This window comes from Lepidochelys kempii, chromosome 2 (assembly GCF_965140285.1).
Source record: "Lepidochelys kempii isolate rLepKem1 chromosome 2, rLepKem1.hap1, whole genome shotgun sequence".
NCBI lineage: Eukaryota > Metazoa > Chordata > Testudines > Cheloniidae > Lepidochelys > Lepidochelys kempii.
Window position 1 is genome coordinate 83,445,048 of NC_136381.1, and position 278,379 is coordinate 83,723,426.

General features: G+C 41.4%; 4 protein-coding genes across 7 annotated transcripts; 2 read left to right on the forward strand and 2 right to left on the reverse strand.

Moving 5' to 3' along the window:
• Nucleotides 1–314: 314 nt before the first annotated feature.
• Nucleotides 315–35,425, reverse strand: THOC1 (THO complex subunit 1). Of its 4 annotated transcripts, XM_073331435.2 has the most exons (21): nucleotides 35,261–35,424; nucleotides 34,313–34,386; nucleotides 34,153–34,213; nucleotides 32,712–32,778; nucleotides 31,166–31,284; nucleotides 29,842–29,890; nucleotides 29,174–29,269; nucleotides 28,779–28,861; nucleotides 27,291–27,364; nucleotides 21,568–21,676; nucleotides 19,625–19,756; nucleotides 18,103–18,203; nucleotides 16,471–16,537; nucleotides 16,084–16,134; nucleotides 15,514–15,584; nucleotides 13,904–13,999; nucleotides 12,847–12,912; nucleotides 7,207–7,290; nucleotides 6,467–6,614; nucleotides 5,147–5,225; nucleotides 315–992 (listed from the first exon to the last, which is right to left on the reverse strand). In XM_073331435.2, the coding sequence occupies exons 1-21, from the start codon at nucleotides 35,306–35,308 to the stop codon at nucleotides 697–699; spliced, it is 1,971 nt and encodes a 656-aa protein (XP_073187536.1). In that variant the 5' UTR covers nucleotides 35,309–35,424; the 3' UTR covers nucleotides 315–696. The 4 variants fall into 4 exon arrangements, with proteins under 4 accessions (XP_073187536.1, XP_073187537.1, XP_073187538.1 ...); XM_073331436.2 differs by lacking the exon at nucleotides 13,904–13,999 and having other exon boundaries at nucleotides 35,261–35,425; XM_073331437.2 differs by lacking the exons at nucleotides 21,568–21,676; nucleotides 27,291–27,364 and having other exon boundaries at nucleotides 35,261–35,425.
• A 98-nt stretch (nucleotides 35,426–35,523) lies between these two features.
• Nucleotides 35,524–55,099, forward strand: LOC144930203 (uncharacterized). The gene is made up of 4 exons (XM_078851542.1): nucleotides 35,524–35,768; nucleotides 40,545–40,585; nucleotides 43,357–43,438; nucleotides 52,513–55,099. Exons 2-4 carry the CDS (start codon nucleotides 40,583–40,585, stop codon nucleotides 52,941–52,943), a joined length of 516 nt encoding a protein of 171 aa, XP_078707668.1. The 5' UTR covers nucleotides 35,524–35,768; nucleotides 40,545–40,582; the 3' UTR covers nucleotides 52,944–55,099.
• An 11,034-nt stretch (nucleotides 55,100–66,133) lies between these two features.
• Nucleotides 66,134–195,162, reverse strand: COLEC12 (collectin subfamily member 12). Its single transcript, XM_073331434.1, has 10 exons — nucleotides 194,913–195,162; nucleotides 179,495–179,545; nucleotides 89,716–89,838; nucleotides 80,487–80,585; nucleotides 75,681–76,727; nucleotides 72,261–72,740; nucleotides 71,698–71,834; nucleotides 70,394–70,503; nucleotides 68,550–68,695; nucleotides 66,134–66,440 (listed from the first exon to the last, which is right to left on the reverse strand). Exons 1-10 carry the CDS (start codon nucleotides 194,917–194,919, stop codon nucleotides 66,436–66,438), a joined length of 2,205 nt encoding a protein of 734 aa, XP_073187535.1. The 5' UTR covers nucleotides 194,920–195,162; the 3' UTR covers nucleotides 66,134–66,435.
• A 43,862-nt stretch (nucleotides 195,163–239,024) lies between these two features.
• On the forward strand, nucleotides 239,025–272,491 carry CLUL1 (clusterin like 1). The gene is made up of 9 exons (XM_073329621.1): nucleotides 239,025–239,033; nucleotides 239,788–239,954; nucleotides 255,015–255,124; nucleotides 256,381–256,529; nucleotides 259,935–260,102; nucleotides 263,273–263,717; nucleotides 267,489–267,626; nucleotides 270,264–270,478; nucleotides 272,312–272,491. Exons 1-9 carry the CDS (start codon nucleotides 239,025–239,027, stop codon nucleotides 272,489–272,491), a joined length of 1,581 nt encoding a protein of 526 aa, XP_073185722.1.
• Nucleotides 272,492–278,379: the final 5,888 nt, after the last annotated feature.

Below are 278,379 nucleotides of genomic sequence, written 5' to 3' on the forward strand. Positions count from 1 at the left end.
TTCCTAAATATAAATAAATTTTAAGAAGTCACATGGGATTTTTTACTGGAATAGAGTTAATACCTCAAATATATGCCTAATCCAAAGAGCACTGGAAAAGAACAGGACACTGCTTCACTGCTGATTTAGCAGTTCAACCAACTTCCCTCAGCAGGGAGAATACCACCCACTGGAGTATTAGCAACACTTTTTTTCCCCCCCTAACTTGACTTCAGTCAACATTGACAGTCAAGTTTTCAAGAAGGGAAGCCAGAGGCCTGCATACAATTCCACCCCAACATTTGCATGTCCAACCAAATTAATTAGGAATCATGTCATTTTACACATATTTAACCTGAGTTACATGTAAGCAAGTACAAAGATAGTGCACATTACACACAGACCTTCGACACGCTTGTCAGCAAAACATGGTCTAAAAACAGCAAGCTGTTAAACTATTACCATGTGTGTGTCTCAGAAAACTCCACTGAACCTTGGCTCTCCCCTCTTACATTTTCATAATTTAAGGATGATGCCTGGGTTGCTATTTCTGGATCACTGTTACTAATCCTTCTCGGGAACTCTAGAAAACTACATATTATAGAAAGGTTTTATTTGTTTACTAAACATAAAGCTGGCCTATCAAAATGTTAGATCTGTTACCTGGCAACAATAATCACAAATTGTTTTAATAAAAAAGTTGCAATCTGAAATAAATTAACTACTGTTTTCAGTGTCATTAGTTAGGCTTTCTGCAAGGTCACTTAATCCAGCTTTGTTCACTGCAGTAATCAGATTCTCAGGTGTTGCATGTATCCCCTCTTGATCCTGCCAGGCAACCAGCAGCTGCTTCGCTCTCATCTTCACATCCTCACTATCTGACTCAATCTGTCTTATATCAGAGTCCTTCATTTCCAAGTAGGGGGCCAGAGTCTTCCACTGTTCTCCAAGCTTGTTAGCAAACGATTCAATTTGTTCCCCTGTCACGGGTTTGTCTCGTCGTACATCTGGACCTGAACACACACACAGAAAGAGTAAGGTTATACCCTCAGGATGATGCAGCACTCCACAATCCTTGTGATCTGCTAAGTTTTAAACCTATTACAGTAGAACCTCAGAGTTATGGATTTCAGCCACATGGGGGGCTAGGGGGTTCAGGCTCGGGGCAGTGTGTGCGCGTGTGGGGGAGAGAGTGGGGGGCGCAGGGCTTCTGACCCTCGGAGTGCCAGGGCTCTGGCAGGGGGCTCAGGCTTCTACTCCAGGGGATGACTGGGGCTCAGTGCTTTAGATTTGGCGGGAGGGAGTGCTCAGACTTCCGGTTTCAGCCTTGTGGGGGGTGCTGGGGCTGCTTTTGGCTTCAGCAGGTGGTGACCTCAGCTACAGAGGGAGCACTGAAACCAGTATTCCCCTCATAGCTAAAGCCCCAAGCCTTGGCACTGGGAACAGAGCTGTGGGGCTGAAGCCTCAAGCCCCAGCACCACACCACCTCCCCCCCACCCTTCTTGGTCTAAAGCCCTGAGTCCCAGTGCTCCCAAGGGTCAGAAGCCCCTAGCCCCTGTGGCAAATTGCCAGGACGATTATGATGGGTTCCGCGCTTCCTCTTCTTGTGGCAGGGATGGGTGAGTTTCAGGGTACAGTTTCCTGCCCCTGAACTAGGGTATCTACTGTCCCACTAGTAACCCAGAGAAAGGTAGTGGAGCAGGAGGGACCCGGGCCTGCCCTCTACTCCAGGTCCCAGCCCAGGGGCCCTAGGGATAGTGGTAAACCACTTTAACTAGTGTTTCCTTCCCCTCGGCTACTTCCCTCTCCTGTTCTTCAGCTTGTGGGGCTTCCTGCCCTCTCTCTCTGCATGAGCCGGGTGTCTCTTTACCTAGGTCTTGGTCTTCTAGCCTTCTCCAAACTCTCCTCTACTTCAACTACTCTAAACTGCTGGACCCTAGCCTTTTATCTGCTCTCTTTTCCCACCTAGACTTCTGGGGTTTCCCGGGGGATGAAAATAGCTCTGGGGCAAATTGAGCAAAAATTGGGATGAGGCTATCTGTAGGTGCCTCTGTCTCAGCCCCAGGGTTGCTACCCTCCCCTGGCTCTACTGGGGGGAGTAAGTTCTCAAACCCGGGGAAGTCCCTACCAATTAGGACCGGGTAGGGGAGCCTAGGGACCATTCCTGCAGTTACCCTGGTAGTGTTTCCCTAGATCTCAATCCGTACTGGGATTGTGTGGTAGAAATTTATGGTGCCATGAACACACGTTATCCCTATGGTTTTGGCCCAGGTTAGTTGGTCTTGCCCCACCAGCTTCCGAGACCAGTGTGACAGCACTCCCGGAATCTACTAATGCTAAGGTCGCAATACCATTCATCTTTACTGACCTTGTATACCCAAGTGAGGTCATTGCAACCCCTACCAGGCCGATTAGGCCACATTGTTCCCCAGGATCCCCCAGATTGCACTACATAGGCTCTTCCCTGTTGGGGCATTGGGCTGCTATATGCCCTAATTCCCCACACTCGTAACACCATCCCCTTATCCTGGTTGCCGCCCACTGCCTGGGGCTATTTGGTCCGCCCCCCCCCAGCCTTCCTGCCCTCTCTCTGCACAAGCCAGGTGTCTCTTTACCTAGGGTCTTGGTCTTCTAGCCAGCCATGGCACTTCTCCAAATTCTCCTCTACTTCAACTCCTCCAAACTGCACTCCTGCTCCAACTCCAAACCACTCTGCTCCCTGCTCCAACTCCTTCCCCTGGCTGATTGAAGTAGGTGGTTTTTATCAGATGACTAGCTTCAGATGCTCTAATTGGCTTCAGGTGCTTTTAATTAATCTACAGAAACCTTTCTTCCCTCTACAGGGAATAAGGCTTCTCCTCATCCTGGGACTTACATATCTCTCCTATATCACTACCCTGCTGCCTTCTGGCCATGCTGTCTCACACCCCCAACCCCCTGTGGCTAAAGCCATGAGGCAGGACAGAATTTGCCCCCCCCCTTCTTTTCTCAAAAAAAAAGAAGTCTGTACTGCTGCCTGATTGGTGTCCGGTTGACTGGTAAGTCCGTAACTCTGGTGTTCGTACCTTTGAGGTTTTACTGTATTTATAAACAGACTCTGGCTGTTTTACACATTTCAGCTAAGCATCTTATTTTGTATTTATGCTCTGAAACAGTCCTTTAAACTCTACTCAAAAAAACTGTCAGCCATCAATTTTACATAATCCGATCAATGCCTGAGTCTAAGATAAACTCCCCCCATAGGTGTATTATTGAAAGACTGTCCATTATGAGGCTTTCTAAACCACTAATCCAATCTGGTACAGCTACTATATTCTTAGATTCAGCAGAAGCAATTGTTTCCACTGCTGAGTGTAAGAAGTCTATTCTTGCAAGCCACTGCAATTTTCAATACCTAGGTCGATAGGTGTCTTAAAATCTAAAACCATAACTGGAATTTCACTACATCTGGAAAGGTTTAGGTTAGTTAAATCAAGCAGAGCTAGCCCAGTTTAACTTGTCTGAATTTGTGAAAAACAAAATTTGCTTCCCAGCAGGAATGAAAACTCTGGTTTTCCTGCTTACAGTGCAGCCTGCCCTGGATTATACAGCAGTTAGTTTTTAATTGTGTAAATTATCTTTTTTTCTTACTTAAACATTTGGCAACAAGATAAAAACACTTCGACCTTTGTGTCTTGCTGGGAAGACAAATGCTGTGTGCTTATGCAAGTGAGTTTACAAACTGGTAGTATATCACAGCTTGTCATCTATGTGCTCTGCTGACCATGTTTATAACGTTTCCAAAAAACATAGCAATGGATGAAGTTACCTATACAAGGAGTTGGATACTGTTCTGCATCAACGTGTCTCTCCTCACACAGCTTCGAGAGCCAATTGGCATGTTCTGAATGTTTTCTAACTTTCTCCACTGCTTATCAGTCACACTCATTTATAGGACATTTCACAAAAAACTAAAACCATTACATCAAGAGTTAGGAATTGAAGTCCATGAACAGCTTGGGACAAAAGCAAACAGAACACTTCCATTATTGCTCAGAGGCAGAGCATGCATATACTGCATCAGAGCACAGCCATCTCATCTTTACTTTAAGATGAGATTTAAAAGGAGAAGGAAAGTCAACAAAATGGAACTGTGAAGGCTGTTCCAGGTATTGTTAAACTGAAGAGGAGGAGAAAGCTCTTGCACCCAGAGTAACAAGATTGTTCTCTCTCTTCCCTTCTACAAGTGCTAGATGAAAAAAGGTAGTGGACTAGATACACACACAGAAAACCATGAAAGGTTTTAAAAACCAAGGAAAGATTGTTTTTAATTCGATCCTGAAGTGAATGGGCAGCCAGCAGGGGTGTCTGGGGATGGGAATGAAATCACATGCAACTCCCAGCAGCACACTCCACATGCTGGATACTAGAGAGCTCAGATAGTGAAATACCACACAGGGAAAAGCTGGAATGAGAGGACTGCAAGGATAAGGATGGAGATAGGCAGATTCACTCACATGGGGGAGGAGAGATCAGAGTAAGAATGCACCAGGATTATGGGCAAGAGGCAAATGAGAAAAGTCTGATTCATGGAAAGGAAAGGAATGGAATGTTATCAGGAAGAATGCTCCTTCGCTGTCACAGAGAAACTTCTGCATTTGAGAAAGATGAAGAAAGATCTCAGCGATCTTGGAGACAGGTTATATACTATTATTATTGGAAGCACTGCATAGGGTATTTAAGGGTCTATAAGTAAACACTATCCCAAGGCAATTTAACTTGTAGTTACAATAGAGGCCGAGAATTCAGAGAAAGCATTTCACATAGCTGTGCCATACTTTTGGCTTTCAATATCTAGTTACATAGTAAACACACACTCCTCAAGAGGAACATTGGGAGAGATTACTAATTATGTGTTCACAGTCCAAGTTGCACCCAACTCTGAGGAACGGAACACCTTTCAGTGATGCATGGGTTGAAGATATCCAAGAAACTGCTAGCTTTGTGGGACCGGATATGGTGCTGCTTGTTACTTTCAATATGAGCACTGGTGCCAAAATGTTGACAGAGCAGAAGCAGAAGGTGAAACAGGACAGATGACCTTGGGGAGAAAGTATGATAAAAAACCATCTTCTAAATATGGATATGAAGAGTGAAACTGAAAAAAACAGAAACATGTAAATCTTACTTTCATTGTTTTCCTTTAATAAAGCATCATTATCTTCCTCATCTTCATCCTCTCCTGTTTTTATTTCTTCAGAAGGAGGCTATAATGAGAGAATTGAATATCACTTGATGGCTTTTGTGTTTAAAAACAAAGGTTATAGCTGTGTGATGGTCCCTCACATCCCTGCTAAAATAGACAATTTGACAAGACATTTGTGTACCAAAAAACCCCACATTATCCTTCTGTAACCAAAACCCTAACAACAACAACAAAATACTACTGACCTGGGCACAGGAGACTCTCCTGCTTTTTTCAAGAAAACAAAAGCTTACATGGAACTTGCTCACTTTAGGGAAAACTAATCATTCCACTATGATCTGTGATACTACAGGATATTCAGTGCTTATTTTTTTTTCCAAACCCTGTTCCCCACTCCCCCACCCATTTTCCCGTTCATTAGCTGATGGTGGCATTCAACAGAAAAAATATTGAGCTTATGGCCTTCTTTGCTCCTTTATGATGGATAAAAAGCTTAAGAGGATTAAAAAAAGGTTCCTGTTTGTTCAGCATTTGAAATTCAGGTCTTCTCTACTACGTTTTTTTGCTGTAGGACCCGACAGATGACTAGACAACTAGTTGGATGACAGAGTAATTATGCCAAGTGAAACATGATTGAAAAGAATGTTTTACTGAGCATTAAAAAAACTGTAACAACTAGTTAAATCAAATGACTGAACATGCTGAAAAAAGCTTTTTATTAAGAATTGAGTTCCCTCTCTCCCCACATCTTCAGGTTAGGGATAAGAAAGCTCGCAAACACAAATATGGATCCTCCAAGACTGATGACGAACACCACAATCAAAAGAGACAGACAATCCTGATATTTCTAAGGGGTAAAAAACAGATTTAAAAACAAAAAATCCCACCCAACCTTTCAGGCCTTCTTCATATAAAAAGCACAAAACCCCAACATTTCTCTTGTTCCTTTTAAGGTCACCTTTAACAACACACTTAAGACAAAGTGACCCTAAAACACATGAAAGCTGAATGTTTCTGCAGATATTTTAGGAGTGTCACAATTAGTTGTTCTAACAAGCCAAAATTTTAAGCACATGATAGCAAATCAATTCTGTTCCGAAGTCTAGCATCAGCAGGGTCTTAATGGATAACACCAGTTTTATTTGCAGTTTTTATTTTAGCACACAACCATACGCATGAATATAAATTCTTTTGACATAAACCAAACATATATATGATCATAGTCTCTTATTCTGCAGAATGGTAAATTATCAGGAGGTCAGTTAGCATAATTTGATTTAAATACCAGGAAATATTACTTACAGGCAACTCCTTAGCTAATTTGATTACCATGTTTTCTAAGTATTCTGGTAAACTCTTAAATTGTTGATTGGTTGGCTGGAAGAAGTGGGGACTTCTGCGTGCTAGTAATCTTAATGCTCTCCATCCATAATTAGAGTTGTTCACAGCCCTATAAAGACAAGTAGTGTTAGTTACATGTTCATTTATACATAGGGTTTGGAAGGCAAAAGAAAGAAAAATACCACTAGAGAAATTATTAGTGTTTGATTTAAGGAGATTTACTTTGTATCTTTTGATATGCGATGTTGACAATGTGTTTTAATGGTTACAAAGCTTTTAATGTTTTGAATCTCAACATCTATTGTCATTGTATAATTATCTAATCCCCCAAATGCCTGACCTCCTCAATTTCCCACAATTGTGAAAGCTTAAATAATTTTTTTTAAAAAAAATGCTTAAAACCCATAATTTTGCACAAGTTTGAAAATTAAAATTGACAAAATTTTTAAAAATGCTTTAAAAACAAACTGATATGTCGAAACCATAAAAAAAATTCTATCAAGCCTATCTGTTCAAGACAGAAAAAAAGTCACTCATTTTGCAACTAATGTCATGCTGTCCAAGCTTTCTAGCCTTCTGGACAGAAGTTCAGACTTGTGGAGACAACAATAATCCAGAGAACAGATACTGTACTTCAATGACCCAAGCAAACGTTAAAAAGAGGGACACGAATTAAGTGGAATAAAATGAAATCTACTCACTTATACTCATTTTCAACCATGTTTTCAGGATCTGCCTGCTCAATAGCCTCTTCAAAGAACTCCTCCAGTGTCGGCATATATTCCCTATGACATAAATCAGAGTTTGATAGGTTTCAGAGTAACAGCCGTGTTAGTCTGTATTCACAAAAAGAAAAGGAGTACTTGTGGCACCTTAGAGACTAACCAATTTATTTGAGCATGAGCTTTCGTGAGCTACAGCTCACTTCATCGGATGCATACCGTGGAAACTGCAGCAGACTTTATATACACACAGAGAATATGAAACAATACCTCCTCCCACCCCACTGTCCTGCTGGTAATAGCTGATCTAAAGTGATCATCAGGTTGGGCCATTTCTAGCACAAATCCAGGTTCTCTCACCCTCCACCCCCCCACACACAAATTCACTCTCCTGCTGGTGATAGCCCATCCAAAGTGACAACTCTTTACACAATGTGCATGATAATCAAGTTGGGCCATTTCTTGCACAAATCCAGGTTCTCTCACCCCCTCACCCCCCTCCCAAAAACCACACACACAAACTCACTCTCCTGCTGGTAATAGCTCATCCAAACTGACCACTCTCCAAGTTTAAATCCAAGTTAAACCAGAACATCTGGGGGGGGGGGTAGGAAAAAACAAGGGGAAATAGGCTACCTTGCATAATGACTTAGCCGCTCCCAGTCTCTATTTAAGCCTAAATTAATAGTATCCAATTTGCAAATGAATTCCAATTCAGCAGTTTCTTGCTGGAGTCTGGATTTGAAGTTTTTTTGTTTTAAGATAGCGACCTTCATGTCTGTGATTGCGTGACCAGAGAGATTGAAGTGTTCTCCGACTGGTTTATGAATGTTATAATTCTTGACAACTGATTTGTGTCCATTTATTCTTTTACGTAGAGACTGTCCAGTTTGACCAATGTAAATGGCAGAGGGGCATTGCTGGCACATGATGGCATATATCACATTGGTGGATGTGCAGGTGAACGAGCCTCTGATAGTGTGGCTGATGTTATTAGGCCCTGTGATGGTGTCCCCTGAATAGATATGTTTGATACTCTTCACATTTTCATTCTGACTAATCTCTATTTATCCCTCCAATTAATTCATGCACACTTCAGTCTTCCTTATGAGGCAGCGATAGATATCCTGATTTGGACACTGCACTGAAGTGACAGATCTCAAGTTTACCTATGCATTGCTAATGTTGCTAAGACATGAACTACTGCTCCATCACTTAAATGCAACAGAGGTGTAACATGATCTATTATCAGTTCAGCACCATAGAAGACTATACAGACAGAATCCCTGCTCTGAAGAGCTTACAGTCTAAGGCACCGATTCAGCAAAGCACTGACTTCAAATAGGACTTGAGCACATGCTTAAATGCATTACTGTACAGGGATGCAATTACTCGTGTGGTTAAGTGTGCTGCTCAACCAAACTCGAAATTAACGTATAACATAAGGAGATATAGAACGTATTGGGTGGGAGGGTGAGAGTTACAGTAATACAGTGAGACAGTAATACAATTACATGGTCGCTTTGATTACTAATATGCACGAGTTTTGAGGATTTTGTAAAAATATTATTTAAGTTACCAGGATTACGAGGGTATGATTAGAATGCACAGATTTCATGGCAGAAGTGTGTTTTAAAAAGAGAGGCTTGAAGAAGAGAGAGAGTGGAAGCATGGCTGACCATATCAGGAAGGACCAGGCAGATGTAGGAGTCAACAAAGGTTGTTAGTTTTGTGCAACCTAGGTGAAACAGAGCAGGGAAAAGCACAGGTCCTTACCACCTCATCTGCCAATTCAGAACAAAGTGTTAGATATGGGCTGCATATATCCCTTCCATTCAGTTCATTTCTGGCCACTGATTTTAGAGGAAAAAATTGTAGATGTTTTTATACTATACTTAATTCGTTATTCCCATGCTGATGGATCCCACTCCTGGTTGAACATTTCAATAAGCATGGCTTTGCTTGTTTTTCTCCACTTGCAATGTGGCACATGAGATAATTACTGTATGTTTAAATTAAAAAGAAATCAACATACTCCTGAACATTTAGGGGATCACAAAATTACTTAGCTTTATTTAAGAGTCAATACTTGTAGTTATCATTCACCCTTTTGTTCGCTGCACTGTTATATGTTCTTGCAATAGTCAGCAGCTGCTTCTACTGGATATTCAAATCTGCACTTAATACTCCTGACAGAATATGGGCCACATTATTCTGTGCCCACCGTGCAGAAAAACGCCCCCCCCCCCCCCCCCAAAAAAATCTGCTGGGGGACACAAGCCTCTTCCCCAGCAGCACATCTGTTACAGCATGCTTGGAGCAGCCTCAGAGATGGGGGCTGGGCATGCATGCCTCACTGTCAGGAAAGTGGGGCTGGATGTACATGCATGCCAACGAGACAGACAGACAGACACAGACTCTGTCCCTCTTTCTTGGGAATGCAGCTCCCTGGCATGGAAGGGTAGGGTTTATCATCATGCGCGAGGCAGGCTCGAGGCAGAAATGTAGCAGCTTAACCGTGTAATAACACTGTTAATGTTCCTATTGTTAGTTAACTGTTCCCATTCTCAGTCAGTTCCCCCAGGAGCACAAAATCTGTGCAAGTTGTAAGGCCCCTACATTGTTAGAGTGATGTAAACGAGCCTTATTATGAAATGACAGTAAGGGAATCCTCAGATAAAAAAACCTATATGCTTTCTCACTTTTATCACAATGGGGTTAGATTACATCTCAGGATTTAATTTTACTTACCCATTTAAAATATTAAAAAAAAAAAAAGAGACTGAGGGCAAATAAAACATTTACCAAGCAGTCATTAAAATGTCAGGACAATCAGAAACAAAAAATCAATCAATCACTTCCCAAAGTACTCAGCCAGGTCCAGGACAATGATTTGCAAAACTGTATGACTTTCATTTGTGGAAATCTGTGCAATTTAAGATGACATTCTACTTTTAGGGGGTTTTTTTTGTGCTGTTTGGTGTCCTGTAATTTAAATGAAAATCCAGGATTATAACTGGAATTCAGGGTATTAGTTACCAAGTGTTTATAACTTAGCTTTCATGTGTTTAGGAAATGCTGAATAGTTATTGTGACTTTTTTCTTGTATTGTAGTTTAAATAAATTACCAAAATAATTGAAACCGGTGTGATTATATTGCGTTATTTTGACAAAATATGCAGAAATTCGCAGGATTATGAATTTTTTGGCACAGAAATTTTAAGTTGTTGGCGCAGAATCCCACCAGATTCTTAAGTACCTGATGCATCTAAGAATATGCAGAACCATCAAGATAGTTTAGTTCCTGTTTCAGAGACTGTCAGGGTTCCCTCCCCACTCTGAACTCTAGGGTACAGATGTAGGGACCCGCATGAAAGACCCCCTAAACTTATTTCTACCAGCTTAGGTTAAAACTTCCACAAGGCACAAATTCTTTGCCCTTGGAGGGTACGCTGCCACCACCAAGTGATTTAACAAAGAATCAGGGAAAGGACCACTTGGCATTCCTATTCCCCCAAAATATCTCCCCAAGCCCTTAATCCCACTTTCCTGGGGAGGTGTGAGAATAATATCCTAACCAATTGGTTAAAAAATGATCACAGACCCAAACCCTTGGGTCTTGGGACAATAGAGAAATCAGTCAGGTTCTTAAAAGAAGGATTTTATTTAAAAAAAAAAAAAAAGTAGAAAGGTAAATCTCACCTCTGTAAAATCAGGATGGAAAATAACTTTACAGAGTGACAAAAGATTCAAAAACACAGCAGAACTTCCTCTAGGTTTAGTTTCAAAGTTACTAAAAACAGGAATAAACCTCCCTCCAGCAAAGGAAAAATTAACAAGCAAAACAAAAGATAATCTAACACGCCTTGCCTGGCTTTTACTTACAATTTTTGTAATATGAGAGACTTTTAGGGTGGTTTATAGGAGAAAGTTTTCTGACCTGATGCTTCTCTGCTTCCCAAAAGAACACAAGCAACAAAGCCTCTCCCTTCCCCTCCCCCCCCCCAAGATTTGAAAGGATCTTCTTTCCCCATTGGTCCTTTTGGTCAGGCACCAACCAGGTTATTTGAGCTTCTGAACCCCTTACAGATAAGGAGGGATTCTAGGCTACCCTTAGCTGTATGGTTATGGTTACAGCTATAGGGTACTGTGATAAGTGCATTATCTTGCATCACAAATACAGCAGAAGACAGATTCATCAGGCATCAAGTCCTCATCTACATGTGCCTTATCTAAGGTCCATTCAAGAGAAATATCACCTTTGCCTGAAAAGGTGGCTATCATGGAGCAACAAGGAAGCAGGGAGGACACGCTGTAGTATAGGATCATGAAGACATCTAGATAAACTGACTGGTTTTGTTTTGAAAAGTGGGTTTTGTCCCAACTGAGACTGGGCCCTATTGTGCCAGGCACTGTACAGAGTCAAAGTTAGTCTCCACCCCACAGAGTTTACCAATATCTAGAGACAATACTGGTGAGAGAAAGGAGATATTATCCCATTGTACAGATGGGCATCTGAGGCACAGAGATGAAGTGACAGTCCAGTGCCTTAACCATTCAATCATCCTTCTTCTCAACCACTCCCCCATCATGATAAAATAAATGCTAAATGGCTTATCATTCCTCCATTGTTTCAGGTTTTTGGGTTGGGGCGGGGGGGAAGAGAAGGTCTCAACTCCATGTACTGATGCATGTGGAGTAAGAGGTTGGGTTTTTTAAGCACCCCTCTATCTGCAGCACTTTTCTGGTACACAGAGGGCTAACCTACTTCAGCCTCCCCAGCCAAGCAAGCATGGCAGAGATTCCGAGACTCCGTCTAGCACATATTAGAAGCCTCAGAGCTAAAGAAAGCACCTCTTGTGCAGAGCTCCTACAATCTGTGAAAGCAGAGACTCCGCAAAGTTCCAGTGGAGCAGCACAAGCATCTTTCCTTGTGTTTCTTTTGGCCTCCTCAGCTACTGCCTACCACTCAGCTGCCCCATCCAATCTCCATGCTCCCTGGCCAACCACTGATGCTGCACAAAAATGGATTAATGTAGCAATGTTAGCAAAGACAATTATGTGGTCAAGTGTAGAGCCTTATAATTGCACAGTACATGGGGCCTTGACAGGGGCACAATTGTAAGTAGTAACTGAAGAGTGCATTTTACGGTCATTGCCTTAGCACAGCGGGTGTGTTAAATGACAGAAATCACTGGCAACAGATCTATTCCTAGCACCAGAAATAGTCAGCTTCACCTCAAGTAATGCTACATACATACATGTTAACACATACCCACCATCTCATTTTATTTCCCTCAAGCATTACACTTTTAATACAGCTTAAACATTTCAAACCAGATTCTGCAACCCTCGCCTGCTATGAGTGGCGATCACTGTTCCCAGAATTATTAAGAGCAATGGGACTACTTGCATGAGCATGCACTATTCAGTGAGAGTGAGGGCTGCAGACTGTGGCCTTTAGTTAGAATTTTACTTTAAAAAAAAAAAAAGGTGAACAGAATTGTTGACCGTATAAATAATTTTATTAAACTGTTAGTTTCTTCGATTATTTTAAATCTTGTATAGTCACAGTGCAGGAAGTTAGCTTGTAGGTAATGAAGTACTTTTCCTGCTTACCTAGTCTCAGATTTACAAGCTTCCATGTTGTCCGGACATAAATTCCAAAGCCGAGTTAGCTCCTCACTGCAAACAGGAATACAAAATTGTGTGTTAAAACTGCACATCAATCATTCACTAAAAGAAAAGGTGCAAGAAAATTCCTACCATATTGCTCATCTAAAAGACCCTTATAACAAATCATGTCAGTTATGAGATGTGCATAGAATTGATATGTTCTGGGTTTATAATGTCAATGACTGATTGATTTTGTGGTCTGTGCTGGCCATTAGGCTAGTTACATTCTTAACATATGTGCAACATGCTGCCCTGGGGATTTGGGATCAGAAAGAATAAAAAGAATTTTACTTCCCAAGTTAGAAAAGCTTGACCCTGTCATGTTTGTGATAGAGCAAAGTACCACTTTCTAGCTCAGAGGGGACTTTCTGACAAATCAAATCAACAGGAGGGGTTTGGAGTTCAACAGAAGGTTGAACCTTGCCTCTCCCAGCTTGGAGGTTAGGTGAACAGCTACAATGGAAAGGAGAAGAAAAGAATTTCTCACTCCTCCACCCAAGAACAGTTAAATGTAATCAGTACATCACATAATAAAGTAAAGGCAGCAAGCAGAACATGACATCATCATGTTTAGGGATGCACTGACAAAGAGCCAGTGTCCCCAAAATGTTTATAATTTAGTCACATTAAAAACAGACATAACACACTGGTACATGACAGATACACAAGGGGCAGGAAGGATTCTTGGAGTGCTGCAAAGATCAGCGTGCATATGCTTTTGTAGAAAATGTATCTTAAGGGAAGATTTAAGGCAGAAGAGGGAAAGGTGATTCAACAAGTGGCCTAGAAAAATGGTCAAAGATGAGAGAGAGATACAAGTGGTGAACACGATCAGCTTCAGAAGGAGGTGATTAAAAGAAGGCATGAAATAAGGAATTAGAAGACACTGCTATACTCTGAAGAGATATTTCAGTAGTTTAGCTCATTCTCAAAATTTCATACTTTTACCACCAAGTCATCAATACAAACAACGAACTGGGGCAAAGAAAAATTAACGTACTTCCCCATGAGAATTTTTTTGTTTGGTCCTTTCCCTAGGAAATCCTCTGGAGCTGGCCTCTTTCTCACAAGTCTTGTTGGCTTGGAATCTGATGGTCTAAGTAAAACACACTTTTTTCAATGTCAAAATAGTATTTGGAGATCCAAAATGAAGACAATAGCTTCTAGCTGACTTTCAACACAAACTTTCCACAGGAAAGATTAGCTATTAGGATTTTTGGGGACCTATACCATATTACACCTCAGATTCATGAGATAACTGACGACATCTCAGAATTTGTCAATAGAAATAATTCCCATCTATTCCAGCAGTCCATATTATGTGTGATCTACCCTACTGTGTGTGTCATCTGCATGCAACCTCCAGGGGATGCAGATTCCCTCTCCACAATGCCCCTGAAGCCACGGAAGAAATTCCTCCCTTCCCTCACCTCTTCTGCTATCTCTGCAAATGGGTGGAATCAAAGAGAAGGCTCCACCAAATTCCCCCCTCAGCATATCAGGTGGTGACCCCGCTGTTTTTCACCACTGAAGATACCAGTCAGCCATGGGGGAAGGAGGGCTCCAGGATGAAAGCATAAGATGGTGGCCCACAGCCCCAAAGCCTAAGAGAGTACATTTTTTAGCCTGACATTTTATCACTTTTTAACATGGCCTATATCTAATGGTACGAGGACCTTTTACCGGCTGTATGCAACGAACTACGTTTTCTTTCAGGTCACTCACTGATCATCACTGAGCAGCTGCCAGAGGGAATTTGTCCATTCAAGCATGATTACATAAAATGCTCAGCCTCACTCCAACAAAGATGTACAGGTTTTATGTTCACTACAGCCAAACTGCCAGAGATCTTATTACTGGGAATCCACACCACAAGACGTGGTCATATGGGAAAGTATTTCAGCTTGAGCTATCTTACTTTTTCATTCTGAGCTCTGCTAAGTGCAGGAGGTGGGGAAGCACATGACACTCCATCAGTCTCCCACTCTCCAATCACAGAGTCCTTGGTAGCATCCAGAGGAAAAACACGCTGCCATGGAGGCAGCTGAGCCTCCTCCTCCTGCACAGGAGAGGAAAATCCACATGTGCAGAGCCCCCAATGTACTTGGGAGTACAGGGGCACGATGGGTTCCTAAGAGTTTTACACCAGAGACCTAACTGCCATCAACACACACGTGGTATGTCTATACTCGAACTGCAATCACACTTTCAGTTGAAGTGGGCACTCCCGCGCCAGCTTTAATATAGCTAACACGACTAAACATAGCAGAGAAGACACGAGCTTCAGCATGGGCCGCACAAGCCCGCACAGAACCCTGGGTATGTACTCTTACTGCTAGCCCGTGCCATGGTCTGTTCTGTCCCCATGTTCATGGCTACTTTTAGCTGTGCTAGCTACATTAAAACTAGCATAGGAGTGCCTACTTCAGCTGCAAATCACAACTCCAGATGCAGCATCAACATACTCTCAGGTGTGATACCCAACTATTCTGTTTAGCAAAATTACCTGCTAAGTCACTAAATGCATAAACGTAAGTACACATACTTGAGTGGAACGGTCATTTCAAGCTAATTATAAAAGGGAATTTACTATTTTACTAGTACACTTACCTTTCTTTCACAAAACTTGGGCAGCCTTCATTTTTCCAGGTGTTCCAGTTTTCTTCAGTGTTTAATATATGCTGAAAAATAAGTAAATAGACACCTAACACCATTAAAGGACACAGTCACCTTCCAAAACAGTACCTACATTTTTTAACTCACTACTATTAGAAACACCTGAGAATGCCAAGCAAAAGATCAGAGGGAAAAAAAGTCTTTTTTAGTAGGTTTGCCCACAAAGCGCTGTAAAATGCACTAAGGAATCAGTCACACCATTTCTCTTATACAAAATATAAAAAGGGAGCTTGGTTATACACGTGTATGTTCGTGCGTGCATATTTTCCCCCCACAGCAACAGGAGAGAGAGAGAAGCATTTTAAAGAAATATGAAAATGTGACTGCATAAAAAATATCGATGAGGGAATTGGTGCTGGTTATGGCACCTGAAACTTTTACTTCATACCTTAAAAACTGACTATATAGATATCAGATCAATGGCATTCTTTTAGAGCCTACTTTGATTCTGTTTATCTAAAGTTACAATTTAGTATAGGTCTTTTTTTTTTTTTAAATACTTACCTCTACCATTTTTGAGAATCTTTCCCCATCTGGGGGGTTTTCTGAAAGAAGCTGCAATTGGAAGAAATCATATGATTAGTATTAACCTTTGGCAATATAATTTGTAGCAGAACATTTGAAAGAAGGTAAACAACTAAAAACTGTGGTAAGCACTTCATGGATAAGAAACGCCATTTATCTGCCTTTCTGGCATTTTTCCAAGATTTCTAGTGTTTTTTCACATTTAGGAAGACAACATAGCTAAATTTCCACAGTACAGCTGTGTTCAATTATTAAAAACTGATCATACAAAAACAGCAAATGGAGTAAGGAAGCCAATTCAGAGAGTTCCTTGGAGTTACAAGAAAAGAGTTGGAGCATGCATTGTTTGTTCTCTACTGTACTGACCTGGTAAACCAGTTTTGTAGTATCTTCAATCCAGAGGGACTGTTCATCAGTTAGAACGTAGTTTGAACTGTGGGTGGGGGGAAAAAGCACAGAGTAAAAACAGGCTGGCACATGAGATGCTGTATATTCAAAATTTTCTATATGTGAGGAAGAGGTTTGCAGTTAGCCAGCAGTGTTTGAAAGGAACCAATGAATCTAGGAACAGTAAGCAATGAACTACAGTAGAAAATGCACATTCATCTCAAACAATAACTTCAGCCTATTCTGTAGACTTCATGAAACAAAGGACATTGCTTTCTTTATGCATCTAGAATCTCAACAAGAGTGGCAGGTAAGAGGGGAAGGGAGACGTGAACTATTAACAAGATCTGTGACTTGGTTCATTTACAAAAGATGAGTAATTTTTACAAACTGAAAATGAACTTTAAATTCTATTTTTGAGTTTTCACTGGTGAAAGAAAAAAGTCCATTTGTAAAGAGGATCCCTAGGAATATAAAGCCTGAATCAAACCCTTCAGTAGCAACATAGTATGTAAAAATACATCTTTTTTGTGAGGCACTAGCTATGTTCAAAAGTAAATATAAACATGGTTATGGCTAGTCAACTTATGGAAGAAAGATTTCTGCAAGGAGCCCTCTAGTTAGAGGAAATGTGAAATTTGTTAGCTCTTTTAGAAAATCAGTATTATCTTACAATAGCTATATGAAATTTTATGCTGTCACATTCCTATTTCATTCCAGGTTGGTCTACACTAGCCTAATGAATATTTATGTAGACAGGAGAATAAAGTTAGTATTTGTGCCCAAATTGGATTGTAGGGCAGTTTTGCCCAGTGGGTAGGACACTGGGGTGGGACTTGGGAGACCTGCATTCTATTCCTGCCTATGTCACTACCTGCTGGGAGAGCTTGGGCACATCACTTCCTCCTCTCTGTCAAATGGAGATAATAATACTGACCTCCTTTATAAAGTGCTCAGAGATGTGCTAACTAGAAGCACCATAATAAGAGGTAAGTATGATTAATTGTAATTAAGGATACGATTTGGTCACAAAGGTCATGGAGTCTGTGAATTCCATTTCAGCCCCCTGCAACCAGCGGGGCTCTGACTTCCATGATTTATTGCCCATGTTCTGCCCGTGAATTTTAATAAAAATCCTCATGCCAAAATCTTAACCTTAATTATAATAAACTCAGTAGACAAATCATATGTACACAGCACAAGAAATGAATGATCTAAATGTATTAGTGGGGTAAGTCTGGAAATTGCAAACATTGTTTTAAATTTAGAAAGTTGTACTCTAATACAAAATTAGAGTATTTAGCAACACAAGAAAACTCCGTCATGTCACTTTTTTTTTATAATCCTAAATGACCATAACCACTGCTGCTGGTATTTTGGACACACACACACACATAGCATAGCATACAAAGGGCCAGATCCTTCAACCAGATGTTCCTCACTGTCAGATCTCTCAGACAGCCCAAATCCCATTATCAGATCTCTTCCTAAGTTTTACAGAAGATTTTCCATTAAAAGGACAGCAAATTTGGTGTCTCTTTTAAAAATGCATTAGTCTGCTAGTACTTATAAACCCAAACTCCCGCAAAAAGACAAACATTCTCAACTTACCTTTTAAATTTGACTTGTCCCTTTAGATACTGAAATAGTATTAGATACTGTAGCAAGATGTGACGGCGGAAGTTACTGTCGCTCAGCTGTAAATCCATTAGCTAAAAAAACCCAAAAAAAGCTAGGTTAAAAAACCCCATACCAACTATACATGATTCATCTGATCCAATATATTTTCAGATCATCTTCAAGCTTTCAAATGGAAAGCCTGTATGTATTTGATAGGAGCAATCTCAACTTAGCCTACATAAATCTGAAGTTATTCAAATATAGTGAAATCCGTAGTTGAGATTGTCCATATGTGGCAATTCATCTTAATGATCTTCAAAATGTATTATGTATCATTCTGCCTCACTTTTATTAGAATGCCTTCTCTACTAAGACACCAACTTTGATGTCTTGGGCAATATATTAATGTGATATCTGTTAAGAAAAGATAAAAGCATGAAGAATGGTGTATATGGGCAACTCATGGTTCCTTGAATCCATTACAAAGGTTTTATACTGTTACACAGGCCAGTTTTACAGCATTCTACCCGAGGCATCATCCACTTCAAGCGTGCAAGGATTTGGACACCCACCACAAATGCGCTCACAGATGTAAAACTATTTTTCCCTTTACCAGCATACATTTGCAACCCTGAAAAGCTATTACCCTGCATAATTAAAAGTTTAAAATTAACTAAAAAAGGGCTCTGAACACTTTTCCTATGCAACATTTGTGTTGCAGCACAGATTTTACAAAACACATTTAGTTTTTACTACCAAATTCAATTTCTCCCAGCAAAACTTCCTACTGAGGTGGTCCAGTGCTTGGCTCCCAAGCAGTATTACTGCTACATGACAAGTTAAGTAAAAGAATAAACTTTGACAGTTCCCTTGACTGTGCAAAAGGGGCTATGATGTGTTAGACACTACGTATACTTGGGCTCTGTGAAAAGGTATTGGCAACACTAGTCTCTGCACCCACTTTTCATTGTCTAAAGTAATAGACATGGAACAGTTTTATGCTCCACTATACAAGATAGCTAAGGAAACTCAAGGGCGGGGGGACAGGGGGGTTGGGGGAGAAGAGAAGAAGAAGCAACAGCTCAAAACAAAAAAAGGTAACTTTGGTACCATATGAATTCTTTCGAAGTTAAATGATGTATATTATTTCAAAGGGTAGATATTTTAGTATTTATCAACTTAAAATCATGCAATTGCCATAAAGTACATAATTCTTTGCATTCTATGCACATTACTACAACAACACTAAAAGATTTGCGATAATTTCCTCAAATTATGATATAATAAAGCAGAAAGTGCAGGTAAAACAACTGTATGCTCATTTTAAGTGTTGAAAGTTCAGTTGTATGTGATAAGAAAAAAGCAGATTGTAAATATTTACTTTTGCTCGTTTTCCTTCTAAATTGTAACATTATGGAACAATATAGGTCAGATGGTACAATTGCAATTGTACCAACTTTTATTGGTATCCAAGCTTTTCCTTCTTTATACAAAAAGAGGTCAGATACAATACCTTTTCACTAGTTAAGAACTTTGCAAAGTAGACATGTTCTCCCCCTGTTTTTAGTTCTTCCAACTTTTTTCTGGAGGCCTGCGTGTCATCCAATTTGTAGCTTTTAAAAACAGCCAAAACTTCTTCGGAGTACTGTAAAGCAAATGGTACTTATGTGAAAATACCAGCTATGCATTTTTTAATTAGAAAAACAAGACCAATCCTAGAAGGTTTTGAGCTAGTAAATATCATTTATAAGTTTGCTATTCACAATCAGTAGGAACATCTGTGTGCAGTGTTAGCCAACACATAAAAGTTATCCACTTAAAAGTCTGATGAAGAATAAATTTTGCACAGGAAAACTTGACCGTTAGCTTCTTGAATAATTCAAGACAAAAGTATGAATATGTTGTCCTTCAAGCGTTAAGTGGAAATTACGGAAAACTTAAATAATTTACAGTGTGCGAAAAAGGAAGCTGACTGGTATTACTGAAACTATGGCTATGGCTCCCTACAGTTAAAGTTGCAAGACAAGTTCAGTTCTAAGTCCTATATTGTTCCTGTCTCCCTGCCCCATTTTTTAACGTTTCCTCTCTCACACACACAAAAAACTTTGGCCTGAACGGTCTTGCTCACAGTCATACCAAAGGAGAGGGTGTGTGAGCATGAAAATGTCAGGGAAACTGACAGACACTTAAATCTTGAAAAAAGCCACATGAAATTTTCACCATCCTATAATTTGTCTAGCCATTTTGGGCTACTCACTTCCCAGAAAGCACTTGTTTCAAAGCTTCAATACTTCTGAATCACTTAGTTTTTCAAAAGAAAAAATGCACAGAGTACATTTGACACAATTTAATCCATAAAGTGAAAGTGATTTGAACTCTATTTTTAAGATACACACACTGATTAAACAGGAAAGCACTAAATGTGTAAGAGCTTTCTCCATAATGGTTTTAGTGCTATATTCAGGCACCATCGCACTTCCATTTGCACATGCTAGAGCAGGTACTAATAGTTAAACTTAAGTTTCTACTTTTAGAAATTAATTTAAAATATACTTAAAAAAATTATGCTAATGACCATTCATTTTCATGGAGAACCTTTGTGAGAATTTCCAAATTTGGCTTGGTTAAGTCCTGTCATTCTTGGTACCCCAAAATAATTTTTTCTTCTTTTACAGAGATTTTAAAAAGTGAAGAATGTTTTAAAACCTTAACCAAGATGTAACTTTAAAAATAAAATCTGCTCATGAGATCAAGCATTTTACCAGTAGCACATATAGCAAGTGGTTTGAAATAAGAAAGTTTTCCTTCTACTGAGTAACAAAAGGTAGAATTTTAAGACAAATGATAAGCCATTGTCCATTACAGAAACAGTTTAGCAATTATATTTACTAATCATACTCATATCTACACAGCTGGCAAAACTGAAACATTGTTATTCACTATCCAACTGCTACAATGAGCTACTATGTGTATATGGCAGCTTCAAATCACAACATAAAGTCCTGACTCTACAGGGACTCTAAAAGGACCTGCCTAAGCAGAACATTATCTTGCACAAAATCCCACTGGCATCAACAGGACTCCAAAAAGGCACACTTCCCTGGATTCATTTGCAAAATTTAAGCCTAAAGCAAATGTTTTTTTCTTATCTAGGAAAAAAAAACAAGTTCTGTTTTTTTGCTATTAACAGAAGAAAAACGGCTTCTGATATTGTTGGAACACATCAGCATTTCTATAAATGCCAGGAAATCATATATACATGTAGCTTTGTTACCTGACCTACTGTGTGTACAAACAAATAACTGCATGTCTAACTCCACACAAAATGTATAATGCATGAACTCGTGCACTCCTACTTTCCAGTATCATGAATAGTTTAATCTTTGGAAACAATACTTTCACTTGTGGAACAAAAGGTGAATTGCTGAACAGGTTTAATATAGGAACACAAATTACCTTAAGAAATGTCTTCCACGAGATCTTCTCATAGCACTGCACAGGATTCCTAAAGTAATCCTGAAGCGACCAGAATTTTCTATACAGGTTGTAATCTATTGGAATGGAGCTAACAAAGCAAATCATTATTTTACTCTGGCTAGTTTGGGATAAATATGCTAAACAAATAAAGGTCCATTTTCATGAATACAGAATCACTGAAAACAAAACCACCACTATTCTTGTAAATCAAAAAAATGAAGAGCCAGTAGTAAGCCCTTCCTAGAGACAGTAACTCAGAATATCAGGCCAAAACAAGGGTTTCATTCAGCCTGTTCATTTTCAGCTGTTATTTCAGGATCAGAACACTTTTCTTGAACTCTTTCTCCAAGTTCAACACTTCCATAGGCAGAGAAGCAGTATAGCCTCCTCTCCTCAAAGCATGCAATAATGACTGATACTGTAGCCAGTCTACGGACGCTTGAAAACAGCGTATGTTGTCTTTCCTCTTTTAGGCAACCCACGTTAAAACATATTAAGACATACTGGGGCAGTGCCTTTACCTTGTAATGGCTAGAGAAACATGAGTCTAGAGACTGGATTTGAGATGGGTGTTGCAGGTAGCAATTTATTATGCAATTACCTGGGCTCCTGAACGGGCCCTTTAAATTAAACACCAATTTTAGGTTCAGATTCTGCATCTTCTAGGCACAAATTTTAGAATTGCTCTCACACACCACCTGAGACAGTGATTTCACATGCACCAATAGTAACCGTGCATGCAAATTAGCCAGTTTGATTTGTAATGGTCGTTCACACGATCACGGTAACTATGCCTACAGATTCTCTTTTAGCCTTTGGGGCCGATATCAGGTGGAAAACAAGGCAGAGGAGAAATAACTACAGGGAGGGACATGACTAAAGATCATCCATTTTAAATATGAGCCTGCTGCTATTAGCCATTTGAAAGCTGTCTGGCTTCTCTTCCCACTGACATAGTGGCTTCTAGGAGGAGCTGTTCCTGTGGCTAGCTACATAGTCATAGGCTGAAACAGTAGCTTGTTAATTACTCTTTTCCAATGGTATTCACATTAACCACGTCGGCGACCATACTATGTTCCACTCCTCCCACGAACATGAGAGTAGGAGAGGGTAAAGAAATTTACCCAATACAGGTATTTAAAAAAAATCAAGTTAAAAAAACAAAACCAGGGGAGCAAGTGGACAAAAAAGGAAAAACAGTACCAACTCAGACTTTAAGGTCAGATTGGACCATCATGATCATCTAGTCTGACCTCCTGCATATTGCAGGCCACAGAACCTCACCCACCCACTCCTGTAACAGCCCCATAATCTCCAAGTTATGGAAGTCCTCAAATCACGATTTAAAGACTTCAAGACAAGAGAATCCATTATTTACTGTAGTTCAAACCAGCTGTTCCCCTTGCTACAAAGGAAGGTGTAAACCCCACAGGGACTCTGACAATCTGACCTAGGGGAAAATTCCCTTGACCTCAAACATGGTGATCAGTTAGACCCTAAACATTTCGGTGAGACTCAAGAGCCAGACACCTGGGAAAGAATTCACTATAGTAATTCAGAGCCCTCCCCACCTAGTGTCCCATCTCCACGCATTGGAGATATTTGCTATCGGCCATGGATGGGTCACATGTCATTATAGGCAGTCAAACTTATCAAGCTTAGTCTTGAAACCAGTTAGGTTTTTTGTCCCCACTGCTCTCCTTGGGAAGCTGTTCCAGAATTCACTCCTCCAATGGTTAGAAACTTTTGCTCAATTTCAACCCTAAACTTGTTGATGGCCAGTTTATATCTACTTATTCTAGTGCCAACATTGGCCCTTACTGTAAATAAGTCTTCTCCCTCCCTGGTGTTTACCCCCGAATGTATTTATAGAAAGCAATCATATCTCCCCTGAGTCTTCATTTGGTTAAGCTACACAAGCCAAGCTCTAAGTCTCCTCTTGTAAAGTAGGTTCTCCATTCCTTTGATCATCCTAGTAGCCCTTCTCTGTACCTCGTCCAGTTTGAATTCACTTTTCTTAAACATGGGAGGCAAGAACTGCACACAGTATTCCAGATGAGATCACACCAGTGCCTTGTATAATGGTAGTAACACTTCTCTATCCCTACTGGAAAACCTTGCCTGATGCATTCTAGTATTGCATTAGGCTTTTTCAAAGCTGGAACATATTGGTGGCTCATAGTCGATGACCAGGTTTTTCCTCCTCCTCTGTCATTCCAACGGATGTGTTCCGCAGCTTATAGCAAAAATTCTTGTAGTCAGTCTCTAACTACATGACTTTGCACTATTAAATTTCATCTCATTTCTATTACTCCAGTTTTTAAGGTCATCCAGATCTTCTTGTATGATATGCCAGTCCTCCTCGGTATTGGCAATACCTCCCAACATTGGGTCATCCGCAAATTTTATTAGCTCACCCTCACTTTTTGTGCCAAAGTCATGAATAAAAAAAGTGTGAAATAAGATTGTCCCAAGACTGATCCCCGAGAAACTCCACCAGTAACCTCACCCCAGCCTGACGGTTCACCTTTCAGTAGAACCTGCTGAGGTCTCTCCTTCAATCAGTTCCTTAGCCACCTTTCAATTCTCAGATTATCTACAGCTTTTCCAATGTAACTAATAATTTCCCATGTGGAACTATATCAAATGCTTTACTGAAATCCAGGTAGATTAGATTTACTGAATTTCCTTTGTCTAAAAATATCAATTATCTTCTCAAAGAAAAAGATAAAGTTGGTCTGACACTATTTACCTTTTGTGAAACTATACTGAATTTTATCCCAATTACTTCTATGTCCTTAACTACTTTCTCTTTCAAAATTTGTTCCAAGGCCTTGCATAAAATTGAGATCAAATTAATAGGGTTGTAGTTTCCAAGATCATCCCCCCCCCACCCCTTTCTTAAAAAGAGGTTCTATATTAGCACTTCTCTTCTCATAGGGTATGCCCCCCTAGTTTACAGATTCTTGCTGCTGAGCTTGCAATTTCATCTGCCAGTTCCTTTAATATTCTTGGATGGAAATTATCCAATCACCCCGATTTGATCCCATTAAGCTGTTTGAGTTTGACTTCCACCTCAGATGTGGTAATTTCTACTTCCATATCCTTGTTTCTATTAGCCACCCTGCCACTACCCCTAAGCTCCTCCTTACCCTTATTAAAAGCTGAAGTACTTGTTTAGGTGCTGGGCTATGCCTAGATTATCTTTAACCTCCACCCCCACCCTCATTGCTTAGCAGTCCCCACTTCTTCTTTCCTTGTTTTCATTTATATGGCTAAAGAACTTTACTACTGGTTTTAGTTTCCTTTTCAATGTCAAACTCTGCTTGGCTTTTGGCAGTTCTCACTTTTCCCGTATGCCTTCTGACTTCCAAGTGGCAGCTTTCCTTGCTGACCATCCCATCTTCCATTCCTTATAGGCTTTCTGCTTTCATGTGCTCAACTGCTGTAGTCTCTCTCAGGTCATGATTTATGACAGGATATTTATATCAGTAAGGTCCCTTAATGGACCCACTTCAACAAACATTTCTGGCTTTAAGGGAGTGTGGTGTTAAGTATGCGTTGACTCATTCCTCAGAAGGGTATGTCAGTGGTAACACTTCCAAACTTTGAAACATCAAAGAGCGGCAAATCTATAAAGCTATATATTTCTCATTCCTTCAGTACAGGGGTGGCCAACCTAAGTCTGAGAAGGACCCAGAGTTTACCAATGTACATTGCCAAAGAGCCACAGTAAAATGTCAGCAGCCCCACATCAGCTCCCCTGCCCCAGCACCTCTGCGGATCAGCACCTCCCCCTCCCTCCCAATCAGCTGTTTTGTGGCATGCAAGAGGGGAGGGATGGGGGGGAGGGAGAGAGTGAGGGCATGGCAGTCACAGGAGAGGGGGCAGGAAGGGGTGGAGTGGGGGCAGGGCCTGTGGCAGAGCCAGGGGTTGAGCAGTGAGTACCCCCTGGCACACTGGAAAGTTGGCGACTATCGCTCCAGCCCCAGAGTCGATGCCTATACAAGGAGCTGCATATTAACGTCTGAAGAATGGCATGTGGCTCTGGAGCCACAGGTTGGCCACCCCTGCTTCAATACTACAATTTTTTTTAAAAAAGTGATCACGATATTGATATATCAATCCTGCTATAACTGTTTCAGTGCAATATTTTCTGATTATTTGCATGTACTTTACATCTGGCTCATCTGACCTGGAATCCATAGCAACAAAATCCTAGAGCACAGCAGCTCTCACACTAATGATTCAACCACTGTGAATGCAGCACTATTACAAGCTTACATTTACTGCTTCTGCCTCACTGTTTTACCACTCCTCTAATAATATAGCAAGATGGCAAAGGACACCAATTTGTGGCTTAGTATGGCAAAAAGAACAAACATGCTGTTTAGTACCTGTAAAACTAATTACACTAAGAATTCCATCAATACTCTGAGCAGAAGTTTATTCTATAAATGCTGACACAAAGTCCACTAAAAAAAAAAAAGCACCTTGTTGATTATGCCTTGCACCCCAGTGTCTCCAGCTCTCCCTCTGGGACAGGTGAAGCCACTTAAATGGAATGTGGATAATCAGAAAGAAGCTTCTTTAACATAAAAGCCACAGGGAACAAGTTTTTTCCTATTACATTGAGCATTTTCTTGATCGAGGACAATGGTAAACTGCTCAGCCACTTTACTGGAATGATTTTCAACCTCAGTGCCAATTACACTGTCAATTACAATTAAGGTGGTGATGTGAGTTAGAAGTCAAGTAGCTTGCAGTTTATCCTCTCTTCATGCACCCCCATGTTGCAAGCCAGAAAATAGAGAATTTCTTTTAACTGTTCATTTTGTATTTTGAAAATTAGTAATAAGTTAGAAGGTAATTAGTTTAATTAAATAAAAGGCTTAAACAAAAACTTAAGTCTTCAATTACATTAACTGAACTGAGGACATTCTATAAACCCATAGGCAATAACTGTCAGTTGTGGGTTATTGAAGTTAGGCACCAAATAAGTGGCTTGATTTTTCAGAGCCATCTATTTAAATGGCAAACTTTGTATACTCATATTTGAAAATTTTGGCCTAAGAACACTTTGGATAAATATTGTTTAAATGAGATAGGCTGGTATTTGGATCCATGAAGAAGTTTTATTATCCGAGGCCTTGTCTATACTATTGCAGTAGGTCAATCTAAGTTACACTACTCCAGCTATGTGAATAACAGTGAAGTTGATGGGTGATGCTCTCCCGCTGATTTACTTTACTCTTCTCAGGGAGCTGGAGTACCAGAGTCAAGGGAAAAGCACTCTGCCATTGACTTAGCAGGTCATCACCGGACTTGCTAAAATCGACACCTGCTGCATTGATCACAGCAGTGCTGATCTACTGGTAAGTGTAGGCACGGCCTGTCTTATACAGTATTCAGTTTTTAAGTTAAACACCACTATCAAATGCTTGTTACTGTATTTTTTGGTAACATCAAAAATGTGGCTTCTTTCATTATTTGAAGACAATATTGAATTAAAATTAATGTGAATACTTAGATTGGACTGGACTATTTTTTTGTTTACATTAGGTCATAACTGTTTAAAGAAAGGAATAATTCTGAATACAGCATACAAGAATATAGTTTCTAAACTAAAACTTCAGTTTTCAATCTACCACCGCATGCTTTCACTTCATAATTTTAAAAGCTAAACTAAACTTTAAGCTCACCAACTTGTAGGCGCTTCATCATCTCCCATTTCACCTTCTTCTACTTCCATTCCTTCATCTCTCTCCTCTATGTGCTGACAGAAAGGGGGGAAGAGAGTACACTCTAAGCGTAGAAACTACATATACACGTTTGAATCTGCAGGTCATTCTCATTATTCCAGTTTCCTAGACCTTCATTATTCATTGGAACCAAAACAAAACATCCTTTGAACAGTTTTTGGTTTGTTCATTCTTAAGCCAGGTCTTCAACTAGCAACTATTAGAACACTGACGTAGCGTTGCGATAGGTAAGGTAGTGAGTGCTGCAATTCGCATTTTAAGTAAACATGGAAGTTTAAACGGGTCTTGAAATGTGATGACTTGTAAAGGGAATTCCCCTTCACTTTAATCCTTTCCCCTCTACAGGCCTGATCCAGGACAGCCTCCGTATGAAGGAAGGGTGCATAAGCATGTGCTTAAGTGCTTTCCTGAATCGCAGCCTATATTATTTTTTCCCTTCTTCCTTCCCCATCTCTTGGGGAGTTACACTCAACATATGCTCCAAAAATGGAAAACTGAAAAAATTAGGAGCAGTCACCTAGTTTAACTTCTGGGACACAAAGAGAAATACAGGCAGATACAAAAGAGAACATCAAGGAGGAAAAAGCTCCGTCAATAGCATACACTACGGTTTTGGTCTCTTAATAAATTCCAGATTTTTCTAACTTCCTCTTTTTTTTAAAAAACTGCTTTAATTTTTGGTTCAGAAAATTTAGGACAACACTGAAAGAAAACCTCTAAGTTACTGTATCCTACACTACTAGGTCCCTCTCACAAATACATATATATTGTGTGTGTGTGTGTGTGTGAGAGAGTCAGAGAGTGTGTCTCTCTCTCATATTATATATATATATTCATTCTGTAATGGACCATTCAAGGGCGGACTCCCTGACTTCAATGGAGCTCTGAGAGGGCTTGTACAGGCCCTGAATCTGCAAGTCAGAGAGAGAGCATGCTAGCACTGCAGTTTCACAAGTAGTCAGGTAAAGCTTATTTGATTAAGATATTAACCCTCAAACCTCAAGTTAAAGGTTCAAAAATTCCCACATCCCATCCTACCTATGATTGCTGACAAAGTGGGTGAAATACATGTTAAGTTCCAGACCAGAATGATGTTTTATAGAAGTATATAATTCTAAATACTGGCTAAAAGTGGTTGTGATTATTTTGTGCCAGCTCTCCTATAGTTTTTACAGGTTTCAGAGTAACAGCCGTGTTAGTCTGTATTCGCAAAAAGAAAAGGAGTACTTGTGGCACCTTAGAGACTAACCAATTTATTTGAGCATGAGCTTTCGTGAGCTACAGCTCACTTCATCTGATGAAGTGAGCTGTAGCTCACGAAAGCTCATGCTCAAATAAATTGGTTAGTCTCTAAGGTGCCACAAGTACTCCTATAGTTTTTACACAAATTTTCTGCAGACACATGGAGCATAATGCATCAATTCTCACCTTCTGTCCTAGAGTGCTCTCTTGTTCATTAGTATTGAAAACTGTGACATTTTCCAGATTAAACTGACTTTGCAAATTGAGTCCTGCAGAAAAAATACCAACTTTTAAAAAGAGCAGATGTGTCAGTCTGGGAATTGATGAAGTTCATAAAGCCAGCTCATGATTATTACCCAACATACAATAGCCAATCTGTAGGAAACAAATCAAGTAACAATTTCTGTTTGTATTTATAAAAAGTGAATGATTTTTAAATTCTATGTTAGACACATATTAAAGTCAAAATTAAAAGCTGATTTCTGGTTAAAGTCAATTTTGTTTGAAGTAGGATTATTAGAGACTGGAGTATTTAATCTTTTAAGCTACTCTTCTTTCATGTGAAATACACAAAATCTCACCTGACTTCTCTGAAAGAGGAAATAATCTAGCCAGGAATAGCTGAATTCTTCCACAGAAGACTGTGTTCTGTGATTTAGATAATCTTCTTAGGAGATCTAAATAATGTAAAAACGAGAAAGCAGAGATAAGCATTAATGTTATCACATGTATTATCTCCCAACTTTTCATCCATTTTGTCTCTAGAACTCATTTTAAGAGTTCAGACAGGTGGGATCTCCATAACTAACAAAATAAATTTGAGACATCTTAAAATGACCCTTTCTCCCTCAGGCCTCAAATGTTTTATCTAATGTGTTCTAGTGGACCAAGTCTCTGAATTCCCACAAACCAAGAGTCCTAAAACTGTATTTAAAGATAATTGCAGGAAGAAGCCTATTGGACCACTCCTTCCAATACAGCCTCTGGCAATGATGAGGGCTTAAATGTTACTCAGAAACTTTCTTCTAGCGTCTCTCTCTCTCCTTCTCTGTGATAGAGAGAAATTTCCCCATAATCAAAATGAAGCTCATATTGAACAGCAAGGTCTTGAGTACCTACCAAGACAAACAGCTCATCATTTTAAAAACAATTACAGAAAACAGTCTAATGTGACTCAAATATTAAGACCCTAGCTTTGTTCAGTTGTTTTTGGACCTGCATTGCACTTCCCTGAAAAAGTGCTACTCACCGTTGCACATTCTCAGCAGGTAATTCTTCCCAGCTGAATAAAATGTATTCTGAAAAACAGAGCAAACGGATCAGTCTCATTCGGAGGATGCTGCAAATCTTCAATAGCTTTTGTCTTTTCAACTCAACAGTACAGATCACATTGATATTAGAAATAAATCCATCTGAGTCCTTCCTGTTCTTAAACCTCAACAGCGAATTTCCACTTATTTAAGGAAGACTCCACAAAAAAGTCCCAAAAATTCCAAGAAAATTTCTAGTTCATAAAGTAACCCAAGCTTAATGCCAACCTCCATACAAATACAAGAAATGCTGGTAATTCATGTGCTTTTTCTGAAAGGCTCTTTACACAGTGAGAAATACTGATTTGTAACCCATTTTTTCCCCTGTGTTTTATGTATAGATGTAAAGTTAAGAGAAGCACATAAACACAAGATTTAGAACAGCATCAGCTGACAGTAGAAACCTGCCAGTACAAGGAATGAAATGGATGATGTTTGGAATGACAGAAACCTGTCTTGAATGGCTAGGAGGTCACATTTAGATCAAGGAACAGAGATCAATTATTTGATAGTACTCGGAAGCTTTTTATGGATAAATCTGAAGAGCTGCCAACACTACAGATATTGTAAACGTTGAAATTTTGGGCTGATTTTGAGGGGTTCTCATGACCATGCAATAAAACTGGAAACTCAGACATATTGTTTGAAATGCCCAGTTTCCCCTTCAACTTCTGAAGGCTGCTGTTCTTGTGCTGCATGCAGTGCAGAGCACTGGAGCCTGCACATCCTTTGGCTTTGGCAGTGGCAGCAGCAGATTCACCCCCACCACCAACCACAATCTAGGAAGGGAGAGTTACTGAAGGAAGGAGCCCAAGGGAAGCCCCTTCTCCTGCAGGCTAGAGGGGAGGAAGCTGCTGAGGAAGGAAAGGGGGAGGAAGAAGCGGTGGGTGCACATGGCAGCTGAGGCCTGCATTTTGCGTGTGCACATTCTGTACACATTTTGAGTTGAATTTCCAATCTGTTATTGTCACAGACCATTTGGGATAGGCAGGGGATTTAATAAAAACAAGACAGACCAAAAAGATGATTTTTTTTTTTTTTTTAAGAAATCATGATTTTTTAACTCAAAGTTAACAGTTCTGAATCTGCTATACTTACAAGCCTACCTTCTGTGTTTCCTATAAGCAGGCAATACTGACAATATTTATTCTATTATTTCAACACAAAAATAAAAGACAAAATCCATCTTGTTAATTGGTCAATCATTTATACCTCCATATCATCTTCAGCATGAACGAAACACACTTTGGAAAAAATACTCACCGATTTCCATGTAGTGACATTTTTTTCGACAAAGGTAAAAATTTTGTCACACTGATCCAAAGGCAGGCAATCCAGAACATCTCCCAGAAGAACAAAAGGGGTTGATGCTGTACAGATACCTTTAGAGAAGGGTGGGAGTGCAAGGATCATTTTAGTCAGAAAGACTTGCACCTAATAACTGTATTAACAAAGATGGAACGAGGAAGTTGCAAAGTATCATGAGAAAGAAGTTACTAAGAAAAGTCAGAAAAGGTAGGGACTAAAATATAAATTCTTCTGTTTTCGTGTGTGTGTGAGAGAGCACAAGTATGTACAGTACCTAGCATTTCATAGGTACCACTGTACTAAAAATAAGATACAGTAATAGTTATCAAAACTTGGTAGGTCCCCAAATTAAGAGATGTTGGAATTTTTGTTTAAATTTTATTACAATTAAAAGGTATTGGGCTGCTTTTTTCAGAGGAAGAAAGTGAAACTATAGTAGGGCCTACTGCTGTAAGGCTTTTTGAAGTAGAATCTGCCCTCTACCAAGAAACAATTCAGAAACGTCAGTGTTTTCACCACTGAGTGACTAATTCTTCAGAATTGAAGAGGCAGAGCCTCATATTCCCTCCCCCCCCCATGCCCATCCTCCTTTTTCAGACTTCCAATTTAACCGTTCTACTTCAAAGATAAAGCTTTTGATGATTGTTATTATTGTCATTTAGTCAAGTGACTATTACAATGGTGCTCTGATAAATGGATGCAGAAATTACTGAGGTACACAGCATATGCAACCACAGCTAAATGGTCACACCTTACACTGATCATTTATGAAATACAAACATTTTGACAAAAGATGATTACTACCGTTCATATAAAATTTTACTCAACAAAACAAATATTTAACAGGAATACACTTAAGTGACTTATGTATTTCCATTCATAAACAAATGGAATTGATGACCAGGGGTTCTATGCAAGAGGGCTTCCACCATTGTCTCAATTCACATTCACAATTCTAAAAAGACATTGTAAAGACAAAGACTCAAACACTACAACACAGTTGTGTTGCAGCAGGTCAGTTACTGCTGGGGGACCAGCATGGAAAGCCAGGAGATAAGTTTCTGTTCCAATAAGATGTTATAGGACATTGGTCAATTAACCTCACTGTCTCTCTCTTCTCAACAGTAAAATCAGGATAACAAAACCCACATTTGTAAAGAGTTTAGAGATCCATGGATGAAAAGTGCTATGTAAGTGCTATTACAACCTGAGAGAAGAGTTCAGAAATGAACTCAGATTCCCACTATGCTTTTAAAAAAGGATCCATTCCAATATGTACAGCAGTTACAAGTTCAGTTAGCAGAAGTTAGGCAGCTGTCCTATGCAAGAACTCTACTACTGTTAGATCACCATAATATCTTAGCATCTGTGCAAACAGTTAAGCTAAGGACCATGCACTAGTGGAGTTGACGTTTGTAAATACTAATGAAAGAGAATGATATGGTAAGCACACTCAAACTTATACCTTGTATCAGGCTGTTTCATATAATTACTCACTCACCATCTGTAACTCCATTAATAGCAAGAGAAATAATAGCCAAGACATTTTCACATGAGGCTTGGTTTATCTAAACAAATGTAAGACAGATTTATTACAGAATTCAAGTAATTTGTACTATTTTGATCAGATGCATTTACTAAAGCCAGAGAAAGCTAACGTCTTGTTTTACTTAAGTATATTTTATATTACAAATGTTCAAAATCTCACTATGAGCACAAAGAAAAGTCAATGTTCATCTTCCCATGAATTTAACCACACTAGGAAGTAACATTCAGTAGCAAGCATTTCATATGAAACTAATACCAAGTTAAACTCATGCAGTTGAGTGACATTTCCTGATTACTTTTGGTCATTAAAGACTCTATAGCACATTATGCATGGCCAGTGCTATTTGGAATACCCTTATTCCAACATGTGTAGTTACAATCTCTCTAGATTTCCTCTGCAATTTCAATGACCTGATACCTTTCATAAACAGTGGAATGGTAAATTTTAGGTCCATATTGGTATGGCACTCCAGAGTGTGAAAAATCCACATCTCTGAGCACTGCAGCTATGCAGCTGTAACCCCAAGGGTAGATGTAGCCAGATTTACAGAATGCTTCTGTCAGCCTAGCTGTTGTCGCTCAGGAACATGGAGCTCCTACAGTGATGTAAAAACCCTTCCATCACTTTGGACTGTGTCTATACTACGGAGTTATGTCAACATAGCTACAACTATGCTGCTTAGTCCCCACAATGTAGACATGTTGGGTGCTATTAAACAGTTAACATTTTCCCTATCCCCCTCCCCCCGAAGCATCTGCATTTTGGCTGCTGGGTGAAATGATTTTCTATATATTTTGTATATTGCTTTGGAATGAACGGCAATACTATTCTAATCGAAGATTAAAAGGCCCTTATGAGCCTACACTACAAAATGTTAGGGAATGTGCAACTTTTTTTTTTTTAAAGTATTTCCTTTCAAAGGACAGAATGAAATCCTATAAGTCTACACTCTGCTAGGTATTCTTTCATGCAAGTTATTGTTTTCAGTTTTGTTTTACTCTTAGTGTATTCCTTCAAGGGCTAAATAATGAAGAAAGCAATCTCCTAGATCCTATATAAAAGCTGTTATCATAAATCATACAGATTTATAATTTGGAACTAAAGTACAGATTTTTAAAAACTACTGTAAACAATAAATACTTTGAGAGATTTTATAAACATCACTAGACTATGAGACATTTGTGAAAGCATCTTTTAACAGATAATTTTTAAAATATGGCAAAGTGATTCATGTTTCCAACAGATATCCTAATAATTTCTGAAAGTTTTTACTAATAGCCAACATAGTACACTCAAATGGTAAATAAATGTACACAAGTTGTACATTAATATACAATATACAATTTCAATTTGTATCAACAAATAGTTACAGTGATGTGAACGATATACTTACAATTTCCTCTTCTAGAACAACTCTGAAAGATTGATCCAGGGTGCATTTCTTTTCATTTTCACTACAAATAGTAAAGTTTTAGACAGTACTGATGAAACATTCAGGATAAATAATAATTAGTTGAAAAGACATTTTTAAAAATGAAATGATAACTCCTTACCTCCCAGGAATCTGGTTGAATGCATTCAATAAGGGTTTGATAGTTCTGTTGGTCAAAGCATCTCGAGTAGAATTCTAAAAACAAGTTACGTGATAAAATAAGTTGCAAGTAACTCCCAGTACGAAACCAGAAGGAAATCAAAAGTAATCCAGATAGAGGAGTCTTTTTTAATCTGACAGAAAAAGTTAAATACTAATGCTCTCTTAACCCGGGGGGATTACCACAGATCAATTTCCAATAACAACAACAAACGTACACAATTTGGTGGGTCATAATGCCACAGAAAGTAATAACCTTTAAAAGCACCAAAACGTACGTAAAATGAATTACGCCACACACTAACATGACTGACGCTACAAGTGATACAAAGGCCTGGTCTACTTACAAAAGTTGCACCGGTTTGACCAGAGGCACGGTTTTAAACTGATTGAGCTAAACTGGTTCAAGTTTGCCTGGGGACACTCGTACGGGCTTAGCTCGCAGCGGTAAACCGACATAAAGTTGCCCCCACAGAAATTTACACTGTGTGTTTTTTTTTTTTAATTGATTAAACTGAAACTGCTGCAGGTCCTACGTGCAGCCCCGAGACCCAGCACCATTTGGTGGCCCCCGTGGGAAAGCTACCTGCGCAGAGCCCTCTGTCCAGGCCCGGCCAGTCGGGAGAGCTGCTGGGTCTGCCGCTGGCTGGTCCACCCCCCGCAGCAGCCGAGTCACCTGCCCCGCGGGTGTCGGGGGGACACACCCCACGGGCGGGGCCCAGGAAGGCGGCGGCGGCGGCGGGCAGGGCCAGGGGACGCGCGAGGCGCGGCGAGGCGCGGCGAGGCGACCCCCCCCCCCCGGGCCGGAGGAAGCAGGAAATGCCTGCGCCGGGCTCCGCGCCGAGTACGCGGTGGCGTACACCGCGCGCCAGGCGAGCCCGCGCCTCGGCTCCGCGCCCGCGCTGCTCACCGTGAAGCGGAGCCGCGCCTCGGGGAGGCTGAAGAGCGGCGGCGACATCCTCCCTCCGGCAGCTCTGCGGCCCGCGCTTATGACGCCATCGCTCAGCGCCTCGGTGTCGAAACCATAGAGAGCGGAGCTAGAGCGCCCTCAGCCACCGGCCTGTCGCGCCCCGAGGGCCAGGGAGAGGTAGGGCCCCACCCACCAGGCCGGCTAGAGGGACTCCGGGGGCGGGGAACGGAGCGCGGGGTCACGCGGCTGTGAAAACGTCGCTTTGTTCCGCCTCCCTCCCGGCGCTGCCCTGTGCGAGGCGGGCGCCTCCCCACCTGCCCGCCCCCGCCCCCGCCCCGCCCCCAGGGCCGCGCCGCCTGCCTGCGCCTGGATGGTGTTGCCGGCACCCGGTGCCAGAGGCGAGCAGCAGCAGCAGCAGCAGCAGCAGGGGTTCGTTGCCCGGCGTGCGTCACCCCAGAAACACAGCGGGGTGGAGAAGCAGAAGAGTTTATCTGGAGCTCCAAAGAAGGTATGGGGGAGAAAAGAATCTCAAATCCTGCACACTGAGCAGGCAGAGTCGCATACCTTTATACTCCTTATCTCTATTGCATTACACATCAGCCTAGTAAAACTGCTTTATATGGGTTACAACACTGTTTTTTCCGGCAACCTTAACAAGAATTTTAGCAATTCAAAACAACAGCACAGCCCGCTTAGCCTTGCGATTAATGAGGCGAATAAGCGGTTATGGCCTTGTAGCTGATTCCTGCCGTTATCCTAACTTGGCGCCAGCAAAACCTCCACGAAACAGCTCTGTCTGCAGCTGCAGCGTTATTTTGGGAGTACAAGGGCTTTCTCAGGCCAGCCAGGACTGAATTGTGTGAAGGGGGGTTAAGAAGGGCACCTAGGTCTAGAGCAAAGAGACTTCCTCGACACTCATGGTCTTCCACCCCCTCGACTTAACTAGTGGCCATGCCCTGGGACCCCAACAATGGGAACGGCTGTGAGCGTGCCCCACCCATGGGGCCCTGGCTCCGGAGCCCAGGGTCAGCGGTCCCAGCTCTGCGTAGAGCGCTATGGCTCCTTGGAGCCGAAATGTCCAGCTAACACACTGGCTCCACACACTGCAGCATCCCGCCGTTGCATAGGTGTCCAAAGCCCCAGCTGCCTTCTGCTCAGCCCCCAGACCTCCCGCTTCCCCCCGACGCTCTGCCTGCAATTCAGTTATGGGCTGTCCAGGCAAAAAATTTTGGCATAGCAAGAACTGAAAATGTGGGGCGAACATGAATTTACTATCAAAATAGATAGCAGAGGGGCTGCTGTGCTGATCATATTATTCAATTCAATGGCTTATATGAAGATGCAACATGTTTCCAGTGTGCCACAGGGGAGTGCCCTGTAAGCCAAGAATTTTAAATTCAGCTGTTGGAGAGCTCAAAGGGCCTTGATCCTCCCAGAGAGCTTTTTTTTCTGTCTTGCCTTCACTGTAGAGCGTTGTTCCCGAAACTGTGAGGTGTGCCCCCTCCGGGGGCATGGAGGAACATTCAGGGGTGTGTGGTAGGGCCTTGGCCAGCCCCCATGGGAGGCAGGGAGAGAGTGCCACTCGGCCCTGCTCTACCCTCAGCCCAGCTCCGCTTCCGGCCACAGCCCCCAGCTCCTGGCCCCAACCATTGGCCAGCTCCTGGCGGTGGCCCCCAGCTCCCAGTCCCAACCGCAGTCCCACTCCTGGACCTGCCCCTCCCTGCCCACCCCCGACAACTCTGGTTTCGGTTCCCAACCGCAGCTCCTGGGGGGGCGCAGACCAGGTAAGGGGGGATGCAAGTGAAAAAGTGTGGGGATCACTGCTGTAGAGGCTCTAGAACCTTCCCCAGCTCCCCTCTTGTCTGGTTTTCTGCTACAGTTTTAAAGAGCATGCACATCCTCATAAAAAGATCTCTACCCCAATTTTGTGTATAAACAATATTTAACAATAATTAATATTTAACAACAAATCGTTAAACCTAAACAAATCTCCAGCTTTGCCACTCATCCAGATGTCATCATCTTTGTCAGGAGATCGGTTTTGTCTGTATTCCAGTGGTGAAAGACGAAAGCTTGAGATCTCTTAGGTCAGCATTTCTCAAACTATGAGGTGGGCCTCCCTAGGGGAGGCACAGGAATGTGTCAAGGGAGGTGTGAGCTATGTGGTTTGATTTTTTTAAGTGCTTTGGCTGTCAACTCTGGGTGGCTGGGACTTGGGCTGTGCTGTCCAAATTGATCTGGGGTAAGTGACTGCTCTCTTGGCACTGGGAGCAATCTGAATATTTTGTGATTTTTGGTGTGAGTGAACATTTATCACTAAGTCCAGTTTGCCTAGATGGCAAGACAGACTGGAGTGCCCAAGGGGACTGTCAGTGACTCCATGGAGAGACTGTTACAGTGATCCAGGAGTTCACATTTGTTTCTGGTGTGGCAAAATCTAATTATAGAACACATCACAGGGTGTCTGCCCTTTTTTTGACTGTCTGCCCCAAGGCAGGCATTCACTATTGTGCACCACTCCAGACAGTGTGACAGATGGATACAAAATTGTTCTTAGATCCTAGGGTTAATCACAACGAGCTAATATAATTTAAAGATGAGAATCCTCGTCTGCACAGACGGTTACCACTATTTTGACATTGTGTTAGATAACCCTTGTTATAACACTGCCATATTCCAATGCAGAGAAGTCCTAAGGCATTAGAATATGGACTTAAATATTTCTATTATTGTAGTGCCCAAAGGCCCTGATCCATCCCATCACATGGGGCACTGTACAAACATACCTTCTCAGTGTGAGGCTCTTACAGTAGGACTGGTGAAAAAATGTATTTTTTGTAAAATCAAAAATCAGATTTCATTGTGTTTGAAATAATTCACTATTTTGCTGGAGTTTTTTGACAAAAGGAAACAGAAAAATTTTGACAGGTTTCAGAGTAGCAGCTGTGTTAGTCTGTATTCGCAAAAAGAAAAGGAGTACTTGTGGCACCTTAGAGACTAATGCATTTATTTGAGCATAAGCTTTCGTGAAAGTACTCCTTTTCTTTTTAGAAAAATTTTGGTTTGTTTCAAATTGGAAAATTTTGGTTCAGCTTTTGGGGTTTGTATATTTTAATGTTTTTCCCACTTTGTCTCCCTTTTATTTATCTTCCCTAAAAAATTAAATAAAGTTTTCAGATTCAAAATGAAGGGGATTTTTTTGTGTATTATCATCATCATAGCCCCTAGTAACTAGGAGCCCCAGTCATGGGCCAGGACATCATTGTGGAAGATGCTGGTTTAGCTGAAAAAAACAGAAAATGTATAAATGAAATGAAAATTTTCTGTGATGATTTCTGCATCCGATGAAGTGAGCTGTAGCTCACGAAAGCTTATGCTCAAATAAATTGGTTAGTCTCTAAGGTGCCACAAGTACTCCTTTTCTTTTTGCGAATACAGACTAACACGGCTGTTACTCTGAAACCTGTTCCATTCAGTCATCCACTTTTCATCAAAAGCAATATCAATGAACTGTTCTAGCTTACACTCTAAGCCAGGGGTTGTCAAACTGGGGATAAGGACCCTTGAGGGGGTCATGAGGTTATTACGTGGGGGGTCATGAGCTGTCAGCCTCTACCCGAAACCCCGTTTTGTCTCCAGCATTTATAATAGCGTTAAATATATAAAAAAGTGTTCTCAATTTATAAGTGGAATCACACTCAGTGGCTTGCTATGTGAAAGGGGTCACCAGTACAAAAGTTTGAGAACCACTGCTCTAAGCTATATGTTTAATTACAATGCAGTGCAGAACATATGAGACGTACAGAAACAAGATGACAAATTATTCTCTTGCGGTGAGCTGTCACATTGCATAGATGCTACAGTGTTCAGTGCTACACAGAATACCTAAGAAAAGATAGATAATCAATTGTTTTCTTGCAGGAACTGCTGAATAGTCCTGTAGATGTTTTTATTTCCTTAGCTCCCTCCTCTGCTTATACTGCCAATTGAGTCTGAGACAGCACTGATTCAGCTACAAGTAAGCTCACTTCCATAGTGTTACTGGATAAATCCCATGGTATGCCCAGTTGTTAACTAAAAGAGCTATTTCTTCCTGATTGCTTTTATGGTCTACTGAGAAGGCTGGATGAAATGTTTCTTATTTCTGTTGACGTAATTTGTTCATGCACTGTTGAGGATGGCAAAGGCCTCAGTTCCATAACAAGTGTATTTTCTGCACATCTCCTACCACTCTAAAACCAGTAACAGTATGTTAGCTTGACATTAACGAAGAAGCACACCAATTCTCTGTGGAATGGGAACATTTTTTGTCTGAATTACATTCCTTGGGAAAGAGATTCAGTCCTTGGCTGTTCATGAACTTTTTAAAGTATCTGAATCAATCTGTGCAATGGAGTGAATTGATTTTTTTTTGTCTCCTTTTAGCTCTCTTTCTCTTTTAGTAAACATATATATATCGTTAAATAAGTTGGTAGTAAATTTGGTTGATTTCAGTTTGGCAGTGAAGCATTGTGTATTTTAGAGCATTTGTTTTACCCTCCTCCAGTGCTAGATCTTCTCAACCTCACATAACTGAGGCTGTATCCCCATTTAGTACAACCCTTCATATTCTTGTGGTTGGAATTTCCCCCTACAGAGCAAGCTGGTCAGATCATTAAAGCAGAGGTCTAAGAAGCAGGGGATCTAGGTTAAACATTCCTCTAATGTAGCCTCCTATGGTCTCTACACAGACCCCAGTTTTCTATGATCACTCATAGTTTGATTGAGTCTTCCTAAACTGAATCTGTATTTCAGTTAAAAATAGTCAAAATATTGACTTCTGGGCTTCTGTCTCTCAGTCTAGTGACCTGACACTCAACCATTTAGCATTACCCGAGGCAGCTGAATTAACAAACACATTTTAACTAACATTTAAACATGACCTTAGTTTAGACAGGGACAGTTGTTTAAAAAGGTCTAGAGCAGAGACAAGCAGGCAGTCTGTGTTGTTCCTCAAACAGCTCCCCTTCATGGCTTCCCGGTTTAAGTACAGGTATTGGCCAATCGGGACTGCTAGGACTGCCGCTCAGGTCCTCTGGGTGGTACTTCTTGCCAAGACCAGCCTCACATGAGAGCCCAGCCCAAGTCGTCTGTGGCACTGTGGAGACATCAGTAGCTCAGAACCTCCCAGGTTCCAGCCCTGCAGGTTTTAATACTAATTTTCTGAAATTGGCTGGAATTGCTGTAAGAACAAGGTCATTGTAGACTTTGACATCTTTCTCTAAAGCCTTTTCTTCTTCCATAGGTGGCCATTTAATTGGAGCTCTTGATACAGTGTCTGCTATGGTGAGTGTTTCCTCTGCTACGTGTTCAATGTTGAAAGAAAATTGCATCAGCCGAAGTCTAAATCTTTGAATCCTAAATGGAAGATTTTCCAGTGGTTTTACACCCAATAATACCACTAAGAGCTGGTGATCAGTTTCTGCATTATTTTGGCCAGCACAGGTTAATAGGGTTGCCAACTGTCTAACTGCACAAACCCAAACCCCCTTGCCATGCCCCCTGTCCAGCCCCTTTCCTGAGGCCCATCCTTCTCACTCCATCTTCCCTCCCTCTGTCGCTTGCTATCTTCCACCCTCACTCACTTTCACCGGTGGGGGGTTGGGGTGCAGGAGGGGGTGTGGGCTATGGGAGGGAGTTTAGGTGTGGGAGGGGGCTCAGGGTTGGGGCAGGGAGTTGGGGTGCGGGAGGGAGTGTGGGCTCTGGTTGGGTGGTGCTTAACTCAGGCGGCTCCCGGAAACGACTGGCATGTCCCTGCAGCTCCTAGGCTTGGGGGGGGCCAGGCGGCTCTGTGCACTGCCCCTGCCTGCAGGTACTGCCCCCGCAGCTCCCATTGGCCACAGTTCCCGACCAATGGGAGCTGTGGAGCTGGTGCTTGGGGCGGGGGCAGCGCATGGAGCCTCCCTGATTGACCCCACACTTAGGGGCTGCAGGGACATGCTGGCCGCTTCCAGGAGCTGCACTTCCAGGAGCTGCCCAGGAGCCAGGGAAGGTAGGGAGCCTGCCTTAGCCCTGCTGTACCACCAACTGGGCTTTTGGCCTATTAAAATGTCCCAGATTGCTTTCAATAGCAACCGGGAGATTGAGGCTGATTCCAGGAGATTCCCAGCCAATCCGGGAGGGATGGCAACCCTAGGTATAAATAACAGTGTAGATGGTAAGGCACTGTTTAGGTGAGTAAAGACACGCCAGAACCTTAGAGTATGTACTCTACATGGCTCTCCACACATGCAAGCAGTGTCTCCCGTAGCTACACTGCTATTTTTAGCAAAGTACTGTAGTGTCCTGTTTTGTCTCTGCTGCCAGAGACTTTCTCTGCCACAGGGAGTTGTTGAAGCCTTCCTCTGCCTTAGAGGAAGACTCTGGCTTTGGGGAAAGGCTCTGTCAAGGGGAGGCAGCAGGGAAGGGCTCCGGCAGCTCCCCTGCTGCCTTCCCCCTGCCGGAGCCTTTCACTGCCACATGTAGCTATACACTGCATTGTGGATGCAGCCTACTTTTCAGTGTGGCATATAGCTACATGTATCTTACACGCTGCTGCCAGCACAGACAAGGCCTCAGTGGGAAACCTAGGGTTAATGTGATGTGTTAAAATACAACTGGTCCTGTCTACATCAGAGTTTTAAAACATGTTAGTTAAAATCTATTTGTTGGTAAGTTTAAAAAACAAAACACCTTTTAGCCTAGTCTAGACAGAATTCAAGAAACGAGAGTGCTCAGCACATTGCAGTATTGGCTCCTTGTAATGCTGCTGAATACTCACAAGACCACTCTTGTATTTGAAAAAGTAGAAGAGCTCAGCAGCCAAGACAGTTCCTTCGAATAAAGAGCCTGACTCAGGAACAGCCTTCTGGCATTACTTTCTGGTGGTCATACTGGTCACTTGGGATGAATTCTACCCTTGATATGTTTTCCTTTTTTGTTTGTATTTGGTAATAAACAGTCATATGGACTTGGCTTGTGTTTTAGCTCAGAGGGCCTAAACAAACCCACTGGTTTAGCCCTGAAGTGGTTTCCCTAACTACCAGACATATTATTTTATGACAGGCTAACAAACCTAATTACTGAAAATTCCAGTTGGCTAGCTGGGAAACTGGTTTAATGGACCAACTTCTCTATAAAAAGAAAAGGAGTACTTGTGGCACCTTAGAGACTAACAAATTTATTTGAGCATAAGCTTTCGTGAGCTACAGCTCAGCTCACAAAAGCTTATGCTCAAATAAATTTGTTAGTCTCTAAGGTGCCACAAGTACTCCTTTTCTTTTTGCGGATACAGACTAACACGGCTGCTACTCTGAAACCTGTCAACTTCTCTATGGATCTGTACATCAAAGATGCTTTGATTTATTTATTTTACCACTTCTTTACAATAAGAAAAGAACATTGTTATTTTAAATTCTACTTCCTGTATTTTCTGATTGTGTGACTGTAGTTAGTTATTAAACCACTAGAGGACAGTATTTACATAGAAAAGCATATACTTACAAACATCTTGGTTAGTTACAAGAAAAGGAGTACTTGTGGCACCTTAGAGACTAACAAATTTATTAGAGCATAAGCTTTCGTGAGCTACAGCTCACTTCATCGGATGCATACAGTGGAAAATATAGTGGGGAGATTTTATATACACAGAATATATGAAACAATGGGTGTTACCATACAGACTGTAACAAGAGTGATCAGGAAAGGTGAGCTATTACCAGCAGGAGAGCGGGGTGGGGGCTGGGGGGACCTTTTGTAGTGATAATCAAGGTGGGCCATTTCCAGCACTTTACAAGAACAGTAGGAGGGGAAATAAACAAGGGAAAAGAGTTTTACTTTGTGTAATGACACATTCACTCCCAGTCTTTATTCAAGCCTAAGTTAATTGTATCCAGTTTGCAAATTAATTCCAATTCAGCAGTCTCTCGTTGGAGTCTGTTTTAGAAGTCTTTTTCTTGAAAAATTGCCACTTTTAGTTCTGTAATCGAGTGACCAAAGAGATTAAAGTGTTCTCCGACTGGTTTTTGAATGTTATAATTCTTGACGTCTGATTTATGTCCATTTATTCTTTTACGTAGAGACTGTCCAGTTTGGTCAAAGTACGTGGCAGAGGGGCATTGCTGGCACATGATGGAAGATATCACATTGGTAGATGTGCAGGTGAACGAGCCTCTGATAGTGTGGCTGATGTGATTAGGCCCTATGATGATGTCCCCTGAATAGATATGTGGACACAGTTGGGAACGGGCTTTGTTGCATGGTTAGGTTCCTGGGTTAGTGTTTTTGTTGTGTGGTGTGTGGCTGCTGGTGAATATTTGCTTCAGGTTGGGGGGCTGTCTGTAAGCAAGGACTGGCCTGTCTCCCAAGATCTGTGAGAGTGATGGGTCATCTTTCAGGATAGGTTGTAGATCCTAGATGATGTGATGGAGAGGTTTTAGTTGGGGGCTGAAGGTGATGGCTAGTGGAGTTCTGCTATTTTCTTTGTTGGGCCTGTCCTGTAGTAGGTAACTTCTGGGTACTCTTCTGGCTCTGTCAATCTGTTTCTTCACTTCAGCAGGTGAGTATTGTAGTTGTAAGAACGCTTGATAGAGATCTTGTAGGTGTTTGTCTATGTCTAAGGGGTTGGAGCAAATGCGGTTGTATCGTAGAGCTTGGCTGTAGACAATGGATCGTGTGGTGTGGTCTGGATGAAAGCTAGAGGCATGTAGGTAAGCATAGCAGTCAGTAGGTTTCCGGTATAGGGTGGTGTTTACGTGACCTATCCAGCTTCTCGTCCACTGTAACCCCTAGGTCCTTTTCTGCCGAACTGCTGCTGAGCCATTTGGTCCCTAGTCTGTAGCAGTGCGTGGGATTCTTCCGTCCTAAGTGCAGGACTCTGCACTTGTCCTTGTTGAACCTCATCAGATTTCTTTTGGCCCAATCCTCTAATTTGTCTAGGTCCCTCTGTATCCTATCTCTACCCTCCAGTGTGTCTACCACTCCTCCCCGTGTCATCTGCAAACTTGCTGAGAGTGCAGTCCACACCACCCTCCAGATCATTAATGAAGATATTGAACAAAACCGGCCCCAGGACTGACCCTTGGGGCACTCCGCTTGAGACAGGCTGCCAACTAGACATGGAGCCATTGATCGCTACCGGTTAAGCCTGACGATCTAGCCAGCTTTCTATCCACCTTATAGTCCATTCATCCAGCCCATACTTCTTAAACTTGCTGGCAAGAATACTGTGGGAGACAGTATCAAAAGCTTTGCTAAAGTCAAGGAATAGCACATCCACTGCTTTCCCCTCATCCACAGAGCCAGTTATCTCGTCATAGAAGGCAATTAGATTAGTCAGGCAAGACTTGCCCTTGATGAATCCATGCTGACTGTTCCTGATCACTTTCCTCTCCTCTAAGTGCTTCAGAATTGATTCCTTAATTGCTCCATGATTCTTCCAGGGCCTGAGGTGAAGCTGACTGGCCTGTAGTTCCCAGGATCATCCTTCTTCCCTTTTTTAAAGATGGGCACTACATTAGCCTTTTTCCAGTCGTCCGGGATCTCCCCCGATCGCCATGAGTTTTCAAAGATAATGGCCAATGGCTCTGCAATCACATCCGCCAACTCCTTTAGCATTCTCGGATGCAGCGTGTTCTGGGCCAAGGTGTTTGAAGCACCGCAGGCCGGCAGAGGTACTCTGAAAAACGAGACCCACATGCAGCTAAGCAGCGAGTTATTGGCTTTATTGAAGGTTAGTGTCACACCCGCAACGGGGACTCCAAGCGTTGCTGTCATGGAAGCGGAGAACCCAGCACACCGGAGCTTTGCCTGGGACGGAGTCGGACGAAGGGGTAAACAGGAAGCCCTAATAAGCAGTACACAAAAGCAGCTCATGAATATATAATAAGGTACTTCCCAACAGGGGCTTTCTGCTACCTGGCAACGGGCCATGCAAGGCAGACAAAACGGCCTAAAACCGGTTAGAGTTGGTTCTCCATGTCCTACAGTGACCGGGCGGCCTCAAGAAAGTGGAAGTTCCCTAGCTAGGCCGTAACAAAGTCTTCCGCAGTCCCTTACACAGCGCACCCAGCCCCAGGGACTTGTGCTTGTCCAGCTTTTCTAAATAGTCCTGAAGCACTTCTTTCTTCACAGAGGGCTGGTCACCTCCTCCCCATGCTGTGCTGCCCAGTGCAGTAGTCTGGGAGCTGACCTTGTTCGTGAAGACAGAGGCAAAAAAAAGCATTAAGTACATTAGCTTTTTCCACATCCTCTGTCACTAGGTTGCCTCCCTCATTCAGTAAGGGGCCCACACTTTCCTTGACTTTCTTCTTGTTGCTAACATACCTGAAGAAACCCTTCTTGTTACTCTTAACATCTCTGGACTCAGGCCTGCAACTGAGTGTGTAAACAGGCAATCTCATTAGCTACTCATGGATTGGATCTTGAAAGGTGATGAGCACTTTGGGCCTGAATGGTAGGGGCTGAGTACTAAGAGGAAGCGGTGGAAACACACAACACAGGTCAGGCAGGACATTTCAGGAGTAGGGAGCCAGCAGGAAAAAAGGCAGAAAGTGGAAGAAGGAAATGAGGGTGGCATGTAAATTAAGGTCTGATCCAAAGGCTGCTGAAATGAGAGTCTTTCAGTTGATCTCAGTGGGCTTTGGACCAGGCTCCTAATAGATAGTCCAAAATTTTATCAGATAGTTGATCAAAGCCAAAAAATCAAGTTGTTCTGAATGTGTTCTTCTAGGCAGCCAATTTGATACAGATTTAAAAGTTTAGCATTATTTTTGAGCAGATTCATTTTATTCAGGAATGTCTTATAATTCCTGGCTGGGGTATTAAAGAATGCTACATACACCAAGACATTTTTTAGACCACAGACCCCCTGGTTCCATAACATTAATTTTTGGGGTTATTTCCTTTACCTTTGTATCAGTTATTGCTATGAATTCCTAGATGCAGCCTTTGTGTTTGTGCTATAATTCTAAACCTCTGCCCAATGTGGATAGATTTTTTTCAGATTAGATTCTGAGCTATTGGAGCTGATTTATTGATATTATTCCATATTATTAATTTGAGCATGCATCGCACTTTATAAAAAAATAAGACACAGCCCTGCTCCAAAAAACTTACAATCTATTTCAAACACAAAAACTCTTCAAAGAGGAGTTGTTGATGTAAGAATCTGGCAGTATTCATTTTGTAAAAAAGCTTTGCAGAAAAAGTTTTCTTTGAGGAGGACTTTGAAGCAAGAGAATTAAGTTGTTTGGTATATGAGATGAGTGAGGATATTCAAAGGATGAGGGGCAGGCAGCATGGAAGAAGGAGGAGGCGGTGAGAGACAAAGGTGTCAGAGCCTTCCCAAAAGTGGGAGGGCCAGGAGCCAAGAGACCCTGCTTTCCTCCCAAGGGCCCGCCCCCAGCCAAGCCAGAAGCTGGAGTGGGGCCGGGGAGCCCGCCCCCCCGCCAGGGGCTTTGGGGCTCCGAAAGCAGCCCCCTGCCCATGTCCCCACTCCCTGGAGTCCCTGCCTTTGGCAAGTGGAGTATCCACAGCTCCTCACAGCTGCCCACGTGGGTCTTACCATGGCTGGGCTGTGGCTCCAAAGCCCACCCTCTCTGGTTGGAGCTGGGTCGGGGACAGAGGTATATGGGCATCTGTGGGGAGCTGGCATGGACTTGTAGATGGACCCTTCACCTGCCCTGGGCCTGGCAGGGTCAAGGGCCAGGGTGGGGCTGCTTTCGGATGCAGGCCCCCAAACTGCAGACAGGTGGAGGGTCCTCATGGCTCCCACAACTGCCCGAGCTCCACACTGGCCTTGCTGGGGGGTGATCCTGGGGGGAAGAGAAGGGGAAGGAGGCAGGGTCTGCCCCCATGAAAACTGGATGGGCCAAGCCCATGCACTTTCAAAAAGTGGGAGGGTTATGGCCCCCCTAATTCCCCCCAGTTCTGGTGCCACTGGTGAGAGAAGGACATAGAGAGGGTAGATAAGAGGGAATGGGGCTGGATTTAGGGGCAGCTGACCGAGGTGACCGCCTAGGGTGCCAGGCTTGGGGGGCACTGGGCTTGGGGTGCTCTTTTTATTGTTAACGACAAAAGGGAAAATAGAATGTTTGAAGTAAAATATTTCAGGTATTCCGTATGTGGATTCATTTTAAATAGCCTCCTAAAATGTTATGCACCTTTGTAGAATCTTGTGGAACCTTCCAGGCTTTCTGAGAACTACATTTTCCTTGAACCTCCTAGAATGTCCTTGTGAGTATATAAGGGGTGGGGCATCGCCCGCCAGTCAGTCAGTCAGATATAAGAACGAAGTGAAGCGAAGTGAGAGCCCAGCTGTGATATTGTGACCTTTAGTGTACTTGTGTTTTAAGACTCGAAGAGTGTGAGTAGTGACTAATAAAGAACGTATTTAATGATGTCATGTGTGAGCACTTACATCAATTAGTTTGTAAGGAAGCTATGGACTATTACTTCAGGAAAACAATTCAAAATGAATTGATTGACCTTATGTCACGGAAGGTGCTTGATAACATATTGATGCAGCCTGGCAAAGTGAAGTACTATGCTGTAATAATGGACTGCACTCCCGACATTAGTTACAGTGAAAAGATGTCATTTATAGTAAGATTTGTTGATGACAAAGATGGCTGTATCCAAGTAAAGGAACAGTTTTTCTGTTTCTAGTCTGTGGATGACTTTACTGAAGAAGGCCTGATTAGAACTGTTTATGAACCTTTTGAATGAGAATAAAATAAAGATTCAGGACTGTTGCAGCCAAGGCTACGACAATGGTGTGAACACAAAGGGAAGAAACGGTGGCATCTAGGCAAGGTTCCTTGCACTGAATCCAAGAGCTTTCTTCGTGCCCTGTGGCTGCCATTCCCTCAAACTGGTTGTGTCAGATGCAGCATCATCTTTAGATTCACTATCTCACTTTAGAGTACTGCAAAGGAGGTACGTCCTGTTTTCAGTATCAACTATCAGGTGGAAGATCCTCAGGACAAATCCTCACGGACAATGTTAGAAATCTGACGGTGAAGTTACTAAGAGAAACTCGCTGGGAGAGCCGCATTGATAGTGTAAGGCCAGTCAGGTACCAAGTGACTGAGGTTTATGATGCCCTGATGGAACTGGCACAGCCAAGTAAAGCCAAGGCTGGAATCTGACACGAGGTGCAAAGCCTGGCAAACCAGATCACAGACTTCAAATTTTTTGTCTCAGGTGTGGTTTGACACAAAATCCTGTTCCAAGTAAATGTTGTAAACAAGGCATTACAAACTTAGTTGATGGACATCACAACTGCTACTACTTTGATGAAAAGCTGCCTTGATTTTCTTGTGGCCTACAGAGACAACGGATTTGAAGATGCCATCACTGCTGCCAAGGAAATGGTGGAAAACTTCGGAGTTGAGCCTGTCTTCAAGGAAACTCATATTCATTGGAAGAAGAGACAATTTGGTTATGAGGGCAGAAATGAGGTGATGGGAAGCTTGGAATTAAAATTCAGGAAGGAGATTTTTCTCTCTCGTTGACACTGCTTGAGTGTCCATCAAAGAAAGGTTTGGACAAAGGAAGCACCACAAAAAGAAATGGAGTTTTTTTGTATTACCTTAGTAAGCTGCTGGTGGACAGGAAACACACTTGAACAATTGTACGAACCTTCACCGGATGCTGACACAAGAGGAAAGTTCAGACATCAAAGATAAAGACCTCGAATTGGACAACATCCATTCCATTTTGCAACATGGGAAGCACTTTCCACTCCAAGTTCTCCAATTCATTCGTGATGCAGAGCTGAAGGATATTTTTCCTAATGTGTGGATGCTTTGAGAATTATGCTCATGCTGCCAGTCACAGTTGCAAGTGTGAGCACAGCCTTTCAAAGCTCAGGCGCAAATGTATCTTTGATTGACAATGTATCTTTGATTGACAATATTTTGATAAAATGTATCTTTGATTGACAATGGCCGATGAGAGACCGACATCGCTTGCTATTTTATGGCTTGAAAATGCCATTGGCCAGTCTATGGATCTCTCTGATACTGTGATTCAGTTCATGAGGGAAAAGGCAAGAAAAGTGACCTTTTGAACTAAAGGACTAGAGTTAACATTCTCAGGCTGTCACCTACTGTAACACTTTTTAATACTGGTCCACCCATATTGGTGGACAGTTCAATTTCTTGATCTTAGCACACTCCACTCCATGCATCTGATGAAGTGAGTTTTAGCCCACGAAAGCTTATGCCCAATAAATTTGTTAGTCTCTAAGGTGTCACAAGGACTCCTTGTTGTTTTTTCTTAAAATTAAAAAGGTTTTATAAGCTTAGAGGAAACTATTTTTTTATTTGTTTATATATGGCATGCATAAATACAGATTTAACTAGGCCATGGTTAAATATATTAGGAAAAAATCTATGGCTAAATTTATATTAAAATAAAAATAAAGTTGGTTGAGGGGGAAGAGTAGGAAGGGGAGTGTGGAATTAACAAGCTCTGTGCCTATTGTCATCCTGACCACTTTACTGGTATGTTTTATCCCTTTCCTCCACCCTTCATCTGCTTTTTATTTGGCTCTCCAGGCCAAAGCTGGTGTATGTATAGCACATTGGGGTCATGCTCCCCATTTTAGTGCTGCTGCAATACCAGTAACAACAATAATGCTCATCATTTTGGGCTATTTGTGCACGGGGTCTCTTGTTTTCGTCTCACTGTGGTTGGAAATATCCATTTTATGGCAGCCGATGAGATTCCTTAAAAGTCAATTGAACACAAAAATGGAAAATCCAGCCGTGTCCGTGTGTAAATTATGACTAAAGCATGTGTCATCGATAAACTTTGCTATCGGGGCTTTCTGTTGCCTTTTATTTATATCAACTTCAAGCCTGAAAGAATGTTTTGGCTGCTTTTCAAAACATGAATGCCTAGCATATGTGGATTCACTGAAAGGGCAATTAGTCACTCCTATTAGCTCAGAATATCCAATCACTTTAAAATCCCTGCAACATCAATATGCCTCAGCATGAAACAAACTCTCTTGTGGCTTGCTTGTTTGCAACATGCTTTTAATACAATTGTCTCTCTATCTAGGGGAGTATAGATCGTCTACTGACGTATAAATAGCATATGGGTGCACTACTTGTCCTTTTGGAAGAGTTGGGATGATACCACAGCCTTGAAATTAACCCAAGGCTTGTGTTTTGTGTTGTCTCATACTGCTTATCCCTAATAGAATTACTCATATTGTCATAGCTTGAGGTGTCATGTGACCATGATAAAAGCCCACAGTCATTCTTTTCAAATTCTGAACAAGGAATCCAATCAGAATAAGGAAAATAGTATTAGTCCCAAAGCTATTGTGTTTCTCTCTCTGGCCTGGTCTACATTCCAGAGTTAGGTCGAAGAAAGCCACCTTAAGTCTACCTGTTAATGAATGTGTCTACACTACCGAGTCCTTTATGTTGACCTAAATTGCCTGTGATGTGGACGTCTGTAATCCACCTGTGCGAGATGCGTAGCGCATAGTTTGATTTTCATGGCCTGACTGCAAGGTAGTGCAGATGCAGCATTGTGTAATTTGATTTAGTTGGCCTCCAGGTGGTGTCCCACAATGCTCATCTGTGACCGCTCTGGAGATCATTCTCAACTCTGCTGCACTGCAGCCAGGTACACAGAAAACAGTCCCACCCCTGCTAAAGCCCTGGGAACTTTTGATTTCCCATTTCCTATTTGATCAGCATTGGGGGCATGCCAGTTTGAGCACAGCAGATAATGGAGACTACACACCCCAAACACACTCCAGCCTGGTCTACACAGGAGGTGGTGGATCTCACTGCTGTGTGGGGAGAAGAGTCTGTGCAGGCAGAGCTCCGATCCAGCAGAAGAAGCACGGACCTCTATGCAAAGATCGCTCGTGGAATGGGGGAGGAGGACAACATGAGGGACACACAGCAGTGCCATGTGAAAAGAAAATAATTTTTCCAGAAGGCAAGGGAGGCGAACAGTCGTTCTGGTGCTGAACCCCACACATGCTGGTTCTACAACGAGCTGCATGCAATTCTTGGGGGTGACCCTACCAGCACCCCCACAAGCAATGTGGACACCTCACAGGTGTGTGAGTCTAGGGACAACAAGGAGGATGATATGTGGATGAGGAAGAGGAGGAGAATGGGAGACAGGCAAGCGGGGGATCCAATTTCCCCGAGAGCCAGGAAATATTTTTAACCCTGGAGCACGGTGGGTTGCAGGACATCACGGTGGCTGACCATGATGGTGGGGAAGGCACCTCTGGTGAGTATACAGTTACAATAAAAGTCCAATTAAACTTTAGCAGGCACACACATTTCGTGGTATTGCATGTTTACTGTGAAGAAAAAACGAGGTGCTGTGATTCTCTGCATAGAAGAGGGCGCTCCAGCTACGCAGAGGGTGGTCCCTGGAAAAGACACTTTATGTGGACTGGGATAGCCCAGGATTGTCCATGGATATCTCTAGGAAATTTTCATGGAGGTACTGTGCAATCCTTTGTAGAAGGTTTCTGGGTAGGGCAGTTTTATTTCTTCCACCATGATAGGACACTTTCCCATGCAACTCCTGAATTAATTCTGCTGGCATCATTGTGGTACACAGCACAGCAGCGCAAGGACCGGGTCTATACCCAGACACTTGCAGCATCTCCTTCCTTTCCGCCACTGTTACCCTCAGGAGACTGATATCACATAGGGTCGCCTAGGGGAAACGGGGGAAGTTCTCATTAAAAGGGCTCTTTCACTGAAAAAAGGGCATGTAGACCCCCACCCCTTCCGGATCACCAAACCACACAGCCGCTAATGTGCCTTTATTGTGCTTGGAATGGGTTGGCAAGTAGTTTAATGTGGCTGATAGGGGACTGGGTCCCCCCATGAGAGATTCCGCAATTTGGGAGTGAAAAACGTTCCCCCTCCCACCTTCCCTCCCACATTCGTAAACAGCTTCCTGTGGTGCTATAGGGAAGGACCATTGTTCGACTAACTACCTGCTCTCCTGACATGAGCCTGCCATAAACTTCATTAAAAGTGTGGTCACCCGTGACCCAGGGGGGCCTACTGACCATGGCTGGAATAGCAAAATGGTGCAGTGAACAGTTACAGATTCTGATTATGTTATGGCTTGCACCTAGTGTAATAAGGGTGGGGTTTTTTATGAAAATGGCTTTGCTATGAAAACATTTTATTCATGTGCAGTGGCTTCTTTATTTTTTTTTCCCTGACTGACAGCTGGAAATGTGTCCTTTAGCTTGTCATCAACACCTGAAAGCAGACTCTCGGTGATTAGAAGGAGGAGAAAGAGAACGCAGGAGGACATGTTCACTGAGATAATGAACACCTCCGGGACAGCTGACACAGAGCTGAGAGCATGGAGGATTTCACTGTCCGAGAAGTTAGACATGGACATGGAGAGCAGGAAAGCTTCCAATGAGCGAGAGTGTGCGGCGCAGGATGAGATGCTTTGGATTATGAAGGACCAAGCAGACATGTTGCTGCGTCTGATTGAACTGCATGAACAGAAGCAGGAGGGTAGAGTCCTTCTGCAGACCCTGGTGGACATACAGCCAGCATCGCCTGGTGCAGAATCACCCTCCCCCAAGCATTCCATGAGGGGTGGGCGAAAAGTCCATTATCCTAGTGTAATAATGTTTAAGATTTAGACTGTGCGCTTAGCTTTTATTTTCTTTGGTAACTATCTCTGACCTTATATGCCTATCACTTATAATCAATCGTTCTATATTTTACCTAAAACAGTGTGCTTTGGTTGAAGTACCTGGGAAATCTCAGCTCAGGTTACAAAGGCTAGAGTATGTCCTCTCCAAACTGAGGGAGGGGCGGACTGTGTAATAAACTTACACTAGTCACGCTTCTGACCAGGGAAAGGTGGTGTAGCTCTGGAGTGCAAGCCTGGGGAGCTGGGGGGAATTGGCTGGTGCCTTTCTCTGTGTGATTCGTGAGTGGCTCTGGGAGCATTCATGCAATCTAGCTGGGTCTGGGGCTCCACATGTGGTTGTGCTGAGTGATAACAGCACCTGGAGGGGATTGCTGCTTGTCACTAGCAAAGCATTGTGAGAGACAGCCCAGGCTGGAGAGTTAAAGGCGCACAGCTGTACCCCAATTCCAAGTTGTACCCTGGGAACCCCATCACAAACATCTGTCTCCAGATGGTGTTCCCTAAGCCACAATGAAATGCTGTAAGGTCCTTTCAGATATGACAATGGTCTATTAGTTCAGTACATTGTTCCGTTTTTCCCTGTTTTAGCCAGAGTTGTTTTGCAGTAAGTTTGCAGAAAGTCAGAGAAATTATATTGCACAAGGCTATATAGGTTTATGTCAGCCTACCACTATCTTTTCCTCTCATCCATGTACGTCACTCCCATTAACTGCAGGGAAGATATGCTTGTGAAATTCTTATACATCTAAATCCTAAAATATGCAAATTAACCTTTCTTTTAACGTGTCAGTTCAGTGCTGGTGAAAGGTGCTGTGAGTTCACAGCTGAAAACCCTGGAGCCCTCTGTTTAGTCACAGCCTGGGTCCAACACAGGCTGTGGCCGTACAGACTTCTCCTCACAGTCTTGCTAAATTGTCTCATCCCTTATCTAGAGGAACCGGCTCTCGGCTGTTCAGTCCTCATGTCTGGTATATCCCTGACCTGTGCTGAGATTGACAAAACTGGGTCATTTTTCATTGCTGGTGTTTGTGATGTGGACACCTATCCATTGGGAAATGAACTGAAACCACTGACTCATTTCACTTGTATAGGCCATAAATAATGGACATTTATCATTTTTCAGTGAGTGCTGTGTCACTCCTCTGTGTAATATCTCTTTATGCAGAGCCAGACTCTGGCTAATCCTTATATGGCTGCACAGAGTGGGCAGGAAGGGAGTATGGGGACTCCACTTTCCACCTCCTTCTCTGTAATTATGGCCAGAATCACAGCCCCTGTGTTAGTGGAGTACAGGGTCTGCTAACAAGATGCAAGACCCCAGAAACAGCTCACCTTAATGGGGCAACAAAAGGTAGGGAATTGGTGCAGGTATGGCCCCATCCCCTTCTGCTGACCAGCTGCATAGTAGGGGAGGATACCCCACCTTTTGAAGGGATGTTACTGTCTGTACTTCCTGTATTGCTAGTAGTCCAGGTGCCAGCTCTTGCCAAGGCTATATGTGTCAGCTGAGCACTGACAAATTCATAGCTGGAAGCCAGGCCAGCTCACCTAAATGTAAATATTATTCAAGATAGGCGTTAGACTTGTAAAGAAGTGTTTAGACTCTATAAAATGCTGGTAAATTGCTGCATGCATTAATCTTACTTGTAATGTCTGTATCCCATGCTATAAGGTAATATGGAAGTTTTTCTTTATAACTGTAAAAATACCTGCTCTGAACTTGTGAACCCAGGCGTGAGGAGTGGTTTCCCTTCCCATCAAGAAGGATTATCGAAACTAAGTGGGCCATTTTGAAGCATCACACTACAAAGACTGGGCTAACAGACCTCTCTCACCCGTGAAGGTGCTATGTGCAAGGAAGCTCGTCCCATCAGCTTGAATTCTGAAAGAAGGAAATAAAGACAGCTGACATGAAATTCATCATCTCCCTCTCACAGGGCTGGATCTAGGAAACAAAAGCAGAGAGCCCCAGGGTCAACCTGGGTTAGCCCTAAGATAAATTGAGAGCTGATTGATTACTACAACTCTGTCACCTTTTGGAACCATAGATTGTAACTTATTTGTGTATATATGCTGCCTGCTGTAACCTGTAAAAAACTGTCTCATTTCTTTTTCCTCATTAATAAATCCTTCGTTAGTTTACTATTGGACTGGCTATAAGCATTGTTTTTGGTGAGATCTAATGTACAAATTCATCTGGGGTAAGTGACGGGTCTCTTGGGACTGGAAGCAACCTGAATATTTTGTGATCTTTGGTGTACTTGACCATTATCACTAAGTCCAGCTTCCCTGGGTAGCAAAATAGACTGGAGTGTCCAAGGGGACTGTCTGTGACTGTATGGCAAGACTATTATGGAGCTTGAGGAGTTCATATTGGTTACTGGGTTGGCGAAATCTAATGCTAGTACACACCAACAGTTTGGGATGTCTGCCCTGTTTTTGACATTCTGCCCTGAGGTTGGCACTCACGGTCATGGACCACTTCACACAGTGTGACACTTCCCATTCCACCACAGTTTAGGTCTGCACTCCCCCTTACCAGTAGTGCTTACCATTAGCACAAAATAGCCCACAACCAGGTTACTATATTGGTGCCAGACTAGTGACAAAACAATCACTTATCTAGCAAATGCTAGCATCACAGCCAGTTGTTACATGCATTGAACTGGTTTCATAAATGAGACAATCCTGTACTAAAGAGCTTTTGGTCTCCAGTTGATTCCTATACTAGTTTGGCATGCTACATTGACTGTGGAATTAGGAGCAGATTTGCCAGTCCTTTAAGTAAAGTTTTGTATATAGAACAACTAAAAACCACATTGATTTTTTAGAGTATAAACTATTCATGCCATTGTACTAGAGTCTGATCACTGTATAAATAAAACCAAAACAAAGACTCGACAGCAACTCCACCCTGTGGCTGATGTATTTTTTGTCTAGGTTTGTCTTCTCAGACTGTAATTACCTCAGAGCAGAGAGTGGCCTTGATTCTGCCTGCGCATCAGTTTGATGCCATTGTATCTCCTCCTACTTTCATGGAGTCACTTTAGATATGCACTGATGTGAGAGGAAAAAAATATCAGGCTCAGTATCTTACGTGGTATTCTGTACCGCACTGAGCACACTGTGAACACGCAATGATTAAATAACAGTATTGTGCTTTTGTTTAATGAATCCCATTGGCCACAAAGTCTGTGTTAGTCCTTAGTTAATAGTGAAAGAATTAGTTAAATCCATGGTTCAGGTCCTTCACTCATTTGCTTCATTCCTTTCTTAGCTAAATACACTTTAGTATTAGTTAGGGCCTGACCCTGCGAAGTGCTTTGTATGCAGCAGGCTCTTGGGAGCTGCTGATGTAACTCTCGCTGAGGTCAATGGGAATGGCGGGCACTCAGCATCCTCCCAGGAGCATTCAGCAGATTGCAAGTTGAAATTCATTCCTTTGCAGAAGGCCAGTGCAAGACCTTAGCTATTCAAGCTAAACACTCGCTATACTGTTTAAGTGGGACAGGAAGACTGATGAGAGGCGGGAAGGGGGAGACAATTGTACTGGGCCCCGAAACTGAACAGGGCCCCCAAAACATCTGTAACTATGGTGAAATGGGAGGAGGCGGGTCCCCAAGGAACATGATGTACTAGAGCCCCAAATTTCTCTCAGCCGGCCTGGGGACGTGAGTGTCCTTGTGCTGGCCCTCTGCATAGAATATCATTCCTCATGCCTATGGCACACACGCAGCAATTCTTGGAGGAACAGGAGCACTGGAAGAGATTTAGAAATTGCTAGACTGGTTTGTCCAGCCTGTTACACCGTGAACACTCATTTCCACTTGCTATTTATTTATACAGAGCACTAGAAATATTCCTGGCTTTTTGTCTTGTTTCACAAGCCATATATTGTTTCAGTGTTTATCTTGGTTAGCTTGATTACAGGGTAAGCAGTTCAGTAGCCCCAAAGTAGAAGGAAACCAGCAAATCAAAATACATATCAGTATCCTTGACCACGGTGCCAACTTTTGCATAGTTGTGGAAAATGCAATACACATGCTTTTGTTGCTTGTGATGGTAAATGAAGAAAGATATACTACTATATAATTTCAATATACTGGGCCTACAAAGTTGAAGCAACCACAAGTGGTGCTGTACAGATGGTTTTCTCTTGCCAGTTCGCTGAGTGCTCGGCCCAGTTTCTCTTAAGCTATTGTAACTATAATCTAAAATGTACAACTGCAATCAGACTTGAAGATTTAAATAGGTTTTCAATTGCAGTGTTTTCCTCACCATCATGGACTTCATTCAAGGTCTGGTGTGAATAAAACAGCTGTTCTGCTTGAATTGTTTTATTTTTAGCCTCTTCTCATATATGAAGTGCCAAATTCTGCATGTACTCTCTGAGACTCAGTAAAGATGTCTGCTAAATAAGTAAAGAACTTCTAATGACATTTTAGTGAAACGTTCTGCCTGGCATACTTTCTCCCTTATTCAAAATTGTTAACCCACACAGCAAGAGAGTAGATTTAAACTAATAAGACAAAACTGGGATTTTTATCCACTTACTCCCTTTCAAAACTTTGGGGGGTTGGATAAAATGGGATCTAGATTTGATCTACCTCAACTTTATTTTGGTTTTGGAAAACTAAATCCCCAACTGATGAAACTTGAAAGCCCCAAACCAACCCACAGTTTTATCCCTTTCTGTTTCATATAGAGTTGGGATTCCCTCCAAGACCTCTCCATTTGGCTTATCCAGAACACCTTGTCCAGTTCTGGGAGAACACTTCATCCAGTTCTCTGGGATCCATAAAATCTCAGTTCAACGTCAAATCATCACTCAGTTACTTTATTAGGCATGTAACAGCTCCTTGCTCATGCTGGCCAGGTCCAGGCTGATACCACAGTTTCAATTCACATCACACATTATGCAGTTTGTATACATCTTTCCTAGCTACTAATATCTATACTTCTTGCATGTAAGGGCCAATCACTTTGCAGGCAAATGTATCAGTTCAAGATGTTCCTGCCTATTTTGTTTACTATAAACATACCCACAATACCTGAGTTAGTTTCTGCCTCCCTTGTTTCAGCAGTTACTTGTTCAGGCTTGTCTTGTCTTGGTCTTGCTCATGTCGGCTAAATTAGCCTTACATCTCGATTTTGAATGAAACTGAGGCCACCTCTCTGCCCTAACTCTTATCCAAAAAGACCCCGTAGTGGATTGGACAAACTAGGCTCTGGAGCTGAACTCTTTCATAACCAAAAGTAGCTCTGGTTTTGTTTAAAGAATTCTTCTTTTGCATCTTCCTGGATGTTCTTAGTGGACTTCGAGATTCCTAAAAAGGTGACACTTTTTTCTCATTATACAAGTGACCAACTGTACACAGGTTTTTAACGCCATATGGAGGGCCTGCTATTTCCTTTTTCTGCAACCTGTCTTCAGAACTCTAGTTTAGTAAGAGGCATATTTAACACAACTGAAAAACTGGGACAGATATTTCAGAACTTGTGCAGGAGGAAAAGGATATGCATACAATAACTTAACCAAAAAAAACAACCAACCAGAGTTAGAACCACCAGGAATTTCTGCTTTTTCTGAGAAAGTCGTTTATGGCTTCAGGGCACCAACTAACGACTGCTTTCAAGTGCTGAGGTTCTATTCCTTTCACTTTTGATGAGAATGAGCATCATCATCATCATAAACACCCATGAGAATGCCTCACTGTGCTGTCTCTGAGAAGGGATCTACTCAGTGGGTGATCCTATTGGAGCTGTGAGAATAACCTATTTTTTCCATTTGCTACCCATTAAAAAAAAATGTTATTTTTCAGATCTACCCAAAACAAAATTTTTCAAATGTTTTGGTGATCCAAAAAGTCAGGAAAAAATTTCTCTTTAGGTTGAGTGAAGTGTTTTGTTCTACCTGAAACAAAACACTTTAATTTTCAAGCTTCTTTATATTTCTAACTTTTTGAAAATAAAATTTAAATAAATTTTGAAACAAAGTCATTTTGCCTAAAAAAAAAAAAAAATCAAAGTTGTGTTTCAAAAATGTCAAAATGAAGCTTTTCAGGGTCCCCGCCCCCGCAACTGAAACCATTTGGAGCATTTGACATGAATTGGTGAAATGTTTTGGTTGACCTGAATTTGCATTATTTGGCAAAAAAAAGTTTTGGACAACAAATTTTACCCAGTTTGGAAGGGTAAATTTTACCCAGTTTGGAAGGGACCATCATGATAACTTCAGGGCAATTCTCCCTCTGCAGTAATTCTCTACCCCTTTCTCGATTTCTCCCAATTCTTTTTCCAGTCCTCTCCTTGCTCTTTCCTATGTCCTTTCCTCCCTTATCCCCTCATCTTTGCCCTTTTTCCTTTCTCCTTCTCATCTTCTTAGAAAAAAACAAAAACAACTTTAAAAACATTTGAGGGACACTACATGCCTAGTGAGATTGCTAATGACCTCCCATCTTTGAGAGTGGGAAATCTGCTGTTGAGAGCTTAGACCACAATAAAGTTCTATGCTAATATCAGTAAAGCTTTAGCTATTTATTACTAAAACATACATCAGGGGTTATCAAACTTCATTGCACCGTGACCGCCTTCTGACAATAAAAATTAATACACGACCCCAGGAGGGGACACCAAAGCCTTGGTTAGGTGGGGGGCTAAAGCTGAAGCTCAAGAGCTTCAGCCCCAGGCAGGGGGCCTGTAACCTGAGCCCCGCCGCCCACAGCTGAAGCCCTCAGGCTTTGGCCCCAGGTGGTGGGGCTTTGGTTTTGGCCCCGGGCACCAGCAAGTCTAAGCCAACCCTGGCAACCCCATTGAAATGGGGTTGTGACCCACTTTGGGGTCCTGACCCACAGTTTGAAAACTGCTGACTTACATCAATTATGTTAGCAGGGTGTGGTAATGTCAGGAGTCAGGTCAGGAACATTTTGCCTGTTTTAACTGTTACAGTAAGAAGCTTCAAAGCTTGAGACCTTTTTCTCTCAATTGCTACTTCCACTGCCAGTTTTTACGCTGGCACTTGCAGAAAACAGACATACATTACACTTCTTTTACTATCAGTAAACAAAATATATCTCCTCTTTTAAGTGACTGTTGTCAAAGTGAGGCTGCAGAACTAAATAAATATTTTCTTTGCAGTCTGCCTGGACGTCCAAATGTCAGGGATGCGGAAACATCCTTCTTTTCAATTGTACATTCAAACTTTTGACACCCAACATAGCACCTATGGCTGTAGTTTGACTCAAAGTCCTGACAGTTTGGAAGCAGTCCTAAGTACCTGGAACTTTCCCAGCTGCCTGAGTCTCCAGCCAAAAGCCTTTGTTTTATCAACTAGGATAGTTCAGGCTGATGGAATCAGAAAATTAACCACTACAGGTCATGTGAGGATCTCAAAGTTCTTTTGAAGATCCAGACGCTGATTCTGAATTCATACTGATGAGAATCAGTATAAGTGAGATCAGACTCAGGCCCACAATGTCATTCATTAAACATTTAATAAACCCTATGTCAGCTGCTTTAAAAAAAAATCTAGAGAGCTACATTGGAACCAGAGGATCCATAGATCTCAGGGTTTAAATTAGTAGGGCATGAGCTGGGGAGTAAGGAGCCAATCAGCTCCCCTCTCCCTCTGGCTGGCTAATGGGAGTTAGAGAGCCCATGGGAAGGGTGGGGAGGCACCCCTGAATTCCCCCCATGTGTACTCCTGACTCCTCCCTTTTTCTCTGCCTCTGTCTCCCTTCCCGCTGGTCTTGTCAAATTTTCCACATCAGTTGATTCAGGCCTGGGGCATTGTTCTTAGGAGAGTTTGTTTGCTCACATCATTCCTTGGTTGTGTCTCAAGATGAATGAAACCTAACTGACCACTGCATTACATGACATAACACAGGATTAATAGCGGTTTTGGAGATGTAGTGTCGCTCATTAACCCTTTCATAGACACTGCACATAGTTCACTGGTTGTGCCTTTCTGCTGGGCCCATCCTGTTCTGCAGCACCAGCTGGGAGTTCTGCTCTGCAGAGTGATACATGAAGCAGTAGTAGCAGTGGCATTACTTAAGTTAGCCCTAGGAGGAAAATAGGGGAGCAAACAGCTTGGCGTGGGTCACACCAAAACATTATTTAAATCTGTTTTTCTGATCTAACAGAGAATTGATTCAACAGAACTATGGGCCTCTAAAAATCAGGCCCTCGCTGTCACAAAATGGGTACCCAAAATGGAGACACTCAAAATTAATAGAATTTAACCTCTCTTTGCCTCAGTTACTCCATCTGAAAAATGGGGATTAGAATATTTACCCACTTTAGGAAAGCACGCATAGACCCTGAGATCTTTGGATAAGAAAACCCTAAACATATGCAAAGCATTATCATCTAATAAGAGCAAACTGTGCATTATATTTCTGGAACAGCTTTCAAATAGCAGTACTGGGCGCAAATAACCTAACTAGTTTTAATATGGAACTTGATTAAATTTATGAGCAGGATTATATGACGGGTTTGCCTGTGAAGACTGGACTCAGTGACCCAGGCAGTCCCTTCCAGTCCTATATTCATATTACTTGACTAGTACTGTGGCTTTTATTGGTATTAGAATAAAGAAAATTCTCACACAAATTTTGGAGCATTGACCATAGTTTATTTTGAAAAACAAACAAACTTTTATCTTCATCAAGACAGAAAAATATTGGTTCCTAGAAAAAGAAAACAAATTAGAATTTATTTTTTTCCAAAACAGGGTTTCTTTGTTTTAGATGCCATCAAACAAGTGAGGGGGAACTTAAGTGAGGCTATGAATTGACAAGTGGACTGGTAGTTCCTAGGAAGTCCCTATGTCTGCTGCAGACAGCCTTAAACAATGAGACACAGTAAATGAGGAGCTGTTCTCTAGAAAGTTAGACCAAGACTTAGTCAATTCCAATTTTCTTCACATATTCTTCTGGTAATAATGTTCCAGCTGGGCCTTTACTGTCAGCTGGCTGTGACTTTCTTTTAATTAATGTATGTACATTACTTTGAAAGTGTCAAGTACTAGACAGAGTAAGTGATATCAGTATTACCATCACCAAAAGGCTCAGCCAGGAAATCAGAAAGGGGGGAAGATCAGTTTCCAAATCCATATTCTGATGTTAATGGGGGAAGAGTAACAACTTCTCCTCCAAGTGGGAATATAAACAAAGAGGAGAAAGAAAAAGAGAAGGAAATTTATGGACTAAGGATGGAGAAATTCCATTTCTTTTGTATTTTACATTCTGACTCTGGCTGAGACCTTTGTGATTTTCAACTAGGGTGCTTTAATAGGGCTGAACATTTTTGTTTAATCATATATTGTTAACAAACTGGATCTCCCAGATGGCTTTGCCTCCATTCTAGCTAAACAGATTCCTTTGCTTGGCACCATGCTCCCGTCAGCTTATCCTATTTCCATTAATAAAATCAATGACTAATTCTTACCACTTGTTAAAACCAAAAGAGGTATCTACTGAAAAGAAAAATTAGAATAGCTGAGCCATTTGATATCTAGGAAAATAGCGACGTTGGAACCAGCATATCTGTTTAAACAGTAGAGTGAAACTAGACTGAACTATAGCTAACTTGGGTTCTGGTCCTGTACCATTAAAGTCAACAGATATTTTACCCTAGATCCCTTTTCCCAGTTCTGAGTTCCCTTCTTTAAGGCTTTATGAAGATGAGTTATATGTTTTTTCTCTTAACCTTTTAAATGACACATATCTATTAGCTAGATACTGAAGGAACAGAGAATTAAAAATGCAAGTCACTAGATAAAACAGATAATTGCGTTCAGAGATACCATATGCCTGATTATGATCTACCTTACAGCAGTGTAAATCAGGAGTAACTGTACAGTGGTGTGAGAGGAGAATTTTTGTTTGAAAGAACTATTCTTTCGTTTAAGTTGGCTTTTAATACATATGCAAAGCTTTTGACAATCTGTATGCACCTATATGCACAACCGCCAACTTTGCTATATATGCATGCACAGAAAGCGCAATACTTACTTTATTGTCTTCCACTTAGTGCTTCGTTCATTGGAACAATTTCAGATGATATTTATGGAAAATTTAAGGGATGTGAATAGTTCTAATCAGCTGAAAATGATTCATAATGAATCAGTGATATCAGCAAAAGAGAGTTTTTAAAAGATCTAGCATTGGGTGATGTTGTAAGGCAGAACTTTTTTCCCCATAACATCTACAATGCCAGCTACTTAATTAGTAAGGGTAGTTATACTATCAGTGAAATAATATTTAGTTTTTATGTTAAATTAAAAAAAAAATCCAATGGAAATACACATTCAATATGCCAAGAGAATACAGCCAGTTCCGTTTTAGCTGGATGTAGCTTACCCAGACATTGCTGCAAGTGGACAAAATAATTTTCTCACACAAAAGTAACTTTTGCACAACTTGTGCTGTCATTCAAGCCATACAGAAGATAGATTTACATGAATATTTACCAGACCCCACATGGCAACTCTGACTTCCATGGCTATCTCTTGGCCTCTCATGGCATCCAGTCTGCACCCTTGCCAATTGCCCTCCTCATCATGGCAGTTTTCTGACCAGTACTGGCAACTTCTGCACTCCTTTTGAGATATCAGTCTTCTTATTCCACTTCACATTTCCCTTTCTCTCTTATATGAATGCTGGCTAAGATGGACAAATGGGCATTTGCTTGATGAATCTGTCTTAGCTAGCCTGCACTCTGCAGGCCAAGTTTTCAAAGATGGTTGTCTAAATTGTGCATGCAGAGGGCATCTACTTAAAGTCACCCACTGAATCCATCTCTGCTTCAAGCATAGGCACAGAGACCCAGATCCTCAAAGGTATTTAGGTACCTAATTCCCTTTGAAATCAATGCAAGTTAGGTGCTAAATATGTTTGAGGATGTGGGCCAGGGTAACTGAGAATTAGGCCTGTTGTGTTTCTGACTCAGGAGTGGGTAATGAGGAACACCACTGAAGGTAATCTCCATCTAAATTCTTCATACAATAGGTATTATTCAACAACATTTTACAGCCTTAAACTGGCTCACCTCACTATTCTAAGTGACTGGTAATCTGTGAATGAGAAACCTCCCTGAATGGAAGAAAATTGGTCTTGGGAGGATCACTTACTGAAATGTATTTTCATTTGAGGAGCATTGTAACACACGTGCCATGGGGAAAAATCCATCTTTTCAAAAAGAATGCCGTATGCAAATACCACAGGAGATGAAAGATGGTCTTGCAGCAAAGTCTCCCAGCCCAGTGCTAAGCGATTTGGATTCTATTCACAGCTCTGCCTTGGACTTGTACAGCTATGAGCCCAATTTGTGTCTCAGTCACAGCAGTGGAAAGCAGGAGCAACTCCACTTAAATCAGTAGAGATATACTGATGTGAGGTCAGAATGAAGTCTACCTGTTCCAGCCAGTATGATGGAGATATGAAAAAGATACTGTGTTAATGTTATCCGCATAGCTATTGTATAAATATATATTTAAACACAGCACTACTATATGTTTATACACATTTGTATATATAGGTACCGTATAATATTCATAGCTCATCTGATTGTTATTCAATACATGACAAAAAGAAAATTCCTCTGGTAATCTAACTTGTTCTAGGAAAACCACTGCCTCTGAAATTATTAACTGTGTTTGTGGTTTGTGCTGTTATGTTCATTTTTCATACTCATTATGTTCTCTATGGATTTCTGCATTTCACTTTCCAGGTAGTTTCTTGGAATAAATTATAATTGACATTAAGAAAGAAGAGGATGAACTTTTGAGAGAATATGGAATTTAGGCCCTGGGAGCTCTAAAGCCAGTAAGGCAAGGATCTTTAATTGGTTACACTTATAAGCAATGCCAGAAAATATGAAGTACAAAATCTTGTCTCCTTCCAGCAGAGCTGGAGTATTTCAGCAGGCTTATGCATACTCAACCAAGGTAAACTGGAGGTCACGAGGCAGTAAAAAAACAACTCTATTCCAAAAGGGTCCAAAAGGACATACACGATGGTGTAGCATGTGGCCTCACAGAGAATACACAAAATAGAAACCAAATCACATGGATTCTGCTAATAAACTTTAACTGTTTGTTTATTTTTTGTTGGATTAAGATAGGCAGTGCTGCTGCTGTCTAGGCAACAGCTCTTTAGGGATATGGAGGAAGTGGGTTGGACAGTGATATCATCCATTAACCATACTAAATTCTGGTGGTAGCATACTTAATTTTGCTAGGTTTTTTTGGCAGGGGAGGATTGGGCCAAGGAAGTCATAAGATTAATTTACATTAAAACATTTTAGAGAAATACAGGTTGACTTGACCTTTTAGAATACACAATGTTTTATTACCACATTTTGAAATCCAGTTTAAAAAACCCCACCACATTTCAGTATGCTTACATTTTTTGTTTCTGTTTTATAAATGTCTTTTAATGTCTTCTTAGTTTGACTTTCAGTAGTAAGCAGCACCTGTTATGGCTGAGCTCCTAAAAAACGCTTTTTAATAGAGGAATAATTAAAACATTTAAAAAAGCTAGTGACTTAATTCTGTGATATTTTTCTGTAGACAGGGAGGGAGGAAGGGAGTGAAGTAAGGCAGACATTAGTGTCTTGTGTTAACATGACCCATATAGTACAGCAGTGCATTGATGGTTCACTGGCTGTGATTACGGCTATCATGAATATCTAGTCCCTGATCTACTTAGCTGTTACTCACACAGAGTAGACTTGCATAAAAATACTGTCTAAAATCAGCTTCAAAGTTATTTAACCAGAGTGGTTCATCTGGGAAAAAACATTTTTTTTAAACTGGAAAATATTTTTTGATAGCTTAGCAGAGCTAAGTCTGACAACAGCCTGAATTATTATTAGTACCTTTACTGTTTTCTTTGGCCCGTGTACTATATTTGTTTAAAAAAAAAGACAATAAAAAAGAACAAATGTAAAAAGCAAATATTTTGTACAAAAATACAAAGTTTTAAAAGCTCTTAAAAGTATATTCCATATTATCGATAAGAACTTGACTATATATATATTTATATAAAATCTATATACTATATGTGTGTATCTGTGTAATTTTCCTATATTTGGGATTTTAGCAAATGAAATGTACTGTTTACACTGTAGCTTTATACGTACTTCCTATAGCTCAATGACCAAGAGTCTTACTCAGACTGCTAATTTCATGTTTTTGAAGACAAAACTTGTACACTTGTATGGTCACTGGTTGACAAAAATATGTAACTGATTCAGTCCAATTGCATTTCCAATAAATGCATTTTGCTATGGGTCCAGAATCCTTGAATAATCACAAGATGGCAAAGACGAGTTGCGGCTGAATTCTTTTTTTGCATTAAATCAGTTTTCAGTGCTTCCTTTTCAATTTTGTTAGGAGATGATGAAGTCCCATAGGATTTTTAAGTAATTTGTATTTGTGTCTCTAAATTCACAGCCTATTACAATCCAGGTGCCTAGGCTACAGTGAGAGAAAGAAAGAAAGAAAGAAAGAAAAAAAGAAGGAACATAGGTGAAAGGCTTGTAAAGGTAAAACAAATTATCCGCAAGGAGGTTTATTGAATTCAAGGAATCTTGGAAAATTCTATCATACGAGTCTAGGTTTCCAAGAAACATAACTTTTTAAAATATGACCCATAATCAGATATTGTACACCTCCAACAACTAATCTTTTCAAAACCTAAAGTTCTGCTAATATAATACATATTTATCTAGGAAGAAAAGAGAACTCTATGCACAAGCAATTCCTCAATCTACACAAACAGATGTGGATTATGCACATGAAGAGTGTACATATGTTTTTTGTGGACGCTACCTAAAAGCCAGTATCTGAAAGTTTGAATCCAGCTGGGAGTTTCTACCATATCCCATGAAATTCTACCTATGTTTTGGCAATCACAGCAGCCAGACATTCATATGACACGCACAAAAAATTCTGAAAAAAGCTTTTAAACAATTAATGTTTCTGGCACACTGTAAAATAGTTTCTTTAAACAAGGTAATCATCAGAACAAAAATATTATGGGCCAGATCTGAGCTCTAGCAATGATCATGGAGCAGAGCCCTAAGCAGCTCTGTGGCGCAACAGGGTCCAATTGTAAGTGCATCACTAGATCTAGAAGGAGACTCTAGTACCTATGTGTCTGCTCAGTAAAACAGGCAGTCTGTGATTCCACCCCGCCCTGCTGCCACAGAGCTGTCAGCTAGAGAACGTGGACAGGGTCCACACTCCCCTCCAGCAGTCAGAGTGGGTGGGTGGGAGTTTAAGGAGAGAGGCCCAGCAGTTGCCAAACCCTTCCCATCAGCAGGGACTCCTTATGCTTCTTGGGGCTAGATCAGTGTAGAGCTGTTACAGGCGACAGAGTTTTCATTTGCAAGAAGCTTGTCCTCCCCGAAAAGCAGCTACACAGCATCTGCCCATACGCAATCGGTATGGCTCTCCTCTCCCCCATGGTGTAATCATTACTCCTAAGGGCATTCTGCGCCAAAAATATAAAAATTCTGCAAATTTTATTTGTCAAATAAATGTGGAGGCTCCAGCATGTCACTGGGGAGCACAAGCCACTGGCTGCACAGAGGTAGGAGATCACTCTGCAGCTCCCCCATGGGACATGGCTCAGCAGTGAGCCTGCACCCAACTCTGACACAGCACAAGGACCGAACCTGCCCCAGAAACACCCCAGGGCTCTGCCCCTCCATGCCAGGTACACTAGGTGTGGGCAGGCAGGCTCACCCTGGCAGGATCCAAGTGTGAGGGGATCCAGGTGTGGATTCAGAGGGTTCTATGTGGGACAATCTGGGTGTGGAAGGTGATCTAGATACACGAGGGCTTGTTGGGGTGTTCTGGGTGCAATGGTAATGGGACTCTGCAGGGGGGTCCAGGTGAAGGTGGTTGAGGCTCAGCTGGGCAGGGTCTGGGTGCGTGTGTGGTTGATAGAGCTTGGCGGGGGGTCTGGATGTGAGAGGTTTAGTACGCAGTCCAGATGCTGGAGGTGTGGAGCTCAGTGGGGTGGGGATCCAGGTGCAGCTGGTTGTGCATGTCTGTTGGGGCTGGGGGGGGGTGAGGCTTGGCGGGAGGGTCTGGGCATGAGGGGGTCTGGATGCACAGGGGTTGGGCAGATGGGGGAGCAGCTCCCCGTGCATTGATCCCTCCCCCTGCAGCTAAGAAGGGATGGGTGGGGAGTTTGCAGAGCTTCCTGCACCCTGGGGAGAAATCTTGGGGTGGGTCTGACCCATCCCCGGATGCCATGCAGGGAAGAGGAAGTCCTGTCTTCCCCGGGACTAGCAACTGAGCCCAGCACAGGGTAGGAGCCACCAGCCCCACCCTCTGCCCCACAGTGATTTACCTCTCTGCCTGGGCATCCAAAATATACTGCAGGGGAGGGTCACATGACTGCTCTTGTGGCTTTCCTTTGCTTCCCCATCAGAAAGTCATTTTTTTGAGAGGAAGCAAAGAAATCTGTGGGAGACATGAATTCTGTACATGCGCAGTGGCGCAGAATTCCCCTAGGAGTAAATCATGGCTCTTTGTGACTATGATGAAACTCTTTTAATTGAACACTTAGCTTACCTTTGTCCATGTCTTTTTCACAAATAAAACTGTTAACATCTTCACATTGAAAGTCATTCCAGAGCCCAGCAGAGATTAATCCAGCACAATCTTCCCCTGGCCCTTGTCCAGTACTCCAGTTATCAGGCTGCCCACTTTTCCAGTTTCTTTCAACAAAATAAGAAGTAGATGTTAAGTGGCATCACATGATAGTTTTCCATGCACAACAAAAGAGATTAGCAAAAAGTATCATGAGATCTGCTCTGAACTGGAAATACACTCTTCAAAAAACATTACATGACTCTTCCTGAAAATGGAAAACAGAGACAGGAATCTACTCAGCCTTTGTCTGTCACGGCGTAAAGCTTAAAATTAGACCAGTGAGCTCTATTTTGGTTTGTGGATGTACATGCAAGTGTGATGAGAGTACATGCCATATGCACATGGCACCATTCCTCCACTGTATCCGTCTACTTCATTCTTACCAGTGGATGGTACAGAAACATCCAAGATTCTGCCTAATGGATTCTTGTGTATTTCAATACCTTGCCTGCTAAAAAGAACTCAAAAGGGACATAGAGGAGAAAGGTGGCAAATTATGTACCTATTATTGCAAAGAAACTGAGATCCTGTCTTGATTGTGATGGGCCTCTCCAGCTGCAAAGCAGGGATTTGTCTATCTTTCAGACCTCATTTTGGATGAAAAATTAATTTTCAAACTCAGAAGGAATTTTTAAAAGTTGGCTTTATTTTGAGGCCAGTAACCTTGATAGTGAAACTTGACCCAGTACTTAGTGCCTTTGCTTGGTGGAGCAAAACTCTTGATTCTGTTTTCATTTAATAAATGAGATATGCTTCCAGTCTCAAAACAAAAGCTCAGTTTTCTTAAAGAAACAGGTTGTTGAACAGAAGCTTGTGGTTGCTGGCTGAAATGGTGCCATAAGCAGTTAAATAACATGCCTGCCTGATACAGAGGGTCTGACCAAGCATCTGGGAAGAAACACAGACTTCCAGAAATAATGAATCACATTCAGTGACAGACAGTTCTGAGGTCACTAGAGGACACCTTTAAAGCGCAGCACAAGAGAAATCTTCAGTGACACAGGCCTTAGGTTTGCTGTAGCAATCTGAAGTTGAGATAGGTATAATGGTATAGGATTTACCAAAACCAGATCTTTTTTCCATGTTCCTCATGAAAGTGGCCACAAATTAGACACATGGAAAACATTAATAACAAATACAAATGATTTAGCCTATTTTTCTGGGGTGCTGCATGCTGAGATTTATAATCTCTGTGGTCTACTCCATTGTATTAAAAATTAAGGTGGCTGCAACCTGCTCCATTTAATACCAAATGGTGCATCCCTTGGATGCCTGGCTACCTGCTAATGCAGTCCTCAGCTTGCCAAAGTTTGGACATCCTTGCTTTATACCTTCTCCTTCTGTTTAATACCTTGTGTTTGGGTTTTATCTAATAGTTAGTCCTTTCATTTTTTTTAGTCAGAATGAGCTCTCTATTTATGGCCAGTTGTAATGTAAACAAGGAAAATTTAAACCAAGACCAAAGAGCTGTCTGGGCTCTCCACCCCCACTTTGTAAAAACACTGGCAAGCAGTATCAGGCTGTACGGTTGTGTGATTCTTTTATTTAATATTCCATTTTCCTTTTGGCAAGGAGATAAAGCCTTGTGCATGGAGAAAGGAGGGGGGGTAGGAAAAACAATATTCAGCAACACTTCCAGATAAAGTATTGCTTCACTGACATCCAGTAACTCATCTCTAGATACTGCAGATCTCTAGTAAAGTGGCGGCAAGAACAGTAGCACTCTGCAGAAAATAAACAACATGGTTCTTTTCAACACATACGTGTACTCTGGTAAGGTTCCATCCAGCCATCTCCACTCATTCTCTTGCTCTGAATCTGTGAGCCCAATCCAGAAGTTGCCTTTCCCAGCAATCTGCCTTTTTATCCATTGCTGTGAGTGAAAGAATTCTGTGATTGCATTTTTCTGTTTCTCAGACCATACAATTACTTGCTTTGTGTAGATTTTGCTTTTTCGAAAATAGAATAATAACAGTGTTCTTCTCCTTCCCATTCCCAATGCTCAACCACCTCGCTTCCTTGTGGGTTACCTCTTCCTTCTAATTTTGGGTCTTACTCTCCTTTGCTCTCACTCTGGGGATGCTGCTCGCACCTCTGGTAGTGACTGCAGTAATCAAAGGGCACTTTGGTAATTATTACTCCCTCTTGTCACCGAAGAATGCTCTCTCTCCTGAAAGGGTTCCTTACTGGCTGGAACTTCCTTTCCTCCCTCAAAGACAGACCTTAATTTGTAACAACATCCGAGATGGTTCTTATGGTTTGCTCCAGAGATAATCTGTACTATTCCTGCTTTACGAGGGATCACCATTGCTAATGTACAAATGATTATGGAAGGTTTATGCAGCTGTAGATGTATTTTAGGGCCTGATTCTGCAAACTTAACTGACAAAAAGGCACTATTTGTCTGTGAGTAAGACCAAAAAGGCACTAGACTCAATGGCACTATTTGTCTGTGGGTAAGAACTCCCCGCGAAAACTGGGTGGTTAGAAGGCCACCGCCCGTATTTTTTTTAACTAAGAAAAAGAATAAGCAGTTATACTTTATTGCACCACTCCTGCATGGCAGGGGTATGTCTGACTACCAAACAATTATACCACATAATAATGTAAGGTATGGTTTTTATTCATTATTGCTTCTCTGCCTATAAAAGACTTAATAGACTTTATTTAAGATCATAATAAAGGCTTAAGTTGTCTATCTTAAAGATTGAATTTAAAAATAACTATTTACAACATGGAAAAAATGTGTTTCAGATAATAGGCCACTAACAATGGGCCTGATTTTGAAAGGGGCTGAGCACCCACAACTCCCATTGAATTTACTGGAAGTGGCAGGTGTTCAGCAATTTCAGGATCAGGCCCATTGACTCCTATGTTGCTCCTTTTCACAGTACGTGCTGAGCAGACATGGGAGTACAATGTTCTGGAATGGGGTAAGTCGGTGTTTTCACTTCACCATATGAATCCATGATATTCTCAGCTTCCCTATTGCTATGTAGTTTCCAGACTCAAAATACTTTCAAACCTTATACCTCAAGCCTTCAGAACAGCAGGTGATGTTATTTACCTGCTCCTCTTTGTTGTTTATGATAACCAGATGTGAGGACTTCTCATCACAGAAAACTTTTGCATCTTCAAAAATTTCTCTTTCAGATGAAAAGTAGTAGCATTTTTCTGTAAAGTTCTTCCAGTGAGCAGAACAACCTGTGACAGGAAACCCTGCTGTTAAACTGGGGATTTCAAACTCTCCTACAGCATGGCGGCATCTGAAATACTTAGGGGCTGAGTCAGTGAATATGCACATATCAGAAATCTGCACCAGAACGCAGAATATAGCTGACTTAACCTGCATGCCCAGAGGACTGCTCATTCCTCATTGCATTGCTGCCATCTCTTTAGAGATGAGGCATTTTAATCAAACTCCAGAGCAGCTGACAGAAGACAGGCAGACACAGCTTTGCTAGGTAAGCTAGAGTTCCACGCTAAGAATCTTTGAGAACGAGTGTGTCTAAGCAAAAGATAATAGAAATTAACATTCGCCCACTATCATGATGGCAGGTGCACTAAAAACGGCTTCTTGGGCAGAGGGGCATACAAGTAGAAAAGTAGGTGGGTGAGTAGATAGCTTACCATTCGCCTCAGGTATTGATGTTGGCTCACTTTTCAGTGCCATAGGCATCCCTGGACCTGGTGGCCCAGGTGGCCCAGGCGGCCCAGGCATCCCTGGTATGCCAGGCAGACCAGGCAATCCTCGAGGTCCAGGTACCCCGGGCTCTCCAACAGTTCCTTGCAATCCTTGAAATCCAGGTGGACCTTGTGGACCTGGAGGACCATCTTTGCCAGGTGGTCCTGGTGGTCCAGGGTCTCCATTAGGTCCTGGCAGACCAGTCTTGCCAGTAGAACCTCTCTGACCTTTGGAGCCAGGTGATCCTCTTGAACCTTTCCCACCTTTTTCTCCTGGTAGCCCGATTGGCCCAACTGGGCCCTTTTCACCGGCAGGTCCTGGTGGCCCTGGCTCACCTTTTTCTCCTTTTTGCCCTTTTAGACCAGTGGGACCAAGAGGCCCTTGGGGTCCCCTCTCCCCTTTAGGTCCCCTTGGACCTGGAGGTCCTGAAACAATTTAAACATGCAGAGGAGGGAAACAAAAAACAGGAAGAGTGTTCAATATACCTGAGATTAACAACATTGGACATTCAATACACTGCAAGCCCAAGCTACTCAAGTAGCCAATGTAAAAATACAGTTGGTTTAGAAAAAGGAGGTGAATCTCTTCACAATCATTAGTTATATATTATTTCTTATTGAGCCTCCACAAGACACTTGATGCTGTAAAGAAAACCTGGGCCCTGCCAGACAGGACTTGTAATTTACGTTAAACAGACACATAGTACCCCAGATCAGATGAGCCTCAGTTCTCAAACAGATACGGTTATCATTTGCTTTCTAAAAGTTGTGTTATGTGGTTTTTTGTCTTTGGCGGATTGACACTGATGGGATTCATGGCAGCCTTAAGAAGGGATTTGAATGAAAAGAAAGAGCGATTGTTTGGGACACAAGAATAAAGGTTTTTTAATTTGAAGGAGCAGGATGAAAGAAGGGGTAAAGACAACAGTGGAAGGAGGTGGCAAAAAGGATGTTTAGGAGGGCAGTTTGGAGGAGGTTAGCAGTCTGTATGTGAGTGTGGGGGGATAGAGTAAGGAAGTGAGATATGAGGGTGGGGCAGAACTGTGCAGGGCTTAAAGGTGAAGATCTCTCTCAATTTTTAATAGGTGCCTCCCAAAGCAGCAGCCATTGTGAATCACTGGTCCCTGAAATATGAGGCTTACTGCAAACTATGATTTCCCCCAAATCTATCTTTTTTCCCATCTTATCCTTTCACTCTTCCTTCTGTTCTCTTTCCTCTTCTTCTCCCCCTTTGTTATGTTCTTTCTCCCTTTCTTCTATTCTCCCTGTTGCTTCCAACCACGCCTCTCCTTTCACTCTAATAGTAAGATGTAGTCAGTGACAGCAGCACTGTCTTGGTGTGGAACCTGCATGGGATTTAGCAGTGACATGCTGGGATAGTGGAACGAGGTCAAAAAAAGAGAGAGACCAAAAGCAGAATGCCCCACAATGTCAGGGAGGCTTGAGAGTTATTGCACCACATGTTTATTATGAAGCAAGAAGCAGACTGGGAGTGAACCATAGACCAGCTGAATGATAAAAGGGAGAAATAAAGGAGCTATGGTCTATTTGAGAATCATGGGATGGATGGGTAGTGAGAAATAAGCCAACTGGAGGGTTAATGGAAAGACTAACAGAATGCTACCTGCCTACTGGATATTTATAGAAGGACAGAGCACCAGTCATAGCAGGAGATGAGAAGACAGTGAGAAGGAGTGGTCTTCCATATTTTATCATTAAAGCAGGTTTGGATTCTGTTCATGGATAAGCACATCTCAGTAAATTTTTTCCCCAAAATCTATCCCATTTAATCTGCATCAAGGTTAAGCTCCTAACATGTCTCTGAAAATGGAGGCAGCTCCTTCTGTGTGAAATGAGACCAGGTAAGAAAGGTGCTCTGGACTCACATGCACCACGGACTGTGCTTTTATCTATTCCGAGGGAGGGTTTTATTTCTGTGACCAGTAGAGTTGCCAGTTTTGGTTGGACGTATTCCTGGAGGTTTCATCACATAAAGATTAATATTTAATTCCTGGAAACTCCAGGACAATCCTGGAGGATTGGCAGCCCAAGTAATCAGGGTTTAAGACCTGGTTCAAATCAGCAATATGGAATATTAACTTCATTCAGAAGAATACTTGGCTTAGAAGACAAAAAAAAAAAAGCTCAACAACTTTGTGTGTATATTTACTTCTGAAGAAAATAAAGTATCCTTTGATGAAAAGAAACAGGAGGTTTCCCGGCCTGTTCACAGCTGGCTTAAAACAAAATAGTTTTACTTTTTCACTAAGGGTGACCTCTCTGGGAATGATCCAGTTTTGTATTGTTCAGCTATTTCCTCCTTAGCAGGGATTGGTTTCTTGAGGTTTCCACCTCCTCCACAACTATTATGGATTACTTTAGACTAGTGGCTCTCAACCCACGTCCCAATCAGCACACAGCTGCAGCCTATGTGACATCCTGGGCCATACAGGTAGTATATATATTGTGTCAATGTGGCCCACATAACACAGAGAGAGCTGCATATGCAGTCCACAATGGCAAAGAGGTTGAGAACCACTGCTTTAGATGATAGTTCAAAAGCAGACCCAACAGTCAGAATAAAATTTAATCAACCTATAACTTTCTTTCACAACATTCCAATTTCAGGCCGGTAAAGGAGGGAAGGGAATATTGGGTTGAAAAATTTAAACCAAACTTACATCTCCCAGGTTTAGAATTAGATAATGGAACAGATAAGGTCTGTGTCCCAGTATAAATTGGAAAAAGGACTTTCATAAAATGAAAGACTAATTTTTTTTTATTAAAGATTAAACTAAGGATCCCTTTCTCTGACAACGATGCAGGGAGAAGCCAAAGTCCAGGACAGCACATTCCAAAGAGAGTAGGTAATCGATAACATCTGTGTTCTCCTGGTCAATGTTTCCTTTCTTAGGGCTAGATTTGACCAGAGGTACTGTCAGGCACATTAGAGGGGTTGCAAAAGGGTTATGCATCAGCCAAAGCCCTGGTCACAAGGCCGACAGGAAGCACTGGGCAGGCCAGGCCTGGTGTGTGGGAAGTGCAGGAATGGAAGATTTGCATTGTGCAAATCCTCTGGACCTTCACCTTGCAGAACAGGGCAGCAGGAGCTCTGAGAACTATAGCAATCTTATCGCAGTCACACAGTTGCTGTGCTGCTGCTCCTTGGACAACGTGGGGTGTGTTCTTTCTCCCCATGCCCTCACAAACTACCTCTCTTGCAACTCAGCTGTTCAGGCTTTGTTCAGGAGAAAATTTAACCCATAATAAAAAAAAAGTTGAAGTATTTTGATGTTATTTAAAGCAAGTAAAACCCATGTGTTGATAAGACGTACAACTTGAGGTATAGATTGAAATTCATCTTACCTTGCAGTATTGTGAAGTTCTTGATGAGCTGACCATGTTTGGAATCTACCAGCTTCATTTCTTCCATAATTAGTGATAAATTTGCAACTTCAATATCTAATCTTGATCTCATCACATCCTGTTGCATCCTGAGAGATGTAGAATCTAAACGAATATTGGCTAGCGTGTTGTTCATAAAAGTCAGGTCATCTGTGTGTTTACTTAAGGTGTCTGTACAAGTTGTCCTGACCTCATTGAGATTGCTAGTCAGTGTCCGCAGGTGATGCGCAGTATAGCTGATGTTGCTAATGATATTGACTATATCTGTCTCAAAGAGCTGAAAGCGCTCTTCTAGCTGGTTAAACTTGGCAGAAGTTCTGTTCTCATAATCTTTATGATGCTCCTGCAGATCCTTAAGATTTTGTTCATTGGCTTGTGCAACTGTAGTGATGTTCTCCATTTGCCCACTGAATGAGCTAAGTTGACTGTTCATGTCTTCAAGTGTATCATTATTAGCTTTGGCTAAGGCTGAGTTGTTGACTGCTAACATCTGTAAATTTTGCACTTTCTCCTTAAGCCAATCAGTGTCCTTTCGTGCTTGAAGGACAACCTGTTGCAGATTTTGAAAGTCATTCTTGATTCTTTGGATAGCCTGACTTGTATCATCCACAGACCTCTGCAAAACACTGATAAGATTTCTTTGCTGAACTTGTGTCAGATTTAAGTTGTTTAGATTCATGATGACCACATTATGAGAATGCATTTGGCTTTGCAAATTTGTTTGGATATTACTTGTGTCTTGTTGGAGATTGTTGATATAGCCAGTGTATGCTTGGAGAGTTTTATTGACACTGATGATCATGAAAGAGTTGCTATCCAAGACACCTTTCATTTGGCTCTGCCTGTCATCTAATACGTTTCCAGAATCTTGTAGCTTCTCCAGTGTATCCTTGTTTTTGGTGGTTTTCTCTGCAATCTCCTGAAGCTGCTGGCGAAGAGCCAGAATATCAGATCTGAAGCTAGAAAGTTCTTTGTTAGTGCTCATATCTTTTTGTCCAGTTTCATCATCTATTAAAGAGGGAAATTTTAAAAAGCATTAGCTTTGTTTGTTTGTTTTTTAAGCACAATATAAAAAGACTCTTTCCTGCCCTGTAAATGCTGTATCTAAGAGTGGTCAGGCAATTAAAGCGTTCACTTGGTGAAACATTCAATTGTCACTTTTCTAAAAACAGATGCTCTAGGGTCTAATTCTGCCCCCAGACACACGAAGTTAACTGCTGTTGAAGCCAATGGAATGCGACCCTTTGTCTTGCCCAGTGGAATAGAATGATGGTTCTATTGTCAATACTGTTTATATATGTTCATTTAAATATGATTGTTTTACTTTCTTTTAAAAATTAACTTTTAGAGAGAGTGGTGAATAGGTGAAATATAGTACTGCTACTGTACTGAAGAAAAAATTGGATGATTAAGTGGAATTCAATACATTGAAGCAGTATAAGTAAGGAGCTGATGGCCCTTTCTGGTGTAAAGCACAGCAGGCTCAATTCCATGCCTGCAGAGCTGCCAGGTAGTGGGCACCACCCCTATTGCTACCTAGCAACAGCTGTAGCTTGCTTATGCTCCAGCACCCATGACCTGCTGTGGATACAGACCAAGGATCCTGGATCCTTCCAGCTCAAGTGCCACTTCTTGCCTGTCACACATATCCCACATTCCTCACAGTGCTGCTCATGCCTGCCTCCTGCTATGCCCTAGGGTTACCACCTCTGAAAACAAAAAAAGAACCCCAAATGGCAATCCACCCGCCAACAAGTTAAGCCTGCCCAACTCCAAGCCCCAACCACAAGGAAAAAACTCCTCAATCCCCACCTCCCGACCCCGCGTCAACAACCTCTTATAGTATTTCGAGAGAGAACACATATAGATAGGATTGATAACATCATTTTCTTACTTAAACTGTGGAAGTGGGAACACTGCGAGCATCTTTAGCTGGACACAAAAATGTTTAACATTAGATATCCCAGTGTACTGAGATGATATTGGAAATCTTTAGACCCACGTAAAAAAACAAAACAAAAACCCCCCACGCCAGCAGATAAAATTATTTTTCTGGCAACTGGCAAATCCACTAAAAAACCATGCTCCTTCTATGCTCCCATACCAACCAGCTGTATGGGAGCATAGAAGGAGCATAATCCTTCTATGCTCCCATACAGCTCTACAATCCTATGACCTGTCCCACTGTGATAGAGTATTTACACCACACAAGGCCTAAGTAAGTAAAAAGGACCAATTAACCCTGTGATGGCTGTACCTGGAGGAGAGTCAGGACTGATAAGATCTAACTGATAAATCCCAGCTGGGCAGGGGCAGGCTGAGGTGGTATAAAACCAGGAAGTAGCAAGGAAGAAGGGAGTTGCAGGACGGAATACTGTAGTCACTTCCTCTAGAGGAGTTGATCTACGGGGAGAGTAAACCCTGGGATTCTGCCTCAGACTCCAGACTTTGGCAAGAGCCTGGGAAGGGTGAAATAGCATCAGGGAGCTCCAATGGTTACCCAGAGGGGGGCAGAGCTAGAGAAGAAAGGTAGGAAGGAGCCCAGGCAAACAGCAACATGCTCAGGGTTGGCTTAGGCTGTGGTTACTAGACATACAGTTCTTGGGCTGGAATCTGGAGTAGAGGGTTGGCCTGGGTTCCCCTACCAGCCACTGGGAAAGAAGGAGCAATTTGAATCCAGCAGGAGAGAGACTGGATGAGCAACAAAATAAGTCTGGTTGAGAGCTAATACCCAGCTGTGGCCACAAGGAGGTGCCACAGTGGTGAGTAGATACCATCTGACCCTCACATTTTCCCTGTGCCAGTCCCACCCCCCAACTCCCCTCCTAGAGCCCCCTTACTAATATGCCCCAGAGATATTGCCCCCATGTTTTTTTAAATGTTTAAACTTTTAGAACTTTTTAAATGGGAGTTGACTTACATAGGAATTGATGGGGCTAATCACTCCTTAGATCTGGCCATATGATACATACTACAGAGTACAAACAATGCTTAGAAATGAATTTGATCACAACAGTTCCAGACTATGATTGATTAATTTAAATCACAGAATAAGAGAAGGCTGTATGTGCTTTTAGCTGTAACATTCCCTTCCTATGAATTCACCACTGCAAACACAGGACTTTGAATAATTTCATTAACATACAGTTTATGGACATCTTTTATTGAGAAGCCATTAGAGTTTTTCTTATGACTGAACTGCAAACTAAAGAGCTTTCCTCACTTAATATATTGTAAATATCTATAAAACCTTTCCAGATCGATGGGTCCTACCCATGCCTATGGCAACATGTGTTGTACCTCATCCAGTGCATTAAATGCACCACTAACAACTACGTAGGTGAAACCAGACAATCACTACACTCGCAAATGAACTCACACAGGACAATGATAAAAGACAAAAACATCACATCAACTGTGGACGAACACTTTTCCCAAAACAAATACTCTATATCTGACCCCAGTCCTCATCCTCAGAGGAAACCTGCCCAACACTTTCAAAAGATGAGCCTGGGAGCTTAAATTCATAACTTTGATAGACAGTAAAAATCATGATCTTAATAAAGACAAAAAGAAAAGGAGTACTTGTGGCACCTTAGAGACTAATCAATTTATTTGAGCATAAGCTTTCATGAGCTACAGCTCACTTCATCAGATGCATCCGATGAAGTGAGCTGTAGCTCACGAAAACTTATGCTCAAATAAATTGGTTAGTCTCTGAGGTGCCACAAGTACTCCTTCTCTTTTTGCGAATACAGACTAACACGGCTGTTACTCTGAAACCTGTCATTAATAAAGACACTGTATTTATATCTTATTACAACAACCTGTAACCCACCAATCTCCCATTTTTGTCCTATGACTATAGGGGTGTTTATGGGCTACGTCACCTTGAATGGTCCCTTAGTTTAGCATAAGTAGACATATTTTATCTGTTCAACCTTGTATTTAGCTGTGACAATCTGAGTACCTTTCCCAGACGTGAAAGAGCCATCCTGTTGCTCGCAGAAGGGGAAGGGAGAAGAGGAAACAGAGCTACTCTCAGCTGCTTAACTCTTTCTGCTCTTCCCACTCCTTCTGGGAGAATGATGTTGGATTGCTGAGGGAGTGGGGGAGAGCTCTCCCTGCTTCAAGAAGCCAATCAGGGGTCCATCCCGTCCATCCGTCCCCCCGCAGACAGTATTAAAACTGTGCCCTTCAGCGACCCGGCTTGCTTTTTAGAAATCTTATTTCCTGGGTCTGTGACCTGTTTCCACCCAGCACACTTTAAGCACTAATGACCGATGAAGTGCATCTTCTACAAGTGATGTTTTTGCCTCTGAGGTGAGGGTTAAACATATGCCATTTTTTGAACATCTCTGGGCATGGACTCCAGATTTGGAATTTATCTACTAAACATCAGCTCAAAGATTACTGGGTGGGTGAAGACTTTCATTCTTAAGAGTCTCTTCTTTTGTCCATCAATATTTGCATCACTTTACAGCTCTGATTCAGAAAATCATTCCTATTCAGGACAGCTCATAAGCACATCCTGAAGTCCCTTTGATTTCAATATGGTTTCCGTGGGATTGGATGTGATTAAGAGCTGTCCAGAATCGGGAACTAAAATTTAAGATGGAATGGATATGCAGGTATTTGGCCACCTGTTCATCAGACAGATCTGTGGAGATAGAGAACTCTTATCCACTGATATATCTCCCAAAATAATACCACACAAGGACATGCAAATAGGCTGCCTTATCTGGCTTTCAGTTATGTGGAGATTACCTAATTTCTTCAGACCACTCTCCACTTCTGTGAGTTTCTCAGTATATCTTCTGTGGGATGTCTCCATGCCACCTGTAACGTTGTCCATTTTTTCTACAACTAGAAAATTGAGAACAGTGTTAACAGGCATTTACATGTGTAATTTTTGTAGGTTTCATTGTGAGAAGTTCCAACTATGAGATATGGTGTAAGTAATGAGATTTTTATAACAAGTCATATAGATGAACAGTAAACAAGAGTGTAGTAAATAATGAAAAATACAAAATATTTGGGGTCAAGCATAGAAAATACTTTTTAAAAAAAAACAAACAATCAATTTGCTTTCCACTACTCTGCATAACGTCAGAACAGTGTATTCTCTTCTGCTCATATGACCGTGTGCTCTGCTAAGAAGTTAACCACTATGCTTCAACCAAATATTTCTTTTGGTAACAAACAGATTCATCTCATGAATGAAGATTCTTCTGAGTCTTCCTCTTCAATCAATTAATATTTTATAATATTTAACTACTAAAGGTGTCTCATTGTCTAATGAAGGCATGTTGTATGCTTGAGGCTTGTTACCTCGCTAGCAGCAGACTCCCTCTCACTCTCCCGTGGGCCACTTCCATTTAGATGGACCAAATAATTTTCTGATTCTTTTAATCATTATGAACTACATCCTAGCTACTAAGTGTGGAGGCTATGGAACATATATCAAGTGCTGTTCTTAAATAATGTCTTCTGAAAAGTGATGGAGCTTTAAAACTCCTAATAACAATTTAAGGACATTTAATTAAACAGCAGTTTTAAAATAATTCTGATTTGCAAGGGTTTAAACTATGGTCATTCAGCCCAGCCTGGACATATAGCTGTTCCCAATGTTCTCTTGGCTTGGGGAGGTTTGAGTTGTTTTCCTGGCAGTTACGCATTCTGTTGCTTTTCATGGCAACAGTATGTGTACGGAAGAAGGAAAGAGCCAGAAATGAAAAGTTCCAGAAAGCTCAAAGTGCTAAATATATATTTATAAATTGTTACAAGAAAGGAAGGAAATTGAATGCTTCAGAGGCTAGATTCTGCCTTGATAAGGTTGCCAACTTTCTAACTGCACAAAACTGAACACCCTTGCCCTGCCCTGGCCTCGCCCCTGCCCTGAGGCCTCACACCTTCTCCGAGGCCCTGCCCCCACTCACTCCATCCCCACTCTGTCCATCGCTCGCTCTCCCCTACCCTCACTCACTTTCAGTGGGCCAGGGCAGGGGGTTGGGGTGCAAGAGGGGGTGAGGATTCCGGCTGGAGGTGCAGGCTTTGGGGTGGGGCCAGGGATGAGGGGTTTGGGGTGCAGGAGGGGGCTACGGGCTGGGGCAGGGGTGCAGGAGGGAGTGCGGGGTGCGGGCTCCAGGAGGGCTTGTATGTGTGGGAGAGGGCTCAGGGCTGGGGCAGGGAGATTGGGGTACAGGGAGGGGTGTGGGCTTTGGGGGGGAGTTAGGGTGCAGGAGGGGGTTACGACCTGGGACAGGAGGTTGGGGTGCAGGAACAGGGTTCGGGGTGAGGCTCCGGCCGGCTGGCACTCACCTCAGGCAGCTCCCGGAAGCAGCCGGCATATCCGGTTCCTATGCAGAGGGGTCAGGAGGCTCTGCGCACTGCATGCACTTGCAGGCGCCGTCCCGGCAGCTCCCACTGGCCACAGTTCCTAGCCAATGGGAGCTGCGGAGCTGGTGCTCAGAGCAGGGGCACCACACGGAGCCCCTGTGGCTACCCCTATGTCTAGGAGCTGGTCATGCCAGTCATTTCCGGGAGCTGTGCAGAACCAGGGCAGGCAGGGAGACTGCCTTGGCCTTGCTGCGCCACTGACCGGACTTTTTTAGCAGCCTGGTCAGCAGTGCTGACCGAAGCTGCCAAGGTCCCTTTTCAACTGGGCATTCCAGTTTAAAACTGGATGCCTGGCAACCCTATGGCTTGACCTTCAAGTCCATGTCCATTTTCAGTTTGGTGTCTGTGTATTCAAATCACAGCTAAGGCCAGAAGGTTCTGTCCTATACGCAGATTATTTAGCCTCTGGCCAGAGAGGATCTGCACCACCCCACAAGGGATTCCAGAAGACATTGTGCTGCATTGTGTCACTCCTCCAGTCCCCTAGCATGTGGCAGAAGAGGTGCTGCACCAGGCCTTCGGATGAGCCAGTGTGGAGGTAGGGGACAAAGCCATACCTCTGCCTCCTCCCTATGCCTTCCCACCCTCTTTGGGGGTGATTTATAACCTGGTAGGAACTACAAAAGAGCAGTTGCCTGTGTTCCCCCAAGCGCAAGTAGGGGGGACCCTGGTACTGGGAGTGTAACTTCATGAGCCCTCCTTCTACTCTTTGCACTCATGCAAAGGTCATACACAATCTGGCACTTTAATCTGTGGCAGCCAAGGGGTCCTTGTCCCTTTATTAATCTTCCATCTTATTTTTTTGAAGATACGTACAGGTATATAGCAGGATTTTCATGGGTCCATGCTGCTTCAAAAACATAAACCAAACAGACAGCTAGGGCTACAGTCATCTCTGGGCTAACTACACTGAAGTCAGGGGTTACTTTGGCCCTGTCACAGAGTGATAGCAATCAGCACCTGAACCAGCACTCTGATCACTATTTAACCAGTTAGGGGCCAGGGAAGGGCCTGGTTTAAGCTGACCAGACAGCAAGTGTGAAAAATCAGGAGAGGGAGTGTGTGGGGGGGTAATAGGACCTTATTTCAGAAAAAGCCCCAAATATCAGGACTGTCCCTGTAAAATCGAAACATCTAGTCACCCTAGCCTGGTTACAGAGAGGAGTTCCTGATTACCAGATCAGGTTGGGGCTGGGTAGCTAATAAGCTAATTTACGAGGAGCCAGGATAAAAGAGCACAGGGGTCAGGTGGACACCTCCTCAGGCTGTTTGCTAATCAGGCACAAGTTGGTGAAACCCCACCAGATACTTCCTGGAGCAAGAGTGAGGCTTGAATATACATGGGGATAAGAAATTCTGCCTTATGGCACAAGGGCCTCTGGAAGTTCAGGGGAAGTTTAAATGGAAGTGGGCTGGGGTAGTGGATTGGTTGCCACACCCTTTCATGTTAGGCACGGACTGGAACCCCTTCCCATTAGAAAAGCAAAGGGGTATCCAGAAACCCCAGAGGGATGGAATTTAACCCACGGGGAAGGGAAAAGAGCCATTAAAACACTGCAGTATTGGAAAATAGACAGGAGAACACAAGCCAGAGAGAAAGTAAAGAAAGGGGAATACCCAGTGAGATGAAGTGGGAGGGGGAAAAATAAGGAAGTAGTCTCAGGAGACAAAGGCAAATTGAGCTCAAGCAGTTATTGGAACAGAGCAGTTCCAAGGGTTGAGGGAACAAGTGACCATGGGAAGAGGAGGAAGGCAAGGCGGGGGGATGACACACCAGTAGACCCCTCCACAAAACAAAGGGTGAGAACAAGGAGAATGGCCCCCAGGTTGTCCCTGGTGTGAGGACCTGTGGGCCGAAGTGGAATTATGGGGGCTACTTCCACGCAGCACTGCCCCGTCACCGGGCCCAAGGTTGTTATGAGGAACTTGAACATTCCTGGGTGGAAAGCTGCCTTGTTTCTCCTTTCCATAATGCCAATGAGCCAGCTATACACACTCCAGTCTGTGTGTGTGTGTGTATATATATAAAAAACAAAACAAACACAAAAATAGAGCCAGAGTGCAGAGTTCTGCATTTCAGGACTGAGATGATAGTAGCTGGCCTTCTGAATACAAGATGCAGGCTGATAGGAATCCAGAACCAACACTCACTGTAACAGAAGACATCTGTTTTTTTCTGTCCTTATTCCTAATTTATGTTACTTAGAATTTCTCAGGAACCCAGAAGAGAAATCAGCTATTTCACTGCATGTTCCCTGATCTAGAATGCTTGGATTTCTTTGTCCTCTTCAAGACTGAAGCCTCAGTTCACCAAAGCCTTTAAGCAGGTTTGTAAGTCTACTGACTTCAATGGAACTTAAGATGTGCTTAAATGCTTTGCTGAATCAAGGCCTTAATGGGCATTATCACATCAGTTATGGTTCTTGTTAATCCCTGATGAAAGCAATGCCCAATAACTTTTTTTTCCTATATGTTATGCCAGCGGTTCTCAAACTTTAGTAATCCAAGGACCCCCATTTTGATTTAAAATTTTGCCACGGACCCCCAAAACCCCTGCTTAGACCCAGGATCTGCCCTAGTTTGTAACAGTCTGCTCTGAGGCTGACACCCACACTCGTGAGTTATTCCAGACAACCTGACCGCCACCATAGCCCCCTGTCCCTTCTTAGAGGCACAGGCACAGAATTTCACCCAGGGTATATTTAATATTGTTGCTGAAAAATACTGGAGGGTATTTGGGATGTTGAAGTAGTTTAGGCTCAAACTTTAGTATATGTTATAATCCATTGTGGCCTCAAGGAATTGGTGGAAGTCAAATTTGCAGAGACCTTTAAAACTAGCCTGGGTGCAGCAGAGTGGGGAGGCTGCGGGGCAGCTGGTTACAGCTCCAGCAGGCAGATTCTAGGTCTGGTTTTTATGCCAGCCTGGAGTATAATAGAGAGATGTGGAATCTGCTTTAATCTTTGCAGACTGACTGGCCCCTTGAGGTGCTATCGGCCAACCAGGGAATGGCCAAGTGCAGAATGCTCCAGCCATGCCCCTTCCTTACCCTGATATGATCCTTACACTAGGGGTAGCAGTAGGGTGTGACATGAGCTAAAACATGCTGGTTATATACTTGCCAGGAAGATGTGGTTGCTTTTTGGCCCCTCATGCCACTTGGGCAGCATAATAGGGCCAGAGCATAGCAGGAAAACCAGCTGGTTTCTGAGAAGCTAATGTTTTTGGATTTGTAACTTTCATCAGAAAACAGTTATCAACCTTTAAGAAATTTGACTGGCTAGCACATTAGGTGTATATCTAAAAAATGATTCTAATAAGCTCTTGACAGACAAACTGAAGACCTGCCCATAATTTATATTTTTTGATAAAATAAATAATTTCCTGAAGGGGTATAACAAGAGGCCCTATCGAAACTAGATACTACCAGCCAAGATGGCAGTGTCTGAGCTAGGTCCTTAAGCCTTTGAAAGATGTTAATCATCATTAAAGGGTCTTTGTATCATCAGTGGTCCAGTTCCTAGAAAATGCATGAGTCTAAAGCCTATGCGTGTATAACTGGAGATAAGTTTTAAGTAGCAGCCCTGGATCAGGTGGGCTAGATCAGAGAGAGCTCTGGACACAGAGAATTTTTGCTGTATACCGCAGCATGATGCTCAGAGGAGGATCAAAGAGGGCAGTAAGATGTTAGCTATTTACTTCATTAACGGAGACTACTTTATCTAGTTTAGCTGATAAGTGCAAACCCAGATATGTTATACAAACCACTTCTTCTGTTTTAATTCTATTTTCTCTGTCTTTAATAAACTTTGTTTTTGTTAAGATCGTTGCTGTATGGGCAATTTTGCACAGACATCCCTTAAGAGATGCAAACCTTGCAACCAATTGCTGAAGGGTAGAATGTCTGGATCCTACTCCCTGCTCTCAGTCTCAGACAAGAAGCATGGACAAGTGTCCCATCCCAGCGAGTCGAGTTACAGAAGCAGAAGGATTAAGCAATAGATGAGAGTTGTTGTGTATTAGTCACAAACTTAAAGCTACAAGCTGCAATATAAAGGTCTACTACAAACTGAAAATAACCAGAAATTCAAATTTCAGGCTGATATTCAAAGAACGTTTACTCCCCGCCCCCCTTTGCCATGGAGTGAGCAAGAGTATAATCATTAACTTTAAATAGATTAGTTTTACATTGACTGGTGCCAGAAGAATCTTAACTACATACTTTTGCATTTAATTTCCTTAAGAAAACATCTGGAAAACCAAGAACACTATTTTATTAATGTTTTTAACAACAGAAAGAATGTAAGTTTCATTCCGAAGGGAAAGGAATAGTAAACTCATCTTGCAACCCCTTTCAGACCTTGATATTTAATTCATGTTTTGGTTTCAGCTTTCTATGGATTGTTACACAGATTTTACAACTAATTTGGAGATTTATTCTGTTTATTTTGTATCCCATAGAGTTATTTTTCTTGCCAACCAAATTTAATCCATTAATTCGTAGTTCTTGACTTTTTTTTTTTTTAAATAACATAGGTTAGCTAAGTACCATGTAGGAAACTAAAAGTTTTAAAAGCAGCTTTGGGCATTATAAATATAAATCATCAGTGTATTGAAAACAAATCTAATGAAACCTTAGCTAACAGATTGGAAGAATTCCTGATGCTAGCAAAATTCTATCTTTCATTGTACTATCACCATACAAAGGAGAAGCTGAACTCTGAGGTAGAGGGGACTGTTGTAAAAATGTATTTCACTTTTCTTTAGTGTCCAAGATTTAAGGCCTAACTCCTTAGAAACAAACAAAAGTATCCTAACAGTTCATTTGGGGATCAAATATAATAATTTTTTCTCATAAACTGGTATTTCTTCTGATTTGCAGTGATCAGAAAGGTGTATGTAAAAAGCCAGCTTACTAGTGCACAGGATGCAAGTGTGAGGACAAAAGGACAAAATCATCCCCAGTGTAAGTCCATTCACTTCAGTGGAATTACTCAAGAGATAAATTTGACTCAAGAAGTCAGTGTCTTCTGAAATGCAATGGAACAGACAGAACTGTAAGAAACATGCCCTGATGTTCAACCTTCACAATGAAAACAAATATGGGTGACAGGAGAGATGTGGAGAGTAGAGAAACAGGAAGTTGAGGAGAGTGCTGGACTGAGAATGGACTCTGGGCCAATACCATGCTTCCCTCCCCTGAAATTGGGTTTGGTGGGCCCCCAAGTATGATGAATGAATGAGATGTGCATCTTCGCACAAACTCCAGCTTTTTTTCCTTGTGGCAATGGGCTAAGAAATTCCTCTCAGTGATGCCAATGAAAAATCCCAGTGAGTATTACTGAGTTGTAAAGAAGACAAAATGGTTGTAATCATACATGGAAGTGCATAATGGAATGTAGCGAGGAAGCAGAAAGAGTGAGGAAGGCCTTGAGGAGTGTAAGAAAACCAGAACTGGAGGCATGTGGAGAGAGAAGCCTGAAAATGTAGGGTTAGAAAGAGCGAGAGACATTTAGGTGAGGGTCGCCTTGTTTGCTTATTCCCATTCAGAGGTTTCATGAAGGAACAAATAAATTGCCATAGGTCAGTTCAGACGCCTTATAGAGATAGACTCAAGGAGCTCTATCTATTTAGCTTAACAAAGACAAGGCTAAGGGGTGAACTTGATCACAGTTTATAAGCCCCTATATGAGAAACAAATATTTGATAATGAGCTCTTCAGTCGAGCAGACAAAGGTATAACAAGATCTGATGGCTGGAAGTTGAAGCTAGACAAATTCAGGCTAGAAATAAGATATATAATATAAAACTGTGAGGGCAATGAACCATTGGAACAACTTCCAAGTGGTGGATTGGGTGTTTTTTTAAAAGAGATGCTGTAGTTCAAAAGGAAACATTTTGGGGGAGTTCTATGGCCTGAGTTATAGAGGAAGTCAGACTGGATGATCACAATGGTCTCTTCTGGCCTTGGAATCCATGAATCAAAGTCCAGCTGGTAGGCTATCTCTGACAGTAAGCAGCATCAGATTCTTCAAATGAATATGCAAGATCCCGGAAAAGACAGTTATGCAGTAACATGCCTAATGTGGAAGCTTCTTCTGAGTCCCAGGCAGTTAGTGGCTGGCTTAACATGGAGGACTGATAGCCCATGTAAGAGCCAGATCCTCAGCTGCTGTAAATTGATCTATGCCCACTTAACCTGCTAAGGGTCTGGCTCTGTTTTTATCAAGCTAATATAACTGGGGATCTTCTTATCCCTACAAGTAACTAATCATCATTGAATCCTAGTAAGTTTTTTGTTCCAATATCTTGTAGCAATGAGTTCCATGGGTTACTTATAAGTTGTGCAAAAAATGTGTTTTGTTGTAAATATGTTTAATTTATTACGTTCCCTCTTGTTATTGTATTACACTAAAGGGTAAATGGGAGCACCTTTCATTTATATTCATAGTTCAATACACCAACATCGTGTCTTCTCTTATGAAATCTTCTCTCTAACCAGTTCTGATCATTTTAATTTTTCCCATATAGAAGTCCTTCCAAGCCTCTAAACTGTGTTTGCTGCCTTTCTCTGTCCCTTTCCTATTTCTTCTATTTCCTTTTTGAGGTGATGTGAACAAAGCACAGAATCAAAGGGAGGGGGAACCATCAGTGTATATAGTAGTCCCATTGTAATATTTTCAGCATTATTTTTCCCTTTTCTTAATACAGCCAAGCTTTTAACTGGCTTTTTTCCCTAACCAATACTGCACAGCGAGCAGATGTTTGCATTGATCTGTCAGGAATGATGCCTGTATTATTTTGTGGTGATAGCTGATTTGAATAACAATATGTATGACAGGTTTCAGAGTAGCAGCCATGTTAGTCTGTATCCGTAAAAAGAAAAAGGAGTACCTGTAGCACCTTAGAGACTAACAAATTTATTAGAGCATAAGCTTTATGTATGAGAAGATCAAACTGTTCTTTTCAATGTGCATTACTTTTACTCATATATAATTTTCTCAGGCAAAACATTGTTTAGCATTGTTTGATTCTTTGGAATTTCCTCAGTCTTCAGAATATTTTTTAGAATTGGCTTAAACACTGATGAATAAGCAATTTATCAGGTTTGGCACTACCCTGTTTATCCCCGCTTCCAGATCATTAAGAACAATATTCATTATACTTTTGAACTCCTCAGATAAAAAGTATTAATACATTAAGTGACACCATTCCTGGCCCCTCCTTTACACAAGATGAACTCTAGGGGTGGATTCTGGTACTTGTGTGGAGCCTTACTGAAGTCCTTGGCTCTCCAAATTAATATGCTTCCATATTGAAAACTGGTAAGTTAATTATACATTTTATTTTAAATCTCCACAAATGTCTAATCTAATGTCAAAGCTTTATAGCTGTTTGAAAGAGAAACTTCAAAGTTTGTCTAATGTAGACTATGCCAAACATACAATGAATCATGTTAACAGAAGTTTAATTCTGCAATAATCTCATAACTGAAAATAAAATAAATCCATTCTCCTCTCTATCTCTTTCTAATACTTGGAGCTCTTGCTTGGATTCCTGTTTGAAAGTGAAACACTGTGACAGATATGGTACATACCTTTGTATCCCAGAATCGCTACTGTTATTGTTAGTAAGGCACACAAAATATATAGTAATATGATGGAGAACTTCAGTGCCCAGTTATTTTTACATTTGGTACATTGAGTCCCCTCCTGAATACCTGCAAAAGAAGATGGGACTTTAAAATCAGGTCAAAGAGTAAGCTTTTATTGTGGTTTCTTTGTCTAAATCACATACACATATAATAATTGTACACATACTTGTCTACACTGCAAGTGATAGCTAACATTCCATGGACTCCGGGCTCACTATAGCCTCACTTTAGTGATATGCTCCTTTTAAGGTTTCAGATGAGTAATAACTGGATTAAATTTAACTGGAAAATCAAATGTGGCTTTATTTGAAAAAAAAAAAAAACCAACCACTATTATCATGAGTCTGGTAGTGAGACTAGGTTGCAATTAAGCCAAAAATTTATGGCAATATTCTCTGTCTAGATCCTGATGGTATAATTCAGTTTTAACATTCAACTTCCCTGCACTGTTAGCAGTGGGTGACATTCACACACAGAAAAAGTAGAACTGAAATTAAGTACTACTCTGAATGTCTGAAAGGAGACTTTTGCACTATTTTGCAACTTTTATATTGACACATGGACTTAGAAGATAAATATTAGCACTTCTTTTTATTTTCACTGTGTAAAATAATGTTAATGAGATTTAGGGCTTGTCTATAGAAGCATAGTTATACTGGTATATCTCCCTGTGTGGACACCAGCAGGAGTTATATCAGTATAATTATGCTACTCATACCATTTCCCCACATAAGTGAGTTCTAAAAAAGAGAGACTAGGGAAAGGAATCTCCAGTTATGAGAGAAAATGAACCATTAATATTTGGTATTTGAGCTTTTTACAGAAGATATGAATGTCGGCCTGTTGTGAGACTCTTCTGTCAATGATCACAGGTTATAGCACATATATAAGCATTGAAAGCTTTCATTAGATTATCAGTAATTGCAGGGGAAACAGGGACATATAAAAACATTAGAATGTGAAGACCATGTTGGAATGAATGGACCAGGTTGAGCCCTCATTAGGCAAGCATGAATATAGCCCCCTGCGTCTATTAAAAATGAACTTCCTTGACCTTTTACCCTATTTATTTACTACTAATGGAGTCACAAAGGAGAGCGCTTTAGTAGGTTGGGTGTACCAAATTACTGATCTAATGAAAACTTGCTCAGAAACTTTTTATGAGTAAATTATATTTCCCCTGGGGATCAACCCACCAGCTGATTTTACTTTTCTCCAACTTGTGACCTTCTGCACAGTGCTGTTCTTCAGGGAAATGCACAGGCAGCTTCAGCTGTGTTTATTGAGGACTGATGACAGAAATAGCAAGTTAAGTCAACTCTTGTTATCTCAAAGAGTAACAGGTTCTCGTGGTTTTCTTAAACCTAAAGTGCTTTAAAAAGGGATTTTCATACAGAGGCAAATTCAAGAAGAGAGATTTATACATAAAGTAAGTTTATTTGATGAGTTATTTTCTCAGTCCCCTTTGCTAGTGTTATTTCATATGTCAGGCTTGTATAACACTGAAATGAACACTTCACAGGCCAGCTCCTTCTTACACATTATGATTATGTGGCGAAGTCACACCATAATCTCATTGTTGTGACATCACATTTTGTTACAACCGGATGGATGTGATGTCATGGATTCAAAATTATGAAGTCACTGTAGGACATAGAAGAGAAGCTCAGTTGGGAAAGATCAATTCCTTTTTCAGATAGAGATACAAACCTCTCAGTAAATTGATACATGTAGCAAAAAACGGTGGGAAAACAAGTTAATGCATTTATGTTCTAAATCTAGGTTTGTTAGCATAAGCCATTTGGCCAGAAGCTCCAGAGGGGAAAGGGCTCTCTGCTCCCCGTATTGGTGAAAAGAGAGCTTCATTTGCATAGGCTATCTACCCACAATCCTGCTGGTGACACTTGCGGAGTCACCATAACTAGACACGAACTTGGATTTTGGGGGCAATGGGCTCCCAGAGCAGCTTGGAGAGGGGAAGAGGATTTTATCTTATGACAAAGAACTGGTTTCCAAGCAGCTAGGACTCTACTCAAGGGTTTTAAGTGTGGTTGGCTCCCCTTCCTGGCTTGTACAGGGTCTTGAAGTATTTGTGAGAGGGAGTTGTTCTGCCTGTTAACGGTCCCTAGAGAGGGAACACAGTTTTCTGGGCGGGGGCTTGGGCCAGTTTACTTATTTGTCAAGAAGATCCCCAAATATATTGAACACAGATCTTCTTGCTGTCAGTAACGGCTTGGAGGGAGGGTTACTTTAGGTGCAGTGGAGTGCATGGTGCTTTTCAGACAAGTTTGAAAACAAAATCCCTCCTCTGAGAGGTATATAATTTAGGACCTACTTTTGTAAGTTTCTGTATGCTCTAATTATCCATGGAAATTAATGGGAGTTCAGGGCACTCAGCACATCACAGGATTGGCCTCTACCTTATACAGGTAACAGAAATTAAAGTTAATGAGAGCAGGATCAAGCCATAATATGAAAGGGCAACAGACCACAGAGGTACAACACAGAGAAGGAGGCAGAAAAAAAATGCATGTTTGATATCAGCTTCATGTTGGAAATTTGTTTGTATTAAAGTCTCACATTAAAGTTACTCATTTTCAGCTTATGATCTGTTTGCTGACACTGTACTTAATTTGATTCCCTGTGCAATGTAACAGGCTGCAACTCTCACTGATGCCCCTGAATTTAATACTGTTCATCATCTAGCACCATATATGTACTCGTATTTCGCAAGCCACCTGCTTCCTTCTCTTGGTTTTCTCTCCCTATGTATGGTCCAATTAAACAACACTTGTGCTTTATGGATCTTTCAGTTTCAGTGTATTTCAAATGGACATAAAAATGGCACCTGAACGTGAGACACTTCCATTTTTTTAACAATCCACTACTGTCAGTATTGAGATGACACACACACACACTACATAATAATAATAATGATAAACACCCATTTTTTCATGATTTGTGTGTAGAAAAACAAACATCTTCTGTATTTTCCACTGCATGCATCCGATGAAGTGAGCTGTAGCTCACGAAAGCTCATGCTCAAATAAATTGGTTAGTCTCTAAGGTGCCACAAGTCCTCCTTTTCTTTTTACACACACTACAGCAGCCACACTTTAAAAATTATATTGTAATCTAATCTACCCCAAGATCTAATGTGCACAAGTGCTGGAGCAGAAAATCAGGTAGTTGTAAGTGGGTCCCTCGCCCCCCCCACAACTTTGGAGACTCTAGCACAGATAGCTATATCAATTTAACCTCTTCTGGGCTGTGGTATTTGTCTTATGTCAGGAATACATGGTGTCATAAATATAAAGGGAAGGCTAACCACCTTTAAATCCCTCCTGGCCAGAGGAAAAAACCCTTTCACCTGTAAAGGGTTAAGAAGCTAGGATAACCTCACTGGCACCTGACCAAAATGACCAATGAGGAGACAAGATACTTTCAAAAGCTGGGAAGAGAGAGAACATCAAAGGGTCTGTGTCTGTCTGGGTGAGGCTTTTGCAGGGGACAGAACAGGAATGGAGTCTTAGAACTTAGCAAGTAATCTAGCTAGATATGCGTTAGATTATGATTTCTTTAAATGGCTGAGAAAATAAGTTGTGCTGAATAGAATGAATATTCCTGTCTGTGTGTCTTTTTGTAACCTAAGGTTTTGCCTAGAGGGATTCTCTATGTTTTGAATCTAATTACTCTGTAAGGTATTTACCATCCTGATCTTACAGAGGTGATCCTTTTCTTTTTACTGTTTCTTCTATTAAAATGTTTCTTTTCAAGAACTGAATGCTTTTTTTCATTGTTCTAAGATCCAAATGCTTGGGTCTGTGGTCACCTATGCAAATTAGTGAGGATTTTTACCAAACCTTCCCCAAGAAGTAGGGTGCAAGGGTTGGGAGGATTTTTTGGGGGAAACACGTTTCCAAACAACGCTTTCTCAGGAACCCAGAGAAACATTTGGTGGCGGCATTGGAAAACCAAGGGCAAAGGATAAAATAGTTTGTACCTTGTGGAAGTTTTAACCTAAGCTGGTAAAAGTAAGCTTAGGAAGTTTTCATGGAGGTCCCCACATTTGTACCCTAGAGTTCAAAGTGGGGAAGGAACCTTGACACATGGATATTCATTTTGTTCCTGATAGTGGCTGGCCTTCTGATTAACTAATTAAATAGAGAGGACTACTAAAGATGACAAAAACCTGGATCTGTCTCAAATGAGAGAATAGGTACTGAACTATTTCCAGTATCTCTGGCGGAGCTTGAACAATTTCGGTTCACTTTGCTTAAAGTCCACCCAAAGTTGGTTGATCTGGTACATAAGAGGCACTTGTGAACATGGTCTCATTAAGGTTGTCTTGTGGTTTGTTAAGGTCCTTTCCTTTATAAAGGAAACAGCCATATTAGTCTGTCAGACTAACAAGAGGCAACATGGGGAAGGATTTAGAGTGAGCGTAGGGTATATGTAAAAAACTGCAACATAAAGTAGGTACCTTCTCTCAACCTTTATCATGGGAGCACAGAGTCATGGCTTGAAGTCCATATTCGATCTTTAACAGGAAAAACTTCCACTTGAGTTAATGGCATTTTGGCTATTTGGAGCCCTGAGTATAAAGACTACGAGATTTGGCTTATAGTGAATCACTGTTATCTGGCTAGGTTTGTAACATCTCATTTGGAGATCTTTTAATTAACTCAGTGGAACCAGTGTAGGACATTTTCCTACAAAGGGAACATATGTAAATCACACAGAACTGGGCTTAGCTTGAATCAGATCTTTGTTGTTCCCAACACAACATATTCCACTATGCATTCTGTACACATGGTTTTAATGATGATGTGCTCCCAGACATTTGTCACTAGCTTTGCATACCCAAAAGTCAGGGTCACTTCCGGATGATGAGCATTGCTCACTGCTGACTTTATCAACATTTAATAAATATCAGATGTGACATGCTGTGCCTTGACACACTTTTCTTTTTCCCCGACTTATTATAATACAAGCTTTGTTTTTTTCTATTCACTGTTGGGAAGACATCTGGCCAAACAGACAGCAAATCAGTACAAAGGAATCCTGCTGGCTCATATGTTTTGGGTACCCCCATCTCTGTGAACCAAGATCGTCACAATAAACATGCAAGTGAGACATCCCCCTGTTACCAGCCTTTGTAGTATTTATTTTTACAGCATTACATTCTAGTGACTGGGAACTTTGTTTTCCCGCAGGGGGTATCCATCTGCAGACTCCTTTTGTGCTACAGATAAGGCATGGGTTTTTTTTAATTACAGAAGGCTAAACGCATATTCCCTTTGCCAGTCCGCAAATAGCTTATCGAAAGCCAGAAGCCTCAAACATATTCTGTTTCAAGGACCACAGTTTCGAATGTTTGAGTATAACATGTATACTGTACAGATTTTCCTGCCAAATACTTCTTTTGGAATATTTTCCACTGAGCTCTCTTCTTGGCTCTTGCTTCAGAAACTTAGGTGGCCTCATAAAATCTGTGCTATAATGTAGAGTTGTGATGAAAACCCAAAATTCCCTACATAACCATGACAAAAAAGCATTGGTAAGATAACTGAAATATTGGAAGAATGTAGTGCAGGAAGCCAAAATCAATGCACTATTTAGGAAAATTCCTTTCCAGTGTGATTCAATATTGATACAGCATCTCTTGTAGCATGCAAGGAAGGCTTCAAGTGTAGTTTATATGCACCTTTATAAAACATTATCTAGAATCATGGATAACTAGAGTCATGAACCTAAATCCTTATTTAGTCTAATTTTAAAGAGGCTCAGTATAAGCAATTCCCACAGAATAAACATTGAGAAGTAGATTTTAAAATATATTTAGTTGCCAAAAGAGGCAGATAGGCACCTAGTGGGATTGTTGAAAGCACCTAAATGTCTGACTTCCTAATGCCAAGGGGAGTTAGATGCCTCAGTGCTTTTGAAAATCCCACGAGACATCTATCTGCACATTTAGATGTCTAAATACATTTAATAACATGATCCTAAGTAACTAAAATCAGGGACCCAAGTTTGAAAATTTTAGCTGGTGTAACTGACAAGTAAAATCATGATGCTTTAGCTTTAAAGACTGATAAATCTTGATAAATACCTTTAAGCATTAGGAAGGTGGTCTTACATCAACGGGGCATAAAGAGGCAATTTTCAGACTTTGGATCTTACATTTAGGCATCCAGATATGCATTTGGGTGTTTGTATTGACATCTCAGGACATCTAAAATAAGTATCTGACTGCCTGAGTGACAATTTGAGCACTAAAGGGGAAAGATTAGGTGCTCAGACATGAAAACTGGGCTCAAAATATTTAATATTTGGATCTGCTGGAGTATTAAGGGAACAAAGGGCATATTGCATTACTATGTTCTATGCTCAGCTTACCAATGTTAACCTTCAATAAAGCTTGGAGATCGTAGAATCCAGCCAACCACAAAGTTTTAGCTGAGATTTGCAACTTTTTCCTTCATGTGGTTTTTACATGTTATTAACCTACTGCTTCATGGTATGAATCCATATAATCCCAAGTGAATAGTTAGGTTATAAATAGCAAAACTGATGATTCAGATAAATTCTGATAGTTAACATATCTTAGAAAGCAAAAAGTCTGTAAAACATTTTAATCACTGATTTTCTAAAGTTTACAAATTACAAAAATAGGCTGATTTTTGTTGACTTTTTCAGGAACATCCACTTTGTTATTTTAGAAGTTGATTCTGCATCATAAAGGCTACAGTGGGCATTGAGGGTGCTCAGCAATCACAGGATAAGGCCCTTAGACTATGGTTATTAAGTACTCTAATTTATTAAGTACTCTAAGGGCCAGATTCTGCCACTCTTACTCAAGCTGAGTAGTACCTTACTCCACAATTCTTTGATTCCTTAGGGCTCCTCAGAGAGTAAAATACTGCTCAGAGAGAATAAGGTTGGCAAAATCTGGTTGTCCCTTAGTTTATATATTAAACACACAAAACCTATTGTTAAAAGAACATATGGTTGCAAAGTCAAAAGTTAGGTAATGCCAGAATTAAAGTTGCCTGTACAATGCATTCCCAGCATCCTCACCCAACAAATCCCAGCTTCCATTCTCACCCCTCGCTCCTGGTCTCCTTGCCTGCTGGTCCCAGTCTCTTTGCCCAGCCAGTCCCAGTCTCTCTCTCTGCACCTGCCTCTAGTGCTGGTCTCACAAGATTCCTTCTCCCAGTCTATTTCTTTCACTCTCCACTGGTCTGGCCTTTGAATCAGATAGATTCCTGCTCCATGCTGCCTAGGTATCAGCAAGGAGGTCATTGAGAGCACAAGTGAGACGACTCCCTGCTTTCAGTTCCTGTGCCCAGGCTCACACCAACCCAGAATAGCTTGGAGCAGCTGTTACAGGGAAAGTCCAGCTTCACACCTCTAGCTCTGGGCTGGGGCATGCTCAGTTGCTGTGTGAGGATGATGCATACACAGTCTGGTCAGAACTTGGAGCTGTGAGAGTCTTGAGCATGCTCAGTGAGGACAATCTTTGGAGATTTTAGCTGCTAAAATAGAAGTCTCTATTGAGCATGTTCAGACTCTGATTTTTCAAATTCTTATTACATGGCCAGATTTGCATGGTGATAGTAAAAAGCACATTCCTGACACAAAGGCCACCCTGCTGCCAAATTTTGAGTTCTTGCTCCAAAGCATGGAAAAAGACACCAGAATGTTTTAACATGTACAAAACAATGTATTTTCCCCTAGCCTTGTTCTTAGAAATAGCTGAACCATTTTGGCTGAAGTTTTCCAAATATATTCAGCCAGGAGCAGACACCTGGCATGGAAAATTTCAGCCCAAATGGTTAAAGTTTGGCAAAATTATAAGTAACTGAAAATAAGGCTTTATAATGGGAAGCATTAGACAACCCTAATAATAGGCAGCACTATCTGACCCGCCTACCACACTACTGAAGTTACATGAGAATCTCAGGTTTCTTTAAAAAAACAAGTTTCTAGCTGAACTGGTTGCAGAGAAAAGCTTTAAAATGTGAATTACAAAAGCTCAAAACCAGAAGGCAAATAAAAGAACCCAGCATTTATTATTGTTTTAAATGTAATGATTTTTAAACCAGTCTTATGACTGGGGGGGGCTGAACCCTAATTTTTGAATACTTGGGGTTGGCAATACTGGAGATGTTTAATATCGTCAACTTCCATTGAGGTTAATGGGAATTGAAGGCACTTAGCACAGCTGATGAACCACTAAGGCTGTCAAAGGCATCCAACAGAATCCCAATTGGATTTGGGAGCCAAACTCACTTAGGCTATGTCTACACTTATCAGGGATCGACGCTGCTGTGATCGATGCAGCGGGGGTCGATTTAGCGGGTCTAGTGAAGACCCGCTAAATCGACCGCAGTGAGCTCTCCAGTCAACTCTGGTACTTCACCGGAATGAGAGAATTAAGGTAAGTCAATGGGAAAGTGTTTCCCGTCGACGCAAAGCAGTGTTAGACACCGGAGTAAGTCAACCTAAGCTACATCACTCCAGCTACGTGACTAACTTAGGTTGACTTACTGCAGTAGTGTAGACAAGGCCTTAGACAAGTGGTTCCCAAACTTGTTCCACCAGTGCTGCTTCCAGCAGCTCCCATTGGCCTGAAGCAGTGAACCGCAGCCAGTGGGAGCCGTGATCGGCTGAATCTGCAGATGCGTCAGGTAAACAAACCGGCCTGCCAGGGGCTTTCCCTGCACAAGCAGCGGAAGAAGTTTGGGAACCACTGCCTTAGACACCTTTGAAAATCCCAGCCTCAGTGTTTTGCTGGATCAGGCTCTAAATTCTGCACATGCGAAAAGTAGGGAAAATTCTTCACTGCAAGATCTATTCTGTCACATGTCGTGGTCCCTTTCCATGAATCCATTATCTCACTTCTAATAAATCCTAATAAAGGATCCCAAAGGGCTGGCTTTATTTTCTATGGAAAGCTCCCAGCATCAGAAATACTTTATTATGTGCAGTATATACAATCCCTTTCATTAAAGGAGGGAAGAGCCCTTATGATTCAGATTGACCATCATCTCGCACTTATTTATATAACCCAGCCAGCATTTTGGTTTTGGCTTTGTACTTGTTCATTGTAGAATACAGAATGAATTTTCAAGGTTCCTAATTATACACCTCAACAACCATAACCATTTAATTATATAGTATTACCAAACAATGTCCTGCAGTGATTAAACATTCAATATCTTAATTAAAAGGGTACAGAAAAGGCCCAGCCACAACACAGGCAAACCACTGAGTGTCTGAATGGTTTGTTACACAAATATTCTGAGGAGAGCTGTAGGACTGTCATAGTAAATTTTGAGGAAAATCATTATAGTGCAATGTCAAGCCATAGAAATGTGGTAAGATTATTAAACTCCCAGGGGACATGAGATCTTTTAAACCATTATATTAAAACAATGCATCTAGATCTAAGATCAATCCCGAGCAAACAAGCAGCAAATGAGGGTACTTTGAAATAATAGTTTTCAACGGGTGAGCTATCACTGCATTCAGTTAATGCAAATCAAGCAGATGATCACTGACTGCACTGCCCTGGAAGTAAGGAAATCCAATTAAACCGCTCACAAGAAAGAAAAACTAGAAAGAATTTAAACTTGTGTATGAATTAAGGAAGTGTACACTGACTCACAAGACAGCCAAAACACCAAGTAGCATTCCAGCTAAATGTTTTTTTCAAGCTGAGCCATATGTGTGCACACACGCACGCAGAGGAGATTTAGGCCAAATAACTGAAGAAAATTCTGAACAGTAAAATTTATCGGATTGTGCAACAGTCTCCTTCGAGAAGAAGTGGAGCTCCATTGTTTGAGTAAATTAAAACTCAATGAACAAAAACCTGGAAAATATATAGAAGGGAGCTGTCCTTCAGAGGCAGGGCATTTAGCCAGATGGCCTAATATGTCTTTTCTTTCCTTAAATCTGTTTAATTCTATGATGTTCAATTCTTAATCAAAGCAAGGAGCTTCATCTTGAGTGTTCCCAATGGAAGGTAGTTGCTAATTAATGTTGTATAATTTGAAGACCAATCAGTGTATCTGATCTTTGTCCCCTAATTTAACTTACCTTTTGTTTTTCCTTCAGTGTAATGTATTAGGCTTAATTTATATTAGTCTGAATTTTTATACCGTGGTATCGGAGTGATAGAGATTACAGTAATGGTACCTTGGTAGTTTTAAGGCAGAAGAAATAAGAAATGCATGCTGCACTGCTCTTGAGCTTCCTTTAAGAGACCAGAATAAAGAAGTACCATCATGGTCCCAGGAGAAGGTGTAAGGGTTCTTGGTTATGATGTTGAGCACCGATTATATTTGCATGGAGGTGGGGCTTATTGGGGAAATAGTGACATTGCTTAAAGGGGCAGATGAAATTCCCAGGACCTTTTCAATCAACCTTTGCATTACTATTTCCAGACTTTTTGAGTGCTTTACTTGGCAGCATAAATGTTCTTTTAACATAGATTTAAAAAAAATAGAAAAAATGAAAGCATGTGCCACTATTTTGTAAAGCACAGAGGAACACTCTCTCTCGCCCAATATCTACACACGATGAGGCTAGGGCTTCTTCTTTCACACATATTGTCATATTCCATAAGCCACATATATTACAACTAAAATTTCATTCAACTTTCTTATTCATTTATGTGCAAATCCAAAGGAGACTAACTGTTCAGTAGAAATGTCTGTAAAATTTCTATGTATGCACATGTGCAGTGCTCATGGAATGTTGACAGGTGATTAGTTTTATTGTATAACAATACCCAGTGTGCATCCATGAACTATGTTTTTAAACTCTTATAACTCAGAAGAACCAAAATGAATTTTCACCAGACCAGTGTAAGACACATGTATGCTCTTGGGAAGATATTTCTGACAAACTCCAAGCTTCCATCACTTGCCACTGCCATGCTACAGCTGTCTAAATAAGGTCCCAAAATAGTTTATAGCAGAAAAACTGCAGTGTCTCTTTTTTCCATGCTTGCAAACTGCAGAACCATCTTTACTGAAAATTTCAGATTGAACAAATGTGTGGAACATCCAGTTGAAAAAAATGAAATAATGAAAATGATTGGGTATCCTTAACTATAGGCTTCACAATATATGGTAATGGAAAACTGACTATACAGAATTGGAGTAAGTAAATCATGAGTTAACAGCTTCAAATGAATATATAGCTTTTATCCTGCTGCCACTGAAGTCAACAGCAAAATTTCCATTGACTTCATTGAAAGTAGGATTATCCATAATGTACAAAATACTTTTTTTTCCATATGAAAAGTCTAATGGAGGGCATTATTCAGGATTTAAAATGGAAGAGATGGAGGTTCTCCTGTTAATCTTGAATAAATAACAGCAAAATAGATCTCTTACTTGGAATGAGACCAAATGAATAAAATTATGCACAAAAATAATGAGGTGAATGAAGAAGACCAATTTGAGCATAACAGGACCTCATATAAGAACATGAATATGGAAAACACTTGGACTCTATAAACTATGCATCAATTTATCAGGCTATGGCTGTGGATGCGCATTGTCCAAATCCATTTCTGACTAGCCTTTCCCATGGTGTCACCAGTATGCTCCAGCTCCTAATAGTGCATGGTTGCATTTAATCACTGAATAGAAGAGTTTCAGAGGAACAGCCGTGTTAGTCTGTATTCGCAAAAAGAAAAGGAGTACTTGTGGCACCTTAGAGACTAACCAATTTATTTGAGCATGAGCTTTCGTGAGCTACAGCTCACTTCATCAGATGTTTACCGTGGAAACTGCAGCAGACTTTATATACACACAGAAATCATGAAACAATACCTCCTCCCACCCCACTGTCCTGCTGGTAATAGCTTATCTAAAGTGATCAACAGGTGGGCCATTTCCAGCACAAATCCAGGTTTTCTCACCCTCCACCCCCCCACACAAATTCACTCTCCTGCTGGATGGGCTAGCACCAGCAGGAGAGTGAATTTGTGTGGGGGGGTGGAGGGTGAGAAAACCTGGATTTGTGCTGGAAATGGCCCACCTGTTGATCACTTTAGATAAGCTATTACCAGCAGGACAGTGGGGTGGGAGGAGGTATTGTTTCATGATTTCTGTGTGTATATAAAGTCTGCTGCAGTTTCCACGGTAAACATCTGATGAAGTGAGCTGTAGCTCACGAAAGCTCATGCTCAAATAAATTGGTTAGTCTCTAAGGTGCCACAAGTACTCCTTTTCTTTTTGTGAATAGAAGAGGAAGATCTCTAGACACACTAGGTCAAATTCACCTTAGTGTGAGAGGTTACAAATCCATTGACTACAAATCCATTCCTAATCTCAACAAACTGCATGCCCACCTACAGAAAGAAGTTCAGCTCAGCTTTAAATATTGTTCTACTGAAAAAAGATCTGGTATTAACTTCTTAGCTCTCTCAGTTTCCTGGCAGACACACTTCTTTAGTATCCAATTACCTTGCTATAAAGACACACTTCTTTAGTATCCAATTACCTCAGCATGAGCTTCCCTCACCAGACCAGAGCCTGTTTCAGGCATTTTTGCCAATGCACAAGGGCTCTGTAAGGCAAGGAAGCCACAGTTTTGGATTAATGGACTTCTCTCTGCCTAGGACTAGCACTCCATAAGTTTGGGAATTATCTGCAATTGTGATTTTACCTCTTATTTTAAATTCCTTTATATTTTGGGGAGGTAATTTTCACGGCACTATATTTCATAAATTATTGTATGATGCTCCCAGCACACTGGCAGAACAGGGACTAATAGATACATTTCTTGTTTTTTCTCTTAATTAAGTTTTAGAAATAGGCAAATGCCGCATTCTACCTTTCTTTGCAAACAGATTATGAATCATGGAATTAAATCTGCTTGTCACATGTTAGGAACAAGAGAAAAAAGACATTTGATATGTGGAATGGTGTTCTGTGCAGTTTGTATTTACAGTCCAGGTAAGTAACCTATCGATAACAACATAAACCCTGTTGAAATAATATATTTACTATGTCCCTTATGCCAGTATCTTCAAATTTGTATGTAAAGGAATAAGTCTGTTAAGTAGATAAAAATCCTACTGCAAACTGGTCAACAAATTTGGTCAACAAATCTGCAAACCTGTTAAATGTGTGCACATCTGCCCAGCAACAATTTGTCACATATATACATAAGGAAAATTCATTGAACAGCCACCTAATTAAGCAATAAACACACTACAATAAAAATAAACCTTACTATAATATATGCTGGCTGTTAAGTGTGTTAAAAGAACATATAACCCTTACTTGATAGTTTGTGAAAGCTTGAAAAAATATTAATTGTGGGCTTTTTGAAATACCTTTTATCATGTGAAATGGCAAGGAAGGGAGAAATTGTATTTGTACTTTTGTAAAGAACATTACTGAAAATTTTGAAAAAAGGCAATGTTACAGACAAGACAAAATCTTTGCTCATGACTGGATGAAAGCAGTCATGTGATAAGTCTGAAAATTATGTGTGCTTACTTGGAGGTGAATACTACTTGGAGCAAAGCAGGCAGAAACGTAGGTCACTGCACTAAGAAACTTAGGATCCCAATTCTGATCTGACTTATACAAATATAGCCTCACTGGTTCGACAGAGTTACCTCTGATTTATATGAATGCAAGTGAAATCACAATCAAGTCTTCACTCTTCACATTTTTTGTTTTAAAAAACTAATGCACAAGCACAGCAACCTGTTTCTAAAACAAACTAAATTGCCTTCATGTCTTCAAAATTCAGAGGCATTGAGTCCCCATTATGCTTTCATGCTCAGCAAAATTTCAGTTGAAAAATAATTTTGGTTTATTAGGAGTGCAAAAATTGTCGACAAATGTCTGTTTCCATGTAGTTTCTATTTAACACAAAAAGTTTTTTGGCTGGTTGCTTGTATGTCAAGTTTCAGCTCAGAGTGAATCTTTCCATGGCTGAGGTATACACTCCTAAAAAGAAGTCTGGGAAATGCTGATAGACAATTAACTATAGCTAATGCCACACCATGAACCACACCATGAACGGCACAGCTTTCAATGTGATGTTGGAGTGTTCACATGTGTTTCATAAAATATGCATTTTGCTAAACATATTTCACAACTCACTCCCTCTGACGTGTGAGCATCTTATTCAAGCCTGCACAGGATGAAAATGGTTGAAGACCTAGGCAGAATACTTTCACAGCAGAGACTATTGTGTTTGTCTACTTTGCATGCTTTTCTTGTTCTTTACTAATGGCTTGAAGTGCAAGAAAAGACAATTTCCTGTACACTGGTTTAAATGCAGCATTGCTCGTTTGAATAACTTTTGTCTTGCATACTCTTAACAAAAATATGTTGAAATTCTTTTTAAAGGTGGACAGAGTCAGCTCATATAACTGCTGCTGTGATAGTATTTTTAACTGACAAGATCCAAGGTGTAGTTTCTATAACTGTATAAAACCAAGTAATTAGGATGCAGAGTTGCACAATTAAAAGTGTCACTTTGACATGGATGTAACCTTAAAATAGACACAGCCAATAGACTAAACCCTGAGCATCTCCAGTTGTTTTAATCTCTATCAGTTGGAAAATGTTCTGAAAGCTCTTGCATCATAGAATCAGAAGTGGCTATGGCCAGCTTATGTATAATGCTCTTACTTAAGACTAGGCTGGCCTTGTCTGAAGTAAGGGCTCCCTTTCTCTTCCCATCCCTATTTTCTCAAGATCTCTGTTTAAGTGAACAGTGTTTTTTCAGAACTGCCTCTTCCTAAGTATTTTTTCAGGGATGCAGTAGCAAATTTAGGGCAAAGTCTTGCTGCATAGGAGAAAGAAAGTAGAAGATAGAAGAGCAGTCATATTTTTAATAGCCATTTCATTTCTTACCTATTAAAAATACTGTATTTTATTGAGCAATGCTGTATTAAGGTCCAAAGCTCCATGGATGTGAGTGGCACAAATTGTCCCTCTTGCAACCCACTCAGCAGGGACACAAACTGTGCAAGACACACAAAGGGGGACAGGCCACAGCTTACCTCTCCACTGGCCCGGTGTGCAAGAGGAGAAATAGCTACACTCCTAAAGGGACATAGCACCCGGTGTGATCTGCATGCACACTGGCGACCTCCTGCTGGTATGATTTAGCACCACATCACCCCAGTATGGGGATGTGATTAAAGACAAAATAGAGCCCATAATTAGTACTGGAAAAGAATAATGACCACCACCCATTAGAGATTTGAAAGGGACTTCAAATAAAGGGGGTGAGTGTGGATCAATAGCCAGTACTCTCTCGTACCCTGAGACACTGTCTGAATGATTTTACTTACAAAGACCATAATAAAAATGTTTGTTCTAGGAACAAATAGGATGAATCAGAAGACATGAACTCCGGATATGAATGAAAAGCCTGTTTGTGTCTAGCACAATTGGAGATATTGTTTAGGAACAGTTCATCCATGTGAAACTATGACCCTGTAATACTGCCAAGGTCTGTGAGAGCTTTGGTGAGTAAGCTCTGGTTCTGCATGCTAATATTGCACAGTCAAGCAATCTTATCTGCTTTGTTTTCTCCAGGGAACATGTGCAAGCTGTAATGTGTAACACAGTTATTATGGGCCAGCTTCTCCCATTGTTTCTAATTGTTCTGGGCGCTTGAAAGAGGGCAAATTTAGAATTCTGAATTTCTGGGTGGCCCCTCTTCCTATAATGGGCCGAGCACCAAAGCCCCAGAATTGGATATCCCTGAATTATGGGGAAGTTTGTATTCAGATTCAGATCTCTAATCTGTGGCTTGGGCCCATCTCCAGAGCCTTCTTCAGAGCTGCTCACCACATTTTAAAAGGGAGATTTTGGCTATTTTGTTGGAGTGCTACTTATTTCTTGACAGGAATACAAAAATGGATGGAGGGGAAGAAAGAAAGTTCTGTGAATGAGCTGTCAGTATGGATTGGGGAAAGAGCATAGGAACAATTGAGCCCTAAATCATGCTTTCTGCAACTGCACAAAAATCAGTCAACAACATGCCCTGTAATGCCAGTGATTGTTAAAAGGCCCAGTAGAGAAAGCAGTGCCTTTGGATTACAGTACTAGATAGTAACTGATTCATTGTAATTTATCTTGGCACACATTCTCAGATCTGAAGTGACCTTTGGAAGATGCCAATCTGAAGTGAAATCTGATGCCAATCTGAAGTGAAATTTGGAAGATGCCAATTTCTTTACATGGACGTAGAAGATATTTACTGAGGAAATCTTGGTTAGATGGCATTTACTGAAACAAACAGTTCAATCAATTTGGTCTTTATAATCCGGTTCTGACCACAGTGGCTGTTGTGACCATGTTTCTTGGTCACAGAAATAGAAGTAAATGTTGCATTCTAGAACCATTTGCCCAATAAGCTATTTAACATTATACAAATCTAATAAGTGATATAACACATTAAAGAAGTGCTGAAATGCTGTATCATTTTCTGAAATATTGGACACCTATTCATGAAGGGAACAGTATGAAAATGTGTTCTACTGGGGACTCAGTGATGGCTTCCTTAGCCTTTCCATCTCGGTTCTCTCACAAAGCAACTTGTCCATTTTTTGACAGGGTAATTGGTAAAGTTGTCACTGCAGCTGCCTTTTATTGCCAACAAATGTGCGTCCCAGTGAGTTGTAGCTTTAATTCTTCATTATTCTAGTCTCAGGGGGAAAAAAATTACTCTGCTTTCAGCTGTAACTCTCGCCCATGCCAGGAAGGGAAAGTGAAATGTGCATTTTAGGATCTGCAATGTGGTTGTGACTCGGCTGCTTCTTCCTTCAAAAATGGCATAATCAATTTAGGGATTGTATGAAACACATACGCTTGAATGTGGCAGGTTCTGGAACACATCTGGACCCAGCCCAATTCTCATGGAGAAAAGCTCAAACAGATGATTGTTTTTAAAAATGTATAGTTTCCAAGATTTGTTGCAGACATGACATCATTTTTTCACCTTGCTCATCCAACAAAGAAGATGAGAAGAAAGAAGAAAAAAAGAGGAAACAAAGAAAAGAAAAATCTCTAGAATGTGGACAGATGAACCCTCTTTTGGACACAACTATGCTTCCTTCATTACCTCTGATGGCTGTTAACTGCTTATATGCCAGAGTAATATTGTGGATATCTTAGATTAACAGGTCATTTGCTGCATTTCCTAAGGATGCCTAAAATGCTGTAAAGAAAAGGATTAAGGGCTGTGTCTTTCAACTTATCTGTACAGTGCCTGGGAAAACTGAACAAAAGAAGAAAATCCTTTTGAATTCTCATTTGGTTTCAATGTTGGGATTCTGTGCCAAGTCCCAGTGGCTTGAATCTAAGAGTATTTTGGTTCATCAATACTACTTTCATATGGAAGCTGAGCCAACTTCTTTTCACAATTACTCTTGTGGATCCCCACAGAAGTGAATAGTACTGCTCCAATGTATCCGAGAGCAAAATTTGGCCTGTCAACTATTGCCGTTAGTGTTGTCTGACTGCTTGGTAAAACTTCTAGGAAAAGCACAAGCTGAAAGTGATTCTGTTTTGCTAAATCAAACTACCTCACACATTCTGTGTGGCCTGAAAAAACTAGCCGGTTTCAACAACTGGTAGTTGTTTATTTTGAGAGAAGATGAATGTTGGATTCTTTGCATTGTCTGCCTCTAAAAAAAATATAAATATTTGCTTTCTTTGATTTAGACTTTTAAAAAATATGTTCTTATATTTATTTAACTGGACTGGATTTGTTTATCAGCCATTACTGACTGAAATTCTGTTTTCTTACAAGACTATTATGCTAGATAGGTCAATAGCTGATGGGGTAACTTACGCTACAGGTTAAGTTAGTTTTTGGATGTGCATGCTCATCCCATTAACTTCCAATTCAAGCCAATGCACATGCACTCAAATTGGAAGGATTTGTCCCTAAATCTGCATTTGTGTGATCAAAGAAGCAGTTATGGACTCTGAAGTGAACACATCGTTGAGGGAGCATTTGTAATGTGGATTTTGAAGACATTTAATCTGAATATCACTATTAAAAATAAAGTATGGGTATTTTAAGTTTGCTCCCCTCTAAAACTCTTCAAATTTATCCTTAGTGTAACTCCACCACATAAATCAATGGAGTTATTTTTTCACAACTGATAGTGTCCTTGGTGCTGTACAGAATACGGAAGAGATGTGATCCTTGTCCCACGAGTGGTTTACCATTTAAGGCTCTAATCCTGCAACCAGATACATACTTCCCACTGGAAGCAGTCACAGGAGTAAGCATTGAACCCAGCAAGCAGTGTTTGAAGGATCAGGCTTCTGTAGTGCACACAGATACACCAAACAAAAGTCATAAGACTGTAGAGGGAATTTGCTTTCTTCACATGGAGTTTCTTTCTTATGTTAAATTCTGACCTCCATTACACCAGTGTAAATCCAGAGGAATGCCACTAATTTCACTGAAGTTACTCCAGATTTACATTGGTGTAGATGAGAGCAGAATTTGACTCAGTACATTTAAGATATTACTTGTCAATATAAACTTTAGAAGCCCTCTTCAGTAGCCCTGGTATCCTATTTTAAGGCGTTTCTTAGGTTTTTGCTCAGCAGGGTCAGTTTCAGAACAAAAATAATGTTCAAAATGGTTTCATATTTTCTTACAGCCAAATCCAATAGTTCTTATTCGCTCCCTGTCCAAGCAAAACTCCCACTGATGTCCGTTGGAGTTTTGCCTGAATCAAAAGTAAGCATGGTAGGATCTGGCCCTCCAAGAGCAAGGGAATCAAACACTAATGAGATCATGTTGACAACCACTTCTCAGGGGAGGAAGACATTGACATGACTTGTTTGAGGAATTTGTATAAAAGGGGTGAGGTCATCATAATTTGTTTTTAAAAGTTAAATAAATGCAAAATTGAGTCTCAGATTGCTCACTGTGCCCATTTGTGATGTCTCCTTTAGACTAAGGTTTCAAAAGTCTCTTCCTTTTCAAAAGTCTCTTCACATTCCCGCTGTACTTGAGAAAAATACCCACAGACAGTTCCTACTTAGGGTAAACAAGATGTAGACAATAAACAGAGCATTTAGAATGCTCTATAATTAACAACATTAATTAATCACACGTCTTTGTTACCATTTTCTTTTCTAAGAACTGCTTCTCTGAGGGTACTGAGAGACCACTACATAATGTGATCAAGGGCTGTGCAAACGTCGTACTCCTACCGCTCTACCAATAAACCTCAATCCTGACCTGCAGCTTCCCTGCTACTCCAATCCTGGGCCTCTCTTTGACAGAAATGGTAACTTTGCCAGTCTAAGGGGTAGTTCTAGGATGTGGAGAAATGAAGACAAAGCTGGGAGCAATAAGCTCTTTCTTACCAGACTCTGAATACTAATATGAGGAGGTAAAAATTGTGTAGGTCACAAGGATGCATTAACTCACTAGTCAATTAATTTCACTCCTATTCACGCTTTGGAATTACCTCTCTTTTCTTTTTCTTTGCCGAGAGTATGAGCCTTCTTAGATCTACTGGGAGCTCTTGGGGTCTCTTTGGCACTTTTCTAACAACAGCAGTCACTCATCTAAATCCTCCTTTATGGAGCTGAAAATGCACAAGGACATAGATATTACACACCACTTCTGTCTGGTATTCTTCATGCCTGTGGAGTCTGAATTCCAGAACAGATGAGAAACAAATTTATCCACCAGAGAGTTAAAGCTCTAGACAACATGGGACTAAAAATATCAGAAGTGTTTCCAGTAGAAATTTCCATATTGTTAATTTCCATCTTGTTTCAATATGGAAACTATATCAGCTATATATTTCCTGCTATCTTATGAATAAACTCTCATACTTTTAACTCTCACTAAATTTTATTGTTTCTTTCTTAAAACATCCCTAAAATGAGCTTTCTCTTTACATCCCTTCTACTAAAGTCCTGGTCATCTCTTATCTCAAATACTAAAACCTCCTCATCACTGGTCTCTTCATCTCTCCTCTGACCTTTCCAATGTATCTAAAGTATTGCAGCTAAGATAATCTTTCCTGCCCACTGTTCTCACTACATCACTTTTCTCAAGGGCCTTCACTGGTTTCCCCATTCCTCTGCATTAACCTAAGCTGCTCACCCCAATCTTCATAGCTCTTCATTATTACACCTATACATTTGATCTCTTTTCCACCTCCATATGTTCTTCCATTTCTTCTCTCCTAACTGCTCCCTTTTTCTCCTCCTACCTGTGACTTTGTACCTCCTTTCACTGAGAGCCTGATCCAAATCCCACTGAAGTCCATGGGAGCTGGATCAGCACTAAGGGCTAAATCCACAAAGGGATTTAGGCTTTGCAGAGCTCAGTGTTACAATGCCTAGCTTTTTAAGCACCCCCCACCCAGCAGAAGCCTCAGACCCAAGTTAGGTGTCCAGACTCCCTATAAAATGCATGGGGAGAGTTAGATGCCTAAGAATAGGATTTACTGAAGCCAGCTCACAGGGTCACCTAAAATAGCCAATAGGAAATACCAAGGAGAGGGGCAGGGCCTAAGCCTAGTCCCTCATAGATGGGTAGGCACCTAACTCTGGACCAGGGGAATGCGGCTATCTCTGATCGGGATTCACAGCCGTGAACCCTTTCCTGGAGTTAGGCACCTACGCCTGGTCAGCCCTTTCTTATGAGAAATCAGAGGGAAGGAAAAAAAAACTCTACCCCATTCTTGTCAATAGCCCAATGGTTAGGGAATACAAGTGGGAGCGGGGAGACCTGTTTTCAAATCCCTGCTTTGAAACCTAGATTTGAACATGAATCTCTCATGTCCCAGTGTGTGCCTTAGCCACCAGGCTGGAGTTTCATTCTCTCTCTGTGGCCCAATTAACAGTTGATTATTGTTACAGCATGGAACAGCTTCAACAGCACAGACCGAGAGAGCTCTGCCCCAGCATAGTTGGTAGTCTGGGGATTAGGGCACTCTCCTACGAGGGGAAGACGCAAGTTCAAGTCTCTACTCCAAAGCAGGTAGAGTCGGGATTTGAAAATAGGTCTCTGGAGTGAGCGCTGTAGTCCCATGGCTATTGGGTACACACCTACCCACCCCCAGCCTTGAAAATTCATGATCTGGCTGTCCCCAGCTGCCTTTCTGTGGTAGGAGTGCTCTGTAAAAGCAGCACTTTTATAGGCGGGCGAATGCCTAGTTTGAGAATCCTGACAGGGCTCAGGGGTGAGCTAGAATGGCTGAGCAGCCCACCAGCATCAGGACGGAAGTGGTTTTGCATATGATCGTCAATGGAAATGTAAGCACCTAGTGGACTTTGCTTGCAGAAACTTAAGTTCCCAGGGAATTTAGACACGTACAGGGTTGTGTGACAACTGAGGGGAGGGAAGGGTTTGAGGATCTCAGTGACGCCTAAATATTAGATTTCGGTGCCCAAAATGGCAGTTAGGCACCTAAATCCCTTTGAGGATTTAGGTCTAAACCCCCTTGGCTTAGAGTAGCTTCTCATTTCTTATGCACCAACCACTCTCCCTCATCTCCTTCAAACTCCACTGTGACGCTCTGTATCCCTAAGCAATACCCTGGAACCCCGTATTCACCACTGACATATGTAAGATATCATATGAAAAGTCATGATCTGCTGAAACCCATTGTTCGGTCCAAACGTGTACATTGTTAGTGTGTATCAAGTTATGAGATTTTGCTGTATGCTCATTACTGAAATATGTTGTAAGTTTGCTAATGGCATACAAAGAAAGCAAATCATTCACAGGAGGGTATTCAAGGACAGAGTGTACTCAACGACCATTAACAGGCAGGGAAGTTATAATCCAGGGTTTTACAATTCAAGGATAGTTGCACAAGCACCGGACTGCTTGACCCCATTGCACAAGACCACACCAGAGGGATTGCTCAACCTAGTGACTCAGGGAAGCCCTCCACGACATGCTGAGACAAGTCCCAGGCTGGAGGAGAGTTCCAGCCTGTGTATTGAAGATCTGTAACCTGCTTATACTATCTGCCAGGGTGAGACACTGCTTGAGTCAAATCCTGTTTAGTTCATATAACTTAAACTGCAAATTTATTTTATTTCTTAGGTAACCAACTTTGATCTCTATGCTCACTACTTACAATCACTTAAAATCCATCTTTCCGTAGTTAATAAACCTGTTTTATATTTTATCTAAAACAGTAAGTATTTTGCTTGAAGTGCTCGGGAACAAAAACTGGTGCATATCCTCTCCACATTGAGGGAAGGGTGGATGAGGTTATAAATGTACAATAGTTAGGCTTCTGACCAGGGCAGGATAGTACAGCTCAGGGGAGTGAAGTTGGGGAGCTGTGGGGAATTGGCTGGAGTCCCTCTATTGTTAGTTCATGAGTGGGTGGGAGAAGCATTCATGTAACTCAGCTGGGTGTGTCCCTGCCTGTGGATGTCTGTGTGAAAGCAGTACCTACCAGAGATTTGCAGCATGTCACACATCACAGGGTGAGAGGGAGCTCAGGTTATCAGGAAAGAGGTCTCAGGAGTACCCCAGTTTCAGGTAGCACCCAGAGACACCCGTCACACCTTCCTCCAAATTCATTTTCTTCTGGGCTGCCTTCCAGCTCCAGTGGTCATCCACCACATGGTGTCTGCCTACACACTACCTTTTCATTGAGTTGTATAATGTATTGTACCCATTCATGGCTTTAGACTGAAAGCTTTTCAGGCAGGGACTCTGCTACTTGTTTTGTGCCATTTGTACAGTGCCATGTACACCTACAGCACTATATAAATGTAATGCCATGCCTACACCAATTGCAAACTTGACAACCCAGGCTCTTGTTGCACCATAGAACCACATTTTTCAAAAGCAACATACAAAATAGAAGAAAAGCAAGACAAGTTAATCCAGCCATTTCCACGAAACATTGAGAGGAAGTTTGCTTCTCTCAAGTGAGGACGCCAGTGTTATTGTCAACTAAGGATTCAGGAAAAGAACCAGATGCTCCACTGAGCCAAGAGTATATAAAACAACATTTATGAACTTGGCATTTCAGGGCTATAGTTGTTAAACAAACTTTTGTGACAGCCCCAGGACTGATTTGGTTGTTGGAAGAGCCAGCAATAGCAAGACACTGTATAGAAAGCCAGTATTCAAACCATAAATACTTTTCAAATGCCTATTTAGTCTGCAACTAGGTGCTTGGGGCAAAAAGATGGGACTGTACAATGTAAAACAAGTGATTCTTCAACAGGTTTCATCCTGGTCTGTATGTCTAGAACATAAGATCAGTGCTGGTGGAGTGTGCAATGCTGATAAGGACAGGTCAGTTCTGCTGAGAAATCTGGATTGCATGGTAAACTGAACTCACTTGAATAACATGCATTTTAATGCCTCTCAATACAAAGTCATACATACAGGAATCAAGACATGATGTGGGACCGTATTTTGGGAAGCAGTGACTCAGAAAAGGATGCAGGGGCATGGTGGAGAGCCAACTCACAGTGCAAGGTGATGGCTAAGAGAGCAAATGAAATCCTTGGCTGTATAAGAGGATTATCAAGTGGGACTAAGGTGGTGGTATTACCTCTGTGTATGGCATTAATGACACCATTCCTGGAATAACGTGTCCATTCTGGTATCCATGCTTGAAAATTGAAATTAGGAGGGCCAAATCGCACCTGGAGCTACAGCTAGCGAGAGATGTTAAGAGTAACAAGAAGGGTTTCTTCAGGTATGTTGGCAACAAGAAGAAAGCCAAGGAAAGTGTGGGCCCCTTAATGAATGAGGGAGGCAACCTAGTGACGGAGGATGTGGAAAAAGCTAATGTACTCAATACTTTTTTTGCCTCTGTCTTCACGAACAAGGTCAGCTCCCAGACTGCTGTGCTGGGCATCACAACATGGGGAATAGATGGCCAGCCCTCTGTGGAGAAAGAGGTGGTTAGGGACTATTTAGAAAAACTGGACGTGCACAAGTCCATGGGGCCGGATGAGTTGCATCCGAGAGTACTAAAGGAACTGGCGGCTGTGATTGGAGAGCCATTGGCCATTATCTTTGAAAACTCGTGGCGAACGGGGGAAGTCCCGGATGACTGGAAAAAGGCTAATGTAGTGCCAATCTTTAAAAAAGGGAAGAAGGAGGATCCTGGGAACTACAGGCCAGTAAGCCTCACTTCAGTCCCCGGAAAAATCATGGAGCAGTTCCTCAAAGAATCAATCCTGAAGCACTTACATGAGAGGAAAGTGATCAGGAACAGTCAGCATGGATTCACCAAGGGAAGGTCATGCCTGACTAATCTAATCGCTTTCTATGATGAGATTACTGGTTGTGTGGATGAAGGGAAAGCAGTGGATGTATTGTATCTTGACTTTAGCAAAGCTTTTGACACGGTCTCCCACACTATTCTTGTCAGCAAGTTAAGGAAGTATGGGCTGGATGAATGCACTATAAGGTGGGTAGAATGTTGGCTAGATTGTCGGGCTCAACGGGTAGTGATCAATGGCTCCATGTCTAGTTGGCAGCCGGTGTCAAGTGGAGTGCCCCAGGGGTCGGTCCTGGGGCCGGTTTTGTTCAATATCTTCATAAATGATCTGGAGGATGGTGTGGATTGCACTCTCAGCAAATTTGCGGATGATACTAAACTGGGAGGAGTGGTAGATACGCTGGAGGGCAGGGATAGGATACAGAGGGACCTAGACAAATCGGAGGATTGGGCCAAAAGAAATCTGATGAGGTTCAATAAAGATAAGTGCAGGGTCCTGCACTTAGGACGGAAGAACCCAATGCACAGCTACAGACTAGGGACCGAATGGCTAGGCAGCAGTTCTGCGGAAAAGGACCTAGGGGTGACAGTGGACGAGAAGCTGGATATGAGCCAGCAGTGTGCCCTTGTTGCCAAGAAGGCCAATGGCATTTTGGGATGTATAAGTAGAGGCATAGCGAGCAGATCGAGGGACGTGATCGTCCCCCTCTATTCGACATTGGTGAGGCCTCATCTGGAGTACTGTGTCCAGTTTTGCGCCCCACACTACAAGAAGGATGTGGATAAATTGGAGAGAGTCCAGCAAAGGGCAACAAAAATGATTAGGGGTCTGGAACACATGAGTTATGAGGAGAGGCTGAGGGAACTGGGATTGTTTAGTCTGCAGAAGAGAAGAATGAGGGGGGATTTGATAGCTGCTTTCAACTACCTGAGAGGTAGTTCCAGAGAGGATGGTTCTAGACTATTCTCAGTGGTGGAAGAGGACAGGACAAGGAGTAATGGTCTCAAGTTGCAGTGGGGGAGGTTTAGGTTGGATATTAGGAAAAACTTTTTCACTAGGAGGGTGGTGAAACACTGGAATGCGTTGCCTAGGGAGGTGGTGGAATCTCCTTCCTTAGAAGTTTTTAATGTCAGGCTTGACAAAGCCCTGGCTGGGATGATTTAATTGGGTATGGGTCCTGCTTTTGAGCAGGGGGTTGGACTAGATGACCTCCTGAGGTCCCTTCCAACCCTGATATTCTATGATTCTATGATTCTAAAAAGGTTGAAAAATTGGAAAGGGTTCAGAAAAGAGCTACCAGAATGATCTGAGGTCTGGAAAACATGACTTAAAGTGAGAGGCTACAGAAGCTTAATATGTTTAATTTATCAAAGAGAAGGTAAGAGATGACTAGATTGCCGTCTATACCTACATGAGGAAATGATTTTGGATAGTCCAGGGATCTTTAATCTAGCAAACAACGTCATAACAACTTCCAATGGTGGAAGCTGAATCTAAACAAACTCAGACTAGAAATAAAATGCAATTTTCTAATAGTAAGGATAATTAACCATTGGGACAACTTATCTAGGAATCTGGTGAATTCTCCATCGATTGAAGTTTTTAAATCAAGATTGGATGTTTTTCTAAAAGACATGCTATAGCTCACACAGATGTTATGGGTTTCACATAGGAATTACTACATGAAATTCTATGTCCTACATTATGCAAGAGGTCAGACTAGATGATCACTGTCATCCTTTCTAGCCTTAAAATCTATGAACATACAAGTTATTTGTAAGATTCTTTAAGATATTGGAAACTATTAATTCTACCAAACATCATAATTTTTGTTGATATGGAGGAAATATGGTCTTGTGGTTAAGTCACTAGACTGGGACTCAGGAGATGTGCCTTTTGTCCCTGGATCTCCTATGCATTTTCTGTGTGACCATCTGTGTGTGTCCAAGTTCCCCATTGATAGTAAAATGGGATAGTATTTCCCTACCTCACAAGAGGGTCATGAGAGTCATTAATATTTGTGATGCTCTCAGATGTTACATCAATGAGGGCCATAAAAGTAAACAGAAATAAGGATAGGGACTAGCCTAAGAATGATAATAAAGCAATTTAGACTTCTTCCCATGCATCAGGCAACCTCTCTTTTAATCAGGGGAACAGAAAAAGCTCTTATACTCCTTTTAGCCCCAAAAGAATTTTTTAACGTGTCAGGATATACTATTTATTATTTTTAAATCAGTCAGTTAAATAAATTCAATTTGGCAACATAGCTTTTATACATCCCTCCTTCAAATCTCTCACTGAAACTTTTCTTATGCTTAACCTCCCTCCTGAGTGGTCTCCCTACACTCTCACACCTGAAACTTATTTGCATTGTTTTCATCCAATTTTGGACCTGATCCCACATTAGGATCCACAAGGGTATATCCATGCTTCCATGCAGATCCTCACTGATTGCAGAGTCAGAGCTGCTGAGGGTGAAGTCTTCATAGTGTGGTCCTTGTATTCCAATGTATTTCAGAAGAGCCAGGTACATAAGTGATATCTATAAATCATAACATTTTTACTTTGAGTCTAGGGCACAGGAGATGATACAGTGGCGCATTAACCTGATCAGCTACAAGTCCTCCTTCCACTTTAGAACAACAGGAGCTTTCAAGTCAGGAGCATTTGATTAATTTTAGATCTACTGGGAATTCCTGTGGTTGACAAGAACACCAATATATCTTTCTGCTTCCTATAATTTCAAAAAGCCAAACTTCTTTATTTTCATCCCACATGTACAATGTGAACAAAACCCTTTCTTCTGTGATGTTCCTTGGATGGTCCAGTGGTTAGGGTGTGAGACTAGGACTTGGGAGTCCCAGGTTTAAATACCCTGCCTTACTACTGACTTTGTGAGAGACCTTGGGAAAGTCAATGGGCAAGTCTACTTTGCAGCTGTGAGGTGTGATTCCTATCACAGACAGATAGGTTTGAGCTAGCGTGCTAAAAATACCAGTGTGGATGTTCTAGCATTAGTGGCGGCTTGGGCTAGCTGCCCAAGCTCAGGCCCAGGGAGTCAGGCGGGCTTGGACTTGAGGAGCTAGCTGAAGCTGCCACCAGTGCCGCTCTTTTAACGCACTCGGGTCTGTCTACCTATGCTGTGAATCACATCTACCAGCTGCAGTGCAGACATACCCACTTAGGCCAAGATTTTTAAAAGGTATTTAGGCATTGCTCTGCTCAGTGTTGCAAGTTTAACCTAGCCTAATTAGGCATCTAACCTGCTTAGGTACTTTTGAAAACCCCATTAAGTGCCTGTCTGCATTTTTAAGTGTCTAAATACCTTTGAAAATCTGGCCTGCAGGCCTTGCAAAGCTGAGCAGAGCAATGACTAAAATCTGGCCTTCAGCCTCTCTATGCCTCAGTTCGATCTGTAAAATGGGGATAATAGCCTACCCAACTCACAGCAGCATAGGAGGATAAAGCCATTAACAATTGTGAGGTGTTCAGATACTACAGTAATGGGGACAATATTTGAAGGACAGATAAGATAGATGTTTCTATAGGGCCTGATTTGCCAACCTTACTTATGATGAACAGCATTTATTCATCTGAGTAGCCCAGATAAATCAGGTTCACAGTGTTTTCTTAATTTATTATATGTCCCTTCATTGAAATATATGCAATATATATATGAAATATATATGGTTACCAAGAGCAACTGTGTGAAAATGGCTACCTATATGATCGTGAGCTCAGGGGTAAATGGTAAGCTATAAAAAACGGTGTGGGGTATTTGAAACGTTTTGCAGGCTCTTTAATCAGACTCATTTCTTTTTCTAAAAAAAGGCTCAGTTTAAGTCCCACAGTGTATATTACAAGCATGAAGAATAGTGATTCCAAAGAAAAACATATTGTGGGCCAAATTCTTCTCCCTCAGGTACAGGTATGTGGCTCACACTGAGCTCTGTGGGAGCCCTGTGTACATATCTGAGGGAAAGATCTTCTCCTGTGTTATGTTACTACTTGGGCAAATTTGGGCAAATGTAGGTTTCACCTGGGTAAAATGCACAAGACTCTACAGTCCACTCCTTCTAGAGGGAAGACTCATACCTATGGATGTTACAAATCTGAACTGCAGCATGCTGGGTAAAACACAACAGCTACATGAAGCAAACAATGTAAGCATATACCAATAAAACAGAAGAGCCCCACAAAGATGGCTTGTGTGTACCAATTTGGTTGTGCACATTCTAGAAAAGTATGATAACTGGGGAGATTGCATATGCAAGTTTTCTGGACCAAAACAAACAGGACACCACCCTAATGTAATATAGATTTTGAAATATCTCAAGTTCCTTATCTTTGCAAAAGAAGAGCCACACTTTTCTTTATGATTGGGTCTCAAATGCCTCAGTCTGCATGATCTCATTGGGCCTGATTCTACACTTTCTAACATGGCTCTAAAACAGAAGTTACTTCATTGACTTCAACAGTTACACCATGTAAATAGCAGCTTAAGTGGGATCAAAAATCAGGCTCCCTGAAAGTAGGCAAGAACAGTATTTATTTTACCCTCCCTCTGTGCCTCCCTCTCTTGAAAAGCAAGTTTCACATCTGCTTGTTATTAGTAGTTATCTCACAGTGTGCCTCTGAATCATTTAGAAAACTCAAAGCACATGCTTGTTCCTGCTGAGGAATCAGCCATTACCATGCTATTTACAGGCCCTTTGTGACCTGAAGCACACTACATGGTGTAGAAAACCGCCAAGGTTTTCATCTCAGGGGTTCTCACTGCCGCTAGGTTTAATTACTTAGCTAGCCGCTTTCAGAGATGTCACTCTCCCAGACACTAAACGTTAGCTCCTTCTTCATGAGGCGCAACGATGGGGAAAGTACAGTGCACATTCATGCGCATTTGGGCTTGTGTGCATGCACGCACATCAGAATCTGAAGGCCACTGGCTGATTATAACTGTGAATAGACAAAAACAACGAGGAGTCCTTGTGGCACTTTAGAGACTAACACATTTATTTGGGCATAAGCTCTGAAACCTGTGAATAGACAGCATGCCCCTGAATACAGAGAGTTTAGGTTCTTCACTCAGAAAAGGCCATGAACATGCTTTTCTCGAGTTCTTTCATGTTTAGCTCATCCAGATGAGCTTTATGTAACACTCTAAAGCACTCTACCATCATACAGAAGGAATCCCCCTTGCTCTGAGACACAAGGTATGATCCTTTGCCCGCTAAGGTCAATGGCAAAGCTCCCACTGACTTCCATGGTGCAGGATCAGGATCACAGATTTGTTTCTCAATTCAGAGATGACAGACAAACCTCTCACCTGAGATTTCCCGCTCATTATTCAAAAAAATTAATGTTAATAGGTTAAAAATATCTGATCTCCCAGAAAGTCAGTATTTCAGCCTGAAACTGTTCCCAATCAAGTCAACAGGAAAACTCCCATACCTGTCTATTTCTGGAGCACAAGGGGGTCAGATTTTGGCTGCTCCTTGCTCAAAGATGGGGAGGTGCAGTGTTAGAATCATAGAATCATAGCATATCAGGGTTGGAAGGGACCTCAGGAGGTCATCTAGTCCAACCCCCTGCTCAAAGCAGGACCAATCCCCAATTAAATCTGTTCTTTGAACAGAAAGCCGACATACTTATCAAATTCTGCCAAATAATCTTTTGCAGGGTTAATACACTGTGTTAGAAAAATGCTGAAGATTTTTTATTTTTATTTTCAGAGACTATCGCTATAACCAGGCATATAAGGTAGCGAACTACAGTACACAGGGTATGATGATCACTGTGGGTGTGCCAACCCTTGCATTAGGCTACTTACTGTAGTCTAGCTGTGTTCAATCCCCTACTTTGCCACAGACTTCCTGTGACAGCTTGGGCAAGTTACTTAGCCTCTCGGTGCCACGGGTTCCCATCTGTAAAATGGAGATAATAGCACTTCCCTACCTAATGGGTCTTATGAGGATAAATATATTAAAGACTGTGAGGTGCTCAGATATTATGGTAAATGGGAGCCATGCAAGTACCTATGACAGATTTATAAATCTGCCTGTGTGCCAATTATAAATGGAAATATCTACCACAGCCTTTCCACAGTATTTCTGAAGTATCTATTACCTTAGTTAGCATTAGAAAAAAGTGAATTCCACCAAAAACTAAAGAGATTCAATAAAAAAATAATTCAACCAAATGCAGCAGATTGAAATTGAAAACATCTGAATGTTGCTGAGATTTCCATATCTCCATGTGGAAATATCTGTGATGACAGCTTTAACCATACATTTTGCACACTGCTTCATTTCACGCCATGGGGAAGAAGGGGAATGTTTATATATCCACTCAAAAGTGTCAAGTACTTAAACAACACAATATGGGGAACTGTAAAAGTGGAGAAAAAGCACTCAAGGTATGGATAGGCCAAAATCCAAATCTAAACCTAACCTAAATAAGTTTGATTTCCTAAACTCCTACTACCAATCTAATATAAAACAGTATGTTTGACTAACAAAGTTTCTGGCTTTAACTCATGAAAACCATGGAAATTCAAAGTTGAATTCGAAGCTACTTCTTCCACAGTACATGCATTAAAAAAAATAAAATAAAGCGGTTTTCCATATATTGAGTAATCTTGTGTTCTGGCAATTTTTAAAAGTTTGTTTTATTTGCTATACAGACCAATAGTCTTTATAAAACAGCTAGTCTATTATTTAAATACATATTTAAAATTATAGACTCATTTATCAGAATAATATTAGCAGCAATTAGGTTAGAGGTGAAAAATACATTTATTTTGTCCATCCCAGTGCAAGCTACTTCCCTCTGGCATTTACAGAGTTTTCTTTTCCAAGGATCTCTATTGTGAGATCTGAAAAGCTTGATTTTGACACTCTTCCAGTTTAACATGTGATTGGGGCTACCTTGTCGTTAGTAGATAGATGGGATGTGGATCTTTGCTTGTTTTAATTAGACTTGGATAGTGTGGTTTCTTTGCTTTCCCAGTGCCTGGACAAGAATAGAATTTGGATCAGAGTGAACTGGCTAAGGCTCAATCCCACAAGAGGATATTGGTGGGAGAGCAAAGGATCTTAAGGGAACAGAAGAGTTGGTTTCTATCCCTGTTATTGAAGGGGATTTTCCCCCACCCTTTATGCAATAAGTTCACAGTTTGGAGGTGGCCTTGGATTCGCCATTATTCCTAATAACCCAAAGTACCTTTTTCATCTGCATCTAGCTAAGGGTTCATGACCTTTTCTGTCAGATCTTGACCTTGACAAAATAAACCAAAAATGTGGATTTTTTACTTTTAGATGAAATTATTGCAAAGCTCTTTATTTGGCGCTACAATGAAGATCATGTGGAAACTAGAGCTGCTACACACCTGCAGCTTCCTACCTGTTAAGCAGTATTTCACTACAGGCAACATGTCACAGCTGCTCTCCAGGAACTGTGTTAGTTTCAACATGCAATATAGACATTGTTCTATAAACCCCTATATTACTTGGGTCCAGGCTATCTGAGAAAGCCATGTGTCACTGTGGCAGTCGAGGTGATCAAACTAGCTATCCCTAGATTTAAGAATCCGGTGGCTGGTTGCAGGGCATTCTCTGTAAAGGACACTTGACTCCAGAGTTCACTTCCCCTGCTTGTTCAGCCAAGGCCAAATCTGCTGAGCATTAGAGCACGTGAGGCCCATCCCTTAACCGAAGTATCTGCTTGAGGAATTGGTTCAAATGATGGGGAAAGACATTGCTGGCTCTTTCATAGATGATTTTTGGAAAAGAGGCAGACATATGTTTTTACACGTGCCCTGACATGCAAGGAATTAGAAAAGAAAAATCTAAGGATTTCAAATTTTCCATTATAAGCAGGTATGCTACCCTTAAAAATAGGCAATTGCATTCTAGGAGTGCATTCCCCAGTGCTCTCCTAATCAAAGTCTTCATAAGATATAGTGAGTACATCTGAATTATAACTCCGAAAAGTAAAGGCTTATAATGGAAAGACTGACATAGCCTTAATTATGTAGAGGCTCTGTTTTAATAGAAACCATCAGCCCTTGGCATAAGAACACAACCACAATTGTCTGAATTTAGGGGACTTATTTTTTATCTGGGTGCATGCCCTAATTGTAGTCATTCTGTGGCTTTGTTTGTTTGCAACAATATTTAGGAGTTTGGGGGGAAAAAATCAAAGGGCGAAACATGTCATTCTTTAGCCTACTGTTTATAGTTCACAGAAGGCTTTAGCATACATTGTAGTGTTGTAAAACTCCAGAATGTCTTTGTATTCTTTAAAGGCATTACCAGTCTGCTAGCAATTTATGCATTGCTGGGGAGCTGGCAACCTTGTAAACTGGCACATTTTTTGACAGTCATGAACTTTTGTTGTTTCACACATAGGAATATTCCAAGAGTGTGGCAGACGCACCCATGGATTAAGGCAAGTATAGCCAGATCATTCATAATTTCTAGCGTCTTGAAAAAGATTATGAGCTTTTGGGGGGGGAGGGAGTATGAGGTGAAAAATTAAATATTTATATTAAAATATATTGGTTCTTTCCCAAAAAAGCAAGTGGAATTTATTCCATATGACTATGCTTTTCTTTTTCACATATAACAATAAAATATATATAGTTTATGCTGGTTTATTCTGAGTTTTTCTTGTGTTATTCCTCCTCTGTGGTCCGCCAACGGTACCCACTTAAAGGTTTCTGACTCTTCAGCCGTCACCTCTCGTGGGTGGAGTTCCATCTCTCCCCCCTCCTGACATTTACCCCTGTGATATTTCCAGCAATCCAGACTGCCTAAACAGGCCAGCACCTGATCTTTGCTTCCTCTCCCGAGGCTATGAACAGAGTAATTGCCAGTGGACACAAGTTACCATACAGCTCTTTCTAAGCAAGCACATTTATTCTTAAAGTGAAAGCATTACAAAGGAAAAAATTAAAAACTATAACAGCACCGACGCACATGCTAAAAAGTTTACCAGAAGTCAGCCCAGCTCCAACCTTGGGCTCTGGTAGCGTCAATCCTTCAAAACCTACAACTGCATTTTCCCTGTGGTTACAAGTTCATGACTGTCTCAGGTTCAAAACCAGAGCACAGGCTGGAAAGTTCAGCTGTTTCTTTATAAGATCAGGGGCCTGAGCTGTGTCTCCAGGAAAAAGGAATCAGCAGGCAATGACCCGCTCCTCCAGGCGTAGCTTCAAAAGACTGGGTTTTGCATAACCAGAGATGGGGGAATTTTCATTATCTCTCCCTAGGTATTCCCCAGCAAATCTACTACACACATATTGTCCCAAAAGTTCATTCTTGTCTGGCATATTTTCAATATAGCCCTTTGAACTCCCTGGCCACACACCATATCTCCCCCTGGAGAGGTGGCATGCAATCCCAGCCCACAGTGATACATAAACTTTGCATTTTATACAATAGACCCCATACTTAAACTTAATTCATTAAGGTCTCCCAAGGATATGCAGGAAATTGCCATATCTGTCACAACTTTCTTCCCTCTTTTGTTCACATCTGGAATTAGTCCTGATATCATGAGTATGGTATGTCATCTGCCTCATCTCTCCTGGTATAAATGAGGAAAACTACTTGGTACTTATCATTCATTCACAAGTCTGAATGGAACACAAAACTGTTCAGAGTAGCTTATCCATTTTGGCCAGGTTGATTTATCTACAAAGTTAAAGCTCTTTGGAAGGAGGACAGGAAATATTAACTCCATTGCTCCTGGAAAAATAACTTCTGTCTCTTTATAAACTTTATTTTAATGCGTCTCTCCCTTCCCCCATTTGTGTATTTATGGTGGATTGTTTTTTTCCCCTCTCTCTCCTGTAATGGAGATGGCCCCTCCCCCCTCCTTTTCTCTTTCAGGGGGATCCATGTCTCCTTGATGCAGCTGCTCTGTTTCAGCCTAGTTTCTTAGCAGAGTCCTCTCCTAAAAATGTTTACTTTTTTCTGCCCTTCTTGCTTCATTCTTTGCCTCTTCTTCATGCTGGATCTTTCTCTTTCAGTTCAGCCTGTTTTGTCCTTTAGTGTTTGGGAGTATAGAACACAAAGCCACCTCTTATTGAAAAGGTGATTCACTTACTTAAGAGAAACTTCCGTGTTCTCTTTCCCCTCTCTGCCAACAGGATCAGGCCAGTTCTGACACTGAGTTAAGGTGCAGGCTGGAGCAAAGAGAGGCATACATGGTTACAACAGAAATAATTGCTTTATTAGTGAGGACCCAACAGTTACACAAAAAATTCAGCATTACTTCCAGGTGTCGCAAGGCCTACAGTATTAACTCTTAAAATGCCTTCCAGTCTTGTATTCACCCTCTGCGTTTGCAATTGGTGTTGATTATGCTCTCCTACTTTAGATTTTCATACTTGATGGTGGCAGGGGACTATAACTTTTAATAAGCATTAAAAGCGGCAGGTTGCTTGGAGAGAAGATACAAAACTTGTATTATATACATGAGAACACAACTCATACTGAGATTGCTCGGGCTTCTGAAAACCTCTAGGTCACACCTGGAATAATACATCTATTGTAACAGTCACTCTCATATTGACATTAAGTCATTCATTAGCCTAATCACTCCCCTACCAGCAATATGATATCCGTCCTTAGAGGGATGTGCCGAGTCAGTGAATCCACAGACTGCCCTAATTATGCCCCATTCCCAACCAGCACCACCCACTTCATTGGCAGCACTAGCCTATACCCATATCTGAATGGAGAGGATGCTAATGTTTTCTGATACTTTAACCTCCCTTTTGTCAGGCTTTTGCCTTGAGGGGCAAGCTAGCATAACAATTAGATAGCCTGACCCAGTGGAAGTGAAAAGTTTCTAATGTTGTAATAGTTATGATAGATCCATAACCTCTATTTGGTGAGCTATGGGTGTGTCACAGTTAAAGTAGGCAGTGGAATTTTGCCTCCGAGTTCTCCTGGTTATTTTTTTACATTTGTTTTAACTCAGATATTCTTTTAGGGCTCTTGTTGTTTTAAAGGTACAGTATTTTCAACCTAACTCTAATTTTAGGGTTTTTTTATGTTTAGAAAAATAGATAAACAGCACCAGACCCTCAGCTGCAGTAGATCACTGGAGCTATGCCAGTTTACACTGGCTGAGGATGTGACCCACAGAGTTAATAAAGACAGCATCTTAAAGCCTAGTTTGCTAGTCTGTCTGAAAATAACAGTTAGGCATGTAATTTGCATTAATTCTGGACACTGATATCAATTTACCAATGAGAATATGCTCTTATGACAGAAGCCATCTGGGAATAGTTGTGATACTGATCTGCATTGAACATGTTCAAGGAACCTACAAGAGAGGATGACACAAAACCTTTATTGGAAAAGATTAGAGAGTCTGATCCTGCTCCCATGGAACCCAGTAGGAGTTTTGCCATTGACTTGCAGGGGAGCAAAGTCTGGCTCTAGGATTGGCCCCGAATACTTTAAATCCACATGGTCTGACTCCCATTTCTAAAATGAAAGGAAGTATTCTTTAGGATTCCTTCTCATCAGTTTAATACATTTTCACAGGGACACAGCCAATCTCTCTCTTGGCGTGCTGGGAGCATGTTGAACTATTCTCCTCAGAACCAAGTGAATGATTTATGATCACAACAGCAGCAGTAAACTACATGGCTATGTTTAAACATCACTGTCCTGATTTCAACTGTTACTTGCTTTCCACGTATCTAGTAAACTCATATGGGCTAGGATTCTTTTTAGTGTTATCAACTGCTGTGAAGAGTTGGCTTTATCTTAAAATAAGATATTTTATTGGAAATCATGCACAATCCATGTATCTTCATACAGAAGCTGTCCTTAATTAGGAATCATGTTTGTTTAGCAGCCACATCCTTACCATGTGGTGTTCAGTTGCTGCCTTCTATCAGTAGCCATGTTTTTACACACCAGCTACAGGGGAAAGTAATTGAATTGTAACAGAAACCACCCTTGATTTAAAGCTGCAGGGAGAAACTAAGTAGACATAGTTGAAATCATGGATGCTAAAAAAATATGCATGGTATCTTGACCGATTTGCAAAAAAGTTATTATTTCTTTCAGTTTAAGACATGTAAAATATGCTCAGTAACCTCCCATTCCCCAAAACCACATGATCTTGAAAACGAAAAGTATTAACAACTAAACTCATATATACACAGAGCTATATTATACATATTACATACATGCTATACACTATAAAGTGTAATATACAAAATATAAAATATTATCTATGTGTATATATGAATTTTGTTTTTAATATTAGTGTGTGCAGGCACATGTGTATCTATATATAATCATGCCCACATAAGACAAATGTAATGACATTATAAAACTGTAATAAAGTGATGCCTTATTTTCCACATAAAAGGAACATTTTATTGTCACACATGGAACTTACTCTCCTGAATTAAATAAACTTTATACAACCAGTCTTCATTTAGAAATCATTCCTTTCAATCATTTTCTTGTAACAAAAGAGCAAGCACTTTCCTAATATACAAAAAAGGACAGTTTTGAAACTTGAAAAGGAATGAATTTAAGATTAGGATTGAATTATTCATCATGGTTGTTTCAAATTTAGGATTCAGCAAGGAGTTCAAATACTACATTTTCTCAGGGAACAAAAAGTTCAATTCAGAAACCAGTAGTAGTAGTGGTGGCCGGAGACCCGGGCCCTGTCAAATCAACAGCCCTGGGGCAGCTGCTCCCTTTGCCCCTCCCCTGTGGGCGGCCCTGCTGGTAAGGTCCATACCGCTGATGGGGAAGAGATAGCGACATTAAAGCGCTGGACAGTGCTTCAACGTCGCTGCCCTTTCCCCCATCGGCAGCCCTGCCGGTACAGACCCTAGCAGCAGAGCCGCCGACAGGGGAGGCAAAAATGGCAGGGATGTTAAAGCACTGCCGTGGCTTCTGACCAGTACACCATACCGGCCCGTACCAGCTCACTTTCACCCCTGGTAACACCCCCAAATGGCTTTGACCACTGCTTTCTGAATTGGCCTTAAACATTTCAGGGATGAATGTATTGTGGAGCACTGTGTGTAAACTGCATCCAAAGAGCCAAAAACTCCCATAAAAATTAGATGTGCCTATGATCTTAAATACTAGGATGTTCCAGCAGCAGCAAGGATGGAAACCTATGATATAATCTTCCCAAACACATTGGCAAGGCAGCTCTAGTATCTCGGAAAATTGGATATAATCATGATGTGATGAATTTTGGCTGAATATATCAAGGCAGGTTGGTAAGGAGTTCACAGAATCTTCTCTCTCCCCTCTGTAGGGCACAAAAAGGGTTGTTGTGTTAAAAGCTGAGAAGGAAGGTAAAGAAGCCATTCATTCTTTCTTACTCATGCACTCAGACAGGCTCCATCATGCCTGTGAGCTCATGAGAACTGTGCTCTTGGTCGAACCTTTGTAAGTTTATCCTTTGCTCAGTCTCTGCAATTAGGGATTTCCAATAGCGTGGAAGTTTTAATAAAGCAATTTCTATCTAGTTCAGATTTCCTTTGGCCTTGCAAATAGCGCTAATAAAAGGCCAAACTATCATTCTTTTTGATTGCATCATATTTAGGTGTTCTACAGTCTCAGAAAGTCACTGAGAGTCATGATACCCAAGAGAGAATTTATACATTACAGATGAAGCTGTTCTGACCTCATCAGTGAGGCAGACAGGAGAGTATTTGAAATAGTCCCGTTGATGCACTACTTGATAGGATGACTTTTCAATTTCTATTTTATGAACAAATTCAAACCTTATTTAGGAAACTGAATGGCAAGTCCCTTGCTCATTGCCATTTGCACATGATTCCCCCCACACTTTGGGGTGTGATCACTTTAATAAACTTGAAAACTCTCAGTCTAGGCTTTTGCAGGACACCTTTGCCCATGGCTATCAAACCAGTTGTTTTCCTCCTCAGTTTTTTCTCTCTGTCATCACTTCACTATTTTAGAGCACTGTTGACCATTGAGAGTTACTGTTGTGGTACAACCTTTCTAATGTCAGACATTGAAGAGATAGCAACCTAGGGTTATTTACCTTGGGTATTTATTATGGCCTTCAACACTATAGTATCTCTTTAACATATTTATTCTTCTAGGGTTACCAAGTATCTGGTTTTTGACCATAACACGTGGTTGAAAAGGGACCCTGGCGGCTCTGGTGAGCACCGCCGACCGGGCTGTTAAAAGTCCAGTTGGCAGTGCTGCGACGCTGAGGCGGGCTAGTCCCTGCCTGTCCTGGCTGGCACCACACTGCACGCCAGAAGTGGCCAGCAGGTCCTGCTCCTAGGCGGTGGGTGGGAGGAGGAGGAGGGAAGAACCATAGGGTTCCCGGTCAATGGGAGTGGGCGGTGGGCAGTGCGTAGAGCCTCCTGGGCCCCCACCTAGGACCCAGACCTGCTGGCCGCTTCCGGGGTGCACACAGAGTGGTCCCAGGACAAGCAGGCTGCCTGCCTTAGCCTCCTGCTGCGCTGCTGATCAGGAGCCACCCAAGGTAAGCCCGTGCCCCAACCCTCTGCCCCAGCCCTGAGCCCCCCCCCCAAACCTGGAGCACCCTCTTGCACCCCAAACCCCTCATCCCCAGCCCCACCCCAGGGCCCTCACCCCCAGCCCAGAGCCCTCACCCCCCGGCCCAGAGCCCCCTCCCATACCCTGAACCACTCATCCCCAGCCCCACCCCAGAGCCAGCACCCCCTCCTACACCGCATCCCCCTGCCTCAACTTGCAGCTATCCCAAACTCCAAATCCCTCAGCTCCAGCACCCTCCCCCCTACCCCCCAAGAATCTGGTTCAGTAAGTGCAAACAGGCAAAAAGGCGAGGAAGGCATTGATGTGGGAATATGGATTAAAATCGTAGCTCTTTATACATTTTCATGAGATTCAGAGAGTTTGCCAAGCCTCTGTGGAAAGGTTTGCATCTGGGCATCTTCCAATTTTACATAACAAAAGCACACAAGGAAAGATCCATCCCTTCATTAGGGGCAGGATGCAACACTTGTTAAAGAATCATGTTTTTGTTCTAGAATCTCTGACACTTAGGGTTTGTCTACACAGAGCAGCAATGCACCTATGGGGGTGTGATTTCTAAAGCATACTAATGTGTTGTGCCTTAATTGGCCCTTTTAGATCCTGCTGGTGTGCAATTATGAATCCCTAGTATGCTTTAACATAATGCTGTTAAAGCGTATTTAGGTGCTAAAGGAGCATTCAAGGAAGACAAGGCTATTGTGTTGGATCTGAGGGAGATTCCTATAGCTGAGCCACTGTTTTTAACGTGACAAATCTGAGGACTGTCCCAGAGTAATGTGTCAATATGGGGAGATTTTGGAACAGACCGATAAATTAAACAGTAATAAGTCACCATAATCCAACCAATAGGTCTATAAAGTTCTACCAACATTGATAATCCCTCAAAACTTCCATACACATGAAAAAAGAACAGAAATCCTAACAATACAATACATAACAGGATAATCAAGGACAGTTTCTTCTGATGAATAAGATATTGTGAAACTACTTGAACAGAGGGAAAGTATTTATGGGTAAATTATTCAACAATCAAAGGAAGTAAAAATATGAATAATATTTGAATATTTTATCAGTCAGCAAAAGAGTTGGTCAAATAATGGAGATATTTGTTCACAGATAATTTAATGAAACTTTTTTGATAAATTATCTAACAAATAATTTGACTAGATGTAAATGAATTCTCAGGTATCCAATTGCAATAGGCATGTGTGAGCGGTTTGCATATACTGTTGTTCTGATAAGCCAGAGGGAAGAGGTAAAGGAAGCATGTTCAATCTGGAATTTAAATAGACTCTCATAAATAAGAGACATCAGCTGCAGGTCAACAACAAACTCTAATGTGTTGATTTTCTAAGGAGAAAATAGCTGCAGCTATGTCAGACTTTTTCAGGTAGGCTGTTAAGGATAAAGTCTTCATTTTTTGCAAAGCTACAGAGAAAACCAATAACTAGCTGCTGGAAATATGACATTCTGTATTAGGGGATAAACAAGACATAGATAATTGAAGTTCTACTTCATACGACATAGGAAAATGTTCTAAAGAGACTTTAATTAAGCCAAAAGAAAAGGTGGGTGAGGTAATATCTTTTACTGGACCAACTTCTGTTGGTGAGAGAGACAAATTAAGCCCTCAGTTATAGGTTTCCACCTTCTGGTAGGGAGCAGTGACTACATTCCCAGATTTGCACAGGGATAGTAATTACACTTTGATGTTCAAAATACGTAAGGGCCACAAGGTAGTGCTGCTTTTAAGTATGTTGAAGAAATCACTGTAAACACCATGGACCAAATTTTCAATGTATCTGTTTTGCATACACACAAAACTTCCATACATGCTCCCAATTGAATTTACTGATTTGCACGTGAAAATGTGGGTTTTACCCACACAAACACGTGATAACACAATAGAAGCCTTTGAAAATTTGGCCCTTTCTAAAGTGAAGCTGATTTAGCAAGCACCAAAGAGAGACCAATAAATAACCATAATTAAAACATATTCAGAGGCTCACACATGAACAGGGACATTGAAGGGTAGACGAGAAATATAATTGCAAAGTAGTAGCAGCAAGGCTTCTACTTCTTACAAAAACAAATGAGACCATATGAAAGATGCCATATTGTATTCGGCTCCTGTCTCAAGATAATCCCACACTATAAATATTGATGCAGCACTTGTGACTGTGGCCTCCACAGGACTTAATGTAGTATAATGTAATGCATCTGTTCACTACCTAGTGGGGATGTAGCATGGGAGACTGTACAGTAAAATATGAACAAGAAATTGAAGGACTCATTATACACTGACGCTCCTCTTACCCATCTCATGCTGTTATATGAGGATAGTGGAAAATATTTCCTAATTCTCAAAGAGAGTGATCTTTTATATTTCCAAAAAAGTTACATTAGCTGAGTTCAAAATAAAAAGGGGGAGGGGAGAAAAAGTGGACTTCATTCTTTGACTTTCTGTAATTGTGTAAAATATCATAGTTGTTTACGATTTTCATATGTGATGCATAAGATATGAAAAGATCACAAAGTATACATGGAAATTTAAAGGAATAAGGAAAGAGTCAGGAATTATGCCTGATTTTTAGATCTTTAATTTAGGAAGTCAAAGGATGTAATTGCCAGTTTACACAACCTAAGTAATGCACATAGAAAGTATGTGTGTTAACCATGTTAAAAAAAAAACAACCAAAACAACTCTGTGCCACCCACACTGTAGATAAGTGGCACTTTATTCTCTCACTTTAAAGACACCCTTTAAAGATTTGTAGATGTAAAAACTGACCTACTTTGACAGTGGTCTCATCGGGAAGTTTTTATTTTTGGGAACCATCCCATATACAATATTGTTTTCTTAAAACAATTCACCTTATAATTATAAAAAAAAATATTAAAAGCCACATTCACTGTTACACCAACAGTAAACAAATCAATGTTTGCACAATATATGTGAAAAAATACATTTTGGTTACTGTGAGTCTGTTCTTCTAACCTTATGATTCTACACAGTAGTTTTGTTAAGATTTTCCTGGCAGCAAAAGTTTGAAATGAAAAATACATTGAGAAGATCATTAAAGCAAGCTCTTTTGGCTTCTATGTGGGATCACTATCAAAGAATGTCAATTTGTGGAGCTACCAATGTTAACAGCATTCTCTGAAATAACGCTTTGGTTGTGGCACAGTACACTTTTTATCCGCAGAATATAGCATCTCTCGCCACTCATTTTATTATTATTAAACATTTATATTGTGATAGATCCTACTGGTCAACCAAGTTGAGGCTCCATTGCACTAAGAACTGTAGAAAAATAAAGGAGGATTTTCAAAGGCAAAAAGGGCAGGCAGGTACGGAGTCGGGCACTGTGAAAGGGAAGACTCCGCACCAGTGCCACCTCGTGGTCAGGCAGGGGCGCGGCAGGTTGTCTCCCTTCTGTTTCTCCTTTCCCCATTTTCTGTTCTGTTTTGTGGGGTCTGTCCCTTTTTTTTTTGGCTCAGCCCTCTGCAAGGGTCACACATTCTAGTCCACCCTTTTCAAGGTATACAAAAGAAAGTCCGATATTGGGGGAAGTCTTTCAGGGCCATCAACGGCTTCAGGGCTTTCTCCTTAGTTCAGGGACTTGGAGTATGGACCCTTGAGAACTCAGGATCTTCCCCTGCTGGATTCCCCACAAAGGTAAAGGCTCCCATTGTTGTCCTGTCTTGTGGACTTGGTAGGGGAACACAGGCCCTGTCTCTCCACCATGCTCTGATCCAGTACTCGGTGGTGGATAAATAAGTTCTGTACCTTGGGGTGCTAAGCAGCTGCCTCCTTGGATCACTTTGTACCTAAGTCCTCTTTTGCCCACAAGGTAAATTAAAGTTTCTGCCCTTCACAGTCAGTCGCCAGTCTCTTCTTTGCAGGCTTTGTCAGGTCTGTGTTGCCAGATCTCTGCCTACAAGAGCTCCTAGGCCATACTTCCCCAGAGCGCAGAACGGGTCATACTGAAAGGTGAAGTGTCAGGCTGGAGGGAGGTTACTAGTGGAGACCCTCAGGCATCAGTCTTGGCACCAGTCTTATTTAATATATTTATTACTGACCTTGGCACAAAAAGTGAGGGTGGGTTAATAAAATTTGCAGATGACACAAACTTGGGAAGTATTGCCAATACAGAGAAGGATTGGAATATCACACAAGAACATTTGTAGAGCCCTGTGCAGATACAAATTTGTATCTGCATCTGCAGATATAAATTTGTTATCTGCAGAACCACAGGGTTCTCCCGGGAACCGCAGTGGCGAAAGCAGCAGAACATGGGGCTGCTGCTTCAAGGAGCCAACGTCCCACACCGGCAGCTCCTCTGGCGTGGCTGTACTCCCCCCAGCCCTGCCTACTGGGGCAGGCACTAGGCTCACTGGCAGCTGTCCCTGGTCGCACTCTTGTGTTCAAGTGGCATGTACACCCTAGACAGGAGGCACTGACAGCTGCGTGGAAGGGATGGAAGCAAAGCTGGGGGCGATACAGCCGTGTCAGAGGAGCTGCCGGCATGGGGAGCTGGCTCCTGGGAGCAGCGGCCCCACATTTTGCTTCTTTTGCTGCTGCAGTTCTTGGGAGAGCCCCGCAGATACTGATTTATATCCGTGGATATCCACATCCGTGGGATATAAATTTGTATCTGCGCAGGGCTCTAAAGATCTGGATGATCTTGTAAACTGAAGTAATAAAAATGGGATGAAATTGAATAGCGAAAAGTCATGCATTTAGGGACTAACAACAAGAATTTTTGCTATAAGCTGGGTACTTATCAGTTAGAAGCAACAGAGGAGGAGAAATCCTGGGTGTATTGGTTGATCACAGGATGACTATGAGCTGTCACTGAGATGCGGCTGTGAAAAAGACTAATGCAGGTGAGGTATTTCCAGTAGAGACAGGGAAGTTTTATACATTATACAAGGCAATGGTGAGATCTCATCTGGAATAGTGTGTGCAGTTCTGGTCTCCCATGTTTAAGAAAGATGAATTCAAACTGGAATAAGTTCAAAGGGCTAGTAGGATGATCTGAAGATCATCATAAAGAAAACTTACCTTATGAGAGAACAAATGGATATAATCTGGCCATCAATAAGTTTAGACTTGAAATTAGGTTTCTAAGCATCAGAGGAGTGAAGTTCTGGAATAGCCTTCCAAGGGGAGCAGTGGGGGCAAAAACCCTAACTGGTTTCAATGTCATGTGGCCCATTGGCGACTGCCAGAAGCAAAAATCCTCAATAGCTGGAGACGGGACACTAGATAAGGAGGGCTCTGAGCTGCTACAGAAAATTCTCTCTCAGGTATCTACCTGGTGGGTCTTTCCCCCATGCTCAGGGTCTAACTGATCACCATATTTGGGGTCAAGAAGGAATTTTCCTGCTGGGTCAGACTGGCAGAGACCCTAGTGGTTTTTCACCTTCCTCTGCAGCATGGGACACGGCTCGCTTGCAGGTTTAAACTAGTGTAAATGGTAAATTATCTGTAACTTTAAGTCTTTAAACCATGATTTGAGGCAGACAGTAACTCAGCCTGAGGTTATGAGTCTATTACCGGATTGGATGGTTGAGATTCTGTGGCCTGCAGGGTGCAGGAAATCAGACTAAGTAATCATGATGGTCCCTTCTGACCTTAAAGTCTATGAGCAGAGGTCTAATCTCCTCCACTGCCTGCTTGCTTGCCTGCCTCCCCCTGAGCTACTCTGATTCCCTTTTTTAAACTGTGCCTCCAGCTTCTGCAGGCTTTGCAGGTGCAGCGGGGCAGGGCCCCCTGGACCCAGAGCTGCTCCTTACCCTCTTGTTCTCCAGTGTGCAGTTTGTACACCCATCACAGACACCTGACTGTCCTTTGTGCCTTTAAAAATAACAGTTCTTTGCCCCAAACAGCCCAAGGATGGTACAGAATCAAATAAGATCCACTGGGGAGAATTTGAACTTTACCTGCCCAGAAGGGTGGTGAGGGGGAAGCAGGAGCTGCTCCAAAAACCAGATGGGTCCACTGTCACTTTAAAAAAATTCTGATGGACAAATGATATATAACACTTCTGACTTGGTAGAGAAGGTAGAGGAAATATATTATGATGGATGAAGTTAGGTAAACTCAGCATTTTTATGATGGTCTGTACAGAAATCTGAACCATGATTATTATACAATCAACAAGGCATTTTTAACACTCACTCTGTTTGGATTCTGCATGTGAACAATGTTGAATTTTTTCCATATTGTAATGGTGCCTCTGAGGATATCAAATAAATCTTTCAATTGTTAGAGAAAATTAGAAACAGTTTAAGGGCAGTTTGGCCATGCTATTTGCTCAAGGCTTTCACTACATAACCCTTTAGTAATGGTGCATGACCCGGAAGGAGACATAGTCTGCCTCTTGTGGGAAATTAGACAATTAGTTACTCTAAATTATACTTCAAGAAATATGAGCTGAAACTAACCATATGGGTAAATATGCAGCAAATGCTCTCTCTCATCATATGTTTGTTTGAAAAGTTTTACCTACTCTGCACAATGGCTTCACAGGTATGAAATAAGGTTGTAATTATTTAAACAATGTTAGAAAGGCAGCCAGTTACCTATAAACAATATAACTTCCTAATTCCCAAGAGCCTGATTCTGCTGTTTACACATTTACATACAGTACTAATTTTCATCCAGGACCGTTTTCAGACTTAGTTATGGACAAACTACTGGGTTCACAAAGAATATGACTTAGGACTGTGGTAAGGGCAATATTGGAGCATGTCTCACTACATAATAATATATTCATTCAAAGATGAGTTAAAAACCAAAAAGGTTATCGATGGAGAGCAAGTAGACCTTGGTATACTGGTTATTATTCAAAGTAATTAAGTGTATCCAGCTTTATGCTCTAGATTCTTTTCTCTGGTTAGGAGAATTGAAAAGAAACGTGAAATGACGAAAATATACCATCCCTAACCTCAACTGTAATTTGTGTTTAATACTACTTACATGTAATCAGTGCTTTGTGGATGAAGTTTTTAATGTACAAATTATAGCATGTATCCAATTGTGAAGGTAAAAGCTAAACAAGAATGGATTGACTAACTTAGTTACATTACCTTGAAATAACTAGTTATCCATCCTGCTTCACAGCTGTTAGTCATCATGCTCTCATTGTCTTAAAAAAAAAAAAGATATAATTCCCAGGGTACATTATTCACTCTTTTCTTCTTATATTACAGATGGGCCTGGACTGGAAGGGCACAGATGAACCAAGAGTTCATGAACCTCAGAGTTCAGGCCCAGCACTAAAAGATTAATCTGAACTGGAACATTGGATCCAATACCCCTTGATCTTTGGAGAAGTTTTGATCTAGGCTGATATCCATTTTCAGGACTCAACTTAGCAGCATTGACTCTTTTCTAATTAGCATGTAGTCTGCAGTGTTTAATGCTTAAACCAACTCTTACACAGCATACAATCCTGGTTCTTTTCCACCAATATTCATATCAACACCGAAGAGTATTTATGTTTAAAAAGGAGGGAAATATGATAGTCATTTAATGCCCCCACACTGCTATGAAATTCCAGGCTTTTATGTGCAGGAAGCATTGTGTTGATTTTGGCTTCCCTATGGGTTAAAAATCTTGTTTAAATGTTGCAGACTCTAAATGCTCTTTGAGGTTTTTCACTGTTGTTTTATGGAAAGGCTTCTGCCTGATTATTTACAGATGCTGTCTCTGAGAAAGCCAAAAATAGTCCCCTACTAATTCTGAAATTTCAGCTTGCACTTTTATTATTTTACTGTGTAACCAAGAAACATTGCTCCAGGTTCTTTCATTTACATAGCAAAGTGGAGCCTTTTAGACCTTCTGCCAGCATCATGTGCCATGACAGTTCAGGGTAGCTACAACGACTACAAACACAGATATTAAGGCCCTATCCAGCAGATATGCATCTGCTACTGCTGCTTGCTCAATGGCCGTTCTGGGTGACATTGCCACAATGGTTCCTCCCTATTTCAAGATGGTACCTTCTCCTTCCTCCCCCTTCAAACCGTGTAGTCTGGAGAAGAGAAAACTAAGAACAGTTTTCAAGTACATAAAAAGTTGCGGAGGAGGGAGAAAAATTGTTGTCCTATCCTCAGAGGTTAATGAGAACAAGCAGTGGGCTTAAATTGCAGCAGTTTAGGCTGGACAAAGGATGAATATAAACAAATAATATAAGTTCGCATGGACAAAATTAGAAAGGCCAAGGCACAAAACAAGATTAAACTGTGCCCCTGAAAAGTAGACCAAATTATCTTCTGAATAGGTCAACCTGCTGCCTAGAAAATATCTATAGCCAGTGCAGCTTTGAAGGTTTTGGGTGTTTTCTGAAAGCAAGTTTCCTTACTGTAAACAGTATTATTGATTTTCTGACTATATATATATGCGCAAATGTCATGTAGGGACCCCCCCTCCATTCAAAAACAAACTTTTGCACTTGTAATGTTCATGGTGGCTGGAGATGTACCAAGGAGGTGTTTAGTTTGACTACACTTGAGACACCAAATCATAGTCAAAAGAGTGCTAAAAATGAGATTTGGATTTGATTGTGACAAAATTTCACCATCTTATGAGTTTTCTGACATTTTGATCCTGAGATTGGACACTCTTTTAAGATTTTAGCTTTCTCCAAACTGGAGACAGAAAATAGGATTCTTTCAGATGTGGCTCTAACCTAGAATCAAAGTTTTAAAGGCAGATTCTGATCCAAACTTGAAATCTCACCCTTTTCTTCCTGAAATGTAAAGGAGCTAAGATTCCAAGTTCTGGGTTCAACTCACCTCTAACCACAGGCACCAACTTCCTCCTTGCCGCAGGGGGCGCTCAAGCCCCCATTCTGCCCCAAGCCCTGCCCCCACTGCACCCCTTCCCCCAAACCCCTGCCTCTTTCCACCCCGCCTCTTCCTACCCCCACTCTGCCTCAGGCCTTGCCCCCACTGACTCCACCCCTTCCCCCAAACTCCACCCCACCTGCCTCTTCCCACCTCACCTCTTCCCACCCCCTGCCCCGAAGGCGCCCTCTCCCCGCTTCTCCTCCTCCTTCCCCCTCCTGACACCGCAGAACAGCTGATCGCAGTGGGTATGAGGCGCTGGGAGAGAGGGGGAGGAGCTGGCTCGACAAATTTTTTTCTGTGGGCACTTCACAGCTGGAGCACCCACGGAGTCAGTGCCTGTCTAACAATAGTATAAGCAAGATCAGTCCAGTCAGAATCAAGTATAGGTGACGATGACAAGTAATATATGAGAAAGTCTATCACAACACATCTGAATGTTCCATCAACTGTCACACAGGGCCAAATTTACAACTGCAAATGGCTATTTTCTGCTCTGCAAAATGTTCATGAGAAACTCCTGTGTATGTCAGCCTTCTATTTGCACAAAAAAGGACTTTTACATGCTCAGAATGCATTTTCTGCTTGCAAAAAGAAAAAAAATTGCCTCTGTTTTTTGCATGCACAATTACCCACTGTGTTTCTGTAGACAAATAGAGACACAATTTTTTGCAAAGGCCAAAATTTAAGGCCAAAATTTAAGTTACAGAGACAAGGAAGTAACAGGCAATTTCCTGGAAGGAGAGCCTCCTCCTCGCATCCCCTTTCCACTACACCATTATCAAAGCTTCCCAAAGGGCAGCAACCTTTATGCTCCTGGGACTCTACCTGAGTCTCTACTGAGCTGTGAGAGGACACAGAGGATGCTAGAGTGAATAGGCGGTGGTGGTGGTGTTGCAGACCAGAAAGGCTCCTGTTATAGTGTTAGACAATGGCATCCTGTGAGATCCAATGTGGTCTTTTTATTGTGTATTTATTTAAAACTTTCTGTCCTGCATGCCCTGTCAACTGCATTTCTGTGTGTCCAGTTGACCCTGTCAGATACTGCCTGAGCATCTTGCTATTATGTATATGTTTTTAAGATTAAATATATAAATGTAGAAAAAATAGTTATCTACAGCTACCTAACCACAATGCAAGTTGGCCACACAATTTTTGCAACCACAAAATAAAGAGATAATTTGCAATTCTATAGGCCCTTCCACCTAAGGATTTCAACACATTTTACATATATCTATCTTTGTGCGACCATAGTAGCTGAGCGCCTTCCATGTAAAACAGTAACAATGGAGTTCTTGGAGGGCTTCATGGAGTCTCTGGCACTTTTCTCTTTTCAGGGTTTTTTGCTTCTCATTTGGCTGATTTGTTTGTGTTTGATTCCATTTTTGGGGTGGGTGGGTAGGAGGTTTGCTTGAATAGATGGGAGTATCAACAATGCAAGGGCAATTCTTGCTAGGGTGGAAAGACTTTTTCAACAAGGAAGGTTTTGCAGCATTCCTTAAGATGGTTAGACTCCACCTTTGCCTAATCTCCTCTGGTTGTTAATTCCATAGCCAGATCCTGGCATCTAAGAATGCTTTGAGCCCAGCTGCCACAGACTTTGTCCTGTAAGGTAGGTAAGTCTCTTAATCTTTATTTTTAAGATGAGGAAATGGACAGAGATAAGTGACTTTCCTAAAGTGAAACAGGCATTCCACGACAGAGCTAGAATAGAATCATGACTGCCTGACCCCCTTCCTTCCCTGTATATATAGCTCAACTTACTCTCCATCCTTTTTTTTTTAAGAAGGCTCCTAACTAGGCACCTTCCTGCTATGTGACTTTAAGCAAGCCACTTCTCTCTATGCTACAGAGTCCCTATCTGTAATATGGGGCTAATTACATTTATCCTCCTCAGAAAAGCAATTTGAGATATACACTACTGAAAAGTGCTACATAGCAGCTAAATATTACTATTTTAATGAAACAGCATTTCATTAAAATTGGATCAAACATTTGCCTGTCTTTGCTAACTTTGTTAATGAATATGCAGGTTATTAGTGCAACCAGACATAGGAACAAAAACATCACATGCTTAAGAATTAAAAAAAAAAAAAAAGTTATCCACTTTGAGCTGTTAAAGAAATCTGATGCCAAAAATTTTTGCTGACCATTTACCTTAAGATGCAACTGAGCATTTCCATTCCTTTAATATATGTTGCAGGTGGGACTGTCTTTTATGAAAAAAAATTCCCCAAAGAAAATTCTGTTATTGTTTTGAAATCCCAGGACAAAACTAAGAATTTGAAAATGTAGAAACAATTTTAGACAGGTTGTTCTGATAAAAAATATCAGAGTGCTTTCCTAATTCTGTACATATTTCTGTTTTCCTCACTGCTATATTCAGCATTTGTGGCTGGTAGCCCTAAATTTTACAATCTTTTTCTGTCATGAATGTGCAGTATTACCAAAAACCTGCAAATAATGTTTTTGGCTAACAAGCAAAATAGGATGCCTTTCTGAACAATTTGCTATCTGCAGTAGCAAACCTTAACTTCAAGCCAGAGAAAGTAGAAAAAGAAGGAAGATGAGGGATAGTGCATGCGACTGAGAATTGGAATGCTTTTGGGCCTGACTCACCACAATCTTACTATTGTTTTATGCTGGCATAATGCCATAGTAGTCAGTCAATGGAGTTGGAACAACAAAGCTGGAACAACAAAGTGGTGAATTGGGCCCTCTATTTCTAAGGTTAGAGGGTTTTTCTCCCACCTAACTCATCTACATAGTCATTCTATTTTTATAGATTTTGAATAACTACAGAGAAATCTGTCCAATATTACAGGCCTGGGGCAAATTTCATTGACAAGGCTAAATTATGGCCAGAGACTAACACTGGTCTTTCATGAAGGCACCTCAAGGACTAAATTCGTCACTGACAAACTGTTATGTAAGTTGCTTGTTGCGTGTAAGTTAACTGGCTCTCCCTACTTTGCAGGACTGGGTCTCAAAGGGATCTTCTGACAGAGAAAATAGGAGGTATAGTTCCATTCATTGACTGAGAAAGCTTCCTTCACAATGGAAGAGTTTGTGCCAGGAAAATGCTTGGAGCATACTGACAGCGTCTGCTCTTACCGTGTGGTTATACAGCTCAAAGAATTCCCTGGAAATTTCACATCCTTCCTTTGATAACACAGAAGAAATCCTTTGAAATGAAACCTAGTCCTTAAATCATGGGCATGCTAAAAATAGTGATGCCAAAAGTCTCTTGTTGTCATCTTGCCAGCCAGTTGCTCTAAGTAACTGGTCAACCCCTCCGCTTTAGTTTCACTGTTTCCACCTCAAACCTGCAGGGAATTTAAGCCAAAATTAATGAACCATGCTTACCATGCAGAGTATGGCAGCCAGACCCTTTCTCCGCAACCTGTAGTCTCGATTGTGCATCAGCTCTTGCCTTGCTATCTTTGCCATCCAGCTCTGTGTACCTTGGTAATTTGTGATACATGTAACATGTTTTGAACAGACAGAACTCCAATGAACCATCTATAATTAAATCCAGGTCTTAGAAAGAAGGTTTGTTCTCTCTGTCAATGATCTAATAGCTAAAGCAGTGTACCATAAATTGAAGAATGAGGAGTGCACACTAAGGTGATTATAACACCAGGATACACATGCTAACAGCTGGAAGAGATCATGGATTATTGAAGTTACATTAGCTTCAGGATGGCCACCTGCACTACGTTTTCAAGAATCCAAAATTCCTTTCCATGACCAGGCTGATGTGTCCTATGACTGTTTTCCCCCCCAAGTTTGTTTTCATCATGAGAATACTTTGCAAAGGTGGGGGAGAGATGCAAAAAGTTAGTAGCTCAGGGTCAAACTTCAATAACTGCAAGTCAGGGGTACAGCACAATGAATTCTCTCTTAGTGTGTAGCTGTACTTACTTAGCAATAGTAGAAAGTTGATAGTGGGCAAGAGCTTAACACAGGACAAAGTAGGTTAGGTGAACTAAATCAGGTGGTCGTTTCTTTGTGTGGAAGGGGCAGAGTGCCTAGCTAGAGTTTAATGGAGACCCAGATCTGAGCAAAGGAAAACCCGAGCTGGGGTTTACATTCTTCTCTAACCAAAACCACAAAAATGGAAAGAGTCCCTGGCTGCTAAACTTATTGTGTGTATGTGAATAAAGAATACCGCACAGAAAATTATAAAACACCAAAAGTAATACTTTTGTTTCCCAAGAGCTCTCTCTCGTGGCTTTAGAAACACATCTCTTTGACCTGGGAGTAACCAAACCCCTCTTAAATATGTTAAGATTAAGAAGGATCAGCTACACCTGATTAGTTCCCATGTGGGAGCACGGTCCTGACCCGACTCTAAAATCTTACTGGCAATTTAACCCATCAAACCCCAGGTCACACTCTGGCTCAGCCAGGCCTCCATCTCTGGGCTGTTCTGGGGCAGGATGCACCAGGGCTGCAGGACTCTTCACAGGGCTCACCAAAAGAGCTGTGCTCTTTGTCACACCAGTGTTACCGAGGTCTAGGTCTGAGGAGGAATGTAATAAGGGTTAAATGTCACAAAGCAACAGTTGCCAGGATACCTGCGGGTGATTCCTAGAAAACTGTTGATAATCAATGAAATCCAACAGGAAAGTCTGATGCTAAACTTCCCTGTGTGGAAGCCTGTCAAAGGGAAATGCAATGAGCATGCGACTGTGGAGGATATGGCAGATGGAAAGTTTCTTTCCAGAAATTGCTTAATACCAAACTACAACAATAAACTACATAAAATATACTCCACAGATCTGGAATTTTTATGATAACAGGTGATATTTAGTTGTATTACATTCAAAGTAAAAATAAGAAACGGTTTTTTTTTTCTTTTAACAATTTTCAGATCCATGGATCGACTATAGGGACCCAAGTGCGCTTAGCTCAGGCAGACTCCCATTGATTTCACTAGGAGATGTGCCCATTTACACAAGACTGAATTTAGCCCAAAATTGCAGCCTTAATTCTGAATATCCTGGATTCTGTCAGGAGGAATTACATGACAGAGTCAAATCTCACTTTATACTTTCTTCCTTTATTATGAAAGTCACTGTTCATTTATTTCTACTGAAAATGGTTTTACCACATGGAACTTGGCACTTTGGTGGGAACATATAACACATCAATCAAACCTGGCCAGTGCAATAATTTTCATGTGTTGAACAGAGTAAGTTCAATTCCAGAAAGTGCAATAATGGTACACCTCTTTTTTCATCATGGTAAAAATGTAATTTCAGCAGATTCCATCCTCAGCGGGTTTTAGATCCTCTCAGCAACAACATTATCCTGTTGTTCTGGAGAGATTAACCCCTCCCCCCCAGATCCCCAACTGCCAATAAATTTCACCAATAGAATATTATATATAAATAAAACTACCTAGTTTATCTGAACTTGCTCACAAAAGGCGTGAGTCAGATCTCACTTATGGTGGTATAGATCAGGAGTGACTCTTTAGAAGAACAAGCATGATGTAGGGTCAGAATCAGGCCCTGAGATGTTAATTAGAAAACACTTTGCTGCTGAGGCTGTGGTATGAATTATTCTACAATTATAAACAAATTTCACTGTAGAGCCCAGATTCAGTTTTCCTTTACAGATCTGTCTGACCGCTTGTGTGTGTTGTGGGAGTATCTGGGAGTAGCAGTAGCATTAGGTGTCTACATATTTTCACTGAGGCTATCATCAGGTTGCACAGGTAACAGTTGCATATTTAGTTTTGATGTTCTCACTCTGCTTTACAAAGCACTAAAGTCTCTTATTGAAGTGCCCGTATGCGTAACTCCAGATTATAAAACCTAACTACAATACTACTGTCAGCACATAAAGACTCTCACTGTCCTGATGTACAAGTAGAGCTGGACACAATGGCTGCAAAACCAAACAAAAACAAAACAAACCAAAAAAACCCACAGACAAAGCAAAATGAAAGAAGAAAACATCAAATTGAATATTTTTTTGAATTTTTTTGTTTTAAATTGTCAAAACATATTTCAACATTTTTAAACAAAAAAATTCTGGTTTTCCAGTTCAAAACAACTTTTTGTTTTGAAATTTAAGCTATTGAGACTGAAAAAAATCTTAAAGCTCAAAATAAAAGTGAAACATTTTGATTGACATGACCAAAATATTTTTTCTTTTTTGGTTCATGGAAGTTTGAGATTGACTTTATCTCCTGATTAGATATAGTAAAAATTTTCAGTCTCTTGAAAATATTTGTGAGATAAGAAAACCTTTTCCCACCCAGCTCCAGCTTAACATATAAATAATGAGTAATGGTAAATATTCTGGATTTTATATGGGACATTATATTTTTTTTAAATGAAAGGTGTTAACCCATGGAGGCTCAAGTTAACTGACAGTTTAACCATTTCCTCATGCATAAAAGATAAGAGAAAGTAACACAGCAAAGTAGTATAGAGATCTCCATCAAACACTGGAAAGGAAAAATCATTAACTCCAAATACATCACTTACGTCATTTTCAGTTTCTTTATGCATCTGAGAAACACAGGCTCATAAATAATTTCAGAGTGTAATTCTACAATAATTTTAGAGCAATCTGCTAATAATTAAACCACAAAGAAACCAGGTGCCTTTTAGAAGTAAATGTTTACTAGATTTGGTCAGGAATTTTCTGTTAAACTTTTTTCAATAGAAAATATAGTTACTGCAAAAATTGAAATTTTCAGCAGAAAAGTTCTGATCTTGTAGATTTTATTTTCTATCAGGAAAATGGAAACAAAATGTTTTGTTTTAGACTGTCCTGAATCAAAACATTTTTGTTTGTTGAACCAGACAAACATTTCTGTCTAAATAGCTGCGATGCATCATGTTAGTCTGGCCCTTGCTGGCAAATGGCAGCATGATTTACCAGAACTACATCTCCCATGAGGGACTGTGGCCGTTCCAGTGGATGCCGTTCAGTGTCAAACTGAGCTGAAACTCAACGTTTTGATTCAGGAATGACTAAACATTTTATTTCAGGTGAAAACACCAATACAGAGTATTTAGACATTTTCAAACTGAAATTTTTCTGAACTCCGTTCCGTGAAATATTTTTTTCAATATTTTGACTTTGCATCCTGATTTAAAACAAAAACAAACGTTGTAGTATTGGAATGTCCTATGGGGTGGAGGAGGGGAAATCCTATTTTTGACCAGCTCTAGTGTTTACAGTGAAGGTGTTTTAGAGCTCTGGTCCTTTTAAACAAAGCTATTTCCTTTTAAAAACAAACTAATAGCACTCGGAATTTAAGATGAATGCAGCCCCATGCAGCAGGCCAGCACAAGACTCATTCACCACTTAAATCCCATTTTAACCCTCAGAATAAGGTTTAAATTGTGCATGGGCCTAATGATTGAGAGTCTGTCTCACAACACAAGAATAAGGGGATGTTCAATGACATTACAAGGTAGTGGATCAAAAAAAACCAAACATTTCCACACAGTGTGCACATGAACCGTGTAACTCTGTCAAGAACCTAGCCCCCCTGCAACACTCCTTGGGGTCTGATGGGGTCATGTATTCATTCACCTCTTGTTGTCCAAGTTGGCAGGGGGAGGGAGGGCTTGCATCACAAGCCCAATGGCGGAAACTCCATTTCCTCTGGAGTTTACCCACCTCCCCTTCTGGAGCCAGAGGACAAAGAGATGAAGACAAGGAAGAGAGAAACAACCAACCAGTCCCAAATGAGCCATCTGGCTCTCTTCCTTCAGGGGGACGTCAGGCAAGCTGCAGTCTGGCTCAATGTCACCTGGTTAACTATCAGGTTGCCAACTTTCTAGTCGCACAAAACTGAACATCCTAGCCCCGCCCCTTCCCCAAGGGCCCCCCCCCCCGCTCACTACATTCTCCCTCCCTCAGTGGCTCTCTCCCTCACCCTCACTCACTTTCACTGGGCTGGGGCAAGGGGTTGGTGTGTGGGAGGGGATGAGGGCTCTGGGAGGGGGTTCCAGGCTGGAGCAGGGAGTTGGGGAGCAGGAAGGCTCTGGCTGGGGGTGTGGGCTCTAGGGTGGGGCTGAGGGATTTAGAGTGTGGGAGAGGGCTGCAGGTTGAGGCAGGGGGTTGGGGTGTGGGAAGGGGTGACCTAGGGGTCATCTGGGGTGGGGCTTGGGATGGAGGGTTTGAGGTGCAGGAGGGGGCTCGAGGCTGGGGCATGGGCTTACCTCGGGTGGCTCCCGGTCAATAGCACAGCAGGGCTAAGGCACGCTGCCGACATGTTCTGGCACCACGCTGCACAAACCCTGGAAACAGCCAGCAGGTCTGGGTACTAGGTTGGGGAGCGGGGGCAGGAGGCTCCACACACTGTTCTCGCCCGCAGACACTGTCCCCTGGCCCCCCACCCCCGTTCACATTGGCTGGAAGCAGGTAGGGACTAGCCTGCCTTAGTGCTGCAGCACCGCAGAGCCGACTTTTAACAGTCCCATCGGCAGTGCTGACCGGAGCCCCAGTGTCCCTTTTCAACCAGAAACCGGACACCTGGTTGATTACCAGAAAGTGTCTTGAGGTAACCATTTATAATCCGGCCTGCTCACAGTGCTCAGACAGTTTGTAGGCATGGTCCTGGGCTCTGCCCTCCATCAGGCCCCTCCCTGGGCACTGGGGACTAGAAGTCTATATCCTCCCAGGGCTGCTTCCTACTGAGCTGTGCTTCTTCTCTTTTGAACTCTTCCTCCAGCCCTGACATGTCTTGCAGGTGTGTTGGGATGGGCTACTTGAGTTCACAGCAACTCCTTAACCGCTTTCTGTTTGGTGTAGTGTTTTGTTGTAAAAACAAACAAAAAAAATACACACTGTCACACACTCATTGCCACAGAATCTAATTCAGGCCAAAAATGCAAGATTCAAAAATGACATTTATATGGATAGCAGAAATATCCAGAGTTACAAATAGTTAATGCTAACAAACTTTGGAAGTTATATTAAACCTCATGATTCAGGGTTTACACCAGTCTCTATTAGAAATTAAGAGAAGATCAAATGTGGGGGGTAAATTATTCTACATCTGACTAAAGTAAGATTTCTGGCACATTCCTCTGAAGCATCTGTTAGCTTCTCTCCTCAGAAACGCAGGCCTAAATTCAGGGCGCACAGTAAGGAAGCCAAGTGGTAGAAGTGGAAAGGATACTCCACTGCTGGCTGGGATGATGTGGATATGCTGTTAGATGGCCACTGGGTCTGATCCAGTATGGAAATTCCTATATTCCGTTGCACAGGGGAAATTTTACTCTTAATGCAGGATCTAACTGTGAGCATTATGTAGGTTTCCCTCTGTGCTGAGATGAATAGGATTATTTTATAAAAAGAAAAGGAGTACTTGTGGCACTTTAGAGACTAACAAATTTATTTAAGCATAAGCTTTCGTGAGCTACAGCTCACGAAAGCTTATGCTCAAATAAATTTGTTAGTCTCTAAGGTGCCACAAGTACTCCTTTTCTTTTTGCGAATACAGACAAACACGGCTGCTACTCTGAAACCAGGATTAGTTTATAGAACTTTACATATTCAAAATGCCATACAAGCATTAAATACTTGTTTTAACTGGAGATTAGGCCAAGATGTTCCTGTTAGTTTAATGAGGTGTCATTTGCTGCTGATGTTTTGCTTTCGTGGCACCGTTTTGCTTTTGATAATATCCACCATATAACTTTTTTTTCCTGTCAGGTTTGAGGCTTACCTCATATTTGGAGGTAGGTGACTGATTTCTGTTTTACAGGGAGCTGTGGCTTTGCATTTTTACTAGGCTTTGGAAAAATTAAACTTTCACTCCTGTAACCCTCCTGGGTGTGGTGTTCTGTCCCCTCAGAGACCACTTAGAGAGAGATAAAATGAGTCTGCTCTACAGCCTTAACTAAGTGCCATATGGCTTTTAGCTCATGTATTTAGTTCCAGAGGTCCCAGGTTTGGTCCCACCAGCCAATGACCAGGGTCTGTCGGCGTTACCATGTTAAAAAAAAATACACTCTTACATTACATGTGTAAGCGCCATATGATAGGTACAAGAGAATGAGAAAGCAAATATATGTGTGGGAGAGGCGAGAGTCAGGCTGAGGGATGGAATAATATGACAACTGGTTATTTTAATATACACAAACTGGGATTTAAATAAAGATTGATAGAATAAGACAAAAGATTAGATTGGGTTGATTCTATTATTTTACCCTAGCGTAAGTGGGGTGAGGCCCGTGTAAAAACCAAGGGTGAGGTGGCAGGAGCAGGTGCTTTGAAATGAAATCTGAATTTCCTTATGGATGCAAACTACAATGCTAGTCTCTGATTTGTCTTTGTTCATGAAGTGCTAACGTCCAGAGAATCTGATGCACAACATTTTGAAAACTCAGATGAAGGAAATTGTATGGCTCATTAGAAGTACTTCACCTGTGGCTACTAAAGGTATCTCTTCTCAGCAGCTGAAAGTCAGCCTTCTATGCTGGGGAGACACACTCAAGCTAGCATGCTAAAAATAGCAGCATGGATGTTGCAACTAGGGCTGCAGCTCAGGTTCAAGACTAGGGAAGCTTTCAAGCCTTTACCTGAATCAACCTACTTGCTTGCTAATATATACTTCTTTTTTAAAAGAGACTTTCTTGTGATAATGTTCTTTATAACTCTTCACTGACATCAAGTGATCACAGTGCAAATAAGATCAGTTTGATTTTATAAAGTAAAATAGTGATAAGGCACAGTTTTATAAAGCAATCATTGCATGCTAGAGGAGAAATAGGGCAGTTGACAGTTAGGCTACTTGGCATACTGGTTCATATTCTCATGTATGCACAATAAAGCTCATGTGAGATACTTTTGGAATTTTTGAATATGGAGATCTGCTTGGGGTGGGGCAGGAACATCCCATGGCCTCCTCCACTTACCAGGTGTTAGGGGACTGGCTGAACACCAGATCCTGATCAACCCAGCCAGCAGTGGGGTATCCTTTCCATTCCTACCATTTGCTGTAGACCCTGAATTTAGGCCTGTGTTACGGAGGGGAGAAAATCCACATTGGGGAGTGGGGAAGAGAGGGAAGGAGGAAATAAATTCTCTGGCAGATTTTTTTTTTTTAATTATTTTATTGGCAGCTGCTGACTGGTTTGGAATGTTAGAAGTGGTCCCACAGGAGTTGGGGGTGTGTGCAGAATGTAGTGAGGTAGCAATTTATCAAACAGTTGTCTCCACCACGTGTAGTTTATGCATGTGTCTCATATTAATCAGTCCTTATAATTCTAAGATGTAGAAAATTAGAAAGGGGGGGGGAGGGAACACCAAACACTACAGGCAATCCTGTTAATATCTTCATTACTTTTCTTTTCAAAGCCAAGACAACTATTTTGCCTAATCAATTTGTGAAAGTTCTACTTGGCACTCATGACTGCAAAATTTCTTTATTTCCATTACTGAGATAGGACACTAGGCATGACCTATTGTCTTGAGTCCTTGCATTAGGACATTATGAAGACATCTGAACTTGCCTTCAAAATACAAGAAAACTTTAAAAATAAAAAATTATATTCAACTTGTTTAAAGAAAGCAAACAAAAATAAAAACACGCAGAAAACTATACCTCCTTTTACTCTATATTGCCAATTCCCTGTTCTAATGAATTGAGTCTTGACACCAGAAATGGATCCTCAGAGCTTAGTGAAGAAAGGCACTTGTTTCTCCCTCTGATTTCTCCTTATTAAAACTGAAATCACTGAGTTAGAAAGTCTGCCTCAATTATTCTTAATTGCTGTCATTTCTGATTAATGTGGACTGTCTTGACTCTGCAGCAATCAGCAAGAAGAACAAAATATGTGCTCTTTTCTACAGTCCTTTCACACACAAAACTAATTTCAATGGAAATACCGTAACTGGAATGACTAAGATTGGGCTCATGATTTGGATGATGTGACATCACATCTGTAACCAAGTTTTGCAATAACAGCACTGTTTCTATTTTAGCCACTTACTCATTATTATGAATTTTTTTTGGTATGGTAGCAAGTAATGTGTAAAGTAGGGCTGTTGATTAAGTGCAGTAAACTCACACTATTAACAAAAAGATTAATCGCAGTTTTAATTGCACTGTTAAACAATATAATGCCAATTGAAATTTACTAAATATTTTGAATGTTTTTGTCCATTTTCATATATATTGTATTGTGTTGTAATTGAAATCAGTGTGTATTATAAATATTTGCACTGTAAGACTAATAAAATAGTATTTCTCAATTAATTTCATACAGCTATCATAATGCAATCTGTCGTGAAAGTGCAATTTACAAATGTAGATTTGTTACATAACTGCACTCAAATATAAAAAAAATGTAAAACTTCAGAACCCACAAGTCCACTCTGTCCTACTTTTTGTTCAGCCAATGTGAAGTGCCTTCCAAAATCTGAGAGGGATAAGGTGTGGAGCATGCTTTCAGAAGTCTTAAAAGAGCAACACACTGATGTGGAAACTACAGAATCCAAACCACCAAAAAAGAAAATCAACTTTGTCTGAGTCAGATGCCACCAGAAGAATGAAAATGAACATATGTCTGTCCACACTGCTTTGGATTGTTATCGAGCAGAACCTGTCATCAGCATGGACACATGTCCCCTGGAATGGTGGTTGAAGCATAAAAGGACATATGAAACTTTAGCGCATCTGGCACATAAATATCTTGCGATGCCAGCTACAACAGTGCCATGAGAATGCCTGTTTTCACTTTCAGGTGACATTGTAAACAATAAGCAGGCAGCATTATCGCCTGCAAATGTAAACAAACTTGTTTGTCTGAACAAGTAGGAGGACTGAGTGGATTTGCAGACTAAAATTTTATATTCAAAAATAAAACAATGCAGTTTTTTTTGTATATAGTTCTACATTTGTAGGTTCAACTTTCATGATAAAGTAATTGCATTACAGTACTTGTATTAGGTGAATTGAAAAATACTATTTTTTTAGATTTTACAGTGCAAATATTTGTACTCAAAAATATAAAGTGAGCACTGTACAGTGTGTTCTGTGTTGTAACTGAAATCAATATATTTGAAAATGTAGAAAACATCCAAAATATTTAAATAAATGGTATTCTATTATTGTTTAACAGTGCAATTAATGTAGTGATTAATCTTTTTAATAGCTTGACAGCCCTAGTAAAAAGGTGTTTAAACTCACTGACTTTTTAGGGCTGCATGGAGCCAGTGAGGTTTTCAGAGGGATTGGAATGAGAAGAGAGGATTGTTTTATTGAAGGGAGTTGAGAGGCTATAGCTTTACCACTGCACAAAACGGAGGAGCTAAAATGGGCAGAGCTGTTTTTACCACTCCCTAGGATTCTGTATACCCTTTCATCCCGGTTAACAAGTGGCAAGGGGCAGATTGAAGGATCCTTCAACACACTGTGTAAGAAACAAAGATAGGATTAGAGTTGCTGGGTGCTACGCTCTTTTGAACACCTGGTCCATATCTCTCATCACACCTCTAAAAGTCTGAAATACCCTCTCAAGATATCAGAAACATAAGAGGTGGGATATTGGACATGATCAAAAGAAATATATTCTTTTTTAGAAAAACCTTAACCCCCCCCCCCCACACACACACTTGTAGAAAATATGCCAAATAATTTTCTAATCTCTTCTGATTTACTTGTTACCACATGCATTATTAATATCTACACGTGGCATATTTTGCGAGAGAGAAAAAAAACTGTTCAACTTCAGCTCTTAGAGGCACTAGTAAATGTGAAATGGTCATCTCAAAGGACAAAAGGCTCTCTTCCAGCCAGCCATTCTTCTAGACAAAAGATGGATTATTGGACTTCAAGTGAGACGGTCTTTTATTAAATCCCATAAGTGACTCGATACCAAAAAAAATCTAAAATGAGATTCACTTTATTATTGCAAGACTTTAGAACATGCACAGTGAAGGTCAATACTTTGGAGTTATTCACATTCTTTACAAAATGCGTGTGTATGTCTTCATATATTTCAGGACTGGGTGGTAGCTGGATTCCTAGCTATGTCATATTACTATAAAATATTTTCAGTTATACAATATTTAAGAAGAAAGGCTCCTGATAGGATACGATGAGAGATGAAAAGGGCAATTCTTCATTTATTTTGGTAGGACTGCACCAGGTGTAAGTCAATGCATATTGTGATCCTCTTCCTAAGAGAGCCTAATCCAAATCCCATTGAAGTTAATGGAAAAAAGTGACTGGCCTTTAAAACAAGTTTCAATTACATCCTCAGTTATACTATTATCTTTCAACTGGGTGCACAGGTGTAATTTGAGATAGAATTGGCAGAAAACAAGGTTGCACAAGTGTATCCCAAGGCATTGTTTGGCTTGCAGAATCTTTATTATGGGTGATTCATGAGAAACAAAGAACTCAGATTGACTTTCAGATACCAAAGTCTGTTTCCAGCTATTTACTGGTAAATAGAATGAATCTGATCTGAAATCAGTGAGATACAGTGTAACAGAAGCACATTTAAAACCAACAAGACATACCATAATTATCCTAGAAAGATACCATAGTGATGGGAATGGTATAAAATCCTGGATAAATAGGAATTCATATATGAAAAACAAAACAAAAAAACACAAGGAAAACACTTCACTTACTCTCCTAATGTGATGACCATTTCACAGCTAGCACAGGCAGATATAGCTCCAATGACGTAAGTGGAATTATACCTGTTACACCATTTGAATCTAACTCAAGTAGTCATTACTGATAACTAGTCCAAAAAACTCAAGTATGCTCAACTTTCTAAAGATTGCTTTAAAATAAACTTCATGAACTTGAATCTCAAAAAAACCTCAAAGCAACACCACACATGCAGAATGTAAGTACTGGTTCTGTGTTACAAGTGAAATGCAATAAACAATATTTCAAGACTAGGAAACTGAATGGAAAAATTATAAGTTTAATCACACAAACCTTGAATTGAAAAGACAAAAGGGCTGCTTTGGCTATCCCATCTGCAGAAGAAAGCAGCATATAAATTACAGATTCCCCCCACATCTTGCAGTAATACCAGTTCCAACATTTCAAAGAAGCCACGGGGAGTTAAACGTAGGCCTAGTTTACTGGAAATCTGCTAGCAACTTCTTCATGAGTTGGTTCAGGAACAAGCAGTGCAACTTGCCAACTTCCAAAACAGCCCATTTTTTTTAAAAGACGCTGCAGTATGCTGACTAGATTTGCTGACCCTCAGTAACGGTGACTCTAAGAAGCTAAACATATTGAGAACACACAGATCATGCTGCAAAAGTTCAAAGGCTGATCAGATGGTACTGCCAGATCTCCATCTATCAAACAAGAAAGGAACACAAACAAAAAGCTACTAGGAAAATAAGATTTTTCTTAGCCACAAACCAAAGAAGTTAGCAGAAAACACCGAGAAGGCAACATGGGGCTAAATTCCCACTTTGCTGTATGTAAGGGGAAAACGAAGGAAACCTGCTTCAATGCAGGGGCAAAATATATTTTAAACATACACTTGGGGCCAGTAGTGACATATAGCCAGAATCTGTAGACCCAATGGTATCAGTGGCTGTCACTTAATCCACCTAATGATGGAGAGCTTGGTGGCAAAATGAGATATCTTTCTTGACCATCCCATATATAGCTACAGGCAGAAGGACCCAACTACGCTCATACCCTCCAAACAATATTTTTTTAAGCTTCACACTAGATCTGTGCTGGCAGCAGCACATGTATTCTTCACATGCCACCTTCTCTCACTGGAGGAGGGAAACAACTGAGGTCTTGACAGGCTTCTTGCTGTTTTATCTCAGCTAGTAAACAGTGTTTGTCAGAGTCATCCCAGTTACCCTAGAAGATGGTTGCACCTGCAGCCCATATGTTATCTACCAGTCTGGGAGGTCAATAGCTATATAGCTGTGGACAAAATGGACCTTTCCTCAACCCACAACTCTTAATCTTTGCTTTCTCCACATCAGGTACATTCTTTTTTAATGTTGCAAAGAAAACATAGGCAGAAATCTACTCAGAATGTGTCCTGCTAAAAATGTGGTGAAATATATGGGCAATATGCTTTCTTCCTGGGAAGAAAAAAAAATATTGAACCTTTTTAAAACTCTGGAGTTCAACATAAATAAATCCTCCACTAAAGCCTTAACTGTAATATTAATTTTATGCAGCTTTTCTAAATCCCATGTAGGGATCCATATAATGACATGAAAATGATGTTTATAGCCTTGTATATCCTCTCTAGGCATGAATTAATGCAGTCATAGGTAAGGGCTGTCCTTACTAATTGCTCTTATCTAGGTTTTGGGTTTTCAAATATGTAAATGGAGTATGGACACAAGCTTTGAGTGGTTTAACCTGTAAGTGAATGAAACCTACTCTGGAATTCTGGGAGCTAACTGTGTAAATGTGAAAGGAGGAGGCTAAGCCAGCAGTTCTTAGCCTGCTGACACAGCTGTACTAGGATAACTCATTTGCTGGAGCTCAGAGGGATATTCAGTTACAGTGAAGAAATCATAACAAAGACAGGAAACAGATCAGCACTCCCTGGATTTAACACCCTCCCCAGGGACTGTGTTGATTTCCAAACTGCAAATGTTTTTAACCCTGTATTGAAATACGTACTCCACATACTCCAATCTGATGAAGTCAAGTACAGTATATAAAACAATACAAGTCAGGGAAGAAAGCCTTAAGAGACACCAGTTGGAGCAATTGGAAACATTTCATATTACTTTCTGTGAATGAGCATAAAAATATGTATTGAGTTGAACTGTGTCCAAATAATAGTAGACTAACTCTTATAATGAAGAAGCTCAGCTAAACTTTGCTTAGCAAAAACCATTTTTTACATTCTGATTTAAGTGCTTTTCACTGTGAATGGAAATAATAGACTTCCACAAAGATCCCAACTCCTTCTACAGCCGCAGCGTGTCTGTTGTGTTGCAGCATTGTTCTCCATTTTTGCTGCTCTCATCACTACCCATCAAAAATAGGGAAGGAAAATCAAGTTGCCTTCATTTACCATTATTAAACTCAGTGCCAAGAATAACTAGATCCTGAACCGTTTAGTGTTGGTTATTGAGTTAAATGTAACATATCTAGCTTAATGTAACAGGTTGCCTTTCATAAACTAGATCAACTCTACAGTGCTGGGCGTATTTAGTTTAAAAAAATTGGAAGTGAGAGGCTACAAGTGTGGTTCTCTGCTCCCATGTGAAGAGGAACTCCGACTTGGCTTTTGTTTATTCTCCTTCACTGCCTAATCTCCTGTAGAAGTCAGCCACTTAGACTATATGCCTTGAAAAATACCCTGGGTCCTAGTTTACCTGGAGGCTTGTTTGGTTGCTTGATTTTCTCTTTTGCGATCTAGTTTCATCTATCTGAAATTTTCATTCCATGCATGAAGCAAGAGACTTAGCAAGGAGTCTTCTTGACACTGGAGATGTAATTAACTTAACTGACACTCAAACCAAATGTGTTATGAAGGGACAGCTGCCAGCAATACAGCTCTGTATTAAGCCACATTACCACTAACTGTAACCTCTTGTGTAGGCATCTGAGAATAAAAATACACAGATATGATGATGTAGTTCATCAAAGAGGCTGAGAAAAAGGCAAGAACACTAGCTTCTCAGGATACTAAGCAGCAGCAGGGAAGCAGTGTAGCTATCATTGTTAAGGTGTCCCCTAGCTTCACACACTTGTTTCAGATGTCACTATGCAAGATGGGTTCAGGCTGAATAAGGGGGTTAAAGCTTTTTCTGACTTTGGCTCTTCATTGGCTCCTGACTTGTGTCAAAGATGGGGATCTCTAAAAAGCCATTCAGTTGGAAAGCTGCGAGGCCCAAGTGCAACCACCACATTTTCGCACTTTTCCCAAGCTCCTATGCCATGCCATCTGGCGAGGCCTTGGACCTGCTTTATTCAGGCTAGTCCAGAACCAGACTGAGTTCACAGAAAGCGTCAAGGGAATAAGAGATGGAGATTTCTTTTTAAACAGAAAGAGGGGAGGAGCCTCCTCAGACGTGCCCCAGCCAGTACTACGGTAGAGTAAGGAACATTCTATTGAAGCATTCTGATTTGCTAGTGGGCATAACAGCATAACATCTGCATGGAGAAGCTTGTTCTCCACACCCTGTAACACTAAAGCATGAGTAGTAGACACCACACAAATCAGTGGGCTCCCATCGCATAGGGTCCCCCCACATGCGTAGCTTTGGGAGCGCTGGAATTGGATTTGTCTGTATCTTGGCAAAGATCTGCCTAGATAACAGAGCTAAGATGGACTAAAATATATTTCCCTTTGGAGGAACATGGTACTTTCATTACATCATGTAGACACACTGCAGAAAGTTTTCTAGGGTGGAAAAACTTGATCTTTGCTCTGTATTTGATACATTCAGGTAAGTCCCTCTCCTCTTTATGGTGTTCATGACCATACTTTTAATTCCTAATCTCTTTCAGTTGGTTCAAATCCTCCCTCACATCCAGCTGATGACTGTAATGGGGCCTCACAGTCCCTAGCAGCCTGATGCAGCCCTGCAATTTCCCCTAGTGGGCTTTCAGTAAGTCCAGTCAGGCTTATATGTATTGAGCAGTGCCCTTTCAGGGGTCTAGTTTATTTCACCCAAAGGCAGATCATTAAACGAATATGCCTCCAGCCCAGGGTTCTAGCTAGACTGCATTAACCTTAGTCCATCAACCCCACTTATGTAAAGGTTCCTTACAAGTGAGGCCCTCTTGATCCACAGTCCTCTTCTGGAGTCATGGCCTTTTGTCATCAGATGGGGAAAGATCTCTCCTCTTGGGTCATGGTCTCCCTAGAGTCAAACCACAATGACCCTTCCTCAGAAAACATAGTTCCTTTGATCTGGTGCTGCCTGCTGCTCTCTGGTGACATTCTTCTATTGGGATCAGGTTTCACTAAGACTTGGCATTCATAGCTCTTCCCTTTTGGAGCCTCTCCCACCTAAGACCATTCTTCCATGGTTTCCCTTCCTGGTGAACTCCCTCACCAACTTCCCTTGAGACACCCTTCCCTTTGGAGCTCAGTCTTTCTGTGTTCTGGGGACTGTTACTCTCCCCAGGAGCCTGTTCTCCAGCCTGCCCTCAGAGAAGCTCCCCATCCAGCTCCCCTGAGAAGTTCTTTCCCCAGGAATGTCCTCCCTGTGTTCTCCATTGCCTGAGCTAACATAACCCTTTGTAAGGTCCAGGTGTTCCCTTACTAATTAACTACTGCTCACCTACTTGGGCAATCAATTATCCCCAGATAGATCTGGACTGGCTCATTCTCTTTCAGCAGAGCTTGAGAGCCTGACTACCGCAGGGGCCAGCCACCTGTGACACAGACTTTAAAATAATTTTTTAAAGTTATTTTTTAATTAAAAATATTACCTACAAAATGACTAACCCTTTTAAAAATTTTAATTTTAAGTGTAATATTTGTGGAAAGTCTTTTCAGATCCTCTGTGATGAACAGAAGCATCAGCTGTTTGTCTGTTTTCTTTTAAAACAGAGTCACACACCTCATTCTCACTCATCTTATTCTCCACTGCTTTTCACAAAGTGTTTACTAAGGACATACTGCCTGGGTCTAAGGTATGCATATGTTGAATTTCTTTGATGTTTTCAACTAGTAGGTACCATTAATCAAGCAAAAATCCAATTTCCCCTTAGAAGACATTCAGATAAGTTATGGAACAGCGATGGGTTAGCCTGGTTTAGAAAAATTCACATACAGTGTAATGGGAAAACAACCTCTGCATTCCTGGCCAGGAATTTGGAAGTCAAACAAGAAAAGCCACCCCAGTTTTTTGTTATCAGGCACTGGGAATGTTGGGTGAGGACTTTTGGAGAGAACATTTTCAAGAGGAGCCCAAACCTGGCCTACATTTTTCTGTATTTATTTTTGCACACTTGTAGTGGAAAGAGAAAGTGCGCAGGAATCAACCTCATTTTCTTTTGATTTATACATTCAAATTGAGTTTGTGCATTTAAATACAATCACAGGTTCCAAATTAACAAAAAGTCATTTCAGATTGACCCAAAAATAAGTGTTGCAAAAATTTTAAATAAACTGAAATGTGTAAAATATTGTTTCACTTTTGAGATTTAATAGTTTTTAAATAAATTTTTAAAATAAAATTGAGGGAAATGCCAAAACAAAGTGTCTTTCCAAAATGAAAGGAAAAAATGTTTCGTTTTGGAAATGCCAAAGTGAAGTGTTCAGACATTTAAAGTAATAATAATTTTCCCCCTCCAACTGAAACAATTCACAAGACTTACCTGAACTTGTGAATTGTTTCAGTCAACCTGAATCTCCATTTTTCAGTGAACAAAGGTTGTTTTTGTGGGTGTTTTTTTTGGGGGAGGGGGGTGGACAACAACTTTGTGCACCACTAACAAACAGGTAACCTGAAAAAACATCCTGGAACTCTACCTTCAACCAAAATACAAAATTCTTCATATCACCACACACCACTGAATAGTTTAACCTACTCATCTGAACAAGCTGTGCAGGAATTTAGCTGTAGTCAAGCCAATTTCCATTTCCATGAATTTTGAGGCTATAAACACTCTGGGATTTTCCACTTTCCCGCGTGAGGCACACAACCTCCGTATCAGGTACAGCGCAACATGACGTGAACTACTAAACACTTTCAATACCACACCACTTTTAAAGAGTTATATTAAAGTTTTTTTAAGTTTCAGTGTATAAAATATGCAAAGAGCCACTGTCACAGAGTTTACTACTCACCACTGGTGTGGCTCATATGGGGGATTAGCTCTTGGTCAGCCTGACACCCCCTCCTTTGGTTCCTTGCCTCATGGTCGCTCTCTCAGGAGTCAGGTTACTCCTTTGTGACATGGCCCCCTGTCCAAGTCATTATAGTCCTCCCCTTCTGGGGTATCAAAGTTCCCATGGACAAACTGTTTCAGCTAGTTTTCTAGTCCGCTGCCCAGACCGCAACACTTCCACTGGGGCTGGAAGGGGAACAAGCCTCCCTACTGCTCCAGCCCAGGGTGTCTAGCAACCACTGTCTACACAATCTCAGACCCTGTTGCTGTTTCCCGGACTCCTTCCTCTCATTTCCCCTCTATTTTCTAGCCTTTCTCAGCCTACTTCACCATGTCTCAGGTTCTTGCCAAAGTCTCAATTCCCAGGCAGAATCCCAGAGCTTCTTCTCCTCCTAGAACTCATCCTTGTCTCATATTAACCCCCATCCCCTCTAGAGAAGGGCTGCAGAGGATCATTCCCTGCAGCCCTCTTTTAAGGCCAACTTCCTTTCTTTATAAGCTAATCCTAGCTCCTCTCCCTGGTGGGCTTCATCGGCCTTTATCAGACCCTGACTCCCTTCCAGGTGCAGCCTATAGGTTAATTGGCCTATTTCACCTGTTCAGCCCTTATGCAGGTCATACCACCCCATAACAGGCACCCAAAGAGCTCCTACTGCCTGCCATCCTTTAAAAGCACAACTAGCCATCCTCACTCCTTCATAAAATTGCCTATCAGCAAATAACTGTCAGCAGAGCAACACCCCAGAGTATTCTCTCCTGCCTATGTCCTATCCATTCTTAAAAGCCCATTAAAAAAAAAAACCCAGACATTCCAAGCGGTCCTAACTGTGGAAAGCTGAATCGAGTTCCCCTCTCTATCTTCCTCCCACAAAGATTCCAGTTTGAACAAAGGGTAGACAACTAAAACAAAAATAATTAACTTTAATTTTTCTAGGGCATCTTTGGTCTCACTTCTTGGCTTGGGGATGGGGAGAGCAGGGTTTTTGGGATGCATCTCTGAACTGAACGGTGAGTGTCTGTAGCACATAGAAACTATCAAAGCACTAATTGCTCAACACTCCTCCGTATTGTGTCTGTACACCAGGCAGGGCTTCTTCCATTTCATATATCTTTCATAATGTGCTTCCAGTCATTCCAGAATGTCAGCACATTCACTTAACCCAAGGTAAAACAAGCCAGATATTTTTTCTGCATTGATAGCTAAGCTAAGCACCATGAATACTAACAAAGTTGATAAAGAAAAGAATAAATACAATTTATATACCAGCTCTTCTTTGGCTTATCTGTAGCGTCTCAGCACATGGACTGTGATTTTCTTTTAATCTCACTATACTGAGAGCAAAACCACATAGCTTTCCTCCCCCATTGTCTGCCACAGACAAGCCTACCATAAAGACTTTTATGAATTTTATTCAGCCCATCCACAATACCATGTTCTTCCTCAGGCATATTTTTCCAGGTCAGCAGGCATTGCCAGATTTTCCAGACAGTGGCTGCATGGGATTTCTTACATCCAACAGTTATATAATTTAATATTGAGACCTAGAGTTGAAGGACAATAGTAGCCAGCCCCCCATATAACACACCTATTGACTGAGGACCAAGGCAAAGAAGTATCTCCAATATTGAAAATACCTCTCTCAGTGAGGAAACGTAGAAGGTGCACAATCACCAACAGTGCTGTCTAGTGGTCAGGCAGTGGTTGGCAGGACATCTCCACCTTGAAGTAGAGCCCTGTCCTTCAGGCCCCTGCCTCAAGGGTTTCCAGTCTCCCCTTTAGCACAGGGGCTTTGAGGGCTGGGCCCTTGAACTGTCTTTTCTAGCTAGCCTCTGACCAGAGGTGAAGGCTCTTGTTATTGTATTGTCCTCTCAGATTGGGTAGAGGAGCCCAGGCCCCCCATCCCTACTGGGCTCCAGTCCAGGGCCCAATGGTGGGCAGCTCCACTCAACACCTTGGGGTGGCAAACTGCTATCCCTCAGACCACTTCCTACCCTAGTCTCCTTCAGCTTCCCAAAGTAACTCACTCCAATCAAGTCCCTGATCCACCCACTTCATGCCCTGCTTCTCCTTTGTGGGTTAGCTGAGGTCTGTGTTGTCAGGTCTGAGGCAGTGAGCTTCCGGACAGTACTTTCTGTGCTCAGAACAGCCACCTGCTCCCTTTTACTGCCCACCTCTGAGCTGCTCTTCTCCCCTTCTTAAAGCCCTCCCACCAGCTTGAGCAGGCTTTGCAGGTGTGTCAGAGTGGGGCTGCATGGAACCAGAGCTGCTCCTTAACCCCCTGCTCTCCAGTATGGGATCTGTATACCCCATCACAGGAAGTCATTTATTTCTTCCACTTAATGTGCTGAATGAATCTTCAGGCATGAAGTTAACTCTCTTCAAACCCCCACTTCAAAGGTTTCCCATTTACAGGAATACAGGGGGGAGGGGTAGTTTTGAGTGGTTTGAGCATTGGCCTGCTAAACCCAGGGTTGTGAATTCAATCCTTGAGGGCGCCATTTAGGGATTTGGGGCAAAAATTGGGGATTGGTCCTCTTTGAGCAGGGGGTTGGACTAGATGACCTCCTAAGGTCCCTTCCAATCCTGATATTCTATGAATTGATCAGATCTGGCAAGTCAGCTTCCCCGGGTAATTGGCTAGAAGCTAAGGAGCCAATCCTACAAGGTGCTGAACACATTATTATAGAATTGTAGTGGTGGAAGGGACCTTCAGAGATCAAGTCGGGCAGCCCCCTGCACTGAGACAGGACCAAGTAAACCCTGATCATCCCTGACAGGAATTTGTCCAACCTGTTCTTAAAAGCCTCCAATCATGGGGATTCCACAATCTCCCTTGGAAGTCAATTCCAGAACTTAACTACCCTTACAGTTTTTTAGATATTAGCAAAATCATTCAATCTCCCTTGTTGCCCCTTAGACTGATTATTTCTTTTCCTACCTTCAGTGGACATGAGGATCACCATCCTCTTTATACCAGCTCTTCATACAGTTGAAGACTTTTTCCAGGTCTCCCCTCAGTCTTCTTTTTTCAAGACTAAACATGACCCGTTTTTTCTAACCTTTCCTCACAGATCAGGTTTTCTAAGCCTTTTATCATGCTTGTTGCTCTCCTCTGGACTCCCTCCAATTTTTCCACATCTTTCCCAAATTGTGACGCCCAGAACTAGACTGAGTACCCCAGCTGAGGCCTCACCAATGCCAAATATAGTGGGACACTTACCTCCTGTGTCTTACATACATCACTCCTGTTAATACACCCCAGAATGATATTAGCCTCTTTTTGCAACTGCATCACATTGTTGATTCATGTTCAATTTGTGAGCCACTATAACCCCTAGATTGTTTTCAGAACTTCTACTACCAAGCCAGTTATTCCTCATTTTGTAGTTGTGCATTTGATTTTTTCCTTCCTATGGATAGTATTTTGCACATGTCTTTATTGAATTTCATCTTGTTGATTTCAGACCAGTTCCATAATTTGTCAAGGTCATTTTGAATTCTAATCCTCTCCCCCAGAATCTTTGCAACCCCATCCAGCTTGGTGTCATCTGTGTATTTTATAAGTTTTATAATCCACTAGGCCAGTAAACCCAGGAAGGAAATTAGGTTGGTTTGGCAAATTTGTTCTTGACAAATCCATGCTGGATATTTCATATAACCCTGTTATCCTACAGGTGCTTACAAATGATGTAATTTATGATGAATTTCATCAGGCCCTGCTGATGTGAATACATTGAACATATAAAATATTCTTTAATCTGTTCTTTCCCTATTTTGTCTTGCATTCCTTCCCCTTTGTTTTAAGTGCTTGGTCACCATCGACCTTTTTAGTGAAGACTGAAGCAAAATAGGCATTAAACACCTCAGGCTTCTTGATGTCATCCGTTATTAGCTCTCTTTCCCCAGTAAGTAAAGGACCACCTACACCTTCCTTTATCTTTCTATTGCTTCTAATGTATTTAAGGAACCTCTTCTTATTGCCTTCTTTGTCCCTTGCTATGCCTAAGTCATTTTGCGTGTTAGCCTTTCTGATTTTGTCCCTACATGCTTGTGCAATTCTTTTGTACTTCTCTGAGCAATTTGTCCATGTTTCCATTTTTTATAGGATTCTATTTTGATTTTCAGGTCTTTAAAGAGCTCCTGATGGAGCCATATTGGCCTCTTATTAGTCTTCCTATCTTTTCTTTGCATTGGAATAGTTTGCTGTTACACCCTTAATACTGAGTCCTTGAAACTGCCAGTTTTCCTGAATTCCTTTATCCATTAAATTTTCTCTTAGCTACCAGTTCTCTCAGTTTGTTAAAGTCTAAAGTCCATTATCCTTATTCTGCTTATCTCACACCTTCCTTTCCATAGAATCACGAAATGTATAATTTCATGATCACTTTCACCTTTAGATTTGCAACCAGTTCCTTCCTGTTAGTCAGAATCAAGTCTATAATGGCTGCCCCCCTAGTTACTTCCTCTACCTTATGAAAAAAAAATAGTCCTCACTACAGTCCAAGAACTTACTGGATATTCTGTGTTTTGCCATATTATTTTTCCAATATATGTCTGTGTAGCCAAAATCCCTCATTACTTACCAGTTTGTATTTTGGATATTTCTGTTATTTGTTCTAGAAATGCCTCAGCCACCTCCTCTTACCAATGTGGAGGTCTAAAGTAGACTCCTACTCATGACATCACCCCAATGTTTTCCTCTTTTATCTCTACCCAGAGACTTTCAACTGGTCTGTCATTCACATCTTTCTGGGTCTCAGAACAAGTGTATATATTCTTGATGTGTAGTGCAATATTTCCACCCCTTTTCCCCTGACTGTCCTGCCTGAATAAGCAACACCCCCTCTATACCAGTATTCCAGTAATGAGAGATTTATCCCACTAATCTATGGTGCCAGTTAAGTCAGACTTTAGCTTTTGAACTAATTCTTCCTATTTTCCATACTCCTTGCATTGTGTCTAGACCTCTAAGATATAGAGCAGGTTTCCCCACTGATTTTCCTCTTGTTGCCCCTATGACCTATTGGAATTTTCCATGTAACCTCTCTCCACCTCACAACTTGTAGCCCTTTGTTAAGGTCTCCTTTTTATGTTTACCTGTGGGTTTTTGTCATCTACCCTTTTTGAACCCAATTTAAAGCCTTCCTCACTAGTCAGTGTCCAAAGGTGCTCTTCCCCTTCCTGATCAGGTGGACCCCATCTCTCTCCCGCAGCCTTTCTGCCCAGAACACCATCCCATGGTCAAGGAAGCCAAAGCCCTCCCGCCGACAGCATCTGCACAGCCCTGAGTTCATCACCACGGATGCATCTGTCCCTGTCTGGGCCCTTACACTCAACCAGCAGGATGGACAAGAACAGAATCTGCACCCCCAACTCCCTCAGCTTTGCTCTCAGAGTCCTGTAGTCACTGCTGATCTGCTCAGGATCATGACTAGTAGCATCATTAGTGCCCATATAAATGAGCAGCATGGGGCTGTGGTCAGAGGGACACTTGAGCCTTGGCAACCTTTCCATGACATCTCAGATATGGGCTCCAGGCAGTCAGCATACCTCCTGGGGGACATCACATCAGCTTGGCAAAAGGATGCCTTCATCCCCCTCAGAAGGGAGTCCCCAGTCATTTGTACTCTACATCTCTTCCTCTTGGGTGCGGTGGCCAGCCTTGGGGGCAGGTGGCTCTTCCTCCTCAGCCATTGGGTCTGCTGCTCACTTCCTATTGCCAATACAGCACACTGGTTCTTGACAGTGATGGACAGGGAACCTGGGTGGGGCGTAGAGCACTGTCTGTGTGTGAGAGCTGAGAGCACTCAGGCCCAATCCCGGGAGGCTGCTTGCTTCACAGTTTCAGGCTCCCTTGCACATGGGAGAACAGGCATAAGTCATACAGTGCCACATATGCTTGAAACAATATTAAATTACATGTTATGTCAAAACATTATGACATTTTGAGTCTAAGATTTTTGAGGGGTTCAGACCAATGATTGTACCAACTTAATTTAATCTGATCTTTCCCCTTCACTAGGACATTTCTGAAATGGAGAGCAGGAAGTAAGATGGCTGCTCTATCTACATGAAAAAAGTCTGGCTCAGACACCAAGCAAGACATCAGTAGAATCTGAGGCCTCCTAACTAGACTGTCAGGTGCTTATTGTGTTAGTGCATATGAATATAAATTCGTTTATCAGGCTAAGTTGTTCTGAGTGTTAGTCTTAGCAACTTTTGATTGACACATCTAATTCTTTTGCTGCTTGCATTGTTTGTTGCTCACTACTTACTGACACAAGGAACCAATAGAAGTACCATAGCTTTACTTAGGCACAGCTTGTTTGGAAAAAAACCTGCTAGCTCAGCCAGGTCCTAATCCTTTGAGATGCTTAGCACCTCCTCTGAAGGACACTACTCTCAATATTCAATAAAGCCAGAAAGTATTTAGTACCTTGGAGAACTGGGCCCCAAATACTGAGCTGACATTCCTGGAATTTCAAGCTTTTCCTCTATGCCTGATAATGTCACCGTTAGTGTTTCCTGGTGTTTCAAAGGGCCTTCCAAGGAAGGGAAAGGAATCTAGGAGTTTAAAGATAGCAGCACCCATGACCAGCTGATGAAGGGTATGAGTTTTATTCCTGATTGTCAGTACAAAACATTTAGCCTAAGTGTTTCATATGCCCTCAAAAGAAAGTGGCACTAATTTTTAAATTTAAAGGGTGAATACCACTTATCACCAGATACCAGCATCTGTTGAACAGCTAGGTTACATGCAGTAAACACAACACATTGGCTTCATTACTTGGGATGCTTTTGTAGGTGATATGCTAGATAGAGCAAGTCCACAATACAGTTCTGAAGTATTTTGTTATATAATGGCATCTGTGTTGTTAGTGGAGGTTAATAAAGAGGGGTAGAGGGTAGCAATTGGCTGTACATACATACTGTTAGTTTGAACAATATTTAAAGATGCGCACCAATGACATCAGGAATTACAGCAAGTATTCCAAACATGAACCTAACAACCAGCTTCCCCGTGTGTCATTTTCATATATCTTTAATTTCCATTTCTTTCACTGTTTTCATGTTATCGGAAAGGTGCTGATTGCAGATGAGACAATTCTTAGTGTCTGTATAAAGCAGTCTATTTCAGGGAATCACTGTAAGCTCATGAACACATACAGTATCATGTGTGACTGGGTGGCTCAGGCCAGGGATTTTGGTAGAGCCCAGGTGGTAAGTATTTCATTATCTGTCCATCTATAATATTGATTTAGTGGAAAAGCAAAATCAAAATCTCCAAGATATGATGGACTACATATTCAAAATTTTTCATTCCTCTGGTATGTAAAATGCAACAGTCAAGCTCGTGCATCTATTTTCCAACTCCAGTACAAAAAAGGGCGTAAAATACACAATTACTGATTGTATGTCTCTCATTTCAATACATTTCAGAAATGGATGGAAGGTGCTCAAAAGCAGGTAGGAGGTTAGGCATGCAAATGAAATATGCACAACTTTGTGAACAACTTTCATTGCATTCAAAACCCTCAAATAAACAAGAACAAGACGCTGTTTGGGGCTCTTTCCACATATTTATGGACACAGTCACCAGCCACCCTGGGAATATTTCCTTAGTCCCGAGGAGAGGAGAAAAGTCAAAGCTGGCTTCTGCCTGACTGTCCCTTTCTGACAAAAGGGTCACTTCAGATGAAGTTTCTCATCCTAGCATGAACAGCAACACAACATTTCATTCAACATGGCTTTAATTATCATACAGACACATTTTATAATATGATAAATTTGACCAGATCATTGAGCTGGAAGTAACTTATCAGACCTTCCAGGCTGTGTTATTAAAGGCAGCCCAGATAATTTTACTAAATTTGCAAACACATACCTAGAAGAATGCCCTTTTTAATTATTCTGTTTGTGGGGACTGAAACCCTCCACCACTGGCCTTTTTCAGACCTAGAACAAAGTCAACTCAAACTTTTAGAGCTTAGATTTTTTTCCCCTGAAGGCTTAAGGTTTGTGTGCATGCAGAACACACTGCCAGACTGATGCTACACATTTTTGTGCATGTTATTACAGTTTTGAACAATTGTCTGGATTTATCAAGGGATAGAGAGTAGATTTTTGGGCTGGAGGGGGTGGTCTGGGCAGTGTTTAATGAATAAATGCTCTTTCTGCAACTGAATAAATGCTCTTTCTGCAACTATCAGAAAATGCCAAAGGAGGAGTTTTAGCAAATGCTTACAGTGATAATTTCTGAACGATGTTATTTATAGTAAAAATGTGTATGGTATCAGTATATCTAAAGGAGCACCACAGGGATCTTCCTGGGTCTGGTGCCAGTCCACATTTTCACTAATGATTCGGATAACTGAGTGGAGATTACACTTATAAAATTTGTGGATGACAGCAAGCTGCGAGGGGTTGCAGTCATTTTGGAGGACAGGATTAAAATTCAAAATGACCTTGACAACTTGGAGAACTGGTGGTCTGAAATCATCAAGATGAAATTCAATAAAGACAAGTGCAAAATACTACACTCAGGAGGAAAAAAATGAAGTGCACAAACTATAAAATGGGGAATAACTAGCTAGATAGTAATACTGCAGAAAATGACCCCGAGCTTAAGAGTGAATCACAAATGGAATATGATCCAATAATGTGATGCAGCTGCAAAAAAAAAGACTAATATCATTCTTGGGTGTATTAACAGGAGTGTCATATGTAAGACACAGAAGGTGATTTTCCCACTCTACTTGGCACTGGTGAGGCCTCAGCTGGAGTACTGCGTCCAGTTTTGGGCACCACACTTTAGGAAAAGATGTGAACAAACTGGAGAGAGTCTAGAGAAGAGCAACAAAAATGATGAACATTTTAGAAAACTTGCCCTATGAGAAAAGGTTGAAAAAAACCCCAAAAAACTGGTCATGTTTAGTCTTGAAAAAAGAAGACTGAGGGGGGACCTGATAACAGCCTTCAACTATATTAAGGGCCATTATAAAGAGGCTGATCAGTTGTTCTCCTTGTCCACTGAAGGTCAGGCAAGAAATAATAGGCTTAATCTGCAACAAGGGAGATTTAGGCTGGATATTAGGGAAAGTGTTCTAACAATAAGGATAGTTAAGTCTTGCAATAGACTTCCATGGGAGCTTCCATGATTGGAAGGTCTGAAGAACAGGTGGACAAACACCTGTCAGGGATGGTCTAGGTATACTTGGTCCTGCTTCAGTGAAGGGGGCTGGAGTAGATGACCTCAGGAGGTCCCTTCCAGCTCTACATTTCTATGATTATTAAATGTAAAGTTTTGTCTATCTCAGGGTTCTGGTTTTCCATTGTAAGTTATTGATAGAGTTTTCATTTCAAGTTTGCAGTTGTAATAACTTCTATTGAAGATGGAAGAATAGGAACGTCATGGAAAAATCAACCACGTGTTGTGTTTGGTTCAGAACAAACCCATCATATCCGTCCCGCTATGGGCCCCATCAGTAAATAGCATTTTTCTCTATTTAAGTATAAAATATAAATCAATATTTAGGAATTAGTCATTGAATGGATCCAGTTCAATTGTTCCTTTGCCACTCACCACAAAAAAACACTCTTTTTAAATGTAAGATCTATACCTTAAAAAAAAACGAAGTTTGCAGGTGCCATATTTCTGTATGATGTGGTCAGTTAGTGGCTCTCATTTTTGGAACAGAAGCTGATGGGTTTAATTCCTACCCCAAGAATGACACTATGGGCCTCATTCAGTTCCTGACATGTAAATTCTACCTAAGGTCTAATTTAGATACTTAGGTACTACATTGGTGCACCTATCCATGTCATTATTGTAAAATGAGTGAGAGCCTGTACAAGTGCATCAATGAGTAGGAGGGGCTTGATTTGCATAATGTGCCCATACAGAAGAGGCCATCCAGGGACCTTCCACTGTGTGAACCAGTAGTTGTTACGCAGTGACACCCAGAGAGCTATTGACAAGGTTAAAAAGAAGTTTATAAAGCCAAAGAATACAATTCTCATACTGGCCCCCATCAGTCATGCCTATTGTGGAGTCATAGGTCTATTGCTAACCAACTCGGAAAAAAGATTTTTCATACCATGTTGTTCATCTCTTGAGAGACCAGTGCTCAAATATATCCTGCTGAAAATGTGGATGTCTTAAGTAGTGCAAACTCTGTGCACTGCATGACAGCATGACACAAGAGTTAAACTGGGACATGAATACTTCAGACACTGAGCTTTTTCTTGCTTATGCACACATCGCTGCTGCACATGCACAACTGCCAGAAAGAAACATGCTCTGTTTGCATTAATCATGACTCATTCCTTGCTTGCATGCCCTGCCTCTTCCCCAAACACTGACAAAGGAGATTTATTCCTGTTACAGTAACAATGAACGATCCCAGTATGCAAGTCACACTTCAGATGGCCATGCTGCTTGCAACTATATCACTATTCCAACCTCTGTATGGCTGACAAATTGGTCCCTACAGGTGCCATATAGTATGCTTTTAGAAGTTCTATTGTTTGGATGGGATGTTGAAATGAAGTCCCTTCTTGCCCATCTCTGGTATGCTGTCTGGGTAGAAATTCAAGATCCCAAAGGACTTTTCAGAAAGAGGTTATACTTACCCTTTCTGACATTATGCCCCATATTCTTCATAGAAATATGCTTACACTATGAATATGGCATAACTAAGACATATTTTATGCAAGATGAGTCATGTGAGATATCATTGGAAAGGTTATGATCTTATTTGTATACATGTATCAATTTTGTATCTAAAGTTAGGACTATGAACTATGTAACAATTACAACTGTGTTTGCACCTGGGGACACCTACCAGACTGAATGCAATCAGCCTGGAATGGACAATTAGGGAGAACAATAGGACTTTGAAGATGCTAATCTCCCTGCTTCCGGAGAAGTTTCCTGTGATGCTGCTTTGACACTTCAGAGTCAGATAATCATGTCACCTGGTACTGGACACCTGGTACTGGACATCTAGTGTTTTTCAATTAAGAGGGAGTGGGGGGGTCAAACTGGGAAACAAAGGATTCCAGCCATATGTAAATCCTATTTATGGCTGGGGAGTAATCTTGGTTTGTTCCTCACTGAATTCCTATCCAAGATGACTGCTGAAAACATCTAAGAAACAAAGACAAACGGGAAACGGGGTGGGTCTGGGGGAGAGTACTGAACCTAGGCTGGGAATGGTCTGGCCCATGAAGGATATACCTGGAGTTTTAAACTGCAAACAAGAGCTGTCTGGCCACAAAGAAATTCTACAATTTGCTTAAAACAACATTTAGGATGAGAAATTACTATTTGTAGCCAGTTTCTTTAGTATATTGAACATAGTTTGCATTTGTTTTATTTGCTCAGTAATCTGCTTTGTTCTGTTTGCTAGCCCTTATAATCACTTAAAATCTACCTTTTGAAGTTGTTAAACTTGTTTTTTGTTTATTCCAAAAAACAGTTTGTGTAATTCATAACTGGGGGGAAGCTGTGCATATCTTCCTCCACACTGAGGGAGGGGGTGGATTTCATGAGCTTATGCTACATAGATTTCTGTGCAGTGCAAGACAATATAATTTTGAGTTTACACTCCAGAGGGCGTGTGCACTTGAGTGCTGGGAAATTCCTTAGCTGAAAGCCTTCCCATGCAGCACTGATTTCAGTATCAGTGTCATTCTGCAGCTGGGGGGAGGGGGTGTGTGTGTGCGTGTGCAGCAGGACAGAGGGAGGGGCCCAGGCTGGTGAATGGGTGGGCTCAGTGGAACCCCAATACATAGGTGGCACCCCGGAGGCAGGGGGGAAACCAGTCAGACCCTTCTTGCAACTTTTCAGATGCAGATGGCAGGACTGTTAATTCAACAAAAGGGGATAGACTTACATGGTCCTCCTCCTTATTCTATAATGTTAGCTCCATCTTTGGGCTTCTGTTATCAGCATGATTTCAGATTTTTCATGTCATCATTCATTCCAATTTCTTCTGTCTCCAAAAACTTCGCCACGGGTTCCATAACAAAGAATGATAAGTCCATCATCCTGGTTTTGAATTACCCAACAGCATGGAATAAACTGTATGGTGTATAACTTTGTATTGGATTTTGTACATGCAATCTGAGCATTATATATTTTATAATTTCTCAAACACGTTAAATTAAAATTCTCTTCCCCACACCTGTCACCCTGAAGTGGTGTGTACTGTGAACACAAACACAGGAATTGCCATACATACTGGGTCACACCTGGCATACACCTAGTCCAGAATCCTAATGCTGTCAGTGGCCAGCAGCAGGTGCGGTGAGAAAGGTGTAGGCAGATGTGGGATATTCTTCGCCCCACTTGGTCCTCATCCTGGTATGTAATAGTTAGACATTGCTTTAATCCATGAAGCATGAGGTTTAATATCCCTTCCAAAATTTTAACTTTGTGTTCAACTGAAATCAACACTTTTCTTTGTGGTGTAAGATTTGCCAGTATGATTTCAGAGTTGTTAAACATGTTTGTTTGAATAAATGTTGTTAACTTTATAAACAAAAAAAAAGCTAAAAAGAAAAACAGTTTATACTATAACTCCTCATGTGAGTTATTTTTCCCATATATTAAACAAGCCTTTGGCAAGTAAACTCAAAACCTGTGAAATTAGCTTACAGTGGAGTTCAGAGATGCTGAATTACTTCTTTGTAAATCAAAATTAAAGAAGCTAATCTAAAATGACACTACCATCTTAAAAAATTCTCTCTCTAGCTGAAAATGTTCACCTGTTCTTGTTAAAAGTGACACCTAATATTATAAGAGAGTAGGTTTTGTGTGTGTGCATACACACACACACACACACACACACACAAAGGAGTGAAATTCACTTCTGCAGAGGGTTCTGTATAAATTCCTTTGTGCCACTTAAGTGTCACTTTAAGGACATATAGGAGCTTGCCTGGGTTTGCTGCATGAGGCTGAACTGGAACATGAGTACACATTATATTGCATATTAATTTCTTTTTTATTCATTCTCCCATTTCTTTGTTCCAATTCTTGATTTTCTATTCACAGTTTCTAAGAAAACAAAACAGGACCGTTGACTGTAGAAGTTATCTTTTACAATAAATTACTAACTAAAGCAGGGACATGCACAGGAATAAAAATTTGGCTGCTTTTGGAGGGGCACTTTCTCTGCCTCCCACAGCCAGAGGAGCTGGCTCTCCCCTGTCCCCACCAGTCCCCCTTCCCTGTGGCCAGAGGAGCTGGCTTAGGGTTTCCAACCCTCCAGGATTGTCCTAGAGTCTCCAGGAATTAAAGATTAATCTTTAATTTAATATTATGCCATGTGTTGAAATCTCCAGGGATCCATCCAACGAAAATTGGCAACCCTAAGCTGGCTCTCCACCCTTCCTCCCCCTGCGGGCAGTGGAGCTCACTCTCCCCGTGCCCAATCTGGAGGAGTTTGTGCTCACACTGATTGGGGGAGCCTATGCCCCTGTTTGGCCCCCCAAGCACACCCCTGAACTAGAGAGATTGTCAGATGTATGCCTCTGAAAGAATGGCCTCCAAATTTCATTCATCCACTCTGTTCCTAAAGGAAAAGATGAAAATTCCTGAAATTCTGACAGGATAGGGTTAATGTTGATGGTAGTTTTCTAGAGGAAAACAATGGAGAGAGCAGTAGCTTGATCATAGAATCATAGAATATCAGCGTTGGAAGGGACCTCAGGAGGTCATCTAGTCCAACCCCCTGCTCAAAGAATGCCAATCCCCAACTAAATCATCCCAGCCAGGGCTTTGTCAAGCCTGACCTTAAAAACTTCTAAGGAAGGAGATTCCACCATCTCCCTAGGTAACACATTCCAGTGTTTCACCACCCTCCTAGTGAAAAAGTTTTTCCTAATATCCAACCTAAACCTCCCCCACTACAACTTGAGACCATTACTCCTTGTTCTGTCATCTGCTACCATGGAGAACAGTCTAGAGCCATCGTCTTTGGAACCCCCTTTCAGGTAGTTGAAAGCAGCTATCAAATCTCCCCTCATTCTTCTCTTCCACAGACTAAACAATCCCAGTTCCCTCAGCCTCTCCTCATAACACATGTGTTCCAGTCCCCTAATCATTTTTGTTGCCCTCCGCTGGACATTTTCCAATTTTACCACATCCTTCTTGTAGTGTGGGGCCCAAAACTGGACACAGTACTCCAGATGAGGCCTCACCAATGTCGAATAGAGGGGAACGATCACATCCCTCGATCTGCTGGCAATGCCCCTACTTATACATCCCAAAATGCCATTGGCCTTCTTCGCAACAACGGCACACTGTTGACTCATATCCAGCTTCTCGTCCACTGTAACCCCTAGGTCCTTTTACGAAGAACTGCTGCCTAGCCATTCGGTCTCTGGTCTGTAGCGGTGCATGGGATTCTTCCATCCTAAGTGCAGGACTCTGCACTTGCCCTTGTTGAACCTCATCAGATTTCTTTTGGCTCAATCCTTTAATTTGTCTATATCCCTCTGTATCCTATCCCTACCCTCCAGCGTATCTACCTCTCCTCCCAGTTTAGTGTCATCTGCAAACTTGCTGAGGGTGCAATCCACACCATTCTCCAGATCATTTGTGAAGATATTGAACAAAACCGGCCCGACGACCGACCCTTGGGGCACTCCACTTGATACCGGCTTCCAACTAGACATGGAACCATTGATCACTACCTGTTGAGCCCGACAATCTAGCCAACTTTCTATCCACATTATAATCCATTCATCCAGCCCATACTTCTTTAACTTACTGGCAAGAATACTGTGGGAGACCGTGTCAAAAGCTTTGCTAAGGTCAAGGAACAACACGTCCACTGCTTTTCCCTCCTCCACAGAGCCAGTTATCTCGTCATAGAAGGCAATTAGATTAGTCAGGCATGACTTTCCCTTGGTGAATCCATGCTGACTGTTCCTGATCACTTTCCTCTCCTCTAAGTGCTTCAGAATTGATTCCTTGAGGACATGCTCCATGATTTTTCCAGGGACTGAGGTGAGGCTGACTGGCCTGTAGTTCCCAGAATCCTCCTTCTTCCCTTTTTTAAAGATGGGCACTACATTAGCCTTTTTCCAGTCGTCCGGGACTTCCCCTGATCACCATGAGTTTTCGAAGATAATGGCCAATGGCTCTGCAATCACATCTGCCAACTTCTTTAGCACTCTCGGATGCAACGCATCTGGCCCCATGGACTTGTGCTCGTCCAGCTTTTCTAAATAGTCCCGAACCACTTCTTTCTCCACAGAGGGCTGGTCACCTCCTCCCCATGCTGTGCTGCCCAGTGCAGTAATCTGGGAGCTGACCTTGTTCGTGAAGACAGAGGCAAAAAAAGCATTGAGTACATTAGTTTTTTCCACATCCTCCGTCACTAGGTTGCCTCCTTCATTCAGTAAGGGGCCCACACTTTCCTTGACTTTCTTCTTGTTGCTAACACACCTGAAGAAACCCTTCTTGTTACTCTTAACATCTCTTGCTAGCTGCAACTCCAGGTGTGATTTGGCCTTCCTGATTCACTCCTGTATGCCCGAGCAATAATTTTATATTCTTCCCTGGTTATTTGTCCAATCTTCCACTTCTTGTAACCTTCTTTTTTGTGTTTAAGATCAGCAAGGATTTCACTGTTAAGCCAAGCTAGTCACCTGCCATATTTACTATTCTTTCTACACATTGGGATGGTTTGTTCCTGTAACCTCAATAAGGATTCTTTAAAATACAGCCAGCTCTCCTGGACTCCTTTCCCCCTCATGTTATTCTCCCAGGGGATCCTGCCCATCAGTTCCCTAAGAGAGTCAAAGTCTGCTTTTCTGAAGTCCAGGGTCCATATTCTGCTGCTCTCCTTTCTTCCCTGTATCAGGATCCTGAACTCGACCATCTCATGGTCGCTGCCTCCCAGGTTCCCATTCACTTTTGCTTCCCCTACTAATTCTTCCCGGTTTGTGAGCATCAGGTCAAGAAGAGCTCTGCCCCTAGTTGGTTCCTCCAGCACTTGCACCAGAAAATTATCTGCTACACTTTTCAAAAACTCCCTGGATTGTCTGTGCACCACTGTATTGCTCTCCCAGCAGATATCAGGGTGATTGAAGTCTCCCATGAGAACCAGGGCCTGCAATCTAGTAACTTCCGTGAGTTGCCGGAAGAAAGCCTCGTCCACCTCATCCGCCTGGTCCGGTGGTCTACAGCAGACTCCCACCACGACATCACCCTTGTTGCTCACACTTCTAAACTTAATCCAGAGACTGTTAGGTTTTTCTGCAGTTTCATACCAGCACTCTGAGCTGTCATACTGCTCCCTTACATACAGTGCAACTCCTCCACCTTTTCTGCCCTGCCTGTCCTTCCTGAACAGTTTATATCCATCCATGACAGAACTCCAGTCATGTGAGTTATCCCACCAAGTCTCTGTAATTCCAATCACATCATAATTCCTTGACTGTGCCAGGACTTCCAGTTCTCTCTGCTTGTTTCCCAGGCTTCTTGCATTTGTGTATAGGCACTTGAGATAACTCGCTGATCGTCCCTCTCTCTCAGTATGAGGCAGGAGCCCTCCCCTCTCACGCGCTCCTGCTCGTGCTTCCTCCTGGTATCCCACTTACCTCAGGGCTTTGGTCTCCTTCCCCCATCTGATATATGGATTAGATGACTTCAAAAGTAACTGCACACTGTGACTGACAGAAGCAGCAATGGTGACAAAATAGGTTTCTTATGTACACTCTCACCACAGTAGTCAAAAGCAATGGAAAGCTGAGTCAGTAGATAGCTCACTCCTGGCAGTTTTCTTGCACATCTGCAGCAATCATTGAAAGGAAGTAAACAGCCTCAACCAACACTTGGTTGAAAAAGGACCTTTCCTTAACCTCCCTACAGCAACTTGTTCTTTGCTTAAAAACAAAGAAGAAAAATATACACAATTTTTTTAGTATCTTGAAGTAGGCCAGAGAATGCCCTCGTTGTTATTTAACATGTTTGTGGCTTAATATAGTTAGCTAATGTTTTGCCAATTGAAAAGACTGGTAACAACATAAATTATTTAAAATTAGCTTACAAGAGAGGGCGGGAGAGAAAGACTCAGGGGAAGTGGTGTGTGTCTATGTTGGTAGGGTGGGGCAATGTTTAGTCTATTTTTGAAAGGCTTTTCCCCAAAACACAAGGTTTCCCCCAGGACGTCTTCCTCCTCCATTGAACATCAATGAAATTGAGTGCAGAGAGTAACAAGGTTTATTAGTCTCCCTTCCCCTCATCCATTTACAACTTTACAGATCTGTTCTGTTTGCAGAATGAACTAATGGCAACAACAACCAAAACCCAACGTCACTTATAATACTCCCTTTTGCTGAACTCTTGAGAAGCAGTTTGGTCAAAACTTTGCTTGCCAAACAGTGACCAACAACTGTTCCCAGCTGCCAGCAATTACTCACTGTAAGCCTTTAAATACACTAAGCTTCTACCAGTGTTTTTCATGAAATCAACAGTGTTCTGGCTCTCTCTCACTTTTCAAAACATTTTATGTTCCAGAAAGAACAAACCCCACCTCCTCCCAAAAAGGTGGAGTCAATGGCAATTGAAATCAACAGCAGTTCTGCTACTGAGGCAATACCTGCCTCACTCAGAAAAACAAAGAACTAATATCACAGCTATGTACTATTCACAGTATTTCAGAGTAAAATAATAGCTCTTATATTAAGGACTCATGAAGGATCAATGCTATAGTGCTCCTTATTGTATCAAACACATTCTAGTGGAGGATGTAAGTCAGTAGCAGTAGGATTTCATTGAACAGCCTGGCATACGCACTTTCAACATCCACAGAACACATAAATAACAAAAAGACTTAGTACTTGTACAGTGCTTTTCCTCCTCAAAGACCTTCATAAATACCTAATCCTCATGACACCCCGAAAGGTAAGAAAATGCCTATTATCCCCAATTTTACAGATGGGGAAACTGAGGCACAGACTTGTCCAAAGAGGGAATAAATATCACAGCCAGGATTTCCTGGACTTCCTGATTCCCAGTCAGGTGCTTAATCTACCAGTCCACACCTGTGCAGCTATGGTAAGTTACAGTGTCCAGGGCTGGGGCACGGGGTTGGGGCCCTGGAGGGAGTCAGGGGTGGAGGCTCCAGGCAGCGCTTACCTCAAGCAGCTCCCGGAAGCAGCAGCATGTCCCCCGTCCAGCTCCTATGCAGAGGTGTGGCCAGGTGACTCTGCGTGCTGCCTCATCCGCAGGCGCCACCCCTGCAGCTCCCACTGGCTGTGGTTCCCGGCTAATGAGAGCTTTAGGGGCGGTACTTGGGGCGGGGGCAGCATGTGGAGCCCCCTGGCTGCCCCTACACATAGGAGCTGGAGAGGGGACATACCAGCTGCTATCTGGGAGCCGTGTGGTGCGGAGGCTAGCAGGGAGCCTGCCAGCCTCACTGCATGGTGCCACCAACTGAACAGTCAACGGCCTGGTCAGACCAGTTGTTCCAGTCAAAAACCAGACACCTGGTCACCCTAAGGCAGGGATGGCCAACCTGAGCCTGAGAAAGAGCCAGAATTTACCAATGTACATGCCAAAGAGCCACAGTAATACATCAGCCCCCCCATCCACGCCCCAGCTGCCAGTGTCTCCTGGCAGCCCAACAATCAGGGCCTACTCCCTCCTTCCCCCAATCAGCTGTTTCACGTGCACAGGAGGCCATTGGGGGTGGGGGAAGTGAGGGCATGGCAGACTCAGGGGAAGGGGCAGGGGCCTTGATGGAAGGGATGGAGTGGGGGGCAGGGCTTGGGGCAGAGTAGGGGGTTGAGCAGCGAGCACCCCCAACACACTGGAAAGTTAGCATCTATAGCTCCAGCCCCGGAATCAGTAGCTAGGTAAGGAACTGCATATTAACCTCTGAAGAGCCGCATGCGGCTCCGAAGCCACAGGTTGGCCATCCCTGGCCTAAGGAAACTCCATGCAAGCCTGGAACCAAGTGAGCTGTAGCTCACGAAAGCTTATGCTCAAATAAATTTGTTAGTCTCTAAAGTGCCACAAGTCCTCCTTTTCTTTTTGAGAAAAAGCACTGGAATTTTGTTTTGATTAAGGAGAGGTTAAGGTTATTTTCTAGAAATGGAACTAGTCTCTCTCTCGCGTTCCACACAGAACAAGAGCATGAGAAATGTCTTCCTACTACTAATACCATACTGCTTCCCCCTTTCTCCATGAGCAGTAATAAAAGCTGTTCTGGAAATATTCAGATGAGCTTTATGACATTCTTAAGAGAAGAAATGAATAATTTTGTTAGTGGCACACCATCCAAGGTAAAGGGGAAAAAAAGGAAACCGGTTAATACCTGTTATGTCACACAAGTGGGTTGTTACACAGACAGGATAACTTCACACTAAAACATTTAGTCATTCGTTGCAAAACCACACTGATGAGCACTGCATAGCAAACATGCAACCCAGAGGGCAACTGCTTTTATATTTAATTTTGAATTACTGCCTTTTTCATTAGAGGTGAGAGAAGTGTGGTTACACTCTCTCACGGTTTCTCAAGAATCCTATGCTATTCCAGGGTCTGATCCAGCGAAAATAAAATAAATAAATAAAATGTGCAGCCTTATGAACTTCCCAAGCCGCAGATGCTGGCCCTATGGTGAGCTGACCTCTCCAAAAAAGCTCAACAGCAGGGATCTGTGGAGGAGCTCCAGGGAAGAAGAGATTATGCAAATAAAATCCCCACCTCCCAAATATTGCAGTTCCTTATGCTACATATGTTCCTCTCCTCCACTCCTTTTGAGGCAGTAGGAATTAAATAAATAAATGTATTTGTTTTTAATTCAGTTATCCTTTTCCACTCGTGTTAACCAGGGGCAATGAAGGGGCTTTTGCTCCATATTGTGGGGATGAGTGAAGAGTGGACGCTTCCTGCTCCACACCTCCCCATCATCATTTGCTTGAGGTAAGAGAGAGGGAAATAAGGTGAGTTTTCAGACAGTCGCTTGTGCTTTTTCTTCCTGCTGACAGCTTCCAAACAGCAAGGCATCTTTATATGTGTCCCTTAAGAAATCTCACTATCAGTCATCTTGGACAGAGCTTTCCATGCATTTAGATGCAGTGGGCTCAGTGTTCTGACACTATCATTCCTGTGATCCCAACGGCAACCAGAACGTGGAATCTGATTGCTCTTGCCCTTGGGTGGCTATGGAATGCTTCCAAAGGTTGTTGCCAAGGAGGGAAAAGCTCCCTTGAGAATAGGGAACAGTCTCAGTGATTACTAGCACTCATTCAGAGTTGTGTGCACTGGGGATCAGTGCCATACAACAGGCATTTATAATGAACAAAGATCAAAGATCAAAGTGAGACAACTGATATTGTTAGGTTAATAAAAGAACACTCAACAGCATTGTTGTTTAAGTAGCAATTCATAAAATATCAAGTTGTACCACATTACATCAGAAGTAAACGATAAGGTGGTGATGAGAAATTGTTATTAAGACTTGTTTTTAAACTTCTAATGAGCACACTCCATGTACCTTTATTTCTGTCTTGTTCTCATGGCATTTGGTTTTTTGTGAGAAATGCAGGGGATGGAGGGAGGGGTTTCCGGCTAAATTGTCACCATGTCTTCCAAGAGTCCATAATAGTTTCCATTGTCCTATTCCTGAAAAGTAAGCTAGTCATTTACAGGCCTAAGGAAAGTATAATTGACAAGGAGAAATCCATGATGTATGATACTGTACCTTTTTCTTAACTGCCAGCAGATATTCATTTCTGCTAGAAGGCAAACTTCATATGGAACAGTTATGTAAACAAGTAAACAATAAAACAGGTAACATCACAGAAAGAAAATATATATTTACTTAAGTAACTCTGGACAGTTAGCTCAGGACTGTTTCTGAAGGATAAACTTACCAAAGATGTTTACCAGGCCTAAACATAACACCTGTTTCTGGTCCTATATTGTATATTTCCTTTGTACATCTGCATCAGCCCCGTGATGAGCTTGTTCCCATACTTTGTCTTACTGCTACCAGCAGAGGTGCTGGAATAATTTTTTATAGTGGAGGTGCTGAGAGCCACTGAACCCAACTGCAACCCCTGTATGTGATGGAAACCACTTCAAACTAGGGGTGCTGTTGCACCCCCTGGTTTGTAGCACCTATGGCTACCAGTAAGGGGTTTTGTAAGACCTGTTTGACTTCATGTGAGTAATAAGAAAGAGCAAAGTGAGAGATTTGTTGCTACTTACCAAACCTCTTGTAACCAAAGGACTGCACCTCCTCCTCTTCTGCAAAGTCGTCTACAGAAAGACAGATGCACAGATTTAGTACTAAAATTAGCTATGAAGGCACAGAAGTTTGAGTATACACAAAAGGTTACTGAACATTGTATTTGAAAGGTTAATTGGTTTTATCAATATTACTGCTTGCTGATATATGAAAATATCTCAAACTTTCCTCTTTCCCTATTAATCTTCCACCCAATCTTTGGCTACTGCATGATACTTGGATCCTTTTTTCTCTGAGTCACCAGCAGAAATCCAATTGATAAGTTATCATCATCTGATGGCTGTTCAGGGACTTTTATTAAATTGATTGCTGGTCTTAGTACAGATTTTAGCAGACAAATTCCTCATCACAACTGGCACTTAGTGCATCTGTGTTAGCAGTCTCAGCAAGGCAAAGGAATAAGTAGGCACAGAGACTGAACCACCTTTTAACCTGTACAGGGGAGCCCCCTCCAGGTCAGGGCAGAGGCACATTAGAAAGGTCTTTTGGGCGAGCTTACATTACTGCTTGCCTGTGCTGTGCTTTTCCTGTGAATAAAGAGAAGGCTTCAGTTGCTAGGGCTGTCAATCCATCACCTTTCATGAACACTAAATTTCCTTGAAGAGATAAACCTCATTCAGTCATGGGCAACAGAACTGACACGTTGGTCAAGTTCAAAAAGTTAGCAGAAATAAGAGTATTTAGTCCTTTTCATCTTGACTTGGGCACAGGGGGTAAGAGGTGGGTATTCAGGCCTTAGCTTGTCATTAATTTCATCTCTCTCCCCACTTCCTCCTGCCAGTAACAGCACAAAGGAAAGGATTATGACCAGCACAAACAAGCAATATCAGTACTTTAAAAAAAGAAAAGTATATAACATCTCTCCACCAATCCTGCCCTTTCTCCCACCTCCAGCATGGCCCTTCCCATTTGCAACCCTATTTTCCACTGTTCTGGAGCAGTGTTTCACCCCTTCCCACATTAACATTGGCAATGTGCTTAGACGGGGTATAAACATTCCTGCCACACCTAGGGCATCTGGAACAATTACAAATCTTCACCAAGAGCTCACCTTAAATCAGTCCCCTAGGAGGCTGACACCACTCTCTAGGCGTGCGACACACAGAGATTGCCATCACTACCAAGTATGCTAACCCCCCACCTACAGCTTTCCCAAGATAAGCCATAACAGAAAGAAGTAAACAGGAATACCGGCCAGTACCTGGACAGAAGGTTACCAGAAAGCTTCAGTCAGTCAGGTGCAATCACAAAATAGATATGTTATACAGGCCTCAAACAATCAGTGGGCCCTCAGCCTTATGAGATTCAGTGCAAAATCTGCATTCAATAGGCCATTCACCATTCAGTCTCATCGCCGATGAGTCAACCAGCCAGGTCTGCATCACAGAAATCTGGCTGGCTGACATGGTAGCCAGCTGCTACCTCACCTGGCTCTCCCATCCCCACCCCACCCAGGATATGTTATGCACTACACAGCCAGACCTAGAGAGGACAAATCTGAATATGGAGCATAGTCATTAATTTCCCATTCAGGCTCAAGATCAGGAAAAGCACACACAAATCAAAATCCTTTGAGGGCATCCACTTACTCTTGCCCAGAGACAAAACTAACCGAGGCATACTACTAATCTATTAGCTCCCAAACATCAAAGGCTCCCAGGGGAGCTGATGGAGATGTTGCCTGACATGGTGATGACGTTCACTGAATTTATCACCTTGCAGGACTTTAACATTCACACAGCTGATACTCTGACAGGACAGCTCAAAACCTCCTATCCTAACTCTTCACCTTACATCACACAGCTGCCTATACCCTGAATTGGATCCTGAGTTGGATGTGTTTGTACGGAATCCAAGTACTTGCGGCAGCTTCCTAAAAGACTTTTTAAGGCAACAAGAAACCACTTCCCTAAACTCTCCTGAAGCCTGCCAAATTCCAAAATGTACACTTTGAAAACTCTACCCAACAAAAAGAAAAGGAGTACTTGTGGCACCTTAGAGACTAACCAATTTATTTGAGCATGAGCTTTCGTGAGCTACAGCTCACTTAGTCTCTAAGGTGCCACAAGTACTCCTTTTCTTTTTGCGAATACAGACTAACACGGCTGTTACTCTGAAACCTACCCAACAAAGAGGCCAATCATATCATGGCAAATGCTAATAAATCAAAGTGATCACAAATCAGTCAACATTCAGCTTTCTCACACACCCCAACAGTACTCATTCACTACACAGAGCTTTGGATAAAATGCCACTCTGGTGTGCAAGAAAGAGCTGCATAACTCAGGCTTCAGTTCAAGACTGAACTTGTTTCTCTCCCCATTTCTCTATCATGGTGGACAACAAAACGACATGCCCGGTAACTCAAGACTACAATCTTGACTTCATGTTTGGCTTGGCCTTCCACTTTGACCCACACAGCCAAGACATGTCTAAATCTTGCCTCTTCTTCCGAAACATCTCTAAGATCCCATCATTCCTCTCTGCCAAAGTCTTGTGCAAGCCCTGATCATCTTGCCCCTTGACTACTGTAATCTCCCCTTCTCTGGCCTCAATGCCACAACAGTGTCTCCCTCAAATCCCTTCTAAGTGCTGTTGCTAGGATCCTCATCTCTGACTCCTCACTGGGAAGAGATCTTGATAGGTGTTGAATTAGGCTCTCAGAGAACTCTTGGGGGGAAAGAACAGATGCTTAGAAGTGACAGATTAAAAGCCTCTGTTTGCCCCGGAAGGTAAAACTTAAGATAATTAATACAATGATAAATAATTTAAATAGACCGGTGTACAGGGCTGAAAATGCCACTCAGAGAGGGGACTCACTGTTTCAGATTTACTATATCTGGAATGATTAATGGAATTAAACATATTTTCTTTTTCTTTCTTTTTAAAAATAAATAAATAAATAAATAAATAAATAAAAAAGGTCTCCTAGAAAGACACATGAATCAGATCCCAAAAGGACCCAGGGGTGAGGAATGTTCATACTTCCAACAGAAAAGACATTAATTTCTCTAAAGGAACTAAATGTCAAAAATATATACTTTATGTGGAAAATTGTTATTGTGCTCCTTTTATGAAATGTGGGTCAGAGGAAAGCCTAGGTGGCACGTTAATGCATAACTGCCCTATTCAGGTGGAAACACATCTGTCTGCATTCCTTTCAGACCCTTTTACCACATTACTGCTGATCTGCTTATTGGTTGTAATTTTCCCATTTACCCATTGCAGTTCCAGTTGAAAGGCAAAATTTATCCCTGGTACAAATGAGCAAAATTCCATTCAACTGATATTTATTACCTACAACAAAATACGTATAGCTATGTTTGAAGTTCAGTTCTGCTCTGTGACTAAAATATGGCATTGTGGAGTTCCATGTTTACTGTCTCAATAATTTCAACATCAGATGTGTTCAGTTTACAAGTGTAAAGATAGGAGGAAGGAGTTTAGAACAGCTAATCCTGCGAACTCAGTAGGGATCTGAGAGTGAAAATAGATTTTTCCCCTTCTCACATATCAGATAAGAATATAAGAATCACCATCCTGGGTCAGACCAATGGTCCATCTGTCCCAGTATCCTGTCTTCCAACAGTGGCCAGTGCCGGATGCTTTATAGGGAATGAAAAGAACAGGGCAATTATTAAGTGATCCATCCCCTGTCATCCAGCCCCAGCTTCTGGCAGTCACAGGTTTAGGGACAACTAGAGCACGGGATTGCATCCCCGACCATCTTGGCTATTAGCCATTGATGGACCTATGCTCCATGAACTTATCTAATTCTTTTTTGAATCCATTTATACTTTTGGCCTTCACTACATCCTTTAGCAACAACTTCTAAAAGCTAACTGTGCACTATGTGAAGAAATATTCCATTTTGTTTGTTTTAAACCTACCGTCTATTAATTTCATTGGGTGATGCCTCGTTCTCGAATTATGTGAAGGAGTAAATAACACTTCCTGATTCACTTTCTCCACGCTATTCATGATTTTATAGACTTCTATCATATCTCCCCTTAGTCATCTCTTGTCTAAACTGAACAGTCCTACTCTGTTGCCCTTTTCTCTAACTTTTCCAATGCTAATCTACCTCTTTGGAGATGGGGCAACCAGAACTGCAGGCAGTATTCAAGGTGTTGGCATGCCATTGATTTATATGGTGGTATTATGATATTTTCTGACTTATCTATCCCTTTCCAAATGATTTCTAACATTCTGTTAACTTTTTTGACTGCCACTATACACTGAGCAGATGTTTTCAAAGAACTATCCAGGACACCAAGACCTCTCTCTTCAGTGGTAACTGCTAATTTACACCCCATTATTTTTGAGGCTAATTTAATTGAGCCTTCACTGATAGCTGTGCACAGATATAACCAACTGAAAGTTAGCAAACAAGTCATTTAATGATGCATAAGAAGAAACAGAACCTCTCTCCCCCTTTCTTCTGAGACTTGGCTCTGCAGTGCCAATATAAGTTAAAAGTAGTAAAAAAAATATATTTTGTCATTAATGTAGGCAAATTCATGTCTGATTATATAAAAAGAATGGTTATGTTGAACGAGAAGATGTCATTTATATAGCTTTTCTGAGGAAAACTTACGTACAATGAAAGTGCTGAAGAATCAAATAAGTTTATGGGTGATATACGGTTAATTAGCTATGCTTGTTTGCTGAAGATCCCACCTCCTTCCCCAGAACACTAGATGGACTGTATAAGTCATTTCATTACTCATGTTTTGCCCAATAGCATTGCCAGAGATGTATTTAGATTTCTTTGGACCTCTGGCTTTTTATTTGTGCAATACAGTACACTGTGATTTATTGAAGACTACCGTTTTTCTTTGCTTGAAGGTAAAAAGACTTTATAATGCTCTTATTAAATCTCTTAATTATGATGCATATTCATGCTGTTTTGAAGATAAATATAGACTATAAGTACACTTCTATCGACAAATCTCTGCTTCCTTTACATTAAACTGTGGAGCAGATAATTTATTTCTTTGTGAGCAAAATTACTAATGGGCCAAATTCATCAGTCCTTACGTTTGGCCTTCCGTTATTAAAGGTGAAAATATAAACAAACTATTTTTTTTAAAAAAATTAAACAATAATTGTAGTTGTATATGTAACAATGTATTGCAATAAATTAGAGAGGAGGTTGAATTAAAGCCCCACCCCTTTGGGAATGATGGAATGAGAATTCAACCAGTGATATGAATCTGAACTCAGACTTTACTCTAAGTTACAATGTTAAAACAAAAGTTGAGAAACAAACCGATAAACATAAATCCAGAGTTAAGGCCAACTCCTTCCCCTACACCTTAATGCAGGGGTTCTCAAACTTCATTGCACCACAACCCCCGCCCCTTCAGGGGGCCTGTAACCTGAGCCCCGACCACCCAGCACTGAAGCCTGGGGGTTTCAGCTTTGGCCCCTGGCCCCAGCCCTGGTGAGCCCATTAAAATGGGGTTGTGACCCACTTTGGGTTCCTGACCCACAGTTTGAGAACTATTGCCTTAACCACTACAGGAGAACCTCAGTTTTCATTAAAAAACAATTTCTAGCCCTCATGGTTGCAGAGGAAAATATGTAAATGTGACTTCAATGTACTCAAAACAAAACCAGAAAGCTAATGAAAAGAGTCCAGAAGTGTATTCTTTGTTTAAATCTCATTATATTAAAGTCAATCTCAGGCAATCTGGAGGGTCTACCTATAATTTTTGAGTGTTCGGTGTTCACTACTGCAATTCTGTCGCTTACATCTGTGCAATCCCATTGATTTCAGTGGGGCTATGCAGGTGTAACAGAGCAACATTTGGCAGAGTGAAAGCCTTAACTTTGAAGTCTATTGCTGTTGTTTAAGTTAGATTTTTTCCCTTTTCATAGAGTACTTTAGGGCAGCATTTAATGTTAATTTTTAACATGAAATAAAAAGTGTTTTTTCTCCTCAGTGACAAACACAAAGGGCATATTTCTCTTTAAGTAATAAAATTGAACTTGCTCTTGTGGCTACCTGAATGTCACAATGTCCCACCTCCCATCTAGTCTGAAGAGGGTCTAACTCCCTACCAGTGCAGGAGAAGGCAGCCACAGTTCAACTCAGAGTCTGCCACATAAGAGGATGGGGCTTAGCACACTCCAACCCTGGAACTACTAGTGCAGCTAGGGGAATGTCACTTCGCTCACACGCTCTATGGCATGACAGCACCTTTCCCGTCTGAGCTTGGCTAGATTCTTTAAAAATACAACATGCTTCATAAAAAGCAGATTAGACTGGGACATCCAATACCCTATGGAAACCCCATCCCAATTCCTGATCAGAACTTTGGAACAACCAAAAAAAAAAAAAAAAAAAGACTGACAGTCAAGGTTTTCCACTGAGCCCAGTACATGATGCTGGGACAGGGACTTCATGTCAGCATAGAATTGTTGACAAAACTCCTGATCAATACAGGTCACAGTCATGTATTTCACTACTTCATGTCAATGCTTTGACTTACAAATCTCCCAGTTTTTAGTAAGAAAACTCAGCGAATGAATCTAGAATAAAGAAGAGGAGAAAAACTGAACTTAAATAAGAGTCCTTACCCAAGCAAAGCTTCCATTAGCTTCAGCTGGAGCTCTGCTTGAAGAAGGATCTACAAAAATTGGGATTTCAGATAGAGAAGAAAGGTATTTATTGTTGCAAAGTTTTAAAAGTAACTAGCCAGTATTTAAACATACAGAAGAAAGATCCAGTCAGAAAAATGAAGGGACCTTCTGAGAGATATTTTTCCATCAGTGACATAAGTACATCCTTGCATTTCTGCACCAGAACTTCACTTACTGCTCAGTCCTGAATCACTGAAGACAATGGGAGTTTTGCAGTTGGGATGGGATGACAATTGGATAAGAACCTTACTGGGAAATCAATGGAAAGCAAGGTTTCAGATTTAAAAACTTTGAAATACTTAGGTAGCAACCACACCTCACCAGGCTCTGATGGTAAATTTTTGGTAACACTTCAGATATAAATTGTTATTCTCACATCTTTCATAAATATAGTTAGAGAGTTAACTAAGTTACAGTACGTGCTTAAAGGGAGAGGAAATAATAAGGCAGTTCAATGGGGGATTAACACAACTAACAGAGGGAGTTCATTTAATCTAAAACAAATTGGACTCTGGTTTGATTAATTTGCTGGAGGCAAAGTAAAAATCTGGTGAGTAGAACTGTGCAGTTTCTGCTTCCTTGTTTTTAGAATCTTCAATATGTTATTCATGGACCACTTGTGACTCAGTTTGAACTCAAGACAGACAGATTTGGGCTGGAGCCATAAAGGATGCCAAACCCATCCTAGTCATATAACCACTCCACTTCTCTCTCTCTTCACTGGCAGTGTGTCAGATCCATGAGTTCTTTGGATCCAATATGATTTAAGTGGAATTGTTACAATTTACTACTGTGTTTTATGGATGTCATTCAGAATGTGTTATGGAAAGCAGCTAATGCGCATGTCTAGTTGCCACCTCTCAAAAGCAAACAGCTCAGTGATTTAAATATATTTAACTAATGAAATAATACTGAAGACCTGAAATACTTTTGGACCAAATTCTACCTTGGTAGACTTCTAGAACACTTGTACACACATTAACAAGGGTATAATCTGACCCTTGGTTTAGTAAATTAAAATGGCAGAATTAAGAAAACAAAAACTTTTCCACACCAGATTTCAAAACCAAATAAAGATACAGTTCAAGGAATAATGAGGAGAACAGGACTGAAAACTGTTATGCCAAGTTTCAGCTCAGATTTGAACAGCTAGTTTATAAACCCCATAAAAACTGGATTTACAGTATATTAGAACTCACTCATGGTAATTCAGTTTAATAATACTAATTTCTAGTAACTATGACATCTATTCTGTTTCCTTTAAAAGAAATCTTTCTATAATGTCCATTTGCAAAGAACTTTAATGGTTTTGATCCCGAGTTAATGGGAACTGCATATAACCTTATGCAAAGCTCTAAAATTTACTTCACCCTTAGCAAGAATAGATTTTTTTATTTTGAAAGATGCTGCATTGACAATATAGGATTATGACATTCTCTGTTTATCCACAGAACAAAGACATGCAATGACAAGGCAAGGTACCCCTCAGAATTCTCTACTAGTGTGTCTCATACCCAGTCAGGAAGTACCAATTCTAGTGGCAAAATGTTCACTCTCTACTTATTGAATCTTAGGCCTTTTTGTTAAAGGTGAAAACTTGCATGACTGTGTATTTTTGTAACACTAACATCTGTGCACAAAGAGGACAGACACAACCAATTCATTTATTACAGGTTGTTGAATAGTCATCAGATGTATACATACTTGTGATAACTATTAACCTAGCCCAGATCCTCAAAGATCCTTGTAGTTGGAGTTAGGCACTTAAATACCTTTGAGGATCTGGGCCCTAGTCATCACTGACCTAAAGATGAAACTGAGCCAGCAGGAGCAGAGACAAGCAGCTGCAGCAGGGACTTTTCGTTGCTGATGGTGTTTTCAGTATTCAGCTGCCTTTCACAGGCACATGTTCTCTCCAATGCACGCAGACTGGCTGTTCTCTCCATTCTCTCCTCCGCAGACTCTTCACTTCTGCCTTATTCCATCTGCCTTTCCATGCTTCCCTTCCTCCCTCATTCTTTCTTGCTACCTACCATCAAAACCCCTCTCTTTTCCTTTGTTTAGCTAATCCCCTCCCAACAAAAACCCACCCCAAAATTAAAAAAAAAAAAACCCAACAGCAACAAAATCATGAAACTAACGTGCCATTTTCAAACAAATCATTCACTCTGCTTATATCTTATAGTCCTTCTCACCAGACCTTTGGCTGACTTGCTCCTTTAGATTTTCATCCCTTTGGGGCAGGGATTGTCTCTTTTTCTATGTCTGTACAGTGCCTAGCACAAAAAGGTTCTGATCTCATCGGAGCCTTGGCACCCCGTAACACAAATAATTAATAATGATAAATAGCTGAGGCTCAATAGCTCATTCCCAATTCTCTGAGTCATCTTGTCCTCCAAGAGTCCATCCCTCATTCCCCATTGGTCTCACACACAGAAATTTACTTTTGTTCTTAAAGAAAAAAAATCCCACTAGACATTTTACTTGGGAGATCCATCCTTAACCACACATCAAAAATAGAGAGAGGCCATGATATAATGAAGACTAGAATACTTCTCTTGAACAAAACATATCACTGCTGAGAACAGGAGCTGCTGCACTGTGCAATATCAAAGTTTGAAACTAACAATTAGAATCTAAGGCCTGAATTTTAAATCAACTCATATTTCAGAATAATAATTTGAGAACAGATCCCCTAGGTCCTATTCATGAACTGAAAACTATAATTTTTCTATGAGCCGTTTATAGGACTCATTTAACAATGTTAAAGCCTGGGCTACATTTTCCTGAATAATATATTGCTATACTATTTCCATAATTCATCCACTTGTTTCCCAGTCATGTCTCAGTCTTCACCTCCAATTTATAAACCAAAATGAATTGTAATTTTAGAAGGGGGCAGGTTAACCCCAAAGAGAATTCATGTTTTGTTTAGTCCATTCTTATATAATGCTACATTCAACATATGAAGGGATCAGATTCACTTCTAGTATGTGGTAGACACATTTTTAAAAAAAATGATGATTTTTTTGGGGGGGCTCTACTGGGTGGTCATGTCTGTCTCTTCAAGGGAGAGCTGTGGAGCACAATTACCCTGGGAATCTCCCATGATGACTGGATACCTGTATTGTGGGATATTTTTAAAATCAATTTGGGATTTATCCCATCTTCCAGCCATCTTTAATTAAAATTTTATGTTTCCTTTAGTTTCACCATGCACATATACACCTGCTGGTCCGGGGATTGCACCTCCATGCATGATTGCATGTTTCGCTCCTTGTCTTACAACTTAAATGCGCCGTGATGTTTGGATCGATGAGCATGATTTTTTTCTTGCAGTGCAGATCTAAACAAATGGAGCTAAAGATTCATAACAATGGGCCAAGTTCTGCTCTCAGTTATACCAGAGTCAGTCTAGAGTAATTCCACTGACTCCTGTGTAAAAGAAAAAAAATCCCAGTGGATCTAAATTCTAAGTCCCTATTCTCCCTACATTGCACACAGCTCACAGTCACAGCTCGGCATGCCTAGGGAAAATAGAATATTGAGATCCACCATGCACGATTCTAATTAATTCTGAAAATCCTTTGTGATAATTAATTTGCATGTTAATTAATTATATTTAACACCATTTATATACAGTAATTCTCCTTTCTTCCTCTTTTTTTGATCTCATGACACTGTGTCTTTTTGTATGCTGTCAAATGAGAATACCCTTCAAGCTCGTGTTTGCAAGATCCCCCTTTCTCTTCCTGTCAGAAATTTCAAAAACCCTTCTTTTCTGCCAACCCATCCCAACTATAATGACCATATGCTGGCAAAGCTTTGGGTTTGTTCTGTGTTGTATCATACATTTATTGTATCTGCTCATGCCTTTAGATTGTAAAGGCTGCGTCCTCTTACATGTGCAGCACAGGTGTCTCATTGTACATGCATGCCTGGTACATTTATGGCACTACACACATATACTAATCTATATAAGAAGATTCCAGAATTGTCACTCAAAGCCCTGAATATTTGTTGAGTCTGTGTGAAATGATGGAAACAGCTCCAAGCATGGTTGAGAGCTCCTTTTGTTCAGAATATCAGACAAATGAATCATCACTAGGATTTGAGATCTGTTACTGTTCAATTTTTAATCCATTTTGACTTTACAAGCCCGCACTGAAGCACAGGTGTAATTTTCAGCTCTAGTAAGGCAAGAGTCCTAGACCAGCGTTTCTCAAATGCAGCCACCATGTGGCCTCCAGGGGCTTTTCTTGTGGCCACAGCCTCCTGGGCAGTTATTGAGGGGAGCTGCAGAGCCACAAACACCAGAGGAGCAGGCAGCCAGTGTGAGTTCCCCACTTTCCCAGGGACAGCAGGGATCAGGCTTCTGGCTTCAGCTCTGGGGTGGCGGTCTCTGTCCTCTGGCCACACGGCAGCAGGCTCCATCCTATGGCTTTAGGCTCTTGCCCCAGCCCTGGGCTCACCACCCCATCGCCCCTGGACTCTGCTGTCTCCCCTGGCCCCTCGTTGGCTCCTTACCCACCTCCCCATCCAAGGTTTAATTTGTTCTCTGGCTTACCAGGGCTGAGTAAGTCTGTTGTGAAAAGTGGTATTTGTATGTTTGTTAATATCACTTTACACTATCTTCTAGCTATCAGGTCTGCTGCTGTGAAAAGTGATATTAGCAAACATACAAATATCACTCTTCACAGAAGCAGACTTACTAGCTAGTAAGTCATAAAAAAAACCAACCAAAAAAAGCAAAAAACAAAAACAACCAAGAACAAAAGACAAGAACATGCAAAGCACCATATTTGTGTTTGTATTCTGTTTAGATCCAATAAAGAATACATACAACTGTACATTATTTTTATTATTAGGTCTGCAAAAAACCCTACATAAATAAATTACACTGATTGGCCCTGTATATGTGCATATTTATTGTTTTTTCTAAAGTATTTTAGGAAAAAGTGTGAGAGCGGCCACCAGCAAGAGTTCATGGCCACACTCTGAGGCCACCAAAATTTTTCTTGTGAGAACCCAGGTCCTAGACCATTGTGGTATCAGAGGAAGGTCAACCAATCACCACTGTTACTCTACAGCTAATTTGCATGCAACAATTTCATTGGTTGCACAAGGGAGCCTGCACAGATGGAGCATTACTAAGCCCAACTGCCACCGTTCTTACAGCAGGGTCTTTCAGCTACTTGTACCATAACAGCTAAGTTAAGGTTACTGGGTCATTTCATTCTAATCTTCTGATTTCAGTTGCTAACTTTCCAAATCTTTTATCTACTGGGCTGAAATTTCTGAAGTGTTGTCTCTGCCCAAGAAAGATGGTTGCAGAAAGACCATTCAGCTGTTTTTGAATACAAGGAGAGTGAATCATTTGTGTCTTTAATTTTTTAAAAACAGTTCTATCACCAGAGTGCCTGGCAACAGAAAACTGAAATTTGGAAAGAAAACAGTAATCATACAGGAGAATTCTTTGATTGTTAAAAATAAATCTTTATACAATGATATGCATGCATATAAAATGCAGCCAGACAACTTTTGGTGCATGTTTAAATTTTGAGAGAGAAAAAGGTTTGCTCATGAAATGTCTCATGGCTCTGTGTAAGATCATAACAGGAGTGACTGTAACTGTAGGAGTCAGCCATTCACTGTCCAATAAAATGCATACTGAATAAAGCAAAGAGCGCACATAAGCTTGGTTAATGGAAAATTTTATGTACCAAGTTCCTTCTAAAGCAAGTCAATGCACACTAATGAAGAAGGGCTCTGAAGGAGCAGTTTGCCAGATTCATCCCTGATATAACTATTGACTTCAGTGGAACTATACCAGGGATGAATCAGGCCATACGTCTCACTGAACATGCAGTTTTTAAGATGAGTGTGCACTTTGCATGGGGCATGTCATTCCGGTCACATTCTTTTCTCAAGTAAAGTATCAGACATTCCTCACCTCCACCAAAGACCTTTGATACACATGTAGTATCCCACAATCCTGTGTATATCAAACAAGTAGACTTCAAGAAAGTAAGTGATATGAGAAATACACAGTAAACCATAACATTTTACTATATTTGACACCAGAACAATTGTGATAAAAGTATAGTGCCTAGTGATGCATTTGAAATAAAGAAGTTCAGAAATGTCCAGTTGAACACTCAGTTTTAATTGCATCTTCTTTCCCGTGTTAAATTGGGCTCAATGTTTTTGAACATGTGTTGTTGTTTGAATATGTGAAAGTTGTTTTCCGTCTGTTTCCTAGACAACAAGTACTGCTTCATAACTCATAAAATATCTAAAATTTTAAAAACTGAGAAGTATTATTAGGTAAAGATACAACTAACCCTACAGCAGTCAAATCCCTTTATAAATAATGTGACATTATTAAAAAGCAACATTTATGAGCTCAGTTTAGTTTACTGGAAATAAATCTGGCAGTAAAACTAAACATATATTTCAATTTATTTTACTGATTTAAGACAACACATTAAGAATTCAAGCAATGGAAAAATATAATTTATTCCCTACAAATATCTGATGATGTAATTATTTTGATACTGTTCTGTTCTCCAGAGAGGGTAGATACGGGAATAGAGACAGCTGTTTACCGCATTCAACAGATCAACTATGTGGTTATTCATAAGGAGAATGTGTGATTACACTAGGTTCAAAAACTCTAGAATTATTGCAAGCACCAAGTTTAAATAGAGAACGTGGAAAGCCAAATATGTATGTTAAAGAGGCAATAGGAAAATATAGAGGCGAAATTTACTTTGGCAGTATTTAGGACTTTTATAACTCTTGCAGTACCAGTTGACTTGATGTCTTTGTTGAAGGATGTTTTCTATTAATAATATTAAAGATTTTATTTTACAAGGCTTATTATTGGTTTCCATTGTTCTGAACAGAATAAAAAAAAATCAAGCAGTTGTAAAACTTCTTAAAGAAACATAGTGGTTAGGGAGTAAAAAGGAGTGTGAAGCTTTCCAGTAAGGCTGCATTTCTGGAGCAACCAACACTAATTTACAGAAGCCATAATACCTTCTCAGAGTGCCATTTTTGCCCTTAGCAGAGAAAAGCAATTGACTACAAATCATATCAGCTCAAATTGCGTATCCATTGAAATCAATGGCAAAACTCCTGTCAGCTTCAATGGGTGCAGGATCCTGTCCAATGTAATACTCAGCAAGGTACCTCACCTTCCCCCCATATCCCCAAAAAAGAGACAGCTAGAAAATAAGCAGCAAAGCATCAATGCCAACATGAGAAGAAACACTGAGTTAAAGATTGTAAAATCAAACACATATGGTTTTAAATTTGCTATTTCCACTATTTTACTTTGTTTTTGCCACTTGAAATCTGCCAGTGAAAGGTGCTATATAAGAGACAAGGATGATCATGGTGATGATTACACTAGTGCTGCTAGCAAAAAGGCAATGACAAAACTTTTGGCACTAGTGACCTCTAAATAAAAAATATTGTTAATAAACTGCAGGCTCTTCTAGAGACACCTTGTCACAATGTCAAAAGTTATTTAAGTAGTATGCGTGGGTTCACAAAACAAAAATAAAAGCAACCACACTCCTCCCTTTAGGCAGCTACTCTGGCATGTGAATAAATGATCACATCGCTTGCTGTACTCGGCTCTGGAAACTAAGTGTAACTATCATGAGGTTTCTGGCCGGTTGGCATCTAGGTTCGAAACCGGTGCACTACTGCAGGTTTGCTGGTATTTTAAAAAGTTTACTTTTGTCTCTGAAGAAAAACTGAACTTGAATCTTGCAAACTCACAAGCACTTCCTAAACTTCCCCTCGTGTTCTTGGATGCTTTCTTTGTAACCTTCCCCAGACTACAGGGTTCCATGCTTGGCTGTACAGCTCTCATTTTTCATAAACAGGAGGGCTTCTTGCAAAGCCCTAGTACATCTTTATTAGATTAGAACTATAGCAATTTGGAGAGCCACTTCTGTATCTGATTTAAAAAGTGTACTGATACCTCTTAGTCACAACTTTATAGGACATGAGCAGGGCCAGCTGGTGTGTTAGTGTAAAAGCAGCGGGTGTTTCACCCATTTAAAGGCGGGGAAGAGTGGGGGGGGGAGAAGAAGAGGACTTTAACTTTCAGTTTTAACAGATGCAAAAGCAAAAGACCAAATATTTTCCAGTCAGTGGATCTTGGGGTGAAGGATGCCAAATACATTTCACAAGCCAGTTAAACCTCCATTGGCACCTAATCATTGCCAGATGTTTAACAGCAACACCAAGAACATCACGAAACACTGGCCAAAAAAGAAAAAGCTGCCCTGTTTTCTAAAACTACAGGGGGGTGGGTGCGGAGGGACAAAACGAAAAGATAGGGGGTCAGGAAATACGTGCTGGAGGGAGCAGAAACGGTGGGGAGGGCGAGTGCTCCCCTCTCCTGAACAGAATTTTTTCAATCCAAACGTCTGAAGCAGGGACTCAGTAAACAACTTATTAGGGACTGGTCTCAAGTTTGCTTTAGAAACTCATCCAGGGCAGCTTTCTTCATAAGTCTAAAAAGGGGGGGGGGGTTAACAACCTCCCCCTTGCACCATTTCCCTCCCCATGGCCAGTTAGTGGAAGTTCCCCCCCCCTCCGGGGGGGGGTTGCAAAGAGATTTCCTGGCAGGTATCTCCCAGCGGAGCAAGCCCCACACGTGAAAGCGCGGCTAGATCCACACACACACAGCTCCCCATCCCCCCCGCTTACCTTTCATGTTGGCACAGAAGCGGGTCACATAGGAAACTTTCCGAGCCTGTGGAAACGAAGTTTACTCCCGGCGCCCCGAGCTCCCTTATTGCACTTCCACGGTGGACACCCGGGGCGGGGGGGGGGGGACAGGGGAGCGTGCCCAGGAGCCTCTCGCTCTCCCTCTGGCTCTGGGCTCAGCAGCCTCCAGGACCTGGAGTTTCCAGCACTGACCCGACCCGCCTGAACTCACACGACCAGCCCCCGCTCCTCCCCTCCCCTCCGCCTCAGCTGGGAAGAGGAGAGAGCTCAGCCGCTGCGCTCTTCTTGTGGCCACCCCGCTCTCCCCCCTTGGGCTGGGAAAGCGAGACCGGGAATCCCAAAGCGGGGGAGGAGAAAGCCTTCCAATGAAGTTCTCCCAACGCCCCCCGAAGTGGCCCCAGAGGAGGGAATGGCTGAGCCCTCAGCCACCACCTGGCTGCTTTTCTAGAGCGGTCTCCTCAGCCTGGAGTGGGGCTGGGAGGCAAGTGAGGTTCAGGCAGAGGCCCCCCCCCCCAGTGTAAGGAGTGGGGAGCAGACAGGATGGGGAGAAGAGCCCCCCATCTTCAGTTGTGTTCATTTCCCGTTTCCCCAAGGAGCACCAATAAGCGAATGAATACTTTGTGCCTTGGCAGCCCCTTTCACCTGAGGATCTCAAAGCACTTTACAAAGGTAGGTATTATTTTACAGATGGGGCATCTGAAGTACAAGGAGATTAGGGTGGGACCTCCAATGAGCTCTCTAGGGATGGACCCCTGCACTTGCATGGACTCAGAGATGCACCTCTACTCAGCCGAGTGAAGGATTGAGATCTCAGGTCCTGATCTTGCACCTTAGAACACACAGGCCCCCCTAGGTCCATGCATCCTAACTCACAGGACTGGGGCCTCAGTGATTTTTCAATGTCACAGATCAAATCAGTGACAGAATCAGGAACAATACTTTTTGATTAGATCCTAAATTCACCAGGATGGAGATACATTATAATGCCATCCAGTCCTTTGTTATAACCAGTAGACCACCCTGTCTCTGCAAAACATTGCACTTTACAAAATAAAAATCTACTTCAAGAAGCAGAAGAACCATTCATACCTATACCCCATCCATCAGAAAGACTTGTGCCCAGACCCTGAAAAGACTGACACACATGCTTCACTTTAGCATCAGGCTTGTCTACACTGTGTCACAGTGAAGATTTAAGGGGGTGTGAATTGCAGAGCCAACCCAAGTGTTCGGATCGTAATCTCCCACAGTTAACACGAACATAGTCCTCTTTCAAACAGGACTGTGTTAATGAGACAGGTACCTTTTAGTTCGCACCAGCAGAATCCACAGGGCGAAGTTAAGTAGCAAAGCTTTTGCAATTCACCCCCCCACGTAGTCCGTACAGTTTTCATACAGCCACTGTGAGTAGCCCTACTGAAATTAAATGGATTACTCACAGTGCCTAAAGTTAAGTAACTCTGCAGAATTAGAGAATTAAAGGCAAGTCACCTTTTATTTCTTTAGCTCGAATACTCTGGCAAAACTGCCATTAAATCAAGTGGCGTTTTGCCTGGATAAGGAGGGGAAGATTGGATCCTCCAAATAATTTTTAATACAAAAATTTTTCTTAAAACATTAGACATTATAATTATTTTAAACAGTGTCCTGACTATAATTGGTTCCAACTGTTCCCTCCTTCTGCTGGCTCAGAAAAGGTCCTTGTTCTCCCTTTCAGCAGTATTGCCAAAAATATTTGCATACTGCTTAAACTGGGTGTAGTTAGCCCAGTAATAGCCTTTTAATTTAGGGTCAGGTGTTGGGTATCAAAGAGATTACAATTTATTTATATTACACTAATTTATTGGGATTTTCCTACATATGCGTAATGGGCAAAGCACTTACATCCAGCCCCATTCAGCAAAGCCTTGAGCACATGCTTAAGTGCTTTGCTGAACTAGGGCCTTAACAAGAATTTTAATCTGCAAAGGTAACAACACTGACAGTACTTATATACCAGCACAACACTTGATCGGATGTTTAGCTTAAATTGGTTCCTGAGTCAACCACTAATTTTTGATTTTGTGGAATCTAAATTGTTATGTATTCAATTGCCAGTATTAATAACTATTTAGAGCCTGATCCAAAGCCCATCAAAGTCTTTGGAAAGATTCCCATTTGGAATCAGCTTTGATGGGCTTTGGATAAAGCCATTATTGAAGAGGTTTAAATTCTCCACAGAAAAACTACATCTGAATTAAAGTTGAGCTGTTTGGCTAATGTAAAAATAATTAATGCTGCTTTAAAATAGTGATATTAATGAAAAACATGGGGGCTGGTTCTTCAGGAAGGAAACCTCAAAAGCAGCTTTTTGTTGACAGCATGTGCAATTGCCAAGAGCTTAAGAAACTAAAGGACAGCACACAAACAAAATGTTGCTGAGTATTGCAATGAGTTAGCTAATGTGTCTGGAAAAAAACTGGATAAGAAGAAAAACTAGAAAATTTGCAGACATATGGAGCATGCTTTTAGACATTTATGACTGATCCATTAGCGTGTGAATCTGTTTTGTATTTTCCTGTGGTTTAAAAATATACATTTATTTATTAAAACTTGTATCCATTGTGGTACTTCATGTTTTTTAAGTGTATATCCTTCCTTGATCATCTGAATTGTATACTCTTTTTAATTATATATATATATATATAATCCCTGCTGATCTTTTGCTAATATTTAAATAGCAATGGCTTTTAAAATCTCTATTAGTGATGAGTAAAGAAGTTCAGAAAAGATAAGAACTGCCCCACGTCTCAACTCTTTCCTCTGACATAAATCCTTTTATGGTTCAGACTGCTTGAACTAAGTACTTCCTTTTTCTTCCCCACAGAACACTCTCCCAACTCCTAATCAGACCCCTGGATTGTGGAAAGTTATAACCACAGTCCTTGTTAACGCTAACATTTATGAATCCCATTGAAAGACAACTGTTTGGACTTGTGGATGTTCCATGGAGACTTGGGGACCCTAGTCAGTGGACATAGTGTATTTTTAAATTTGTTTCAGGGAGGCTTAACTCTGGCTTCCTTGGCTGAAAGGATTATTGATATAGAAGTGTGTATATTCTAATAAAAAGATCCTTTTAATCAAAAACAGATTGATTAGAAAGACAGGCATCAGGAGCAGACTAAAACACTGTGATAATATACTGTAGAAATGCTGGCTTTTAGTGGGGTGACAATATCCCCCACAAAAGTGACGCTGGTGTGCCCCAGCATCTTGCATTTCTCCCATCTTCATCTGACAATAATGAGAAATGGGGGTATGGCACAACCATCTAGAGCAGCATCTCAGACCTCAGGTTGTATTTCCCTTTCCTGTTGTCCAGGGATTATGGAACTCTGTACCATCCAGCTGTTGAACCAGGAGCTAACACAGTATGCAGTAATAAGGGTACATTACCATTCCCAGAATGTTCTAGGCAGTTACTGAGCTGTCTGTCTTTGTAGCTTCTGAGTCTTGTTTAAGGGTATTGTGCAATTTGCTAAACATGACTACAGCTGTTTCCTTATAAAACTTCCTTTTAAATCTCCTTATAAAACTGTTCATGTTTTCAGAAAATATTTTCTCAAACATGCTTTTATTTTATTTTAGGAAAGTGCAGGTACCTAGGTTGCCTATCCTAGAGTCATATCTGATTTAACAGAAATATTTCATTTTAGAGATTTTGTTTTTGTTCTAGTTCAATAGATGATTTAGAGACCCACTTTTTCATCAGATAGAGTCATAGAGAACCACAAAATACTGGTAGACGGACAACCTACTATTACACTGCACGGTCATAAAATGTCATGAACCAACATCACGCTATGGCCAAATGTACAGGGGATGGCCAAATGTAGAGGTGGTGTAAATTACACTCCCTTAGACTTATACCCATTTACTGTTGCTTGAGCATTAGGGTATCTAAATTTGTGCAGTTTACACATCAAGTTGAGGAAGTTGCTGGACTCAATTCAAAATGTTCATTGAAAACAAAAGTTGAGTATTATAATGCATTTTGGAGATACATCTTCTTTCTCCAACAATTTCCTATTGTAGTTAATGACCTTCTTGGAGCTGTGCCCAAAGGAAAGATATTATCCTTGGATCTGGGTAATGAGTTTGTAAATGATCCTGAGCAAATGATGAAGTTATTTACTAATCATTTTGTAAAGTCTACAGATGATCTTTTCCTTAATCTGGATCATGTAGTCTCTTCTGTTTATCATCAGAATTTGGAAGTATTTAATTATTTGGACTTGTCCTGTACAGGTGAGTTTGTTTTTAGCCACCCTGCACCACTCTTTTTCATTCTCTGAACATTTGAAGTACAGACAGGCAAGTTCAGAAAGCAGTGAGCCAGCAGGTTAGCTCTGAGTAGCTCAAGTTAGTCATGGATGTAGATTTCCATTTCATATGTTATTCCCTCTAAATTTGAATGGTGACGCTGCTAAGACCCACATCCCAGTGGCAGCTTGTCAGGCTTTCCTTGCTGTGAGCTCCTCCTTTTGGAGACTGTACTTTGTGGAATTTCAACATTTCAAATCCTCGAAGCCTAAGATACAGAGATAGATTGGATGCTCCTATTACACTGGATTTAAATAAAAACAAAATGCTTGAATGGAATTAAAACTACAATCATTATAATTAGCTGCAGATGACATTTGGAAACCACTATTTCATATTTTTAGTATTTGATGAAGCACTTCATTATATTTTTCATATTTGGAAGCAGGAATGAATTTTTCCTGTTCATAAAGTTTGGGGAATTTTTTCCTGGCAATTTATAAACCAATTTCCTTGCTTAATATGCCATCAAAATAATTGGAAATGATTGTATGTCTAGTTTATTGAATATCTTAACCAACAAAACATTTTGCATTCTCTGAAATCAGATTTTGTAGCAAGTAATTCCATAACTACTACATTGTTTACACTTATACCCAGGTCAAATAATTAGTACCATATTTTCAATTTTTCATAAAACATTCACCAAAATGGCTCTTTATCCATTAGTAATAAATTGGTTTTGATCATAAGCTCAGTTTGTTTCAACATACAACATAAAATAAAATAATTCAGACTTCCACCATGATGTATATTACATTTTGTCCCAGATGTAATAGATTATGCTCTTTAGTTGGATGGCAATCGATAATAATATCCAAAAATTGCCACCAGCTGTGACTTGATATGTGTTGGTGAAAAGAAACAAACAATAGAAGACAGATCCTATAATGTTGTGAGCATCTCAAAGTGTTGAGCACCTTCAAGACCCTTTTACATTCAATAGGCGCTGGGGATGCTGAGCCTCACTCAGAAGATGCTCAGCTCCTTGCAGGAGTGGCCTTTATATGTATATAGAAGTATGGCTACATCCAAAGATAGCAGATTGTGTTCTCTGCAACAGGAAGAGAATTTGAAATGTTCTGCCTTCTCCAATCCTGTTTTGTAACTTCTTTTAGAGACTAGGCAAATTCAGATGGATGTCTATGTAAGCCTAACTAACATTAGAGAGCTGGTGTAATGTATAGCTTCTTCTGGCATCCTAGGGTGACCAGACATCCCATTTTTAAAGGGACAGTCCCGTATTTAAGCCCTCCTGCAGGTGTCCCAACTTTCTCTTAAGAACGGACAAATTGTCCCGTATTTTCTGTCTCACCCTCCCATCAGTACTGGTGGGTCCTGCTGCTGGCTGGATCCCTGCTCATCAGCCACCCTCCCACCAGCAATGATTGGGGGGGTGGGGTGGATCCAGTGGCTAACGATGGGGGTGGGTGTGCAAGGCTTGTGGCAGGGCAAAGCTGCGACATGCAGGGCTGGCCACTCCCCCTGCTGGTTCATCAGCTCAGCCCCTCCTGTGTGCTGGCTCTCAGCCAACAGGGCCCCCGCCTCCCGCTTCCAGACGGCACTGGCTGTGAGGTGCGGTGGCTGGTGAGTACGGGCAGGCGCCAGGTGGTGGCCGGTTATATGTCATCTCTGCTTCCCACCCATCAGCCCTTTATGTGCTCCCCCTTTTGCTGTCCTCTCCCTGCTCTGCCCCTTCACCCCGCCCCAACCCTGCTGCTCCTCCATGTCCCTCCCGTCAGGGCACATCCCGCTCCCAGTGCTGTGCAGAGAACCAGCCCCTGGGCGGAGCGCTCAGCTCACCAACAGAGTGCCCGGCAGGCTCCCTCGTTCCCCCACTGCTTCTGGCTTGTCCAGCACCCCAGGAAAGCCTAAGACCCTCCATCCCAGGACACTGGCCAGGAGGAGCTGAGCCCTGCATGTGCACAGCACTGGCACAGGGCAGCCTCTTCACCCCTCAGCTAAGCTCTGGAGTGGCAGGGGCAGGGGACTGATTTCCAGCTTGTTTGTGCTTCGACCCTGCAGGTTGCACAGCAGCCCCCAGGGTGGGGGCTGAGCACCCTCTTTACCCCCCAGCCTCCTGCCCTATATCCTGCCCCCCCAAGGAGCGCAGGGCTGCTCTGTCCCCTGGGCACCCTTGCCCGCTGGGCCACCTCTCTGGTGGGGTTCGCTGAAGCCCCTGCAGTCAAGTTCCCTGGGCCCTGGTGCATCCTTAGGTCTTAACCCCTTCCTGCCTGTGCTGTAGCTAGGGGACAGGAGGTGGTTGGGTTATGTTGGTGGCCAGCAGCAGCCTGGAGGTATTAGCTGCCTTTCGACACTGTGCGGGCAGGAAAGGTCAAGCTGCTTCCAGCCACAGGGGACTGGGGGAGGGGTGGGGGAGGAGGATGGAAGAGATGAGCTCTGCAAAGACACAGGCCAAGTCATCCCTTCTCCCCATCACCTGCAGCTGGAAGCAGCTCCTGTCCCTTCCCTGTCGCACTGTGCCAAACGGCTGCTGCTGGTGATATTCTGGTGTGAACCCTGGCAGGAATCTGGGGGGTGGGGGAGCATGTGATCCTGTGCCCCCACACCCCCTTCCCTCCACACACACCCACATGTTGCCTCAGGAAGATGCGGCACCAGGTAACAGGAGAGGTTGGTCTGTCCTGGGTGCCCATCCAGGCATGGAGGGTGGAGAGTGCAGGGCAGGGAGGGTTGGGCTGGTCGGTCACCCCTGTTGTGTGAGAGGTGTACGGGCATATGTGTGTGTCACCTCTCCCTATATGAACCCTTCAGCCTTAAAGATAAGAAGGTAAATAAAAAGAATCCAGCTACGCAGTGTTTCTTTTTAACAGGGGCTCAGTCAACTTGATGTTAATTTGAATGTTTGTATTGCATAGTTCTGATTGAATGCTGTTGAACTCGCTTGAATATGAGTAATTTTACCAGGTGTTTCGTATTCAGCATAGGGAAATATGGTCACCCTAATCCTCAACATGTTGCTTACTTCTACTAGAATGTAGCTTAGTCCCTCTAGAATTCCATAGTTTTATTACCTTCCCTAGTTTTATTAATGCAGATGCACTTACAAATGTATACCTTTCACTCCCCCCTTACTCATCACCTCTGAATTTGGACCACAGAGCCTAACAGTCTAAGCTGGTATAACTCACATGCTGATTGGCCAGAAGAGAGAAGATTAGCAAGAAAAGTAACTAAACAGTGTACCCTTCCTACTCTCACTTAACCTTGTTACAACCTCAGTATGTAAGTTACACCTGTGTAGACTTACTGACACCCATTTACTGGTGTGTAAGTAGGTCTCAGATAGTGTTAAGTTACAACACTTCACCTCTGAATTTGGCCAGAAAGTATAAAAATAACTTTGAAAGTAATGAAACAACATGATTCTGACCATAAATTATTTTGCTTAGTATGCAGAACACATCTGTGATCTATGTAAATTACAGTTTATAGAAAACATTGAACCTTTGAAGTTTTGCTAGTTGAGGTGAAATGATAATAACCAATAGCTGCTTTAATAAGAATTTTAGTCTTATGTACTAGGTTTACATTGGTCTGGCTTTTCAGACTAAACAGATTTCAAAAGGAACAGACAGACTAAAAGATAAGTGGAGATAAATTGCCCCTTGTATATTGCTTTTGAGATCATATTATCAATAGTTGCCTCTGAAACAATATTTCTGTGTTCTTTCAGCTTGATTGCAAACTGCTAGTTATTCACTGGAAATAATAATTAAAACTTTCAGAGGAGCATGTATCTTGTTTCCAGCATCAAACTTTATATGTATTACACACACAAAAAGATGAACTTTTACAAATGAGACCACAGGTTCTCAAGTCAAGCACCACAAAATGAGGAAGACATAGTTAGTGACCTTTTGTGAAAAGTTTGGTTTAAATGACTTGCCTAGCATCATATAGAAACAATGTGGCAGCATTCAACTGTCTTAACCATGAGACCATCCTTTCTCTTTCTGCAATCTCCTAACTCACTCACTACACACCTTCCAAATTCATAGAATTATAGAATCATAGAATAACAGAGTTGGAAGGGACCTCTGGAGGCCATCTAGTCCAACCCCCTGCCCAGAGCAGGACCAATCCCAACTAAATCATCCCAGCCAGGGCTTTGTCAAGCCTGACCTTAAAAACTTCTAAGGAAGGGGATTCCACCACCTCCCTAGGTAATGCATTCCAGTGTTTCACCACCCTCCTAGTGAAAAAGATTTTCCTAATATCCAACCTAAACCTCCCCCACTGCAACTTGAGACCATTACTCCTTGTCCTGTCATCTGCTATCACTGAGAATAGTCTAGATCCATCCTCTTGGATCCACCTTTCAGGTAGTTAAAAGCAGCTATCAAATCCCCCCTCATTCTTCTCTTCCGTAGACTGAACAATCCCGGTTCCCTCAGCCTCTCCTCATAATTCATGTGTTCCAGTCCTCTAATCATTTTTGTTGCCCTTCGCTGGACTCTCTCCACTTTCTCCACATCCTTCTTGTAGTGTGGGGCCCAAAACTGGACACAGTACTCCACTTGAGGCCTCACCAATGTCGAATAGAGGAGAATGATCACGTCCCTCGATCTAATGGCAATGCCCCTACTTATACACCCCAAATTGCCATTGGACTTCTTGGCAACCAGGGCACACTGTTGACTCATATCCAGCTTCTCGTCCACTGTCACCCCTACGTCCTTCTCTGCAGAACTGCTGCCTAGCCATTCGGTCCCTAGTCTGTAGCGGTGCATTGGATTCTTCCGTCCTAAGTGCAGGACTCTGCACTTGTCCTTGTTGAACCTCATCAGATTTCTTTTGGCCCAATCCTCCAATTTGTCTAGGTCCCTCTGTATCCTACCCCTACCCTCCAGCGTATTTACCACTCCTCCCAGTTTAGTGTCATCTGCAAACTTGCTGAGGGTGCAATCCACACCATCCTCCAGATCATTTATGAAGATATTGAACAAAACCGGCCCCAGGACCGACCCTTGGGGCACTCCGCTAGATACCGGCTGCCAACTAGACATGGAGCCATTGGTCACTACCCGTTGAGCCCGACAATCTAGCCAACTTTCTACCCACCTTGTAGTGCATCTATCCAGCCCATACTTCTTTAACTTGCTGACAAGAATACTATGGGAGACCGTGTCAAAAGCTTTGCTAAAGTCGAGGAATAACATGTCCACTGCTTTCCCTTCATCCACAGAACCAGTTATCTCATCATAGAAGGCAATTAGATTAGTCAGGCATGACTTTCCCTTGATGAATCCATGCTGACTGTTCCTGATCACTTTCCTCTCGTCAAAGTGCTTCAGAATTGATTCCTTGAGGACATGCTCCATGATTTTTCCGGGGGCTGAGGTGAGGCTGACCGGCCTGTAGTTCCCAGGATCATCCTTCTTCCCTTTTTTAAAGATGGGCACTACATTAGCCTTTTTCCAATCTTCGGGGACTTCCCCCGATCACCATGAGTTTTCAAAGATAATGGCCAATGGCTCTGCAATCACATCCGCCAATTCCTTTAGCACTCTCGGATGCAATGCATCCGGCCCCATGGACTTGTGCATGTCCAGTTTTTCTAAATAGTCCTGAACCACTTCTTTCTCCACAGAGGGCTGGTCACCTCCTCCCCATGCTGTGCTGCCCAGTGCAGTAGTCTGGGAGCTGACCTTGTTCGTGAAGACAGAGGCAAAAAAAGCATTGAGTACATTAGCTTTTTCCACATCCTCTGTCACTAGGATGCCTCCCTCATTCAGTAAGGGGCCAACACTTTCCTTGGCTTTCTTCTTATTGCCAACATAACCCTTCTTGTTACTCTTAACATTCCTCGCTAGCTGCAATTCCAGGTGTGATTTAGCCTTCCTGATTCCATTCCTACATGCCCAAGCAATATTTATATACTCATCCCTGATCATTTGTCCAATCTTCCACTTCTTGTAAGCCTCTTTTTCTGTGTTTAAGATCAGCAAGGATTTCACTGTTAAGCCAAGCTGGTCGCCTGCCATATTTACTATTCTTTCTACACGTCGGGATGGTTTGTCCCTGTAACCTCAATAAGGATTCTTTAAAATATAGCTCTCCTGGACTCCTTTCCCCCTCATGTTATTCTCCCAGGGGATCTTGCCCATCAGTTTCCTGAGGGAGTCAAAGTCTGCTTTTCTGAAGTCCAGGGTCCGTATTCTGCTGCTTTCCTTTCTTCCTTGTGTCAGGATCCTGAACTCGACCATCTCATGGTCACTGCCTCCCAGGTTCCCATCCACTTTTGCTTCCCTACTAATTCTTCCCGGTTTGTGAGCAGCAGGTCAAGAAGAGCTCCACCCCTAGTTGGTTCCTCTAGCACTTGCACCAGGAAATTGTCCCCTACAGTTTCCAAAAACTTCCTGGATTCCACAATAAATGAAGCGGGGTCTTAGTCTCCTTTATTACAAAACACTGATTTCATCCCCAGATCGTGTGTGCTGAATGAGGCAGGAGTCCTGTGGAAAGATAGTATGTGATCATGTAATTAAATACAGTATTATAATGCATATGCACAAGGAGGGGCAAACTAACCACTTTGTCTGTTCTCCAGCCACCACACTTAAAACTCACTTAAAATCACTACCAGTATCTCAAAGCAATCAGCTGTGCACAGATCCTGCCGACTACGCCACTGTGACGGGTTGGATCACAGAAACCCCCTTGGGACTGCCACCTGATGTGCCAAGACTACTTCTGCTTCTGCTTTCCTGCCCTGTCAGCTTAGGATGTCAGTGCCCTGCCTGGTTTTCAGCCAGACCCACTAGCCTGTTTGCTTATTTTCTGTCTGCTTATTTCGAGTAAGGGAAGTAGGGACAGAAAAAGAAGCAAAATAAGTAAGAGTGAAGATCAGAACAAGCTAAAGTTGCACAGGTTGCAAATTACCCAGAAAGGCTGAACACTGGGCCCTGGGAAAGTCTCTGTTAACTAAGAATCCCCTGAGCTGAGTGCATCCCAGTTTCAGTGAACTACAGAGGGGGCATGGCCCAGCACAAGAAAGCAGGAAAATGACTACCAGTGAAGCAGCTAACAAACTAGAGCTGGCTAGACTGGAAGCAAAAGAGAAAGACAGAATTAAGACAATTAGAAATTAATGCAGAGGAGGCTGCCCACAAGAGAGAGCTGTGGAGGCAGAAACAGCCAGGGAGGAAGCAGCCCACAAGAGAGCTGTGGAGGCAGAAACAGTTAGAGTGGAGGTAGAAGAGGCTGCCCACAAGAGAGCTAGGGAGGCCCAGAAGCATGAACTGGCTGTTATGGAGTTGAAGAGACAAAACCCTTCAGCTGCTGGGTCCACTTCCCCAAAAATCCACAAATGGGAGCGACTATGTCCCCAGTATGATGAATCCAGCAATATTGCTGAATATTTCATCACCTTTGAGAGACTGTGCACCCTCTATGCGATCCCTGAAGACCAAAAGATGACCACATTGATAACAAAATTGACTGGCAGAGCTCTGAACATATTCAATAAGATGCCTATTAATGATGATTCAAACTATGGTAAATTTAAGGAAGTGGTTCTGAAATAGTTTCAGGTTACACCTGAAACCTACAGGATTAAATTCAGAAGTCTTAAGAGGGGATCTGGATTGAGTAATGTGGCTTGTGTAAATGAAATGAAAGATTTGGTAGATAAGTGAGTGAGGGGGAAAGGCATTACAAGCTTTAAAGGAATGTGAGATTTGGTTACTCAGGAACAATTCCTGAATATGTGCAGTGATAATGTAAAACAGTATTTGTGGGACAAAAAGGTGGATGCAGTGGGTAAATTAGCTGAGTTTGCAGACTCTTATGAGCAAGCACAGGCTGCAATTAAACATAAACCACTGGCAGAGGGGTACAGGGTTGGGGGAAAGCAGAACCACCATTTTACCCCAGGGAAGAAGGAGGCTGGGCGTTCACCTCCCCATTCCCCTGTTACTCGTCCCAAATTTCCTGTACAAGCAGAGGAGCCCAAGAGGTGCTATCATTGTAAGTACACTGAGCACCTGAGGAATAAGTGTCCCTTGCAGAGTGGAAGCAGGCAGTAAGCAACATATGAAGCTGCTACTTCTCAGAGCCAGGCTGCGGCCTCTTTCCACACAGGATTTGTAAAGCTTGCTTCCACACAACCAAGCAATGAGCATATGCATGCTGTTAAAATCAATGGTGAATTGCTTCTTGGATTGAGGGACACAGGTGCTGAGATTTCTGTGGTCAGGAGGGACCTGATCCAGGAGAAGGATTTGTTGCCAGGTAAAATGACAGAATTAGAACTGGTGGAGGGTTACAAAGTCCTTGCACCTTTAGCAAAAATGCACATGCAAACTAAGGATTTACAGGCTGAACTGACTGTTGCCACGATGGCACACAATTTTGTACCATTTCTACTGGGGAATGATTTATTTAATGTGGCAGAATCTGTTCCAGGGTTGTGTAGCAGTGAGAAGGAATCTTGTGCTAAAAACACTGGTGTGGGGGTAAAGTCACATGGACTACTGTGGGAATAGGAGGGTGTCTCTTAAATTCCTCTGTAGCAGTAAAGAATGCAGCTTTGGGGGCAGGGATAGTTGTAGCCAGTTCCTGTAGCCCCAGGGCTCCAGGCAAGTTCCAGTGGGAGGGACTGGACGAAGCTAGCTCCTGTCACACAATCATTTCCCCGGGAGAGGGGAATGTATCACCTTTTTACAGGGGGGCCACCCCAGCCACTGACTGCCAGGAAGTTGCAGGTCTGCAGGGGGCAGGGCCTGTCCTGGGGTGCACAGAGACATGTGTCCTGAAGGTGGAATTTGGGGGACACAGGGGTGTCTGACCCAGAGGGGAGCCCGGGGGGGGGGAGCCCAGATGGAAGGTGAGGCGGGGGCCGGAGAGTCCACCCACCTTTTGTAGGGAGGATCTTTCCCAGGAGGAGGGTGAAAAGTCTGCATTTAAAATTCCAGACCCCTCTCCTGTGGATCAGGTTTTAAGGGAAAACTGGGGGTCAGATCTCTGGGCGGGGGGAGTCCGTCCAGCTAACCTTTTGGAACAGAAAGTGGGGTGTCCAAAGGGGTTTTACCAATCCAAGGCGCTCCACTGAAAGATGTTCTTGCTATGCTTGTAAGGGATAAGCCTGTCTCTCCAAGACAGGAAGGGAAAAATCTCTGCATGGGTGAAACTTTACAAGGAAGTGGGGTCCAGCCCAGAGAAATTCCAGAGGGAGGGGCCGAGGGCAGGCATGGTTGCAGTACACCTTTTCTTTGCCAAAGCCCGAAATACATGCCTGAATTGAAAGTCTTCTCCAAAGATGCAGAAGAATCTGCATCAGAGTGCCTATCAGGGTGCACAAAGAAATGGGAAAATGCAGTAGACACTAAACAAGCTAAATCATGTGAACGAAGCCTGTCCACCATAGATTTGCTGTTAATCTTTTGTCTTTTGCTAATTCATCTATGGGTTAAAACAAAGGAATTAATACTAGTGGTTAACCCTTTAAAGATGTGGGACATACCTGATTTGTGGAAGAAACTGTTGTACATGCTAGGGATGGTGACGAGACAGCTCCACAAGCATGTTACTTTTCAGCTTATACCTGTAAACAGACTGGAAGCTTGGCACAGCAGCAAAAGCATAATAGGCCCATGCTGCTGTGCAGAAGGGGAAACTGAGGCACACTGCCTCATGGCATTGGTGGCTAAATGCCAAGATGCCTACACTTTAACAGATATTGCTGTCTGCATTCTGTTAGCAATACTACACCCCAACCTGTTTTCAGGCATCCGGGGACCAAGAACCCCAAAACTGGCTAGAACACTTATGAATGACATCATATGGTTTAATGATACTAAAAAGAGTGTGACCAAAGACAAATAGGGATTTTACATGTACTGCCTCCGCCATGGACAATGTCCAAGTCTCTGGCAGTAAGTTCAGGAGGAGGGTGTGACGGTGCCTCCCATAAGTCTTTATTGAAATATACTTATGAATGTGTGTATATATATATATATGACATAACTGGAATATGTTTTATGCTACATATGCCATGTAACATATCTCTGTAGAGGTTATGATCCACTGAATCTACTAATCCTATTCGTATGCATGTATCATTTTTGTATTCGAAGTTATGAATATTGGCTGTATATTTGTCTGATTCTAAGTAGGTTTTAGTGAAGCAGTTGGTCTGTTTTCTGAGAAAAAACTATTCTCAGTAAGTGCCCAATCAAGAAGCCCTTAAGCCAGCAATGAACTTGGAGACGCCAATCCACATCTGAGTTTCCCCAGGAATGTGGCTTGGCTGGTAAGGAACTCAGTCATGCATGGACATGTGACTTGCCCAGGTGACTCCAAAACTCCATTTTGTAGCTGGATTTTACATAGAAGAGAGGAGGGGGTCTCCACCCACAAGAAAAAGTCTATTTTAACTGCTGGGAGGCCCCTCAATTTGTCTTCAGCTGGCTAAAGAAAGAGCCTCTCCACCTCCAAGGATACCTGAAAGAAACTGAAACAAAGGACAGTAACTACAGGGGGTGTGAGTGATTGCTGGACCCAGACTAGAAGGAGACTAGTCTGTAAAAGAAAGTTTACTGGAACTGATTCAGTTTGATTAGACATAGACTTGTGTGTTTTATTTTATTTTGCTTGGTAATTCACTTTGTTCTGTCTGTTACTACTTGGAACCACTTAAATCCTACTTTCTGTATTTAATAAAATCACTTTTTACTTATGAATTAACCCAGAGTATGTATTAATACTTGAGGGGCAAAACAACTGTGCATATCTCTCTATCAGTGTTATACAGGCCGAACAATTTATGAGTATAAGCTTTATACAGGGTAAAATGGATTTATTTAGGATTTGGACCCCATTGGAAGTTGGGCATCTGAGTGTTAAAGGCAGGAACACTTCTTAAGTTGCTTTCAATTAAGCCTACAGCTGTTAGGGGATGTGGTTCAGACCTGGGTCTGGGTTTGCAGCAGGCTAGCGGGTCTGGCTCAAACGAGGCAGGGCACTGAAGTCCTAAGCTGACAGGGCAGGAAAGCAGAAGCAGTCTTGGCACATCAGGTGGCAGTCCCAAGGGGGTTTCTGTGATCCAATCCGTCACAGTACATTCTGTCTCCAGCAGTCATGAGCCTCCACCTACTATTTGGCAATTGCATTGCTCTAGTAGAATGTAGCTGTTGTGGGAGTTTATGATTATGGTGGAAGAGGTATTCTCTGAGGTAGCTGTGTAAGTCTTTGACTATCAGAACAGAGACCTTGAATAGGTCTGAGAGTGTAGAACTGGGATGATGTGTTTCATAGATTCATAAACTCTAAGGCCAGAAGGGACTGTTGTGATCATCTAAGGTGATCTCCTGTATAGCACAAGCCAATAAAACTTCCCCAAAATAATTTCTAGAACATATTTTTTAGAAAAACATCCAATCTTGATTTATAAATTGTCAGCGATGGAGAATCCACCACAACCCTTGGTAAATTGCTCCAGTGATTAAGTACTCTCACCATTAAAAGTTTACACCTTGTTTCCAGTCTGAATTTGTCTAGCTTCAAGTTCCAACCATTGGCTTGTGTTATACCTGTGTCTGCTAGATTGCAGAGCCCATTATTAAATATTTGTTTCTCCTTTTGGTACTTATACACTGTTATAAAGTCACCCCTTAGGTAACAGAATATACCCCAGTTTTCACACCCTACACACTTTTGTAATAATCTATGTACAAAGTATGCCTTGTAAAGTATCATTTGAAAACTTATAATTTGCTGATCAGCATCCTCCTGAAAAAATATATGTGGCAACATTGTATGTGAAGTTATAAGATTCCACTGTTTGGTGCTATTAACACATGTTCCAGGCTGAGGTTGGCAAACAGGTCTGTCTCAAACAAAGGAATGTGCTCTCTGCTTAATGTGCATTTAAGCAGTAAGCAGAATCATCAAGCAGTAAAGAAAATGTAGGTGAATTAGGTGAGAAAAAAGCAGAAGGGAACATCTTTCCCCATAGAACTTTTGTCTCCTGGTATCCAGCTGGAAATGTTTTTCAAGAAGGGGACTGAAACTACAAAAATGAGGGACAAGCACCCTAAGGCTACTCCCCCACCCATAGCTTCACTGCACCTGAAGGGATAAAGGACGCAGCTGTTGGACTGGAGAAGGAATCTTTACATAAAAAGTTTAGTCATGAAAGCATGTGGTGAATTTAACATAGTAAGTTAGGCACCAGTAGCATTTTATCTTTATTTTTCTTGTAACCATTTCTGGCTTTTATGTCTCATTACTTGTACTCACTTAAAATCTATCTCTTTGTAATTAAAAATTTTGTTTTATTGTTTTGTCTAATCCAGTGTGAAGTTTCTGGGAAACTCTATTTGGGGTGGCGAGTTGTGTGCATATTATTTCCATTAGAGAAATAATGGACGTTATATAACTTGTATTGTCCAGGAGAATGTTGGGCAGGCTGTACAAGTCATACATTTCTATGGGAAAATCAAAGACTAGGGGTGTGTTGAGGTCATTTTGCAGTATAACCAAGGGTGTTGAGAGCCAGAGTGTAATGCAAGCATGGCTGGCAGGCTGCAGATACACACTCTCAGAGTGAGGCTTGCATGCTGGAGGACTGTTTGTGAGCAGCCCAAGTGGGAGCTACTTCAGCAAAACATTGTAAGGCACCCCAGATTTCAGGGCAGGGGTTACATAGTTGCTCATTAGTTTGGATTGTACCCAGGTGTGTTGTCTTTTTGTTAAGCTAAATAGATTGAGTTCCTTGAGTCTACCACTATGTGTCATGTTTTTTAAACCTTTAGTCATTCTTGTGGCTCTTCTCTGAACCCTCTCCAATTTATCAACATTCTTTTTGAATTGTGGGGACCAAAAGTGGACACAGCATTCCAGAAGCAGTTGCACCAATGCCAAATATAGAGGTAAAATAACCTCTCTATTCCTACTTGAGATTCCCCTGTTTATGTATCCCAGGTTTGCATTAGTTCTTGAGGCCACAGCATCATACTAGGAGTTCATGTTCAATCGATTTTCCATCATGACCCCCAAATCTTTTTCAGAGCCATTGTTTCCCAGGATAGAGTCCCTCATCCTGTAAGTACAGCCTACATTCAGTGTTCTAGGTCATGTGTTGCTAAGCAAACGGGCTGCTGCATTTTGTACCAATGGAAGTTTTTCAGGATGTATAGCTTCATTCCCAAATATGATGAGTTACCATTATCAAGTGTAGAGGTCACAAATGCATCTTCTGTGTCTTGTTTAGCACTATATTGGCAATTAATTTGTAATCATAAAATAGTAAGTGTGATGTATCATTTTGTGACAGATTAAAATGCATTCTAAAGTCTCTGGCACAGATCCTTGGCTGTGCTGGGGCTGCTTTGTGCTGGCAGTGCAAATTGGCCTTAAAGCCAGCTTAAACAGCTGTGTGAGAATCATCACCCCAGTGTATGTCCTGGTGGCACAGAATCAGCAAAACCACTCCTATGCCACTCTCTCTTCCTGATTTTGTGATAAAAGATGTGGCCAGGGCTTCTCTATGAGTTGGTTATCACTGGCTGCTGTAATAGGCTTTTGGCAATCAGTGTCTGATGTAAGTTACACCAGACGACCAGACCAACATGGAGCCAGCCCAGACTGGACAGCACAAAGGTGGCTTCAAGCCATCTTTTCACCCCCTTTCCTGAGCTGCACTATGCATTACTCTAGCACAACTGAAGATTGTGGCCTGTAGTCTTATGTGGCAAACTTTCACTTAAGAATTAGTTGGTCATGCAGCCAGTATTGTGTTAAGATTTTCCTTGGCAAGAGTGAATTGAAATAGCTTTGTATAATTACACAATTTTACTTTGACTCGTATTTCCTGATTATATTGATGGGCAGGAGTCTTGGCTATTAAGAAACATATGTAAATTTACACTGCGTACAGCAATATTGCATGAATTGATATTGGAACAATGTCTAGAATTCTTTCCCAGCCTATTTACAGCATTCTGAGTGCAAACAGTTTTGATTGAACACCTGCTCATGTACACACCATTGTACAGTCTAGTAGTGCTTCTTGGAAAGATGCATTTTCTTCTTACATTAGCTGCACGTGTAAATACTACTCTGAGACAGGATGACAGTGTATTAAAACTCAAATTGCAAGGACTAATAGAAATGATCCAGGCCTCTAGCTAAAACGCTACATGCTATTGTTCCTCGGGGCAGATCTAACACCCATTAAAGCCAATGGAAAAATTCTCACTGACTTTAAATGGGATCTGGATCAGTCCCTTATACCATTAGGACTTCTTTAGTCTTCTCTTTCTTTTATGGTTCATTAGAACCCCGAAGTGAAATATTGGCCCCATTGAAGTCAATGGGAGTGTTGCGGATTTCACTGCATCAGGATTTCACCCCACATTGAGAGGTTTACCATTTTTGTTTTTTACTAGCAGAAAGGAAAGCTGTGCAGCTCCTATAGAGTTAAATTAACATGCAAGCCGTTTGGATGAATAGCTCCACATTGGAGGCAAATTGTGCTGAAATGTATCCTACATTCACTAGAAATATGAACTAATTACTAATTCATAACAAAATCCCAAACTGTTCAAAATCCAGAGTTTTCTATACTTTGATGAAAAAATCAATACTGGGCTGATTTGGTGTGAAATTCCTTAAAAGCATGTAGATTTTCAAGCGAGTTCTGTGAAAGTGGACAATTTTTTGAGCAAATGTGGGCCCATTTTAACTCATTTTTACTTTGAAATGGCCTCATTTTTAATGAAAATATTAATTTTGCAGTGAAAATAATCTATTCAACTAGCCATTTTGTCAAAATTGCAAAATTTCATGGAACAATTATTATTATTACTTGTGTTAAAATAGCACATAGAGGCCCCAATATTAAACATTTCCATGAATTTCCATTAAACAAAAATTATGAATGGCACTCAGTTTAACTGTTCACCCACATTACAATTATTTGCATTGCAGCGGTAGTGCCTGGAGACCTGAAACAGATCAGGGCCCCCACATGGTAAGCACTGTATAGACTGCAGTGAGGCAGCATGGCCTCCCTGCAAGACTAAGGGGGAGAAACCACTCTCCACACCTGGTGGGTGGAGCCAGGCAACCCCAGGAGACAGAGGTACACTCGGATGGGGTAATAGGAAGTACCCCAGAGGAACCAGACAAGACGTTAGTCCAGTTGTGTTGCCAGAGTCTAGGTCAACGTCTTTTGATGGGATCCCTGTTGACCCAGTGGGGAGCCCTCTGCCACTGTCAGGCTCTGGCCTGGGACCTGGTGGAGTAGGGTGGGCGCAGTTCCCCCAGCCCCTGCTGCCAGCCTCGCCTCTGGGGGCAGCCTACCCTTCTTAGGCCAGATGACCTGCATTGGCTTATTGCTCTGCCGTGCCCAGAGGGGCCAGACTCCAGAGCCCTTAGATTGCTAATTCCCCTGTGGAGCATTGTACATCTAGGCACAGTAGTGTGGGGGCATGGCCTCCCTCTGACACTGATGAGGAGGGACAGCCACAGATCACTACACAGACATAGTGCAAAAGACAGTCCTGCCCCAAAGATTGTGAAAGAATCGTGTGCTTTTTAAAACATGATGGTACCAGAAGTCAGGGGTATGTTTTAACTTTACTGCAAGAAATGTAACAGAGATTTTGCTTTTTGTGAAATATTGCTTGTGGTGGACTGTGTAACTAGACCAAATTAGAAACATAAAGTGCAAAGCCTTCTTTTGCAGGAATGAGGGTAGGCATTAAAATCAAAATCTCCCTATCACGCCATAAGTAAGTCCTTGCTTTAGCTGATTCTAAACACATTTTTGTAATTAGGATCGGTAAGCTTTTCAGCATTTTTTGAAAGTTTTGTCATACTGTTATTCATATTAAGTCACTGATTCCCACTTGGTGGTGAACTAATAGCAAGAAAGACTTCTGTCATCACACTTGAGGAAAAGAGAAATTTTGAGCCACAGGCATAGAGGATTTCAAACCTCAAGTGGGTCCTTTACCCTATTTAGCCATTTAACTATACATGTTTTTTGTGCCCCCTCCCGAGACACCTGCTCTCCCCAGTCATGAGCGCAGAAGAGAGGACAGAATTTCAGGAAACCACAGTAGTGGGGAAAGGAGAAGGAAAGCTCAACTGAGATAATTTATTTATTTTTTTTAGATAGTTGGGCTGATTTAGATAGACCGTTTTGCAATAAATGAGTCAAAACTGCAGATGGTCTTTAAGAAAGAAGAAGCAAAGTTGTTGATAGTAAAGTCAAAGCTGTCTCCGTAGAGGATATGAGGGGGTGTTTGTGATTGAGTGACATCAGAGGTGTTAAGTATAAAAACTTGGGCCCCGATCCAAAGCCCATGGAAAGCAATGGGAGTCTGATCATGGGTGTTTGTTCAGCTGTTTGGAGATCAGAATTCCTGCATTTTTTTTTCTCTCTTCTTTTTATAAATAATGAGACCAAAATGTGATATCTTTTTTTTTTCAATTTACATACCAAGCTTTTCATATACAGTAGCTCAGATTATGCTTTTCAGGCGGTGTTTCATTAAGAAGGTGCCTTATATCATTTGGAAGATTGGTCCATGTACCCTGTGGATTAACCCTGATTGTATGCATGGGTAGCACGTAATGGAAGCTGGAGGAGGCTAAACCTCCCCAGACTTCGTGCCTCTGGGGCTGGGGGGGCTGGGGAAGCAGTGGTGGATTACCGCATGCTGTGCCCAGGGTCATAGCCAATTTGGGGTTCTGGGAAAAATCTCCCCCTATCACGGCCCCAGGGCTCCCACAGCCTGGTGTTGGGGCCGCAGTGAGGGGTGGGGGCCAGAAAGGAGTGAGCGTGAGGCAGGGCCTCAGAGGAAGAGGCAGAGTGGGGGCGGAACAGGAGTGGGGCTGTGGGCAGAATGGGGGAGGGGCTTTAGGGGAAGGGGAGGAATGGGGTGGGGTCATGGGTGGGGCTGAGGGTGGAAGGGGAGAATCAGGGGAGGGTTCTGGGCTTGGGGCTCTGGCCAGGGCCAAGAGCTCTGTGGCTGTCCCTGCCAGGGCCGAACTCTCAGCCCTCGTCCATGGCCCCAGTTGAGCTCTCAGCCCCGGGGGGGGTCTGAGAGAAGTGAGCAGGGGCCTGGCCTCAACCGGAAGAGGCGGGGTAGGAGACTAGCCTTCCCAAGGGAAAGCTTCACCTGCCATTTATGATTGTACATGTTCTATTTCTTTATTTATTTCTAAACTGCAGTAACTGGAAGACCAAGACTCACTTAAATAACAAGAGTTGAAGACTGACCTCTTTTCAGTCATCTTTTTCACAAGTAAAATCTAACTGCTAATGAATAGATGCTTTTTTACGATGGATCACCTTTGTCTTGCATGGTTTGCTTTGTCTGTGTGCTTGCAGGGGCACACACCCCTTACTACACCACAGAGATGGAACAAGATCACCAAAACACATGCAACAAATCAATATAGTGCCTTGGAAAAAGCTATATACTTTATTTAAAAAATATGTATATGTGTTCTGCATATGAGTGTGCTCTGGAAATATTTTTTCATATTTCTCTTCTAGATGTGGGCCATTTGTTAATAGTGTTATAAGAGCAGAAAACCAGATGGCTTAATTTTGAATTGTTATAAGGCATTCTTTTTCCACAGTGACTAATAAAAACTCATTTATGAAGCAAAAGAAAAAACAGATTACATTATGTAGCTATTAGTTCATCACTGAACAAAAGCTATTTGCAATTCCATGGAAATATTATTGGACCAATGAAGAAAATATCTGGCTTAAAACAAACATTGGATTAACTGACGGCTATTATAGTGGCACCTTGTTGGCCAGGACACACATTCATGGGAAGAGTGACTTACGTTGAGTGCACAGCATCTGTGCTTTCTGAGGGGAAAAACTTCACAGCTTTTCAAAGGCAACTGGAGCATCTAGAAAATTCATAATGCAGCCACTACATAAGAACTCTGGATGTTAGTAAAAAATGCCCTCATGTTCCTGGGTTTCCTTAACTTCTACTGCATATAGACAGGTTTCAAGAGTAGCAGCCATGTTAGTCTGTATCCGCAAAAAGAACAGGAGGACTTGTGGCACCTTAGATACTAACAAATTTATTAGAGCATAAGCTTTTGTGGGCTACAGCCCATTTCATCGGATGCATAGAAGGGAACATATAGTAAGCAGATATGTATATATATATATATATACATACAGAGAAGGTGGAAGTTGCCATACAAGCTGTAAGAGGCTCCTGTATCAGCAGGAGAAAAAAAACTTTTGTCGTGATAATCAAGATGGCCCATTTAGATAGTTGACAAGAAGGTGTGGGGATACTTAACTTAGGGAAATAGATTCAATATGTGTAATGACCCAGCCACTCCCAGTCTCTATTCAAACCCAAGTTAATAGTATCTAGTTTCCATATTAATTCAAGCTCAGCAGTTTCTCACTGGAGTCTGTTTCTGAAGCTTTTCTGTTGCAAAATTGCCACCCTTAAGTCTTTTACTGAGTGGCCAGAGAGGTTGAAGTCTTCTCCTACCGGTTTTTGACTGTTATGATTCCTGATGTCAGATTTGTGTCCATTTATTCTTTTGCATAGAGAGTGTCCGGTTTGGCCAATGTACATGGCAGAGGCATGGATTATGTTCTAACATTTATATTCTAATAAATTTGTTAGTCTCTAAGGTGCAACAAGTACTCCTGTTCTTTTACTGCATATAGGATTCACTACAGCCCAGAATCCTCATGGCACTGAACTCTATATGCCTGTTTCCTCCTGGCCCCAGACCTGTCTAGGCTCATGGCTGCTACTCTGAAACCTGTCATTCCCTAGACTGTGATTGGAGACACGCAGCATAAGAACATTTACATAGGCTCCACACTGCTCCTACACTGCAGAAATTCTACCTCAGCCAGCTGCAGCTTCTTTAATGCCCCTAATATGCCAGTGGAACAGCACAGAGTGGAGGCCAGAACTTGGCTTCATTATGGCTAGGGATGGAGGGTGGTACCAACCTTCCCAGATTTTCTAGGCAGCAATAAACTCTTCCAAGCTATACTTGGAAGTGTTTAATACTAAGGAGGTTTCTGAAGGTGCCTTTTTTTCTGGTCTTTTCAGGTCTGAGCACCATAATCCAGAGCAAAGTAATAGAACTATTGCAACTTGTGTTTCACAAAAAGCTTCTCCAAAGTAACTATCAGGGCACTTGGGTTCTAATAGCCATTTAAGTCAGTGAGAATTTTTCCATTGACTTCAATGTATCAGACCCTTGAAAAGTACACTTTTTATGTTGTTACATAGATGTGGAAACTGAGGCATGAGAGGGTTAAATGACATGACCAAGGGAACAGTAAACAAGTAACAGAGCCAGAACTAGATTGCAGGTTTCCTGGCTGCATGCTTGAACAAGTAATGATTTTTCTATTTTAATCAAGGAACTTTATCTAAAGGGCTATCTCCACTACAAATCATGACACTTTCTCTTCAGACACTTCTATATAACCTTTCATCTAGGATTTTGCAAACATTAATTAGTTAGACTGTAAGCCAGTGGTTCTCAACTAGGGGTATGTGTACCCCTAGGGTTACAGAGAGGTCTTGCAGGGGGTACATCAGCTCATCTGGATATTTGCTTAGTTTTACAACAGGCTACATAAAAAGCACTAGTGAAGTCAGTACAAACTAAAATTTCATACAGACAGTGACTTGCTTATACTGCTCTATATACTATACACTGAAATGCAAGTACAATATTTATATTATTTTTAATTATATGGTAAAAATTAGAAAGTAAGCACATTATCAGTAATAGTGTGATTCTGTAAGCAAGTAGTTTTTAAGTGAGGTGAAACCTGGGAGTACGCAAGACAGGTCAAACTCCTGAAAGGGGTACAGTAGTCTGGAAAGGTTGAAAGCCACTGCTCTAAGCTGTCCAGAATTGGAACGGCCTTTTCCTGTGTGTTTGTATAGCACAGAGCAAAATGGGGTCATGATGGGGCTCAGCCTTCGGGCACTATGCAATAATACTGTAATAATAATAATAAATTATAATTAGTCTGGTAACACCCTTATGAGGTATGTAAGTAGCATTATTCTCATTTTATAAATGGAGAAAATGAGGCACAGAGGAGTTAAGTGTCACATAGCGTGACACAGGCAGAGCCAAGAATAGAAACCAGACCTCCCGACTCCCAGTCCCATGATCTCACCACTAGACTGCTCTCTCCTTTCCTTTGAAAATGTTGATGGTTTACTGGAGAGGAAAATCTACAAACCTTACACATTCCACTGTCAAAAAAAAAGTCTTTGTTACTTGATATAGGAGGTCTTTTAATTACTGTGGTAACTTCTCAGCATGAGGTCACAAAGGGCAAATTTGTTAGCAGCATTTATTAGCAATCTCTCCATGGGTTGCTCACATGTACAAGATAAGTCCAAAGAATTGGTTTGACACATTAGAGTTTATAATCATGAGACACTCTAGCTCAAGAAAAATAAAACTCCAGTTAAAAAAAACAGGTAAAGTAATATACTGGGGATAGGTGAACTGATGCCAATACAATGAGAACTGACCTGATCCTTCATCTTCTACAGTTTAAAGAACACCCAAATCCTTTCCCGTCTCTTCTTTCTTTAGTTTCTGACTTCAGATGGAATGAGAAACAGAGGAACCTAAAGAGAGACCCTGATCTTGCAAAATTTTCAGAACCAAGAGTTTCAGATATGCATTGTGCATTTACATCACACTGACTGTACTTCAGTAGTTTGTTTGAACTCTGTACTAAATGCATGGTTATTTGCATAAATGTTTACCTTGCATTTATAGAACTGAATAGGATATTTGGGTAGTTGCTTTAATTTCTTGTGATCATTTTAATTAGTGGTGTTTTCATTTTTCATGAATGTTTCTATTCACTTTTATACCTTGTATGGATTAAACAACTTTTACTACTTTTATATAGAAAAAATAAGAAAAATCAAATCTAGAACATTTCACTTGCAAATCAATAGTGTATATTAAAATGGTCTAGAAGAAAAGAAAAAAGGACCTTGTTACAGAAAAAGATGTAATATTTACAAAAACCTGAGTCCTGATGTGTCTCCATCTGAAGTCATTGGAAAAGTTCCATTGCTTTTAGTGAAGTTCTGCCCACTTACAATAGCAGTGAATTTGGTTCAATGGGAGCAGGATTTGGACCAAAAGTTGGGAGAACCTGGGGATCCACTGAGTGGTAAAAACTGATAAAATACAGAAGCCCAGAACTAGCAGTGTCCTTAGAGCCACATGACACTCATATCTCCGAAGTTTTGAGCTCTGCTTATAAGGCCCAATCCCGCCAACCCTGATATGTCTATCTTCAATTCATGTGAGTGGGCCCACTGGTTTCAAATGAACTACTTACTTGAGTAATTCTGCTCACTTATATCACTGTTTGCATCACCGGGGCCTACATGAAGTGCCTACTACATTAATATGGGTCATAAATTTAGCAAATTCAGGTCTTTTTTTTTTTTTAAAAAAAGGTTTATGTTAGAAAAGGGTTTGTCATCTAAATAGTCATGTCAAACAAGATCTATAATAATTAGTGGTAATGTCCATAATAATATTTCCTATCTATATATCTCAAAGTGCTTTACAAAGATGGGTAAGGATAATTGTTATCATTTGACTGAAGAGAAACCCGGGAAACAAAACTGACAAGTTGAAAAGTCAAAAATTTGTCTCTGTTTTGGTTTTGATCGCTTCCCCCATTTAATTTTTTAAAAAATAAAAGGTAATTTTGAAATGAAAAAACTTATAAAAAGTTGAAAAATCTCATTTAGAAAATGTCAAAACAAAATGTTTTGACTTTTTCACTTTTTCTGAAAAAAATATTTTTTGTTAGTTTTTTTTTTCCAGCTGAAACAATTCACTGAAATCAACATGAATTTCTGAAACGTTTCAGTCAAACCAAATCTGCATTTTTTGCTGAAAAAGTTTGGTGGAAAAATTTCACCCAGCTCTATACTCACATGCTTCAACTTAGGCACATGCTTAAAGGATCTCACTCATTTGAGGACCTACTGTCCTTTTCCTGCAACGTGATACACATGATTGGGACCCCCATGATCATATGGATTCCCACTGATGTTAATGGGGCTCCACAGCAGATTGTGGGGAGTGCGTGTGTATGTGTCAGTCTAAAATAGCTAACCTTTCTAGTTGTTTGTATAAATATCATACTGCATGTATCTTCATGTAAAAGGTGTTTTTATCTACCTTTACCATACTGAACATGTGAAATGTTTTGGGTCACAAGGTCAAGTATTTTAATTTATGGAGGGTCACAGTTGCTACTTCCCCTAAACACCAGTGGAATTTTTCAATATCCTTGGAGTAAATCCCCTTTCCAAAGCAGTAAACATTAGTATGACAAGATGTCAAGCATGGATTTGATTCAAGATTATTTACTTACAATTAGACAACTGTGCTGGTCTCAGAGAGAGAAGTCAGCAAAATCAACATTATTTGAAATAGCAGGGGGACTAGCTAGAGTTTTAGAATCCATGGAATGTGGTTTTCCTAAATTCCTCAGGATTCTAAGATGCTACCAGACAACTAACTTGTTCTATAAAGAGTTGTTCTGGACTATTTTATGTGTGTTTCCATTTTAAAAGGTTTCTATTTTAAGAGGGAATTGTGAATAATTATGTCTCAATTTTCACACTTATAAGATAACCGTTTTTCCATTATGACCAAACTAATCTTTCCCTTCTTTTTCCTCTTCTTTAAAAATTGGAGGGAGGGAGAAAAACAAACACCACCACCACACACACATACAAACCCATATCAGTACTGTAGTGCCTGCTGGGGAAGAATTAAATTCTCAAATGTAAAAGACAGCCAGTTTGACATACTGATTCCCTTTAGTGCCACTATTAGTGATTTTCAGTATTGTCATTTTGATTGTGCTTTGAGAATGCAATAAGCGGCTACTCTTTAATAAGCATTCCTTGTAAATCCTTGCAATATGATTAGATCTTTTGAAGGCTTTAAAGGCAGAGGAAAGTGTTCCCATGCCTATATTTGTGCAAGTAAATAGTGTGACAAAGTTCCTCCTCTACCTTGGTAGGTCTTGTGCTTATTGGCAGATTTTCTCACCTTGGAGCTTCACGGCAGCCCTTAGTTTGGCCGTTTTCATGAACCCACAGTCCAGGTCAACTCCTCCTGTGTCTGACCAGGAGTTGGGAGGTTTGGGGGAACCCAGGGCCACCCTCTACTCCAGGTTCCAGCCCAGGGCCCTGTGGAATGCAGCTGTCTAGAGTGCCTCCTGGAACAGCTGTGTCACAGCTACAACTCCCTGGGCTACTTCCCCATGGCCTCCTCCCAACACCTTCTTTATCCTCACCATAGGGCCTTCCTCCTGGTGTCTGATAATGCTTGTACACCTCAGCCCTCCAACAGTCCATGTTCTCACTCTCAGCTCCTAGCACCTCTTGCTCCCAGCTCCTTACACGCACACCACAAACTGAAGTGAGCTCCTTTTTAAACCCAAGTGCCCTGATTAACCTGTCTTAATTGATTCTAGCAGCTTCTTGATTGGCTGCAGGTGTTCTAATCCGCCTGTCTGTCTTAATTGTCTCCAGAAGGTTCCTGATTGTTCTGGAACCTTCCCTGTTACCTTACCCAGGGAAAAGGGACCTACTTAACCTGGGGCTAATATATCTGCCTTCTGTTACTCTTCTGTAGCCATTTGGCCCGACCCTGTCACAATAGCTTAATATTTTCCTTCTTGTCAAATCTTATTTTTTTAAATAAGATCTTAATTATTTCTTTCTATTGAGGATAATAGATTAATTTCTTTTGCAAATACACTGTAATAATACAACAGATTTTTTTAAGGCCTGGCAGACCTGAAAAATAAACTGTAAAGCTTGTGTTGTGTTAAAAATGTGCAATCATATAATTATACACACAATAAACCAGGTCCTCAGTTGAGGTAAACTGGCATAGGTCCATTGACTTCAATGCAACTATGTCCATCTATACTGACTCATCACCTGGCATAATATCTCTACATTGTAAAACAAAATGTTAACTAGGCTGTAAAAGCAATTGAGTTCAGACTGAAGATGGCAGAACCATTGAGCTCAATAAGGGATGTGGAGGATCCTTCAGGGAAGAAAGTTACTATAAAGCTGGACCTCCATCAAAGAATGATTTCCTTTCTTAATGTCTTATGTGACATATGGCACGACTAATAGTACAAAAATCACTTGTACTGCACTGCACTGTCAGAACTCTGGATTAGCCCAGATTCTGTGTGGGATATGAACATATTCATTTCTACTGCATAAAAGTCTGCAAAGTAATCATTATTTTGGAGTTTTTAATTATGTCTCAATTAAGCCAAAAAGCTTACCTGTTATTTCTGAAGTCTGTTCACAATATGCTAATGGGTACTCTTAACTTTCTCTTTTCAGAATTTGCCTGTGGTGCAGCATTACACTTTAACCATGTTCTACTGCTAAGTGGAATCAAATCCTACAATAGCATTGATCAAGCATTGTGCATAAAAGCTTGTTGCGGGTAGAGAGTCAGATTCATCAGTCTAATTTTGATTTTTCTAAAATGATCAGAAAATAATCTGGCATTCTTTCAGTATTTCTGCTTGACTCTTTAGGCCTTAGATCTGTGAGGTGCTGCATGCCCTCAATGTCCATCCACTTAATGGGTGTTGCAATGCCTCTGCACCTACTAGGATTGGGCTCTATGTGACCCAGAGCGGATGAAGTTTGAATAAAATGTCAGCTACAGATTACAGAAGAGAGTGTAAGAAAAGGCATAGAATGGACAGAAAATATCATACAAATGCTATAAGAAATTGTTGAAACCCACAAAAGAAAACAGGAGTCAGATGTAGACCGCAATACATTTACTTGATAAGCTAGGTAAAATATTAAAGAAATATTTTTACTCAACATTTGCATAATGATGGAGAAACGGATGCCAGAAACAGTCTCAAGGGAGGAAAAAGAAACACTGAACCAGGAAACGAGGCTTATGTTAGAGCAGATAATTAGAACATCTCAGGAGTGACAAAATCCCAGTGCCAAACAGCTTCCTAAGGATGTAACCAGAAACAAATGTAACAAATACCGCAGGAAGCATACTTTAAAATTCAAGTTGCCTTTGTCTAGCTCACTGCTCTGCTGAATTCTGGTTACAAAGAACCAGAGGTCACAACTATTCTGTGTTTCCTCTTTATTCAACACCTCGATATTCACCTTCATAATTGTAGTGTCTTTACCCTCAGACTCTTGCATGAAGGCTTTAACTATCACAGGAATTTACCTCAATTCCAGTACAGTATATGATGGCCAGTCACTATTGTAGCTGCACAAGTGCAAACCCCATTTGTAGATGAGGAAAGACACAATTAGAACCGTTCTTGAAACCAATCCACTGCTGCAAATTTGTTATTTTTGCATCAAGGAACCTGAAACTGTTTGCAAGTAATGCACAGAAAATTCCCCTGTGGGAACTTCCTACTGGTGCAGATATGGTGGCTCCAGTCCTGGTTCCTGGCATCAGGGAAGAGACAGGGTGGGGCAGAAGCAGGCAAGTTTGGGTGCAGTCCTGCACTGTCCATTAGTTGTGCAATTTAAAACTACCTGTCAGCAACTTTATTTGTGGCAAGGCTGGGGCTGGTCCTGATAATCAGGACGCTGAATCTGACTCCCTCATCCTTTTCCCACCCACCCCGTTATGTTTTCCATTTTATGAATCCTAGGCCTGCCCTCAGATATACTTGCAGAACTCCAGCTGAACATAGTGGGACACAGTGCACAAGTGTATCTGATGGCAGAACTGGGCACACTGCATGAAATTCTGTATACTGCTTTGTTCGCAGGATATCAGAGATGGACAAGTGACAGGAGAGGGAAACCAGATGATGCAGGAACTGAAACTTCTTAGTTAGTCAAAAAGATTAAAGGAATTGGGCCTGTGAACTTTCAAAAAGAAAAGATTCAAAGGAATCTAAATGATGTATACAAAAATAAGAAGGGACAAGACAGATAGTAACAGCAGCTATGAGTTTGTGCCAAATACAAGAATAAGGGCATAGATTTAATCTATGGAATGACCAGACACAAAAGGAATTCAGATGGAATTTTTTCTGCCTGGAGAGTGGTCGATAGAGTATGTAGAAAAAACTATTAGGCGCTAAGAGCACAAGTAGTTTGAAAAAAGCATGGTATGCAAGTGTTGGATAAAAACAAATTATTGTGGAGTTTAACTATAAACATCAAGGGGGGCATAATAGACTTAACTATAAAGGATTTCTAATTTTCTTGTATCTAAAATGTCTCGTTTGCTATTTAGCAGCTCAATAGGGTGTATGAGATACAATTGCTACTTTGAAGAAGAAATTTCAAACCTTCACCCTAAGAGATTAAACTTGTCACTCAGAGCCTAGGACTGCAACCCTTACTCAGCAGTCCTACGTTTCTTTGGATGACTTAGTTGTGAGTGTTCAGAGTTTAAAGTCAATAAGTTGTTACTTATACAAGAGAATGCTGTAACATAACCCTCATTTACAAGCAATTCTCCGGAAGTGGTGTGCAACATAAGGCTGAGCAGAGCTTATATTTTTCCCCACGAGTTCATTTACTTCACAAAATATTTGGATGAGGAAAATGATATTTCTTATGAATTTCCCACCTTTCCTAATACAACCATCATTTCTGATTTAATTCCCTATTCACAGCTCTGAACAGAGGAAACAACGCAAATGATCCTATTCTGTAGCTATGTCAACATTTCTGATACTTCTCTGCAGACTAAATACTGCCCTGACTTACACCCTATGCAACATGACTGCAGTGTGTGAAATGGAACTAAACAGTTATGCTCTTCAATAATCAATAAACAGAGATGCCAAGGTAATGTACATCAAAGGTATTTACAATGAGATCTTTAAATTAAAAGAGACCATCACTTTCCTTTATTTGAATAAAGAAAATGGAAAAACTAACAAAGTTTAATGTTTCAGCCACTTTGCCTTTCTTAGGAAACTCTGCTGAGTAAGATGTTGAAATGTTAAAATTTGTTTCTCTTTCTATGGGGCTGCTCAAGGAATTACTTACATTACCATCAAATGTCAGTTGGGAAAGAAATACCATTTAAAACCTTTTCTAAAAGTCACTTTGATTCTTTTTAGATATGCAGGAGATTCAATATCTCTTTCTACAGATTGTGGCTACCATAGGGGGGAACTAAACCTATATTACAATAGGAAAAGGAGAGTTACCTATTGCTGTGGATATGAATAAGACTTAAAGCTAATAGATACAACTACTCTGATATGGCTTCTGTGGCTAACGAGGTACTAACACATCTCACAGACTTCTCCAAAATAGACTGAAAAAGGAAGCAAAGCTGCCCAGAAATAACATGCTTTAATTTGTGATGCAAACCAAAGAGCTAAATGTCAGAAGCAGATCTGTATTTCCAACCTTAATGATGAGGCCATTTCTGGGGGGGTCAAAATAGCCTAAAATGTAAATCCTGCAAGTCAAATTCCGCCTTGAGATCTGAAGGTGGGACTTCCTTTGTTTCCTCCAACTAGGAACCTGAGATCCTCCCAAAGGTGGAATTTGGCTCTCTGTGGCACAGAATTAATCATTTATGATTTTAAACGATGCTTGGGTCTAATAATTCTTCCCCCATATGGGAAGTTGTGGTTTTTCTGCTAACCAGTGAGTCATTCTTCTGTAAACCATGATCTCTCTCTCTTTTTTTGGGGGTGGGGGGTGGGGGGGGCTGAATGCAAGTGGCTCTACATGGTTTCAACAGACACCTCCCAGTTGTGGATTCCCAGGCAACAGGAGGATAATACTGTTTTCTTACCTTATCAAAACATAGACTAGAGTTTGAAAAGCATGACTTTTCTCCCGGCAGATACTTGCCTCTATACTGCCAGAGAATTTAGGCCTGGTGTCCCCTGCAAACAACATGAAAGCAAGTGGCCTCCTCCTGAGTTCACTGTAGTTTAAGAAGACTAACGGCTATAGAAGGCAAAGCAGGTTTTACTCTTTGGAGAAGAGTTTTAAAACATATATGGACAAAATACTTAGTCCTGCCTTGAGTGCTTCTCAAGGTCCCTTCCAGTCCTATGATTCTATGAAAATGTATTACTTGGAGGACAAAATGGATGCTATGGAGGCACATTTAGGAGAGTATGATGAAGACAACAGTTAAACGGGTAGTCACAACAGACTATAAATTAGGGGCATTGGAAAATGTGACAAGGGACAGAAGTATCCTCATTCTGGGGGTATCAGATGATGTAAATACCTCTGTCCTGACTGACCTGGTGGAAAATAAAAAGTTAAACTTGGCTACATTGTCAAAGAGAAAGCGGCTTTCTACCTTTAAGGATATCTTAATTAATTATTATTCATGGACTACGTTGTTTTGGTTTTCGCTCAGTTTTTACTTCAACGGGAGCTCTGCTTGCATAAGGGTAGAATAAAAACTGAGTAAGGACTTCATGATTTAGTTCATCAGAAGCCCCAAAATGCTTTATAGAATTACAAACTAAATACCATAAAGGAATTACATCTCTTCATTCACCACCAAAATGCAGTCACTACCATGGTGCTAGCATTATGACACAAAAATATAGGAACAGGAAGTGGAGAAAAATACCTTGTCCAATTAAATAAATGACTACTTAGGCAGGTGCAATTTGTTTACCCATTTAATGGAATTTGTCCAGGACACTAGAACAAACACCCATACTCTTGTGAAAATAACATGCTTCTGAATTATTGGGAATGCATTATTATACCTTGTCCTAAAGATGCTGCCTCTGGCAGCTTGGTGCCCTTTAGTATCATGCAGAGTCTTTGACTTAATTTGCACTCAGAAAAGGGTGTTACCTACTAATTAACCAAAACCATTTCCCACAACACTGGGATTTTTCCATGGAAGTCTCCCATGCTATGCAAGTACTAAACAGGCTCAGTCTTGCTTCCTTTAGCTTGTGAGATTTCACCACAGACTCACTGATGAGTGAATAACCCTGACAATTCTCCACCAGTGAAACTGAAAGTGATTTATAAAGACAACTTTTGGGGATAATGTTTAAAGGGCCCAGGCTTCAACTATAGCTTGCAAATCTGCATTTGCAAATAACTGATTGCTTAACTACCCAGATTTTCATCTGCCATGTGGCTTTCATAGACCCACAAAATAGAGACTCTTTGTAAATTTAGACCTTTCATTTTAACATCAATTTCTTGACTAATCGAAAAAAAAATGAATAAATGGAAGACCAAGACCCTAGAGGACTCAGCTGTTGAGTGATAAATTGACAGATTATGTGCTAAAGACATACACTTGATATTTCTGGCAAAAGTCCACACCGAAGACGACATGGGGCGGTACATATGATATGCATAAGTGCTGGATATTGTTGGCAACATTTAATTTTATAGTTTCTTCAGTGGTCTGTAAAATCCCTTTCTCTATTTTTGGAAGAAGATTAAGCCCTAAGCTTAACAGCAGATGCTGTTTAAAAGTAAGCAAACATTAGAAACAAAACCCGGGTAACGTTTTATGGAAAAAAATTGTTTTAAGTATAGTGCTGCTTCCCTAAGCATAAATTCGACTGAAGAATGTTGATATAAATTTCATCTTGATATTGAACACTGTTAAAATAAGTAGTTTTAAGATTATGGATGCTTACTCTCTGAACTGTTTCCTGCTATGATAGAGGTGATTATAAGCACTTGAGATCTGCCAAGAATCTGATAATGAAACTGCTAATTTGGTCACAGATGATGTGTAAAGAAGCAGAACACCCGGTCAATGAATCCATAGGAGGTTCAAAATGCCAATCCGAAACTGGGCCCTCATGTCTTTGGATAGGAAGTAAAGGAGCTTTTTCCTCTTTGGAAGAGAGGTTCATGGTCACAGTATTCACATCAGATTCTTTTAGTAAAAGGAATCAGTGTCTGCTGAGGAAGAAGGAAGCTAAGACTTAGGGTATATCTACACTACAATACTCTCATAGCTTTGTTGGCAAAGCTATGCTGGCATGTAGCCCCGTACTATAGATGCAGCCTACACCAACAGAAGAGATTTTTCTTTTGGTGTAGGAAAACCACCTACCCAAATAACATCAGCTATGTCTACAGAAGACCTCTTCCACTGACATAGCTGCATCGACACTGGGGGGTTATGTTGGCGTACCTATGTGGGTCAGGGGCACAGGTGCTGGAACTAGGGTGCAGGGGGTGCTGCAGCACCCCTACCTTGAAGCGGTTTCCATAATATACAGAGTTTACAGTTTGGTTCAATGGCTCTCAGCACCCCCACTATACCAATTGTTCCAGCACCTCTGGTCAGGGGTGTGTTTTTTTCACACTCCTGGCTGATGTGGCTGTGCTGATATAACTTTTCAGTGTAGACCAGGTCTTAGTGAACTATCTTGCTTAGCTCAAGGGAGTGGAGGGCAGACACATCCACATGCTTTTTAATGAAGCAGCATATAAACAGAGCAGTCTATAGAGGGGAGCTTACCCTTCAGTTCCTAGAGCGGGGGAGGGGGATGTGACTAAGCTAACCCTTCACATTTTTGTGTATACACTGTTATGAGCTGGGAGAAATCTTATTATGAGTTGAGTTAAAGCCTCGTTCAAAGTGATGTGAATGCACTTGTCATGTAAGATAGTCGTAAGAGAGTTAAGGGACCACATTTAACACAAGGTCTAATAGAGTCTTCCCAGAAACTAGCACCATATAGATGTGGGGGTTCCACTGGATGTTGTAATCAGGTGGATGTGTGAGCAAACACACAGGAACTGAGAAAAGACAAGAACAGAGAGGGAGGCAGAGGCCAGAAAGCTAGATAGCTAGAAAGCCAAGCAGTAGCCTGTGAGTGCAGTGTGACCCTAGAAAAAGCTAGAGAGAGTTTTTGGGTCTGAGGGCTAAGGAGGTTTTGGGCTGAAAGCTAAGAAACTGCTCCTTTTGTTCTTGGTTCCTCTTACGTTCAGAGAAGCAGGACTTTATACGTTCCTTGTAAATAAGCAAGATTCCATCAAAGAAAATATCAGATTCCATCAATTTCTATTTCCAGCTGGAACCTCCACAGGCCCCAAAATGTGACCAGTTGTTTGGGTCGAAAATGGGCGATAATACTTTTGAAGCCTCTTATTTGTGTTTTCATTGTGATTGTTTTGAATAAGCATCTCAGAGGCACTGAGAACTCTGGATTGCGCTGGCCCTGTAAACAAAAAAGGTCCTTCAAAAAAAAAGGGTTCTTTTCTTTCACTTCAAAACTACCTCTGTTCTATGAGAAGGAATCTGGACCTGGGCCTTGAACACGCACACTGTTATTAAAATAATTAATAATTTCTGATGTCGTATCTGCTGCGGGGTACTAGTTTAGAATTTCTTCAGCTATCATGCAATTACTTTCTGGATTTCATGTGAATGTATATTTTTCTTCTGTGATCAAAAGCTCCTGAATCTGCTCCCTTGGTGTCTGTGTATGTTCTGAAAACAGTTCAGAACAACAGCCTGCACTGGGTAATGTCATGTTGAGGAGCAGGGAGCATACAGAAGCACATGATGGTTCAACAAGGGTAAGTGCTTTGTTATCACTTCCAGTTTGTCACTCATACAGAGAGTTGGCCCTACTTCTGGCTGCACTGAGACTTCGTGGGGCCATGGACAGGGTGTGCATAAAACAAGAGGTGCGGGAAACGGTGCAGCCAGGACCTTAGGAGAAGATTCTGGAGGAGCCAGAAAAGGGGCTGTAACCTGGTGCACTCAAGATAAATGTGCACCAGAGCCTCCTTCATGACACAAAAAAGGCAATTGTTGGGAATAGGGGTGAACCACACCAAGTGCATGCCTGTGCTCACAGCTCCATGAAAGAGCTGCCAGCTGATATCCCCGGCGGGCCTTGGAACCAAGGTGGAATACAGGCTGGCCCACAGGGGTTCCTCACCCTCTGCGGATGGCAGAAGGTCCCACCTCTGGTTGACAGTATTCAAGTGCAACTGATCTGTTTATGTTGGAGCTCTGATAACAGAAATGTATCTCTGAGTTGTGATCTTTGCTACTAATCCCGCTGCAGATAATTACAGGAACTATGCACACATTGTAACTAAAAATAAGGTTTAGCTCTCTGTTGGGGCCATAAACATTCTGAAGGGTTAGAGTTGCAGCAGAATCTGTCTCCCAAAGAAAGCTAAGTACAAATGGATATCAGGAGGTATGAACAGTGACTTTATTCTTTACTAAGCTCTATTGTGTCATGCATTATTAGATTAAGGAACTCATGTTACTAATAAAGGAAATGGTGAACAGTGAAAACTACAAATGAATGCGGTGATTAAGGTATGTACAGATGTGATTTTTAAAATGCCCACAAGTTTTATTTTGTTCCTTCAAAAGATTGATTGAAAGCCAGAGCATGTATTTCCATTATTATCTCGACTTCATCAGATTACATCTATGCCCCTTATATGAAATGGAAACACATTTATATTACCTCCAAAAGAACTATGGCTCGCTTCAATTTAATTATTGTGGAACAAAAAGACAATTTTCCTGTACAAAGCAGAACATGGAAACTTTTTGAAAATGTCTCCATCTGGTGGTGTTCAATTGTTTCTACTTGACGGTAATCCCAAAGTTACCTTTCAAAGCAAGCCCAATGGCTGTGTATCAGAAGTGATCAACCATGTTCTGCTTTGTTCAGCCAGCCACAATAAAGTAGTAACACATACAGACACCCCTTTAACATAAGAAATATAAAAAATTGCAGATACTGTATTTGCATTTTAGAAATGTTCATCTGGATTAATCTTTTTCTGTATGGAAAGATACAGTATTTACTCCAAATATTTCAGCTAAAGACTAATGCAATAATGATGCTGCCTTCACTATTATTAGAAGTAGTTCAGGCTGATTAGTCAAGCTTAACCTACTTGTTTTGACAAGATCTTCAAGTTTACTTCTGTTTAAACAAAAGTGTAAAGCTCTCCACTGATGTTTATGTAGTTTGAAAACACATTTTCCTTTAGGTGCAGTAAAAGAAATGACTGGTTCAAAGGTTCCAAGCAAACACTTTAAGAATAAAGTTCAGAATAAGCGACATTTATCTAGTTTCCCAAAAATCAACAAATATATCCAGTCAATGACAATGCAATGTCAGGAAGAGAGTCAAGATCCAATGAATTGGTTTGTGCATTTCTTGGTAAAAGATTAGATACTGTTATCTAATAAAGAATGGGATAAAGACAACACAATGAAAGGATAGAGGAAAGAAAGTGATAGGAAAGTATAAGTTGGAATGCTGTATAATAAACATTTCTTAAACTTTGCTTGACCTTGAAGAATTTGAAAGGAAATCTAAATTCTGAATGTTATTCTGGGCTTCACAAATGCAGACTGAAGCTTCAGTGATTTTCAAATCTTTGTATCAAACAAACTGAATTTACTGTCAAAGACATTTTCTTTGCCTTCTAACTTCCTGGGCCTTGAACAGATTTTCTGGGATCCCCTCTCCACAACTCATGCCCCTTTAGGCAGTACTAGTTAATGAGACAATTAAATCCAGGGAGGCATCTGACTTATGCAAGTCAGGACAGGAGGTCTTGTATTTGATAATGCAGAACAGTGGCTAGCAGGGGGCTAGATCACCCTGGAGTTATGGTCCTGACACTAAAAAGGTGGATGAGGCATTGAGTTCCTGTGCTGTTTTCGACAGATGTTTTCCATCTTCCTTGGGCTCCCCTTTTAATTAGAGTTAGTTTTGCTGCAGATGTCACCACCTGAAAAATCATGCCACATCTCTCTGTGTGCTTTAGTTTCCTCATCTGGAAATGGGGACAGTAGTATTTACTAACCTTCACAGAGACATAACTCCAGGGTGATTTAACCAGTCGCTAGCCACTGTCAATCAAAAGGCCTCCTGTCCAGACTTGAATAAGCAAGACGCCTTCCTGAGATAATTGTCTTCAGTGGGAGATGTGGGGGCTCAGGACCTCTGAAAATGAGGTCATAAGTGATTTGCCCAAAATCTCACTGGAAGGATGAGGCTTTGCTATGTACAGGACCCAGATCTCCCTTCTCCTTGTCAGCGCCTTAAGCATCCTTTCTGGGTGCCTTGTTTTTCTGGGATGGTTTATAATGGACTATGTTAGTAAAGCAGCCTCATGTAGTCCACATGTGGAAGTTATTAGCATCTGACTAATTCTGTTTCCGTAGTCACAGATTCATAGTTGTCCATCTCTCTGCCAATACTGGATTATTCCCTACAAAACATTTTCCAGGGTTTTGTCAAGTCTAATTTTAAGTGTCCCAAGGAATAGGAATTACAAGAATTCCCTGGGAAGATTATTCCACATCTTAATAAATCTCTGTGTCAAGATGTTTTCTCTGATCAGCTAATTTTTCTCTTTAATCCCTTTGGTTCTTGCAGTACTTTATATAATTCCTCTTTCTATTTGGCCATTACCCTACACCTTGTTAATGCATTCCCTCACAGACAAACTATACATATTTAACTTTTTTAATTTCTTTTTGCAAGTCTGAACTTCCAGTCCTGTCATATATATATTTTTTTACTGAATGGTCTCCAGTGTGTCTGTTTTTCCAGTAAAGCGAGAAATGCAATCATATTTTTTAATGGGTGGGGAAGCAAGGAAGGTGGAACAGAGTTAAAGGGAGGGTTCTGGGGGTACTCCCTTATAACAGTTTGAAATAATCAGGGCAATTTCCTGCATTTTGAAAGATGTTAAGACATATTTTATGTACCAAAAGTAAGCCTTCTTCTCTAGAATTCTCTCCCCGGATAACTTGCCAATGGTAACTTATATTTTATTAAAGCCAAACAAGCATCACTTCTAATGGTCTCCAAACACACTCGCTTATTTCCCACCAGACCCACATGAAAACCGATTTTAAAGCTTGCATATTAAGGGTTTTTTAAGGCCAATGTAACCACTGGAGGGGAAAACCCTGAAAACCAACCAAACAAAAACCAAACACAAACAAACCTCTCTCCCCTTCACCAAGTGAAGTCGATTTTCCTCTTCTCCATAGGTAAGAACATTAGCCTTTTAAAATCATCCCACATCTCTTATAGACTCATGCCCCTGATAGCTGATAAACTTCAATATTTATATGTTCATATGTACATGTTCACTGTTTTCTGTCTGACACAGTTCAGCTTATAAGGTAGATCAAAGTGCCACTTATGTAACATTCTCTAGTGGCTGGAGCAGGAGGCTGAGGCAGGACCCCTGGGTTCTATATTCTACTGTGTGATCAACTCCCCTAGCAACATTAGGGAAGTCATTTAGGTAAGTTGCGCCCATCATTTGTTTGCATCAGTATCAAGGGTAACCAGTTGAGAGCCAAGGAGACCTGGATAGTAGGGAAGTCAATAGGAGACGTGGGTGCTCAATACTTCTGAAAATCAGGACAGTCATTCATGCATTTAGATATGGATTCAGGTGCCTAACTTTAGTCACCCAAACTGAAAAAAGTTGGCCCTTGTTCTTTTTAATGTGTTGTAGGTTTTCTGGCTGGCAAAGGAAGAGAAGATGTTGGTCTATCTAAGCCTTTACGTCTTATAAAGTCATAAGAATTTATGTACTCACTATGAGAAGAGCAGGAGACAAATAGGTTTTGTGCTCAAAAAGACACAAAACAGTTGTATGTAAATATCATTGCCTCAGACTATACCTAAAGATGATCATGCCAACAAAAAGCAAGTAGACTGAACTGTTGTATATAGCTGCTGTAACAAACTGGTTTATTCCTCATTCCTCAACATTTTTCAGCATCTAACCATCCTCCATTTAATTATTTAAACAGTTAGGAAATAGCAGAAATGCTACATAAACTCCTACCTAATCATGATAATGGCGTACATGTATAAAGTGCTTGTCTTCCCGTAGACTCTGACAGCACTTTATAAAGTGGATATGATAAACCTCAGTTACCCACATGGAATGGGGACCTGAAACTAGTTCAGACACACTCAAGCATAGGTTTCTAGATAATCTAGATCAGATAAGTGAAGTTTCACAGTGCTGCTGTCACCTGCTGGCATGCAGGCGCCTCAAGGATGAAGTATGGTGACAACTATTTAATGGCATGCTGCAACTCTACCTAGGAAATAAAGAAAACTGTCCCCAACTGAAACTATAATGAGAATTATTTTTAGGTAGAAACAACTAAGTAGGATATGGTTTATTCATTTCCTGATCATGTGTTTAACATTTGATCTCTTTTGTACAGCTTAAATATTAACTCATAAAGAAGTTATATTTTGCAAACTGGATTGATATTTAAACCTGGATCAGCTCAGCAGTATTAAAAACAGGTGTTTCTGCAACTGTGATACACTGAGAAAATCTGCACTATTAATTGCTCTCAAAGTAATTTATATGTAGGGTCTAATGCTGACAATGGGCTGTGATAAGGAAGCATGTAGCACACTAGCTTATTATACTGCTGAAAAATGTTAACACTGTGGATGGGATCCTCACATTTCTACCAGCTAAGGATCTGGCTCTTTTCATGGTTCTTTCCCCCCTTTTCCTCATTTAAAATCTTGCTGACATGTATGTAACCCTGTCACAGAGTCATGCTGATCTGAATTTTGTTCTGGGTAATGAACACGCAATTTGCTGAAGTAGGAAGGAAGACAACTACCCTACTTCCATGTAGGCAATATAGCATGTTTAAAAGCACAGTTTCTGAATTTTTGGGCATCTAGCTACTGATAATCTTTCTGTTTAGTCTTGAAGACGTTCATGAGCCAAGGGGGGGAAGTGTGAGTGTAACTGATTCATTTTAAGAATATTGCAACATTATTGCACCACTGAAAGTACTACAATGGAAGTAAGAGAGAATGAGGCCTGGGCTACCCTATGAAGTTAGGTAAACATGAGCCGCCTTGCATTGACCTAGTTGTGCATGTGTCTACACTTAAATTTGTCTCCCACTGATGTAAGCTCTCCATGATGCTGACATAGTAACACCACCTCCCCAAGTGGCATTGAGCCATGGTTGGTGTATGGGGTTAATGCAGTGCAAGTTTAGACACTGTGTTACCTATGTCAACCCTAAGAATCCTCCAGCAGCTGTCCCACAATGCCTGACACTGACCACTCTGGTCACAGTTGTGAACTCCACTGCCCAGGGGTCACAGAGAGCATGTAAAGCCGACCCCCACTTTGAAGCCCTGTGAATTTTTGAAATGCCTTTTCCTGATTATCCAGCTTGGCAAGCACACCTAGCAGCTCTCCATTGTTATGTGCAACTGCCCAGCTGTCCACTTTCCACACACTCTCCGGCTTGGAGTAGACAGGAGATATTGGATCTCTAGGATCTGTGGGGAGAAAAGGCTGTGCAGGCACAACTACGGACCTGCCAAAGAAACGTAGACATCTGTGAGCAGATTTCACAGGGATGCAGGAGAAGGGATATGACAAGGACCCGCAGCAGTGCTGTGTGAAAGCAAAGGAACTGTGGCAGGCATAGCAGAAGGCCTGGGAAGCCCACAGTCGATCCGGTGCTAAGCCGCAGACCTGCTGCTTTTACAAAGAGCTGCATGCCATACTTGGTGAAGACCCCACCGCCACCCCATTCATCATTGTGGTTACCTCTGAGAAGCCCTAGTCACAGGGAGGATGAGGTAGAAGAGGAAAGGAGGGGACTGGGGCATATGCAACCATACGGTGTTGGGGGGGGGGCAGAAGGATCCAGCTATGCCACAAGCCAAGACCTATTTGAGACTCCATTGCTGTCCAGTCAGGCCTGCCAGTTGAGCATAGGTGAGTCTGATGCAGGGGAAGGAAACTTGGGTATGTGAGTCAATTTATTTCCCTATTACAGGGATGGTGCTCCCAATGTAGCAGGACACAGCTACTGACTTTTCATTAATTTACTCATACTAGAAGAGGTATTGTTACAACGAAGAGAGGTAGAGTGATCTGTTTTTCATTTCCCTGTACAGTTAGGCAGGGGCATGCAGTGCAGTTTGCTTATGTACAAAGGGATGTCCCTTGAATCCTCCTGAGTAATCTCAATAAAGCTTTCAGGGAGGTGCTCTGCAATCCTTTGCCGAAGGCTTTTATGGATGGCAGCCATATTTCTTCCTCCCCTATAGGACACTTTCCCATGTCAGTTGGCAATAGCTTTGGTAGGAACCATTGCAGTACACAGGCTAGCAGCATATGGGCCTGGGTGATTTCAGGATGCCAGCAGCAGCTGTGCTCTCTGTGCTTTTGTTACCCTCAGGAGTGAGATATCTGCTGAAATCACCAGTGCCTGTGGAAAATGGTGCCAATTTTCAGTGCCATTGCCCATCACTCATAGTTTCATGCAACTGAGAAATCCCTTCTTCATTTCCCTCACCCTTGGCAGGCCGTACACACCATGGCTGGAGCTAAGAATGGTATTGTGCACAAGCTCTCTGAAGCAAAAGTGTCAGTAAGCATGTATTGCTTAAAACTTTCGGGGAGCAAGGGGAGGGAGTTCTGAATTTTAACTTTGCTTTCCATTGTGAGTATACTGACAATGGTACCTCTGTTTAGTCTGTAGCTGCTGCCATTGCAGCCTTGAGGCTGCTGCCATTGTGGCCCCTGCACACCCGTGGAATACCCGAGCCAGATAAGTAGGAGTAAGAAGAAGATTCGGGATGACAGGAGATGACGGCCCAGAAGTCAGAGAGGGAGCTGCACCAGGACGTAATGGGGCTTCTCTGGCAACAAACACAGATGCAGCACGCTCTTGTGGATCTAAAGGTTCAACAATCCTGGGTTTGCCTCCCTTTGCAGTCCATGGAGAACTGCAGTTTAGCACCTCTCTATGCCACATGGAATGTTGAGGGGTGGGAATCAAGGGCCCCATGCTTATGCCTACCACTCCCCACTGGGGGCCATTAAGGACAACCACAGCTTCAGATGCACTGACCTGTGACAGGCACGGTTGATGTCTATATTGCTAAAATGGACATGAATGTTCCTTCCCTTTTATTAAGCTCTGTTCCATAAATTTATTACGGTTTTAATGTATTTGCTTTTAACGTGCACAGAATTTTTTGGAAGTGTTTTTGTTACTTGTTCAGAAAATAACTCATGTTCATTAGTTCCCAGCAAATGCTGCAGAATGGCCGGTGATGCTGACAGCACCCACCTTCTCGTGATTGTATGCTTTGACACAGCTCATAAGATCAGTGACAAACCGTGCAATAATCATAAATGTACAGCAAGCCCCACAAAATGAGTAGGTGCGTTGTCAGTGTCACATTCATAGATGTGCACCAAGCACCATGGAATTCCTAGCAGCCCCCAGACTGCAGGGCCAGGTAGAGCACAGCACACCACAGTGCATTACTGTGGCTCGCTATTCAAGTGCTCTTTCAAAGCCTCCCTGCACCGGATAGCTCCACATTAAACTCTTTTGATAGCCCTTGTGTCTGACTGTTCAAACACATCAGACAGTCGTTTTAGCTTTGTCCTCCATCTGGGTAGCAAATTTCCCACCCTTTGCTTCACAGATATTTTGCAGGGAAAAGCAGGTGGCTATAATCATTGGGATATTTTTCTCACTGAAATCCAATCCTGTGAATAAACAATGCCAGCGCCCCTTCAATCTACCAAAAGCACATTCAACTGTCATTCTGCATCTGCTGAGCCAGAAGTTGAATCTTTCCTTGGTGCTGTCGAGATGGCCAGTGTACGTCTTCATGAGCCAGGGAAACAAAAGTTAGGCTGGGTCCCCCCAGGATCACTACTTGCATTTCAACATCACCAAGGTTAATCTGCCAGTCAGGAAAGAAAGTCGCTGCTTTCTTAAAGATACATACATCATGCAAGTTCCCCGACCACCACACATTGATGTCAGTGAAGCATTCCCAGGGATGCACCAGAACTTGCATAGCCATAGAAAAGTAGTCCTTTCAGTTGATGTAGTCTGTGGCAAGGTAGTGCAGTGCCAAAATAGGAATACATGTGCCATCTATCACTCACCACAGTTTGGGAATACCATTGCTGAAAATCCATCCATTATTTCCTGTCCATTGCCTAGCATGACAGTTCTGTGTAGCAGGAGATGACTAATGGCACTGTACACTTGCATGACAATGGCCCCCACTGTGGATTTTCAAACTCCAAAATGATTTACCATTGACCAGTAGCAATCCAAGGCAGCAAGTTTTCACAGTGCGATCACTACTTGCTTCTTCACTGTCAGTGCAGCTCTCACTCTAGTGTCCTTGCCCTGGAGGGCTGGGGCGAGCTCAGCATGCAAATCCAGGAACATGGCCTTGCACATCCAAAAGTTCTTCAGCCGCTGCTCATCATCCCAGTCCTGAATTGTCATCCCACCCATCAGTGCTCTTTTCTCAGTCCCAGAAGCAGCGCTCCACTGTTTGCAGCAGCTCCACGAACACCACCAACAATCTTGAATTAGTTCTTGCTATGTCCCACAGCAACCTGACCACCAGGAAGTTGTCATGTTCCCCGCGGCTCTTCTTGCGGCTCTGCAAATACTGGAAGATAGTGAGTCCAGTGCTTGCAATGCTCGTGATGATAGTGAAGAGCTGTGCAGGCTCTGTACTTCTGTCAGAGATGGCAGACAGCAACAAGTCCCGCACAGGTTTGTGGGATTTTTGAAATAGGCATAAAATTATGAGCTAGAGATGGCATTGTGGGCTGGAGAAAGCTTCATGCTGGGAACTTGATCCCACGGTCCCAGTCACCCCCGCACAACTCATTTCTGCCTCACCATGCACTGCCAAAACTTCCCAAAAGACAATGTGAGGGATGGTGGCAAGTTGCACCCAGGGACATTTACTCCTGGTAAACAAGCATTCTTGGTGAATATGTGCAGTGCTGGTGCAAGGAGCCAGGGATGCATGTGCACAAGCAATATACTAACTGTACCAGCTTCATGACGATGTAACTTGTGTCAGCAGAAGTTTGTAATGTAGACGTGCCTTAAGGGAAGAAGCACCAGATTACTTCAGTATTCACTACAGAAAGATAAGGTGGATCAGAGGCAAAATGTTTTCCCCATTAACTTTAATGGGACTATAAAGATGAAAGGATATGCCCTATGGATATGTTTATCTACTCAAGTGTTTGCAGATTTAAATTTCATGAAGAAGCTATTACTAGTCTTTTGTGAGTAGCTTTGTTTGTTGTCATAAATATATGGGTCTATTTACTCCAACTCACCGACACTGTCATCATACTCTCACTGATTCTGACAGAAGTTTTATATAACTTACAGTCTGATCCAATCCCCATTACAATCAAAGGGAATCTTTCTGTTTACTTCAATGGGCTTTGTAACAGGCTCATAGATAGGAAAACAGACTCTCTCTTCCTCCCTGCTTTTGTACTGTATTCAGCACAGTTAATAGCCATATATGTTCATTTTTTAAGCCCTGATCCAGCAAAGCATCTAAGACCATTGATTTCAATGAAATTACTCTCCTGCTTATTATTAATTACTTTGCTTAAATAGGGTCTATTATTTTTAATGTTCTCATTTACTTTTTCCCCTTGTTGATAATACTTGGTCTCTACAAAGTGTTAGAAGCACACTATTCAAATTAAACAGTCCAGCGTGGGGGGTCATGTGGTTTGCAGCCGTGATTTTCATGACAACTGTGTTCAAAGCAAAAGGAATTCTGACTGATGGATACCACTGGCTTTTTGGATGTTATTTCCTTTGAGGAAGTACTGTTTTTCATTATTGTTAATTCCATTTACTGCCCAGTTATTTGTTTAGCAGTGCCCCAAACTGCTTGGCACTGTGTCTGATTTCCTAAATCTAGACATGGAGAAATGTGTATGTGTATGCACATTGGTCTTTAGTTGGTCTAGATCAATATCGCTTCACTGAAATCAATAACTTATGCTAGTTTACACCGGCTAAGGATCTGGCTCATTGTCTATCCCAGTGTTTCTCAAATGCGGCCACCATGGCTGCATGCAGCCACCATGGGGTTTTCCTGCAGTCATGGCAGCCTCTTGGGTCGTGGTGATACCCCAAAATTTGGACCCAAGGCTTCCAATACTGGCTTGCCTATAATCATAAATTGATAACCCCCCTGGTAAAACCCTTATTACCCATTTGGCCAGAATAAATTGATTATCTCCAACTCACAGAGGACTTCCAGAGCTGGCTAATCCTACCAACCCTTGGGAGGACACAGATCCAGCCCTCCACTCAAAGGATTGACATTCAAGCAGTAATTCTTCAAACATAAAGTATCATTTATTTAAAGGAAGTAAGCACTTACAATGCATTAAATAAAGCAAGAGGGAATACATTATAATACATAAGATAGTAAAACACTATGAATTCTTATTTAGAGATTTTACATTAAAGCAGCGCAATAAAATAAAGACACAAACTACACAGAACACATAGCACACACAAATCATATAATGGTTACAATGTGATACTTAAGGCACACAGAGACCCTGCATATATATGTATAGAAGCCCTACTACAATGCTGATACATAATACTGCACTTATTAGAATGTAGCAGATGGAGACTCTCCCCCCCCACACACACACTATACATATATGTGAAAACATTACAAGTTTGTATATGGAAAAGATGGCACAATTTAACATTACAATTCTGTGAGCGGTGATCAACCGGTCACAGAATGGGGTGGGGTGGATCTCACTCAGAAGCAGGCATCCAGCTTTATTTACAAGCACCCCAGTCAGTCTTTTTAAATAGACAGAAAATCAGACTTACACTCCCTCTGAACCATCTAGGGTCCTTCTGCCCTATCCAAATAAACTGTGGTTGCTGTCTCAGATCTCAGAATAACAGCCGTGTCAGGTTGTATTCGCAAAAAGAAATTTGTGGCACCTTATGAGACTAATCAATTTATTTGAGCATAAGCTTTCGTGAGTTACAGCTCACTTCTCAGATCTGCTGCTGTTTCTTCAACTGCTGTTGCTTTCTTCTCGAATCTTCTGCTTCTTCCTTCTCCTCCCAAACATCAGCCTGCTGGTTGTCAGCCTTATATTCAGTCCCTAGCCTTCTCTGATTGGTTGTTTTCCAAGCTCAGAAATCAGCATAGATCCTCCCTGCCTAATTATACCAGCTCAGCCAATCAACTTGAATTCATTAGCATAGACTCTAATCCTCTCTTGATCCTCCTTCTAGCTATGGGAATAAATCCTCCTCCTAGCTCCACTCTTCAGGCATTTTGGAGAGGAAGCTGAGTCATGCCTGTTGAACTCTATTTCACCCCTATCTCTTATCTGCTAGTAGTCAATTTAGTCTGTGTCCTTCATTTTGATGTTTTCTAATAGAGAATCATTGCAGTGACCATTTTGGATTTTTCACTATAAATCATCATTAATTATTACTTATCTAAAGCCATAATTCTAAAATTAACCAGTGTTTTATGCAAGCTAAAGCATTATGATACTGTCACCACCATTGTTATGCAAATTTCGAGAGATGATTTTCACAATGTTTTTAAATCCCTCACTAGTTCCCCCCACCCCCACATATCTCTGTCCTAGGTCCTGCAAGGTTTTTCAGAACAGCTAAAAGCAAAATCTCTTGTATCAGTGGTGGGGGAGTGGGTGCTCAGCAAAGCATTGGTCTCTCCAGCTCCCTCCCTGTTGCTCTTGGAGGTGCAGCCCTGCACCACCCCTGGAGACAGATGGGGCACAATGCTGCAGGAGCAAGGTGAATTCTCTTCTCTACCTATGGAGATGGGGAAGTGGGGCTTCAGCCCTGTAGTGGTTGAGAGGCGGGCTCCAGCAGCAGAACTTAGGGAGCCTGGCTGTGCAGACCAGGCTCCAGCCATGGGGCTTTGGGTGCCAACACCCGTCTCCGGCTGCAGCATTTCAGGCACTGACCCGCAGCTCTGGCCATGTGGCTTCATTCACTGGGCTTCTATTCAGGTTCCAACCCCTGGCTGCACAGCGGCAGGCTCCAATCCCTGACTCTGGCCACATGGTGCCAACCCCAGCCCTGGGCTCTGACCCCTAACCCTGACACTTGGCCCAGGCACCAATCCTTGGACGTGTGATCCAACACCCAGCCCTGGCCACTGATCCTAGCTAGATGGAAGGCTGTGAAAAGTGATACTTGTATGTTTGTTAATATAACTTATCACCAGCTCCTAAGTGTCCCCTGAACAGTGTTTGATATTAAAAACATACAAATATCGCTTTTCACAGTAATATTTTTATTAATGAATATGCAAAAAACCCTACATAAATTACAATAATGTAGATCTGTATATGCGCATATTTATCTGTTTTTCCTAAAGTTAATCAAGTATTTTAGGGAAAAGTGTCAATGCAGTCACTAGCAAGAGTTGGTGGCTGCACCCTGAGGCAACCAAAAAATTTGATGTGAGAACCCCTCTCTGTATAAATAAATGTGTACCTGAATATACTCTGTTGAGGTGTCCCTAGGCTCTGTTTGCCAGATGCTAGGAATGAGCAAGGGGGTGGATCACTTGCTTACCTGTTCTGTTCATTCCCTCTGGGGCACCAGGCATTGGCCACTGTCAGAAGACAGGATACTGGGCTAGATGGACCGTTGGTCTGACCCAGTATGGCCGTTCTTATGTTCTTAAAATAAATGCCTTGATTCCACAACAAGCACAGTTCAAATTAGCTACATCAATGTTTCCTAAAGTGTGGGGTGAATGCAACAGGAAGGGGTCGGTGACAGAGTCTGAAGGACTAAATAGGAGACAGGTGCAGACAGAACTCTCAATTGTTCTTCAGAGTCTCAGCTTTCATATTTCAAAGTTAGCCTCTAGTGTAATGGTTATGAAGAAAACCTTCAAAATGTGGCCTACAGTGAAACCAGTGGGGTGGTGTCTGCCTGACTTTGCAGAGAGCCTGAAACAATAGCTCTGAAGTGTGCACTGTACCATTTATTTCAAAGAGTGCTGTCGATGTTAACTATGCCAACAGAATTCCTCTTCTATAGGTATAGCTACGTCTACACTGGGGGTTTTGTTGGCTTAGCTATGTCACTGTGGGGGGAGAGTTTTCACACCCCTGACTGACATAGCTATGCCAGTATAAGTTTTAAGTGTAGACCAAGTCCAGTGTTCAATTATAATGATACACTCAGAGGAAGGAAGAGGTGATGGGGCCACCAGTACTAAGGCTTTGTCTACACTAGGCCTTTTGTCAGTAAAACTTTTGTCAGTCAGGGATGTGAAAAAAACACTCCCCTGATCTATATAAGTTTCACCAACAAAAAGCACCAGTGTGGACAGCGCTATATCAGCAGGAGAGCATCTCCCGCCAACATAGCTACCATTGCTTGTTGGCAGTGGTTTAATTATGCCGATGGGAAAGCTCTCTCCCATTGGCACAGAGCAGGTACACGGGAGACCTTACAGGGGCGCAGCTGCAGCGGTACAGCTGTGCCCCTGTAAGGTCTGTAGTGTAGACATAGCCTTTGCAATCCAACAGCTGTCTTTCCAGTTGCAGCTGAATCAGACAAACGAGAGACACTGGCAGAGTTACAACAATATTCTCATTGCTGGCAAAACATTGCAGAAGCTCGCTTTTGAGCATTTGTGAGAAATCAAGTTATTTTGCAGCCATACGCCATTTTCACTGTGATGCTGGCGAACTTCTTTCTATGGGAAATTTAGAAAAGTCTGAGTAGGATTTTACAATTTCCCAGCCTTATGGGGGAAGGGAGGAAGCTGTGGTCCATAGCAAAGATGGGCTACTGACTGGGGTAGAACTTGAAAATACTCATGAATAGATGTGAATTGTATTATTATTTGTATTACAGCAGCATCCAGAAATTCCAAGAGCCTCATCATACTAGTTGCTGTACAAATACATACTAAGGCTATGTCTACACCAGCACTTTTGTCCATAAAACTTTTGTTGATCAGGGTGTGAAACCCTCCTCCCCCGATCAACAAAAGGTTCACTGACATAGCCACTGTCACTTGCTGGGGGTGGTTTTGAGTGGCTACACGGGAGACCTGACAGCGGTACAGCTGTGCCACTGTACGGTCCGTAGTGCAGACATAACCTAAGTCACATGGGGGAAACTTATCTCTGCAGTCTGGCCCTTTTGAACACATTTACCAGTAGAACAAAGCTGCTGCAGGACAATCTAATCTGTATGCAAGTGGCCATCTACAGGAGGCAGAGAGGTAGCTCTTCTGGCTCTGCATTACTGCTCCTACAAGAGGCCCCTGCAAGGGCATGAGTGGCCAGGGCAATCTCACATGGTGATGATTCTGCATTCATGCAAAGGCTAGGGACACAAGCTAGAGCAGCCCTGAAGAATGCCCTAACATCCGCCAGGCAGGACCAGAATATGGGAGATACAACCTTCCTCCTCTCTGCCCCTGCAGTTGCCTTTGTGTCAGTCCAGGGGTGAATCTAGCTCATAGTTCTTGCCCTGAAGAGTTTGACCTAGTTTATGATTCAATACTACAAGTGGGTGCAACAAACAAAGGGGAGTAGGGGGAGGGGAGGAACTAGAGCAACAATAAATGAACATACAGTTATGCAGACTAGCTGTGTTCACCGATGGCTGGATGTGAATCATTCAGCAGGGTTTTTTTCTTTGTCGTAAGTTATGTGAATAAAACAAAAGAAAAAATAATCCCTACTGGCCATTGGCTACCTGCCTAGAACTAAAAATGTCTAATGTTGCACTAGACACCAGTTTATGTAGCTGTCCCAAAATTCTGAATGTAACTTAATACCAAAGAACAACTAAACCAGATTTTAAAAAAGTGTTCAAGTCTAATTTTAAAATTACAATATTCTATTAATTTCTGCTTCACACAAGAGTTTTCTTTTACATTTTATGAATGCAACACATTGATCCAAGTTTTCATCAGGCTTCTGATTTACATGTGACAGTTGCTATCTTAGTTGACTCTGGAAATTGAACAAGGGATCTCTAGAGCAATAAGCATTCATTTCTACAGCTTGAGCTAAACAGCCAGACTATAGCTAGGGGCTGTAACTGTCTCACATCCTATATGGATCAGAAACAGCAAGGGACATGTAAAACACACTGATTTGTGACCTAACTTGTGCTTCAGTTTGTATATTCAGAACCTTCCTGTACCGTAAACTAGAATTTTTGCATGCACAGATCTGGTAGTTGGCTTGGCAGATTTGTGCAGGCCAAAACAGGGTTGTGCAGCCTCTGTGGCTGAGATTTATAATTATTATTTTTTATTTTACAGTGTCCAAAAGTGAGCTGGACATTTTAGAATACAAACAAACGCCAAAGTCTTTGTCCTAAAAATTTACTATCTGACTAAAGATGTGACCCAAGAAATGAAGATAGATGAGGAAGATGGATGAGGAACTGCAAGGTTTTTATGCACATATTGATCGATAATTTTCAATTTTTTGTTGTTTGGATGAATTATTTATTTGTAGGTGACGTGGCAATGCACTGTACATTGTATAACTGCATAGCCTGTTCTTCCTTAAGAATGTTTTCCTTTAAATTCTGGTGCTTTGTGGACTCCACCTCCCTCCCCCTCATTTCCCTTTGTTGCTTCTTTTGTCTCTTTCTATCTATCTTCCTTTGTGTTTCTTTTTCTCCCTCTTGCTTAGGGGATTCATCTCCCCCACCCCCTCCTGATCACTCAAACCAATATTTCTATCATAGACCCTCTTAAAGTATTTTTTTTAAAAAAAAAGATCAGGAGTACTTGTGGTACCTGAGAGACTAACAAATTTATTAGAGCATAAGCTTTCGTGGGCTACAGCCCACTTCATTGGATGCACAGAATGGAACATATAGTAAGAGGATATATATATATACATACATACACACATATACATACACACACACATACAGAGAAGGTGGAAGTTGCCATACAAACAGTAAGAGGCTAATTAATTAAGAAAGTATTTTAGTATTATGAAGCAGATGTTATGGGTAGCATAGCATGTACATAAGAGACAGCTGTAAAAACACACAAGATGGTAATTGGACAAGAACTTCTAGAAGCATAAAATCATTAATTCCAATTTTCAGTTAAACCCTTTTTAGAAACTTTAGCTAACATTTTAATGAATAGGGGGAAAGTTCAGCTTTGGGCTGCATTCCAGCTCTGCTTCCTGAAACAACTCCATTTCCTTTTCACAACAAAGTATGGAGCTGTGATTGTCTTCTTATTGGACATATTGAGGAAGCTTTCTCTTTACACATCCCTCTTTGTGCAGCCTCTCCCTCAGGCCCTAGAACAGGTTCCACTCTGAGTTCAACAGAAGCAAGTGCCCAAGATTCCAGCCAAAGAAATTTCCAGTGGTCTTCACTGATTGTTATTAAGGCCTGATCCTACAAAGTACTGAGTGCTCTCAACTACATCTAAAGCAGCTGAGTGCAAGTAGCAGCACCTCTCAGGAAGTGCTCAGTACCTCACAGGATCAGGCACTAATTCACTCATCTTCAGCTCATTAAACACCAGGGTTGTTTCCAATAAGCAGCAATTCCAGGAGTCGCTGTTACTGAGCTGAATGCAGAATAGATGTGTAAGTGAAGCAGATGAGCATGCAATATGGTATCATTCTAACCTGCCCCTTTCAGTATCAGCCCCAAAGCTGATATATTACATGACTGCATGTAATAAAACTTGTTTGTTTTAACTATCCTAAGGAAGCTTGAAACTAAACCCTCACAAAACATCTGGTTGAAAACTTTAGCATTTTCATATTAAATACTTCCTGAAATCTATTTGTATAACTGCTCCATGCAGACTTGCCTCAAGATTTGGAATAAATAGTTCCTAACTCATTTTGTTATCCTTGCACTGGCTTTGATCTCTCCTGCTGATAACATAACATTAGTAATGGTATTTTTCCAAGTTCAACAGTTAGCTGATATTCCAGACACAATTTTTGAAGACACCATAGTATACTTTTAGATTTCACCTTCATATTGTATCACTTTTCAGGTGTTTATAATAACCCTTTAATGTTTTAAAACTCTTTTACCTAATACATTTGTCTTTCTCCATTCAATAAACATAATGCAGCATTTTGCTAATGCTTTAGGAGACAATGGCTCCCTTTTTCTATGTAACAGCTTTGTGGAAGATGCTAAAAGGAGATTTACATACCTCTGTGAATAGCATTTATTGCTGGGACTGGTATTTAGAGTATTACGCCAAAACCCTGGGTGGCTTAAAAAAAAAAAAAAAAGAATTCATCAGGGGAGTGATAGATTCCTGCCCCCGCCACCTTAGATATTTGGAATCTAGAGGATGTCACCTAACAGACTGTTAGTTCCAAGGTAAGAAACTTTTATCTTAAATTTGAATTATATTTATACTCCTATTTATATATCAATTTCCAGTCTGAATGGCTACAAAGCACTTTACCTAATATAAATCTGTCACAATGAAATACAGCAACCAACTTGTATCCATCACTGTACATGTTAGTGTGTGAAGGAGAAATTTTAGCCAGAGACCCTGGCAAAACCTGTTGTGTCCTTTGCTCTTTACACATTATACCTAGTGTGAGGGAACCCTCTGGGCACAGTGGGGTCCAAATAACCATGTTTACTAAACATATATAACATTCAGAGCCTAGCAAAACATATATGCTGCTCCTCTTGCAGGTGGCTTCTGAAACACAGAAGACAGAGAGGGCCACTAGAGGGCTCACAAACTATTTGAAAGGTTCCTACTCAATTCTTATACACAAACAACCCATTAAGGCTCCAACCCTACAAAAACATCCACATGTTCTTAACCTTAGTTACGTGAGTATGCCCCTTGACATCCCATTGGATTTAGCTTCAATTCAAGTCACATGCTTAAGGTTACACTTGTATATGTAAGTTTTTGCAGGATCAGGATCTATTTCTTAAAAGAACCTTGGGATCTTTGATGTCATTATAAAGCACTTAATTTATTGATCCTGAAAGACGAGGTTGACACTGCCTAGTTAAGAGAGTATAGGTATTCCAAACTTGAAGTTTAGACCATTAGGCTATCCCAAGTAGGAGTCTGAAGATGCCTGGTATGAAAGCAACTCTTCTATATTATGAACAAATTATGTTCATACAATATAAATGAAAGAAACTTACAATGACTCCAATGACTCCATACTGCAGGAAATTCCTATATTTCAACATCTGTTTTTGTCCTGAGTCAAGGCAAAAAGTTGAAATAATCTTAATGGATTTAGATTATTAAATCTAATGGATCAATAACGGGGATAAACTGTGGTGCACAATGGGAGTTGTTATCTGGCTGGGGAGCAGGGCCCATAATGCAGAATGAGGGCACAAGGAACTCAGAACTACAACTTCCAAGAAGCACTATGGTAGCTCAGGCTTACGGAGATTAATGCCTACCAAACCCGAAGTGAAACATTTCATTTGAACTTTCTGAACATAAAATTCCCCCCAAATCAATCCTCTCTTGTGGAAAACTTCAATTTAGCTGAAACCCCAATTTCCAAAAGGAAAATGTTTCATTTGAAATTTTTTGACCAGCCCTAATTATAACATATGTATTTTGATAAAACCTAGCATTCGTGGTATTTCAGATTAAGAAAAACAGCCCAACCCTGCAACCCTTTACTCATACAAATAGTCCCAATGGGACTAGAGCATGAATAAGTGTTACAGAATCATTCAATAATTAATAGTAGCAGAAATGTGGGCTGAATTTTAGGATGTTACAGGAATTTTCTTGTTGCAGATGTAGTGCATTCAATGCAATGTAAAAACTGAACAGGGTAGTATAATAGCGTGGTAAAAAATGACATCTTGTGGATGGATATGTTGTCCAAAGTCAAGACAACAGTATTACAAAAAAGACCACTGCAAACTGTTGGCAATACATAGAAGATGTGTCAGCGCAAATTTGGAAAAGTTTTAAATTTCCAAAATAGGTCAGGGCAGATAGAACCTGAAGAGTTAAAAAAGTAAAGTTAAGTTGTTCCGAATATGAAACTTGCTGATAAAATTTGTGTAAAGTTTGTTAAAGTTAAAACTCAAGAGTGCTGCTTTGAGGTTAGTAAGACTGCACATTAATAACAGGACTTTCTCAAGTGTGAAATGATGAGTCCTTTGGAGTCTCCTCAATCCAAAAGTTAGTTCTTTAAATCAGTGGTTCTCAATCAGAGGTCCGTGGCCCACTGGGGGCTGAGATCTTGTTCCAGGGGACTACGGGGCCCCACGGTAGAAGGCTGGTGCCCCCATGGAGCTGAAACTGGGAATGGACTCTCCGGGAGCCCCAAGCCCCAGAACTCCCCCAGGGGCTAAAGTCCCGAACTGGCACCCCCCATGGGGCTGAAGCCAGAGCTGCAGGGCTGAAGCCCAGAGCCCTGACACCCCAGCAGGGCTGAACTTGGGACCGGAGCCATGGGGCTGAAGCCCGGAGCCCTGGCACCTCCATGGTCTAAAGCGCAGGACCCCAATGCCGCCACGGGGCTGAAGCCCTGAGTTTCCCCCCCAAACCCCAGCACCCCACAGGGCTGAAACCCTGAGTCCCCCCCCCAGCCCTGGCACCCCATGGGGCAAAAGCCCTGAGGGCCTCCTCTGCCAAGTGGCTGAAGTCCGGAGCCTCGAGTCCCCCATGTTGTGGCTGAAGCCCCAAGGACTCCTCCACCCAGCGGGGCTATGTGGGGGGGGGGGCCTCCAAAAGAAAAAGGGACCCCTGCTTTAGATTAACTCTGATAAAATATTTGATTTTTCCAAATGATCTATATTGACCCTTGTCCTCATCCATGCCAATATTTCTTTATTTCCTGTTTCATCTTAACTTGGCATCCTATACTTTGCTAAATTAACTGATTTTTTTCTTTTCCCAGTCAGCTGAATTTCTCTATAGAGATCCCTTGGCTGCTTAGACCATCAATTTGTCATTATATATTTGTAAATAATAAAAAGCCAAAGGCCAGGTTTTATTTTCCTCCTAGAAAATGAAAAACATGAAACTAATTCCCATTTCTGTTTAGACCACATAATGGGTTAGTAAAACATAAACATTTCTCCGTAAAATCAGTGTAATTTCTAAGGAGATGTAACATCCAGGGTACTATAATGTATGATGTTGACTCTTTGAAGGAAGGCATGCACAAGGAATGCTGCACCAGGCAAGGGTCTCAGCACCATAAGAGTCCTGTGATAGATATCCTTGTGGGTCCATAACTCTGAATGGCTCAGAGGAGTGTTTGGCACCAGCCCTAAATAGGGCATTTGTCAAGAAGTTCTATTGTGAATGAGCAATTGGTGGACCCAATGTCCCCAGAGGTCTATGTGTAGGCTCAGGAGGCGGCACTGCAGCTCTTTACTCACCCTGCAATGTGGGGGTGGATTCCTTCCTCCCCACTTGCCATGGTCTCCCCACACAAAGCTTGTGACTACTGACCATTTTTGACTGAATGGGATATGTTTCTCTGTAGATAGACTCCATTGGCTTTTGACTGGCCAGCACTAGACTCGCCATATGAACAAACTGAAAATAAAATAGTGAAAAAGAGAGGGGATATAGTTATTTTTAAAATGAAAAAATGTAAAAGGAGAGAAAAATCTTCCCTGATTAGGATCCTGTTCGGAGTGTCGGCCCAATAATGTACAATTCAACATCTTCACTAAAGAGTCCAGACTCTCTGCCTATGTGAGCATAGCTTCTACAGACACTGAAGGGAAGAGATACAGTGAGTGCCAAATCCTGACACCAGCACTTGATCCAAGCAGACAGGGTGGCTGTGGGCTCTTACCCAGCACTCTCACAAGAGGCAGGGTTACAGGATATGTGTAATAGCGAATCCTGTGGCATTTGGTTCATTCCCTCAAGTTCTCTGTGATATGCCAGGCACCATGCCACCAAGAACACAGAAGTCCTGGACCTCTGGAAAAGCATGTTTCCTGACTGATAGCAGAATACCAGATGATCAACAATTCACCAGGGATGCTGCTGTCAGTGAGTCAACATTTAATGTATATGAAGGCCAGAATTTTCAGACTAGACCAGTGATTCAGGGAGTTTTAATATTTGGTTGTCCAACTTAAAACACTTGCTTTTCAGAGTAGTTGAACACCTGCAGTTCCCACAGACTTTGATAGCAGTCACAGGTGCTCAATACTTCTGAAAATCAGGCTAATGTGTCTCAAGTGGGGCATCCAAAAAATAGAAAAAGGAGGACTTGTGGCACGTTAGAGACTAACACATTTATTTGAGCATAAGCTTTCGTGAGCTACAGCTCACTTCATCAAATAGAGGCACCTAAAATCTCTAGAAACTTTTGAAACTTTTGGCCCAGATGGCTAAGGTTTGCAATGTAGATCTGGAGGCAGATTCCAATATGTGTTTAAAAACAAAAAACAAACAAACAAAAAAACACCTCCCTAAATAGTGTGGATTATGTTTGATCTTGACCTTCATTCACAACATTTAGTTACTATGGCCTCTGAGGTAAAAACATATTCAGGACATTTTAAAATGTGATTACAATACTGAACTTTTTACATTTTGTGTACTTTAATGGATTCCCACTTCTCTCCTCCACTTTGACTTCAGTGGGGAATGGCACTTGCACATCACAATGTGGAATATAGATTGACAGTAACACATCATATAGATGCTATTAACTTAAATATTTGATTTCAATATTTAGCAACATATGTACGTAAGATTCTGCAAATTTTTCACACGTTAATTTGTATAGTAATTAAAAATCATGCAAGTATAAACATGGAGATGTAACAATGTACAAAATGATAAGATTGCTTATGTCCTATCAGACCGTTCTCATATATACACCTGTATTTGGATCAGGAGTTCTTTTGATTCCTGAATCTTATTTGCCTTTTTTTGTTGTTGTCTTACTGGACATTTTTCTAGCATATGAAAATGAAGTTATTTTAAAATAATTAAAGGTAGAAATCATTTTTAGCTAAAGTAATTTTAATAAATTCACTAAGATACCCTCTACCACAAACTGTAGATCTTTCTGACTTAAAAAGGAAATAATTTAAGAAGCCACTGGTCAAAAATACTAGGGTCACTAGATAAGGGGAAATAGCAAATCCATATTATGTCCAACACTCCCCCTAGTGTTGTTTTTGCTTGTAAGCATGGGCAAGTCTTAAATCTGAAACAGAGGGAAATCCTATAGCCTAATCACAAAATGTCTCATTAATAGGATTAAGTACCTTGTCATCAGATAAGTAGAACATGGCAAAATCCCTGACACACATGAAGATTAGATCAGAACACAGTCTGATTCCTTCTTGATGCTGGGAACAATTTTTACAAAGGAGATATTTCAGTATTAGTGGTAAATATATGCTATTTTCTAGATTAATTTGGTTAACTAGTTTGTACTTCTTTGCAAAGTTATTGTTCATCTGCTATTGATGGAAATATAAAAGTGAATCCTTGCTATAAATTTATATATAAACTTGTAACTGATACCATTACTCTTGCTTTAGAAAGGGTGTATTATCTAAAAAAAGGAGAGTAAGTATTGTCTTTCATTTGATGAAATGAGAACTTGTAACTACAAAATAAACCCCTTTATGCTATGGCTGTGTATGAAGGGGAACTAAAGTAAATGGCATTCGTATCCCTTAACTTACTGTACAGAAATATGTTTCAGTTCATTGTTGTATTTTTAATTCATATAATTAATTCATTTCCCTATTTCTTACCACATCTATTTTTTACTTTTAACACATTTAGCATTATTCTGAATGACAGTGGCAAATACAATTAAGATGCAAAAGAACCACCTTTTTGGAGTTGAAGAAGGAAATAATATCATAGAAGATTTTCTTTCCTAATATGGCATGTGTATATAGTAGAGATACGTTTATATTCCTGAACTAGTAACTAAAATGAGTAAAATTGCTACATTGTGGTGTCAGTATTTAAGATTTTTTGTGACTTGGAAGAAAGTAAGAGTGAGCGAGTAAAATTTACAATACTCTATAATAAACTAATATAAAAAACAAGGGACCTGAGTCTGATTTCAGTTACACCACTTGACACAATGGATTTACACTACTGCAAATGCAATGAGAGTCCAACCTGCTGTAGAAAGAGACCCTTACTCTTAAACACTAATGTGTTTTAATTAATCATAACATTCAGATGTGTATTATATAAAAGAGGAAAAAATATTCAAGACTTTGGACTTTTATTACATTTTTAACATTTTTTATTAGTTTGGAAATAGTGTTAGAATTTTCATAGACATTGCTGTTGCTTTTATTTTGGCATAATTCTGAGTACTCACTTGAAGTCTAGTATTGGTGCTGTACAAGATCTACAGCTATTTGTATTGAGTGAAAACGGGCCAGTCTTTGAGATGTCCCAGCAAGGAGCTTCAGAATGTTCATTCAGGTAAGTTCATGGAGCAAAAGGAGCAAAAAAGACATTTCACAGAAAGAAGGTTGCTTGAATTGGGCTCATTGACTTCAATTGAAAAATTCTCAGATTCCATGGGAGCAGGATCAGCCTCTTGTATTATAGTACTATTTATATTCTTATTTGATGATAAATGAGATCTGGAATGGGAATCTTAGGAAGCACACTTACTAATATGAGTAGCCCCCCTGAAGCCAATGGAACTACTCATCATGGTAACAAGCACTACACTTGATAGTAAGTGTTTGCATGATGGGTCTCTAATGTTTTAGATTTAACTTCTACTAATTATTCTACTCCTTATGCAGAGAGAACATGAAGTTGTGTTGGCTATTTCTGATATACCTATTATGGCTGAGGGGCCATCAGTGTTCACCTATAAAGGAGGAGGAAATCAATCCATGGGAACACCTGAAAAGTACGTATGCTTTTACTATTAAGTATGGATTGAAAGCTCCTGGGCCCACTTCTGCAGTCAGATCTGCATGGGAGGACCTTTGCTCCCACACAGAGCCCCACTGAAGTCTATAGGGTTCGTTCTGCACAAAAGTCTGCCCATGCAGATCCAATTGCAAGTGTGGGGCCTTAAGATGTGTGACATTGATGGTTTCTAGTGATGCTGAAGTAAAGCACCCACAAAGCCTATTCATTATAAATTCCTATTTTAAGGGGGTCCATAAAAATTGAAACTAGTTATACAAGGGATCACTGAAGGGAGCTCATTTTTCCTTTTAGTTCTTATTTTCCAGGTATATTTTTTTTAAATAGTGTCCTTCTTAAATTACTGGAGTAAAATCTGAAAACTAAATTGAATTCAACAGGGTTTGGATTATTTTATTTTATTTGTTTAAACAACATTTTTCAAGTTTTCCAGAACAATATGCTCGACCCCTTTGCTGTTAAAAGTTACTAAAATGGTAAAAATACCTTGTTTTAAAAACATCTATAGTGTTTTGAAAGTGTTTTTATTTTGCCGTTTACTACGAAAAGGACCAGTTATGAACATATAAACCAGACTGAGGCAAAGAAACATACATATATCAAACAAAAAGTGAGGGGGAGAAAAGAATGATGTATGAAAGTGCATTTTATAATTTCATATGCGACATATACTTCACTTGTTTTCTGTAGTTCCCATTGATGTTGATGGGATTTCTGTACAGGGAACAAATGCATATTATGTCTCAAGCATGATAGCATGATTTTTGTTTTCAAAACATGGGCCAAACTGAGTTGCCATTGAAGTCAATGGTCATTTTGCCATTGATGTTCAGCAGAAGCATGACAAAGCCCTATATTCTTATGGGAATTGAATTAAGATTCTTCTAAACTATATGTTTAAAAAAAAGTTAAGAGAAGTAGCTAGGATTAAAAATAAATATGTCAGCTAAGTAGAAACAGGTGGCTGAGGATTAACCTGAACTAGATCAAATTAAGCTACAATAGGAGCATATATCTGATCAACAGAAGGCTTTGGGCCAAATCCTTAGCTGGTGTAAGTCATCTTAGCTCCACTGACTTCAGCTTGCACCAGCTAAGGATATAGTCTTTTGTCTGCTTAGAAACGTAGAGCTGTTTAATTATCCCTTGCTATCAGAGTGCATTACAGCAATATAGCAATTGGGCCCCATTTTAAAATCAGGTTCATTTTAAAATTTGGTCTGTTTTTTTTAGTTTTATCTGAAGTTGGTGAGAAATATGTAGACGAAGAGGTAAAGAAAGCTCTGATAGGCATTAAGCAGATGAAAGTTATGATGGAAAGAAATGAAGATAAACATGTACATCTGATGAAAACCTTGAAGAAGAGCAGTGGAGAAAAGCAGGTAACTGTAAATGGTAATTAAAATCTGAGGAATTGTATATGATCATTTTTACATTGTTACTTGTCCCAATCAGAGACATTATGGACTAAGTCTTCACTTTGTGATATAGCCCTGTAGCAAAGCAAGTCTCCTCAGTAAGGCACCTCCTGCTGGTCTTCTGGGAATTAGCTGTTTTCCAGCGTACAGAGCACCCTCTGCAGGCCAGTGTTTCTCCTGCTGCTGGCCCCGTGTCCCTCCCAGACCCCAGTGCCTCTTTACCTCAAGGTTCTTCCCCCAGCAGTATCCCCTTACTCTGGGTTTCCCTGCCCAGGGGAACCCCCAACCCTCTAAACCCACCTTGCCCCAGTGGTTACTGCCAGTCATCATCTAGCCCCCGGTTGCTGGGGCAGACTGCAGTGTAATGGCCACTCGTCACTGGCAAGGGGTTAGGACCTGCTGCCTTTGCCTATCTCCAGGCTGCCCCTCTGAAGCCCCAGTACCTTTTTCCCTTAAACAAGGCCTACAGCCTGGGGTTTTACCAGGCTGGAGCTCCCCAGCTCCGTTTGCCCTTCCCCAAGGTACCTTACTCCCAGGCAGCTAGCCCTTCCCACTCCAGGGCTAGAGTGAGAATCCTCCAGCTCCTGGCCCCCAGCCCTCTCATCAGCTGACTGAGCTAACCACAGCTGTGGCTGCTTCCCCAATCAGCCTAGCTTGGCTGCTTTTAACCCCTGTTCTCCAGGAGTGGGGCAGCCTCCCCACTACCAGCCTATAGTAAGAGGGGCACACTTTTATGCTCCCCATTGAGCAGCCCAGAAAAATCTGTGATTCAGGGAGTCAATCTCCCTCCTGGTTTCTCCACGCTTCCAGGAAGGATGTAAACTGTATGCCTGGTGCAGTGTATGCCTTCCGACATGGCAGCACAGCTACGCCACTGAGCACCTTCGGGAGATGGAGTCAAGGCTCTGCTCATTTCTGCCCCCTTCCACCGCTTCCCACCCACTTGCATGGGGGGATTGGGCCATAGCAGCTCTGCATAGCCTACTACTCCCAGAGCACTAGAAGGAGCAGTATGGCACACACTGCAAAGGGTGCCTTATGTCCCTTTACTCCCAGGTACTGGAACACAAGATGAGCCACACTCTGGCCCTATACAATTACATTTCAGTATTATTTAGAATACTAACTCTCATATTTGCCAATTTCTTTGGGAAGAAGACTAGGTGTTCCCATATGTATGTTTGCAAAATAGGGATCCAATTGTAATGGGGCCCTCTGGGTGCTAGAAAAATATAAATAGTAAATGATAATATTGTGCACATATCTGTTGAACAATTATAACATCTTTCAAGTTTTGTTGTATTATTAATTATTGGCATAAACTATCTGTGAACTTTCCCTTTGACTCATAGTATGGGATTTGTCATCCGCATCACATAATACTACATTTTGCTCACTGATTTGGGGACTGAAACATTTTAAAAAGTAGACCAACAAATGACATAAGTATTCTTGTTCATGTACCAATACCCTGATTTATGTGCATTCATAAGAAGAACAATTATTCCAAAAAATCTGTGCAAATACAAAACCATTCACATGAATGGTTGTGAAGGGTAAATGAAATGTGGCACAACACTCCTGAGCCAAAGCTGGCACTGCGTTTGCAGTATTTGATCAGCTTTAGTTGTGGCCCTAATTTGTCTATGAATACCGTCCGCCAGCAGTGACTGGCTTGCTCAGATACTCAAGATGAGAAAGTCCAAACCATTATATAGTTTAGGATTCCTTAGTTCAAACCTGACAATTCAAAGCCCTGTTCCCAAACTGGATGAGCATCGTTTGCACTCAAAGTCCAGAAGCATTACTTCATTCAAGTCACATTCAAGAGTAATGAAAATATATAAGGATTAATAGAGTTTTCATGAAACAAAACATTTCATGAAGTTAGAAAAAGGGCAGGTCAGCAACAATAAAAAAGGTTAAATAGGCAAGTCATTATACAAGACATAATTACACTGAAGTGGACTCCCTCCATGGGTTTATAAACCCACAGATAAGGAGCTCTGAATTGGAAGTGGGGTGTCATGAATTTACAATCTAAAAGGATGTAGTCTCTAAAGGGAGCCATTGCTTTACAATGTTATCTCCTCTCAGAGCTGATTGTGCATATCCAGGCTGTCCCTCAAGTAGCCTTGGGAAATGAGAGTCCTGCAGTAAATGCAGCCATTAGACTCTGCTGGTGGAACTGAAAGATACTATTGCAGAGAGAATGATCTGACTGTGTAACTGTGTGCTGTGCTGTGCTGCTTAAAGTATTCAACATACTGTTTATTCTGATGATCATGATTTTATTTACAAAGCAATCCTTCCCCACCAACCAAGGCTACGTTAAAATATAGCACGAACGAGGACACATAAAACAAATAATATAAATACAAGAGCTGTTAACCCCCCTTCTTCCCCCAGAATGTTTTACAGTGTATACAAGTTCTTTTTCAAGGACCTTGTCCCCATTGTAATGAGCCAACTGTCTCTTGCTGCCAGAATCCAGAAAGGAACAAGCCTGGCTAATAAATAAGTTAAAGGGAGCATGTGTACTTCTGAAGGACCTGGAGTTTTGTTTGGAAATATTAAGAAGTGCACTGCACTGGCAGAGAGAGGCCACCCACCTCTAACCCCTGTCTGGTGCTGAGAGCTTTCCCTTCTGTTCCAGTGTCAGCTTCATTTTGAAGTGCTTATCCTAATCAGTGCTTGGCTTTGTGCTCTAACACATGTAGAATGAAGCATAAATTAGAACAAACCCTATAGAAAGTACCATGCATCTGTGCAGTGCAGAAAGAGCTCCTAACATCTGGCAAATGGTAGGGGAAGAAATGCTGTCACTCCAGGCTTTTAATCAATAAAAGCCAATAGAGGGGAAATTCAATACTTCTCCATATTTCTTTATTAAAAAAAGGAGTTTACAGACAGCAGGAGCTTAGATCACTGAAATATTTGGGCTAAAGGAATGCAGTATTAACAAATGGAACAAAAGGGAATATTAGCTAAATGGGAAAGTGCTCTGGAATACTATATGGGAAAATAAAGATTTGAGGTTATAGGCATGAGGGCCTCTCCATAGCCTTGGCCTCAGCATACCCTCTGAGATAGAAATGGATCTCAGAGATCTATCGGGTTTCTTAGGCTCTGTCCGCTAAGGGAAAGACATCAGGGAAACTATGTAAGGGGAACTTTACAGAGTTTTCAGCCTCCTCCACATGCAATTCAGGCAGAGGGACTATCTGGCCCTTTGTTAGGGACAAAGGATAAACTACAAATAACTACAGGGAACTTAATTACTGGTGGGCTGGGATGAGTGTTTCACTAATGTGAAAACTGGAATTAATTAAATGTAGTGAACAAATTGTGACCCTTTTTCTCAATTAGGAGGCTCTGCAGCTTATGGACGAAGTGAAAGAACAATTAGAGGAAGAAGAAAGACAATGTCAGGTGTCTCTGAGAAATCTCTGGGATGAATGTAAAACTTGTTTAGAAAGTAACTGCATGAGATTTTATACAACCTGCCAGCACAGTTTGTCAACATTTACAAGTAAGGTAAGAAGAAAGTCAGCCTCTGGCAAGCAATCTTCCTTTAGTTGCCTCTTATGCTCACTTAAAAGGGTTAGGTTATCTTGTTTTCTCAAATGGGAAGATATGCCATTAGTATTGGATTATCAAAAACAATTTGATATTGGGATCTGGAACCATGGATTTGGGCGGAACAGGTCTCATTTGGCTTCAGATCACTGCACATTGAGCCTGTTCTGTGACACTGGTGTAACTCTGAAGTGACTCCACTGAAATCAGTGGAGTGGAATCATAGAATCATAGAATAACAGAGTTGGAAGGGACCTCTGGAGGCCATCTAGTCCAACCCCCTGCCCAGAGCAGGACCAATCCCAACTAAATCATCCCAGCCAGGGCTTTGTCAAGCCCTACCTTAAAAACTTCTAAGGAAGGGGATTCCAGCACCTCCCTAGGTAACGCATTCCAGTGTTTCACCACCCTCCTAGTGAAAAAGTTTTTCCTAATATCCAACCTAAACCTCCCCCACTGCAACTTGAGACCATTACTCCTTGTCCTGTCATCTGCTATCACTGAGAATAGTCTAGATCCATCCTCTTGGATCCACCTTTCAGGTTGAGACCATTACTCCTTGTCCTGTCATCTGCTATCACTGAGAATAGTCTAGATCCATCCTCTTGGATCCACCTTTCAGGTAGTTAAAAGCAGCTATCAAATCCCCCCTCATTCTTCTCTTCCGTAGACTAAACAGTCCCAGTTCCCTCAGCCTCTCCTCATAACTCATGTGTTCCAGTCCCCTAATCATTTTTGTTGCCCTTCGCTGGACTCTCTCCAATTTCTCCACATCCTTCTTGTAGTGTGGGGCCCAAAACTGGACACAGTACTCCAGTTGAGGCCTCACCAATGTCGAATAGAGGGGAACAATCACGTCCCTCGATCTGCTGGCAATGCCCCTACTTATACACCCCAAAATGCCATTGGCCTTTTTGGCAACAAGGGCACACTGTTGACTCATATCCAGCTTCTTGTCCACTGTCACCCCTAGCTCCTTCTCCACTGAGTAATTTGCTTCAGTGGAGTTACTCCAGATTTATAATGATGCAACCCACAGTACAATTTGAGTTAAGATGTTCAGTAATTATTGGTACTATGTGTAAAAAATGCCACAATTTTTGTTTTTCTTCTGAGATACAGTACATCTTAAACTGTGGTTATGATCAGTAAAGTGACCATTTAAAAAATTGCCTCTTCCTACACAGCAGCTGTCCTTCATGTGTTTATTCCATGTCATATCTACTACTTTTGAAGCAAAGATACATTTTTTACTACTCTTAACTCCTGTTAGCAGTTAAGAGCCAACACACTTCTGAGAGAAAGGATAGATTCTTTCTTGGCGTGTTCATCATCAACAGAATTGTGATCTAAATTCTAATTGCAAAATCTTTATCTCAAAGCATACATTTTAATTACACCTTAACTTCACCGGAATACACCTCAATTGAGTCAGAGTTATTAATGATAATGCATGTCAAGGTTCCTTCCGCACTCTGAACTCTAGGGTACAGATGTGGGGACCTGCATGAAAGACCCCCTAAGCTTATTCTTACCAGCTTAGGTTAAAAACTTCCCCAAGGTACAAACTTTGCCTTGTCCTTGAGCCCTATGCTGCCACCACCAAGCGTGTTAAACAGGGAAAGAGCCCACTTGGAAATGTCTTCCCCCCCAAGCCCTACACCCCCTTTCCTGGGGAAGGCTTGATAAAAATCCTCACCAATTTGTACAGGTGAACACAGACCCAAACCCTTGGATGTTAAGAACAATGAAAAATCAATCAGGTTCTTAAAAGAAGAATATTGATTAAAGAAAAGGTAAGAGAATCACCTCTGTAAAATCAGGATGGTAAATACCTTACAGGGTAATCAGATTCAAAACATAGAGAATCCCTCTAGGCAAAACCTTAAGTTACAAAAAGACACAAAAACAGGAATATACATTCCATTCAGCACAGTGTATTTTATCAGCCATTAAACAAAAGGAAATCTAAGGCATTTCTAGCTAGGTTACTTACTAACTTTACAGAAGTTCTGAGTCTGCATTTCTGATCTGTTCCCAGCAAAAGCATCACACAGACAGACAGACCCTTTGTTTCCCCCCCCCCTCCCAATTTGAAAGTACTTTGTCTCCTCATTGGTCATTTTGGTCAGGTGCCAGCGAGGTTATCTTAGCTTCTTAACCCTTTACAGGTGAAAGGGTTTTGCCTCTGGCCAGGAGGGATTTTATAGCACTGTATACAGAAAGGTGGTTACCCTTCCCTTTATTTTTATGACAATGCACAACTCAGAAAGAATACAGTTTGCCTTTCAACTCTGAGGGCAAGTTTGCTATTTATTTTTTACTGGTTAAAAGATCACAGTTGCTCTGAAAGGCACTGAGAGACAATAAACTTGAAACCCCATCATGCCATTTTTACAAAGTAATTTTTTTAGAGTCATATCATACTTTAAATACACACATGCTGTAGCATCATGCTGTCTTTGGCATTATTTTGGTAATCTCCACAGTGAACTCCATGGGTTCTATGAAGCCCTCACATTGATAGTTGTAATGACAAACTTATATTTAAACTTATAAATTTAAAAACAAGGAAGAAGTGTATTTGAGGCCAAATTCCGAAGATTTTACTTAGTTCTTTCTTGGACCAACCATCCACTGATTTCAAAGGTTGTAGCTTGAGTAAGAACTTGAGGGTTTGGGCCTTGGTGAGAGAATTGTTGATGTCTGAATAGCAGAGAAAGAACAATTGCCTTCTGTTCAACATGTATTTACTACATTACTATAATGCAGCTCACAAAGGTGTTTCCCAGATGAAGACCAAAGTATTTGTTAGGTGATGCCCAAATTTAATTTTGCGGCCGTGTCGCAACTATTAACAAGAACCTAATGGCTCAGTAGATTAGAGGCCAACTGGTTCAAAGACTGGCATCCTCTTTAGTGGGGATTTAGTGTAAATATTAACACCATGTAGACTAATTTCGCAATAGTCTTTAGAATATAGGCTATAATTTGGAAAATGGACCAGATATCAGGGATGCATCCCCTTCATCTCTATGAGCATTTGAAGAAATTCTTTATAGCTGCTGCCCTGAGACGATGAAGGTCTGATAACTTGTCTGACAGCCAATATATTTCTGCATATACAGGTTGAAGATTTTTTCAGGAAAATGTCTCCTTTGACTTTTACTTTTCATGAGGATCAAGGAAAAGACCTTCAGTTAAATGAAAAGTCCGAGAAGGAAGATGCCCAGTTAGTACAAATGGAAGATTTATTTAGCCAGCTGTTATCGGATGTGAGCACAATATTTGATAAAAGCTTTGCTTTTTTCAAACAGATACAAAAAGAATTTGATCAATCTTTTCAAATATATTTCATGTCTGATCTGGACTTAACTGAGCCCTACTATACGCCTGCTTTCCCTGAGGAGCCTATGAGAAATAGTGGTTTTCAGAAAGACTGGGGTATGCCAGGCTTCCTTCAGATATTTTTTGACTTCAGCAAGACTCTGTTTGAAGGTGTCAGCGAGGTGATTACTGAAGCATTTGATGAATACACAGACAGTACAAGAGATTTGCCAGAACAAGCCAAAGGCAAGTGTGAGAAGAAGTTAAAACAGACCTTGGTACCAATAACATCAAACTTTCACAAGTGTTAGCAATAGTTATTAAATGGTTAGCAATTCAGTTTGAGGATATAAATAGCATAACACATGTTGTGTGAAGGTCTGAAAGCCCTCTTGGATAGGGTGACCAGATGTCCTGTTTTTAAAGGGACAGTCCTGTATTTAAGCCCTCCTGCAGCTGTCCCAACTTTTTCTTTAAAATGGGCAAATTGTCCCATATTTTCTTTATCCCCCTCTCATCAGTACTGGTGGGTCCTGCTGCTGGCCGGATCCCTGCTCACCAGCCATCCGCCCACCAATGATGAGTGGGGGTGTCCAGTGGCCAACAATGGGGGGGGTGTGTGCAAGGCTGGTGGCAGGGCAAAGCTGCAGCGTGCAGGGCCGGCCACTCCCCCTGCTGGTCCATCAGCTCAGCCCCCGCTGTGTGCTGGCTCTCAGCCAGCAGGGCCCCCCACCGTCCTGTTTCTGGACGGCACTGGCTGCGAGCTGCGGTGGCTGGTGAGTATGGGCAGGCGCCAGGCGGCAGCTGGTTACATGTCACCTCTGCTGCCCACCCCTTAGCCCTTTGGGTGCTCCCCCTCTTGCTGTCCTCTCCCTGCTTTGCCCCTTCACCTCCCCCGCTCCCCCCAACCCCACTGCTCCTCCATTTTCTCCGGTGGGGTGCATCCCACTCCCAGTGCTGTGCGGAGAACCAGCCCCTGGTCAGATCACTCAACTCACCAACAGCCTGGCCGGCAGGCTCCTTCCTTCCCGCACTGCCTCTGGCTGGGCCAGAAACCTGGGAAAGCGCAAGGCCCTCCATCCCAGGACGCTGGCCATAAGGAGCCAAGCCCTGCATGTGCCAAAGCCCCACACAGCGCTGGCACGGGGAAGCCTCTTCACCCCTCAGCTAAGCTCTGGAGTGGCGAGGGGGAAAGGGGTTTCGGGGCAGGAAGCGATTTCCAGCCTGTTTGCGCCCCGACCCTGCAGGCTCCACAGCAGCCCCCCAGGCAGGGGCTTAGCACCCTCTTCACCCCCCCAACCCCCTGTCCCAGGTCCTGCACCCCAGGGAGTGTAGGGCTGCTTCGTCGCCTAGGCACCCTCGCCTGCTGAGCCACCTCTCTGGTGGGGTTCGCTGAATCCCCTGCAGTCAGTTTCCCTGGGCCCTGATGCACAATGCATCCTTAGGGCTTAACCCCTTCCTGTCCATGCTATAGCCAGGGGACAGGATGTGGCTAGGTTATGTCGGTGGCCAGCAGCAGCCTGGAGGTGTTAGCTGCTTTTGACACTGTGCGGGCAGGGAAGGACAAGCTGATTCCAGCCACAGGGGAGTGGGGAAGGGGGGGAGAGATGAGCTCTGCAAAGACACAGGTCAAGTCATCCCTTCCCCCCTTTCCCTGTCGTTGGAAGGAGCTCCCATCCCTTCCCTCCCGCAAAGTGCCAAAAGGCTGCTGCTGGCCACATTCTGGTTTGAACCCTGGCAGAAATTGGCGGTGGGGGTGGAGGGTATGTGACCCTGTGTTCCCCCCACTTGTTGCCTTGGGAAGATGTGGTGCCAGGTACCAGGAGAGGAGGGTCTGTCCCGGGGGCCCAGCCAGGCGTGGAGGGCGGAGAGCACCAGGCAGGGAGGGTCAGGTAGGTCGGTCACCCCCACTTTGTGTGAGAGAGGTGTATGGGCATGTGTGTGTGTCACCTCTCCCTGTGTGAACCCTACAGGCTTAAAGATAAGAAAGCAAATAAAAAGAATCCAGCTACGCAGTATTTCTTTTTAACAGGGGCTCAGTCAACTTGATGTTAAATTGAATGTTTGTACTGCATAGTTCTGACTGATTGCCGTTGAACTCACTTGAATATGAGTAATTTTACCAAGTGTCCCATATTCAGAATAGGGAAATATGGTCACCCTACTCTTGGATAAGCAGATATGGGTCAAACATAACTTTATTGGCCAAATTAAAATTTGGAATAATAAAATAAAAAGACAGAATTCCACATCTCCATGCCCATAGAATGCTAGTTTAGGGCTTATGCTACTGTCTCCACAGAGCCTGATTCCTATAATAATTCTCAAAGCATTTGCAGGACTTCCTGGGTGTTCAGTGCAGATATGGATTTTCATGTGGCTGACTGACAAATCTGATCTTAACATTAGTCAGCAAGAACCGCATATTGTGCTGATGTGCTTCTATTGCTCCTAAAAGGTTAAGACATGTCACCAGCCACAAAAAGTCAGGAAACAGATGCGTCAGTCAGCTGTGAGACCAGCTTGTAGCTGTAATAGGCACCTAATGTGCCAACAAGACACAAAGACATGAAGTGCTCCAGCAAATGGGAAGAATTCCATTTAGGACAGCTAAGGTTGTTTTTGAGGGGATGACAATGGTTTTCAAGGGTGGGGGGTGGAGGAGAGCATCATAAGACAGGCTGTTGACACCACCTGCACTCCATTTATAACCATGCAGAGGAGATAATCCAACTTTCAGCAGCAGGTTTCAGAGTAGCAGCCATGTTAGTCTGTATCTGCAAAAAGAACAGGAGTACTTGTGGCACCTTAGAGACTAACGAATTTATTAGAGCATAAGCTTTTGTGGGCTACAGCCCACTTCATCGGACGCATAGAATGGAACATATAGTAAGAAGATATATATATATATAGAGAGAGAGAGAGAGAGAAGGTGGAAGTTGCCATACAAACTGCAAGAAGCTAATTAGTTAAGATGAGCTATTATCAGCAGGAGAAAAAAACTTTTGTAGTGATAATCAAGATGGCCCATTTAGACAGTAGACAAGAAGGTGTGAGGATACTTAACTTACGGAAATAGATTCAACATGTGTAATGAGTCTGGGAGTGGCTGAGTCATTACACATATTGAATCCCTTATTTTGAATAACACATATTGAATATCCTTTATTCAGAGCAAACAACTATGGAAGATATTAGTTTTTGAAAGGAAATTTCAAATGAAAGTACATAACTCAGAAAAGTATCAGTGCATGGACTCTCTTTTGCAGCCCATGAATATGAATAGGTATAAACTCCCTGACAGCTTTTTTCTTTAAATAGACAAGAAAGGGAAAAATATTCCAGATATACTTCTACAAGGAAAACTAAGCTCTCTAAAAAGAAAAAGGAGCTTTAATTTTAATTGACACCATCTTGAGTCCAAAATATGAAAGAATTTCAAGAGTACATATAAAAATATTCTTTATATTTTAATAATGTTAAGGGAGAAACAATCATTATTTAAACTAAATATATGCTAGTACTTGTCTAAAAAGAAAATCCCTTATTTTAAAAAAAAAGCTAGATTATGCTACAGCCGGGGTTCTCAATCTTTCCATATCATGACCGCATATTATCACAGAAATCAGTTTTGTGAGCCCACTCTCATCTAGCAGTAAATAAAGGCACAGTGGTTGCAACCCCTCTTGACCAGTTAATTACATCCTTGGAAGTCGCAACCTGCAGATTGAGAACCATGTTCTACAGTAATAGTCCAAAACACTATAGGTAGTGTTTTGGACTCTTCATGCAGAATAATTTGGTATATTTTTATAAGGGATCATATGATAGTGACACATACTGTTTCAAGGGGAGCATGCTTTGGTTACTATTGTTCTGTTCTTATGCTCACTCATTTTGAATTCAGGCCTGGAAGTTTTATTTTTTTTAAAAAAATGGAGTAGGAAACAGCAATAAGAAGATATCAACAGGCCCCTAACTTCAGTTGGCTCACTTTATACTGTATATTCACTCTAGATTCTGACAAAAGTGGCATGTTTTCAAAGATCATACCAGGACACAAGAGAGCTCTGTGTAAAGAGCTCCGTCAGAATTCATCAGGATGCCCACAGTTTCAGGAGAGATGCCAGAAATGTCAGGATAACCTGATGAGAGGTAAATAGTTATTTTCTAGTTTGTTTCTATAATACCTTGTCCATGATAAAGCAGTGACCTTTCCTTTTTTTTTTTTTTTTTTTTTTTTTTTTCAGATATTGGTGCTATAATTTTCTACTGTCCTATTTACATATTTTTGGAATTAAGTTTCAGCTTCTGCAGATTTACTATTACTGTGAATTCAAAAGCAACAGAGTTGATGCAAATGATTTAATTTACCCTTCCCCAATGTCTCCACACAGTGTCAGTATAACTCAGTTGTTAACACTCTTGCCTCATTTCCAAAGTGATGTTCCACAGCAAGATAGTATGTATTTTATCGGTAAAGATACCAGCCTCCAGAGAAAACAAGGGGCCAGACTGTGATTGGCCCTGCCTGGGTGCAAAATTGCAGAGGGGGTACAAGGTGATTCTAAACCGCCCCATGCTCCATGTACTCTGGCACAGAGCCAGATGTAATTTTACTTGGGATTCATTTCACCAAAGGGAAAGTGAGGGCTGAATGAGCCATGACTACACCTTGTTTTCTTCACCAGCCAGCAGAGCTGAGCTGGTGAGTGGAAATGAGGAGGGCACATTGTACCAAGTAAAAGGGTGGCAGAGCTCTGGCACACTCTCCAAGAGACTTTAGAGGAATTCTGGCTGAATCAGCCAGAATTGCTATGCAGACTCCTGCTGCTGGGTGGTAAGTCTGTAGCCACCCCACCCCATCTTCTCCCAAACTAGTGATGCCTTAAAAACCACAGTGATGCCTTATAAGCACCCCCCTCTGTAATTAAAAATACAGCAATCCAAAATACTGAATGAGAAACAAGAAATACAAATGTGACTGATCAGTTTGAGAGACTTCACTGGGAGTTTTAATGATGCTAGAATTGGGCCAATTTTATTTACTAGCACAGAAGTTAAAATGATAGTCACAAAGAGTTCTCTGAAGGGGTTTTTAATGGTACATTGTGGGCCAAATTCTAATTTCATGTGCAATGAGCATAGCTGTTTACAGAACCTAAAAAGCTACCATTATGCTTACATCTACAAGTTCAGTAACAGATTAATCTAGTTACATACTAATGTTTGGTTTCAGAGTAACAACCGTGTTAGTCTGTATTCGCAAAAAGAAAAGGAGTACTTGTGGCACCTTGAAGGCTAACCAATTTATTTGAGCATAAGCTTTCATGAGCTACAGCTCACTTCATCGGATGCATACTGTGGAAAATACAGAAGATGTTTTTATACGCACAAACCATGAAAAAATGGGTGTTTATCACTACAAAAGGTTTTCTCTCCCCCCACCCCACTCTCCTGCTGGTAATAGCTTATCTAAAGTGATCACTCTCCTTACAATGTGTATGATAATCAAGGTGGGCCATTTCCAGCACAAATCCAGGGTTTAACAAGAAGGTCTGAGGAACGGGGGTGGGGGGCTTGGTAGGAAAAAACAAGGGAAAATAGATTACCTTGCATAATGACTTAGCCACTCCCAGTCTCTATTCAAGCCTAAGTTAATTGTATCCAATTTGCAAATGAATTCCAATTCAGCAGTCTCTCGCTGGAGTCTGGTTTTGAAGTTTTTCTGTTGTAATATCTCAACTTTCGTGTCTGTAATTGCATGACCAGAGAGATTAAAGTGTTCTCCGACTGGTTTATGAATGTTACAATTCTTGACATCTGATTTGTGTCCATTTATTCTTTTACGTAGAGACTGTCCAGTTTGACCAATGTACATGGCAGAGGGGCATTGCTGGCACATGATGGCATATATCACATTGGTAGATGTGCAGGTGAACGAGCCTCTGATAGTGTGGCTAATGTTATTAGGGCCTGTGATGGTGTCCCTGAATAGATATGTGGGCACAGTTGGCAACGGGCTTTGTTGCAAGAATAGGTTCCTGGGTTAGTGGTTCTGTTGTGTGGTATGTGGTTGCTGGTGAGTATTTGCTTCAGGTTGGGGGGCTGTCTGTAGGCAAGGACTGGCCTGTCTCCCAAGATTTGTGAGAGTGTTGGGTCATCCTTCAGGATAGGTTGTAGATCCCTGATAATGCATTGGACGGGTTTTAGTTGGGGGCTGAAGGTGACAGCTAGTGGCGTTCTGTTATTTTCTTTGTTAGGCCTGTCCTGTAGTAGGTGACTTCTGGGAAATCTTGGGAGACTGGCCTGTCCTTGCCTACAGAGCTTATGCTCAAATAAATTGGTTAGTCTCTAAGGTGCCACAAGTACTCCTTTTCTTTATACTAATGTTTATTGCTCCTCTGAAATAAAATTAGGCCTTAAAATTCAACAGTAATAAAAGCTAACAGCATGTATTATAGGCTCACTGGCAATGAACAGATAAAGAGCTACAGGCAATTAAAGGAAATGATAGCCAATTTATACACTAACATAAATCTCTATATGTAGTAATGGTAAGGTTTTTATTTAGCATACTACTGTGTCCACTTACCATAAAGGATAAGTGACTCTAGGTGTCATGTATCTAACCCAAACTCTTTGAAATATTTCAGCAAAAATTACCTTGGATTTTTTTTTTTAAAACCCACACTAGAAATAAAACCTATATATGTACTTTTATACACATACATAAGTGTAAAAAATGAATGCTTTCCAATAAAGTTTGATGTCTGTTTGTTTTTTAACCAGACTGTCCAAACGTTCCTGAACTACACATAAAGTTTGATGAAGCCTTTAAGCTCGTTAATGTCTCGGGTGAACAGTATGAGCAGATCCTCCAGGTGATTCAGCGTCACACAGAAGACACTTCCTACTTGTTGGGCAAAATGAAAGAAAGGTTCGGGTGGGTGTCAGAACTATCCAACTTGACCATCGGATCAGAAAACATTTTCAATATAGTAAAGGTAAAGAAAGGCTAGTTATTAAAAGGGAAGTAACTATTGCACAGTGATGTCTGTGCTCTATATTTCACTCACACTTAGCTTCAGGACAAGTTGGGAGGATAGTGTGTGTTTTGTGTGTTATTTTTGGTCTTTAAAACATCAAGCTCTTACTAAGGTTGATTTTAAGTATACTTGATAATCCCTTGATGATCTGAAACTCCAGAGATTAGAAACTATTCTACTCTAAATCCTTTTAGTATGATGGATAACTGACAGGGCCAACCTATATCACTTCCTGACAAAAGTAAATTGGCACTAACAGGTTTGGTTGCCCCCAGATTACCTTTCCAGAAGAAGAGAGGCTCTTCCAAGGGGTAACACAGAACACATACATCTTTATTAGATCGGTATAACAAAATTAGAGCTCCAAGTATCGAAAATGTAAAGAATTGTATTACAACATAGGTTGTATGGCACACAAAAATAATCCAGTAAATACCTTATAAATAACCAGAGATCTTTACACAGTGATAAAACAAGAATAAATAATGCTAACTTGTACTGGTATAGGGACAAATCCTTCTCTCTTTTTGCAAAGCACCGCTGTCAGCCTGCTGTTATCTCAACATTGATTCTATGTAGAATCATTGGCTATGCCACTACCACTGCACAGAGAGAACATACTCTTTTCCTCCATAGCATCTCTCAGGACTAGGCTCATATTTTCCCCAGTATTATATGGTTTCATCATGTAAAAAATATGTGACTGTATTCCAGTTTCTGAAGGCTTTAGTCCTGAGATAACCCCTCACACTGGTAGACTCAATATAGTACAGTTGCCTTTTGTTTAAGAAAAATGGAAAAACAGGAACACAGAGGACAAACAATACTTCTGAATACTTACAGTTTTTTCAGCCTGACTTCAAATGGTCTGCTTTGGGAAATACAGAGGCAAAACTCGAATGTGATTCTGCAAACATGCCAGCACGAGTAACTAATCACATGAATCATAGAATCATAGAATATCAGGGTTGGAAGGGACCTCAGGAGGTCATCTAGTCCAACCCCTGCTCAAAGCAGGACCAATCCCCAACTAAATCATCCCAGCCAGGGCTTTGTCAAGCCTGACCTTAAAAACTTCTAAGGAAGGAGATTCTACCACCTCCCTAGGTAACGCATTCCAGTGTTTCACCACCCTCCTAGTGAAAAAGTTTTTCCTAATATCCAACCTAAACCTCCCCCACTGCAACTTGAGACCATTACTCCTTGTCCTGTCCTCTTCTACCACTGAGAATAGTCTAGAACCATCCTCTCTGCAACCACCTCTTAGGTAGTTGAAAGCAGCTATCAAATCCCCCCTCATTCTTCTCTTCCGCAAACTAAACAATCCCAGTTCCCTCAGCCTCTCCTCATAAGTCATGTGTTCCAGACCCCTAATCATTTTTGTTGCCCATCCATTGAATCATCCATTGAAATTAATAAGATGACTCCTGTACACCTATATGTTTGCAATTTGGGCCCCTCATTGTCATGAGTCTAAGAAATAACAGGACAATACTTAGCATGAATAAAGCACTGTACAAACACTAATGTGCACATCTCCACCATGGTGGTGCAGTGCATTACTGCCACACCTGCTTCCCCCCACCCCCCACCTGGCCAAAATATATATTGACATGAACCTAAAAAGCTACTGCTCACTTCAGAAGAAAGCCAATGGATGGAAACACCCATGTTTTAAAAGGCCCTCACTTTTCATTTTTCATTCTAAAAGTGAGAGGATGCAAAACAGGTATTAACAAATTGACAAAGTGTACTGGGTTACAGTAACTAAACTAGGTTGTTCTATTTCAGGTGTCACCAAGTATCCAAGGAGCAGATTCTTCCAGTCTGAATGAAACAGTGGTAGATGTGAATATTCTGACTTCACCTACTTTCACAATTAAGGTTCCTCATGATTTAGTTATAGGGAGCTCTGAGTTCATTGAATATGTAGCTGCGAAAGCTTTGCAACTTTACAAGCAGACTTTTTAAGGACGGTATGTTGTTTCTCTTTGTATAGTGAACTTAAAACGTAGTAGCATCCATCTATTCTTTTCTGCATTGCAACGGCTTTAAACTGGAATAGGATTAGGTCCATGATACAGTCTATGCCTGTCTCTCCATTTGATAGATGGAAGATAAAAGTGGTATGAAAAATAAAACCAAATGCTCAGTGTTTTGGTCTTTAAAATTCAGACCTGTCATACTAATATCCATAGACCACACTTATTTATATATTAGATCCTCAAGCTCTAAGTAATATCTAGGACAAGATAATACTGAGGCAAGTGTTCTGTCCAAAGATAACTGTGTCACAACTACAGAACAGCATGCTAGGGCTCTGGCATTAGATACCATGCCTTCACGTCCATTAATCAAAGATAAAAGACTGCTAATTAGTCTGATCATAGTTTAGGTCATCTTGCTGTGCTTGACACTTGTTAAACATAGAGAGGACAAATTCAGAACAGATGTAGTGACTTGTAACAGCTCATTATAATATTGTGCCATAAAATCTTGGGATAAATACTGCTCTCTAACTAATGGGCATATTTTAGATTCACATGCAAAGGGGAAGCTTCACATGTTTCCTCCCACCATCTGTGTGGAAGGAAGCTTGGCCATCCTCCCTCCTCTGGGTCTCACAGAGGCTACACTGCAGGTTTAGGGATGTACAGGAGGGAAGGGCAGGCTGGAAAGATGCATAATGTTCTCTAACCCCAAGGAGAACATCCGGAAAAGATACCTATTACTTCTTCCGTGGAGCCCAACCATCCTCTGCACCCACGGATGTTCCTGCACAGTTCCAATGAAGTCACACTGAGAGACGGACCTGCTCAGGGCCAGATCCTCTGTGAAGGCACAGGCCTCTATGCAAATGAACCTGGCATCCCATGGATCCACTAAGAAAGCATTAGCCTGGGGCAGGTTCTGTGACCTTTGGCTAAGAATGAGGTGGGAGCGGAGGGCAAACCCTATCCTTGACAAGGCAATGTGGGGGGAAATCTTTGTGAGGGGATTCTCTCAGAGATTGCCAGTGTTGCCAGCTCATAATTTTAATCACCAGTGCAATATTGGGTGTTTTTCTTAAAGCCCCAGCTCTTGGAGTTTATGATTATTTGAGAATCTCACCTTGTTATTTAAAAAAAATGTGTGTTTCAGATCTGCGGAGGAAAAGTTGGAAAACAGGGCCTGAGCTCATTAGAAAGGCTCAAAAGCCAGCAGGAAAATAAAAAGAACACAGCATCTAGTATACTTTAAAAATCACATGATGTTAAATGCAATCTCATGATTTTCTGGGGCCTGACTCATGATTTTTGAACACTTGGGATTGGCAATACTGGATTTCTTCCCCAGAGACCCTTGCTGCAGAAGAGGAGGCACTGGGTCTTTGAATTTATGCATAACATAATAAAAACAAGACTACCATCCACGTTGGTTTGGCTATGTTGGTGCACCTAAATGCACATTACATCAGAAATTGACCTAGAAGTGAGTCTTTTGACAGGAAAATAAGACAACTCATTTCACCATGATTGTTTCTTCATAGCTATTATCCCTATTAGATCTAGCTATTAGCAATATTCACTCTTTTTTCACCTCTCCCAAACCTAAATTTGGGAACACTAAGGGCTAGAAGTCTAATAATAATAATCTTAACTCCCATAAGGAAGGTCTGAGTTCTTGTTCCATTACCGAATCCTCCTGTGCAATGAACATTTGTGGTCATTCTTATACCTGAGTGAAATGAGTGAAAAAATGGTATAAACGGCTACCAAATCATAATGGTAGCATTTTACACCTACTTTGCACAGGTGAACATGACTACAACAGGCCTTTTTATGGCATGAGAGAAAATAACAAGTGGGGAATCCCAGAGGATCCTTTGTATAAAAGGAAAAAAAGAACGACTACACACTTCAGTATGTAACCAACTGACTTTTTTTGTATGTTCACTAGTAGGAAGATGTATCCACTATCATCTGTTTATTCATATATGTAACACCCTTCTTTAGTCCAAAAATAGAAAAAAAGACAGTTTTTTTCAGAAACACACTATGGTCACTGATGCACTGCACAATGCAAACCTTATTTTTTTCCCCTCTAGACAAGAAGATCTGTGGAATATCATCTACTTCAAATCCAGCATCCTCTCCTTACAGTGAAGTACTCCAAAGTTCAGTGTACAGAGAACTGTTCTATGAATAGGGTTTTAAAATGTTTGCTTACAAACAATATATTGTTTAATAAATATTGTGACATCAAGTATTCAATATTTACAGTAATTTTTTTGCATGGCAAATTAAAATCCATGTCAATTTGTATTCCTTTTAAATGAAAACTTATATGCATGTATGGAACTTTATGTGATTGTTGGTTATCACTTATGATCCCAGTTTTACAGAGACTTAAGCACATGCTCAGCTTCAACCATGTAAGTTGTCCCCGTTGCCCTAAATGCTATTACTTGCATGCTTAAAATTAAGCACATGCTTTAGACTTTGCAGGACTAGGGCCTAAATCCTTTGTACACCCAGCTAAGGATTAATCAACCGAGGCTGAATGTATATGTAATACATTAATGCATGTATTCTATTTCTTCTTCCAGTTGCTTTTACATTATAATGTACATTAAATGGCTTTTTTCATAATTTGTGATGAACAAATTCTTCAGCTTTTTGCATAGTTTACTTGTAGTTTGCAACTAACGTAATTTTTTAACAGGGCAATAAATATTTTCATTGGAAAAAAGTTTGTTTTGTCCATTTTACATGTTTGCTTGAACTACATGTGTAAAATAAAATAAAAACTAAGATCCTTATGCTATAATACCCTCAGTCCTAGGCAGAGCTCCAAGTGATTTCAGTTTCATTTGCTGTGCACACCAAGAGTGGTACACATCCCAAAGAACATTTCCCCATTCTCAGCTGTATTTTTTCCTAACTCACTTTTCTTTATTTCTAAGTGCACAAAGTATTAGTTTCCAATATAATAAACTGCAGCTTTTTGTTTATACCATATTCTGCTTGTTCACTCCTACTTACCTAAAAATACTTAACGATTTTAACCAACAGAAAGGCCAGGCGTTTCAAGAGTCCTCTTTATTTCCTTTATTTGGCAAAATACATTGTTGGGGCAGGTGAAGTTCTCTCCAGTGCAAGGCCCTATGCACCACTGAAAGGAGGTTAAGTCTTAAACATAGCTAGTACCAATGGGGGCCTAACCCTGAGAAGTGAAGAGCAGCCACAACTCCCATGTGAATTGGCATATCTCAGGACTGGGCTCTAAATAACTAATAATGAAGTTTCTAAATATTTACCCTCAAATGACTTTGTAAGGCATCACATATTAAAGTAGAAGTATTTGGGGAATATTCAACTGATCATGGCTACCTATTAACTCCTCCACACCTCCGCAATCCAGAGCATATCAGCCAACCTAGTATCAACTTGGAACAAAGTGTTAGTTGCTGTAATTCTGTTCCCCCATTCCTTTTTAGACATCTGTCCAGTACAGCCAGGAATTGAAAAGCTTATAATAAAGTGCTGAAAACAAAGGATATAAAGTTATTAAAATTCAAGGTACATTATTCCTTTAACAAATTATACAAGGGTTGCCAAAGTGTGTAGTAAAGGGTTATACAAAGTAAATTGTTAACCAATGGCTTTTTCAACCCTGAGGCTGACTGAAAAGACCAGCTCCCTGTTCTGAATTTGCTATCCATCAATTCATCTCCAAAAAAAGAGTAAAAAAAGCACATACTGACAAGAAAGTGAACACTTTTAATACCAACTAACAGTACTTAAGATATATCAAACCAATTATTTTTATAAGTATTTTTGTAAGAAAGCATGATGTGCAATGAGTGCAACAAGCTTAGCTTCCAAGAAAGGTGAAGAATAGAGGGAACAGCATTGGATTGTGGATGAGAATATTCTCACAGAGATTTGTTTAACGTAATAAACAAAAGAACAGAAGAATGGCTATACTGGGTTAGACCAATGGTCCATCTAGCCCAGTACCCTGTCTTCCAACAGTGCCTGGTGCCAGATGTTTCAGAGGGAATGAACACAACAGGGCAATTTATCGAGTGATCCATCCTCTGTTGTCCAGTTCCAGTTTCTGGCAATCAGAGGATTAGGGACACCCAGAGCATAGAGAACAGAGTTATACTTTTGGCCCTCACAACATCCTCTGGCAAAGAGTTCCACAGGCTGCCTATACACTGTATGAAGAAGTACGTCCTTAGTTTGTTTTAAACTTGCTGTCTATTAATTTCATTGGGTGACCCCTGGTTCTTGTGTTATCTGAGGGGGTAAATAACACTTCCTTAGTCATTTTCTCCACACCATTCATGATTTTACAGACCTCTATCATATTCCCCCTTATTTGTCTCTTTTCTAAGATGAACAGGCCCAGTCTTTTTAATCTCTCCTCATATGGAACCTGTTCCATACCCCTAATCATTTTTATTGCCCTTCTCTGTACTTTTCACAATTCTAATATATATTTTTTGACATGGGGTGACCAGAAGTCACGCAGCATTCAAGGTGTGGGTGTACCATGAATTTAAATAGTGGCGTTATATTTGCTGTCTTATTATCTATCCCTTTTCTAATGGCTCCTAATTTTCTGCTAGCTTCTTTGACTGCCGCTGCATATTGAGCAGATGTTTTCAGAGATCTATCTATGACTCCAAGAGCTTTTTCATTGGAGGCACATAATGGAGGCCGGAGGAGGCTAAGCCTTCCCAAACCTCCACTAATGCTCTCCGCCATGGTCCTGGGGCGGAGCCGTGTAGGGGCTTAGAGCTCCTCCAGGAGGCGAGGGCTCGGATCGGCTCAGGCAGACGGGCCAGAAGCAGCTCGGGCGGGTGGACTGGCGCTCAGGGCAGCTCCGGCCAGCCAGCTGGGGCTCCTCTGGCCATGATGTGGGGCTTGGGGCTTCTCTAGCCATGGTGGGTGACAGTGAGGGGGCGGCGCAGGGACAGAAGGGGCAGGGCCGGAGGCTAGCCTCCTAGAATAGGGGGTTCACACGCTGCCCATGATCTCTTTCTTGAGTGGTAACAGCTAATTTATACCCCATCATTTTGTATGTATAGTTGGGATTATGCTTTCCGACATGCATTACTTTGCAATACAGAGGGAGGCATCTATTTTCCTCTTTTCTTCATCTGTTTTCAATGCCCCTGTAAGACTTTCTACTTCCCTGGCTGTCTTGTATGCTAGCATTGTCTTCCTGTGAGTTTTAAGAGATGGGAACCTTATGTCCCGTCTCTGCACTTATTTCTAGGCTTGACAGAAATTCTCCCTTTTCACGCCTCCAGATAAACCCAGTCTACTGATTACTGTACATAAGAAAGTGTCAGATGCTACATACATATAGAAAGGGGACTTCAAGTGCATGACAACACTGAAATTTCCAGAGACCTGAAAAGATTCTTGTAACAAAAGATATGTTTGTAAAGGAACAACAACAATGTATAACGATTGCCTCTCTAAACAGGGAGGATGTAGTTGTCCTAAACACTGTAAACAAAAGCTTACGCTCAATAAATTTGTTAGTCTCCAAGGTGCCAAAAGTACTCCTCCTAACACACAGTCGATCAGGAAGGCACTTTGGCAGTCACTTCCTAACCAGTAGAGAGGAACCACCCCTATGAAAATGTTTTATGCTGAGGATTTTAGCAAAAGTGGTAAAAACATAAATCTAATAATTTTATTGAAATAAATAATGGTCATGGGCTACTGTAGATGTACCTTGCTGAGCATCAATTTGAATTAATGGAAAATCCCAGGGGGAATAATAGCACCATCAAACTACGAAAAAAGGCATACTAGTGGATGCATCCGATGAAGTGAGCTGTAGCTCACAAAAGC

What these genes read in the sequence shown, in the direction of transcription:
- THOC1 (XM_073331435.2), bottom strand. Translation starts at nt 35,308, where the DNA reads ATGTCGCCGCCGCTCTTCAGCCTCCCCGAGGCGCGGCTCCGCTTCACG. An exon ending in GATGAAGCGCCTACAAGTTG is followed by an intron (nt 21,677 to 27,290) that starts GTGAGCTTAAAG and finishes TTGCTTTGTTAG; the next exon opens with CTCCATTCCAATAGATTACA. An exon ending in AGTTCTTAACTAGTGAAAAG is followed by an intron (nt 18,204 to 19,624) that starts GTATTGTATCTG and finishes GGGTTTTTTTAG; the next exon opens with CTAATGGATTTACAGCTGAG.
- LOC144930203 (XM_078851542.1), top strand. An exon ending in TCACATTGGTAGATGTGCAG is followed by an intron (nt 43,439 to 52,512) that starts GTGAACGAGCCT and finishes CCTGACTGACAG; the next exon opens with CTGGAAATGTGTCCTTTAGC.
- COLEC12 (XM_073331434.1), bottom strand. An exon ending in GAGTGGTCTGAAGAAATTAG is followed by an intron (nt 76,728 to 80,486) that starts GTAATCTCCACA and finishes CCTCTTTAATAG; the next exon opens with ATGATGAAACTGGACAAAAA. An exon ending in TAAACAACAAAGAGGAGCAG is followed by an intron (nt 70,504 to 71,697) that starts GTAAATAACATC and finishes TTTCACTCACAG; the next exon opens with CAATGGATAAAAAGGCAGAT.
- CLUL1 (XM_073329621.1), top strand. An exon ending in TCAGGATAACCTGATGAGAG is followed by an intron (nt 267,627 to 270,263) that starts GTAAATAGTTAT and finishes TTTTTTAACCAG; the next exon opens with ACTGTCCAAACGTTCCTGAA. An exon ending in ACATTTTCAATATAGTAAAG is followed by an intron (nt 270,479 to 272,311) that starts GTAAAGAAAGGC and finishes GTTCTATTTCAG; the next exon opens with GTGTCACCAAGTATCCAAGG.